At 38.0% G+C, this 288,358-nt stretch overlaps 2 protein-coding genes, 1 long non-coding RNA gene and 3 pseudogenes across 3 annotated transcripts; 1 reads left to right on the plus strand and 5 right to left on the minus strand.

The window, feature by feature from the left end:
• Nucleotides 1–2,974: 2,974 nt before the first annotated feature.
• Nucleotides 2,975–8,326, minus strand: LOC105716918 (bromodomain adjacent to zinc finger domain protein 1A-like; annotated as a pseudogene).
• An 11,765-nt stretch (nt 8,327–20,091) lies between these two features.
• On the minus strand, nt 20,092–20,655 carry LOC135268134 (high mobility group protein B3-like; annotated as a pseudogene).
• A 10,594-nt stretch (nt 20,656–31,249) lies between these two features.
• Nucleotides 31,250–239,098, plus strand: LHFPL1 (LHFPL tetraspan subfamily member 1). Its single transcript, XM_012451770.2, has 6 exons — nt 31,250–31,336; nt 39,963–40,358; nt 50,273–50,371; nt 77,911–78,093; nt 223,490–223,565; nt 239,012–239,098. The coding sequence occupies exons 2-4, from the start codon at nt 39,977–39,979 to the stop codon at nt 78,090–78,092; spliced, it is 663 nt and encodes a 220-aa protein (XP_012307193.1). The 5' UTR covers nt 31,250–31,336; nt 39,963–39,976; the 3' UTR covers nt 78,093; nt 223,490–223,565; nt 239,012–239,098.
• LOC135268697 (uncharacterized) lies at nt 85,971–86,811 on the minus strand. Its single transcript, XR_010337066.1, has 2 exons — nt 86,728–86,811; nt 85,971–86,255 (listed from the first exon to the last, which is right to left on the minus strand). It is a non-coding gene; the product is annotated as an uncharacterized LOC135268697 (long non-coding RNA).
• LOC135269411 (U2 spliceosomal RNA) lies at nt 116,629–116,783 on the minus strand (annotated as a pseudogene).
• On the minus strand, nt 217,191–223,153 carry RTL4 (retrotransposon Gag like 4). Its single transcript, XM_064383877.1, is given in 3 exon segments — nt 217,191–218,125; nt 221,125–221,200; nt 223,103–223,153. Coding segments are annotated over 3 exon segments (1,062 nt in total).
• Nucleotides 239,099–288,358: the final 49,260 nt, after the last annotated feature.

Consider the following 288,358-nt stretch of genomic DNA (forward strand, 5'->3'; position numbering starts at 1 on the left):
TGTTTGCAGATAATATAACCTTGTATTTGGTAAAACCTAAAGACTCTACCAAAAAAGCTATTAGAATTGATAAACGAATTCAGTAAAGTTGAAGGATACAAAATCAACATACAAAAATCAGCAACATTTCTACATGACAACAGTGAACAATCTGAAAAAGAAACCAAGAGAGTAATCCCATTTACAATAGGTACAAATGAAACACACTACTTAATAATCAACCAAAGAAGTGAAAGATCTTCTACAACAAAAATTATAAAACGCTGATGAAAGAAATTGAGGAGGACACCAGCAAATGGAAATATAATCCCTATTTATGGATTGGAAGAACCAATATTGTTAAAATGTTCATACTACCCAAAGCAATTTACAGATTTTATGCAATCTTCATGAAAATACCAATGACACTCTTCACAGCAACAGAAAAACAATTGGAAAATTTACATGGAACCACAAAATACCCAGAATATCCAAAGATATTCTGAGAAAAATAAACAAAACTGGAGTTATTACTTTATCTGACTCCAAATTATGCTACAGAGCTATAGTAACCAAAACAGCATGGTACTGACATAAAAACAGACACATAGATTAATGTAACACAATAGAGAATCCAGACACAAATCCCTATATCTATGATTAACTCATTTTTGACAAAGGTGTGAAGAACATACATTGAGAAAAAGACATTCAATAAGTGGTGCTGGGAAAACTAGATATTCGTATGAATACAAAAACATGACTTGTATCTCTTACCATATACAAAAATGAAATCAAAATTGAACAAAGACTTTAAGTTTCAAAATGAAGCTATTACAAGAAAACATTGGAGAAACTCTCCAGAACATTGGTCAAGGCAAAAATTTGCGTAATACTCCACAAGCACAGATGATCAAACAAAAAATGGACAAATGGAATCACATCAAGTTAAAAGCTTCTGCACAACAAAAGATACAATCAACAAAGAGGAGAGACAATCCACAGAATAAGAGAATTTTTCCAAACTACCCATCTGACAAAGGATTAACAAGAAAGTAGAAAAGCAGAAAAAGTCTATAGAAGAACATATAATAATCTGATTTAAAAAATGGGCAAAGGATTTAAACAGGCATTTCTCAAAAGAAGACATACAAATGGCAAAGAGGCATATGAAAATGGGCTCAACATCACTAATCATCAGAAATGCAACAAGGAGATATTATCTTACTGCAGTTAAAGTGGCTTTTATCCAAAAGGCAGGCAATAACAAATGCTGGCAAGGATGTGGAGAAAAAGGAACACTCCTATACTGTTGATGGGAGATTAAATTAGTACAACCACTATGGAGAGCATTTTGGAGGTTCCTCAATAAACTAAAAATTGAGCCACTATATGCACTAGCAATCCCACTGCTGGGTATATACTCCATAGGAAGGATATCAGTATATAGAAGAGATATATGCACTCCCACGTTTGTTGCAGCACTGTTCACAGTAGCCAAGATTTGAAAGCAACTAAGTGTCCATCAACAGATGAATGGATAAAGAAAATGTGGAATGGATACATAATGGAGTACTATGTAGCCATAAAAAGAATGAGAGCCTGTCATTTGCAACAACATGGATGGAACTGGAGGTCATTACATTAAGTGAAATAAGGGAGACACACAAAGACACATTTTCCATGTTCTCACTTATTTGTGGGAGCTAAAAATAAAAACAATTGAACCTATGGACATAGAGAATAAAAGGATGGTTGCCAGAGGCTGGGAAGGGTAGTGGGGTGCTGGGGGAAAATAGGAATGGTTAATGGAAACAAAATAAAAACAGAACAAATAAATATGACCTAGTGTTTAATAACACAACAGGGTGACTACAGTCAGTAATAATTTAATTATACATGTTAAATTAACTAATAAGTAATAGAAGGAATATAATTGGATTGTTTGTAACACAAAAAATAAATGTTTGAGGTGGTGGATACTCCATTTTCCATGATGTGATTATTATGCATTGCTCGTACACCTACTGTGTACCAGCAACAATAAAAAAATAAATAAATAAAAAGGGTGGGAAGGAGGAGATGATTGTGGGTTATGACATTCAAACTTATCAGCCATTTATATTTGCATCATTTTTTCTATTTGTTAAAATTAATTTAATTTAATTTTAGGTTCTGGAGTACATGTGACTGGTTTTTTTTTTTACTTGAAAAAATGTTATTTTATTTGTACGGTTAAAAATTTGTACATAGAAACTTATAATACAGTTCTGTAAAATTGAAAGAACTGTCTGGGAAAAGGGAGGGTGTTACTTTTTTTGATTGCTCTTAAGGAAGTTAGAGAAATAAAAACATAGTAAAAAGTTTAAAACATTAAAGAGCATTTTTCAGGTATAAATTTTATAAATACAAAACAAATTCACAAATTACTTTCAATACTAAATAAATATCTAGTTAATAAACTCAGACTTAATACCTCCAGCCAGCACTGGGACAGCACTTCAAGAATATAAGATTGGATTCATTCATGTGTAGTGTTGAAAGAATCTACTCATTAAACAATGAAGACATAAACACATTTTTCTAAACTGTGCTGTAGCAGAAGAATCATCCATGTAGATAACTCTCCCTTAATACCACAACTTTTAAAAGAATAATCAATAATAAAATAAATCATAGGTGAAAAAATATTTTCCAAGATCTCTGGACACACGAATCATCTCAAAAATGTACAAAAACCTCTGTAAACCAGTACTGTATCCAATATATCTATCAGACTTATTAGATACTGAACAAAACTGCAGCAAAGGAAATCTTTCCTACATCCTCCTGAGTGCTTAATATTAAAATTGAGAATATAGTGCAGGCCACACTTTCATGTGGTCAATCAGTTGTTATTGCTTTATACATATATGTCTGCTTTAGAGAATGATTTAATGTTCCATTTTCATGAACAATTTGTTTTTCCTCAAATACATCCTTTAGAAGGACAAAGTCAGATTTGTGACTTTTTTGTAGCCAGTGGTGTGCTAACTTGGTCCACATTACTGGGTGTGACGTGGAGTCCAAGCTTTTGAGCCTGAATATGAAAAAACATTTAACCCTAGTTCCAGCTTTTGCTTCACTTGTGTTACGAGGGTTGTATTCAAAGCAGTTCGAAAACATTAACTCAATATCAATAAACTCAGATGCTAATTTATGTTCACATTTATTCACCTTTTCACAAATTATATTTAAGGCAATGAGCTTTTTGATGACGTTATAGTAGTCTGGGACCTGGATTTTAGAAAAAAGCTTCAAGAAAGGCCAGCTGTCATCATGTTGTACCAGTTCTACAACAAGTTGTTCAAAAGCAGACAACTCACGAACTCTTCCCTGTCGGCCAGAACTCCTTTGACTCAGTGTCATAGGCGATGACTCTGGAGATTGTCTTTTTCTGCATCTTCTTTTGGATTCACTCTCTTGGAGAGAAAGTTTTGAAGCAACATTTAAAGATCTTGACTGTTCACTTGACTTTGTGGCAATGACTCTGAAGTTAGGGAAGTTGGGGCTATTTTCTGGTGTATTATTAGCACTTTTCCTGCCTCTGCATTTTCTACAAGGCCTAAATAATTCCACAAATACATCTGCTTGCAGTGGGCCATGACTGTGGCAAGTATAACGACTGGCAATTCTTACAGATTTCATTTCTGTAGGAGGAGCAGAGTTTATCTTTCTTAGGCTTCTACCAGTTTTAGAAGAAACAGTTGTTTTGGGTGTACTCTGCTGACTCCTTGAAGGGTATCTTCCAGGTTCTTGTCGTTGGCCATGACTAAAGAAAGAAGAGCTAAGTCTCCCTCTTGTTTTAACTGGCACTCTAACTTGTGGTCTTCCTCATTTGGGTAGGCTGACTTCTTCCTCTTCTTGAGAGTCATCTTCATCTTGTTCTATCTCATACTCTTCTTCCTCACTTTGATCCTCTTCTTCATCACCATCAGCTTCATCATCGTCACCTACCATACTGTCATCCACGTCTTCATCACTTTCCAAGGATGGTCTCTGTGTAGAGGAGAGTCTTCTGGAATGTCGCTTTGGTCGACATTCTGGACAACATCAATCTCCTTCAGGCACAGTCTTGAGCTTTGGTCAAACACAGTAGGTATGATGACCCCTATCACAGCCATCACAAAGAACCATGTTTTCAGCATCGCAAAAGACTGTTTGTTATGAGTGTGATGCATACCGTGTACCAGCATCTTAATGAATTTTTGCTTCCTGAAGATAAGTTTTTACTTTTTAAATGTTTTGGAGAAAGGCTTGAAGTAAAAAACATTTTGAGAAGAGAAAGATTCAGAAAAGCCTGAGACAGAGGAGGGTCAACTTTGCCAGACCAAATAGGAGAGCATGTGCTGCTTTTTTAAGATTACAGAAAGTGGATTTGCAAGTGAAGACATTTCTAAAGAGGCAACAAGAAACAAATGAACTTATAATGAAAACAAAGCAGAACTCCCCTAATTCCCTCACCCAGAAAAAAATACCCCAAAGGGTTCTCAGATGCAGTTCTTTCAGACTTTTATACTTGCTTGCATATGAAGAATTTTACAAATTTCTTGAAGACACATTTTGTGTGTGTGTGTGTGTGTATTTGTATATTTCATTTGGGGCAAGGCTGAAAGTAAGATCCAAGTAGAAAGCAAGGGACTGAAGAATGATGTACAAAAGAAGGCTGTTGTTAGGTAGTGCTCCATTTTACCTCACTCTTGTGTCAGCAGGTCATTGTTAATGTATTACAGAACTTTTGGACATTGTAGAGGGAGTCTCCAAGCTGATGCGATGACCTACCAGGTTTTTACTTTAGCTTACCACAAGACTGAGGGGGCTGTTATCTAAATAGAAGGAGAAAACAATCACAAATTTCCAAAGGTGAAGACCAATAAGAAATATCTCTGATGGATAATACTTGAGAATTACCACATTTGCCTTTAGCATCAGGGTATTTAACAGACAATCTATACATCTGACAAAACACTAATATCCAGAATCCACAAGAAACTCAAACAAATCAGAAAGAAAAAACAAATAATCCCATCAAAAATGGGTTAGTGACATAGACAATTCTCAAAAGAAGATATACAAATGGCCAACAAACATAAAAAAATAAAACACTCAACATCACTAATGATCAGGGAAATGCAACTTAAAACCTCAATGCAATACCACCTCACTCCTGCAAGAATGGTCATAATCAAAAAATGAAAAGACAGTAAATGTTGGCATGGATGTGGTGAACAGGGAACACTTCCACACTGCTGGTGGGAATGTACACTAGCACAGCCACTATGGAAAACAGTGTGGAGATTTCTTAAAGAACTAAAAGTAGAACTACCATTTGATCCAGCAATCCCACTACTGGGTATCCATGCAGATGAAGAGAAGTCATTATTCGAAAAAGATACTTGCACATGCATGTTTGTAGCAGCACAATTCACAATTGCAAGATTGTGGAACCAACCAAGTGCCCATTAATAAACAAGTGGATGATGAAATTGTGGTATATATAACATGATGGAATACTACTCGGCCATAAAAGGAATGAATTAATGACATTCACATTGACCTGGATGAAATTGGAGTCTATTATCCTAAGTGAAGTAACTCAGGAATGGAAAACCAAACATCGTATGTTCTCGCTGATATGTGGGAGCTAAGCTATGAGAATGAAAATGCACAAGAGTGATACAATGGACTTTGAAGCCTTGAGGGAAAGGGTGAGGGGGGCAAGGGATAAAAGACTACAAATATGGTGCAGTGTATACTGCTTGGGTGATGGGTGCACCAAAATCTCACAAATCACCACTGAAGAACTTACTCATGTAGCCAAAGACTACCTGTACCTCAATAGCCTATATAAAAAAAGTTCTTTATAAGCCAAAAAATAAAAATAAACTGCAAAGGGAGAGAAAAGCAAACAAAGACAAATATAAAAGAAATGCAAGACACAAAAAGAAGAAAGCACCTCAACATGTATACTTTAAAAAGAATCCCCAAAATGGTCTAGAAAATGGCAGGTATCATTTAAAAGGATAACACATAAAGCCCACCACTCTTGGGTAGGGTGTGGTTCGAGTGCACTGTATTCGTGCCTCAAGTGGATTAGGAGGACTTGGAGCAGGATGTCAGTTAGCATCACTATGTTCCCCACACCAAGCAAATGGGGAGCATATGGGTCTCCTAGCATGTTGTGTAACAATTATGTGCTCTCTCATTTCCTCCTGAGTTTCATTCCTCTAAGGATTTTCCTTTCCTGCACTTTTCGGATATCATTTCTCCTCACAGTCCTCCACGAAATTTAGTTAGGTCTTATTTATGTGAATAAAATTAAGAATATTTCTCTAATGACCAGCGATGATGAGCTTTTTTTCATATGTTTGTTGAGTGCATAAATGTCTTCTTTTGAAAAGTGTCTGTTCATATCCTTTGCCCGCTTTTTTATGGGGTTATTTTCTCTTGTAAATTTGTTTAAGTTCTCCATAGATTCTGTGCCCATCAATGATAGACTGGATAAAGAAAATATGGCACATATACACCATGGAATACTATGTAGCCCAGAAAAAGGATGAGTTCATGTCCTTTTCAGGGACATGGATGAAACTGGAAACCATCATTCTCAGCAAACTGACACAAGAACAGAAAACCAAACACCGCATGTTCTCACTCTTAAGTGGGTGTTGAACAATGAGAACATACAGGCACAGGGAGGGGAACATCACACACTGGGGCCTGGGGGGTGGGGGCTAGGGGAGGAATAGCAGGGGGTGGGGGAATTGGGAAGGGATAGCATTAGGAGAAATACCTAATGTAGATAATGGGGCGATGGATGCAGCAAACCACCGCCATGACAGGTGTATACCGATATAACAAAACTGCACAATCTGCACATGTACCCCAGAACTTAAAGTATAATAAAAAAGAAAAGAAAAAGAATATTTGTATGTTTCTGCTGCCCATGTCTGCCAGTGAGAGGCAAAAACTGCAAATAGCAGGCTTTCCCTAATGTGTCTGTGGGGTGTCCCTTTTGGCTGTCTCCCTATTGCAGATAGGAAAAATGAGGTGTTTTTCCTATTCTCATATACTCACTCAACACAACGCAGAACACTTCTGTGACCAGATGTGCAGCTGGGTTCAGGTGTGTGTTTCCACACATACCAAGCAATTCTCTAGTGAACACTGAATGGGTGTCTCATAATTTATCTCAATTCTATTCCTATCTACCTAAAAGTAGCATCAGATCCCACAGGTTAAGGGTTCGGTTTCATAAGATTGTCCCCTATTCCGATGACAATTACAAATAATATGTTAACACCTATACTATTGACTTACTGGATATAAACCAAAGTTTCTGTGACAGTCTCCTCAAGTTCGATAATTTGCTAAAGTGGCTCGCAGAACTCAGGAAAATGCCTTATTCACGTTTACCTCTTTATTATAAAGGATACAGATGATCAGCCAAATGGAAGAGATACGTAGGGCAAGGTATGGGGCAAGAGTGTGGAGCTTCTGTGCCCTCTCTGTGCATGCCACTCTGCAGGAACTTCTATGAGTTCAGGAGCTAGAAAGATTTCCAAACCTTGTCCTTTTAGGTTTTTATGCAGACTACATGATTTGTTAAATCATTGGCCATTTGTGATCAATTCTACCTCCAGCCTCTCTCCCCTCCCCAGAGGTTGAAGGGATGGGGCTGAAAGTCTCAATTTTCTATACTGGTCTTTCCTATGACCAGCCCCCATTCTGAAGCTATCTAGGTGACCCTGCCACCAGTCATCTCATTAGCACACACTTTTGTTACTCTAGAGATTCCGAGGGTTTTAGGAGCTGTGTGCAAGGAACTGGGGCAGAGACCATATTATTTTAATTTATCACAATATCACATTCATTCTCTCTTTTCTCAACGTGAAAAAGTCGTGAGCCCTATTGCCTTTTCCTACCTTCTGTTGCATTCTGCCATCATCTTATAATCTTGTCACTTATCCACCAAGGAGATGCAGGTTTTTTTTTACCAGCAAGTGTTGCCCTAGAAATCTCCAAGCCTTTCTCTCGCGTTCCTCTCAGCTTATGCTCAAAGTAAGGGATCTGTTCTTCTCCTCTCTGACAGAGATTAAGGGCTTCTTTTGATCTTGTGGGCTGGTGGAGACATGAGGAAAGCCAGTATAAAATGTCACTAAATTTTTATGTACTTCAAACTGACCTCGGTCTCCAAAGCACTCTCACTGCAGCCCAGGCCTCAGGCATACTTCTCCCAGCATCTCAACTGACAAACTTCGGCCATGTCTTCTTGTATACTATCTAGGACTTGCATGTTAAACCACATGTCTGCCCAGAGGTGAGAACTGTCCAGAAACAGAGTTAGACATTGGCAAGAGAGAAACTTTTAGGACAGCACTGTTTCACCTTGGCCAACCACATGACTGAGATCCTGCTGTCTAAACAGAAGTCTAAAAAAAGTACAAAACTTGAAAATTATAGTAATGAGTACTGTATCTGTGGGAAAGCACCTAAAGGTCATCATTCCTTTGTGTGGTGCCAGGACACTTAGAATAAGACTTTATGGTTTAAGGGGGTAATGAAGTGAGATCTGGGTGATCAGTTAGGAATATGTATTCTTGTGGTGGTGCAAGCGAGAGTTCAAACATCTGGCTTCTAGCTGAAATATGAAGAGCCTCCTGGGAAGGCATGCTCCCTGTTTAGAGGGTCCATTGGCTAGGCCTGAGATGAGGATTCATAGATCAGCAGAACGCTCAGACTGAAACATTTAAGGCTGCAGAATATGCAGCCTTCCATAAGAAAATTTCCAGACTTCATAATACATGCTGCATACTTGTTCTAGCTAACTACATGGTGTTATTCTCTAAAAGATAAGAAATCTGTCCCTCTGCCAAAATGGTTAAGAACGAATAAAAAGACAGTCTATCACATTGAGTCGTCCCAGTTGTACTTTAAATCACAAAGCCCAAGAGTGCCAAGTCTGCCCTGAGGAGGGCCTCTTGATGTGACCCAGATAGTAGAGTGCAGTGTTGCTTGAAGATTAAGGAACAAGTAGATACTTGTGAGAAAGTCTTTTTAAGTTTTTAGGACCTACAGAGGTTCACCTTGCCCAATCCAAGGAGGTGCTGTTGGGGTACATGTGAAGGTTTGTTACACAGGTAAATTTATGTCATGGAGGTTTGTTGTATAGGTTATTTCATCACCCAGGAATCAAGCGCAGACCTAGTAGTTTCCTTTTCTGTTCCTCTCCTTCCTCCGACTCTCTTCTCCCAAGTAGACCCTAGTGTCTCTGTCTCGTGCTTCCTTCTTTGTGTTCATCATTTACCTCCCACTTATAAGTAAGAACATGTGGTATTTTGTTTTCTGTTCCTGAATTTGTTTGCTGGGGATAATAGCCTGCAGCTCCATCCATGTTGCCATGAAATACATGATCTTGTCCTTTTTATGGCTGCATAGTAATCCATGGTGTATACATACCACATATTCTTTATCCAATCTGTCATTGATGGGCATTTAGGTTGATTCCATGACTTTGCTATTGTGAAGAGTGCTGCAGTGAACATTCAAAAACATGTGTGTTTATAGTAGAATAATTTATATTACTCTAGGTATATATCTATAATGGGATTGCTGGGTCAAGGAGATGGTCTTAAACAAAAGAAGAAAACAAACATTTTTAAAACAAAGGGATCAATTTCAGGGTATACATGTGAAGGCCATAACTCCTTTGGGTGATGTCAGAACATGTAACAGAAAGCTTTATGACTTCAGTTTCTCTCACAGTGAAGTCTGGCTAGTCTCTCAAGAGTACTGACTCCAGTTTAAGGGGGAAGGGAGATCATGAAAGAGGTCAACCAAGAAGCTAGCAAAAGTAAAGACACAGAAGTGTTTCTGAAAAGATCAGATCCCTATTAGAGATTCCATTGGTTGGGCTTAACGTCAAGGTCAGTAGTGGGCCCAGAATAGGCAGCCATAGATGAGGAAGTTTCTTAACTTTTCTGATCTGTTCTGAATACTTGCTTTTGTAAAGCCAAAGTATTTATCTTTTATTAAAAGATAATAATAATTTCTTTTCATCTCCCAAAAGAAACCAAGTAATTGAAAAACAACAATAACAACAATAAAACCTGTACACCACTAAAAACTCACTAAAATGGGGGCTACCACATTGAAATTTACCAAAGACGTTTTTATTTTCTGATGATGTTTTTGTTTGTCTCTTGTGGCAAGCTTACCAATAGTTTATTTTTTGTAATACGATATTTTTATTGAGGGCTTTCTTTCCTCCCAAGGAAAACACTGGGACTCCTGCACCCCTGCCTAAAGGAAGAAAACAAAATAAATGACAGAAAGAAAAGCCAAGGGGAAACCAGGGGCTTATGTACAAGTGATTAAATAAATCTTATAGTTTACATACTCTGAGTTGTATATTGAAAGGCCAATTTTTATAGACATCATTTCTTGGAGTAGGAATGAGAATGCTTAGAGACTGGACATTTGGTAATCTCACACAGAGGGGAAGATCAGGTTATATGCATTAAAGATCAGCTGATCTTTTAGGAATCATGAAGAAAAGCTGATGAGAGTCCCAGGTAAAGGTTCGTCTGTGAGTAAAAAATTTGATTGTCATTTCTCATTTTAGGATAACATGGAAGCTATAAGGAGCAGCTGTTGTGTTGCTTTGGATAACAATCCATGTTTGATATTTTCTAGCCAAGTTCAGACCAGATGAACTTCAGGACAATTGGCCCATTAATCAGCAGGATGCCTCATGATTATTTGATGTCATTCAGCTCTCTACTTTCACACAAAACCCTATTATTAGATTATTTCTATCAGAGACCTACAGGCACAAAGCCAGCTATAGCCAACCTAAATATCTGCATTATTGCAAGAGGCTATTCTGTAAAGGATATAAGTCAGTGAGAACTAAAACTGGCTGAGGTATGGGGAGATGAAAGTGGGAATGCAGGTAACTGGTAGAGTCTTAGCTGCAGCAACTAGTTCTACTGCCATTGCCCTAGCTTACAAATGATCTTGCCTACATGCAGTTCTCTGAAAGATTACTTTGAAGGGCCCCACTTGGTGGAAGTCCCAAGAACAGCCTTGAAACCCAGGCACTCAGATATGGGTAAAAAGCCTTCCTCTGAAGACAAAATGTTATGTTAGTTCACAGGACTTGACTTTCAGATAAGTTGTTTACAGATCTAGATGGAAGCCTCATTTTATATTTTCCTTTTTCTGGCCTAATAAGAAAGACTTCAAAGACCTTCACTAGCCTTGACCACTGCTAACTCTGAATTTTAAGGTCACAGGGCACTCTTGGCAAAAGATGAGAAGAAGGAGGCTGAAAGAGTCAGGAGTCCTTCAAACTTTGCTTCATTTCAGTGATAGATAATATCAGAGACCCTTTGAAAAGGCTTTCAGCGGGACCCTTTGAAAAGGCTTTGAGTGATTGAAGTGCCATTTTGTTAGTTCCAGGTGATTACATAGGAGCAGTGGGAAGTTTTAGAGAAGTCATCTTATGAATGTGTAGGCAAGACTCTCTGATATTCCATATATCTTCTTCCCTAAGGGGGGCATCTATACCCCTGGATTACCACAGGCCTTACTCATTTGTCCACTGGATTTAAGGAGAAATAATAAAATATCTTAGCATATACCTAGCCTCTAGAAGGAACTCAAAGCTCCCGCTCTCACTCCACAAGAAAAAAGCATGAAGGGCCGGAAGTAAGGCTGTATAACATGGGGGCTAAAAGTAAGGGCTCCTATGCAAATGGTAACCAAAAGGGAGGAGGGGTTGCTGTACTATTATCAGACAAAATAGACTTTAATAAAAAAGTGTTACAAAACACAAAGAAGAACCTTCTTCTTTGCCCTTTTCTTCACCTTTTTTTTTTGCCCTTTTAAAGATAAAAGGGTAATTCACCAAGAAGATATAGCAATTATAAATATTTATGCACCAAACCCCAGAACTTGTAAATATATAAAACAAACTTTGATAGAATTGAAGGGATAAATAGACAATACCAAAATAGGAGTAGAAAATGTCAATACCTCACTGTTTAAACAATGGAAAGAACAAACAGAAGATCAATAGGAAATAAAGGACTTAATAACACTATAGACCAATTGGAACTAACAGACATACACAGAACACTTTATCCAACAACAGCAGAGTGTACATTCTTCTCAAGTGTACATGGAACATTCTCCACAATAGACCACATGTTAGGCTGTAAAATAAGTCTTAACAAATTCAAAAAGATGGAAATTATAAAAGTATCTCTTCTGATCACAATGCAATGAAGGTAGAAATCAACAGCAGTAGAAAAAAATCCACAAATACGTGGAATTAAACAAACCACTCAAACAACCAAGGAGTCAAATAAATCATAAGGGAAATTAGAATAGATCTTGAGACAAAACAAGTTTTTTTTTCTGTTTTAAAAGCGAAAACACAAATACAAAATCTGTATGCTGCATGAGACACAGCAAAAGTTGAAGTTTATAGAAAGAGGCAGATATCAAATCAACAACTTAGCTTTATATCTCAAGAAATTAGAAAAAAAATGAACTGAACTGAAAGCTAGTGGCAGAAAAATAATAATTAGAAGAGAGATAAATAAAATGGAGAATAGAAAACATGAAGAAATTAACAAGTTTTTTTTTTTTTTAAAGATTAACAGAATCGACAAACTGTTAGCTAGGTTAATGAAGAAAAAGAGAAAAAAGACTCAAATAACTAAAATCAGAAAGGAAAGAGGCAACATTATAACTGATGCCACAGAAATACAAAGAGATTTTGAGAGAATACTACGGATGATTGTACACCAACAAATTGGATAACCTAGAAGAAATAGATAAAGTTCTAGAAATACACAGCTTAGCATAACTGAATCATGAAGAAAGAGAAAAACTGAATAGACCAATAACAAGGAGATTAAATTAATAATTAAAAACCTCCCAACAAATAAAAATCCCGAACCAGATGGCTTCACTGGATAATTCTACCAAATATTTAAAGAGGAATTAGTGCCAATATTCCTGAAACTCCTTTCAAAAATTGAAGAGGAAGAAACACTTCCAAATTCTTTTTATAAGTTAAGCACTATACTGATATAAAAGCCACACAGACACTACAAGGAAAAAAAAATTTACAACTAAATATCTCTGATGAATATTTATACAAGAATTCTCAGCAAAATACCAGTGAACTGAATTCAACAGAACATTAAAAGAATTATACATTATGACCAAGTGAAATTTATTCCTGGAATGTAAGAATGAGTCAATAAAATTAATCAATGTAATACACTGCATTAGCATTATGAAGAAAAAACCCACATGATCTTCTCAATTGAGATTATGGAAAAAGCATTTGACAAGGTGAAATAACCTTTCATGATAAAAACACTCAGCAAACTAGGAATGAAAGAAAATGCCTCAACGTAATAAAGGCCACATAGGAAAAGCCCACACTAAGGTCATACTCATTGGTATGATTAAAACTTTTCCTTTAATATCAGGTACAAGACAATGAGACCTACTTTTACCACTATTATCCAACATAGCTTTAGAAATTCTAGCCACAGTAATTAAGTGATAAAAAAATTGAAAAAAAAATCCAAATTGAAAAGGAAGAAGTAAAATTATTCTTCTTCACAGAAAACATGATCTTATATGTAGAAAACCCTAAATACTCCACATAGAACTGTTAAAACTAATAAAGGGATTCTACAAAATTTTAGGATACAAAATCAACAAGCAAAAATAAGTTGTATTTCTACACACTAACAATGAACAATCTGAAAAGGAAATTAAGAAACAATTTCATTTACAACAGCACCAAAAAGAACAAAACACGTAGGAATAAACCTAACCAAGGAGATGCAAGCCTTTTACACTGAAAACTGCAAAATGGTGCTTAAAGAAATTAAGACATAAATAAATGGAAAGATATCCTATGTTCATGGATTAGAAGACTTAATATTGTTAACATATCCATACTACTCAATGTGATCTACAGATTCAGTACAATCCCTATCAAAATTCCAATGGGATATTTTGCAGAAATATAAAAATCCATCCTAAAATTCACACTGAATCTCGAGAAAGCCTGAATAGCCAAAACAGTTTTGAAAAAGAAGAACAAAGTTGAAAGATTCACACTTCCTGATTTCAAAACATATTACAAAAATACAGTAATCAAAACAGTGTGGTACTGGCATAAAGACAGACATATAGACCAATGGAATGGAATAGAGAGACCAGAAATAAACTCTCATGTATATGGTGAAATAATGCTCAAGGATGCAAAAGACTTTCCCTTCAAGTGGGGGAAGGGATAGTCTCCAAAAAATGGTGCTAGGGTATTCACATGTAAAAGAGTAGAGTGGGAACCTTATTTTACACCATATTTGGGTTTTATGTTTAGGACTTTAATCCACTTTGAGTTAAATTGTGTATATTTGTCAAAACAAAAATTGACTCAAAGTAGATTAAAGTCCTAAACATAAAACCCAATACTACAAAACACCTAGAATAAAACATAGGAGAAAAATTTAATGGCACTAGACTTGGAAATAATTTTTTTGGATATGAGACTAAAAGTACAGGTAAAAAAAACAAAAATAGAAAAATGAGACCGAATCAAATTGAAAAACCTTTTTCATCAAAGATCACAATTAACAGTATGAAAAGGCAATCTATGGACTGGAAGAATATATTTGCAAATCATATACCTGATAAAGTGTAATATCCAAAATATAAAGAACTTGTACAATTCAACAACAAAAAACTAAATCACAAGATTAAAAGATGGGTGAAAGATTTAAATAGACATTTCTCCAAAGATGATATACAACTGTCCAAGAAGCATATGAAAAGATGCTCGATGTCACCAATCATCAGAGGAATGCGTATCAAAACACAGTGATATCACCCCACTCCTATTGGGATGGCTACTATTAAAAAAAAAAAAAGGAAATAACCTGTGTTGGCAAAATTGTGGATAATTGCAACCTTTCTGCACTGTGGTTGGGATTATAAATGGTGCAACTATTATGGGAAACAGCATGAAGCCTCCCCCCAAAATTAAAAATAGATCTACCATGTAAATCAACAATCCCATTTCTAAGTATATATCTAAAGAAACAGAAAGCAGTGTCTCAAATAGATATTTGCACACTCTTGTTCACAGCAGCACTATTTTCACAATAACCAAGAGCTAGAAGCAACCCAAATTCCCATAGACAGATGAATGGATAAACAAAATTAATGGACAAAGAAAATATAAATGTATTACATATTTTTACTTGTAAAATTTATATATATATATATTTATATATACATTATATATGTGTGTGTATACACATACCACACAATGGAAATCATACAGCCTTAAAAAAGAAAAAAGTCCTATTATATCCTACAATACCAAGGAAACTTGAGGACATTATGCTAAGTAAAATAAACCAATCACATAAAGACAAATACCATGTGATTTCACATATATGAGGTATCTAAAGTATTTAAACTCTTAGAAACAGAAAGTACAATGGGGGTGGACTTGGGGGAAGGATAGAAGGGCAATTGCTGTTTAATAGATATAGAGTTTCAGATTTGCAAAATGGAGCTCTGTTTCCCAATAACGTGAATATACTTAAGACTACTAAACTATACTTAAAAATGGTTATGGTGGTAAATTGTATGTCATGTACTTTTACCAAAATTTTTAAAAGTTAAGAAATAAAAGTAAGGGTTCTGTGGCATGAAATGGACATCAGTGTCAGTATTTTTATGAGCTGAGAGGTCTAGGATAAGTTTGTTTTTGTAAATATGCTTTGGTTTTCCCAGTCATAAAAAGGAGATGATAAAATACTACCTATTACTCAGGCTTGTTGTCAGGATCAAACAAGATAATGTATGTAAAAGTACTACTACAGCACTTACTAGAGAGTAAATGATTAGTATCTCTTCACTATGATTGCTAGCTAAGGCAACTTTAGGCTACAATTCCAGAATAATGGCTTTCATGGGATGATGGAAACAAATAAAGCTGGAATCCTGATAACAAACACATTTTGCCTTTCTTCTCTCATGGACCTCAGGTGGGTCAGACAAGTGGCCTGATGAAGGTATATAGACAGAATATTTCTGATTCTCTACCTATCTCCCCTAAGGCGGCCAGTTACATTCCTTCTTGACCAAAACTTTGTGTATTTATCCCACTAAATTAACCATATTAAAAAATAAAATATATTTAGAGTATACCTGTAATTTGTAGAATGATCTCAGAGCTTCCTCTGATAACCTCACATGATAGGAGTACTCCTGGGGGTCAGAAGAGACAGAGTAGTATGATGTGATGCTGAAGGGCATGTTAAAATGGTCGGGACTTCTATGACAGTTCTGATGATCTATGAAATCTTAAGCGGGATTTTGACCCATCTCTACCAGTTTCCTCAGCTATTAAATTGGGGATACAATTGTGTAAAATCCTCACTAGATTGTTGTGTGAATCAAATGAGATAAACTATGTGAACTGACCTATCATAATGCCTGGCACACAGTGAGCATTTAATAAAATGTAGTTAATGTTAACCAAGGTGATTCTTGGGCCACAGTTCTGGAGAGAACTAATGTGATGTAGGAAGCCATTAAACAAACCTCCACATCCTTGTGGCAAGAAGGACATTCTCCCCACATTGTAGCCTCTCCATTGCTTCTTTGATTCCTCTTATGTGTCTACAGTGTTTGGAGTGGGGTGTTGGGAGGACATTCCTAGCGTTTATAGGACTAGGGAGGGTACTAGGACTACCTCTGCTCTAGATACAGGGACAAATACTCTTTCTCTCCCTGAGTTGTTATTTTGTTCTTCGTTCCTTTCTTTTGGAGTGCTAATTTCTACAAGAAAGAAAAGCCCTTTTGCCTAGCTCAAAGAAGCTAAGGAAGTTGCTAAGCCTATACTTAGCATCATGAGCCTTAGACCTTCATGTGGCCGTAGGAGGATGACATCCTTAGGAAATTTCCATTTCTGCCCCTTATGTCACTTTCCCTCTTGCTTACTATTTTCCTATCACATTAGCCTGGTTTTTGAAAATACATAACAGCTTTATTGAGATGTATTTTACAAACTGTACAATTCACTGAATTAAAGTAGTTTTTAGTATGACCACAGAGTTGTGCAACCATCACCATTTTCTAGTTTTAAAATATTTTTATTGACCTGAAAGAAACTGAATATTCTTTTTAATTTTTACTTTATTTTTTATTCTTTCATGATGTCCTCTGGAGTTGAAACTGATTTTAATTTATTTTTCTTTTTATTTTTTTCATGATGTTTTAAATTTATTTTTCTTTTACTCTTTGTATTTTTTCATGATGATTTAGTTTTCTTTTTTTCATGATGTATAAATGTTAAGCAATCTCTCCTGTGGGAGACCAGAATATACCACCCCCAAATATGCCTCTTTAGCATAAGGATTGTCTTGAGCTGAAGGCAATTGAGAAAAAGCAGATGCAGGAAAGCTCTCTGTCCTCCCTCTTTTTGTCTAAAAACAGAACATACATTTACAAAGACAAAAGATATACCACCTGTCCTTTCTACCGGGGAGAACAAAGGCTAACCACTGAAGAAAATTTTAGATTCTCACAAGCCTTGAGATGGCAACACACAAATCTACATTAACAAGGTTTACTAACAAGTCTTTATCTGCCATTTATTTGCCTTCCCACAAGTTATCACCCCTAGAGAGTCACAGTCCTCCTCCTTTGTCTTGTCACTTCTCTAAAAACTTACTGTGGTTTGTTGATGGTGCTACATAAGGTGGACTTGAAAGCTACCTTTTGAAAATTACTCATTCTCTGGGTATTGTCCATATGTATGTTATATACATATTATATATAACATATATGTAATTATATATTATATATAATCTTATATATATTTATATATTATATAATCTTATATATAATATATAAGTATAACATATATAAATTATATATTATAATTATATATTATATAATATATAACATATATAATGTATTACATATTTATATAACTATATAGTACATATTATACATATATAATATGTATTTATATTTACATAACTATATAATATACATACATTTATGTAAGTATAAATACTTATTATATACACATGGTAATAAACTTCCTTTTGCTTTTCTCTTTTTAATCTGCCTTTTATTACAGGGATCTGCTTTAACTGGAATTTATGAAGGTTGAAAAATAATGATTCCTCCTTCCCTACACTGTCCATTCCCGCTTCCCCCAGGCACTGATAGAAAATAATCTCTTTTCTATCTCTATAAATTTTCCTGTTCTGGACATTTCATATAAAAAAATCATACAATTTGGGCCTTTTGTGTCTAGTTTATTTCACTTAGCATAATGTTTTCAAGGTTCATTCATGTTTTAGTATTTATCAGTACTTCCTTCTCTTATGGCTGAATAATATGCCATTGTATGTAATTGACACATTTTATCTATTCATTGGTTAGTGAATATTTGAGTTATTTCTATTTTTTTGGCCACTGTGAAACTATAAACATTGTGAATATCCATAGCTACCATGAATATTCATGCTCAAGTTTTTGCCTGAGTTCCTGGCTTTGATTTTGGGGTGTGTATAGTTAGAAGTAGAATTGCTAGGTCACATAGTAACTCTGTGTAACTTTTTCTGAGGAATTGCCAAGCTGTTTTTCACAGCAGCTGCATGATATTGCACATCTACCAGAAAAGTACAAGGGTTCCAAATTCTCTATTCCTTCCCAACAGTTATTTTCTGTTTTTAAAATTGTTGTTATTATAGCTATTCTAGTGAGTCAAAAGTGATATCTCATATATTTTTTAAGTATAATACTGTTTAACTTAAAAACATTTCAGCATTCTAAAAATAGAAAAAAATAACAGAACATTGCAAATCATATTTAAGTACAGAAGGCTGTTAAACTTTCATTGATCCAGTGGGTCTTCGCTTTGCTGACAATTAAGAATTCTAGAGTTTGTTTGAAGGAAACCATCATTCTCAGCAAACTGACACAAGAACACAAAATCAAACATTGCATGTTCTCACTCATAGGTGGGTGTTGAACAATGGGAACACATGGACACAGGGAGGGGAGCACTATACACTGGGGTCTGTTGGGGGGAGTGGGGGGATAGCGGGGGGGTGGGGAGTTGGAGAGAGATAGCATGGGGAGAAATGCCACATATGGGTGAGGGGGAGGAAGGCAGCAAATCACACTGCCACGTGTGCACCTATGCAACAATCTTGCATGTTTTTCACATGTATCCCAAAACCTAAAATGCAATTAAAAAAAAAACTAAAAAAAAAACAAAACTGTTTTAAAACTACCGCACTTTACTAAAAAACAAACAAATAAAAAATAACACATACTTCTTATGCCAGCTAACCCCCCTTTGTCCCCAGCTAAGAATGGCAGCAGAATGCTATGTCACTAAACACAGAAACAAGACAACCTGAGGCTAAATGGATGCCCATGCAAAGTCAACAGGTGGAGCCTCCAGCACACCCTGAGCTACAGCCCCTCCAAAAGGCATCATCCCCCACAGCCTCAAGGCCAGACAAAGAGCATGAAGAGTTTGTCAGGGTTTTTTCTTCTTTTTACAAATTATAGATATATACAGTTGATAACTCAGCTTTTCAAGCCAATAACCATAGACTTAATGCCACCTTAAAAAAAAAATAAGTGCCAGAAACATCTTTAAATGCCTTGTCACATCAACCACAACGTGCACAGAATATGGAGAACACCATAGTGCCTTTTCACTTTAAAAATATTTGGAAATATGAATGAATTTGATACAGTTTCAGGATGCTCTGGACACCCAGCCACTTCATGTAAACCACTGACAATTTCTAGAGCATTTAGAGAGACTACAATATGATCAGGATCAAATTTTGTAATTAAACTTAATGAGGGCAACAGACACTTCTCAAGAGCTGTGTCAATTATGACACTCCGCTACTCTAAGATATTCACAAGATGACAGATAAAGTTTTTTTATTCCCCCTCTTACTCCTTCTCTTCTTCCTCTTATTCCTACTCATCTTCTTTGTCTTTCTCTTCCACCTTTTTCCAGGTAACTTTAGTGGGACTCTTTGCACCACTAAACTTTCCTTTATACTTATAGTCAGCAGCATCGTTCTCATACTTCTCCTTCAGCTTTGCTGCCTTAGTGATGTAAGGCTGCTTTTCACTGTCAGTTTAGTTAATCCACATCTCACCCAGCCTTTTTGCCATGCCTCCAATAGAGATGTCAAGATTTATGGATTTGATCTTGGGGTGGAATTCTGAACAGAACAAGAAGAATCCAGACAGTGGCCATTCGAGGACATTAGGGTCCTTCTTCTTGCCTCTTTCAGCTGGTCCATAATCCTTGATTTCCCAATCACAGTGTACTTCATCTGCCTTTGCCATTTTATCAAATTTAGATTTTTCTCTTCCAGACATGGTCTTCCGCTTCTCAGAGCACTTCTTGGAAAATTCTGCAAAATTGAGAGGGACCTCTGGGTTTTTCTTCCTATGTTCTTCTCTGTACATCTGTGCAAAGAAGGCATAAGGAGACATCTTGCCCTTTGGTTTCTTGTGGTCACGTTTAGCCATCCTGACTGTATTGTTCCCTAGCCCATCTCATGTGTTTCTATTTGCATCATTCTAACGACTAATAATTTTGAGCACCCTCTCATGTGCTTATTGACCTTTTGCATATAATCTTTGTAGAAATATATACTCAAGCCTTTTGTGTGTTTTAAAATTAGGCTGCCTTCTTGTTCTTTATATATTTTAGATACTAGGCCCTTATCAGATACATGATTTGAAAATGTTTCCCCCTCATATGGGTTATCTTTTCACTCTTTTGATAGTGTCCTTTGATGCACAGAAGCTTTTAATTTTGAAGTCCAATTTATCTTTCTTTTCCTTTGTTGCTTGTGCTTTTGGTGTCATATCTAAAACATATTGCCAGATTCAAGGTCACAACAATTTATACCTATGTATTCTATGAGGTTTATGGTTTTAGCTCCTATATTGAGTTCTTTGATACACTTTAAATTAATTTCTGTATATGGTGTGAGATGAGGTAGAGGTTCAACTTTATTCTTTTGCATATAAATAGACAGTTGTCCTTAACCTGCTTTTTGTTCCTTAAACACTTTGATCATTTGTATAACTTGAGGTTTCCTCTGCTTGGAATTGTCGTTCCTTTCTTATTTGTATGGCTGGCTTCTGATTTTTTAGGTCTCATATGAAATATCACCTCATCAGAGTGTCTAAACTACCCCATCTAATCTAAAGTTGCCCTTAATCCCACTCCAACACTCTATCTTATGACCAAATTTTATTTATGTTTTAAAATTTATCTCTCTATTACATTAATGCTCACTTGTTTTATTCGCTGTCTTTCCTATTAACATGTGAGCTCTGCGAGAGCAAGGACCTTGTCTGTACTCTTATCATTGTATCTCCAGTCTCTGACACATAACAGGTGGTCAACAGATTATTATAGAATAAAAGTAGTGGTCCCACAAGTAGTAGTAATACCAATAACAATTACCTCAAAATTATTTTGTTACTTAATGAATGATTTGTTCCCATAGTATAATGATATTTTTTTTTATTTTTAAAACTTTTTCCTTAGGTAGAAGAATTAAGTCCTTGGAAGGGTGAAAATGACCGCCCAAGGTGAAACAGAGAATCTTTGATTTGTGGAGCAATTCTCAAAGCATTAATTTAGATTGTGGTATCCCACAAGAGTAAAGGAGAAAGATACAAGAGACACATGGCTTGAAGCTACTCAAGGCCAAATTCAAGGTGCTTAACCTGCTTCCAGCCTCCCTGTATTTCCTCAAAGTTTGTCTAAAATCAAGAAAGAAAACCAGGTGGTAGCAGAGTTGATGGCTCTTTGCTAAGCACAGCAAGTGTCAGCTACTGAGTCGCCCCTTAGAACTCATTCAAAATGAAAAAGAATTGTCAAGGAAGCTGGAAATACTTTTTTATTTCTGAGTAAGGTTGGTTTCTCACAGCTCATCCCTGGTTACCACCAGACAATAGTTGGTCGATACAGCACTTAAAGCTGGAAGGATATGTAACCACTTTGCCCCCAGTCCCCACATCCTTCCTGAGCCACTTCTTCCTGAGCCAGCTCTTGTCCTTGAGAAGCTGAGGGTGGTTGGGGGAGGACAGACCACTCTTTTTCTCCTTCACAAGTCCTTGTTTCTTTACCTATCCCTTAAGTGTGAGTGTTTCTCAGGGCTGCTCCTGTCCCTGGCCCTTGTAGTTGAAAAACTCCTTTGTTCTATCATCTACCTTTAGGCTAGTATCTTCCATACATGAACTTTCAGCCTAGAATTTTCCCCTGAACTCTAGACCCATATAACTATGTTTATTGTACATCTCCACTGGGATGTACAGAGATGCTTTGAACCTAATAGTCAAACTGAACTCAATAATTTACTAATCCACACTGTCCACTACCGGGGAGAAAGAATGTGGAGAGGTGGGGACATTGCTATGTACCCGTGTTCTTATTTTAATGAAGGATATATCTATGGACCAATTTTCTCAAAGTAGAAATTTAGGATTCATAAAATATTTCTCCCTTTTCCTTACACCCTTTTGGACTCTGCCTTCTGTCCTCATCCAGCTTGTCTTCTTTCCCCAGATTCTTTTTTTCCTGAATCTATTACCTAACAGACCTAAGGGCTTTGTGGCTTCAGAAAAGTCATTTAACTTTTCTAAGCTTCAGTTTCCTGCTCTGAAAATGGGGGTAATGCTTATTTTATTAGGTTATTGTGAGGGTCAATTTACTATTCAAATTTCAGGAATGTTTACTCATTAAAAGGCAAGTCCTGCTTGCAAGGATTGTGCAATGTTTGCCTGTAATTTCCAGCAAATATTCTTCATGACAGCTTCCTGGGCAGATCTTCTAAATAGAAGGCATGTTAGAATCCACCAATGTGCCTATGATTTTCCCAGCAATCAGAATTATATCCCAAGAAGTGGTGAAATAAAGTTGTTTGGCTGTCAACTGCTTTACTCATTACTGCCAAAAAAACATGGTTTATATTGCAGGTCACTAGGCAAATACCCAAATGTGCTCTGGGGTGGTCTTAACCCAGCACCCAAATACTTAGCCAGAGAACAAAGCTGAGGTTTATAGAGTAGAGCTTTTCTTATTGTATGGTCTTTGCTTCCTGCAGCTGTTGCTTCATGGGATTTGGTGGGCAAGTAGTCTAGTTTGTAGCACTGTCTCCACTGGCCAGCCACTGGCCCTATCAGATTACCCCTGTAGAAAAGGTTGCTGTGTATTTCCTGAGCTCTATGTCTCATTTCCTGAGCATTTTTTTGGGGGCGGCTATCTATCTTGTAGCCTTTACTTTTCCTTCAGCCTATAAGCCAGCACTGAAATGGCAAAAGATATGTACATCCTTTTAGCTCTTTTGATGTCCTTCTGTGGTATGGTTACCCAGGTCTTTTGGAGCAGCCTGGCTGGCTCTACTATTCAGCAAAGCCAGGAAACTATTGTAATTCTGTAATAACCAATGAGATGCCTAGAAACGAAAGTCTGTGTGAATGAGGTCCCGAAATTGACAAAGCTCCATGACTTGCTTTAGGAGACAGAGGCAGAGAGATCCAAGATGGCCGATTACTAATACCTCAGGATTGTAGCTCTCAGTGAAAGTGCAGAGAACAAGAGGACACCACACTTTCAGACGAATTTTTGTTGCTCACGGACCAGGAGATTCCCAGCAGAGGAGCCCCACGGGTCGCCAGCACAACTCTTGTGGCCGGCACGGTGGTTTTGCTGGCACCCCAGGGTGGCGGTTCCCAGTGCAGAGTAAACGGGACTGGGTCCCCTTTTGGTCGACGTTTGGAGCTCCAGGAAGGCAGAGTCACCTATTTAGCTGATTGAAAAAGGGACTCAAGAAGGAAGCCAGACCGGAGATTCCCAGGCAGAAAAGCACCATGAATCTTAACGCTGCTGTTTTAGCCGGTGCAGTGGGTTGCTCAGATTTCGGCACTGGGAATCAACAAGTTGGACGTCCACTCAGAGACCTAATTTGAAAGTCTGTAATTACAAAGATGACAGGTGGATAAATTTACATTGATGGGAAGAAACCAGCGTAAAAAGGCTGAGAATACCCAAAATCAGAATGCTTCTCCTTCTACAGGGGATCACAGTTACTCATCAACAAGGGAGCAAGGCCTGATGGAGAACGAGTGCATTCCATTAACAGAATTAGGCTTCAGAATGTGGATAATAAGAAACTTCTGTGAGTTAAAAGAACATGTACTAGCCCAATGTAAAGAAACTAAGAATCCTGAAAAAAGGTTTGACGAAATCCTAATGAGAATAGACAATTTAGAGAGGAATATAAGTGAATTAATGGAACTGAAGAATACAATACGAGAACTCTGTGAAGTATGCACAGGTTTTAACAGTCGAATTGATCAAGCAGAAGAAAGGATATAAGAGGTCGAAGACCAACTTAATGAAATGAAATGAGAAGACAAGATTAGAGAAGAAAGAGTAAAAAGGAATGAGCAAAGTCTCCAAGAAATATGGGACTATATGAAAAGACCTAATTTACGTTTGGTAGGTGTACCTGAATGTCATGAAGAGAATGAATCCAAGCTGGAACATATTCTTCAGGATATTATTCAGGAAAACTTTCCTAACCTAGTAAGGCAGGACAATACTCAACTCCAGGTAATACAGAGACCACCACAAAGATATTCCTCAAGTAGAACAACCCCAAGACACATAATCATTAGATTCACCAGAGTTGAAATAAAGGAGAAAATTCTGAGGGCAGCTAGAGAGAAAGGTCAGGTTACCCATAAAGGGAAGCCTATCAGACTCACAGCAGATCTCTCAGCAGAAACTTTACGAACTAGAAGACAGTGGGGTCAATATTCAATATCCTGAAAGAGAAGAATTTTCAACCCAGAATCTCATATCCAGCCTAACTAAGCTTCATAAATGAAGGAAAAATAAATTTTTTTGTGAACAAGCAAGCACTCAGACATTTCATCACCACCAGGCCTGCTTTACAAGAGCTTCTGAAAGAAGCACTATACACAGAAGGGAAAAACCAGTATCAGTCATCCCAAAAACTTACCAAAAGGTAAAGAGTATCTCCATAATGAAGAATTTATATCAACTAATGGGAAAAATAGCCAGCTAGCATTAAACGACAATATTAAACTCATAAATATCAATATTAATCCTAAATTAAAATGGATTAAATGCCCCAATCAAAGACACAGACAGGAAAATTGAATAAAAAGTCAAAACCCATCAGTACGCTGTATCCAGATCCATCTCATAAGCAAGGACATACTAAGACTTAAAACAAAGGGTTGGTGGAAGACGTACCAATCAAATGGAGAGAGAAAAAAATAAAAACACAAGAGTTGTAACTTTCGTCTCTGAAAAACAGACTTTAATAGTAACAAAGACTAAAAGAAACAAAGAAGGACATTACATAATGGTAAAAGGATCAATGCAACAACAGGAGTCAATGATCACAAATATATATGCACCCAATACAGGAACACTCAGATACATAAGACAAGTTCTTAATGACTTATAAAGAGACTTGGACTCCCGCACAGTAATAGCAGGAGACTTTGACACCACATTGTTAATATTCGATGGATCAATGAGATAGAAAATTAACAGGGACATCTATGATTTGAACTCAGACCTGGAACAAGTAAACTCAGTGAATATTTATAGAATTCTTCACCCCAGGTCCATAGAACATACATTTTTCTCAGTATCACATTACACCTATTTTGAAAGTGACTACATAATTGGAAGTAAATCACTCTTCAGCAATTGCATGGCATTTCATAGACTTAAATGAAATATTGGTTGGCTGTTTGTTTTTTTCTTCCCTTATTCCTTCCTGTCTCCGCTGTTAAGCACAATTATCAGCATAAAAGAGGTTTTTAATACCTATTTTTAGATTGCATTCCAGCCTGGGCAATAGAGCAAGACTCCTGTTCTCTCTCCCCCTTTCTCTTTCTCTTTCTTTCTTCCTTCTCTTTTTCTCTTCCTCCCTCACTCCCTCTTTCCCTCCCTCTCTCCCTCCTTAAAAAAAAAAAAAGAGAGAGACAGAGGCAAGAACAATTTCTTGGTTCTGAAATGCTGCTTCTCTTGTTTCACTGAATTTTCTAAAACTGAGTTTTAGAAATAATTCTCCAGGAAATGAATAGAGGTGGTCTGGAAAATTAGCCATGCTACCAATGTCCACTCCTCCACAGGGTTTGGCTGACTGAGAAGGGAGGGATGTTTATGTTAGAAAGTCTTTGAAAGACACTGATGGCTTTGTGGTAAGAGAGGTGGGATGAGGACAAATGACAGAGAAAATACTGTTGAGAAAGTTGGGAGAGGATTTATTCTTTCAGCTCTCTGGACCATCATTTATGACACTGCCTTAGGAGTAAAATTCTATTCAAATCTTCATTAATTGGATGATGAGAGAGTGGACTTTCTGTTCCTAAGCAAACCAATCTCATAATTAGTTTAGCACTGGGGTACTTTGAATAGAAGGGCCCAAGGTATATAGAATTCTGGTATATAGGACTTTTTAAGAGCTTTGTATTAACATCTTGGTAATTTTTACTAAATCTGTATGTATTTATTTGTTTAGAGATGGAGTGTCACTCTGTCGCCCAGGCTGGAGTGCAGTGGTGCCATCTCAGCTCACTGCAGCCTTCACTTTCTGGGCTCAAGTGATTCTCCTGCCTCAGACTCCTGAGCAGCTGGAATTACAGGCGCCTGCCACCGTGCCCAGCTAATTTTTGTATTTTTACTACAGATGAGGTTTCACCATGTTGGCCAGGCTTTTCTCAAACTCCTGACCTCAAGTGATCCTCCTGCCTCGGCCTCCCAAAGTGCTGGGATTACAAGCATGAGCTACCGCACCTGGCCACTAAATCTGTTTTTATTGGTACATAACACATGTACCTATTTTCAGAGTACAAATGATAATTTGATACATTCATATAATGTGTAAAGATTAAATCAGGGTAATTAGAACATCCGTCACCTTAACTATTTTTCTTTTTCTTATCTTAGGAACATTTAAATTATTCTCTGCTAGCTATTTGGAAGTGTATAATAGATTAATGTTAACTATAGTCACCCTAGTGATCTACCACACACTAGGTCTTATTCTAACTGTATATTTGCACCCACTAACTAACCTGTACTCATCCTCCTTCCCCACTGGTTTCCCAGGCCTCTGGTAATCACAAATCTACTCTCTATCTTCCTAAATCTGTTTCTTAAAGTTTATTTAAATATAAATATGCTTACAGAAAGATACTCATACTGGTAAATATAATGAAATTTAGTTAACTTATCCTATACAATTTGGACCCAAAATTTGGTACATGATTCTAGTTAAAAAAAGGATTTGCAATCTGTTTTATTTTCATCTACTATAAATATAATAAAAATCCTCCCTCAAAAGCTGTTAAAGCAGGCAGCAAGATCCATGAGCAAATTTATTTTTGGTTTACTTCTGAATAATACACAAATTGCACTGCAAAAGCTTAAAAGTTGGTGCAGCAAAATATTTTTGAAATGTATTTTAAAATATATTTTGAAACATATTGTGTAGTGGAGACAAGCCTATGTGTAACATATGAAACAACTATAACAGCAATCTCATTTTTGTTAATATTGTGTGTAGCTTATAAATCTACACAGACCAAGATGAAAGTAACTTCTTGAACTGAGTTCTAGTGATATGCTGGAGCTGGCTTTTATCCACTTCTAAGAATCAATTGTTCATATCTCTTCCCAATTCTACTTTTACTGATGTCAAGCTGGTAGCCTGAAATTGGCCATAATGGCAGTATTTATACTATGGCAATCAGCAAATGCCACAAATCAGGACTCTTTTGCAGCCCTCTACCCTCCACCTCTTGAAGCCAGTTACTAAACATTTACCAGTACACCACATCACTGCTTAACACTATCAGTTCATCCTCTGAGGTCAAAAAGGAAACTCAACAAAAGTGTTATTGGTTCTCATTTTCATATACTAAAGAAATGTAAGTTTCATCTCTAAGTTTTCAATCTATAATTGAAACTATAGTATAGGCAAGGGGTACCTTCCATATCCAACTTGTATTGGTGACAGGTCATGGAATTCATATGGTTTTAAATTTGCAAACATGTACATATAAATTTCCCAAAGTTCAAGGGCAATGGAATTCTAGAAATGATTTTTACAAAATAAATGCTTCTGTCTTGGAAGACTAGAACAGAACATATATCCATAGTAATAAAAGAAGAAGAAGCGTTGACAAAAGAGGAAAAAAAATGACTTAAAATATGTTGGAAAACAACACCAACAGAGGTTCAAAGGATAATTAATAGAAAAATATCTTTTCATGAAACTACAAAATATTCGGCTTAGCTGAACTCCAGTGTGTTGCTAACTCACAGGGAATAGATTTTAAAGAACTAGCGTAGGTTAACTGGCACCTTAACAAAGCTGACAGCAAGCAGCATTTCTTTTTATTTCACCATTTTCCCTTACTTTTCCAACCTCTTCCTCCTCATAATCAACATAATGTCTGTAATCTACTGGTGGGTGTTTAACCAGGGGTCAACATCTTTTCTCTGTAAAGAGTCACTTAGTAAATATTTTTAGGTTTTGTGGACCATAAGATCTCTGTCACAACTACTCAACTCCACAGTTGTAGATGATACATAAGTGAATAAACTGTGGGAGTGTGCCAATAAAACTTTACAAAAACAGACAGCCTACTGGATTTGGCATGCACAGTCTCTGGCTTGCTGACCCCTTGTCTAGACTGCAGAATGCTGTGGGACTGTTGATCTCGTTTGGGAAATGCTATTGTATGCAACAGTGTTTGACAAATGAGGGATGGGGACGGGGGTATATATCATAGTCACCTGTCACCCACATCTTACCCTTGCAGAATCTCTTATTCCAGACTGATCAAAGGCAGGATTTAGGTATTCCCTAGTTCCCTTTCCAATATCCATTTTAGCACCATCCTGTCCCCTAAATACATTACAAGAAGTGTTCCTTTCTTAAGCCTTTCTACATGATCTTATAAAAGCATGGCTGAAGAGCATTTTTAATTGAAAACATATCAAGAGCCACAGATGCAAGCACTTTTTTTTCTGAGAGAGCTTTCAACTGTTAATTTAAGAATAGAAAATAAAACTTTGCCCAATACATTAGATTATTATTTAGTATACACCCAAGTGTCTATATTATTCCACTTAAGGGAACTGGAGGCACAGGGAAAAGAGGATAAAAAGAGGAAAGTAAAATGGTACTTTTCTTAGAGTTTCAAATAATGATAGGTTCCCTAAATGACATGTGTAGTCACTAAGCAAAGAGCAATATTTGCTGCCGTGCATAGAGTGGAGATCATCTATTTTTTATATGTCAATATTTTCAGCTATATCTCACACAGTTATGACGTGTCAGTTAATGTTAACCTATTTTTAATGAAGCAGGGCCTCATTTCTTTTTATATAATCCTATATCTGAAGCAATGGTTCTTAACGGAATGGCACCTGGGAGATTATAAAACTTAGTTGGGGGGCTTACACTACCAAAAGTCTGACATTCCATCTAGGGGGTCATCTTTGCTTCCCCCAGAAACATGATGGCCTCAGTAAGCCATGATTAAAGATGGAAATGTGATTTATCACTATGTTATAGAAAAAAATAGTAAAAGTTACTGATGGAAAGTTGCTAGATAGACAAATGCATGCATGAATGTAAGATCATATCACAGACAAAAGGCAGGATGCAGGTCATATACACAGATGGCAGGAGAAACTTTGTAAGTTCATTAAAGAATCACGGGACAATTAATATGTTAATTTACAGTCATATCTTGAATTATTGCCCCAAAATGATAGAAAATCATGGGGTTTCACCATGTTGGCCAGGCTGGTCTCAAATTCCTGACCTCAAGTGATCCGCCCGCCTTGGCCTCCCAAAGTGCTGGGATTATAAGAATGAGCTACCGTGCCTGGCCACTAAATCTGTTTTTATTGGTACATAATACATGTACGTATTTTCAGAGTACAAATGATAATGTTAACCTATTTTTAATGAAGTTCATTAAAGTTGTAAGTACATTAAAGAATCATGGTACAATTAATATGTTAATTTACAGTCATATCTTGAATTGTTGCCCCAAAATGATAGAAAATAGGCCTAATCATCTTTGTCACATTCTGGTGAGGGAACTGGGCCATCAGAGAAGCATAGATACTTTGGATCAGTCCAGTGTGCTCTGTTAAGTTAACCATTCTTCCTTCTAACTCATTTGGATTTGTTCAGCAAAGTTCCCTGTGCACAGGACATCTAGGAGGGGAAAAGAGACAGGTATGCAAATAATAATAATAACACTAATAATAATACAAGGTAGAATATAAGAAGTTTCCCCAAATAGGAAGTGCCAGGGACATTCACAGGTGGGAAATATGACATCAGGTTGGAGTAAAACATCAGGCAAAGCTCCATTCATCTCCAGACCACTCAGCTCTTTTCCCAAGCAGAGGAGCAGTTATTAGTGCATTGGGATAAATTAGACACGGACTTTTGATTGTACTATTACTCTAAAAACATATTAGTTATTCTTTCAATGTATGATTTCAACAAATTATTAAATGTAAGGTCATTACATCTTGGAGCCAAAGATTGCTCTGCTGGAGCATCTTCCCCATTAGGCAGTGGAAATCAGTTTGGGGAGAAGAGGTTGTTGTGCCTTACCCTAATGAGGCATGTGTTATCTCAGGCGCTTCCAACTACATGGGTCTGCTACCTACCATGGTGGAGATTATTTAGGGCATTGGAGGAAAATTAAGAGAATGTGTGTTCCTCAGCAGGCTTTTGGGCAGCAAGTGAGGAAGTTAGATATGCAGTTCAAGAGTGGGCATGTCTGCTTGTGTGTGTGTGCGCACACACACAGATACACACAGAGCTGAGTTGTCTGCTGTGAGGTTGGAGGTGGGGGGACTCTGCCCGCTAAACTACTTTCTATTTTAAGTGCCTGTATATCTGAGGCTGGGTTTGAAGCCTCCAGCGTGTTTGGAGTTAATTCCCATTAGGTTGGACTCCGCCCCTCTCTCCCAAAGGTAAAGCAAGGTTTTCAGGCATCTCTGCAAAGGGCAGCTAGGATTCCCATCCCTGTCTAACAAGCTGTGAGGAGAAGTTGTTTCTCAGATCTGAGCCTGAAGAGAGAGTCAGTCAGCCTTCGTGGTCAGAAGGTAAATATGCAACTTGGGTCAAATGTAATTCAAACAGCTGGGTAAGAAACTGCTTTGCTCTCCCCTTGCTCAGCGCCCCCACCCCCCACCCGGCTTCTCTCCTTCCTTTCTCAGGCTTCCTGTCCTTTCATCTCAAAGCTCAGAGAAGCCGTTTTCTACCCAAGGGCAGCCTGGTGCTTTTTATTTCTTCATAGTCCGTTTGCACAGACGTTAAGATGAATCAGGGCTGGATTCCTATTTCATATTGACAAGATTTGAGGACCTAAGGGTTAAGTGCTAGTTGGTTTCCCCAGGGGAGTTGGTAACCTGAGGACAGGAAGTGCCTGTTTCTGAGATTGGAGAGAGGGATTTTGTTCTGACCTGTCTATACAAGTAAAAATGGATCCAGTTTGCTGATGTGGCAGGTTGATCTCCTAGACTTGCCTAAATCTAAGGGGTTATGCGACTGAAATGGGGTAATGAATTTAAACTGAAATGCAAACATTGAAACCTGTCAGGCTGGAAATAAAAGAATGCATCCATTTGGTAAATATTTATGAGTTCCTACTGTGTGCCAAAGCATGATGAGTTCCAGAAGAACCTGAAATACTTAAACTATAAATCCATTCTTGCAAAGAACACTCAGCCAAATGGTTTCATTTTGTGGTGGGGACCTGAAAATAGAATGAAGCCTAGGGGTGAGGAAAAATCACCAATGGAGCGGTTGTGGGGAGAGAAAGGGGAGAGGAGAGATGTTCTAATTCTTAGGTAGTTTCAAGTCTTTTCCATTGCTTATGAGAGAATAGGGCATTTTCTGGTAGAAAGGGAGAGAATAGATACCTTCTCTGGTGTTAGGTATAGTGCAGATGTTGTTTCACTTGAATTTTATGCTTCATCATTTCCATTTTATAAATGAAACTGAAACTCAGAGGTTTTAAGTGATCTTTTTTATGTGCATATAGCCTGTAAGGGGTAGACCTCAGGACTCTGTCTCTGATCTGATGCCAAAATCATGACTCTCCCACTAAAACAGTATTCCTCAATCATTAATTCCAATTAGAATTAATTGAGGATTTTTAAAAATATGAATTTCCATAAATTTGCATTCAGCGAATCTAGGAGGAGGTGACATAGTCTGCATTTTGAACAAGCATTGAAAGTGATTCTGTTGAGAAACCTTCTTGATATACTATGCTGCCTCTCAACTTCTCTGAAGTGATTGGAAAAGCAATCAGCCCATCTTCTTCCCAGATAGGCCAGATTCACTCAATGGAGGTCAGCTGTGGTGACATTTTATTCCCAGCTTACACGATGAGGTAGAGACTAATGGGCAATGATAGCAGGGCTGGGGTTATACCTAAGGGTGTAGGGCGATGCTTTAGCAGTTAGTCCATTGTCAATAGGGTTTAACAGCATCTTGTCAGTGATCTTCATAGGGGTAGTTTCTAACCAGCTGAGAGTGTGAGAGAAAACTCCTAGACAACCAGCGGATCACTGAAGATGATGGCACCTGTCTAGCCAGAGTAAGAACTGAGATGAAGGTCTCTCGTTGGCACCCCACTTTTAAAATTTATTTATATATTTAAAATTTATTTATCTATATTTTCAAATATATTTATTTAGAGTTAATCATTTCTAAGTTATCAATTGCTCAGTTAGTCCTTTCTCTCCACATCGTCTCTGGCTTCCTGCCTTTTAGTGCCTTACATGCTTGTGAGTATTCCCACTAAGGATGGAGAGATGGAAATAAACACATAAGCTCACCCAATGCAGTTTTACTAGTCTTTCTACCCCAGACTAAAAGAGGAGGGAAGGATGAAGGCCCAGAAGGAGGTCCAGCAAACATGAAATCTGAGGAATTTGAAATAAAAGACTTAAATCTAAAGAGACATCTTCTTAGTCACCAAGATGCACATGGAAAATAAAGCACTTTGAGAGAGTACATCATGAGATGATTTCAGGCACAGGAGAACCTAGAGTACCTCTCATCATGGAGATAGCCAGAGGAGAAGAAACCCCTCAGGGAGACAGGCAGCAGAAAATGAGGAGAGAAATGTTGGAGGAGTAGCAGTATTTTTTTGAAGCTTTATCTGAAGCAGAAAGATCTAGCATGGTCAGGCTGCTTATATACCCAACTTGATACAAGGAGTCACATCGGTCCAACACATTTCTCTGGAGCAGGACTCTATTTACCCACTGGAAACATATGCCTACATATCTCGTTCATTTCCTAGGGAAGTCTCAACACTGGGTAAGATGTATTTGTAACAGGATTGGCAGGAAGACAATGCACACTGTCTGGGGGCGTGAGGAAAAAGGCCTGTTCACATTCCTTTGCCAACGCCAGTGCCAAGAAAGCTGCTCTTCACAGACCAGTCCTAAACCAGCAGTCTTGCACACATGTTTCCTCAGCAGCTGTTAAGTCACTGACTCCCTTTCTTACCACTTCGCTTTCTAGCCTTTAATTTGCTTTCTGTTTTGCCTGGACCCTCTTACCCTTGGAAAGGCAGTGCTTTCTCTAACTCAGAAGTTTAACAACAAGCTCAACTGGGAATAAAAGGATTTGTATCTTTTTTTGTGGGTACTACGGTGGAGTTGACAGAGGAAGGAGTAGGTTTGTTTCTCTCTACCAAGAGAAATACAAAAGCAACATTTCACTTTCATTGTAAGTGCCCATACATGAATAGGTATACAAGGGAGTGAAAAAAATTGAGAACAAATGATTAAAGACTTGGCAGTTGGATACCACAGGGAGAGGGAGAATGCTCATTATGGGGAAAAAGTCTAAAGGTCTCCTGCCAGTAATCTGAGTTGATGAAGGGCTCTCATCTGGAAGATGGTGTCTAGCTGTTCTCCATTCCCTCTGAGGACCCAAGAAAAGGATCTGGCCTTAGGTTGCAACAAGAAAAGTTTATAAAGGCATATAACAAATGATTTATCGACAGTGAGAGTTGTTAATCTACTAAGATATATTATAGATTCCCCTTTCCTGGAGTTCTTTGAAAGTAGTGAGATAACCATTTGCCATGCATGGTTTAGGTGGGTTTCTTGACTTCTACCCACAAGGCTGTGCTAGAATGGCTAGCATATCTCTAAAGATGAGCAGACATAAGGCTTTAGTAAGGATAGCAAATTCAGAACAGAACTCATGCTTTTATCCTATTTATTACAACTTTCTGGCCACATTCACTGCATCTTACACAACCAGTCTTAGAAACAGGCTTGCGGCCCATCTAGCAGATAAAAACAAAGCTGAGGAATGAGGGATAATGTGACACCAAAAGAGAGAGGTTCATCTCCGATCCTATCAATGCCTGGTAACTGGACCACTCAGCAGGAGCATCAAGGTGAGTTCTTGGTTACTGAAATCCAGTGTGACTGTTTGGCTGGATATTTCAGGTCAGGGAAACAAAGCTGTTACATACATGAAGTATACAACAGGAATTAAGATAGAATAAAATACAAAATATAGCATTGTTTGTGACTTCTACTTATTTAAAGTGACTTAGCCAGTTTCTGGGAATGAACTTGGATTGCATTGGAGGGTTATCATGAAGGAGACTACTCCATTGCAGGTGGCATAATTAAAAGCATTTTCTAGAATACACTTCGCTGTCCAGCACATGTGAACGTAAAGCGGTGTGTGTGAACAGACTTCATGTGCCCTGTAGCTTCTCTGTCCAGCCACAAGAGAAGTTGGGCTGAGACTCATATTGTGTTCAGAACTATTAAGCAATTGGATCTCTGAGATCTGTTCCTTGACTGCATTCAAGTCAGGTTTATGATTTAGAAAGGTTTGCATTTAAAGTGTATAAGCTTCATATCGCCAAGGTTTAATTCCATGATCACTTTTAACTTTATATTGTTTGAGTCCTGAAAAGAGAATATTAGAAAATTATCTGTGGCAGTGATTCTTAACCCGCTGTCCATGGGTTGTGCTACCTCACGACATCTCTGGTCCTAAATATATTTGAAAATAGGTTGACCACTTCATCCAAGGTTGTTTGGGACTTTCCTGGTTTTATCACTGAAAATTCCACATCCCAGAAAACCCCTGAGTCCCAGGAAAACAGGCATGGTTGGTTACCCTAGTTCTAAATGAAATAAGGACTATGAATTTTTCCTAAGGTTGAAAGTACTTCATCTAAATTCTGAAGAACAATGAGTTTTTCTAAAGCTAAACACATTTAATTTAAATTGAATTTTGAGAATTTGCCTTCCTATGTCTTGGCTTCCAAATGTTACTTTTAAACTGAAATCATGGTGACAGTAGTTGATAGTATTGTAGTTTAATTTATCAGCTTCATTTGTCACAGGTGAGGACAAACATATTATTACAACCCCTCCTCTCATTTCTACTGTAGTCTTGGTACTGCACACTGACATAGTGTGTTCCTCTGCCTTAAGTTCTCTGCCCCTCCTACTGGTTGTCATACTGGGACTTTTTTTTAAATTTTATTTTTTCCATAAGTTATTCAGGTACAGGTGTTATTTGGTTATCTGAGTAAGTTCTTTAGTGGTGATTTGTGAGATTTTGGTGCATCCATCACCCAAGCAGTATACACTGCATCATGTTTGTAGTATTTTATCCCTTGCCCCCTTCCCACTCTTCCCCCAAGCCCCCAAAGGCCATCATATCATGCTTATGCCTTTGCATCCTCATAGCTTAGCTCCCACATATCAAGGAGAAATATGATGTCTGATTTTCCATTCCTGAGTTGCATTACTTAGAGTAATAGTCTCCAGTCTCATCCAGGTCACTGCAAATGCTGTTATTCCTTTTTATGGATGCATAGTATTCTATCATATATATACACACATATATGTAATACATATGTATTATGTATATACATATGTATTACATATGTGCATATATGACAGAATATATACATATGTATTATGTATATATATGTATATGTATTACATATATGTGTGTATATATGTGTCAAAATTTCTTCATTCATTGAATGATGGACATTTGGGGTTCCACAATTTTGCAATTGTGAATTGTGCCATTATAAACATTTGTGTGCAAGTATATTTTTTGAATAATGACTTATTTTCTTCTAGGTAGATACTAAGTAATGGGATTGCTGAATCAAATGGTGATTCTACTTTTAGTTCTTTAAGGAATCTCCACACTGTTTTCTATAGTGGCTGTGTTAGTGTACATTCCCACTATAAGTGTAGAAGTGTTCCCTGTTGACTGCATCCACGCCAACATTTACTGTTTTTTTCATTTTTTGATTATGGCCATTCCTGCAGGAGTTTGGTGATATCGCATTGTGGTTATGAGTTGCATTTCCCTGATCATTAGTGATGTTGAGCATTTTTTCATATGCTTGATGGCCATTTGTATATCTTCTTTTGAGAATTGTCTATTCATGTCCTTAGCCCAGTTTTTGATGGGATTGTTTGCTTTTTCCTTAATGATTTGTTTTAGTTCGTTGTAGATTCTGGATATTAGTCCTTTGTCAGATGCATAGATTGTGAAGATTTCCTCTCACCCTGTGAGTTGTCTGCTTACTGTGCTGACTGTTCCTTTTGCCGTGCAAAAGCTCTTTAGTTTAATTAGGTCCCAGCTATTTATCTTTGTTTTTATTGGCATTTGCTTTTGGGTTCTTTGTCATGAAATCCTTGCCTAAGCCAATGTCTAGAAGGGGTTTTTCAATGTTATCTTCTAGAATTTTTTATAGCTTCAGGTCTTGGGTTTAAGTCCTTCATCCATCTTGAGTTGATTTTTGTATAAGGTGAGAGATGAGGATCCAGTTTCATTCTCCTACATGTGGCTCACCAATTATCCCAGCACCATTTGTTGAAAAGGGTGTCCTTTCCCCACTTTATGTTTTTGTTTGCTTTGTTAAAGATCAGTTTGTTGTAAGTATTCGGGTTTATTTCTGGGTTCTCTATTCTGTTCCATTGGTTTATATGCCTATTTTTATATCAGTACCATGCTGTTTTGGTGACTATGGCCTTATAGTATAGTTTGGAATCAGGTAGTGTGATGCCTCTGGATTTGTTCTTTTTGCTTCATACTGGGACTTTTGATCTCCAAGTGATGACGTCCATGAGGGACATTCAGTTAGTTTTGACTTCAAGTGCTGAGATTGAAACAAATCATGTTCTTGTTCTGATGGTTTATGCACTCTGTCTGGAGAAATTGGGTTTCCTTCTATCTTCCCTGGAATTCTTTCCTGATTCTTCAACATTTTTTGAAGTTCTCTGTGGGAAATCGTGGAGGCTTTTAATTGTAATACTTTTGGGTAATACTGTAGGGGGAGGCTGCAGGTAAAAGGGAAGTGAGAAATTATGGCTTTGCCATTGAATCACTGTGTATCCTTGGGTAAATCACGTGTCTTTCTGAAACCCAATTTGCTCATTTTTAAATTTAGGATAATACCTTTCTTACTAACCTAAGAAGATCATTGGGCAAAGCACATAAAATAACGGATTTGGAAGGGATTGTGATGACATAGCTAATAACTGTTTGTCAGCTTGTTTCCTCTCCTCCTCTGGACTGGGCTTCTTCATCAGGAAATGAGTCTGTAACGGAGGGCTGCTTGCACTTTTTGTAATCTTGCAAACTCTAATATAACAAGCAGAGGCATTACCTCATTGCAGCCAACCATACCTGCTGTCTAACAGCAATTACTCAAAACTAGTTCCAATTCTCCCCCTGTTGCCTTTCAATCCCTCATCACATCTTTCTCTCATTCCCCCCATACTCAGCCACAAAGCCTAATTCCCAGGGGCCCAGCTCAGGGCACTTTCTTCCCAAGCCCTAACATTCCAGAGTAAGCACCTGCAATTTACAATCTCTGCTCTCTTGCTGCACAAAACACATAGCATAAAATACATATGTATCAAGAGGGGAATTGTGGTGGAGTAAAAAATGAGCATTATATTAAGAATCAAATAACTGGGCTGTGATCTGGCCAGTGTACCTCACTAGCCCTTCACCCTTGAGTAAATCACTTCCTCTCCATATTCCGCATCTGTAAAGTGATGGAGAGGGCGTAGTTTAGCATTGTGTGGTAGAAAAGTACTGGCCTAGGCATCTGCAGATCAGGTTTCTGGTTCTGATGTTGCTGCTTGCTAACTTACTTTGTGACTTGAAGAAAATCACTTCTTCCTTTACTGGGCCAAATTCTCCCGTATGTAAAACCAGAAGGTTGGATTAAATGATTCATTAAGCTCTCTACCCATCTGGAAATTGAATAATTCTATGAAATGGGTTTCATTAAACAAGCTTGAATTTGACTGCCTGCTCTTATGTTAGGCACTGTTTGACGATGGTTGTGAAAGGGCTGGTGGCTGAGACCCTGAGACACTTGGTACCTCTGCTGCTTGTTCCTGTCAGTGTCTAAAGTTGGCAATGTGGTGATGACCCCATACAGCCAGTTTCTGCACTTCCCCTGCTTTGGGTCCCCCAGCCTCCTTCCCCGTCCTTTACACCACCATGTATAACTTTAAGCAATGGTGATGAATCACGGAGAAATTTCTGAAACATAGTCCACCATCTGCTTGCTGGAGACATTCACAGTGCTGTCATCAAGATGCAGTGTGGTCTCTAGCTGCTCCAATAGAGAAACAGGCCAGAAAGCAATGGCAGATTAATGGAGTCAGGAGGGAAGTGGTTGATTTTTGACAGAGGGGTCTGTGAAAACCATTTGTGAGCTGACCTGAGAAACTGGATCTGGAAAGACTCTCAGCATCTTGATTACAAGATTACTTGCTTCAAAAGGGACCTTGAAAGGTCCTTATAGCTATATGTTCCTGCTGCAAGGTAGGGAGTGCCTGATCCTGATCTATTTCAGAACTTTGAGAAGCTTTTTGAATTCTAACCAGCAAAGGACAAGGAAGCTTTTCTTAATAGCCAGTCCAGAGTTAACCTCTACTGGTTGGAAAGTTGCCTCCCATTTCGATTGTGGGGAAAAGTGACTGATCAGTGCTCTTTCAATGACAGGTATAGGGTATGGGACTAGACACTCCTTATTTTATTCTATCCATTTCAACCTGGCTGATGTATCCCAGTTGAAAAGCCTATACCAACACACTGGTGGACATTTTACCAAAGTCAAATGGCACCATCCTGTAGATCCATGGCAAGCTCTCTTTCCTTCTTACCACTTATAGTAGGGGCAGGTCCTGTTAAGTTGTCTTCCTTCTCCTTCACTCACTGAAAACAACTTTGTTCCTGATCCTCTTCAGATATTGTCTCTTTCCAAGCTACCAGGCCAGCAAGTCCATTCAGCTGGAAGCCGGGACAGCAGCCTTGTTTTTATTTAGACTCCTTTTCTGCCACTTGTTCCACGATGTATATCAAGAGTTAAAAGCTGTCCGATCACTGTATTTGAGTTGGCAAAGCAGACCCTAATTCAGTTATCTGGTTCCTCCACTGCAGACTGAAGACCATAGAACTCTAAATCAGGCAGAAGGAAGGGAAGGTGGGAAAAGTACTGAAAAGCAAAATCCTGCAGGGATCCAAATGGTCCTCGAGAAAATAATCTTACCCTGAAGCAAGGACCAAGTGGCACATAACTGAGCCCCAGGACTGGCCAACCAGAGGAAAAATAGGCCAGTGGAGCCTACATGGTAACTTATTGCATTTGGTGCTGTGATGTAACTCATCTCCACATCCCTGCAGAGAAACCAGAGACCATGAGGAGCAGCCTGACCATGGTGGGAACCCTCTGGGCCTTCCTGTCCCTTGTTACTGCTGTGGCCAGTTCTACCAGTTACTTCCTACCTTACTGGCTCTTTGGATCCCAGCTGGGGAAGCCAGTGTCATTCAGCACATTCCGGAGGTGCAACTACCCTGTGCGGGGAGAGGGACACAGTCTGATCATGGTGGAAGAATGTGGGCGTTATGCCAGCTTCAATGCCATCCCAAGCCTGGCCTGGCAGATGTGCACGGTGGTGACAGGTGCCGGCTGTGCTCTGCTGCTCCTGGTGGCACTGGCTGCTGTCCTGGGTTGCTGCATGGAGGAGCTCATCTCCAGAATGATGGGACGTTGCATGGGAGCAGCGCAGTTCGTTGGAGGTAAGACTGTGCTTCTGGAATTGGGTAAGTTGGGTAGCTTTGGGGCAGGGAGGAGTGGGGAGCATAGCCCTATGGGGAAATCCATTCTCACCCCCTTCACTTTGTCCAACTCTAAGGCTATGAATGAGGTCTCCTTTAAAATACTTAGTCTAGGACTTCATAAAGTGCAATCAATATCAGAGTTTTGTTCATAGCAAATTTGGCTAGTAGGCAGAATTGATATCTGTTGTTTACCCTCTATTTTTGTCACCTTCATCTGCCTGCAGGTTGCCATTTAAAAACATTATCTATTAATATGTCTGCCTTCCACAGGGAGCAACATACATTCTAGTATTACTGCTCCAATATAAACTTAACCTCTAGGAGCTCTGCTCTCTGGTAGTTATCTCAGAGAACAGTGATCTGATAAACACATACACACAGTTGCAAATTACTAACAAACAGTTCTCACCAAAGAAATACACCTCTAATAGTGAAACGCTAGGTACCAAACTGTAGATGCCTGCTTATTTGGACCACACATGAGGCTAGCTCTTTCTGGCAGATATTAGCAGTGTACCCAGATTTCTTGTGACCTTGACCCACCTTACTTGTCTTTTCCCTCATTCAGGCTCCCCCTAACTTTAGTGCAGGGAACTTGAGATGCTGGTAGTGTGGATTGGCTAGAAAAGACCAAAATGCAAAAATGGCAGACGTCAGGAAGACAATGGGAGCTGTATAATTTGAACTGTCTCAGAAGAAAAAACAAATTTAGAAAGACAGGAAAGTGTATATATGAATATTTGAGTATTTCGCAAAACCTAGACTGGGCACTGGGAAAAAGTGCCGGTAGAATCTACTGCTGAAGTTTGTTGTTGTTACAGAGTTTTAGAATATTATCCAATTCATTATCATTATTTTCTCCATTAGTATGACAGTGTGGGTCACTAGAGCCAGGAAACTTGGATTTCACTTCTGTTTTCTTCACCAAGTTGCTCTGTGACTATAGTGAGCAAATGACATGACCTTTTCTACACTTCACTTCCTTTGAATTTGTCCTCTGGTAATATAGCCCAGATCTGATTTTTCTTTCTTCTGTCCAATGATCGAATTCAGGTGGCCTTGGAATGAGATGGCAGTGATGAGCTAAGACAGTGGTTCTCAATGGGGACTGCTTTTGCATGCCCCTCCCCCTGGAAGACATTTGGTAATATCTGGAGACATTTTAAATTATCACAACTTGTGGAGGGTTCTACTGACATTCAGTGGGTGAAGGTGAGGGATGCTGATCAGCATCTACAATGCACAAGATGAGGACAGCACTCCCCCTGCAACAACAAAGAAGTATCCAGCCAAAATGTCAATAGTTCCAAGTTTGAGAAACCCTGGGCTAGGCTACCATGGTTTCCTGGCGTGATTATGAAAGGCATCAGATTCTTTTTGTTGTACCAGTTAAGGTGATGCTTTCTGGTTTCGTCTTTTCTCAGACAAACTATAAAAGTTTTAAATCTGAATTAGCATTCTAGCTTCCTTCATTTCTGATTTTTCCCAGCCTTTAGCCACCAACAGCTTTTTAGCCACATTGGAATATACAATTAGGTTAGTTTCTTCCCTTTGAAAACCGTAATGCTAAACCAGTTGCTAAGGCTGATCTAAGCCAATTATCTTAGCTCGCTTTGGAAGCTCCATGGGTATTATAAATAGGTCTTAGGCTTACCTTTCACTTTTATTTTTAAACATGCTATAATTAACTCCACCCTGCTATGAACACATTATTTCAGGAAGTGACACTTGGCTGGTAGGGCAGAAGGGTCATCCTTGCAATTCATATTTATAGCCCTGGAGCCCAGTTCTGTGCCTGGCACAAAGCAGATGTTCAGTAACTGTAGAAAGAATGAATGCATGAGTAAGGCAATATCTAGCATATGTTGGGATAAACTGAATATGTGAGGGCTGGGATAGTTCACATCCTTTCCTCTTTTTCCAGGCTTCCATGCAGGGCTGTTAGCACCCTGAACTCTTTTCTCTTCTGACAAAAGAGTGACAGTTTAGCCTTACTTGCATTTCTAAAAGTTTCCAGCAGAGTGAGGAGGGCCTAACTGGCAGGAATCAGAAAACCTAGCAACAGCTTTCATCAGATTCCACACATTAAAGTGACTCCCATACCCCCAGCTTGCTTCCTCTTTTGGGCTTGACTGAGACTTTCACAACGCATTCATAGTTCTCCATATGATGCATTTCAGTTGATTTCACTTAGTAGATACAGAAACTCAAAGGAAATTGTTGATAGGGGATGTGGGAAGGTAGTGGAGATTTGGATATTCACAGGTTAGGTGGGACAGAACTTTGAGTGGTAGGTGTCATATAAAGGAAATAAAAACATGAACATCATTTTAGTCTCACATGATTCTTCCATTCTAAATCCACATGAGCCTTGCATGTAGGAACACAGTCACAGCATTCACATCTAGAGGCGGGTCTTTAAAGCTCAAGAAGAAAATGCCATTTGGCAGTAGTCCTAGAAAGGTTCAAGACCCAGGGTGTACTACTACCGGGTTTATCCCTGGGTAGGGGATTGATATTGGATCAGATCGCTAGACCTCCACAGCTTCCTCATCTATAACACCAGCCAATTGAGAGCCATTCTTGCCTCCTTTCTAGAAACTAGTGGCTGTCAAGTTTATATCAGATGTTAAAGAATGGTGAGGGTTGCTTGGATGTATTTACTAGAAGCCCCTTGGCATATGACCGTGACCTAAGGATCTTTGGAGATTTTCGGCCTGACCCTCTGAGACAGGCTTTGCCAGTGGAAAGAGACTAAGGCTGGGCGGCATTTTGGGCCCCATAGATAAAAGACACAAGATAAAGAGTTTGGGGGATTAAGCTCAAACTTGTTCAGTTGAGGGGAATTGATTTTGTTGCTTCAGGCCTGGCTACTTCTCGGCAGCTAGTGCATTAACTGAAATACACTGAGGGAGGAGTCAATTTGTTTCAGGTCTGGTTTCTCTCTGCCAGACCCCAAACCACTGAAGAGATGGAGTATCCATTAAGAACTACCCCCTCCCCCTGCCTGACTCTTGTTCCCCAGTTTGGCTGCTGCCCACAGAGATGAGTGGTGGGAAGTGGGAGAGACAGGAAGAAATAAAGAGCTGCTGGCCTGACTCATACTCAGCAAGGTGACCTGATGAGGCCCATGGGGCCCATTTGCTCCACCTGTAGCTGATCCAGCTGGACAAGCCTAGGGTCCAGAGAGCCTTCCACTGGGACCTTCATGTGCTGCTCCAACCAATGAAGGAAACACCTGGCCAGGAGATTATTTCAACCCTGGGGATACTGAGATTTCTAACCAGCTGGCCCCCAGTCCCTGAGAACATGGCCATTATTCACATTCCCCTGTGTATACATAAGTAAGATGCTTATGAGATCCTCTATCTTCAGTGAGAGCTAAACAAAGAACAAATAGGTGAGTAGAAAATATAAGGAACTTCTTGGAAGGAAAACAATGTAAGATCTTGGATCAGGTTACTCGTGGGAGGCCAAGAATCTTTCTGGACCAAGGAATATATCAGAATCACCTTGGGTGCTTAAAAAATGTGAGCTTTCCAACTCTCTAGTCTCATTTCCCATTCTGATATACACAACAACAGGTGTAAGGCTGCACATTTAGCCAAATCTCCCCAGTTACTTTGATGTGTATGTGTGTTCCCTTTCCCCAGCCCGAGGGAGGATCACCACCCTGGACATTTTTGTTGTTGTTGTTAAGAGAACAGCATTCAACACATCAGTGCTTTTCTCCATGTAAGGTCCTAATATTACATGCTTCACACTGAATAAAAGTTGCCATTGGAGACATATCACTGAGAACTTGATTTCAGGAAGGGTGCCATGTTTCTAAAATTCATTATCTTCTCTGGAAACCATTTATTTATTGGAAAGTCCTTCAAAGTTTCACAAGACATCATTTTATTTACCCTTACCATGCTGAGCAAGGATTACAAAAGTGGTTTTCTATTTGGGAAGTGGTATTCAAGGAAGTTAACCCACTAGCAAAGACTCATGTAGCAAATTGGAGCAGAGCTGAGAATATGGTCCAGGGCTCCTGGTTCTCAGTCCTGTGCTTTATACACTAATGCTCTTGATTTTTTTTTCTCTGTTGGAAAAGAAATGCTATCACAGTGTTTTTCAGAGTGGTCCATGAATCACTTGGATTAAGCATTACCTGGAGTTCTCGTTATTACAGATTCCTTGGTGCTACAGACTGTACCAGGGCCTGCTAAAGTGCATATTAACAACCTCTCAGGCTCATATATTTTTGAAAACATATTATGAAATATTTCAAATGTACTCACTATTCTGTGTAAAAAATAGAATATTAGCAATATAGCTGAAGCCTCTTTCATACCTGGTCACATTCCCTTGTCCCCACTGAAAAGGTAACGACTGTCTGGGAGTTGTTATTTATCATTCACTATCATGATTCCAGTATACACTAAAATTTGAGAAACTCTGCTCAGCCTTGTTTATTGTGTTGCTTCTTCCTGTAATTCCCTTTTCTTCTATCCCTGCCTGTAAATATCTAGCTATTACTCAAAGGCCAGGTCCAATGCAGCCTTTCTGTGAAGCCTTCCCTGATCTACTTTTGACATCTTTAGCAGCTGTGAGCTATCCTGTAACTCTCAGAGGAATATGGGGTAAAATAAATGGGGGAGGTAAGTGGAGGAACTCCCTAGAAAGGGAAAGCTGAGATATAGTTGAAAGTCAGGCTTGTAAATTTTCCACTGGGTTATATTTGAGTCAAAGTTGCTATAATAACAAATTAACCCATACTAGGCGTCTTCTCAGGGCAACAAATCCAAGATACCTAATAATTACGTTTGGAAAGGAGAATTGGCAGCTATGCAAAGATAAGGAAAGTGAGAACGAGAGCAGGAAGTTTAACAAAATGGCTGCCTACTCAACAGTTGCACTTGTAAATAGTGGAGAGGTGTGCAAAGGAGGTTGGTAATACTCAATGAGGAGGCTATCCCTGCCAGAAGACAAAGATTAGGCATCTACCTATTTGTGAATATATAGTTGGGAGAAGATTATATAGCAGCTGGGATGTGGGTAAATAGGTAATGCTGGGAACAGGGGAAAGTAGAGGGCAGCTGTGGTGTGGCTGGAGGGAGGGTTCCAAGTTCTGTCTCAGATTTTGCACCTGAGGGTTTGTACTGGTGTCGTGGTATATGACACCAATACAAACCCTCTGGTGCAAAAGCTGAATAAAGTGTCCAATTCCAGCCCTCTCCTCGGTCAGCTCAGTAAATTCAAACCATGGCAATCGTGTTGGGGAGAACATTTAGTATGTTTTGTGATAGGGGATTCTTAGGGAGGGGAGGAGTTGAGGAAGGAAAACAAGATGGCAGCACTGTTGGACATCTGCCCATGTGTAGTAGGGGAGTAAAGACAGTAACACACTCTAAAGGCTTTCTTTTCCTTCCTAGAGGGACGTGAGACTAGGAAAGTTCCCAGCTAAGCATATGCAGTTGAAACAGACTTCTCCAAGGGACATATGTGATTGGAGAGGAAGTCAAATTGGGAGTTAGCAATGACACAGAAGAGAAGTGAAAGCCAGGGCTGCAGTTCATATGCGGCAGGGCTGTGATTTAAGCAAGTTTTCTCTGCTACCAGAATGTCTGCTCTTAACATTTTTGGTGGTGTTTTTCTTAAGTATTGGTATTAGGACAAGATATCTCCACATCACAGGGCGCTTTTAAAATTCATATTCCTGGGCTGCAGTTACTGAATCAAATACCTGGGGCTGAAGTCCAAGAACCTACATTTTTAATGAACCTCTATTCTTCCAGAAGGTGGCAGGGACTGACACTTGTAAACAACTTACCTGTTGCTACTTGAAGCACATCTTCACAACCCCAAATTAATGAGAACTGCTAGGGACAAATATAATTGAGAATGAATTACCTATGAATCCGTTTTTATTTTTAATGTGTTCCCAGGGGCATCTTTCTCCAGCTATGATAAAATGTAATGGAATCAGCTGTCAGTTACAAGTCAAATATCTCCATGAAGTATGTTTACAACCTAATGTGCTTGCCTGGCTAAAAGGCAGGTTAGAGGGCTGGGGAAGATGGCAGGGGTGGGAGGGCACGTTGGATAGACCATGGAGCTACATGCACTAAAGCGGAACACATGCTTTGCAGAGATTCCTGATCTTTCAGCAGGTACCTCTGCAAAATTGCAAGATAACTCCAACTAGGCAGCTTTTAAATCAAGCCCTGTTCAGGTTTTGGCTTTTTAGCTATGAGGAAGAAATTAGCATGGAGAATACAGGTAGAAACTGGGAGAGAAGCCATGGGGAAAGGGAACTGTATAAGAATAATAAATCTTTATTGAGCACTTTCTATGTATGAAATACTTTATGTATATTAATCTCATTAATTCTTGGAACAGCTCCATAAAATACAGTCAGCCCTCCATATCTGTAGGTTCTGCATCCACAGATTCAACCAACCATGGCTGAAATATATTTTTTAAAATCCAACAAATATACAACAACTATTTACATAGCATTTACATTGCATCAGGTATTATAAATAATCTAGAGATGATTTAAAATATACAAGAAGATGTTCTAGGTTATATGCAAGCACTACATCGTTTCTTATAAGGGATTTGAACATTTGCTGATTTTGGTATCTGCAGGGATCTTGGAACCAATACCCTGTGAATATCAAAAGACAAGTGTATTATTATTATTCCCATTTTATAGATGAGGTGAATGAGGCACAGAGAAATTAAGTAACTTGCCTAAACTCACACAGCCTCCACGTGGCAGAGCTGGAATTCGAATTTAGGTCTAGTTCTGCAGTCTGACCACAGAACCCATTGTTTTAAGCCACCATGTTGTGCTGTCACTCTCAATTTAATGCCTAGAAAATTCCTAGTGCCTGCTAAAGATATTGTTGCCAAGAGGTAATCATCCTGGACACATGTCTCTAGAAGGACAGAGCCTCTAAGGGTTGATGATCTCTTTGATCAGTGAAAACAGGTATTGCTAGTTACTAGCTATGTGACCTTGGGTAAATCATTTTGCCTTTCTGTGTCTCAACATTCACATCAGTAACAAGGAGAGATTAAGGTAGGTTATCTCCAAAAGCCTTTTTCTTTCTAAGTTTTTTTTTTTCTGACTCTATCAGGTGTCTGGGGTGATTTCCTAACCCTGACATGGAAGTCCCTTCAGAAGGGACTTTCCCCTTGGGCAATGTGGGCAAAGGAAGCTGTCTGTTATACAGACTGTGCATACTCTGAAACAGATGCATTTATCGAATACTTATTATCCAGCATGTACCAAGGATACAGAATTGAAGATAAGTATGTCTCCTGCCTTCAAGGAATACACACTCTAGTGAGGGAAGCAGATGATAAACTTTTATAAAGAATATATATTACAGACTATTTTAGTCACCGGAGTAAGCACTGGGTTCTATGGGAACAGAAAGGAAGAGCATGTAACTTAGCCTGGGGGCTGGGGATAGCGAGGGAAGACTTCCTGGAGAAGGAAATCCTTGACCTGAGCTCCTCAGTATGGTAAGATCTGAGAAGCAGGGGTCTGAAGAAGACGGAAGGTTCCCTCTACTGTGCCAAGAAAGGCACTTGGCCAGCTCTAGTTTCTGCTTGAGAAGGCAGAGTTTGTGCCAGTCCCAGGGATCTGAATGTGAAGGTTAGAAAATAGAGCTGGTGTTCTTTTATAAACTTGTGTTCTTTTCTTCCTAGTCTGTGTGGGAAAACTCAATCTTTATTAAATTTTTCCTCAAAGGGTATATAGTGGCAGCAGGAAAAGGCTTAGGTTTCATTTCTACTTTTGTCCTTAATCCAATGTGCATACTCTGGGTGACCTCTTCATATCCTAGGATTTCAGTTTATCTGTGGAAAAACAGGGGGTGTTGTTGTATTGCCATTGGATGAATTCCAGGGCCTAGAAAGGTCTTTGAGCAACTAGTTTCACTTCCTGTGATACCAGGAGACAGATAAGAATGCTTTCTAATTTTGAGCATTCCACTGAAGAGAATTTCTAACCTTAATTGGTCATCGTTTTAGTTTCTAAAACCAGACTCACTGGCAGTAAATTCTCCCTATTTTCTTATTTAAATCCTTCTTGCTATTCTTCTAAGGACCTACTCTTCTCCTGTGGCCTCAATAAGTACTGAGAAAAGCTGGTTGCCATGGGGCAGCCAAGCTTGGAGGTCTTCCAAAAGGATTCATCTGAAGGCAACATGAGTTTCTCAGAGTATATATGGAGTCTTCCTCAGTGAGGAAAGAAAAGTGAAGATGAAACTGGCAGTCCCTAGAGCAGCCTGCTTTTCACTGTCCAGTTGAGTCCCAGAGCTCTGGAACTGATAAATATGCTATTCATTCACTATTGATCAAGCAGCTGCTTTGTGACGGTTCTGTGCTATGTGTTACTTTCTGCATCCAGATTCATGGCAGGTGTCCCTTCCGTGACCATTAGTGTGGCACCCAAGTATGGCATGCTTGTAATTAAGCTCTTTTGGTTGCAAGTAGCAGAAACTCACTTGAGTTCCCTCAGTGAAAGGGGAATTTATTATAAGGAAAGTAGAATTGGAAAGCCATCAGGAAGTCCTGGCTTCTCTTTTTTTCTAGCTGTTTCATTGACAGTATGGAGTTTTTCTCATGGTATGTCTGCTTCATGCCACTATTCTCCTCTATTCTCTCCTTCTACCAAAGAGTTGCTCAGCTTATCCAGAATTGATATCTACTTTTAACTTTGAATTGAACTTGGCTTTAGCTTGACACAGACTTGATTCTACCTTCTGGTCTTGTAGGGAGTGTTTTCAACTTCTGCATTATCTGTTAACTAGCTCAGCATCTTTATGATCATTTTCCCTCCATTTTGAAACAGAGTAGTCAAGTGCAGTAGTAAGAAGGGAAAAGAGTAGAACAAGAAGTTCAGTCGTGAACAGTTAATTGAGATAACTCACTACCTTCAGACCAGTCATCTTTGTTTCTCAATTAAAAATTCCAGAAACAAGAATTTAGTCTAGCTCATCTCTTCATGCCAGGCTACAATGTCACCCATCACTGGCCAGCCAATGAATTTGTTTTAGTTGTGAGATGTCAGTACTTGTGTCCAGAGGCAGGGTAAGAGCCATAGGTTATAAAATATGAAAACCTATGCAGCAAGAAAAAGTTGCGAGCAACGTAGTTGCCCTTAGAAGGCAGTGTTGGCAAGCGGACCCAGATTTGTATCTCTGCTTGGAAGAATAAGATTATCACTAAGGTACAACAGAATTTCCCTGTAGTGCCTAAATGACCAAAATAAAAGGGCCTTAATCCTTTTATTTAGGGTAAGGGGTCATGGTGCAAGGTACATTGAAACCAAAGAAGGGAGGAATGCTTGGTATAAAGCTGGAATAATTTATTGGGAGAGGAGTGTGGTTCCCTGCTCATTGGTCCAGCAGCTGACTTCAAGTTACAGAAATAATTACATATTATCAGGTAGTAGGGACCTACCTGATGTTTAGAACAGCTAGATTTTGGGAAAGAGTAGTAATGTTTACATTGTTATTCTCTGTAAACCAGACTAGGCAAAAGAGGTTGGGAAAGCCAGCCTAGGCTTGTAAGTCATTGACAAAAGTATTTTGGCTGTAAAAAGTACATTGGCCTGTCTCATTTTTCAACTTTTTAAAATTTATGAGTTGTCCTCTCTGCTACCTATTACACCCAACTACCTGTGGCATAGCCAAAAAAAAAAAGAAAAATCATGTTGAGTTGGTACTTTCATAGAAATTTAGGGTAAAAGGGGAAGTGTAAGCTCAGTTGAGGAGAAAGAATTTGAGCTGAGCTAATCCAAAGGGAATGTTGGGATGACAGAAGACATTACATTTTTTCTACCTGTGTATATGCTTTCTTTCTAGGGCTGCTGATAAGCTCAGGCTGTGCCTTATACCCTTTAGGATGGAATAGCCCGGAGATAATGCAAACATGTGGGAATGTCTCCAATCAATTTCAGTTAGGTAAGGTGGCCTGGGCAGATGGCAATGATGGTTGATGGGAAATCTGTTTTCCAAAGTGCTTTGTCACTTGGAGGGGACTCTGCTAGTGGTACTTGTCTGAATCTCTCTTACTGTGTTAGCTTATGGGAAGTGGTGGCTTAACTCACAAGAGTTGGATATAAATTCCCCGTCTTTAACTATCTCTCCATACCATTTATGCACTTTTGCCCATAGACCTTTGACAAGTTTAAGGAAACCCTATCTTCAGAGGGATTTAAAATGCTTGGAGACTAATGATCTGCCGTCTTCTGAATAAATCCTAGTTCCTATTAGTGTTTCCTTCTAGGCACCGTTTTCCAAGTGTAAATCAATAGTTTCTCTTGTCAGTCTTCACTGAACATGTAACATGAAGTTATTTAGTTTACCTGAAGCATGAGGAAACTAGATAAATATTCAAAATTGTTTCTAACAGCAAGAGCTGTTAAATATTAGAGTAGATGACAGAACTAGCCCAGAACCATTCTCTGGTTGCCAATTCTCATCGAGAATGGCTTAGTTTCACTACTGTGAATTAGTAATAGATTAGACTCTAATTGGAAGACTTCAAAAATATTCCCCTACCCTATCATGATGAAAGAGAGTAGGAGAGGGAATGTCTAGATTTCCTTGGGTATCCTCCATTTTACAAAAGGATTTGGGAACAACAAGGCCATCCAACCACATATAACTTATACTCCAATACTTCCCTTTCTCTCTGTTGCCTCAGATTATTTTTTAAGTCTTGCTTGACTCATTTTTGAGAAAGTTGTTACCTATGAAAACATAACATGAGGGATGGTGTAACAAGTGTGGATGCTCAGATGTTCAGTGTTCTTCACTCAGGTCGAGGTTGACTGGTAAATTTAATATTTCTGCCATAGATAAAGAAATGAGTAAATACTTGGGGCAGGTGCTGAAGAAAGGGAAGCAAGCCACTAGTCCTGCTAGCTGGGGAAAGAGCTAAAGATTGAGCACATTTTCCTACTTGGTTGTGGGACTGATTCTACTTTTCGAAAATGACAGTTTTGTTGATATATAATTCACATACCATAAAATGTACCTTGTTAATGTGTATAATTAGTGGGTTGTAGTGTGGTCACAACGTTGTATAACCATCACTACTATCCAATTCCAGAACTTTTTTTTTTTTTTGGGATGGATGGGATGGAGCCTCCCTCTATCGCCTAGGCTGGAGTGCAGTGGCGTGATCTCAGGTCACCACAACCTCTACCTCTCAGGTTCAAGCAATTCTCCTGACTCTGCCTCTCGAGTAGCTGGGACTACAGGCCCGTGCCACCATGCCCAACTAATTGTATTTTTAGTAGAGACAGGGTGTGTGTGTGGGGGTTTCCACCATGGCTCAAACTGCTGACCTCAGGTGATCCGCCCACCTTTGTCTCTCAAAGTACTGGGATTACAGGCAAGAGCTACTGCACCTGGCCATCCTTTGCTTATTTTTAACTGGGCTTTTGTTATTGGTGTTGTCATTGTTGTTGAGCGGTAAGAGTATTTTATGTATTATTATAAGCCCCTTTTTGGATATATGATTTTTAAATATTTTGTCCCATTCCATAGGTTGTCTTTTCACGTTCTTGATGACATTCTTTGAAGTACAAAAGTAATTTTGATGAGATCTAATTTATCTATTTTTCTTTTTCTTTTTTTATGCATATGTTTTACGTGTCATATCTAAGAATACATTGATAAGTCCAAGGTCATAAAGATTTACCCCTAGGTTTTTCTCTAAGAGTTTTATAATTTTAGCTCTTATAGTTGGGTCTTTGTTCTGTTTTGAGTTAATTTTGAAAGTGATATGAGGTATGTCTATATTCATTCTTTTACATGTGAATATCCAGTTGTTATAGCACTATTTCTTGAAAAGCCTATTATTTCCCCTCATTGAATGGTCTTGGTAGCCTTGTTGAAAAATCGATTGTCCATAAATGTAAGGGTTTATATCTGGATTCTTCATTCTATTCCATTGATATATATGTGTATTCCTATGGCAGTATCACACTGTCTTAATTATCATAGCTTTGTAGTAAGTTCTGAACTCAGAAATATGAGGCTTCCTTCTTTTTTAATACTGTTTTGACTATTCTGATTATTTTCCCTTTCCATGTAAATTTTAGATTTATCTTGTCAATTTCTACACAAAAGCAAGCTGATACTTTGATAGGAATTGTTTTGAATCTGTAGATTAGTTTGGGGAGTATTGCTACCTTAATAATATGAAGTTTTCCAATCCATTCATATGAGATGACTTTTCATTTAATTAGGTCACTTTCAATTCCTTTGAATGATGTTTTGTCATTTTCAGTGTAGAACATTTTCACTTATTTAGATAATTTTATTCATAAGGATTTTAATCTTTTTTTTTTAATAAAGAAAGCCTATTAACACAGAATTGTTTTATACTTTTATTTTATTTAAGATTCCTTATTTTTGTTATACAGAAATACAGATGGTCCCCCAACCTACTATGGTTTGACTTATGAGTTTTCAACTTTGCAATGGTGAAAAACTGATACACATTTAGTAGAAACTGTACTTCAAAAACCCATACCCTACAGCATACTGTGTTGCCAGATGGTTTTGCTGAACTGTAACCCTATAAGTGTTCTGAGTACCTTTAGGGTAGGCTAGGTGAAGCTATTCCATTCAGTTGGTTAGGCATATTAAATGCATTTTTTACTTACAATATTTTCAAGTTATGATGAGTTTTTTGGGATGTAACCCCACTGTAAATTGAGATGTATATGTACAAATTATTTTTGCATGTTGGCCTTGTATCCTGCAACCTTGCTGAACTCCTTTATTAATTCTAATAATTTTTAAGTGTATTCCTTAAAATTTTCTAGGTACAGCATCATGTTATCTGAGACTAAAGACGTTTTACTTCTTTCTTTCCAAGCTGGATGTCTTTTGCTTGTTTTCCTTGCATAATTGCCTTTGTAAGAACTTCCAGGACAATGTTGAATAGAACTTGTGAGAATGGAGATTCTTATCACTGGTATTAGTGGTAAAATATTCAGTTTTTTTTTTTTAATCATTAAGCATTGATGTTAGCTATGTTTTGTTCATAGTTGGATGACCTTTATTAGATTGAAGAAGTTCCCTTCTATTCCTAGTTTGCTGATTGTGTTCATAATGATAGGGTGCTGGATTTAATCAAATGCCCTTTCTTCATTTACTGAGATGATCATGTAATTTTTGTCTTTTATCCTTTCAATATGGTACATTACGTTGATTGATTTTCACATGTTAAACCAACCTTGAGTTTCTTGGATAAATCACAGTTGGTCATGGTGTATAATGCATTCTATATGTTGCTGGATTTAGTTTTCTACCATTTTGCTAGGGGTTTTGGTATCTATATTTATTAGGGATATTGACCTGTATATTTCTTTTCTTGTGATGTATTTATTGACTTTTGGTATTAAGGCAACATTGGCTTATGGAATGAGTTATTATGATTCTATTTGGATTAAGGTAAAATAGCAAAGTAAACAATTGGATATGTGATTTGCGTGGAGTTTACCAACCTTGTTTTCTGCCCTAATCACCACTTAAGGACCTAGTTCATAAATGGGTGGTTCTGGGCTGGGTACAGTGGCTCATGCTTGTAATCCCGGCACTTTTGGAAGCTGAGATGGGTGGATCACTTCAGCCCAGGAGTCCCAGACCAGCCTGGGAAACATGGTAAAAGCTTCACTTTACAAAATATAAAAATAATGAGCTGGGCATGGTGTTATGCACCTGTAGTCCCAGCTACTTGGGAAGGGAGATACACAGAGCCAGAAAAAAAACAAAAAAGACATGGTCCCTACCAAGGAACAAACTTTTCACCCTGACATGGTTCAGAGAGATGAAGAAGGTAGGGAGGAGAATAGAGGCAGGCATTATCAACCCGTCAGAGTAAGTAAAAAGGATTTATCACTCTGATACTCTGATAGGCTTTTTGTAGCCTCCAGTATGAACAGATCACACTCATGTCTTCAACCCATCTTTTTCTAGGTTTTCATTAAATTTATCCTAAACCATCCACACTACTTTTTAGTCCTAATTTGAATGATCAAAGATACAACTTATATTAAGGCACTGATCTTGATGCCTGCATTGGATTAAATATAGTCACAAATTTCTTGATACTCTTCCCATAGAGAAGCTGAGTCTATCTCCAATTCCTATTTCCCAAATCTTCACTGGCCTATAGCTGCTTTAAGTTAATCTAATTAAATCTAATTGGAGCATTAGACCTAATACTCTAATTAGATTCATTATGGAAGATAAATAGAGTATGACAGAAGTGACATGAAGCTTATTCAAGGCCTATGCTCTAAATAACTTGCAGTTTTCATCTTGGTTTCTTGGAGCTCTGAGTCATCATATAAAAAGTTTGACTGTCCTGTAGAGTCCACATGGTAATTCCAAGAGATAACTTAAAGACAGAAAAGTTCAGCTAGTACAGCTGTTCCTACCAAGGCACTAGATGTGCGAGTGAAGTTGTTCTGAACCCTTCATACCGGTTAACTGAATATCACTGAATGACACCAGTTAATGCCATTTGAAGTAGAAGAATTGTCCACCTGAGCTCTGAACAAATTGTGATCCACAGAACCATGAGATATAATAAAATGTCTTTTTAAGCTGCTGTGCTCTTAGGTAGTTTGTCGTACAGCAATGGACAACCAGAAAAATGCCAAACCAAAAGTATATTTCAGATCATTATTTTTAATAAAAATAATTCGTGTAAATGACAAAATAAAACAATACATATATAAAGGTTTAAAACTTAAAATCAGGTTTTTTTTCTGGTCTCAATCTCATTCCCCAAAGTGAACATTAAGTTCCTTTTATATTCTTCAGAGTTTTCAATAAATATAAAATATTTTTTCCAACTGAGATTATATTATATAATTCTCTAACTGTCTATCTATCTAGCTATACTGTTCTGCACCATGGGTTTTGTACTTATTCATATCTCTTGAAAAGCTATCAATGTTTATAGATCTTCCTTCTACATTTTAGGTGTGCCATATTTTTCTGTTGTAGGGATAACATAATAACATTCTCTGTGAGGGCATAAATTTTTGCCTGTGTTGTTTACTGCTGTCTCCCCAGTGCTTGCTTAAAGAGTTCCAAGTAGTACTGAATATTTGTTGAATGATTGAATCATATAATTATTATCCACTTCTTTATACACATTTAGGTTGCTTCCAGTTTTTGGCTTTTCCGAAACATATTTCAGCGAATAACTTTATGTATATGTCTTAGCATACTAGCTTATCTGTAGGACAAACTCCTAGGACTGGAATGATTGGGTTAATGGTTACTTTAAATTTTCAGAAGTCATTGATGAATTAAATGCACCCTAAAGAGACTGTGCTAAGTTATTCTCCAACCCATAGTATGAGTTTGCCTGATATCCCATAGCCTTCTCGGTTTTGGGGATTGTCAGCATTCTAATTTCTTCTACTTTGGTATCTTCTTTTAATATGCATTTCAATAATTATGAAAAGGATTAAATAGCATTTCATTTTTATTGCTGATTTCAAATAATATTTCGACTCCAGCAACTTTAAAAGGTAAAAGTGTGTAATTTACAATTACAATTCTTAAAAAAATTCTTAACTTTTATCCATTTATTCTAAGTCTACTTTGATTTCAAACCCTGACTAGAATGCTCCTGAGATTTGCCTTGTTGTGTTTTAGCTTGGAGTCAAAGCTCTTTCTAGCAGATCATCTCCAACTCCCAGGCAGGCTTGCCATCTAAGGACCTCACCCAACTTCTCTTGGAGAGAACAGTTTTCAGCATATGCCATCTTCCTTTAGCAACCTGAAAAGAAATAGAAAGGGAGGGGGCAGAGAATGGGAAACCCACTTTATCCTTTCCATTCATTTGCTCCTCTTTTTCTTTTGTCTGTGCATGGGATTGAGGAGAATAAAAATCATGTTAACAATAATTAATATGTCTTTGAGCATTTGCTATATCCCATGCATTATTTTACTTAATCCTTGATGACAGGAAGGCAGAGAATAACTGAAGGAGCAAAATTCTTGAGAAGGTGATTATTAACTTGCCCAAGGGAACAGAGCTTGTAATTGGCAGAACCAGGATTTAAATCCAAGCGTGGGAGTCTCCATTGCCCTAGCTTTCAACCATTACTTAGGTGCTGTAATCATTATGTAATAATAATAGCTATCATTTATTGAATGGTTCCATAGGCATCGTATTAATTAAATTTTAGAATTATGCAATACTTCAAATGTTTTAAAAGATATGGAGTAATACAGTGAACATCCATATACCTATCACTGATTAAATAGCTACTTAAAGTTATGTAGCTTGCCTAATTTCACTCACTCAGCTGGTAGAGAGGCAGAGCTGAGACTTGAATTCCAGCTTAGAAAATAAAACCGTACCAATATATTTGAATCTCTGTATATCCTCCCCAATTACATCTCTGTGCCTCTCCAACATAAGTAACTACAATCCAGAATTTGCAGGTCTTAAAAATGTTGTATACATTCATTATGGTGATTATGCTATGAACTTTAAATTCATAACCATATTGGTTTCTTAAAACAATTCTGTGAGGTTGATTTCATCTACTGATATTATCCTAAGAGGAAGAATAAGACTCTCATATCTCTGCACTGTAAGCACAAAGCCCTTGTTGCCAGTTTTAATGAGGCAGCTCCCTCCTTTACGCTGCTTGGCATATTTAGCTATGTGTGGCATATTTTATACAGGACCATAGACGATCCAAACAAAATAGATTTTAGCTATCATTTGGGTTTGGCTTGTTCTTTATTATCCTTTATCTTCAATGTCACCACCTTAAAGTTCCCCACCATCATACATTTCTATCACAGCATCTTTTTGGTGTCTTTTGTAGCACTAATCACAATCTATAGTTATTAGATTTGCTTATTTGATTACCTATGTTCCCTATTAGAATGTAAGGTTCATGTTGGCAGAGACCTTGTGTGTCCCTTTTCATCTTCAACAGAGGCTTATTGAGCAAATAAATCGAATCCAACTTCCTCAATGTAAAGACAGGGAACGTGAGGCCTGGAAAAGGACTTGCCAAGATCACATACCCTAGGTTTTCTGAGTCGCAGGCAGGCACTGTGCTGTGAGGGACAGGAACTTTGGTGGTTATAAAAATGGTAGATGTCCTCATGGTGCCTAATTAGTGTTGATAAATGATATGAAGGAAGAGACAGGGTTTGGTGAGAGAATTCTAGAGGAGCATCTGACTTAAATTGGAGGAGAATTAGGGAAGGCCTCTCAAAGAAGGTGAGATTTCGGAAGAAACCTGAAGGGTGGGTAGGCTTAACCAAGTGAACTACAGAAAGAAGAGAGTTCCACACAAAGGAGGTAGAATGCTATAAAGGTTCTAACGTGGAAAAGCACGTGTTGTATTTGGGAACTACTCTAAGGCCAGTTTTGCTGAAGCAGAAGGGTCAGTAATGGGAAGAGTAAATAGATGATCTCAGAGATATAGGCCGTAGTCAGAATTTAAAGGGCTTTGTAATTTATGCTAACTGTAATGAGAAACCATTGCAGGGTTTGAAGAAGGGGAGAGATAGGATATGATTTCTATTCTAGGAAGTTTCCTCTGGCAGTGTTATAGAGAATGTCTATGGGGTTGGTGACGAGAGTGGAAGCAGGAGGCCAGTCAGGATGCTGAGCTATAGTCTAGGCAAAGACATGAGGGTAGCAAAGGTGACAGTGGAGCTGGGGAAAGTATACTGTTTCAAAATATATTTTAAAGGTGTAAGCAATTGTACAGGTGATAGATGTGATATGGGTATGGAAGAGATGTCCGAAATTGGGGAAGACTAGAGGAGAAGCAACTGTGTCTGGGATTGGGAAAAGAGAAGAAAACTCAGTTTTAGATAGGTTTTGGAGATATCTGTGTGAGAAATCCAAGTGGAGATGTCAAACAAGCAGTCTGGAGCTCAGTCAGGTATCTGACCTTGAGTTTAGAAATTGGGAGTTCTTAGTACATAGATGATATTTAAAGTAATGAGAAATAGGCGCTGTCATTACCTTCATCTTATGATGAGGATGATAAGTTTACAGAAAGGTAAAGAGACTTATCCAAGATGAATTTAGCTAGAGAGAAAGAGTTAAGTGAAAAGAGAAGAGAGCCCAGCCTAAGTAATGGGAAATTATTCACATAAAGATTGGAAAATAACAGTGAACTCCTATATGGCACTCACTATATGTACATAGCTCATTACATCTTAGCCACAATCTATAAGAAAGATATTATTAACCTTATTTACAGAAAGGGAAACTGAGGTTAAGAGAGATTAAGTGACTTGCCTAAGGTCATTCAGCTGTGGAGTGGCAGAAGTCTGATCTAAGCAACACCATCTAACGGAAGTTTCTGCAATGATGGAAATATTCTCTGTGTTGCTGTCTAATGTGTTGTTAGTCACATGTTGTTGAACAATTAAAATATGGCTAATGGGACTGAGGGACTGAATTATTACTTTTAATTTTATTAAATAAATATCTAATTTCATTAATTTAATTTAATTTTATTAATTTAAGTGTAATAGGCACAATGTGACTAGTAGCTACTATATTGGACAGCATGACTTGAGAGAGACTGTGCTCTTAGTTGCTTCTCTGTAGAGAAACCTATTAAGGAGGCTCAGATGAGTAGTCAGAGAAACATAAAAAAGAAAATCAAGAATATGGGTGTCACAGCAGCCAAGAGAAAAAGAGTATGTCAAAAAAGAAGGTGAAATCAACTGTGTTTAATACTGCTGCATTAAACTCGATGAGGACAGAGAAGTGACCATTGGAGTCAGTCAGACAAAGGTGACCTAGAAGAGAAGTTTTAGAATTACAGATACTGGTAGTATTGTGAGATGAGGAAAATGAAGGCAATGTGTGTTTATAGTTCTTTCAAACAATTTTGCTTTGAAGGAGAGCAGAGAAAGTGAGCATTAACTGGAGGAGAATGTGGGATGAAGGTCTTTTCTAAGATGTCCAAATACTTGAAGACTAACGGGAATGATCCTGTAGTGGAGAGAGAATGATGTAAAAAAGCAAAGTTTCTGAGAAACTAAGGGTGCAATGAGGAGAAAATTTTTTTCTATTGTGTTATAAAAAAATCTAAATAAGAGCCTTGAACAGAGATTTCAAGTGATTTCTTAATATACTTATCTCAACTTTGATGAGATTTTCAAAATCCCCTTAAATCCATACACTACTAGAAAATTCTTTCATACCCAATGGCATATAGACAGGGGACACCCAAATAGGTCCCACTGAAAACTTAGAGAAGCTATATACTTTTCTTTTTTTCATAAAAAATAGATGTTTATTTGTTCCACAAATGAAAAAAGGGATGTTAGAAGACATGTTCAGCAACAAAATGGTCTCCCTGATTACTCTGCTCAATGATAATAAAAGGATTCATTAATATACATATTATGGCAAATTTTCAGAACATTAAAGATAAACAGAATACCTTAAAAACTTGTAGAGAAGAAATGAGTTATAAAAAACAAAATACATATAAAAACCAAAATCATTCTGGAATAATAAATTTTATCAAAGCCAATGAATGCTATATGAAAAAGGTAGAATCCTTTTAAAATTTTATACCCAGAAAAACTCTCACTCAAGTACAATAATATCATGAAGATTTTCAACATGCATGGCCACATAACTTTTATCTCTCATGAATTTTTCATAGGGGAATATTGGAAGATACATTACAGTCAAAGGAGAGAATAAATTCCAAAAGAGGAAAGCAAGTAATCCAGGAAACAATGACTACAAGTCTGCAAATCTTTGAAGAATAGCACAAATGCAGCCTCTATAACACATTAGAAGGCACTTGTTCCCAATTGGAGGAGGCTTATAGCCTTCAGTGTAAAGGTTGCTAAGGAAAAGGGAGTCTTGAAGAAGGAGAAATCCTGACTGAAAGGTTAGGATAATTTGTGAATAGGAAAATGTCAGATGACAGAGAAAAACAAAATTAGAAATGCCCACGTAAACAAAGATGCAATAAAAATATATAAGGAAGTCATGGTCCAAATATAAAGCAAATTAAAATGAAGTATGCTTTAAAACAATTGGGAGCTAAAGTAAGAAAAATACATTTTAATTTTAAATATGGGTTCATTTATATTAAATTAGCTCAAGAAAATAACACTGCACATCTAACAAATGAGAAGCATCTTAATAGAGAATTTGGTCCCTTGTTTAACAATATTTACTACTTTCTATTATTGAAAGCACTATTTACTGGTAATAGAGTCAATCTACTGTCAAGTTATGGGACGCTAGGTTGTGACTGCAAGATAAAAATAATGTTTCAACTTATACCTTCTATACCTAACACAGAATGCATAATAAATGTGAGTCCTCATTAATATTTGAAAAAAATAAATACATAAATTTCTTTTTTCTAATGTTGCATTTTTTTATTTTACAGAAGAAAATAGTGGAAGATAAAATAATTTAAGAAGTCCTATTTTGTCTAGCATAGGGGAAAAGAGAACACAGCTTTGTGAGTTTTTAATGACCAGTCTATTAAGGTAGAAGTCAAACTATTCCTATGTTAAAGCTTTAGTTTAAACTAACCAAAATGAAATGATCAGGAAACAGATTTCTTTTTATCTGATTCCTATACTGTTATTTTACTTTACTCTTTAGTTCTGAGGAAGAGGACATGAAAATCTTGAATTTCACTTCTGTTGCTCAGTTACAATCTTCAGAGAAATGTGGCATTTTAACCATAATTTTGGTAAACTTGGTTATTTTTTTTATGGCCATCTGTCCCTAAATGACATTATTAAGAACTTTTTTGAAAAAATTATACTCTAAGTTCTGGGATACATGTGTAGAATGTGCAGGTTTGTTGCATAGGTATACATGTGCCATGGTGGTTTGCTGCACCCATCAACCCGTCATCTACATTAGGTATTTCCCCTAATGCTATCCCTCCCCTATCCCCCACCCCGCAACAGGCCCTGGTGTGTGATTTTCCCCTCCCGGTGTTCATGTGTTCCCATTGTTCAACACCTACTTATGAGTGAGATCATGTGGTGTTTGGTTTTCTGTTCCTGTGTTAGTTTGCTGATAATGATGGTTTCCAGCTTCATCCATGTTCCTGCAAAGGACATTAACTCATCCATTTTTATGGCTGTAGAGTATTCCATGGTGTATATGTACCACATTTTCTTTATCCAGTCTATCAATGATGGGCATTTGGGTTGGTTCCAAGTCTTTGCTATTGCAAATAGTGCTGCCAAAAACATACGTGTGCATGTGTCTTTATAGGAGAATGATTTATAATCCTTTGGGCTATACTCAGTAATGGGATTGCTGGGTCAAATGGTATTTCTATTTCTAGATCCTTGAGGAATCACCACACTGTCTTCCACAATGGTTGAACTAATTTACACTCCCACTAGCAGTGTAAAAGGTTTCCTATTTCTCCACATCCTCTCCAGCATCTGTTGTTTCCAGACTTTTTAATGATTGCCATTCTAACTGGCAGGAGATGATATCTCATTGTGGTTTTAATTTGCATTTCTCTAATGACCAGTGATGATGAGCTTTTTTCCATATGTTTGTTGGCTGCATAAATGTCTTCTTTTGAGATGTGTCTGTTCATAGCCTTTGCCCACTTTTTGATGGTTTTTTTTTTTTTTTTCTTGTAAATTAGTTTAAGTTCCTTGTAGATTCTGGATATTAGACCATTGTCAGATGGGTAGCTTGCAAAATTTTTTTTCCCGTTCTGTAGGATGCCTGTTCACTCTGATGATAGTTTCTTTTGCTGTGCAGAAGCTCTTCAGTTTAATTAGATCCCATTTGTCAATTTTGGCTTTTGTTGCCATTGCTTTTGGTGTTTTAGTCATGAAGTCTTTGCTCACACCTACATCTTGAATGGTATTGCCTAGGTTTTCCTCTAGGATTTTTTTTTTTTTTTCCAACTTGTGACCTCTATGTCTAATTCATTTATTTTAATTCACACACGTGACACTATTGCATAATACCCTTCCTCCTCTTTATTTTATTTTATTTTATTTTTTTTATTGCAGTTTAGGTTTTGGGGTACATGTGAAAAACATGCAAGGTTGTTGCATAGGTGCATACGTGGCAGTATGATTTGCTGCCTCCCTCCCCTTCACCTATATCTGGCATTTCTCCCCATGCTATCCCTCCCCAACTCCCCACCCCTCCGCTATCCCCCCTCACCCCCAACAGACCCCCGTGTATAGTGCTCCCCTCCCTGTGTCCATGTGTTCTCCTTGTTCAACACCCGCCTATGAGTGAGAACATGTGGTGTTTGATTTTGTGTTCTTGTGTCAGTTAGCTGAGAATGATGTTTTCCAGGTTCATCCATGTCCCTATGAAGGATGTGAACTCCTCGTTTTTAATGGCTGCATAATATTCCATGGTGTATATGTGCCACATTTTTCCTGTCCAGTCTATCATCGATGGGCATTTGGGCTGGTTCCATGTCTTTGCTATTGTAAACTGTGCTGCAATGAACATTCGTGTGCATGTGTCCTTATAGTAGAATCCTTTGGATATATGCCCAGTAATGGGATTGCTGGGTCAAATGGAATTTCTATTTCTAGGTCCTTGAGGAATTGCCACACTGTTTTCCACAGTGGTTGAACTAATTTACACTCCCACCAACAGTGTAAAAGTGTTCCTATTTCTCCACATCCTCTCCAGCATTGTTTTAGGTCTCTAATGAGACATAGCTGCTTTTAAGTAAGCTTATAAAGCCATCATGTTATAAATAGCACTTAATTCTAGGGTAAAGTCTGTATCGTCCATCAATGGATCACATTAGCAACATATTCTCATGAACATAACCTAATAAGACCCTCAAAAACTCAAGCATAGCAGATGGTAATATGCCATTTTTATAATGAGGAAAACCTGAGATGGAGAGCTGAAGTGACTTGTGTAAGGTCACACAGCAAATTAAAGGCAGAATAATGAATGGAGGCTATCTTCTAAGTCACTGCCTGTGTGTGCTACAATGACGTTTTTCCTCTCCGTTGGTGAGTGTATGTGTTGAGTCATTTGAGAAATTTTTTCTTTAGGATATACTTCAGCTCTATTTTTTTCAGAAACAAATGTCTAAAACATCATGGAAAGTACCTAGTGTTGCATACTGTCTCCCCACCTCAACCCCTATCCCCACCCCAGTTCACCATCAATCTTTTAGTATAATCAGAGTAAACATAAATAATTAAGTGGCTGGACCTGATGGGATTCTGAAAGAGATCCCCAGTGGAATGGAAATATATGGGAAATTTTTAAGTGCCTCTAGATTTTACTTGCGCTAATAAAGGAACTTAAATGATCTTGCTAAACTCAATCAAATAAGAAAGATATTAAAAAAATATGTGTTTCACATGTTATAAGATTGTATACAGTTTATCTGGGGCCTCACTCTGACCTTCTGGGCTATGTATTTGGGGAATAGGGAGGATGAATGATTGGAGGGGTTTGGGGAAGTACAGCCTTGAAAACAGAAACATACAATTGCAAAAAGAATCTACCAGCCCCCACCCCTCAAACCAGGAAATTTTGACCTCCTTTCTTCTACTGCCTCTTTATTTCTGGGTTCTTCTCTTGTGTCTTCCAGTCCATTTTCCAGGTCCCGTGTTGTCCTGGGACTCCCTTGGTCCCTGCTTTACCTCCCTTGAAAATTATTCAACTGACTCTGTCCCACCAGAGTCTTCAGTTGAACAGTTTAGGAAATTGACTCCTTTTCTTCTTTTTTTCACTTAAAGAAGAAACTAACAGCCAAATATTAAAACAGAAAATGAACAAACATTAACCAGGAACTTGCACTGAAACCTAAACTGAGAGGGACCTTGAGATCAGTCAGTGGGCTAATTTATAGCTACTGAGGCCAAATAAGGGCAGGTAACTTTCTTAAAACCCCACAACTAGTGACCTAAGACTAGTTTCCCTACTCTCATGCATACGGTAGATGCTGCTCAATGGCAAGCCAGCATCTGTTTCTTGAATTAATCGTCCATTCAACAAGAATGACTTGGGTTTAAATGTGAGCCTTACCACTTACTGGTTGTACAAGCCTCCATTAATGGGGATTGGTAATAGTATTTCTCTCCATAGGGTTAGTGAGAAAAGTAAGTGAAGTAAAAGACACATACAAAGGACAATAGGCTACATTGTATGTAACTTGCTATTAGTAGCAGCCCAGTTCTCAAGAGCATGTTTGGAGGGGATGCCCCAGACCTGGCTTCTGGGAGGGAAGGAGGAACCCCCTCCAACACACACTTGGCAAAGTCCTGCAATAGAGGCTATCCAAAAGCCTTGTGTGTGCTTCCTGTGTTTCCTCTCCTGGAGGTTCATTTCCTTTGCTCTCCCATCATTTCCACTCATTCTTGCCAGTTCAAAGCCTTTTATGGTGACTTGGGGTTTGACCTTTGTGGGTTCAGTTTCCAGGCATTTCCTGTTACCTTTTCTTTCTGTCAGTTTCCTTCTTTATGGACAATTTGTTTTCTTGTGCTCACCGGAGCACAAAGAAGCAGCTTAATACATTCCCATGCCCGTAGGGGGTCATCAAAGTGTGGTAGAAACAACTGTGGCCAGGGTATCAGAACACCTGGGTTTTTATCTTCCTACGCTTGCTTGAGCATGTCACTTTGGCACTCTGAATCTTAGTTTTCTTGTTTTCACATAGAGAGCATTGGACTAGATGGATAAGTACTCAGAGGCCCCAGATACATCCCTAGCTTTCTGTGTTGTGATATGCCTAGTTTTATGGTGAAGTCTTTGATCTAATTTCATTTCTACCTATTTTGTTTTTAATTAGCAGACGAGCAGATATTAGGTCCCCTTAACATGTAGACAAAAACACACACATACTGTTGGGAAAAAGATATGTTAATTTGCTTGACTGTAGTAATCATTTCACTATAGGTATATCAAAACATCATGTTGTATATGTTAAAAAGGTACAATAAAAACTAAAGCAATCTACTTAAGGCATCTCTTCTAGAGGAGAGGAGCTTTTTAGTAATATCCACCCCATCAAGATTAGATTATAGGGGAAAAGAAAGTAATACCCACCAATGGAAGCAGGGGCCAGAGATTGGCCAAAGGGATTGTCCAAAGCATCCGCCCCTCACACTTTTCCTGCAGCATCAGCTAAAATGCCCTGGCAGTCAGTTCTTGAAAATCCATGGCTTAGGTGTTGCTTAAGATTTTTTAGTTGCCTGTCTAGCTCAGACAGAGAGGAGTATCCAGCCAGAGAAGAAGCTGCGCTGAGCTGGAGCATGTAGTGGGGAATCGGTCAGTCAAAAAGCAACTGAAGCGGCTGGTCTGCGAGGTAGGTGGTATTGCTTCTCTTTTACTCATGGGGAGCTGAAATTAAAAAAGGTTAAATGACTTGCCCCAGAGGTTACGTTTGTCACAGAGCATGATTTCAACCGCACATCCGTAGTGCTTGGCATGCTTAGTGTTGCACTGAATGGAATAAACAAATTGTAGGGTGGGTCTGTTGCTGTCCGGCTGTGTGACCACACGTAAGTAATTTCACTTCTTTAAACCTATTTCCCCATGATTAAAGTGAGGATATTACCTATTGATACGGTTTCACTCTGTGTCCCCACCAAAATCTCACCTTGAATTGTAATAATGCCCACGTTTCTAGGGCAGGACCAGGTGGAGATAACTGAATCATGGGGGAAGATTCCCCCATGCTGTTCTCATGACAATGTGTGAGTCTCAGGAGATCTGATGGTTTTATAGTGTCTGGCGTTTCCCCAGCTTGCACTCATTCTCTCTCCTGCCACCCTGTGAAAACATGCCTTCCGCCATGATGGCAAGTTTCCTGAGGCCTTCCCAGCCATGTGGAACTGTGAGTCTATTAAACCTCTTTTTTTTTTAATTGTAAATTACCCAGTCTCAGGAATTTCTTCATAGCAGCATGAGAATGGACTAATACACCTATCTTCAAAAACTGTTTTGGCCCTACCAAGACAAAATGCACATAAATGTGCTTTATGAAAACAGTGCTCTACAGGTAAAAGGCATAACAGATTAGAAAGCTAATTTACCATTAGATTTTCTCACTGATCATCTTGCATTAAAAACAGTGAGGTGCTTAAAGTAATGAGACTCCATACATCCCATGGGGCACTAAGCTACTTTCATTTTGAATAGAAAAATAATGGTGCTTATAAATATTTCTATCTTTTCTGACATAGTCTGCATGAGAATGGGGTGCTCACCCATGGAGTAGTTGGTCACTAAGGTGACTTTTGGCTTGGTGACGCCAGAGGAAGACAAGGCTGTTACGAAAGCCTCAAGGGCAGGTCCTCTGCTTCACTTGGCCTTATTTTCACATTGCCTTGCAGAGGGCCTAGGAGGCTCAGTGACTGGAAAAATGAATGCAGAATTGTGAGCCAGGTGTCTATGCATCAGACGACCACACGATGGCAGTAAAGCCAGGTGAATTCATTCTCTGCTGCTTTCTCAGTCCTGCCTCTTGTCGTTAGATCAAAGAATGTGAATCACACTTAATTCCTTGCTTCTGTTTCTTCCACTGGAATTTCTTCTATAAACCTTGGTATTGGCTTCCCTTTCCCCTTTCCCCTTTATTGTTTATCTTTCTTTGTCTATTGAATACTGTATCCGAAGCCTTTGTTTAAAAACAGAACTCATTTTTAAATGGGAATGCCAATACTGTAGTACCCATCTCACAGGGCTCTCATGGGGATGATATAAAATTGTGTAGCTAACACATTTAGCAGAGCAGGACCTGCACCCACTAAATGTTAACGATAACTGATATTATTATTTTTAGACAGAGTCATGTTCTGTTACCCAGGCTGGAGTGCAGTGGTACTATCATGGCTCACTGCAGCCTTGACTTCCTGGCCTCAAGTGATCCTCCTACCTTAGCCTCCCAAGAAGCTAGGACTACAGGAATGCACCACCACACCCAGATAATTTTTTGTATTTTTTGTTGAGATGGGCTTCACCATGTTGCTGAAGCTGGTCTTGAGTTCCTGGACTCGAGTAAGCTGCCCACCTCAGCTTCCCAAAGAGCTACGATTACAGGCATGAGCCACTTGGCCTGGCATTAACTGCTAGTATTACTATTGTTATTAGTATAGATTGGACAATATTGAAGGTATTTTAATGAAGTGAAATGGGTTTCAAAGGCAGGAATCAGAAGGAAAACTAGGGACAACTGTAATCCTAGGAGCAATTCCCTGGCAAAGCTAGAGTTACGGGGGTGGAAATATAATATCTGTATTCTATGTCATATGACGTTTTCAAATCATTGTCACCAAGCCTCACCCGGGTGAACTGTGACAAATTATGAGAAAGAGACAAACGTATCTTTCAAGTGAAAGTCCCTAGCACTGCATTGAGCAACAGTGTAGGTTTCCAATAAATTCGATTCCTCTTGCTTCTCCCCTAAAAGTTAGACTGATGTGGGCTCATGATATCGTCATATCCAGTGGTTCCCCATGGAGCTGTACATCAGAATCATCAGGGCCTTTTCCCCAGACATCCTAATTTTGTAGATCTGGAGTGGAGCCTAGGAATCTGTATTTTACAGCTCTCTCAGACACTTTTGGGAGCTAGTGGACCAGTTGGCAATGTGTTTAGCTGAGAGAAAGAGGATATGAGAAGTATTAATTATTCTAGGCATGGTGCTAAGTGCTTTGTATGTGTCACCTTTTTGACCTTCACAGCTGCTCTGTGAGATAGGTGATATCAATTCCATTTAATCATGGAAAAGCTGAAACACAGAAAGGATAAACAGCTTGCCTCAGAGGTTCATTTTACGAAAGGACATGATTTCCAGCACAGTTCCCTGTAACTCTCATCCCAGACTCTTCTCCCTGTACCACACTGACTTCCTGAGCACACACAGACCTGGGCTCAGTCTCTGTATTCTCTAAGTAGGGACCTTGGTCAGACACTTTATCTGGCTGCTTGATTCTTTCCTCTATAATTCCTGACTCTGGCTGGGACTTGACATATGAATAAAACAAAGGAAAAATAAATAAATGTGATAATGGATTACAGAATACCTTAAAAATGATAAAGTACTAAACTCATATTGGGTGGTATTTTTTGTGGCATTTGTCATTACCCAGGAACCTTGAACCCTGGAAAAGTCTCTAGAGTGTATATCCATTGGCTGATAAAGCATGGATGGAAATAGCTAATGTTCAAAACTGGCATTGCTGGTATGGGGCTAATTTAATGGCTAGAATGAGGGAACATGAACTTCTGAGTCCTCAGGTTAGTCAGCTCACTGCGTCTGGCTTTCTAGCATTCTTGAATATTTTGAGGATTATGTCAAAAATTAATAATAGTCACTTAATAAGCATATTCTGGACATTCACTGTATTCAAGATGCTGAATAAGGCATTGTAAAAACTACAAAGAATTTAAGGATATAGTCTTCAAGAAGCCTGTAATTTATTTGAGGAGATATGATACACACACACACACACACACACACACACACACACACACACAGAGAGATGGAATCTAACAAAAGCAGCCATAATGATGTCAATCACAAATGTGTAGTGTCGTCAGAAGGAGTAAATTACTGTTGTTATGCTAAGGCACACAATGAGAACTCTAGAATCTATTTTCCTTCTCTTTATATAAATTCTCATCTAGATTTTGGAAAATATCCCCTAATTCTCTCTCCCTGTTCCACAAAGCTACTGCACGTCAACCCCTTTATCTATCTCTCATTCTGTGGACAAACTGACATTTCTAAAATGCAAATCTGATGTCATCCTTCTTTAGCAGTGGTTCCCTATTGCCTTCAAGATAAGTCCAGATTCTTTAGCAAGGCCTACAGGGAATCTGGCTATCACTTCCATCACCACCCTATCTTCTTCTCTTGCCCAGCCACCTCAAAAATGCCATGTTCCCCCATCCCTTTCCAACTTTGCATGTGTTACTCCCTTTGCTGGGAATACCCTTCTTCCCTTCCTTACCTGGCTAACTTCTTATGTTTCCCTGAAACCTTCCCAGCCCCTTTCAACTGGACTTGATATCCTTCACCTATATCCTTGTAGCAGTCCATACTGTAGCACTTGTCACACTAATAGTCTGTTTCCTTGTCCCACTTCTGCCTCTGGCTCTTTTCACTCATCTAGTTCAATGTTTTTAGAGCTTACTATAGTGACTGACATATAGAAGCATTTAGCCAATAGTAGCTATTACTATTCCAGTAACTGACTTATTTAGCTGAGGAAGTTTAAGTGGAAGCCAGCAGAGGTTTATTGAGCAGATGTTAAGGGAAAGGAACCAATTTCATAGAGGCTAAGTGTCCTCAAGAGCTTGGGCTGAATCCCATACATCCAATATTTGGTAAGATGGGTTTTAACTTGTCTCCTTTAGGAGAGTGCCCAAAGCTCTTCTAAGAAGCTGCTCCAGGTGTAGCTGATGTGCTGTACAAAAGGCAACACGGGGTGACACAGAAGTGTTTTTCAGAGGCAGCTAAAGGTAAATCTGGAGAAAGACCTAGAAGCACAATTTAACTTGGCCTGAGACATGGAGGATGAGCAGGGTGGTTAAACTCAGGATAGCTATATGAAAAATGATATAAATAAGCAATATAGGTTGGCAAAACATGAGGAAAGGTTGGAAGCTAATGCTCAATAGTGGCAAGGAAGATTTTAATCAAAGCACTCAATTTTTCTGGCAGAAGTATGTGAGAGGGAAAAGAAAAATCAGCCAAATCAGGGCATTTCTTCATCATGAGGACTTGGCTCTTTTTGAGTACTCCCATGGACTTTCTAACAAGTGCCCTGGTCTTCCCTTACCCTTTGGAACATTGGGTTGAACCATGATGAAATTGAAAACTCAGAATGTCATACTCCTCCAGCAGACCTGAGTGGACCAAAGAGTCAGTGGCTACTCACAATAACATATTTACCTGAACAATTGAAGTTTTCAGTGGGTTTTTAAAATTCTTCTTCTCTGGCAAAGGAGCCTGGCAGGCTTCTGGAATCTTCAGTAGGTTCTGGGCCTCCAATTTGGGCTGCTGTTGACACTCACGCCCAGCTTGGAGAGTGAGAAGAAAGATGCTCTCATAGCTTTGGCTGTCTTTTTACTGGGGGCCGTGGTGGGGGTGGTAGGGTGTTTGGCAATTGCTCTTGAATTCTTTGGCTTTGCTTTATCTTTGTGGATTATTCATCTGTGTTTGCTGAACCTAGCAGAGAAAGTTATCTGCTCATTTAGCTTGGCTGCATTAAAAATGTTTTTATGTTGCTACCTATAAAGACCCTAAAGTCAGCAGTATGTCTCTGAACAGATGGGACCACCAGCTCCTTCCAAACCCCTACTTCTCCTGCCAACATAAAATTCAGGTCCCCATGGCAAAAATATGTTGAGTTAGCAAACAGCAACCACCACTCCCTCCCTTAACCTACCATTTGCACCAAACAGTAGTTTGGGAGATGGATTGTTACCTGCTTTCATGACTTTAGATGGTGCCACAGTGATGAGAATAACAGCTGGCTTTCCAGAACTGGGTTCGCTTTGGAAAAAATAATACCCTCAATAGGAAGAGGTCTGTAAAAGCTTAACCCTCCCTAGCCATCAGTCTCCATGTGCCATGGTCGCTATCTCTTGTGTTCTTATCTTCCACCCATCCCATTGACTCTCCTTTAGTCTCTTTCTCTACTTTGATCTCTTTCTACTCTGTCCCCTCACTCCCTACTCTATCAAATTCCAAAGGATTCCTAGGTGCTTCTCTGTAGATGAAGGTTTTGTCCTCAGGGCCAGTGTAGGTTGCCTGGCTTGATATGAGGAAGCCTGTGGAAGCCATCAAGGCCCCCAGTTAGCTCCCAAGCAGACTTCTCTGCATATCTGTCCTGTTCCTCTACAATGGTGGTAAAGTTGAGGATAATATGCAGGTTCCCATTTTAGGTTCTTCTCTATCCTTGGTGTCATTCTTTCCCTTATTTTGCCTATCTAAAGCCACAGCAGTGTCTCTCAAACTTCCTGATGATTGGAGTATACTAGATGAAAAAAACAAATGCTAATATTGTTCTTTTTGCCCCTTACCTGAAATGCCCTCCAGTCTCCCGATTCCAATAATTCCTAGAATTTGGATCTCATCTTTCTAATGGAATACAACCCTCTTTCTACACCCTTGAACTATTCACATTGTCCAAATGGATTTATCTCTTCTTACCTGACCCTGAAACTCCAAACTACTTCACAATTCTTACCCCATCCTAATGAGCCTCTCCTCTGACATAACAATATCCAACACTTCTTACCATAATCCTGGGTCCTAGGATGTCTGTTTTTCCCTTCTACAGTAGCAGTTCTCAGAACTTGGCTGTTGGCAACACTTATGTCAAATTAAACCTTCATATATCTGAAAGTTCCATTACATTTCATCTAGCCCTATTCAGTTTTGGAGGTGTTAGTTTTCATTATGGGCTTGCTATATCCCTGCTTCCCTGACTCTTCCTCCAAACTTTCAGGAGCCTGGAATGTCATCAGATGATTCTCTGAAAGAGAAGACTCAGCTAACTCAAAAGACAGATTTACCCTACTCTCTTTTTATGTCTTTTCTTTTCGACATTGTTTCCTTCTTCCTCCAAACAGAACTCCTTTTTTGAATTCACTCTCTACCATTCTTGGCTTCTAAGCTGGCATTCTGCACATGCCCCCTGAATGAGGGAGCCACTCTATCAGATTCTGTCTCACTCTGGTCCATAATTTTGATGCTCACACCAGTGCTAGGTCCCACCACAAGCATTGGTTTGGGGCTAACTCCCCATAGCTCATCATGACCCATTGACAAATGGCCAGACACCACAACCCTGAAGGGCATGGGACTGGAGCTCTATGGAGGGTGGTCAGTTTAAGTGGCCGCCAGTGACAATTTATCTCTAAACAGTGAGCTGTAAAACATAATATAGTGCTGAATCAAAGGAAACAGAGTCAAATTCCAAACCAATTTGATTTGCAACTTGGAATGAAAGCAACGTGTCTTGATTTAAATGTCAGGCGCACTGCTGAGTGATGATTTAATAACTTGTATGAGGGATTCTGTTACAGGAAAATCAACACTGGAATTGAGTGACTCACAGATACAGCGTTAGAAATGATACAGAAGAGCAGAAAAAGGAATAGGCTTATCTCAGGGCTCATCCAGAAGCTTTGCATAAAGCTAATTTGCAGTTAGAACCTCTTTTCTCCCCCTATCCTGCCACCCGATCTTTCTCTTCACAGACACCCATGCATGGATATAGAGAAAATTTCTAGGTGTGATGTCATCTCCCTGCAGTATCTTCTAAGGACACAGACTTTTAAACAATTCTAGCATGGAAGTAGAGTCAGTGCATTTAATCTGAAGGGAAGGAAGCAATTAGTCTGCTGTTTCTCAAGAGATTTCAAAAACGCATCTGGTCCTAATGTGCTGTCTTTAGGCAGGTACTTAATTTTTCCCCCCATTTTAAGGGTTAAAAAGCTGAGACCTGGTGGACTTAAAACATTTATTCAAATGTTTATCAGTCTCCTTACTCCCAGGGAATCAGTGCCTCCTCCTCAATACCTTGTGAGATCCCTCTCCTTGAGCTTCCCTTGCCTTCCAGGGGGTAACATACCAGAATGCTCAAAATTGACCATGCCTCATTCCCAGTCTGCTTCCCAGGTCAAGAAGTTGAAGAGAATTTAAAGTGTAAATATCGGCTGTTTGTCTACATGAGGATTGCTCAACCTAGACAACATCGACACTTTTTGGCCATATTACTTTTTGTTGCAGGGAACTAGTTTATGTATTGTTAGATGTGTAGCGGTGTCCCTGGCCTCTGGTTAACTCTTTCTGCCTGTATTCTCCATGTGCCTCCAATCTATTTGACACAGACCTTTCAGGTTAACATTTCCAAACAGTAACTCAAACTTAGTGGTTCTCAATGGTAAGCAACCTCCCCTCACACCAGGGGACATTTGGCAATGTCTGGTGACATTTCTGGTTTTCACAACTTGGTGGGGAGGACGAATAAGTTGCTATAGACACCTAGTAGGTAGAAGCCAGGGTGTTACAAGGTACAGGGAAACCGCCCCCTGTCCCTGCCTCCCACACCTAATAAATGTCCAACCTAAAATGTCAGTACCACCAAGGCTGAGAAACGTTGCTCTAGCATATCATTCCTTGCTCACAAACTTTCCATTGTTTCCCACTGCTTGTTGGAAAGATGACAGATTTTGTGGCCTCTCCTGATGTATATTTAGTTTATTATTTTGCCAGCTATAGTTCTTTTTGGAAACAACTCTGAAAGTTATGCTGTCTCTGAAACATGTCATGTGCTTTCTCACTCACATAACTTTGCTCATGCCAACCACTCTCTCTGCCTAGAATGCCCACTTCCCACTACTAAAGCCAAGTTGAAATGTAGGATCTACAAAGACTTACCTGAGCTCAAATTTTCCCAGCTGTGGATAATTCTTCCTTCCCTGGATATTCCTATAGTATTTTACACATATATCTCTTAAAGAACTTATCATATTCACAGTACTGTAGAAAATTTGAACTGGAAGGGGCTTTTAGAATTCTCTTCAGTAAATCCTTCCACTAAAAGTAAAGGAAACTGAGGTCCAGAAAGGTGAAGTGATTGGCTGAAGGCATTGTACATTCTTGTAAGACTTGGACTATAGTAATTTGTGTCCTTGGTTTTATTCTCCCAGCATGGTTGAAATGGACGATTATGAACTTCGAGTTAGTTCTGGCAGTCAAATTGCAATTCGGACACTTCTAAGTGGGCCAAGTCATTTACCTTTCTGAAATTCAGTTCCCTGAGCAATAAATGAAAATAATCATGGCTGTTGTGAGAATTAAATGAGACTGTGTATTAAAAATGCCTAGCATATAGTCGGTACTCAATACATATTTGTCAGATGAAAATAATGATCAATAGTAGTTTAAATAATGGGATTTAGGAACTGATGATGGTCTGTGGGACTTCGCTAAAAGGCAGGACTAGAGGCAAAGTATGGCAACTCATTGGCACCTGCTCCCTACTTTTGCACCCTTCGGTAGAAGGTTTCCTCAGTGGGCCATCAGACCAGCATGCAAGTTTTCTGTGGAGTTACTGAGTGCTGACAGTGGCTTTCCAAGTGGCAAGGTAGTTCTTAAAAGGTCTGCCTTATCTTTTTCTTTTACAATGCCAATGATATAATCTCTTTCTTTCCTCTGGTAGATAACAGAGTTGTGGGAGGGATGTGAATGGAAGATGTATTTCCTCTCTTTCTCCTTAGTTTCCTTTATGACAGCAGCCTGGGGCTTAGATGTCTTCAGAGGTCTTACAGGAATCTCTGCGAGAGGGAATTCACAAGGCACTTGAGATGGCAATAGGAGCACTCACTTTAGCATTGGCTTCTAGCCCAGTGATACCTGGTTCTGACTTCATTGAGGTCTACTGGGACCTTTCTAGTCAGCTCTTCACTTTGGAGCCGACCAATCTGTCAGCTTTGCCTAGGGCTTTGGGGTAATGGCATGCTATGCATTTATTCTCTTCATTCAGAGAAATGAGTCTTTCTCTGATCCCAGGGTGCATGTACCTAATAGAAACATCCTTGCTACTCAAATGAGGAGATGACCTGACAGGCAACTGAAGAAATAGAAAGAGACTTTCTGATGCCTTGTCTAGACTACATTTGGAGTAAGCTGGGGAGGATGAAGTTGCTTGGCAATGAGCCCACACACAGCTGGCTCTCGTCTGCTCTGCCAGGTGAGTACAGGAGATTTTTGTTGGAGGAGTTAGAAGGGAAGCTTGGGTGAGTCTATTACAACTTGATCTAGAAGGCCCCTCCTTAGGGCTTACAGGTGAAGGGCCCTGTAAGTGGAAAATACTTTCAGGTGTGATGAAAAAGTCTGCAGAGAGCAGAGCACTGGATTGGGAGTAAAAAGATTTGGTCTGGACTTCTGCCTCTACCTCTGCTTCTGAGAGAGTTCCCAGGGCTATCACCAGTCTCATATTATAGTTTGTGAAGTGGGTGCAATGAAGTCTGCAGTCTTCCTCCCAGTGATGGCAGAAGTTGAAGGTTTTCCAGTCTCTAGAGTTTTCACTCTGTGAATTTCAAAACATTGTTTAAAACTGCCTACTTTGAATATGTGAACAAGGGTGTGTGTATGTGTGTGTGTCTAGGGGGAGGAGCAACAACGAGGCGATACAGCTCTATAGGCTGCTTGTCTCTATATGGTATTCTTCAGTTTACTGTCTTCAGAGTTCACCATTGTTCATGTTTAGACTACTTTGGAGATAATTGAGCTCCTTTCTCAAAGGAGGCTCCTCTTTCAAATTTTCCCTCTCTCTGAGGTTTGCACTATTTTCACAGCTGCTGTAATTGGGCTTTTACCATGATTTTGGGTGGGACCGTAGGCATTCCGGAACTTACGTGACTGCCCAGGTCTCTTGGTAAAGTACTGTTTCCTCTGAAGGACTGTAACACTTGACACTGATCATAATAGGGGATAAGGGATCCATTCATTCATTCAAGTAGAGAGGAAGGATACACGGTACTATGAGTCTCTGATGTGGGAAGTTGACTTAGAAAGGTCAGGGAAAAGTTCACTGAAGAGTTAATGATTAAGTTGAGTTCTGAAGAATTATTAAACGTTGACTAAGTAAAGAGAGTACTGGAAAGTATGGGTGTACACGTGGACATGCAGTAAACGTTTTAGACAAAGGAAACAGAATGTGCATAAGCCTTAAGGGATCAGGGCACATTCCATAAAGAAATAAAATACTGTATTTGCTGGTTTTACAACTTTAATTCAAAATTTAAGCCATAGTTTTAGGTGTTAAGGGTTGAAAATGCCAATGTACTCAGCTTTGAAGTACTGTTAGGCGAAATCACACATACTGAAATGGTATCCACTGTGGATGGAGCACATGAAAGTATAATCTAGAAAAGAAACAAATGCATCTGTACTATTGAGCCAACAATCTGGAAGAGAGAAAAGGGCAGATAAAAAAAAAATTGGAAATTGAAATCTTTCTCTCAATATTTTGTCCAGTGGCATATTTGTATATGGAGTATACAGATACATTCCTGGAGGGCTACTTGGTTGAGGTGACTTGAGCCCACTGGAGTGAATTTAGGGAGGGCTTAAAGCAGGTGCCAAGTTCTGGATGTGTTCTGAGGAAGATATAAGTTGGTGAATAAGAGGAGAGAAGACGTTTCTGGCAGGAGAAGCAGCATGAGACATGACTTGGTGGTAGACTATTTTATTTCTGAGACGGGAAATTTGGTGATAGACTGGCCTGAATGGGAAAGCAAAGCAGCCTAGCTTGGAGCCATCTTAGACTCTTTCTATGATACACAAACTAATCAATCAAAAGCAGTAAAGCTCACTGAATACTATGGGCAAATAAATAATTGGTTATTTGAATTTAGCCTTTTAAAAATAAATGATCATACAGATCAATCTTGACATCCTCTGCTGACTGTAGTCAGGATTAACTTTCTTCAAGACTTAGAGGTAGGTGAAAGTTGCTGACTACCTCTCTTCTAAGGGCCTCTCTGCAATTTTGTATCACTGGGATGCTACCATAATTTCTGGAGTCCTGTTTGCTTAAGCACTTTATTTTAGCAGTTAGTTACTTTGATACCTTGGAAAGTAATAGCTCTTGTTTCTCTAGGCATTGACATTTTCTAAAGGATGGCTAAAAAGTCACAAATCTTTCAGACAAAGGAATCTGTCTCTGATGGAATAGCACGTGGCGGGGTGGATATTTTTTGAGCAGGTGACCTTTTCTATTACCTTTTAAAGGGAAAACTACCTACTTTGAAGCTTGGCTTTGATTCCAATGCATATTTCTTTCCTAGTTGTTGAAAGGCTAGACATGTTGTAAGAGGGAATTGATTTTATTTTACCTGTCTAATCTCCTGATGATGCAGGATGTGACCTATTGCAACCAGCCCATGTACAGTATTCTATCACTGTGGTTAAAAGTGTGGAGTTTTGGAGTCATGATGAGTCAGCATTTATATCTTTACCACTTGCCGGCTGTGTGGTTTTCAGTTGCCTCATCTTCTGTAGCTCTGTGTGCCTCAGTTGCCTCTTCCTTTGTAAAACAGGGATAATAAGAGTACCTATCTCATATAATTACTGTAATGATTAATGAGGTATAGTTTAAAGAGCTTAGCATAATTCTTGACATCTTATCAAGTTGTTCTTGTCATCATTGTCATTAACATTGCCACCCATACCACCCCCAGGCTCTTATTCTAACAAAAAATAAAATCTTACAACCTCTTGATAAGGCAAAGATCAGTAGTTAGCACAGAAGGAAAGAAGAAAATAGGAAGCCCAGGGGTATTCACCATTTCCTATTCTCACCCTAATCATAGCATCCCAAACAGAATGTATAAAAACTGTACTTTCTGGAATCATTTCTATAGTTCCTTACCAAAGAAAAAAATATGAGAAGACAACGCCATCCTCATGTATCTGTCCCTGTTCTCACAGGTACCTGTCGGCTTGGCTGGGCCTATTACTGTGCTGGAGGTGGAGCAGCTGCAGCCATGTTGATCTGTACCTGGCTCTCTTGCTTTGCTGGAAGAAACCCCAAGCCTGTCATGTTGGTGGAGAGCATCATGAGGAATACCAATTCTTATGCTATGGAGCTTGACCGCTGCCTCAAACCTTGAGGTTTGAAAGAAGATTGGAGAGGGTGGGAAAGGGGAGGAAAGAGAGACCTGAAAAGAGGTACTAAGGATTAGACTACTTGTCATCTAACTGCCAGAAGTCTAGCCTAGTGTTTGCATGCTTTTTAACATAATTGTCATTCATTTTCACATATCTTTAAGCCAGTAGGTCACTGGCTGTTTATAAAATTCATCTAGAGCAAACATTGTCAGACACTTATCCAACTGGCGAGTACCTGCCAACCCAAAGACTCAAAGTACTCCTTTATGCAAAATAGGATCTAAAGCTAAGGCTGGGTAAGAATCGTTGTGCAGGGAGGGAGCACGAGATGGGTAGAGCTGGTTCCTACCACTCCATTCACACAGCTCATTCCGTCATTTGTTGCCACCCCCGAACATCTCTGGAGTACCACTGCTCAATTTTTGTGATGCTATCAGGAGTATACCCTGACTCTTTTTCTCTCCTGCTTTTCTTCCCCCCCCACCCCGGTTGTGGGGAAGCTTGGGGGAGGGTGACTCTCAGTGGGGAAAACATTAATCAAGGATGCTTGCGTTTAGCTTGGAGCCCCTTGCTCATTATGCTTTAGAATATTCATAGGAGTTCACTTTGTATTCTGGCTGGGTGATGAGCAAAAAATATATAGCAGCAAATATTCCCTAATCCTTTAGCGATACAGAAATGGTGTTCATAAAATGTTCTGAGAGTAGACTAGTGTTTGTGGGGCACTCAATAGATTTAAATTCATGGTGTCAGTGACAAGGATGTTTCTGCTAGATACTTATTGAAATTTCTATCAGAGTTCATTTTTATTGACTAGGAAATCCACGGTGGCCTTTTACCCCCTATAGTCAGTCCTAATGTGACACAAGTTCCTCTGCCTGTTTCAAAGACTGTTCGTCAAATGATCTCTCCTCCGTCTGGGGTGAGTTAGCCACAAAAGAACACAGCCCTGATGTCACCTAGGGCTGATGTATTTTTAGGCCTGGACTCCACCCAATCTGTGCTCAAGGTTGATGGATAGTGTAGAACTTGGTGTCTCCTGGGGGCAGAATTTGTCTCACTCCTCCCCTCCACCTCAGTTAATTCAGGCCAGCTCTGTTGTTCCATAACTACAGCTTTAGAATGGGGAGGGCGCGTGATTCAAAAGGCCAACTCATCTGTTTCTATTCTTAATCATTCCAGCATGGTTTTGGTACAGCCCTACCTAGAAGGATAGAAATAGAAAAAATGGGCTTCATAAGTTATATGCCATCCCAGGAGGGGTCAGAGTTCTTATATTGCCTTTACATAGGTAAGTGAATTTAAATGATTCCTCCATTTATAGTTGATTCATTCATTGAATCACTCATTCAGAAAACATTTCTTCAGTATCTTACTGTATGACACATTCTGTGCCATTTTATCCTGGGGATAAAAGGACAAAGACAGTTTTTCACCTTAAAGGGGATAGTGGTGAGGTATTGAGAGACATGTCAAAAAGTACTTGTCAGTATATTAAGTGCTAGAAAAGAGAAGAAGAGTAGCTAAAGGATCACAGAGAAGCCATTAAACCAACTTGGTGGGTGTGAAGGGGTTCATAGGAAAGCATTCTAGCAAAGAAGATACCTAAGATGGGTCTGAGAGATGAGTAGCAGGAGCTTTGCCAGCCAAGGTAAAGGGTGCATGAGACAAGCAGTGATGGCAGCCAAGTCATGGAGACAGCATGAGAATGACAGATGGGTGTAAAAAGAGAGGTGGCAAAAGCTGAAGTTGAAAAGGGAAGCAGTAGCCAGATTCTGTGGGACCTTTTATGCCAGAATAAGGCATTTGGATTTTATCCTAAAGAAGGGTCATTGAAAGGGAAGTGACATGAAAGTTTTCAAAGATAAGTTTGGCTGAAGTGAGGAGAATGAAGGAAAATAAAAGGAGAACTAGAACTATATCAATAATCTAGGTATAAAATGATCAAGGCCTGCAGGAAGAGTGATTGTGAAGCCAGAGCAGATGGATGAATTTGAAAGAAGATATTTAGGAAGTAGATGCCACAGGATTTATTGTCTAATGGATATGTGTAGGTAATGGCAAATGAAAATTTTGGGATGACCACTCTGGTATGTGGGTGATTCCTATCATCAAGATGGCAAATGCAAGATGAAAAATAGGTGGTAGGGAACTGGTGATTGAATTCATGTCGAGTATTATCTCCCTCATGGAACTGCATTAAGTGTTTAAGGTAAGGCCAACTTGAACATACCTCACTGGGAAGGAAGCAATGTAATGTCTTTGCAGCACCTCCTTTCTTTAAGAAAGATGACTAAGGACAGCTAAAACAAAAAATGAAACTAGCTTAAACCTCAGTTTTATTGTGTAGACACAATAATGTAACTTTAATTTAGGAGGACCCACTGTATAGATAATATGTCAAATATTTGAGAAAAGGCAGATCACTCACTTCAGAAAAGGTGGTTGGATCAGGCGATCTCTCTTCTTGGGCTAGGCAACCTTCTGCAATTCTGTAGGATAGACTTTGTCAGAGTGAGTGTATTAGTCAGAATCCTGCCAAGAAACAGATGGTATACTCAAGGAGTTTAACTGAAATGAGCTTAGGGAAGGGACAATTTATGATGGTGTGTTCAGGATTAAGGGAACTTACCAGTGATGGTGAAGCATAAAAGGGCTATGAACAGTAAGGAGCTGTTATTACTCTTAAGACTGAAAGGACAAAGGGAAGAAACAGTGTTATTGGCACCCAGCAAGAACTGCACATCTATAAGAGGGGCTGCCTCACAGGAACTGTTGCTTCAGGTAGCACAATGTAGTCTCCGCACAAATGCAGCACAGTAAGGAGAGAGAGCGAGGGGAATGAACACCCGTATCTCACTCTCTTTCCACTTTTTGATCTCCTGCTAGTGCCCATCATTAGCCAGACCCAGCTATATGCCAGCTGGCAAAGAAGCCTGTTGCTATAGCACATTGAGGTCAGACTTCTTTGGCACAGAGCATGGCAGGGAAGGGTGGAGAGTGAAGCTTGGAGGTATGAGGGGCCAATGGAAAATAACAGTTCAGTGAGTGCTCTTAGCCACCAGACAATGCCATTGCCTTTTTCACTGCTTCCCAGGAAGTATATGCTTTGCTTTCTTCCATGGCCCAGATACCTAAACACACTGTGAAATAATTGGACCCTGGAAAGAAGACTGAAGAGGAAGGGGCTAATTTGAAATAACACTTTAAATAACTGCCACCTTGTAGGAGTTAGTTGCAGGTTGAAGTAAGTTGGAATGTTTTCTCCTCTTTTCCAATGAAATGAAACTGGATTTAAATGAGTTTTTTTTTTCTGTGAGGAAACCAGGCCTGCAGGGGCTTATATTCAAAGAGGGATCTAGCCCCATGTTCAATTTGAATTTAAATTCCTCCTTGCCCATGTCTGCTTTCTTTCCTGCCAGGCCTTGTTTTTACATAGATGTCTGACAAGACTAGGTTCTTTTCCCCATGGCCTGGAGCAAACTGTGAGAAGCTAAGTCTGCCTCTTTGGGCTGCCATTGCACAGAGAGGAAGGAGAGCCCATGGGTCAGGTGGAGGCTGAATGAGTGAAGTGAGAACCTAAGAGACACCACAGTTCGTCCGATGCCTGGCTGGCTGTCATATTCGTTGCCTGGGCATGCAGGCTGAGTGCCTAACTATGGGTCCATTGTGGCCTTGGAACCACTTAGATCTTGGGGAGGGGGTGAGAGGTAGGAGGTGATTCATCTGGACTAACTCACATTCAATTTAGTATTTCACAGGAGCCCATTTTGCAAGATAGTCCTTTCAGAAAAGAATGTCAAATGGACAGCAAGTACCCAATTGGCATGCTTTTGTGTCTAGAGGATTAAAATTTCTACACCTGGGCTAGCAAGTGTTAAGTCACTGGAGCATGTCTTCAGTGATGCTGTCTCTCTAATTCACACCTCAGTACCTCTGCTCTCAGAGGAGTACCTGCCTTCATTAACTTACAGCTGCTAGCGACTTCTAGGCAGTGGGTTCTGCTTTGCAGGAGCATGTGACCTGAGCCAAGATGGAAAGGTTCTGGTCTCTGGGAAATGAGTTCCGGCTTATGCAAGAGTAGATGACAATATGAAGGCTTGGCTGGATGAGGGAAAACCCTGTGAGGATGAGGGAATGAGGAAGCTTCTGGGAAGCAGAGGCTTTATAAATTTGTTAAACAAGTTTCACTAAGGAAAGGTCCAGCTCCTTCAATATGTGATGGGGACACTTTCTTCAGAGTCTTAAATTCACGCTCTGTAGAAATATTTATACTATCTGTAAAGTAGTTTCAAGATTGTATTTGGTCCGAAGGAAGCCTGGTGATGGGAATGATGGAAGTTTCAAGAAAACTAATACTGAATATATTTTGTAAAAGATGGAAGCCATCCTACTTGGTGACTTGAGAGGAAAGATGTGCTATTTCTAGAACTCACAATCAATCTCCAGCCATACCCAGTAAAGCTTTCTTAGTAGACAGCAGGCAGAACCCTTCCAAAGAGTCAGAGCCACCTTGTGCCCTTGGTTAAAGAGCATTTTCTGAGCTGGAGTGGGGCTGGAGTTGAAAGATATTCGTTACTAGCCTCTCTCTTAGATGTAGAGAAATCCATTTTAAGCTTCATTTTTTCATCTACTTCTGAGATTTAGGCTTTCCCAGGGTTGATCTCTTCTCTAAACTTGTCAAACCTCCACTGAGTCCTCAAAGTTAACAGCAAATATACAATTGCTATGTGCGCACACAAATAACTTAGATTTTCATTATACAGAGCTGCTGTTATGATATGCAGAAGTAGAGGGAGACAAAATGCTAGGTTTTGATGGCAATGCTGTATTATTCTCCTTCCTCCCCCTCCAGAAAGGAGGCCCAGAGAACAGTACTTGGGAGTTGTGCCGGGGGGCGGGGGAGCAATCAGGAACAGCCAGCATCCACATGGGCAGGACCCTGATGTCGGCTCCCTTTCATGTAGTGTCTCTGCTACTTTAGAAGAGGTGGTAGAAACTACAGGTGAGAAACAAAGCTGGTAGAAAGTTCAAGAGGGAAAAAGGGTAACTAAAGAGCAGAACCACTCCAGAGAAACAGTGTCTCCTTCCACTGTGGCTTACTAGAATTTCATTTGGGGCACCTCAACCTTCTTTCGAAGATATCTTAGTTTCTTTTGCACCAAAACACTGCCCTCCTAGGCAACATGGTAAAGTGAAGTCGGTCCAGGCTTTGGAGTCAGACAAATCAAGATTTGAATCTCAGCTCAAATATTTATTAGCTGTGTGTCCTTGGGCAAGGCAGTTAACTGAGTTTACTAAAATTCTAAGACATCACTGGCTATTGGCTCCACAATTCTCAGCAACTATAGAAGGAGTATATCATTCAGTTGCCCCATTCATTTTAATTTGCATTTATTATTCTAACACAGTGATTTTTAATTCTGGTCGACATTAGAATCTCCTGGGAAGCTTCTAAAAAATTGTTACGCTTTCGTCCCATCCCAGCTCAACTGAGTCAGAATCTCTAGATGCCATTAGACCATACCACCCTTTTTTTATTTTTGATATCATCTACTGACCCTCTAGTCATCCCTCATTCATAAAGACTTTAGCACCTGGCTCAGTCTCTTTTCTATTTTTATTTCTTTCATCCTTTTAGAAATTTCAATATCCATGTGAACCACTCTTCCAATATCTTGGCCTCTAAACTCTTTGACTTCTTTACCTCTGATAATAATTTTTTCTACCCAACCTTTGCAGCTCCCACCCTTGACATCAACAATAAACACACAATCACTAAAGGTCTGATTGCAAATCTCCCATTCCTGACTAACAGTTCTTATTCTTTCATCTCATGATTTTTAACATTCCCACTCTACCAACTATTTGACCCCATCCTAGTTATGTAACTAGAGTCCATAGTTTATCATCGTAATCACCCCTTGCATAAATGTTCTACTCTTTTCCTTTTTTTAATTCTGCCATATATTTATCAAAAAACCCCTAATCTTAGTTAAATGTAATAATTTCCCTTCTCGATGCTTACACCACGTTCTCAACTATTTAGAGAGAAAAACTAGCTATCCTTGCATGTTTTCTTTGTCTATACCCACCCCCTTGGTGAGTTCATCCAATCTCATGGCTTTACATGTTATCTATACCCTTGCTATTCAAAGTGTGAGCCATGGTCCAAAAGTGTCAGCATCACATTGGGAATTTGTTAGAAACTTAGAATCTTGGCTCCACTCAAGACCTACTGGATCAGAATCTGCATTTTAACAAGATCCCTAAGTGATTCATTTGCATTAACATTTGAGAGTCACTGATCTATACCAATGGTTATCATCTTAGATTGCAAACCAGAATCAGTTATCATTTGCTAGTGCCAATATCTACTTTCAGAAGCTCTAATTTAATTGGCCTAGGGTAGGGCTTGGATATATATACATTTTGTAAGGCATTACATGATTTTAATGTTCAGCCTAGATTGACAACCACTGACTTAAGAACTGATGACTCCTAAGTTTATATCTCCAGGCCAGACTTCTTTGAACTTCAATCTCAAATGTCCAACCACCTACTCCACATCTCTACTTGGATGTCTAGTAGACTTGACAAAATGTACGTATCCATAACCAAGATCCAAATCTTCCAATCCTAAATGTGTTCCTTGTAATCATCCCCATCTTACTAACTAAAAGGTACCATACTTACTGAGTTTTCCCTTCTATCTCCTTGGGTGACCCTTCTCGTCCTTTTTTTGGATCATCTGCCTATGTTCAACCTCCCAGTGTTGAGATCATCCAGAATACATAGCTCCTCTCGATATCTAGAATCTCCCCAGGTAATCTCATTTACATGCTGATAATGCTCTGATCTAAACATAGTCATGTTGTTCAAATTTAACCTGTGCCAAAGGAAATTATTGATTCTCTCCTCCAACCTCACCAACCCTTCTGCCAAAACCTGGGAATAATCTCTGATTTTTTTCATTCCCTGGGCTGCTACCTCCAATCCATGTGCAAATCTTAACAAGTCTACTTCCAAAATATATTCCTTATCTACACACTTCTATTATGTCTACTATTACAACCCTAAGACATTAAGTGACAAAAAAGTCTTAGCAAACTGGGACTAAAAAGGAATATTCTACTATGATAACAGATACCTATCAAACCTTTAGCCAACATTGTACTAAATAAAAAATTTTTTAGAAGCATTCTAGTTTAAATCACAAAAAAGAACAAACATATTTCAGCTTACAATTGCAAACAAAAATATAAGGTACCTAAGACAAAGTCTTACAAAAGATGCATAAAAATTATAAAACATCATTGAAGTGCATGAAAAAACAAAAATGATTCATAAATAGGTTTCACAAATGGAAAAGACTTGAGATCTTTTTTAAAGCATGTCAGTTTTTTTCAGAATGAATTTATAAATTCAATGTAGTTCCAATAAATATTCTATCTTTTTTAGTATAACTTTACATGCTCATCTTCACATTTGTGTTCAGCTATCAAGACTTAAATTTATAACAATTAACAAGTGCAGTAGTGACAAAGAGATGAACAAATAGATAAATGTAACAGAATAGGGGATCAAGAAACACCTCATGACTATAAGGAAAATAGATAGATATGACAGAAATAGCATTATTAATGAGGGAAGGATAGACAAATTCAACAAATGATACTGGTAGTAGATTATCTATTTGGAAAATAAAATTATATCCCTAACACACTCTATTTATGAGAATTAATTCCAGATAAATTAATGACCTAAATGTGAAACAATTCAAACTGTGAAAATGTAACCTAGAAAAATATTGTTATGGCTTTAATATAGAAAGGAACTTCAAAAAAAGACACAAAAGGCACAGCCCATGAATCAAAAGAATGACACACTTGACTACATTAAAATTTGAAAACGTCTGTTTAATGAAAAGGTCAGCTTGACTTTTCCGATCCTCTTCTGTTGGGAGTGGGCCATGTGACTAGTTATAGCTAGTGGGTTGTGAGCAGCAGTGATATGTGCCACTTCCAAGCTGGAGTATTATTATTTGCCAGTGTGAGCTCTTCCAGAGATCTCCTTTCCCTCTTCCATGGTGACAAGAAATACTCTTGTTGAAAACAGCCTGGATCCTGGAGTGAGGCAGCACTCCCAGCCAACTAATGGTGCACCTGTGATCAAAAAAGATACATTTGATATTTTAAAAAGCCTCATTAACGAACAGTGTCATAAACAAAATGAAAGGGTAAGCCTCAGACTGGGAGAAGATATTTATAAAGGTTTAGCTAACGAAGGATTAATATGAAAACAATTTAAAGAGCTACAAATCAATAAGGAAAACATAAATAACTTAATAAAAATAAAACTCAGGCAAAGTGTATGATGGAGTAATTAACTTAAGCGGAAACTTGATAGGACGCTTAGCTACCTAAACTCAGGGAAATACAAATTAAAGTAACAGTAAGATACAATTTTATATCCATAAGTTTCGTAAAAATGTAAAAGTCCATTTATAGCAAGTATTGGAAAAATAATATGAACTGTCATAATTGCTGGCTCAAATATAAATTGGTATAGACACTTTGGAGAAGACTTTGTCAATATCTTGTAAAGATAAAGATGTAGGTGTATATGTAATTTCACCTCTATGAATTTGCAGTGGAGAAACTCTAGCACAACAGCAGACAAAGATGTATATGATGATGACTGTCAATGTCGTTGATATCTGGAATAGAAAATGTCAAATATTTACCAGTGGGGAAATAGAAAAATAAATTTGATATATTTATTTAATGGAAGTTAAAATGAATGACTTGGAGTCACATGTGTGAGTACATCTAAAAATCATAATGTTGAGTAAAGCAAGTTGCAGAATGGCTTCAGAGTATACCTTTTCCATAAAGTTTGAAAACATATAAAACAATACTACGTATTTGTTATGGAGTATATTTTTGTTTCTCAAGTATTCATGCCTCCTTACACTATGTCTTTTGAAAGCGTATCGTTTCCTAGTCCACTGATGCCTTGCCCATGAGATTCACTTTGTCGAGTAGAATATTTGCATAGAACTGATGATGTAAGAATTCTGAGCCAAGGCCTTAAGAGGCATTGTATTTTTATTTTGTTCCTTTGGGAATTTCTGACCTCCACAATGAGAAGCACATTTCACTTGAGACTATCCCTTCAGTTTCAGCCTCAGAATGAAAATACATGAATGATTGCTGCCCCAGCTGACATAGACACCTGAGAAAAAGAGTAAATTCTTTTTTTTGTATGATACTAGGTCTGAAATACACGAAAAACTGAAGTATGCAATGTTCATATGCCAGAACATATGTAATATATGTGTATGTAATACAAACAGGCATAATAAACAGTAAATAATAAAACAATAAACAGTAAATTCAGGAGAGTGGTTATTTTTGAGGAAGGAAACAAGGAATCCTATCCTTCTTTATTGTTTTATTTTTCTTCATGGCACATTTATTTATTGTTTCTCTCTCCCTCCCAGTAAAATGTAAATTCTACAAAAGCAAGTAATGAACGTTATTTGTTGACAGCTCTGGTGCAGGCATCCTACTGGCACAAAATAGGCACTCAGTAAACATTTGTTGAAAGAATGAGACTATTTACTCATCTATAGTAGGGACAATACTAATGGTCATGTAGGATTATACTGAGGGTTAAACAGGAGTAAACCTGAGAATAGGCATGGTGTTGAAACTGGCATCTAGGCACTCAGTTATGTCAGGCTTTTTTCTTTTCTGTTCTGGATATGTTGTTTCTCTGTTGAACTATTCAATAATGTACAGAGGACTTTGTAATGTTAAGGTATAGACAAAAAACTGTTTCTTAGCTGTGCAATCTCAAACAGGTTATTTAAACTTTCTGTTCCTGATTTATAGACTGAGAATAATAATACCCATCTCATATGTTGGTTGAGAGTATTAAATAATGTAATGATACGAAACACTTAGCATGGGTCTGACACATAGTAAATGCTCAATAAACATTAGTTACTTATTATTACTACTACAAAATAGACAGTTGCCTATGTGGTATCAGTTCAGGAGTATTTGAAAGGCTGCTCTACTAAAATAATATCTTCCACACCAGCTTGTAATTTCCATCTCTACTTTTACTATTACGGAGTTATTCTTTTGGTTTATGCCTCATTCATTCTAGCTACTTGTTATAAGCTTCATTGGTTAATATGCTCCCAATAGTTTCTTGTGCTTAATATTATATGATATCTTATTTCCCTCTACTCCTTGACAGTTGGGCAACATGAGGACCCCAGGCAGAGGTTTGGGAAGAAAAGGGAAGAAATGTATTCCAAAGGCAACCTTGGGCTATTTGCCCCTTTTCCTTAAGGATGACCCTGCTCAGAATTGCCTCTAGTCATCACTCTGTGTCTCAGCAGGAGCTAACTCTACGGCTTCTGCTTCTTATGATATAGGTGAGAGATTAGTAATCTATGAGAACTGCTTTCTCTTAGGATTCCCAAGTGTTTCATGTTCTGAGGACTATCTCTTGCTGTACTATCTTTTATGTTGCATCATCTCCCCACCTTGTTGGGGACCTGCCAACTGAAACCATGCCCAAACTCACTGTATACGTGCTATTGGCAAGACTTCTTCTTGGGCCAAGGGATATTATCCTTAGCTCTCCTGATTATAAGGCTGCATTATTTAGCTCATACCTTACTTGATGGCTATGTACTTAAGAATCATTGAAGTATATTTGGAAATAATTGTGATTGATGTGCAAACATGTACAAAAATTTCTGAAAATGCCCATGACTGTTTTTTTTAAACAACCTTCTTAACATATATTTTATACATCATAAAATTTACCTGTTTTAAGCATATGATCAATTTATTCTCAGTATAATCATAGAGTTGTACAACCATCACCACAATCCAGTTTAAAAACATTTATGATTAGATTCTGAATGTATTCCTTATACTAATAATCAGTAATCTTGTTGGGAATCCTGGAAAATGTCTAAAATTTAACTACATTGTTTTATGGAATAAGTGGCCTCCAACAAAATGATATAAATAAATTTCCATAGTATCAATATCATTTCACCATTAATCTTTTCATACAATTAAAAATGCATTTAATGTCATATGCGGGTGTGTGGGAATCATGCAAAAAAATCCTGTCCAAATTGGATATTTCTGTGAAGGTTAGTAACTACATTAGGATCAGTAACTGCTAACTGTCACAAAAGAAAAATCAAAGGTTGAGTGATCTCAACACAACAAAAGTTTATATCACCAAGTCTAATGCAGGTTGATGGGGATTCTTTTCCAAGCAGTTACTTGGGGATTAAGGCTCCCCACTTTCTGTGATGCTACCATCTTCATATATACCATCTAAGACAACAAAGGGCAAAGTGAAAGATGAATGAGGAGCACCAGTTCTTAACCTCCTGGACCTAGAAGTGGTATACATCACTCCCATCGGTCAAAACTAGCTACGTGGCCCCAACCTAACAACAAGGGAGTTTGAGGAAGGTAGGTTAATACAGTGAACATTTAGTGAACAATTTCTCAGGTATGTTGGTGTAGGGGCAAAGACGGAAATCTTTCCCCTTCATCCTATGAAAGTTCACCGAAAATGAACTGACAATAGGCAAATTAATATGAAAAAAAGTCATACAGATTTAGTTAATGTGTGTAGCACAAGGGAATCACAGAATGATTACCCCATAACCCAATGCGCTACAGAAGCATGTATTCCCTTCTTCATAGGGGAAGGGGAGATGAAGGTTGTTAGAGTAAATGATTTTAGGGGGAATGAATGGACTCAATGTTCAGACAATGGTTAGTAAATGATAATTTCTGGGAAATGAATGGGATTTGAGAACAGACAACAGTTGGGATAAAGTTTGGGATCTATTCTAGGTGTGATGTTTAATTTTCAGTTTCTTTCTCTATGACAGGAGTTTTAATCTTCTCTAGTTAATGAAATTTCAGGGAAGAGATTGAAGGCAATTGTGTTCTTCTTTGGGGGTCCAGTTTTAAATTAGACAATGGATCTTCAGAAAACAGCCTCATTTCATGCTTTGGAAGATATAAAATACTGAGAAAAAGGGAAGCAGGGAAGGTCAGAGGATCTTCAAGGCTTCTTTTTCAGTTCAGCATGTCAGAGTGCCATACTTTGGGGTATTATTTATGGAGCCCCCAAAGTGGTCAAGCCTGTGATGCTTTATTTTTCTTTTCTTTCTTCCTCAATCACTAAGAATATCTGCAATATCTCACAATATTATGATTTTACATTCTTCACTTCTAGAAATTAGATTCACTCTTGGTCATTTAATATGTGCAGTTCCCGTGTTTCCCAACATTTAAAGTAAACTAAAAAAATAAATAAATAAAGTGTGCAGTTTCAGCTAGGCTGCAATGTCATCATCACCAAGAGGTGACACAAGTCAACATATTTGCCCTTCAGTCTGCAAAATCCTCATCTAAGGTTGTTTGTTCTGCACAATAAACTGCTTATCAATTCAGTGAGATTAATTCTTTGTAATATTAATATATTTGTACCAACAGATGACATATTTTTATGAATCTTTAGATTGTCATCATCACTTAGCTCACTAAGTAACCAATGATTTTGGTCGTTATTTGATCATGCTTATTTAGTGTCTGTGATAAGTGTAATGAGGAGATCTGTTTTTCTGTCCTCTAGTCTTTTCCTCAATCCTTGCCATACTCAATAACATCTAACAATAATGTACTCAAGGTCAAGAACCTAGAAATGAAAGCTGCCAAAAAGGCCAGAAGACATGGGTTCCAAACCTGGCTCTGCCTCTAATTAACTGTATGATGTTGGGCAAGCCTCAACCTCTCTGAGTTTCTGCTTCTTTATCTGAAAAAAAGTATAAATTTTAATATCTGCTAATGAAGATGAGTGGTCACTGTGGGCTCCAGAGAACAGCTTTGTAACCTCTGTTGCTAGCTAACTCTCCTTTCCTGCAATTCAGGGGTGTATTAGTTACGCTGCCATGAAGAAATACCCGAGATTGGGTTCTGCATAGCTGAGGAGGCCTCAGAAAACTTACAGTTATGGCAGAAAGCTTCACAGGGTGGCAGGAGACAGAATGAGTGCTGAGTGAAGGGAAAAGCCCCTTATAAAATCATCAAATCTTGTGAGAATTTACTCACCATCATGAGAACAGCATGGGTAGAAACTGCCCCTATAATTCAATTATCTCCATCTGGCTCTGCCCTTGACACCTAAGGATTATTACAATTTAAAGTAACATTTGGGTGGGGACACAGAGCCAAACCATATCATTCCACTCCTGGATCCTCCCAAATCTCATGTCCTCACATTTCAAAACAATCATGCACTTCCTACCGTCTCCCAAAGTCTTAGCTCATTCTAGCATTAACCCAAAAGTGCAAGTCCAAAGTCTCATCTGAGGTAAGAGAAGTTCCTTCCACCTGTGAGCCTATAAAATTGAAAGCAAGTCAGTTACTTCCTAGATACAATGGGAGTATAGGCATTGGGTAAGTATACTGGTTCCAAATGAGAGAAATTGGCCAAAACAAAGGGGCTACAGGGTCCATGCAAGTCTGAAATCCAATAGGGTAGTCATTAAACCTTAAAGCTCCAAAATGATCTCCTTCAACTCCATGTTTCACATCCAGGTCACACTGATGCAAGAGGTGAGCTCCCATGGCCTTGGGAAGCTCTGCCCCTGTGACTCTGCAGAATACAGCCCTCCTCCCAGCTGCTTTCACAGGCTAACATTGAGTGCCTGAAGCCTTTCCAGGTGCATGGTGCAAGCTGTCAGTGGATCTACCATTCTGGGGTCTGGAAGATGCTGGCCCTCTTCTCACAGCTCCCCTAGGCAGTGCCCCAGTGGGGACTCCATGTGGGGGCTCCAACCCCACATCTCTCTTCCACACTGCCCAAGAAGAGGTTCTCCTTGAAGGCTCTGCCTATACAGCAAACTTCTGCCTGAACATCCAGGCATTTCCATACATCCTCTGAAATCTAGGCAGAAGTTCTCAAACCTTAATTATTGACTTCTGTACACCCACAGGCCTAACACCACATGTAAGCTGCCAAGGCATGGGGCTTGCACCCTCTGAAGCAATGGCCTGAGCTGTACCTTGACTCCTTTTAGCCACAGCACTAGAGATGAAGCAGCTGTGACACAGGGTACCATGTCCCAAGGCTGCATAGAGCAGGGGGACCCTGGGCCTACCCCATAAAACCATTTTTTCTTCCTAGGCCTCTTGGCCTGTGATGGGAGGGGCTGCTGTGAAGGTCTCTGACATGCCCTGGAGACATTTTCCGCAATGCGTTGGTGGTTGACATTCCACTCCTCATTATTTATGCAAATTTCTACAACTTGCTTGAGTTTCTCCCCAGAAAATGGGTTTTTCTTTTCTATCACATTGTCAGGGTGCAAATTTTCCAAAATTTTATGCTCTCCTTCCTCTTGAACACTTTGCTGCTTATAAATTTATTTTGCCAGATACCCTGAATCATCTCTCAAGTTCAAAGTTCGACAGATCTCTAGGGCAGGGGCAAAATGCTGCCAGTCTCTTTGCTAAAAAGCACAGCAAGAGACACTTTATTCCAGTTCCCAACAAGTTCCTCATCTCCATCTGAGACCACCTCAGTCTGAACTTCACTGTTTCATCACTATCATAATTTTGGTCAAAGCCATTCAACAAGTCTCTAGGAAGTTCTAAACTTTCCCACATTTTCCTGTCTCTTTCTGAGCCCTCTAAACTCTTCCAACCTCTGCCCATTACACACTTCCAAAGTCGCTTCCACATATTCTGGTATCTTCATAGCAATACCGTACTACCTCAGTATCAATTAACTGTATTAATCCATTCACATGCTGCTATGAAGAAGTACCCAAGACTGGATAATTTATAAAGAAAAGAGGTTTAATTGGCTCACAGTACTGCACTGCTGGGGAGGCCTCAGGAAACTTACAATCCTGGCAGAAGATACCTCTTCACAGGGTGGCAGGCGAGTGAATGAGTGCCAAGCAAAGGGGTAAGCCCCTTATAAAACCATCAGATCTTGTGAGAACTCACTCATTATCATGAGAACAGCTTGGGGTGAAGTGCCCCCCCGCCATGATTCAGTTTTCTCCAGCTGGTCCTGCCCTTGACACATGGGAATTATTACAATTCAAGGTGAGATCTGGGTGGGGACACAGAGCCAAATCATATCAAGAGGTTTCTTTTCTGAGATCCCTGTTGCTGAGATCTCAGTCCTTCCTTCAATTTCTGTGGTGCTTCTCTCCAAATGCGTTTGTGGAGATTCTGACTTAACAGGTTTATAGTGAAGCCTAGGAATCTGTTTTGCAACAAGCTCTGGAGGGATTTTGGATTATTAGCCAGGTATCACTGCTAGATTATCACACTTTACTATTTACAATGCACAAACTATGTAGAGTTGTCCTTCAGTATCCAGGACCCCTTTGGATACCAAAACACATGCATGTTCAAATTCTTGATATAAAATAACATTGTATTTGCATATAACCTACTCATATCCTCCCATAGAGTTTACATATCTCTAGATTACTTATAATACCCAATATAATATAAATACTATGTAAATAGTTGTCATACTATATCATTTAGGGAAAAACAATAAGAAAAAATTTGTACATTTTTTTCCTCAATATTTTTGATCCACGATTGGTTGAATCCGTGAGTGAAGAACCCATGGATATGAATGGCCAGCTGTACTTATAATATTAATAGGAATCTCAGGGTTCAAGGTAAATGCCAATTAAGAAAAGTAAAAGTACATGATATCTATTTTGAATTCAGCTTTTTGTAGATTAAAATGTAAGTTGTACTCTTGCAGTTTTCATTGGTTCATTAAATTTACTTATACTTTCAAATTCCCAGTCTAATGCCGCAATTCTGTTTCAGCTCCGTGTCCCCAAGAATGCAAAGTTTTTTTTTCCGTCTGACTTTTATATATTTCATATTTCCCTTCTAGGTTAAACATGCTGTCATTACTTATACAAAATTCTGATGCAGTAGCATTCCAGGTTCCTAAACCAAACTCTGAACTCTTTGGCAAACAACTTAAGAAAAAGGGCATTTCTCATTGTTATGCAAGCTTTCCTCCTCTCTCTGACACTACACTTCCCCACAGATCTCTAAGCTCTTTCACAGTTCTACTCTCTCAGCCAGCACCAGCCCATCTCCATACCATACTTTTAGGTCTGAGTCAGGGGTCCTGTAGAACATGAACTCATTAACAACACAATTGTCTTTCCTTATTTCTGAGCTGTCACCAGACTAGGGTTGTTTCAGTTAGCAAATACAGAGAGGGACTTTTTGTTTTTTATTTTTTGAATTGCCATTCTTTTTACAGGGTAGTTGGGAAGCTCAAAGGAATCCATAAAAATGTACTTTATGTTAGACATAAAGTATAACTCAACTATAGAGTGGAGGTATAAATGGGTGCCATCCTCTATAATTTATTCTTCCTTCATTTATTTTAAAAAGAAAAAAGCTAGAATCCTCATACACCTTAAATTTCAAGGACATTTATCATTTGCATTGCTGGCATAGTACCATCCAAATATAATCATATTTATCTTCCATCCCTATTGGGTTCAGGAGAATTATGTATATTTCTTTTCTTCTGTAAATCTTCATAGCAATGAGATATTAACTCCTACTCAACCTCACTCCCAACTGCACCATTAACTCTAACCTATCCTGCTTTCATGTCTTCAGTCATGTACACTATCTTCTCTTTGAATTTATATTTTAGACTGTTAGATGGGACCACAGCCAGAAGCTCATTTTATTTCTAAATGATGGAAAAGTCATGAGTATTGAGATAAATAAAAGTATTAATATTTTCAAAGTCAGCAACTCAAAGAGATTTGGGGTGCCAGGTAGCCTATGAAATGTCAAGAGCCACCACACAGTGCCACACATTGTTAAGCACTTTTGTAAAAACCAACAAACAAAAGGTTTTCTATTCTGAAGACAACCATGAAGGAAAATTTGTTCACAAAGTAGTATTCTAACATAGCTGTAAATGCAGTCACTCATTTGTGGTTTAAGCTCAAGGACTTCACTGGATTCTAAGATGATGGGATCTGTTATATTTCCATAGTGATGACAAGAAAGGAAGTTGGGGGAAATTTTGACTATTGCTGGCTCCCAGATATGTACTCATTTATGGACTCACAGGTCTGCAAATCTGTGCATAGTGATGGGGGGCTAGAGAGCATTTGTGGGCACACACATACATACAAGTTTCCTTTTATTACTTGTGGTAGGTAGAATTCTAAAAATGTACCTCTATCCCCCAGCCAGGTGCCACTCCCTAATAAGTTGAGATATCACTCCTGTGATGACATTACATCATATGACACAGTTGACTTTCGGATGGGAAGATTAACTCAGTAGTCCTAATGTAATTAAGGAGCCCTTAAAAGCAGAAAACTTTTTTCCAGCTGGTGTGAGAAAGGAAGGCAGAAGAAATCAGATTCAAAGCAAGAGAAGGAATTAAAGTGCTGTTACAGATTTCAATATGGAGGAGACCACATGAGAAAGAGTGCAGGTGGTTGCTCAGAGCATAGAGTGGCTCCCGTGGCTGACAGCCAGCAAAAAAATGGGTACTTTCAGTCTTGTAACTGCATTGATCTGAATTCTACCACAACAACATGAGTTTAGAAGAGAGCCCTGGGCCTCTACATGAGAATGCAGATCAGTTGATAATTTGATTTTAGCCTTTTAAGACTCTAACAGAGATTCCAGTTACACCATGCTGCACTTTTGAACTATAGAACTATGAGCTAACAAATGAACGGTATTTTAAGCCACAATGTTTGTAGTAATTTTTTAGGTAGCAGTACAAAACTAATAAATTATTGAATTAGTCTTTTCTTTGGATCAAGGAGCTCCTGAAACCATAGATCAGGTCATCTCCATGGGAAAGATCCACTGTCCCTCATGCAAAGTCTTGTGTTCAAGAAGTACTCCACAACTGTTTTCTGGTAAGAAATAAGGTCACTAAACCAGGTGCAAATCGCTCAGTGTGCTCATTGACTTAGAGCATAATCGAGCTGTTTCTGTGGTTCACAGCTACTATTAAACAGCTTACTGGCCAGGTGAGGGCCAAAGAACTAAGGGGTTCAGCTTAGGTTTACTCTCCACCCTATAAAAGACAGGAAGGGTTCCTCAGACACACACGAATTTAACAGTCACATCGTGTGGCCTCAAATAAGCCAGACTCGGCTTCCTCTGGGATCAGGGAGATGATATCAGAAATAAAAATAAACCGTAAGGCACTTGCTGCCCTCGTTCTTGGGCTGGTGCGGAGGCAGATAATGAAGTTACACATTTTAACACAATCATGAGAATGAAAAAGGGCTCACTCCTCACTCTGTTTCCATTAGGGACTTTGTCCAGAGAAAAGCTATATTAACAGGTGCTTTGCAAGATGTAGCTTCCTTCCTGTTCTCAGCAGGGAGGACATCAGTGCCTGCTCTAATGCTTGATCATCCTTCTTTTCCACCTCTGTTCATTCCTTTTCTTCCTTTTTCCTTCCCTTTCCCTGCTTCCTCTTCCTAATTTTATTTTTTGTTATTGAGCACTTCAGTTCGGAGAGTGAGAGCCCCAGAGCAGCACAGAAAAAACCTTAGCCTTTCAGAGTGAGATAAATGCCCTTTATTCTTATTTGAGTTTCTCACTTCCTAGAGTGTAATTGTAGAAAATAGAACAGTCTAACAGAAGCAGAGAGCAAGACCTTTTTCATGGTGTTTGAAAAAGACTAAAAAAAGGTGGCAGAAATGAGGATGAGGTGACCCTGTTCCTATCCCTCTGTAGTCACTCAGTCAATGTTTCTGGAGTGCTGTGACATTTACTCTCACATCATGTCATTAAAAAAGTATGAAGTAGTTTCAGCACAAGTGTCCATTATGCACAGACATTTACCGTCTCTTCTTGGGAGCCAAGCGAAACGCAAAATTTGGTCCCTATCCTTAAGGAACTAATAGGGCTGCCAGGCAGCACAGGGTTCATATATGAAAAGGACATGTGGAAGACACAGATGGTCCCAGGATAATGTAGAAGAACTGAGATGATAGGGTGTTGTGGCATTGGAGAAGAGTAGAAGGGATGTGATTTAGTGGAAGTAGCAGTGATGGTTACAGAGGAGCAGAGGAAGGTTTTTTGTGGCATGGGATGGGGAAGGAGTGCAATGTAGTTTCATGGATGCAGGGTGAAGTGGGAATGAACATTCTTTATGCCTAGTTGTCACAGTATTCACGTTGTTATGGACCAAATTGTGTCCCTTACAAATTCATATGTTGAAGTCCTAAATTCCAGTGCCTCAGAATGTGAGTGTATTTTGAGATAAGGCTTTTAAAGAGGTAATTAAGGTTAAATGAGATCATATGGATGGGCCTCTGATCCACTATGACTGATATCCTTATATTAATAAAAAGAAGACGAAACGAAACACCAGGAATGTGCACACACAGAGAAAAGGCAAGTGAGGACACAGTGAGAAGGTGGCTGTCTGAGAGTCAAGGGGAGAGAGGCCTCAGGAGAAGCCAAATCAGCTGACACCTTGATCTTGGACTTCCAGCCTCCAAAATTATGAGAAAAAAAAATGTCTCTTGTTTAAGCCTCCAGTCTATGGCATTATGTTGTGGCAAGATGAGCTAATACACATGTGAAGGAAGACTGTTCTCAGTGCTGAGTGGGGGTTGCTGTAAGTCACTTACTCTCATGGTCAAAGCTTTAAGTGGGCTAACAGTAATGGGTGTGTCAGCACTTGAGGAGACAGGCAGGTTCTGGCAGGACTCTTAGCTAGGTGACCTTCTGTAGGTCATGTTGCTTATCTGGGCCATTTTTGTCTCTTTGGTAAATTAGGAAATTAATAAAAGTGACTTGCTAATGCATAGATGCAAGGTTCAAGGTGGAGATCATAATAACTTTTGTAGATTTTTCAAAATATTCATGCTCTGTTGCTTTTCTCCCTGCCCCTGTTAAGAATCCCTGGTTTTTATTATTTTATTTTATTATGGTAGGAACACTTAATATGAGAGCTAGTGTGTTAAAACAGTTTAAGTTAAGTGAGCAAAGCTGGACGCAGAGTGACAAGTACTGAATGATTTCACTTATATGAGGTATGTAAAATAATGAAACTTGTAAAATCAAAGACTGAAATGATCATTATTAGGTGCTATTGGAATGAGGATATGGGGACATATTAATCAACAGGTATAAGGTTTTAGATAAGTAAGATGAAGGAACTCTAGAGAATCTGGCTTTTGTATTGAAGGTCATTTAAGATCAGTAAGTCTGCTAGTCTTGCATATCCACGCAACCCTACTTCCTGTTATTGATAAGTTGCCTAGTCTTAAAAGTACCAGTACCTTCTGCTTTTTGCATGGCTCTAGAACTTACCCCATCCTATGCTACCGCCGTTAAGTGCTAGCAGAGTGGTAAATGCCTCTTTGGAGTTGAGAGTTGAAGTGAACCATGGGAGTGGCGAGTTGGGGCTCTCAGAGCTCTCAGCTAGCTGAGATTGTTCAACAGGTAAGATACAGTCTAGGAAACACCAATGCTTTCACCTTCTGCTTTGTGTTTACTTTTAGGAACGATGTCCTTAGCTCTGGAGGAGGTGGTATGAAATTGTGAGGATTCTCACAGTCAGAGAGAAGCCTCTGACCTTAGCTCCCTTTGTTTCCCATTAGCTGAGCAAATATGTCTTGGTTGCAGTTTTCCATTCAGACAGTCCGAATGTGGGTATGTGCATAGGGGCCAGGGATCTGAGTATAAGAATGGAGTTTCCAGCTCATGAGTACAGACCTCCTTGCCTCTTCCCTGTCATTAAGCCCAGTTATCTCGCCTGACCTGTTCCTAAATTCCATTACTCAAATGCACATACTGTCTACCTGATGTGGAGAGGGAGGTAGTCCTAGAACCCCCTGAAGCCCATACTAGACATCCTGAGTGCAGCTGAGTAAGTGGCAGAATGATTGAGCATCTCTTTCTTCTGCTTTGATGAGCGTCTAACCCAGGCAGGAGATTTATTTCTGTTGTTAATGTTATTTCAGGACTCAGAAACCAGTTGTCTACCTTACTCTTCAGCCAATCATAAGCAGGGGTAAAGAGAGTAATGGCAGACAATAAGGTCTGTTGGGGATAGTGCAAGTTATTTTGAGCTTGTCTTATTCTTAGCCAGCAGCCTGGGGCATCGGTGTCTGCACATGATTTAGTTTTGCCTGGTGGTGGTGGCAGCAGGACACATTGCTTCAGGTGCTTGGCATTCCGTATTACAGAAATGAAATATGGGAAAAGCAGTTTCCTAATGCTATCACTGTCTCCCAGTAGACTGAAGGATCAGGAGGAAGATTTCATGTAGATAACCTACTATGTGAGCAGATGCAGAAATGTCAGTGCCCACTGAGGAACATGGTGATTAAAAAAGAAAACAATCAACCTGGCACCCCAATATGCTTGATCTGATTTTGAGATAAAAGAATATAAGGTCCTGTTATTCTGAGGTTCAGCCAATGAGGCAAGGCTAGCAAGGGAAAAGACAAGAGGAGAGTGACTGGTAGAGAGAACTGGGGAAGGGATGCCCTACTCTTGGTTCTCACTCCTCTAAGAGAACAGTGATGGAGAGCAAACACCTATACCTTCTCAGTGTGTCAAACACTAGGTAATGAGTTATTCTGGTTCCTAGAAATGACTTTACCATTATCTCTACACTACCAAGTCCTTGATGTGTAAAATTCTTCAACAACTCCAGCCCCCAGGTCTTTTTCTTTCTTAGCTGCCTATAAAAATATTAGTACATTGCTGGCCACATAGTAAATGTTCAATAAATGTTAAAGGAATTAATAAATGGTATATATTAGCAATTTTTGTACTTAAAAACTCAGCAGAACATTTTCTTTCAAATATAATCTTAATCTGAAACTCAATACACACAATGAATCAAAGTTGAATGCTTTGATTATATTGGGGCTGGACAGAGGGGAGAGCTATGTCTCTGAGATTTTCTTTTCAATATCTCCTATCAGAAAGTAGTGAAGAGCTCTAGGATTGGCTCAGTCAGAGTTCATTAATATCTATAATTTCCCCAAACCTATAAGGGTTTAAAAGGAGAAGAGAGCTTTATCTTGGGGGAGACAGAATTTAAGATAGACAAGGAAACGTAAACATTAAAGATATATGACAGAACCAGGGAACAATGAGGAATGAAGATGTTACAATGGGCTGTATTCCACAGAAAATACAACTTTAAGCTAGACCTCAAAAGAAGTGAAAGATTTCAGTTTACAGGAAGAGGAGAAAGTACCCTAGATTGAGGCACAGTGTAAGTGAAAACACAGAAGTGGGAATGAACAGAGCATTGGCATCCGGATGGAGGAACGGGAATGAAAGTGGAGAAACCCAACTATGTAAGTAGAAGGGGGGTGTGTGTGTGTGTGTGTGTTTGTGTGTGTGGTGTTGGGAAGGGTGTGATTTACTAGGCTACAAGCTAGAGTCAGATGATGGTGGCCTTGAAGTTCTTCCAGAAGAATTTCGGAGCAAATAGGCTATGGGGGAGCTACTGGAGGCTTTTAAGTTTGTGAATAGCCCAATGAGAAATTCCTCTGGCAGTGCCCTAGAGAATATATGCATGGAAAGGATGAGAGTCTATGAGTCCATGTAAGAAGGTACTGAATTAATCCAGTTGGGAGGCTTGTCGCTCTCCATTTTTCTGCTTCATGTGATCCAGTCCCTCTTGAGATGGGTAGGGCCAAACCAATCCAGAAAATAATAATTTGCCTTCCATTCTAGCCAGTATGGCCTACTCAACTATAATCCATTTTTAAAGCAAATAACATCCTTACTGCACAGGAATACCAACCATCTGACTGAAACAGGCAGTTCAATATGTTTCTGATAAAGGGAAACAGCCCAGGAAATGTGACTTCCAATGGCATTGTCACTGAATGCTGGCTTGAGACAACAGAGTCCTGCTTTAAGGCATCGACTTAATGTGGCATCCTGTTTGATGGCATGCAGGTTGAACACATAATGAGGATTTGTTTGAAAGTGTCTGAAGAAAATTATACATTGCAATTGGATTACAAGGATCCTGGGAACATTAGGTTAACTTACAAGCTCTAGACAATAGATATTAACAGCTCAATCTGTGTACAAGCAGTGAGCTGCATTCACCTCAAGGAGTGTGATCAAATCCTGCATCACTGCATTTATTTCTTCTTGTGTCTCTAGTGTTGCAGCCAGCTTTTGCCAATTCTCAACCTGGCTATGATTCAGATACCCACATGTAGAGTCCAATTTTAGGTATCCTGTCTGGTAGGGTATGGTACTAGGAAAAAGAAATAGGAGGGGTCACAAGTAAGTAAAGGGGTCAAAAGGCCTAGGCAAAGAAAGCTCAAAGAGAAGAACACATCAGGAGAGGCAGATGTTACAAGCTAAGAACTTTCACTGGATGTTAGAAATGTGACAGCTATCATTATGAGTAAATATGACTCTTTATAAAAGGCACAAGAAAGACTAAAGAAACAAGGAGTGGGAGGCTAGGGTGGGGCAGAATGTGACTGGGAGGGCCAATGGGAAGTAATAATGAGATATAATCATTCATTTTACATATTGAATACATTTTTAATAAGAGCATTGTTATGGGCCCTAGAGAATCACCAGTGAGTAGAAATACCTACTTTCATGAAGCTTACATTCTAGTATGGGGCAGGACACAGGCAAGAAACAAAATAGACTCTCCCTGAATGATTTCATCCAGCTTTATGGTTTTATTTTGCTTCTATATTCCTTTCTTTAAAATTTTCTGCTTGCAGCATTTATTTTTAATTTTAATTTTTGATTTTTAAAAATTTCAATAGCTTATAGGGTACAAGTGGCTTTTGGTTACATGGATGAATTGCATAGCGGTAAAGTCTGAGATTCTAGTGTACCTGTCAGCTGAGTAGTGGACATTGTACTCAATATGCAACATTTTATCCCTTGCCCCCCCATCCACCCTGCCCCTTCTAAGTCTCCAATGTCCATTATACCACTCTATATGCCTTTGTGTACCCATAGTTTAGCTCCACTTATAAGTGAGAACATTCGCTATTTGATTTTCCATTCCCGAGTTACTTCACTTAGAATAGTGGCCTCTAGCTCCATCCTAGTTGTTGAAAAAAACATTATTTCATTCTTGTTTTGTGGCTTAGTATTCCATGGTGTGCATTATATACCACATTCTCTTTATCTGCTCATTGGATGATAGTTGGGTTGGTTCCATAACTTTGCAATTGTGAATTGTGCTTCAATAAACATACATGCGAGCGTTATTTTTTATATAATGTCTTTTCTCCTTTGGGCATATACCCACTAGTGGGATTGCTGAATCAAATGGTAGATCTACTTTTAGTTCCTTAAGAAATCTCCATAGTGTTTTCCATAGACGCTCCATAGTGTTTTCCATAGTGTTTTCCATTTACATTTCCATCAGCAGTGTATAAATGTTCCCTTTTCAACATATCCACACCATCTATTGTTTTTTGACTTTTTAATAATGCCCATTGTGGCTGGGGTCAAGTAGTATTTCATTGTGATTTTAATTTGTGTTTCCATGATTAGTGATGTTGAATATTTTTTATGTGTTTGTTGGCCATTTGTATATCTTCTTTTGAGAAATATCTGTTCGTATCATTTGCCCCCTTTTTGATGGAATTATTTGTTTTTGTCTTTCTGATTTGAGTTCCTTGTAGATTCTGGGTATTAGTCTTTGTCAGATATATAGTTTGCAAATATTTTCTCCCACTCTGTGGGTTGTCTGTTTACTCTGATGATTATTTATTTTGCTGTACAGAAGCTTTTCAGTTTAATTAAGTCCTATTTATTTATTTTTGTTTTTGTTGCATTTGCTTTTGGGGTCTTAGTCATGAATTCTTTGCCTAGGCTAAAGTCCAGAATAATTTCTTCTAGGTTATGGTTTCAGGTCTTAGATTTAAGTCTTTGATCCATCTTGAGTTGATTTTTGTTTAAGGTGAGCGATAGGGATCCAGTTTCATTCTTCTACATGTGGCTAGCCAGTTTCCCCAGCACCATTTATTAAATAAGGTGTCCTTTCTACGATTTATGTTTTTGTATGCTTTTGTTGAAGATCAGATGGTTGTAGGTATTGGCTTTATTTCTGGGTTCTCTATTCTGCTCCATTTTACCATTATATTCCAACTCCTAATTTATATACCCAGCCTTGAAGAGTTCCCAGAAGTTTAGACTCACTTATCTAATTGCCAATTCCTATGAGTCCCTCAAGTTTAATATGACCAAAACATAATGTTTGATATTGTTCCTCCCATAGCCTATCCCATCTTGATATGGTTTCCCCATTCCTTAGTTGCTCAGGTCAAAATCTAAAAGTTATCCTTAATTCCTCTCTTTCCTTCACCCCCCGGCTTTCAATCTGTCAGGAAGTCCTGTTGGTTTCACTGTCAAAATACATGCTAGATCTGGCCATTCTTTATCACCTCCTTGGCTGCCACCCCAATCCAAGCTACTATCATCTCAAAACAGAACAACTGCAAGATATCCCTACTCAACAACTAATAACTTCCCATGACTCTAAGAACTAAACAAAAACACTTTTTTAAGGCCACCCACAAATTTTGGTCAAGATCTGTTCCCTGTCTATTTCTACAACCTCAGCTCCTCTCAGTCTTTCTTTCTCACGAAGCTCAAGACACATTGGTCTCCTCTCTATTATTTGAACCAGGCAAGTCCTCCTCCTCCTGCTTTTTGCCATTTATTTTTCCTCCTGCCTGCAGCATTCTTTCTCTTGCTCTTTATATAACTAATTCCTTCCTATCATTCTATTATAACCACCTAAGAGACAACTTTTCTGACTATCTAAAGCAGCCCCAACTCCATTTTTCTCTGATATAGAATCCTATTTGTTTCTTTCATAATTCTTATCACAGCTTAAAATTATTTCACCTGTTCATGTGTCTATGTACATATATGTGTGTGTATGTGTGTTGGTTTATTTGTGTTTCTGTCTCTCCCATTAGGCTGCAAGCTCCGTGAACACAGGGACAATGTCCAGCTAATTTTCCACTGTATTTTTAATGCTTGGCATATTAGGTGCTCAATAATAATGCTTTGAATAAAACAGATGGGTGGGGAAGGATTATGGAACTAGAATACAGGCATCGTGAAGGTCTGAAGAGACAATGAATTTTCTGGGCCCCATACCTTCACATCAATGACTAGTTGGTTAGGCACAAGCTTCCAGAATAGAGTCAGGGCCAGAGATTTTCATGGCCAGAGAACATAGCATAGAGGTCAGAGCATTAACTGCATTTACAATAGGTTAATTTAAAAAGACTGGAAGAAGAAATTTAAGTCCAAAGTGAAGCTGCCCTTAATAACCAGTGGACACAGAGCTTTCTGTGTTTAGGTGGAACATGACCTAAAAAGAAGAAATAAATGCTTTGGTAACAGGCAGACTTGAGTTTGAATACCAGCTGAGCCACTGACAAGCTTGGTGACTTTGTGCAATTTATTTAATCTGCCCAAGCATCAGATTTCTCATCAGCAAAATAGATATGATAAGGTTGCCTAGTGTGTAGGGTTATTGTAACAACTAAATGAATTAAATATGTGCAGCCCTTTGAATAGAACCTAGCACATAATGTGCACCAGTAATGAACAAAAGGAAGAAGTAGAGGGAGAAAGAGAAGACATGAGCTCTCCTGTGGGTTGAAGATTGTCCCAGTCAATGGGGAGAAATCCAGATGGAAAGAGAATAAATTTGCAAGATACGCTTATGTCTGTGCCCATTAATTCATAGCAAACTTGCATCTTTTGCTTACAGAAAAAAAGGTTAGAGTCCTTGGATTCTCTCTCCCTATATTGTTATCTAGGCTGTCTCAGTTAGGTGACTGTGCTGACCTGGACGTAATTGCATGGGTTACATTCCCAAAGGTATGTCCATGGTTACATAAACACACTAAAAACCAGTCAATTCATCAGGAGAAAATAGAGTTGCTTAAGCTAATTATATGTCCCAGGGCCCAGACCATGAGCCAGCAGTGGCTACCTAGCCCAGCAATTTCATGCCATCCATATCCATATGGGTTACTTTAGACCAATAAGAGATTTCCTCTTATTGTATTTTGAGGTGGATGTCTTGGTGTAGCATGGAGATGCAGATGGCTTCGGAGCCAGGAAAGGCTTCAATATGGCTTTCTTCAAAGAATGCCGTAAATGCAGTACAATCAAATGAAGTCACTTTGCTCCTAAATGAGGGCATAAATTCTGAGAAATAATCATACCAGTAGTCATTCTGGATGTACAAAATAGAAGCAGCTGTGAGTTATCAATCCTAAAATTAGGAAGAAATATTTTCTATGAATATTTGTAGTTTGTTATTGACTTTTGAGGCTCATTATAGAAGTACTAAAATATGAAATTTTATGATTACTTTGTGTAATTATGTATAGACAGGGAGAGCCAAGCTCCCTTTAAAGTTAGTGAGAGATATGCATGAAGAATGAGAGATAAAATTAGTCTCTATTTTTCAATTTTGTGCAAAGTAGAATTCAATATTTCAAAATGACAAAAGACTCATCTTGTTTTCAAATAGACTATAAAGCACAATAACACAATTTATTTACATAGCTGACTTTTTTGGAGCTCAAAGCATTTTGAAGGTGCTTTTTTAGTTATTTTCATAATGGAAAGGGTAAATGGTTTTAATCCCTACTTTTCTCCAGATATGAAAATTGAGGCACAGAGTGGCCAAGTCATTTACTAACAATAGTGCAGTAGATTGTTTTTATATTTTTTCCTTTAAAATGAGATGAATAATAATTTCTGCCCTATCTCACAGTGTTGCTGTAAGGATATGTATAGAACACCTCTTATGTGATTTAAAACAGTCTAGACCTTACCTTCCACTCCAACCAATACAGTATTAGTTAATTCTTTGCAGACTTCTACCCACTGTGCTGTGTACAACCTGACAGTGCTTCACCTTGAACCCACTGCTGCTATGTCTTGCTGCCCGCACTGTTGTTTTGAGGACTCCTTGGCATTGGATGTCCTTGGCATCATGCTTGACCAATGTTTTCCCCTGGACTGATAGTCCCACGATATACTCCTTCATACTCCTTTAGGTTTCTCAGAAGCTCCCAGCCATCCATAGAGATATCCAACTCAAGAATTCCTGCCTGCATTTTCATTCCCTCCTTCCTTGTTTCACTTCCCTAGCCTTCTTGTCTGTTTTTTGAAATCACTTCCCAAATACACTACCTGCAAGCAAGCCTTTCCCTCAGGCTCTGCTTTCTAGATAACTAAGTCCAAGAAAGAGTAACATGAAATAATATATATGAGATAATTTGAAAACTCCAATATGTGATGCAATACAAGCTATTAATATGACTTACATAATGTTAGTAGTCTTCATACCAATTATAACCATCATAATTCATGCTCCTAATGAAGCTATTAAAGAATTGAAGCAAAAATTGGCATTTTTTTTTTCCTGAAACTCTAGATCCTCTATAAATTAAAAGTATTCCTTTTCCCAGGAGGAATACTAGATTTCTTAAGGGGTATTCAGGCAAAGGGAGAATTTAAAAAATCAATTTCCAGTGTTATCTCAGCTTCCATTATCATTCAATTCTTAATGCTGATCTTCCAGAATCCATGCCTGAAGTCAAGTTGTCTTACCATGGTTCTCCTTTACTTCCTCTACCTTCATAGTTGCCCTTTTCCCACTATACAAAAGAAAAGCAGAACATTTATCTTGAATCTTGCTATGATGTATTCCATCACCCAACTGTGTTTAAAAATAATAGCAACCCTGCTGAGAAAGAGTCCTCTGAGAGAAAAGCAAAGAGAGCAATGATAAAAAATAACTTTTGTGGGGACTCACCAGTGACTAATGACCCTATAGTTTCTCTGTATGTTTACATGCAGAGATTTCCATACAGAGATTTAAAATGACCTCATAAAAGTAAAACATTTACTTATGCACAAGCATAGGACAAAATGTTTCTAAAATACTATAAAGAATGTGATGCCCAGAACTCCAGAAAGCCAGTTTCATTTAATTAGAAGAAAACTCTTCCTTTTCAGCTAATATGCTGCCCTAATTATGTCAAATGAATAAATATAAGCAATAATTTTCAACAATAAAGCTAAATTACTAATCTATCTACATATAATAACTCTCGTGTGTTTTGCCCTCTGTCTACCACAAATTTTAAAAGTGCTTATAGAAGATTTTTATTAGAAAAATGAAATATGGCCTGTAAAATATATGGTTGTGTGTATGTGTCTGTTGTGTTTGTTTGTAGTCCGTGAGACAAATCCTAAAATAAACAATTTCTAATTTTTTAAGTTTGTTTTAATTAATTATTCTAAAGTAATTTTAGACCTTCTCTTTGTAATTAATACATATTGCATTATTCAGTGTTTTCCAGAGAAAAAGAGCTAATAGATTATATGTATGTATTCAGAAAGATGTTTTTTATGAGGGATGGGCTTATGTGATTATGGAGTCTGAGAAGTTCCATGATCTGCTATTTGAAAGCTGGAGGCCCAGGAAAGCCAGTGTGTAGTTTCAGTTCAAATCCGGAGGCCTGAGAACCAGTGGAACCAATGGTATAAGTCTCAGTCTAAGTTCAAAGTCCCAAGAATGAGGAACATCGATGTCTGAAGACAGGAGAAGATGGATATTCCACCTCAAGCAGAGACAGCAAATTCACCCTTCCTCCACCTTTTTACTCTATTCAGGCCCTAAACAGATTGAATGATCCTCACATATATTGTTTTTGTTTGGTTTGGTTTTGCATGTCTTGAATATCTTCACTTCTATTTATTTTTTGGTTGACAATTTGTGTATTTTTTTTAAATTTTATTTTAAGTTCTGGGCTACATGTGAAAGGTGCAGGGCGTGCAGGTTTGTTACATAAGTAAATGTTGCCATGGTCATTTGCTGTACCTATCAATCTATCACCTAGGTATTAAGCCCAGCATGGATTAGCTCTTTATCCTGATGTTCTCCCTCCCCCACCCTGCAGCCCCTCAACAGGCCCCAGTGTGTTCCCCTCACTGTGTCCATGTGATCTCATTGTTCAGCTCTCACATATAAGTCAGAACATGTGGTGGTTGGTTTTTTGTTCCTGTGTTAGTTTCTGAGGATAATGACTTCCAGCTCCATACATGTCCCTGTAAACGATATGATCTCATTCCTTTTTATGGCTGCATAGTATTCCATGGTGTATATGTACGACATTTTCTTTATCCAGTCTATCATTAATGGGCATTTGGGTTGATTCCATGTCTTTGCTATTGCGAATAGTGCTGCAATGAACATATGCGTGCATGCATCTTTATAATAGAATGACTTATACTCATGTACATCATTCATGATGATCTCTTTTAGTCAGTCTACTGAGTAGACAGAGTAAATGCTAATGCAAATGCTAATCTCTTCTGGAAACACCTCACAGACACACCTAGAAATAATATTCACCAGCTATCTGAGCATCCGTGATCCCAGTCAAGTTGACACATAAAATTAACCATCACATGTATCTTGGAGTAGATACTTTGAAACTCTGCAAATATCCTGTTTCTTCTTAAACTTTTGCCCATTGATTTTAGCATCCATTGGTGGATCTTTTCTGCAACAATAATTGCTGTGGTATTCTAATGGTGATTTTCTATTTCCCTCAATCTTGCTACATTTATTAATTGGAATTCTTCTGTAAAGAAGCGCTATTCCTTCAGAATTTTTTTTTTTTTTATTCTACAGGTCATAATCCTATACTGTTGTTATTTATTCTGTTGCCCAAATTGTTCTCATTTTGACCACAGGGATCTGTAACAATAGAGAGAGAAACGCCCTTAAAAGTCAAATGGTTTAAATTATTTGCTTCCAATAAAATTGAGCTAGTTGCATTATCAGTAACTGATCATTAAAAAGTGTGTTGATGATGGAACACTGTACATTTCACATGTAACACAGAAGACATTCAAAGAAACTTCCATTCTTATAAACTCATTTATATGAACAAAAATTCTCAATACTTTTTCTATAAAAAGTAAAAATTAATGACCAGTGATGATAAGGTTTTTTTTTCATAAAGAAAGAAATTGAATTGATACTGAGACTTACCTAAATTTAGCAATTTTCAATAACATTTAGCTTTTTGCCCCATAGGTTATTGGGGTACAGGTGGCTTTTGGTTACATGAATAAGTTCTTTAGTGGCAATTTGTGATATTTTGGTTCACTCATCACCTGAGCATTATACACTGCACCATATTTGCAGTCTTTTATCCCTCATCCCATCCCATTATTCCCCCCAAGTCTGCAAAGTCCATTGTATTATTCTTATGGCTTTGCATCGTCATAGCTTAGCTCCCACATATCAGTGAGAACATATGATGTTTGCTATTCCATTCCTGAGTTACTTCACTTAGGATAATAGACTCCAATCTCATCCAGGTCGATGTGAGTGCCGTTATGTGATATATCACATTTATTGACTTGCATATGTCAAACCGTCCCTGCATCCCTGCTATGAGACCCACTTGATCATGGTGGATTATCTTTTTGATATGTTGTTGGATTCAGTTAGCTAGTATTTTGTTTAGCGTCTATGTTCGCCGGGGGTATTGGTCGGTAGTTTTCTTTTTTGGTTGTGTCCTTTCCTGGTTTTCGTGTTAGGTTTCCTGGCTTCATAGAATGAATTAGCGAAGATTCCCTCTTTCTCTATCTTGTGGAACTGTGTCAAAAATATTAGTACCAATTCTTCTTTGAATGTCTGATAGAATTCTGCTGTGAATCCATCTGGTTCTGGACTCTCCTTTGTTGGTAGTTTTTCCATTTCAATGTCGCTGCTTGTTATTTGTCTGTTCAGGGTATCTAATTCTTCCTGAATTAAGCTAGGAGAGTTGTATTTTTTTTCAGGAACTTATCCATCTCTTCTAGGTTTTCTAGTTTATGTGTGTAAAGGTGTTCATAGTAGCCTTGCATGATCTTTTGTATTTCAGTGGTATCAGTTGTAATATCTCCTGTTTCATTTCTTAGTGAAGTTATTTAGATTTTGTCTCTTCTTTTCTTGGTTAATCTTGCCAATGGTCTATCAATATTGTCTATCTTTGCAAAGAACCTGCCTTTTGTTTCATTATCTTTTGTATTTTTTTTGTGTGTGTTTCAACTTCATTTAGTTCTGCTGTGATCTTGGTTATTTCCTGTCTTCTGCTGGTTTAGGGTTTGGTTTGCTCTTGTTTCCCTAGTTCTTTGAGGTGTGACCTTAGAGTGTCAATTTGTGCTCTTTTATTCTTTTAGATATAGGTGTTTAGGGCTATGAAGTTTCCTCTTAGCACTGCCTTTTCAGTATCCCAGAGGTTTTGTTGGGTTGTGTCATTATTCTTGTTCAGTTCAAATGCTCATCCAGGAGCAGGTTATTTAATTTCCATTTATTTACATGGTTTTGAAGGTTCCTTTTGGAGTTAATTTTCAGTTTTATTCTACTGTGGTCTGAGAGAGTGCTTGATATACTTTCTTTTTTTTTTTTTTTTTTTTTTTAATTTAATTTTATTTTATTTTTTATTGCATTTTAGGTTTTGGGGTACATGTGAAAAACATGCAAGGTTGTTGCTTAGGTGCATACGTGGCAGTGTGATGTGCTGCCTTCCTCCCCTTCACCCATATCTGGCATTTCTCCCCATGCTATCCCTCCCCAATTCCCCACCCCCCCGCTGTCCCCCCCACTCCCCCACAACAGATCCCCATGTATAGTGCTCCCCTCCCTGTGTCCATGTGTTCTCCTTGTTCAACACCCGCCTATGAGTGAGAACATGTGGTGTTTGATTTTGTGTTCTTGTGTCAGTTTGCTGAGAATGATGTACTTTCAATTTTCTTAAATTTATTGAGGTTTGTTTTATGGGCTATCATATGATCTATCTTAGAGAAAGTAACATGCACTTTTGAATAGAATGTGTATTCTGTGTTTGTTGGATGAAATGCTTTGTATATGTCTGTATATGTGTATTATTTCCATTTGTTCCAAGGTATAGTTTAAATCTATTATTTCTTTGTTGACTTTCTGTCTTGATGACCTGTCTAGTGTTGTTAGTGGAGTATTGAAGTCCCCCACTATTATTGTGATGCTGTCTATATCATTTCCTAGCTCTAGTAGTAATTGTTTTTTTAAATTTGAGAGCTCCAGTGTTAGGTGCATTTATGTTTAGGATTGTGATATTTTCCTGTTGGAAAATATTTTTTACATTATATAATGTCCCTCTTTGTCTCTTTTAACTGCTGTGGCTTTAAAGTTTATTTTGTCTGATACAAGAATAGGTATGCCTGCTCATTTTTGGTGTCCATTGGCATGAAATGGCTTTTTCCATCCTTTTACTTTAACTTTATGTGAATCCTTATGTGTTAGGTGAGGCTCCTGAAGGCAACTGATAGTTGGTTGGTGAGTTCTTATCCTTTCTCCAGTTCTGTACCTTTTAAGTGGAACATTTATGCCATTTATATTCAATGTTAGTATTGAGATGTGAGGTATCATTCCATTCATTTTGCTGTGTACTTTTTTTTGTTGTTGTTGTTTTTTTAAATTGTTGTTTGTTTTATGGGTCCTGTGATCTAGCCTTTAAAGAGGTTTTGTTTTTTGATGCATTTTCAGGATTTGTTTGAAGATTTAGAGCTCCTTTTAGCAGTTCTTGTGGTGGTGACTTGATTGTGGCAAATTCTCTCAGCATTTGTTTGTCTGAAAAAGACTGTATCTCTCCTTCAAATATGATGCTTACTTTCACTGGAGACAACATTCTTGACTGATAATTGTTTTGTTCTAGGAGGTTGAAGAATTCAGAAATGTTCACTATTTATTTTTGGAAGAGTTTAACAAGTATCACTATTAATTCTTCTTTAAATGTTTGGAAGAATTCATACATAAAGCCATCTGGTCCTGAGCTCTCTGTTGTTTGAAACATTTGGATTACTCATTCATTTCTATATTTGCTATTGGTTTCTATTTATTCTTAAATCAGTCTTGGTTTATATGTCCAGGAAATTATCAATTTCTTTTAAGTTGTTCAATTTATTGGTGTAAAATTGTTCATAACAGTGCCTTGTGATCTTTTAAAAATTTTCTTGGCATAAGTTGTAATGTCTTCTTTTTCATTTCTGATTTTATTTATATGAGTCTTCTCTCTTTATTTCTTAGTCTATCTAAGGGTTGGTAAATTTTATTTTTTCAAAAACCCACCTCTTAGTTTCATTGATTTCTAAATTCTTTTCTATTTTCTATTTCATTTATTTTGGCTCTAACCTTTATGATTTTCTTTTTTCTGCTAAATTTGTCTTCACTTTGTTTTTCTTTTTATAGTTCCTTGAGTTTTAAAGTTAGTTTGTTTGAGACCTTTTTTCTTTTTTAAGTGTAACATGGATCACTATAACATTTCCTTCTAGTACTGCTCTTGCTGTACTCATACATTTTGGAATGTTGTGTTTTTATTTTCACCTTTTTGAGATATTTTCTGATTCTCTTTTGATTTCTTTTTTGTCTCAGTGGTTGTTTAAGAGCATGTTGTTTAATTTCCATGTATTTGTGAGTTTTCTTTATTTAATTTTGTTATTAATTTATAGTTTTATTCCATTTTGGGTGAAAAATACACTTAAAATTATTTCAAACTTCTTTAATTTGTTAAGACCTTTTATGTTACCTAGCATGTGATCTACCCTATAAAATATTCAGTGTGCACTTGAAAAAAATATGTATTCTGCTGCTATTAGGTAGAATGATCTGTATGTGTTAGGTTCATTTGATCTATAGTATTGCTCAAGTTTGCTATTTTCTTATTGAGTTTCTGCCTGGATGATCTAGAGTAATGAATTTCCTATTATTGTTTTGCTGTCTATTTCTCCCTTCATATCAGTCAATATTTGCTTTACATATTTAGGGACTTTAATGTTGGTGTATATATTTACAATTGTTATAACTTCCTTTTGAATTTAACCTTTTTTTCACCATATAATGACATTCTTTGTCTCTAGAGAGTCTATGATTCAAAGTCTATTTTGTATAAGTATAACCACCCCAGTGCTCTTTTGATCATAAATTTTCATAGAATATTCTCATCTGTTCTTTTTTAGCCTATGCGTGTTCTTAAATCTAAGGTGAGTCTCTTGTAGACAGCATGTAGTTGTGTCTTTTTAAAAAATTCATTCAGTGGAATCAACCCAAATGCCCACCAGTGGTAGACTGGATAAAGAAAATGTGGTACATATACACCATGGAATACTATGCAATCATAAAAAGGAGTGAGGTCATGTCCTTTGCAGGGACATGGATGGAGCTGGAAGCAGTTGTCCTCAGCAAACTAATACAGGAGCAAAAAACCAAACACTCCTTGTTCTCAGTTATAAGTGGAAGCTGAATAATGAGAACATATGGACACATGGGGTAAACAACACCCACTGGGATTTGTTGTGAGGGCAAGGGGAGGGAGAGCATCACAAAGAATAGCTAATGGATGCTGGGCTCAATACCTAGGTGATGGGTTGATCTGTACAGCAAATCACCATGGCACACGTTTACCTATGTAACAAACCTGCACATTCTGCACATGTACCCTGGAACTTAAAAGAAAAGTTGATGGTGACTTCTGCCAAGATGGCCAAATAGGAACAGCTCCAGAGTGCAGTTCCCAGCGAGAGCAATGCAGAAGGCAAGTGATTGCCGCATTTCCAACCGAGGTACCAGGTTCATCTCAATGGGACTGGTTGGACAGTGGGTGTAGCCCAAAGAGGGTAAATGGAGGCAGGGTGGGGCGATGCCTCACCCAGGAAACGCAACGGGCTGGAGGGCCCTCCCTCCTACCCAACAGAGGCCATCGGGGATGTTTCCAGCCACTCTGGAGCTCTGGTTTGGATACTGTGCTTCTCCCGCAGTCTTTGCAGCCCACAGAATCACCTGCCAACAGGCGCCACGGGTTTTCAGGCAAATCTGGGCAGCTGATGCAGCCGGCACCACGAGTTCCCAGCACAAATCTGAGCAGCCGTTTTGACTGGCGCCTGTACTGTCAGCGAGACCGAGTTGCCCATACCCCTGAGAGAAAGGGGGCTGAAGGTGGGGAGCCAGATGATCTGGCCCTGTGGGTCCCATCCCACAGATACCAGCAAACTGAATCCCACTGGTTTGGGATTTTCACAGCCAGCACAGCAGTTTGAGCTTAACCCTTGTCTGTTAAGCTCCATGCGGGGAGAGGCACCTGCCATTACAGAGGCAGCTCTAACCTTACCTGTGTAAACAATAGAACAAAGAAGTTTACACAGCAGCTGGGGGGAGTCTGCGGCAGCTCAACAACACCTCTGCAGGCAGACTGTGACTAGACTTCCTCCTTGCTGGGCAAGGCATCTCTGAAAAAAGGCAGCAGCCTGTCAGGGACTTATAAATAAAGTCACACCTTCCTGGGACAGAGCACCTGGGAAAAGGAATGGTTGTGAGTTCTGCTGCAGCAGACTTAAATGTCCCTGCCCAGCAGCTCTGAAGGGAGCAACAGAGCGCCCAGCACAGCACTTGGGCTCTGACAGACTGCCTCCTCAAGTGACAGACTGCCTCCTCAAGTGGCTCCTTGACCCCTGTATATCCAAAGAGTAACCTCATACAGGAGATATCTGGCTGACATCTGGCATGTACTCTTCTGGGACGGTTACCAGAGGAAGGAAAAGGCAGCAATCCTTGCTGTTCTGCAGCTCCCACGGGTGATTCCCAGGTGAGTAGGGTCTGGAGTGGACCTCAAGCAGTCCTGCAGCAGAGGGGCCTCAATGTTAGAAGGAAAACTAAAAAACAGAAAGAAATAACCTCAACATCAACAAAAATGATGTCCACTCAGAGACCCCATCTGAAACACACCAACTTTAAAGACCAAAGATAGATAAATCCAAGAAGATGTGAAGAGACCAGCACAAAAAGGCTGAAAACACCAAAAACCAGAATGCCTCTCCTCCTCCAAGGGATCACAACTCCTTACCAGCAAGGTAACAAAACTGGATGGAGAATGAATTTGACAAATTGACAGAAACAGGCTTCAGAAGGTGAGCGATCAAAAACTTCTCTGAGCTAAAGGAACATGTTCTAACCCAATGCAAAGAAACTAAGAACCTTGAAAAATGGTTAGATGAAATGCTAACTAGAGTGACCAGCTTAGAGAAGAACATAAATTACTTGATGGAGCTGAAAAACACAGCACAAGAACTTCACACAGCATACACAAGCTTCAATAGCCGAATCGATCAAACAGAAGAAAGGATATCAGAGATTGAAGATCAACTCAATGAAATAAAATGAGAAGGCAAGATTAGAGAAAAGAGAGTGAAAAGAAATGGACAAAGCCTCCAAGAAATATGGGATTATGTGATTAAGACCTAATCCCTGAACATGACGGGGAGAATGAATCCAAGCTGGAAAACACTCTTCAGGATATTATCCAGGAGAACTTCCACAACCTAGCAAGGCAGGCCAACATTCAAATCCAGGAAATACAGAGAACATAACAAAGATGTTCCTCAAGAGGAGCAACCCCAAGGCACATAATCGTCAGATTCACCAGGGTTGAAATGAAGGAGAAAATGCTAAGGGCAGCCAGAGAGAAAGGTCGGGATACCCACAAAGGGAAGCCCATCAGACTCACAGTGGATTTCTTGGCAGAAACCCTACAAGCCAAAAGAGAGTGGGGGCCAATATTCAACATCCTTAAAGAAAAGAACTTTCAACCCAGAATGTCATATCCAGCCAAACTAAGCTTCATAAGTGAAGGTGAAATAAAATCCTTTACAGACAAGCAATTGCTGAGAGATTTCATCACCACCAGGCCTGCCTTACAAGAACTCCTGAAGGAAGCACTAAACGTGGAAAGGAACAACCAGTACCAGCCACTGCAAAAACGTACCAAATGGTAAAGACCATCAACACAATAAAGAAACTGCATCAACTAACAGGCAAAACAATCGGCTAGTATCAAAATGGCAGGATCACATTCACACATGACAATATTAACCTTAATGTAAATGGGCTAAATGCCCCAATCAAAAGACACAGACTGGCAAATTGGATAAAAAGTCAATACCCATTGGTGTGCTGTATTCAGGAGACTCATCTCACATGCTAAGACACACATAGACTCAAAATAAAGGGATGGAGGAAGATTTACCAAGGAAATGGAGAGCAAAAAAAAGCAGGAGTTGCAATCCTACTCTCTGATAAAACAGACTTTAAACCAACAAAGATGAAAAGAGAGAAAGAAGGACATTACATAATGGTAAAGTGATCAATACAAGAAGAAGAGCTAACGATCCTAAATATATATGCACCCAATACAGGAGCACCCAGATACATAAAGCAAATTCTTAAGGACTTACAAAGAGACTTAGACTCCCACACAGTAACAATGGGAGACTTTAACACTCCACTGTCAATATTAGAGGGATCAACCAGACAGAAAATTAACAAGGATATCCAGGACTTGAACTCAGAACTGGACCAAATGGACCTAATAGACATCTACAGAACTCTCCACCCCAAATCCACAGAATATACATTCTTCTCAGCACCACATTGCATTTACTCTACACTTGATCTTAGCCAAAAGGCCGAGAAGCAATGCATTTACTCTAAAACTGACCACATAATTGGAAGTAAATCACTCCTTATCCAATGCAAAAGAACGGAAATCATAACCACCAGTATCTCAGACCACAGTGCAATCAAATTAGAACTCAGGATTAAGAAATTCATTCAAAAACACACAACTGCATGGAAACTGAACAACCTGCTCCTGAATGACTACTGAATAAATAATGAAATGAAGGCAGAAGTAAAGATGTTCTTTGAAACCAATGAGAATGAAGACACAACGTACCAGAATCTCTGGGACACATTTAAAGCAATGTCTAGAGGGAAATTTATAGCACTAAATGCCCACATGCAAAGAGAGGAAAGATCTAAAATTGACACCCTATCATCAAAATTAAAACAACTTGAGGAGCAAGATCAAACAAATTCAAAAGCTAGCAGAAGACAAGAAATAACTACGTTCAGAGCAGAACTGAAGGAGATAGAGACACAAAAAGCCCTCCAAAAAATCAATAAATCAAGGAGCTGGTTTTTTGAAAAGATCAACAAAATAGATAGACCACTAGCCAGACTAATAAAAAGAAAAGAGAGAAGAATCGAATAGATGCAATAAAAAATGTTAAAGGGAATGTCACCACCAGGTCCACAGAAATGCAAACTACCATCAGAGATTACTACAAACAACTCTATGCACATAAACTAGTAAATCTAGAAGAAATGGACAAATTCCTGGAAATATTTGAAGTTCTAGCCAGAGCAATCAGCAAGGAAAAGAAATAAATTCAATTAGGGAAAGAGGAAGTCAAATTGTCTCTATTTGCAGACGACATGATTGTATATTTAGAAGACCCCATTGTTTCAGCCCCAAATCTCCTTAAGATGATAATCAACTTCAGCAGTCTCAGGATACAAAGTCAATGTGCAAAAATCGCAAGCATTCCTGTACACTAACAACAGACAGACAGACAGCCAAATCAGAAGCGAACTCCTATTCACAATTGCCACAAAGAGAATAAAATACCTAGGAATATAACTAACAAAGGATGTGAAGGACCTCTTCAAGGAGAACTACAAACCACTGCTCAAAGAAATAAGAGAGGACACAAACAGAAAAACATTCCATGTTCCTGGTTAGGAAGAATCAATATTGTGAAAATGGCCGTACTTCCCAAAGTAATTTATAGATTCAATGCTATCCCCATCGAGCTACCATTGACCTTCTTCACAGAACTGGAAAAAACTACCTTAAACTTCATATGTAACCAAAAAAGAGCCTGCATAGCCAAGACAATCCTAAGCAATAAGAACAAAGCTGAATGCATTACACTGCCTGATTTCAAACTATACTACAAGTCTACAATAATCAAAACAGCATGGTAGTGGTACCAAAACAGAGATTTAGACCAATGGAACAGAACAGAGGCCTGAGAAGTAGCACCACACACCTACAACCATCTGTTCTTTGACAAACCTGACAAAAACAAGCAATGGGAAAAGGATTCCCTGTTTAATAAGTGGTGTTGCGAAAACTGGCTAACCATGTGCTGAAAGCTGAAACTAGACCCATTCCTTACACCTTATACAAAAATGAACTCCAGGTGGATTAAAGATTTAAACATAAGACCTAATATCATGAAAACCCTAGAAGAAAACCTAGGCAAAACCATTCAGGACATAGGCATAGGCAAGGACTTCATGACTAAAACGCCAAAAGCATTGGCAACAAAACCCAAAATAGACAAATGGGATCTAATTAAACTTAAAAGTTTCTGTATAGCAAAAGAAACAATCATTAGAGTGAAACTGCAACCAACAGAATGGGAAAAAATTTTTGCAATCTACCCATCTGACAAAGGACTATTATCCAGAATCTATAAAGAACTAAGAGAAATTTGCAAGAAAAAAACAAACAGGCTGGGCGTGGTGGCTCACGCCTATAATCTCAGCACTTTGGGAGGCCGAGGTGGGTAGATCACGAGGTCAAGAGATCAAGACCATCCTGGTCAACAAGGTGAAACCTCGTCTCTACCAAAAATACAAAAATTAGCTGGGCATGGTGGCACGTGCCTGTAGTCCCAGCTACTCAGGAAGCTGAGGCAGGAAAATTGCTTGAAGCCAGGAGGTGGAGGTTGCAGTGAGCCAAGATCGCGCCATTGCACTCCAGCCTGAGTAACAAGAGCGAAACTCCGTCTTAAAAAAAAAAATACCCCATCAAAAAGTGGGTGAAGGATATGAACAGGCATTTTTTTTTGAACAGGTACTTTTCAAAGGAAGACATTTATGTGGCCAAGAAACATGAAAAATTGCTCATCATCACTGGCATTAGAGAAATGCAAATCAAAGTCACATTGACATACCATCTCATGCCAGTTAGAATGGCAATCATTAAAAAATCTGGAGACAACAGATGCTGGAGAGGATTTGGAGAAATAGGAATGCTTTTACACTGTTGGTGGGAGTGTAAATTAGTGCTACCATTGTGGAAGACAGTGTGGCGATTCCTCAAGGATCTAGAAATGAAATAATATTTGACTCAGCAGTCCCATTACTGGGTATATACACAAAGGATTATAAATTGATCTATTATAAAGACACATGCACATGTATGTTCATTGTGGCACTGTTTACAATAGCAAAGACTTGGAACCAACCCAAATGCCCATCAAGGATAGACTGGATAAAGAATATGTGGCACATACACACCTTGGAATACTATGCAGCCATGAAAAACGATGAGTTAATGTCCTTTGCAGGGACGTGGATAAATCTGGAAACCATCATTCTCAGTAAACTGACATAAGAACAGAAAACGAAACACTGCATGTTCTCACTCATAAGTGGGTGTTGAACAATGAGAACACATGGACACAGGGAGGGGAACATCACACACTGGGGTCTGTTGGGGGTGGGGTCTAGGGTAGTGATAGCAGTGTGTGGAGAGATTTGGGTGAGATAACATTAGGAGAAATACCTAATGTAGGTGATGATGGGATGGAGGCAGCAAACCAACATGGTATTTGAATACCTATGTAATAAACATGCAAGATCTGCACAGGTACCCCAGAACTTAAAGTATAATAATAAAAAGAAAGAAATTTGATGAAAAAATTTATTCAACCACTGTGTATCTTTTAATTAAAAAGTTTAATTCATTTAAATTTAATGGAATTATTGATAGGGAAGGTTTTACTTTTGCCATGTCTGTCTGATTTATACTCCTGATTTTTATTTTCTTTCTGATTTGTACTTCTCTTGTTCTTCTCTTCTCCTGATGTCTTTCTTTGTGGTTTGACGACTTTTTGTAGGGAAGTGCTTTGATTATTTTCTTTTTTATCTTTTGCGTATCTATTATCAGATTTTTTTCTTGTGCTTACCATAAGGCTGATATTGAACCTCTTATAGTTATAACCATCTATTTAAAGTTGATAATAAATTAACTTTTGTTGTATACAAAAGCTGTAGTCATTTATCCCTACACACAAACTTTATGTTATTCATATTAGGGTTTACTTTCAAAAAATATTGTGCATGAATTAATACATTTTTGTGATTATTCTTAATATTTTTGTATTTTAATTTTCATACTAGGATTAAAAGTGACTTATATGCAACAATTACATTATTACAATGTTTTGTTTTTCCTTGTATATTTAACTTCAGCAGTGAAACTTCTATTCATATGACTTGTGTTGCTGCTCAAAGTCTGTTTCTTTCAACTTGAAGAACTCCCTATAGTATTTCTTGTGAGGTAAGTATAGTGGTGACAAACTTTTTGGTTTTCTTTGTTTATCTGGAGAAGTCTTTAGGTCTAGTTCATTTTTAAAGACAGCTTTTCTGGTTATAGTATTCTTAGAATGCAGTTTTTTTTTTCTTTCAGTACTTTGACTATATCATTGCACTCTCTCTAGGCTGCAAGGATTTTGTGGGAAATGCATTTATATTCTTATAGAGGCTCCCTTGCAAATGACAAGTCATTTTTCTCTTCCTGTTTTCAAAATTCCTTATTTTTGAGTTTTGACAGTTTGATTATAATGTGTCTTGGTGTGGACCTCTGAAAGTTTAACCAAATTGGAAAATATAGGGCTTGATGTATCTGGATGTTCATTTACCTCCCCAAACTTGGGATGTATTCAACAACTATTGCTATAAAAATTCTTTCCTCTACTTTCTCTTTCTCTTCTCTTTCCGAGACTCCCATTTTGCATATATTATTTTTCTTAATGTGTCTCATAAGTCCCATAGACTTTCTTCCTTTTTTCATTATTTTCTTTTTATTCCTCTGACTGAATAATTTAAAATGACCTGTCTTTGAGTTTACTAATTCTTTCTTTTGCTTGATTGAGTCTGCTGTTCAAGTTTTCTTTTAAGTTTTTCAGTTTAGCTATTTATGTTCTTCAGCCCCATAATTTTTGTTTGGTTTTATTTTGTGGTTTCTATTTCTTTGTTGAACTTCTCATTTTGTTCATGCTTTTGTTTTACTGATTTTGTTTGATATCTATCTGTGTTATCTTTCAGCTTACTGAGCTTCCTTAGGATTGTTATTTTGAATTATGTGTCAGGAAATTTATAGGTATCTATTTCATAACAGTCAGTTAGTGGAGCTTTATTTATTTTTCTTTTTGGTGATGCCATGTCATGTTTCCCTGATTGCTTGTAATCCTTGTAGTCTTGTGTTGATGTTGCAAATTTGAAAAAACAGCCACCTCTTCCAGTCTTTATAGACTGGCTTTGGCAGGGAAAGACTTTCCCAGTCATCCAAGACTGGGATTCTGGGCAGGCCCACTAGTGTCAGCATTTCTTGGTGTACTCCTTGGAAAGGATCAGTATCACTTACCTTCCCCACACATTCTTGCTGAAGTCAACCATCGCTTTCCATTTCTCTGACCATTGGTGGTCAGAGCCTGTCCTTTCTCCATCTCAGATAAGTTCTCACTGACATGGGCCACTCTGGGACCTTTTTGCACTGGCAAAAAAAAAAAAAAAAAAAAAAAAAAAAAGTTGATCCTTGTCCAGGATCAGCTTGTGGATAGATGGAGTTCAGAAAAAGGAGTGGGAATCAAAGAGTTTGGGGAAACAGAGTTGTATCCAGCAAAGCCACCCATACCTTATATCACAATGCTATTTCAAAGGGGCCCTGTTGAAGGGTATGACCCCCTGGGAACTTGCCCAAGAAAGCCAGGCAATCAAGGGAGCCAACCACCAACCAACCACAATGGCTCCTGGGACCTTTCTCAGACACGGTTTTCCCAAGAGCATGTCTGTGTGCTCAGGTTGGGTTGTAAATCACTAGTGATATTGACCACTTGGAGGAGAAAATACCCATGTATCTTAGACGAGAGATGTATATCCTTTGAAAAGCATAAACAACCATGTAAATTGATATATTTCACAAATACTGTAAGTACCTGTTATGTGATATGCACTCTTTAGGCACTTGTGCTGCATGTATTAGTAGAAAAACAGGCCAAGATCACTACCTTCCTGAAGCTTATATTTGAGCTGATGATCACAGCTAAGAAGTAGAGATGTTCCTAGATTTACAATGGTGTTACATCCCAATAAACTCACCATAAGTTGAAAATATAATTAAGTAAAGGGCCATCTCTATATGGTACCTAATGTGCCAAGCCCTGTTTTAAGGGCTTTACATGTATTAACTCTTTTAATGCTTATCACAACCCTGAAAGAAAGGAAATATTGTGTGCTGATGTCCCACATATTGGAGAACCAAAAGAATCCACAGACCCCTTGAAAGAAGTGGCAGGCTGCAGCCTACTCTGTGAGATGTGTGAAAGACTGTAAGTCACCAGAGTGTGAGAGGGGGAGAGTCTGCTTCTTAGTACACATTCCCACAGGAAAATATGAAAATCCAGACCACAGGAGAAGGCCTTAACCCTACCCAGAGCTAGCATATATTTAGGAAGCTGTGTGAAATATAAAAGGAGAAGCAGCAATGGGAAGTGCCTTACAGGCATTCTCAGTCTCCAGTGTGAACTGAGGGAAGCCGTTCCTGATGATACATCACAAGGGCCCTCAAGGAAGTCAGCCAATTAGCTCAGGGAGGGGTTGCACGGTAAAAGAAGCTCCCAACTATATTTTGTGATTTAATCTTCAGTGGGGACAAATTCCCTTGACCAGAACCTGGTTGGGGTGGTCAGCAAGTGAGAAGTACACTGCAGACAACAGCGCAGGAGCTCGACACCTGGCCTTGTGGGCAGTTGGGGAGGGGTGTGGCCTCAAAGCCATGGTTGATATCTCTGCAGAGATGCTGCTGGCCTGGGGCAGGTCTGAGATGAGTGCAGACTGACTGAATCTAAATCTGGTGCTGTTAGCAGAGCACTGCAGGATCAAGATTGGCCTTACCAACTTTGTGGGAGCCATGTGAGGTTTACTGCTGTCTGTTACTCCCCACTCCCTTTGTGAACTCTTCTGTGAACTAAAGGCAGTTATACTCCCTTCTATACTTTACTACAGTGGCCTGAGAATCACCTCCCAGTCTTCTCAGGGGCCTCAGCCTGCCCTGAACAAGGAGAGTCAGAGCACAGACTCACCTAACCCTGGTCCCACCTGGTGGTATCCCTCCACCTGCCCTGGTAGCTTAACACAAAGGACATAAACTTTGGGGAGCTTTATAGGCCACCCCCCTTACCTGAGAAACCAGAATACTTTCCCTAGGCAACTTAGGAAAAGCTCAAATCCCACTGCTACTACCACAGCTGGTGCTCTTTTGCAAATGCCACCTCCTGAATGGAGGCCAACCAACACAGGCCAGTATGGCACCTCTAGGTAGAATAAAACTGTCCCCAGGGAGAAAACAGCTGTGTGACCTCAGCCATTACTCCTGCCTGCAACACCCTGGCTATCCAGAGGTCCTGAGTATGTCCACGTGAAAAGTTCACTACTATTATAACCAGTTTTCAAGAAAGCCAGCACACTAAATCTATCTACAACCAAGGAATTTCACAGAGTCTATGTCATGATCTTGCCACCCCCTTCAGAGCTGGTGCTGGTATCCACTGCTGGGTGATATGAAGACTGACCACATCACTGGATCCTTTGCAGGCATTCCCTAGCACTAGCCCAAAGTCTGGTAGCCCCATTGGGTGGCAAACCCAGAAGAACAATAACAGTCACTTTAGTCTGGCTATCAGGAATACATCATGATCAAGTGGGTTTCATCCCGGAGATGCAGGGATGGTTTAACATATGCAAATCAATAAATGTAATATAGCTCATAAAACAAAATTAAAAACAATAACCATATGGTCATCTCAATAGATGAGAAAAAGCATTTGATAAAATCCAACATTTCTTTATGATAAAAACCCTCAATAAAATAGGCATAAAGGGACATACCTCAAAGTAATACAAACCAATTCAAAATGGATTAAATACTACAAAACCATTACCAGAAAACATTGTATAGACTCTCTCGAACATTGGACTGGGCAGATTTCCTGGGTAATACTCTACAAGTACAGACAACCAAAGCAAAAATGGACAAACGAGATCACATCAAGTTGAAAAGCTTCTGCACAGGGAGGGAAACAATCAACAAAGTGGAGAGCAACCCACAGAATGGGAGACGAGATTTGCAAACTACTCATCTGCCAAGAGATTAATAACCAGAATTTATAAGGAGCTCTACAGCAAAAAATTCTAATAATCTGATAAAAAAATGGACAAAAGATTTGAATGGACATTTCTCCAAAGAACACATACAAATAGAAAATAGGCAAATGAAAAGATGCTCAACATAATTGATTATTAGAGAAATGCAAATCAAAACTACAATGAGCTATCATCTCACCCTAATTAAATGGCTTATATCCAAAAGACAGGCTATAACAAATTCTGTTGAGGATGTGGAGAAAAGGGAACCCTTGTACATTGTTTGTGGGAATGTGGAATTAGTACAACTATTGTGAAGAACAGTTTGAAGTTTCCTCAAAAAACTAAACATTGAGCTACCATAGGACCCAGCAATCTCACTGCTAGGTATATGCTCAAAAGATGGAAAATCATTATATCCAAGAGATATCTGCACTCACATATTTGTTGCAGCACTCTTCACAATAGCCAAGATTTAGAAACCACCTAAGTGTCCATTAACAGACGAATAGACCATGAAAATACGGTACTTATACACAATGAAGTACTATTTATCCATAAAAATATTGATATACTGTTATTTGCAACAACATGGATGGAACCAGAAGTCATTATGTTAAATGAAATAAGCAAGGCACAGAAAGACACACTTTACATGTTCTCACTTATTTGTGGAAGCTAAAAATTAAAACAAATGAACTCATGAAGATAGATAATAGAAGGATGGTTAGCAGAGGCTGGGAAGGGTAATGGGGGGGGTAGGCGATGAGGTGGGGATTGTTAATGGGTACAAAAATAGAAAGAATGAATAAGACCTGGTATTCGATAGCAAAACAGTGTGACTATAGTCAATATCATGTAATTGTACATGTTAATATAACTAAAAGAGTATAAGTGGGTTGTTTGTAACACAAAAAATAAATGCTTGAGGGAAGGAATATTGTATTTTTCATGATATCATTATTACACATTGCATGCCTGAATGAAAACGTCTCATGTACCCCATAAATATACACCTACTCTATACCAACAAAAAATAAAATAAAAAAGTTTAAAAAAGACTGATCCTTCCCCAATTAAGAGAACATTCCTCTTGCCTAAATGCCTTTGAGCTGGGTCATTGACTTTTCCTGCCTCCAGACTCAAACTGAAACATCAGTTCTGTTGGGATCTTAAGCTTGTCATTCCTCAGACTGGAACTACATAATCGGTTTTTCTGGTTTTCATGACTTTGGATCCAGATTGGAACTATATAATTGGCTCTCCTGGGTCTCTAGCTTGCTGACTCACCCAGAAAATCTGGAAATTTGTCAGCCTCCATAAATGCATAAGCCAATTTCTTATAATACATCTCTTTCTCTATACATATACATTCCATTTGTTTGCTTTCTGTGGCGTACTGTAATACATGCTCCTATCTTATCCTATATGTTACTACTGGACTTGGAGTCAGAACACCTGGGAATAACTTCACTACTTTTAGACAATTATTTTATCTCTCTTGGCCTCTGTTTATATGTAAAATTTAAAGAAATTGGATTAGGTAATCTGTAAGTGTCAATCTTCTATGGGTCTTCAACTCTGGGAATGTGTGGTCTAGCTCATGCAGCTGAGAAATAAAAACATTTGGCCAACCTAAGTAACTCCCCTTTCATGTTTGTGATGATTTCTGCAAGCAAGAAAGAGTATAGTGGTTTTGAGGGATAGACTAGGTGTGGGTGATCCTGGATTCTTTTTCTATCTTTCTATCCTTGATTATGCTGCCACTAAAGTATGCTATTAGTGCAGCATAGAAATAATCTAGGCTGTTCCACTTTAAGCAGCCAGAAGCCCTGTACAAAATGAAATAACATGTTTTATATTTGCTTTCTTTCTTCATTTAATTTAGGGGAGCTTTATTTTTTATTTTACTAGCTTTTTGAATTAAAAAAGTAATTTTTACTCATTGTAATCAAACAAAACAAACTTTATTTTTGTTTATATATGTGTGCATATTATATATATAATATATACACACATGTATGTTATATATACACACATGCATATATATGTGTGTATGTATATATATGTAAAGAGTACTCTCCTTTACATATGTGTGTATATAAACATTATATATTATATATACATTTATGTGTGTATATGTATTATATATAAATATATATGTGTAGAAATATATACACACATGTATATTATATATACACACATGCATATATATGTGTGCATGTATATATATGTGTGTGTGTGTGTGTGTGTGTGTGTGTGTAAAGAGTTTATACTCCTCCACTATCCCATCCTAACAAAATTACCAGTTTGGATTAAAAACCATTACATTGCAGTATTCTGTTTTATTTGATATTTCCTTTCCTAATAGCAGCTATTTTATTTTTTGCATAGGTTTATTGGTGACATATAACTCCTCTTGGGTCACGGCTTTTTTCTTTTTTTCAGTTTTTCATTTGACAAATGTGTACAGTCTTGTAACCACCACTCTGATGAAGATATAGGACATTTACAGCATCCCACAAGTTTCCTTTAGTCCAATGCTGCCCTCAAGAAATAACCGTGGTTCTCACTTCCACTATCACAAATTGAATTTAGCATGCTCTTGAATTTCATTTAAATATAATGATTCAATGTGTACTTTTATTGGGACTCCTTTCCCTTAACATGATGTTTTTGACATATATTTTGGGAAGTAGAAAAGTTACTCTTTAATGTATCCTTCCTTGTTAAAGAATAAATCATAAATGTGCTAATAACTCTTTGTTAAGCTCTATCTTATGTAGCTGTCAGACATGCCATGCTTACAGGCATGTAGTACATTCTATGTCCTTGTACCTTAACTAAGATATCTCTGCTGGATGTACTTACAGGCATGTCCCAGCTCTCCATTGCTTTTACCTGTTTAGAAAAGTTTAAAGTTATTAGCCAATCATGTTTTAGTTTAAATTGTGAGGTCTGGCTCCAACCAAGGGAGATCAGACATGGCAGTAAGAACACCCCAAATGTGTAAGCGACAAATATGTCTGTTTTTCTTTGTTGTACCCTCGTGGCAAGATAGCTAGCGAGAGTACCCTTCCTATAGTAGAGGAAGTAAAAAAAAAGTAAAAATTGCTTTGCTGAGAGATCTGTTGTCTCAGTGCTGATTTTTCTTTGTGGCAGTGAGCATCTGTTTCCAACATATATCTAAGTTTTAAGATATATCAGTAGTTTTTTTTCAAAATACTATACTATATTCTATTGCGTGTGTGTATATGTGTAATGTGTGTGTGTATGTATAGAGATGTGCATATATATGTATTAGTCCATTTTCATGCTGCTGATAAAAACATATCTGAGACGGGGTAATTTACAAAAGAAAGAGGTTTAATTGTACTTACAGTTCCATATGGCTGGGGAAGCCTCACAATCACGGCAGGAGGCAAGGAGGAGCAAGTCCCATCTTACATGGATGGCAGCAGGCAAAGAGAGAATGAGGAAGATACAAAAGCAGAAACCCCTGATAAAACCATCACATCTCATGAAACTTATTCACTACTATGAGAACAGTATGGGGGAAACCACCTCCATGATTCAATTATCTCCCACTGGGTCCCTCCCATGACTGTGGGAATTATGGGAGTATAATTCAATATGAGATTTGAGTGAGGACACAGAGCCAAACCATATCTATAAATATGTCTCTTTCTAATCTCACAATTTATCCATTCTGCTTTTCATGAATATTTGGATTGTTGCCAGGTTTTGGCTCTTATGAATAAAATGGCTATGAACATTTGCAACAAGGCTTTGGATAGTCATATTTGCTAAATTCTCTTGGGTTAATATGTGGGATATGAACCACAGGACAGATATATGTTGAACCTTAACAGATAATACCAAACGTTTTCCAAAGAGGTTGAATCAATTGAAATTCCCAATAACAACATATGAACATTCCAGTTGTCCCACATCCTCCCCATCATTTGGTCTTGTCAGTCTTCTTTATTTTAGCCATTTGGTGGGGGAATAGTGGTAACTTATTTTGGTTTGAATTTATCTCTATTTATATTTTCTTTCATGGAATAGCCTCATTTAGGAGTTAGTGGCATTTTCCCCTTGCAAGAAAAACCAGGTCTTGAAAGGTTTCAACAAATGTAAATATAGACACAGGAGAGGGCCAGGGAGAAGCATCTTCATTTACCCCCATTTTTCACAGATTCCATCACAAAAACCTAACCACCAGTCATTAAGAGCTTAAACTAGGTCATAATTCTTGAATCCTTATAAGGTAATTTTATTGATTGATTGATTGATTATGATGGAGTCTCATTTTGTTGCCCAGGCTGGAGTGCAGTGGCATGACCTCAGCTCACTTCAACCTCCACCTCCCAAGTTCAAGCTATTATCCTGCCTTAGCCTCCCAAGTAGTTGGGACTACAGGTGCGTGCCACCACACCTAGCTAATTTTCCATTTTTAGTAGAGAAGGGGTTTCACAATGTTGGACAGGCTGGTCTCAAACTCCTGTCCTCATGTGATCTGCCTCATATAAGGTAAAATACAATCCCAGTTTTCTAAATCCAAACCTCTTACTGGGCCTTAGAGGTGGAATGGATTTTACATGTAGATTACACAGCTTAGTTGAAGATACTGGTTTGGAGAGTAAGAAGACTGCCTGAGGACACCCAAGTCTTTTTGGTAGGGGATGGGTGCCTCAATGTAAAGCAGAAATACCAACTAGTTAGTTCACAAGATGAAATATTTTGTTTGGCTTTCATGGTACTGTAGTTTTGAGGCCAACATTTAAAAATTCAAGAATTTCATATGAAAATCATCAACATCTGTCTACAATCACCTGGAGCTTAGTAGCAGCTGGTTCCACAGTCATCACTATTTTTTTTTTTTTTTTTTTTTTTTTTTTTTGCTCTCTGGCATGGAGGAGGCTTGGTGTCAGATTTTCTGATGACAGACTCACAATATTCATTTATGTTAGCCATTTTGTACCTACAGGTAATTGAATTTGTGACCTGATGTAAAATATTGTGATGAAAAGGCAACTGACTCAGCCTTTTTCAGAGTATCATTTTCTAATAATTTACATGAATGAGAGAGTAGAGAGAGAGAGTTTAAAGTCCTGAGAAAAATTGCTTTTCTTATCAGTGCCTTAGTACCCTAAAGTTACAAACGTACTTCTCTATAATTTTACATGGCTCAAATATGCCAAACTATCTTTAGAAACTTTAGTAAGCTCAAAGAGGCCCTTTTTCCATTATAAGACAGCAGTGCATTGTGACATGGAGTTCGGGATCAAATCTACTTATAACAGAAGAACTGTGGATGCTCCTGACAGAAGAGAAGTGAGTTCAGTCTTTTTTAAAAAGAGCAATCTTTTAGAAAAGATTTAATTATTGGGACTTTCAGAGGGTTTCATTCCTTCCTTTACTCAGTTGAGAATGACTTACCACTCCAGCTAACAAGGAAGTTAACTGGGAAAGGCAAGAGTAGTGGCTTCCTTCTTTTTTTTTTTTTTCATCATAAGTTCTTTTATTAAAATTCCTAAAGTTTAGTCCAGATCTGTAATCAGATCCTACATGTAGAGTATGCCATTACATTGAGGAAGATAATGTAAAGGTTTTAGAAACAAAAAACTAAGGAGGGAAAAAGGGAATGCTATGATTTTCTGTCCATGAAAAACATGTAGTAGTGTGGCTTCCTTCTTAAGTGTAGAGCAGGGGTTCAGTAGTTCAGCACACCAGAAGCACATAAAAGGTAGGCTGAATTCAAGATTGCTGGACCCTACCCCCAGAACAAGTCCTGTAGGGAGCTTGTTAAAATGCAGATTTTATTCATTAGGTCTCGATTGGTATCCCCAATTTTGCATTTCTAATAAGTTCTCATCTGCTGCAAGTGCAGCTGGTCCAGGGACAGCACTTGGAGTTGTTGAAGTTCTTAACCACTGGTGAAGAGGGATAACTCATAGGTTGCTGTATTAATGATTTATATTCCAGCAGGGTTAGACATAAATTATAACACAATAGATTTAATTGAAGGTTCTTAATACTGCTTTCTGTTGCTAATTAGCCTAAATTTTTTTCTGCAAACAGCTCAGGAATTGGAATGGTTTAATTGTTTTTGGCTGCTGTTGTTGTTATTATTTGTTTGTTTTTTAAAGGGAGACAGGGTACAAAAGCAATCAGTGAATAAATGACTCAATTGAAACTGAGACCTAAATTCTTCAGTTCTCTCCGGGGAGTCACTTCAGTAGCCAGTCATAAACATATTCTGCTTTCTGTTTTGTTGCTAAAGTTTGGAAGTCCCCATGACAGATCAGAAAGTGCTGGGCTTGCATGACATTGGAAAGGACCACTGTTAAATAACAAGACCAGGCCAGTTCTAAAACTAGAATGGGCAAGCTGGGAAAGTGACAAAATATTTCCCTTCTCTCCTTGGTGAGTTAAAAGGTAGGATCTTGCTCTCAAGAACTGCTCTAGAGCCTCTCCCTAAAGCACTCCCTCTCTGTTTCTCTGTCTCTGTGTCTCTTTCTCTTATTTTCATTGCAGCCAACCATTCTAAGTTAGCCAATGTGTATCTTTTTGTTTTTGTGTGTTTTTGAAAATTCTGCATAAAATTTTAATTTATATAAATGGTGTTATCAGTCTCACTCTGCTTTTCCCACTCAGATTGAAGATTTTATGGCTCATCTACCTTAAGTTATTCACCCCTAACTTCAACGAGCATCAGAATCACCAGGGGATGTTATAAAAATAGAGATTTCCAGCTTACTTTAAGAGATTTTTTTTCAGTAGGTTCAAGGTAGGGCCTAGAAATCTACATTTTAAACAAGTGTATTGAGGTACAATTGACGTACCATAAAAATCACCTAGTTTTAAGTATGTACCTGTTTTGAAAATTTGTGGAGTTGTGCAACCATTACCATGATCTAGTTAGAACTCTGCATTTTAACAAGCTTTCCAGAGCTTGCAATGCAGCAGGTCTTCAGACTGCACTTTCAGTATTCTAGAGATGAACGGTATGTGTTTTGGGACTCCAACAGACCAGGGCTCAAAGGCCAGCTCTGCCACTTTTTGCTAGATCTCCTCATAGCGCTCAGTTCCTTCATGCTCTTACTCTCTTATTCCTCACTTGCCCTGTATGCTGGCCTTTTAGAATGTGTGCTTATGGCCCCCACCTTTCTCATTTATCTTTGCTTTTGCCCCTCTCTGACACACACCAACAATCCCCTGCTAGATGAACTCCACCTAAAATGTATATTCCAATTCAGACTGTTGCTCATTCTCCAATTCATGCTGTTCTTTGAACTCACTTTAAAAAATACTTTTCTAAACCCTGCAAAGTGAGATCATGTGAAGGTTATACAAGCTTCATGTCACAGCATGGTGTGTTGATCAGCCAGGGAGAGTGGTGTTGCTTGATTGGGAAAGACACCGTTTCTCCATGTGAAGTAAATAAGGCTGACCCCAAAAAGCATTAATCGAAATGGTTCCTGAGGAAGAGGCCAGCCATGGGTCTCAGTTTCCACCTATCTGCAGAGCTGCAAGAGCAATACAATTAAAAATTTGGATCTTGTGACCTCATACATAAAGCACTGTTTGTCAAAACACAAGGAACAGTACCTCAAGTTCTGCCTGGGGCTTAATTCAGGAATGAAAACCAAACACCTTCTGGCTTTCAGGTAGATGTTGGGATAGATATCACTCATAGGTGCATCAGACTCTGGGTCTACAGACAAAATCCAAAATTCCAGATTATTATAAAATGCAACCTAATGAACCATTGAAAATTATCTAGAGATTTATATTCAAGTAAAAATATTTATTGAGCATTTATAATGCACCAGGCACATTGGTTTTTGAGTCATTGGAGTACATCATTAAAATCTAATAAATAAATTCAGTAAAGTTGCAAGCTACAAAATCAATATATAAAAATGAGTAGCATTTCTATATAACAACAATTAACTATCTGAGAAAGAAATGAAGAAGGCTCCAGAATAAAATCATGTAGGAATGAATTTAACCAAGGAGATGAAAGATCTCTACAACAAAAACTAAAAAACACTGATGAAAGAAATTGAAGTAGACACAAACAAATGGAAAGATGTTCCATGTTCATGAAGTGGGAGAATTAATATCATTAAAATCATCATACTGCCCAGAGCAATCTAGAGATTCAATGCAACACCTATCGAAACACTGATGTCGTTTTTCTTTTCTTTTCTTTTCTTTTTTTTTTGAGATGGAGTCTCATTCTGTTGCCCAGGCTGGAGTGTGGTGGCACAATCTCAGCTCACTGCAACCTCCACCTCCTGGATTCAAGATCCTGCCTCAGCCTTCTCAATAGCTGGGGCCACAGGTGCATGCCACCATGCCTGGATAATTTTTATATTTTTTGGTAGAGATGGAGTTTTGTCATGTTGGCCATGCTGGTCTCGAATCCCTGACCTCAGGTGATCCACCTGCCTTGGCCTCCCAAAGTGCTGGGATTGCAGGCGTGAGCCACCATGCCTGGTCCATTTTTCTCAGAAATAGAAAAAACAATCCTAAAATTCGTATGGAAACACAGAAGAGTTCAAATAGCCAAACCCATCCTGAGCAAAAATAACAAAGCTGGAGGCATTACACCACCTGACTTCAAAATATATTATAAGGTTTGTTAGCCAAAACATCATGGTTTTGGCATAAAAACAGACACATAGACTAATAGAATGAAATTGAAAGTCCAGAAGTAAATTTACATATTTACAGCCAACTGATTATCAACAAAGGTGCCAAAAACATACACTGGGTAAAGGACACCCTCTTCATTAAAAGGGGCTGGGAAAATAGGATTGTCATATGCAGAGGAATAAAACTGGACCCTTATCTTTCACTATGTACCAAAATCAATTCAAGATGGTTTAAAGACTTAAATGTAAAACATGAAACTATAACACTACCAGAAGAAAACATAGGGAAAACTCTTCAGGATATTTATCTAGATAAAGATTTTATGGCTAAAACTTTAAAAGCACAGGCAACACAAGTGAAAATAGACAAATATGACTATATTAAGCTTCTGCACAGCTAAGAAAATAATCAACAGAGTAAACAGAACCTGTTGAATGAAAGAAAATATTGACAAACTATTCATTTGTTAGGGGAGTAATATCCAGAATATACAAGGAACTAAAACAATTAAACAGTAAAGAAACAAACTATAATTTCATTTAAGTGGGTAAAGAACATGAATAGACATTTCTCAAAAGAAGACATATAAATTGTCAACAGGCATATGAATAAAATACTCTATATCATTAATCGTCAGGGAGATGAAATTCAAAATCATAATGAGATGTCATCTTACCCCTGTCAGAATGGCTACTATTAAAAAGACAAAAAAATACATGTTATCAAGTGTTGGGGTCTATGAGAACAGCACGTCTGCTGGAGTCTCTTGACCTGCAAGAGGGTCCCAATACCTGGAACAGAGAGTGCGCGGAAGAAAAGAATGATAGAAAAATGGGGTCTGGAGGACTGACAAGGCAATACCCCAGTCAGCAGTTTATTTCGTGCACAGGGTCTCATTATATACTTTTCAACCTGCAATGGCTGACATCAAATCATTACAGAAAAGGGGAACAGAACATTGCAAGCCTGGGGATCAAGATATAACTAGTACATAAAGATTGATCCAAAAAATCATAAAACAAACAGATGACCTTTTCTACTTACAGGAATAAGATAACATTTTACAACAGTCGAAGCAAGTGATAAATCTTGAGGACAACAATTTCAAATGGCATGCAAATAGTCACAAGCTTCAGTGAATACTTGGTAAACAAAGTGATAAAACTAGCCCAGTACAAAAACTTCAAGAAACACAATGTCTAATAAAACCACACAGCCTTCACCCAGCCATAATATTAGGTCAGTGAGCCAGAGATAAACTTCTGCAACATCAAACTCCTTTCAGTTCCTTCTTTCCCTCAGCTCGACTGCTTCCAGGGGGAAGAAATGTGTCTGGGCTGAAACTCCATTATGGCAGAGGCACTTAGGGGTCTCAATGCTGGAGTGATCCCCACAATCAAGGTTGTGGAGAAAAAGGAACCCCCATATACTATTGGTGGGAATATGAATTAATACAGCCACTATAGAAAACAATATAGAGATTTATTTAAAAACTAAAGATAGAACTACCATGTGATCTGGAAATATTTGGATAAATACCACTACTGAGTATTTATCCAAAGGAAAAGAAATTAGTATATCAAAGGGTACTTGCACTTCTATATTTATTGCAGCACTATTCACAATAGCCAAGATATGGAATCAACATATGCCTATCAATGGATGAATGGTGATATGATTTGAATTTGTGTCCCTGCCCAAATCACATGTTAAATTGTAATCCCTAATGTTGGTGGAGGTGCCTGGTCACAGGTGATTGGATCATGGCGGTAGATTTCCTCCCTGTTGTTCTCATGATAGTGTGTTCTCATGAGATCTGCTTGTTTAAAACTGTGTAACACCTCCTTCTTTACCCTCTTCCTCATGCTTGATCCATGTAAAACATGCTTGCTTCCTCTTAGCCTTCTGCCATGATTGTAAGTTTCCTTATGTCTTCACAGCCATGTTTCCTGTACAGCCTGTGAAACTGTGCACCAATTAAACCTCTTTTCTTTATAAATTAACCAGTCTCAAGTAGTTCTTTATATCAGTGCGAGAATAGACTAACACAGAAAATTGGTACCAAGAGTGGGACATTGCTAGAAAGATACCTATAAAGCTTTGGAACCAGGTAGCAGGCAGAAGTCGGAACAGATTGGAGGGCTCAGAAGATGACAAGAAGATGAGGGAAAGCTTGGAGCTTCCTAGAGGCTTGTTGAGTAGTTTTGACCAAACTGCTGATAGTAATATGGACAAAAATGACTAGGTTGAGGAGGTCTCAGATGGAAATAAGGAACTTATTGGGAACTGGAGAAAAGATCACTTTTGTTATGCATTATCAAAGAACCTGGCAGCATTGTGTCCCTGATTTAGGAATCTGTGTAACTTCAAACTTGAGAAAGATGATTTAGGGCATCTGGTGGAAGAAATTTCTAAGCAGCAGTGTTCAAGGTGTGGCCTGGCTGCTTCTAAAAGCCTGTGCCCATATGCATGAACAAAGAAATTACCTGAAACTGGAACTTATACTTAAAAGGGAAGCAGAGCATAAAGGTTTGGGGAATTTGCAGCCTCACCATGTGGTAGAAAAGAAAAATACATTTTCAGGGGAGGAATTGAAGCAGGCTGCATAAATTTGTGTAACTAAAAAGAAGGGAAGTACTAATAACCAAGACAACAGGAAAAAGGCTCTGAAGGCATTTCAGAGATCTTTATAACAGCCCGTCCCATCAGAGGCCCTGAGACCTAGGAGGAAAGAACAGTTTTGTGGGCCAGGCCCAGGGCCCCTGCTGCTCTGTGCAGCCTCAGGACATGGTGACCTGAATGTTGACAGCTCCAGCTTCAGCTGTGGCTCAAAAAGGCCACTGTCTCAGAGGGTGAAAACTGTAAGCCTTGGCAGCTTTCACATAGTGTTAAGCCTGCAGGTGCACATAGTGCAAGAGTTGAGGACTGGGAGCCTCAGCATAGATTTCAGATGATATATGGAAACTCTTGGATGTCCAGGCAGAAGTCTGCTACAGGACAGAGCCATCACAGCGAACCTCTACTAGAGCAGTATGGAGGGGAAATGTGGGGTTGGAGCCCCAACACAGAGTCCCCACTGGAGCACTGCCTAGTGGAACTGTGAGAAGAGGGCTACCAAAAATACTAGATCCACTGACAGTTTGCACTGTGTGCCTGGAAAGGCACAGGCACTCAACACCAGCCCTTGAGAGCAGCCATTGGAGATGAGCCTGGAAGAATCACAGGGGAAGAACTGCCCAAGACCTTGGGAGCCGACCTCTTGCATCACTGTGGCCTAGATGTGAGACATGGAGTCAGAGGAGATTATTTTGGAGCTTTAAGATTTAATGACTGCCCTGCTGGGCTTTGGACTTGTGTGAGGCTTGCAGCTCCTGTGTTTTGGCTGATTTCTCTCTTTTTGAATGGGTGTATTTACCCAATGCATTTACCCCTGTTGTATCTTGGAAGTAACTAACTTGTTTTTTATTTTATAGTTTCATAAGTGGAAGAGATCTGCCTTGCCTCAGATAAGTCTTTGGATTGTAAACTTTTGAGTTAATGCTGAAATAAGACCTGGGAGACTGTTGAGAAGAGATGATTGTACTTTGCAATTCAAGAAGGACATAGATTTAGGAGGGGACAGGGGCAGAATGATATGGTTTGGATTTCCATCCCCACCCAAATCTGATATCTAATTATAAACCTCATTGTTGGAGGTAGGAGGTGATTGGATCATGGGGGTGGATTTCCCTCTTGCTATTCTTATGATAGTGAGTGAGTTCTCACGAGACATAGTTGTTTAAAAGTGTATAGCACCTCCCCCTCCACTATTTTTCTCTTGATCCAGCCAGTAAGATGTGCCTGCTTCCCCTTCCTCTTCTGCCATGATTGTAGGTTTCCTGAGGCCTCCCCACCTATGCTTCTTATACAGCCTGCAGAACTGTGAGCCAATTAAATTTTTTTTCTTTATAAATTACCCAGTCTTAGGTAGTTTTTTATAGCAGTGTGTCAAAAGACTAATACAAATGAATAAAGAAAATGTGATATATATACACTTTGGAATACTATTCAACCATGAAAAAGAATGAAATCCTGTCATTTGCAGCAACCTTGGTCCAAGCTCTTACCAGTAAGATTCACTAGGTTTGAAATGAGGCTTAAGTTCTTAAGCTCTAATTTAGTAGGACTGAGGTGAGGCTTCAAGTATTGCTGAGGAAACATAGGGTTTGGAATCATGGCTTTAGAGCAAGGGTTTCTAAACTTTTGTTTTCTTGGTGTCAAAGCCACAGTGCAGACATGCTGGCTGCTATTTACTGTTAATACCAAGCTCACTCCTGTGATAATAACTTCAGAATGCAGCTTTTTCTTTTCTTCCAAGCCTCCTGTTATGTCATGACTACCAATCTTACTCCCTGAATGAGTTGCTGTGTAACTGAAATTCAGTATTCCAACCATTATGAGGCCCCAGGGGTCCCCTGTAAGTTACATTGTTTTTGGCTCATTACTCTGGTATAAAATCTCAATGGGAAACTGAGATTATCTATCTTTTTCAAAAGAATGATACAGATGCCTTGTATAGTAGTCAGAATCCTAACGATGATACATGAAGGGGCCATATGGCAAGGAGTAGGCCAGAAGTCTAGGTACAGTATGGCTAGGTTCACTGCTCAAGGTCCCCCAAGGCCAATATCTGGGTGTCAGCTGGGCTGAATTCTAATTGGACTGCAGAATCTGTGAGCCAATAGATAGGTGTTGTTTTAACCCACTCATAACAAACTAAGAGGTAATTGATTGCACAGCTACAGTAAATGAATACACACTTTTATGAAGAAAGCTTCTTCGGTACTGTCTTCAAACTAAAATTGGTATCAGAATCACTTGGAAAGAATTGTTAAAAATACATTTTCCTTGGTCCCACCCTCAAAGAGTTTGATTCAATATGTCTGTAATAGATCTATTTAATGAACTCTTCAGATAATTCTTTTACTATTGGGTTGAGAACCTTAATATGAGAAGCAAGCTGATCCATTGGTTTCTTCATATTCCCGAATTGCCTCATGGACTGCTTTGAGGTAGAAGAGAAATTTTTGGGGATTGGGAGGCTATTAAATAGGATGCTAGAGCAGAGTTTTTGGCTCACACTCTAAGTTCAACCAGAAGACTTCTCTTTCCTTTAATTTTTAGATGTCAGTTTTTACCTTCCCCACCTTTCATTTATTTGATTTATTTGCTTTCATGCAAGATTTCCTTTAAAGGGAATGTTATAATACTTAGGAAAAAATGTTGTAAAAACTTTAAGGGTGAATTATGCCCTGAAACTTTATTTATTTTGCCAAGAACTGTATCTTTGTGCCAGATACAGTGTTGGATGTAAGGTGCTGGAGGAACTCATATATAGAAGATGTTTCTTATCTTTTTTGCTTACCAATATATGTACAATGCCTAGTGAAGTATTTGGAATATACATTTTATATGGTGCTCAATAAATGTTTGTTGAAAATAAATGAATAGCACTAATTACACTGTGTTGTAATTATTAATTTATCTGTTTGCTTTGTCAATCAAACTATGAGCTCATCAAGAACAGAAACCAGGTCTTCTTCATTGCTGTATCTCCTGCACCTTCCACATGAACTTATACATAGTAGGCACCTAGTATTTGTTAAATGAATAAATGAATACAAGTCAAGTATAAAAACTTGTCTATGGCAATATAGACTAGACATAGTAGATCCATAAACAGAACTGGCAGTTGCTGTTTTCTAACCTTATACTGATTGCACAAGCCATAAGACTCCCCTCTTAAAAGAATGAGACATCTTTGGTGCATGGGGCCTGGTCAATACTACTGTGATCTCATCTTTGCCCGTCCTTCTGCTTTGGCAGTCTTGGTTTCCAGGTTTACTGACAAATGTGCTGGACTGTTGTTTCTTTCTTAGCAAACAGTCAGATGAGATGGATTGTAACTGAAATCTGAAAGGGACACCAGAAAATCCCGTGTCTTCTCTCCAAATATAAATACCACTGTGTGGGGGAAGTCTCAAATTGACATTTCTCCACTGAGTATGAGTAACTTGAATTAGATAATCAGATCCCTTTCATCTACTACCTAGCTTTTACTTGCTTTCATTGAAAATTAAGTCTTTAGTGTGAGGACATGGTAGATCCTGGTCATTTACTGCCAATGTAGATTGGGCATCTAGAGGGCAGTGGGCAACATGAGCAGAGTGAAGGTCCAGAGATAGTGTATGTTTTGCAGGGCATTAGCATGGAAGACACCAGCCATGATACCACACTTCTTATACTTTTTATTTTACCAAGAGTCTACTTGGACTCAGTCAATAAACCATGCCAGGCCAAATATTTAAGCACCAACTTTGATATAAAAGATTTGGCTGCCCCTGATTAGAGCTACCACGATATAAGGTATGACTCTGATAACTCTATACTTTCTCATCATTTTAACCTACAGAGGATTTTTTGTTCACTTCTCACAGGTTGTATGAACCTTGTCTGTAGGTCAAGAATCATAGTGCTAAGCATTGTACATTGTCAGACCTGGGAACTTTATGCTGATTACTGGGGACATTAGAGTTGAACACCTGTCTTGAGTATTAATGGGGACAGCATAGCAGTATAGTTGGGAAACACACAAGTAGAAAATAGGAATCTCAGTTCTGCTGTTTATTAGCTTGAGAAAAAATCTACTTTGGCTTAAGTTTTTTCATCTGTTAAAAAGGCATAATAGCACCTGCTATTACCCCATAAAGTTGTTGTAAGTATTAATAAAGATTATGCATTACAAAGTCTAATTAAAATTATGACAAGCTATAAAATTGAACTTATTTCTCTTTAAAATAATGGACTTTATAGAATAACCATATTATTTTTTCTAAATCAGAATAAAATTTGAAGTTACATAATTATTAACAGTTTTTAATTGGTCTACAGCAGGCATAAAATGATAATATCCTAGGTAAAACTCAAGACTACAGTAACTCTTGCACTAATATTTATTTAATTCTGTCTTTTCTACTTATCTCTTCCCTTGGTTCTTTTTTCACTCCTTAACTCTGAAATGCTCTTCTTTATGTTTTAGTTCAGGAATCATATACAGGGAAAGTAGGAAAATGTATATGTGTGACTGCGTGTGTATGTGTGTGTGATCTTTGAAACATCTGCTCTAGGAAGTTGAGCCATGAATAAACATGTCATTATTACAACTCAAAGATTCTCAGATAAATAGCTCCAATGCTCAGGTTTGGCTAGTGATTGATTACTCAAGTGGACTCCAGATTTATTCTGGGCTCCTTTTGTTCCCTCCTCTCTAATTCAACAGTTCTTCTGCCTCTGAAATGTTGCTAAGTATAGTGCTAGGCAGAACCACCAAGGGTGTCTGGACAGCCTTCCCAGCTGAGCAGCCAGAGACAGAGGTTGGGGGCACATCTTGGGTGAGTACCCAGTAAAGAAGCAGAGAAGTAGCTGATTTTTAAAATAATTTAATTTAAACTTCCAGGATACATGTGCAGGATATGCAGGGTTGCTACATAGATAAACATGTGCCATGGTGGTTTGCTGCACATGTTAACCCATCACCTAGGTATTTTTTTGTTTTTTTGAGATGGAGTTTCGCTCTTGTTACCCAGGCTGGAGTGCAATGGCACGATCTCGGCTCACTGCAACCTCCGCCTCCTGGGTTCAGGCAATTCTCCTGGCTCAGCCTCCTGAGTAGCTGGGGTTACAGGCACGTGCCACCATGCCCAGCTAATTTTTTGTATTTTTAGTCGAGATGGGATTTCACCCTGTTGACCAGGATTGTCTCGATCTCTTGACCTTGGATTTGTTGATTTTTTGAAGAGTTTTTCATGCCTCTATCTCCTAAGTTCCACTCAGATATTGGTTATTTCTTGTCTTCTGCTCGCTTTGGAGTTTGTTTGCTTTTGGTCCTCTAGTTCTTTTAGTTGTGGTGTTAGGATGTCAATCTGAGATTTTTCTAGACTTTTGATGTGGGCATTTGGGCTATAAATTTCCTGCTTACCACTGCTTAGCTGTGTCCCAGAGATTCTAGTACGTTATCTGTTTTTTCTCATTGGTTTAGAACTCCTTGATTTCTGCTTTAATTTCATTATTTACCCAGGAGTCATTCAGGAGCAGTTTGTTCAATTTCCATGTAGTTGTGTGGTTGAGTTTCTTGGTTTTGAGTTCTACTTTGATTGTGTTGTGGTCTGGGAGACTGTTTGTTATGATTTCTGTTCTTTTGCATTTGCTGAGGAGTGGTTTACTTCCAATTATGTGATTGATTTTATTTTAAGTGCCATGTGGCACCAATAAGAATGTATATTCTGTTGTTTTGGGATGGAGAGTTCTGGAGATACCTATTAGGTCTACTTGATCCAGAGTTGAGTTCAAGTCCTGAATATCTTTGTTAATTTTCTGACTTGATGGTCTGTTTAATGTTGATGGTGGGGTGTTAAAGTCTCCCACTATTATTGTGTGGGAGTCTAAGTCTCTTTAAATCTCTAATAACTTGTTTTATGAATTCAGGTGTTCCTGTATTGGGTGCATATAGATTTAGGATAGCTCTTCTTGTGGAATTGAACACTTTACCATTATGTAATGCCCTTCTTTGTCTTTTTTTATCTTCATTGGTTTAAAGTCTGTTTTGTTAGTTACTGGGATTGCAACCTCTGCTTTTTGATGCTTTCCATTTGTTTGGTAGATTTTCCTCTATCCCTTTATTTTGATCCTATGTGTGTTTTTGCATGTGAGATGGGTCTCTTGAATACAGCACACCAATGAGTCTTGATTATTTACCCAGCTTGCCATTCTTTTAATTGGGGCATTTAGCCCATTTACATTTAAGATTAATATTATGTGTGAATTTGATCCTTTCATCATGATGCTATCTGGCAATTTTGCAGATTTGTTGATGTAGTTGCTTCATAGAGTCATTGGTCTGTGTACTTCAGTGTGTTTTGCAGTGGCTGGTTACAATTTTTTCTCTTCATATTTAGTGCTTCCTTCAGAAGCTCTTGCAAGGCAGGCCTGGTGGTTATGAATTCCCTCAGCAATTGCTTATCTGAAAATGATTTTATTTCTTCTTTGCTTATGAAGCTTAGTTTGGCCAGATATGAGATTCTAGACTGGAAATTATTTTCTTTAAGAATGTTGAATATTGGCCCCGTATCTCTTCTGGCTTATAGGGTTTCTTCTGAGAGGTCTGCTGCTCATCTGATGGGCTTTCCTTTGCACGTGACCTTACCTTTCTCTCTGACTGACCTTAATATTTTTTCCTTCATTTCAACTTTGGAGAATCTGATGATTACTTGCTTGGCATTGATCTTCTTATGGAATATCTTACTATTGATACTTGTGGCTGTATTGCGAAGTTCTTGTGTTGTGTTTTTCAGCTCCATCAGGTCATTTATGTTCCTCTCTAAACTGGTTATTCTGGTTAACAGTTCCTGTAATGCTTTATCATAGTTCTTAGTTTCCTTGTTTTAGGTTAGAACATGCCCCTTTAGCTCAGTGAAGTTGGTTATTACCCATCTTCCCTGCTTTTGTCATTTCATCCATCTCAGCCTCAGCTCAGTTCTGTGCCCTTGCTGGAGAGGTTGATCATTTGGGGAAGAGGCATTTTGGTTTTTTGAGTTTTCAGAGTTTTTTTTTGTTGTTTGTTTATTTTTTCTCACCTTCACGAGTTCACCTAACTTCAATCTTTGAGGATGCTGACCTTTGAATGGGGTTTTTTGTGGGGACTTTGTTGATGTTGTTGTTGCTTTCTGTTTGTTTTTCTTTTAAAAGTCTTACCCCTCTTTCATAGGGCTGCTGTTGTTTTCTGGGATCCCACTCCAGACCCTGTTCACCTGGGTCCCTCCCACACCTGAAGGTGTCACCAGTAGAGGCTGCAGAACAACAAAGTTGACAGCCTGCTCCTTCCTCTGAGAACTATGTCCCAGAGAGGCACCAACCTGATGCCAGTGGGAATGCTCCTATATAAGGCATCTGATGACTCCCGTTGGGAAGTCTCACCCAGTCAGAAGGCACGGGATCAGAGACCTGCTTAACAAAGCACTAAGTCTGCCCCTTGGCAGAGGGTTGAGCTGTAATGGGGGGAGTCCAACTTGTTCAAACTGCCCAGATTCCTCAGAGAGAGCAAGGGAAAAGACTAAGTCAGCTGATCCACAGATGCTGCAGCCTCTTCTCCCCACAGGGACTCCATACTAGGGAGATCAGAGTTCTGTCCATAATCCCCTGGCTGGAGTTGGTGAAATTCCGGCATGGAAGTCTGCTCAGTGAGAAGGTATGGGTCGAGGTCTGGCCTAGAAAGGCAGCCTTGTCACAATGTGCCACAGCCACTGTACTGCACTGTGGGGAATTCCTCCTGGGTCCAAACTGCCCAATCTCCCCTACACTGGCAGGGGAAAATGACAGACTGGAGTTGCAGTGATGGCTGCCACCCGTCTCTCCAGGAGTTCAGTCCCCTTAGGCAGCAGGCACCAAGTGATGGTGGCCACCAATCCTCTAACGAACTTCTTAGTCTTAGTCTCCAGCTGAGCAGCTGCTGAGAATCTGCACAAATCTGTGCATGGTACCCAAAGCCCTGGTGGCATGTGCTCATGAAGGGATCTCCTGATCCATGGGTTGCACAGTTTTGTGGAAAATGTGTGGTTTTCTGGACAGGGTAGCACAGTTACTCACTGCCTCCCTTGGCTGGGCGTGGGAGCTCTCCTTGTCCTGTGTAGTTCCTGGATGGGCCATCAGTCCACGCCACTTTTCCTCACTCTCTGTGAGTTGCACCAACCCACTAGTGAGTCCCAATGAGAGAACCTGGATACTTTAGTTGCTGCTGCAGGATTCACCCACTGTCTTTCTTCTCTTCTTTGTGGGAGCCTATGATTGCAGCTGTTTCTAGTTGGCTATATTGCCGCCCCCCATCTCCCCCCCCAAAAAGTAGCTGATTTTAATTCTTACAGCGGAATAAGCAAGTGAGCAGGATTGCTAAGGCTTTCAGCTTAGGGAGTGTCCTTGTCTTATCCTGTTGGGATTTACTCCAAAATTTCTACCCAGGATAGAGGAAGGAACTCACCCTGCTTTTGGGGATTGAGAAGCCTATCCTCAAATGGAGATGAGTGAGAAACAATAAAGGCAAAGTCCAAGTGGCTTGTTGAGTTTCCACTTTCCCTTTCTCTTCATGATGAGCACCAAATCTGGAAGGCTGCCTGAGCATACATGAACCGAATTCATTGATTAAAGTGAAATAAAATGTATAGAAAAATTAATCTGACATGGATTTAATAGTAGATGGTTATTATACTGCTGTTCTATCAGCAGGCACATATATTAAGCCATTGACAGAAGTAAACATGACTGAAATTGCTTTTATATAGTTATACAAGTATTTATGAGGCCAATTTATAAAAACCCAAACCACTGTGGTTTGCCCTATGTTATGGTACACCCAGGCTAGTATAACAATCACCTCAGCACTGTCTTTGCCTCCATTTTTCACATCTTCCATGGTACCTAAAGCATAATGCTCTTCTATTCAAGGACTATAAATGTCTTGCTTTTGCCTTCTAAAATCTAACACCAGCTGATGTTCCCTGCTTGATCTTTTGCTACTCTCCTACTGGCAACCTTTCCTTTAGCCACATGGACAGATTATCTTATGAGCATATTTTTATTTTATGCCAAATTTTGCATGATGTATCTATCCCTCTACCTATATTGCCAAGCTGCATATTTGAAATTTTACCTGAATTAGTGGAAAGAATACAGGGCCAGATAATACATCTGGATACTAGTTGTGGCACTGCCATTAACTTTCCATGTGAGTATAAGAAAGCTAATTCATTTATCTGAGACTCACATTTCTAGGTCTCTAAGGTTCTTTCTAACTTGAAAAGTAAAAAGATAAAATCATAGGGTATCAAAAATAATGATACCTATTTTCAAGGTCTAGTTCAAGTACCATCATAACCCACAGCTCATGTCTTACAATGTAATGAGCTTCCATAGAGCTTCTTTTCTGAACTGGTGTGTGTGTTTATAGGATTGCAAGATAGCTGCTTTAGCTCTAGTCTCATCCCCTTTACCAAAGGGGAAAAAAAAGAGTAAAGTCTTAAGTCTCAATTTCCCCTGATTGTATCAACCATTGAATCAATAACCATGGCTGGGGAATGTAATATACTGCTTCAGTTAGGCCTGGATCACATGTTCCACCCCTTAAAGCTAGGTGTGAACTGAAGTTGGGAAGGGGAAGACAAAGATCATTGCCAAAGGAAGAGGGAAACAGATCCTGGGGAGGAAAATGTCTACAACACTGTCCCATTGAATTTGTTCCATACTGCATTTTACAGTGGTTATTTGTGTGTGTGCCTTATAATCCCATTCATTCATCCAATATGTATTTTTAAGCAACTATTGTGTGCCAGGCATAGTGTTAACTTTTGGGGAATCAATGTTGAAGAAGACTCAGGGTCCATCCTTATAGTATTTGCATCATAGTGGGGAAGACAAACATACAAATAGAGTAAATAAATAAAATGACTGTTATAATAAGTTTTTTTCTAAGAAAACAATCAGGATGTTGAAAAAAAATAATAGGGAAGAACTACTTTATGTAGGTTGCTTAGGGAATATTTGTCGGAGCTGGTGATAATAAAGAGGGGCCATTTAGGGAAAGATTTGAAAGTAATGGCATTCCAGGTAAAAGAAAAAGGAAATGCAAAGGTACCAAGGAAAGACCAGCTTAGTGTATTCAATGAACAGAAAGAAGATGGAAGTGTCTAGTTCATAGTGAGAAGGGCAGTCTAGAATGAGTTGGGAGAGGCAAGCCAGATAATGTAGAGTCTTAGTGACCATGTAAATTCTACTTGTCTTTAAACTTCTTAAGAGAGAAATAATGTCTTATTTATTGTTATAACTCACAGTCCCTATTTTTGTGTGTGTGGGGATACATTTGAAATAGGACTGTGTATTTCTTATCGTAATATCCTTGAACAAATAAGAAAGGCTCCCCGTAATTAATCCTGGCTATTGTCTGGAAGAAATCTACTTTCCACTCTACTTTTCTATCATGGCCTGAATTCTCTTGGGCCTTCCAAAAATCTCCCTTGTCAGGACATTCTATGTCTTGTGGATTTTATTTTGCTTTTGGGCTGGTGTTAAGATCTTTAAACATAAAAGTCTTTGATGATAAAGTATCATTGGCCTTTTGATATGAAGTGGTCATTGACATAATCACACAAGAAAAAATGTAGTAATCTTAAAAAAATACTAAGGGAAGCATTTAAGGAAGAAAATAAAACTCATGAGTAGGGTTGGGTGGCCTTGGGAAAACAGGTTTGAATAATTTCCCACTAGTTTGAGTTGCCAGGGTGGTAGGAGTCCCTCAGTGGCAGTCCCTTAGAAAAGTACATTAAGTACAGGTAAGACTGCACAGATTATTTAGAAAGGAATAATTGCTTCCTATGCAGGGAAGTTCAGCTATAATTAGGACACAGGGAAATGGGCAAGACAGTTAGCTATTAGCTGGCTCTTGGTTGATACCTGTATGAAATTAGAAAATTATATTCCATAGTTTTGCAGGTATAGCCATATCTTATATTGATTTATGTACAGTTTCAGCTGTAATTCTGCTTTGTATCTCTGGCTGGGGCTATTTTCTAAGCCCTGTTTAGTGGAAAACACTATTTTCCCTTCACCTGGAAATTAGATGCTGCCGTGTTTCTCCATGTTGTCATTTATACATAGGTATTTCTAAAAAGAAGCTCTTGCTTTAAAATTCAGGAGTCCCTCCAACTTACAAAGGCCTTCACTGGAATTGCAATCTGTTAGCTGCGATCCCAAAATAGGAATTCAAAAATGTGGTATTTGTGGTTTGCAAGGTTGTGGGTGTGGGGGAAAGGGAGAAAGAAAGGAGGTAAAATGGAGTTTGTAAAAGAGGAGGCTCCATTCTTGCCCCTTCTGTTACCTGCATGCTCCCGAGAAGAAACTATACAGCAAATAATGAGGTAGGAGTGGAGGTTCCTTCTAAACAAAAATTAAATGTTCATTGAGTGGCTATTGTGGTGTATTCATCTGGAAAGGGAGAGGGGATCTGTATCAGCAGAAGGAAACATTTATTTATTGAGAGAGAAAAGTGATTTCAAGTGGTTAATGAAGTTAAGTAAAAAGTGACACATCATTTGATTCTATTTGGAATGTTCCTGTTTGTGATGAATGCTTGACAAAGCAGACTCTTAACAGGTCAGTGTGAAGCTACTATTCGCCATATGCCCACATTTAACATGCACTCATTCAGCTAGATGTAAAGAATACACTGTAATATTTCAGAAGGATTGCCAGCATACATGAGCCTCTATACGAAGTTCAACTCTAAGGGATTCTGCCACCTGAAGTTAGGTAGATATGGCTGTACCCAAAGCTCTGGAAATAAGAGCTCTCCCAAGATTTGTGGTGTATCTGTGCAGGTAGTAATGGTGACAGCAAAAGGAATGACTATGGCCTTATCTAGCCACAGGAGGGGCAGCTGAACTGTATTACTTGTTTCATTAATTCCACATTCATTGATCATCTATTGTATGCCAATTTCTGGGCTAGATGCTAGGATAACAGAGATAAATAAGACATTGCAGAACTTGTAGACACACCTGGGAGAGACAGTCAAACACATCATTGCAATGTGATGTATCAAAAGTTCAAGGTACAGTGACAACAGAAGTGAGGAAAAAAGGCACAAAGACAAGAGACTTTAGAAAAAAGTGCTGACAAAGTGTGATAATTCACCCCTGTGACGAAAGAAAGGAGTCCAGTTCTTTTTGATTCATTATTGTACCTCTAGCATCTTTTGGAAATGTAGTTGCACAGAGGACCTACTCCTCTTCCTTTCTTCTTGTAATTCGTTTATTTATTCAGCTGGCCTATTCTGTGCTAAACACTATGCAAGGTACTAGCGATATAAAATTATATAAGATATTGTTGCCTCCCTTGAAGAGCTCACAGTATAATGAAAGAAGAAAACAAATGAACAAATATATATTTAGATGTAACATTGATGCAATATTGTAGATGATGGACTAAAGGAGTAACTCTGGAGATTATTGCAACAGATGAAAAATATTAATATACTAAACTGAGACTGCAATACTGAGGATAAGTATAAGGAAAAGATAAACAAGATATTTAGAACATAGAATTGGAAAAATGTAGTAAATAATTGGAGTGTTAGTAGGGGATGGTGAAAAGAAAAAAACAAAAATTGAAGTTGAATAAATCCTAGGTTTATAGCTTTGGTGACTGGATGCAGCTATTAATGTAAAGACAAATAATTCAAAAATAAAAACAGATATGGAACAAGAGTTAAGACAAAATATTAAGGCTTTGATTACAGAGTTGTTGAGTTTGATGCTTTTGTAGGATATCTAGGCATAGATGCCCAATAAGCTTTTAGATATTTGAGTCTGACGCTCCAGATAAACATTGAAATCAGGGATAAAGATTCCGGAATCTTTAGCTTACTGGTAATAGTTACAGTTGGAGGAGTGGATGAGATAACCCAAGAAAGGTGTGTAGCATGAGAAAAAAAAACTGAGAAAAAAACATAAATGTTGAGAAAAAGAAAAGGGGAGGACACTAAGATTTTCATATGCAATCCACCTTATGAAATGCTCTTTCCCTTTGGAAGAAGAGATAAAATAGTATTTAATGGGAGCCAGTGACTCTCTATTTAACTTGGAATTCAGCATACTATGTGTTCATGGCATAGTCTACACCCTGATTCTTCAGTCCTAACTCATAGGTCAGCCATGGTTGACCCTGATTCCCATTATCTATGAATATTGTGAGGGGACTGGTTGAATGCAGGGACCAGCCCTGAGCGGTTTTCTGATGAAGGTTTTTTCCTGACATGGAAGTTATCTTCCCTTGGAAAAGAAATCTCAAAAGGAGATGATGGAAAGAGGAAACCATGATTATGATGGAAAAGAGATGGGGATAGGTGAGAGGTTCAACCACAAATGACTTCGTATGCAGATCAAATGGCCTTGTGGTCAGGAACAAAACTGGAGCTTTCTTCTCACTTGGGTTAGAATGTAGGCGTCGTGTGTGTGTGTGTGTGTGTGTGTGTGTGTGTTTGTGTGTGTGTATTCCTTTATGTTTGGGGCACATTCACAAAGCCTATTTATCTCCTTCTTAGTACCAGTAGTGGATCTTGCCCACTGTTTATGGAAGGATTGACAGCCTGGTAGCCATCTGGATGTCTGGATGAAAACATTTTAATCATCCAAAGGCTGGGTTACACAGGTTTTAGTTGCCAACCTTTAGTGAACATATAAACTATCAGAAATGATAGAATCATTTCATGCATTACCATCCTCTCTCTGAATAATTGATACTGCTTTAGCAAACTTGGAATTTACCGAAGTCAATTTTTTTAATTGGAAGTTTAGTAGAACATAAGAACATGGTTGTGTTTACATTTTGTTCTTCATCAGAAAATACTATAAGTTAAGACAAATTGTCTGAATGCAGTTGTTTTAATGTATTAAGGTATAATTTATACACAATACAATGCACAACACCTTATTGTTCAATTACATGAGTTTTGAAAGTTATGTACACCTAAGCCTGATCAATTTTATCAACTGCTCCCATTTTCTCTGAATATTTTTGCACAGGGCTTTCAGGAAAATTCTCTACTGGCTAAGAGCTTCCCAGGCTCAAGACTTTCACTCAGTTCTCCAAAATGGATAGGTTACGGTGTGTCTGTTACTTGACCTACCTTCTTTTCTTAGTCTGGGTGTCTGGATGACCTAAACTTGATGAGCTCATTCTTGTGTTGCTACAGCCTTTTCATTTTGCCTATAGCAACCAGAATGCTTTTTAAAAAATTACATATGTCATCTGCATTATATTTCCATCACAGATGCTTTTATATAAAATAGGAAGCCCCTCCTTTTTCCCTTTCATAGCACCCTGTTTTTTCTCTTTATAATATATAATACCACTTACAATTATATTGTTTATCTTTGTATCTCCAACGCTTAGCACCATGCCTATCACAGAGGAGTTTAAAAATAATTACTTGTTGGCCGAACACATTAATTCAATCATTATTTCATTAACAAGCTGATCTCCCTACACTGACTCTTGCTCCCTTTCAATCCATTTGCAATCCTGCAGTCAGACACATCTTTGAAAAATGTGTAGTTGATGATGTGACTTACCCTGCCCAAAACCCTTCAATAGCTTTGTTTGAACAAAGTCCACATTTTTTAGTGTGACTGCTTTCCTCAAGATAGACTAACTTGTGCAGTGGTAACAAATTAACCCCCAAATCTCAACAGTGATTTGTTTATTGACCATTATTTATCGCTGATATAGGCTGGGGAGAAAAAAAGGGGGCTTGCTTCACACAGTCACTCAGGGAGCCAGGCAATTGGAGGCACCCTCTTATAGCTCAACCATCTAGAGTATAGACACATTATATTTCAGAGACTTTGCTCTTCACAAATTGTTTCTCTACTAGTAGCCTTTGTCAACCCTAAGAGAACTAAATCCTAATGCAGTAAGACAACTGTTGTTTATAACACATTCATTTTTCCTATGCATATATAACGTTATTCATTATGAACTATCCTTAGAATTAAAATAATAGTTACACAAATCATTTTCTGTGTCCTGTGGTTTAGATGACAAACCTTGGTTGAGAAAGGCTGCAAATCTAGGAAATTTCCTGGCACATGGTAGGTGGTGGATCTATGTCTCTCTCTTTTTTAAAATGAAGGAAACTATAAATGTTAGGTCTAGCAGAGATCTTGTAGATCATCTAATCTAATGGTGTCTCAATCCTGGATATGCATTGAAATCACTTGAAGAATTTATTAAAAATTCAAATTCTTAAGCTCCTCTTCTAGAGATGCAGATTCAATATATCTGTCAGAAGGAACCAAGAATGTGCATTCTTAAACAATGCCTCCAGTGATTTTGATGCAGCCATTTAATTACTGCTTTCAGAGTATAGGCAGACATTTGAATACCACCATTCTAGTTTAAACCATTCATTTTCACATTTGGAATAGTCATTGTCCACTAAATTCAGAACACAGTTCAGAATAAGAAATTAATGTTTGTTTGTTGTGGAGAGGTTGGGGGGTAGATGTCCAATATCCAAGTCAGATTCTTATAAAGTAATATTCTTACCCTTGAATTTTAAAAACAACTCCTGCTAGCATTAACTTGAACCACAAGAAGTCTAGATGCTTTCCAAGGTCTTCTTGAGATCTAATATTCTGGGAAATTGGACTTTTAAGCCAGAGCTTCACTCCCAAATTAAGGAAAGCAATTGGAGCAACTGCTCTTAGGAATTATACCATCTTTTCCAAAAATATGGGAGTAAGAACAGGAATAAATCTGCCTATGTAGGAAAACACTGTGTAATTATGTTTGTTTCCAATTTCAGATTAACCAAGAGTCCCAGAAAAATCACACAGAAACCCTTCAGGAGTTTACCAAGACAGTTTATGCCTGTGCTCATCTCAATCTGAAAAAAATTAACTGTAAATCTAGGATTATAAGGTTATATTCATTGGCCTAACACTGGTCCTTCCTTTTCTCCCCAGTATTATGTCTTTCAAAACATGCCAAGTCCGGAAACTTAGCCATGCTCTGAAGCTTCCTGGGATATTTGGCTGAATAGTGGAGCATAGCCTGTAATTGTTTAAAGCCTGAACAGAGGGCTCAGAAAACATGCTGGGGTAGACAGGTGCCAGCTCAGTGGTGAGTTTAAGTGTTTGGCTCACTTTTCCAAACTCCATTCCATTTCACTGGTAGTTAGGAGAGAAGGGCTTTTCCTTGTTACTGGAAATAAAACAAGTTTTAACACAGTTCCAATGTGCAATTCCTTCCATGACTCCCAGCAAGCCACAGCCTAGAGGACTTCGAAGTGTGTTTGGTGCAATCATTTTTGTTCGTGGTTGCCAGCACCTGTGTATTAATATAATAAACTTATAAAGCATGGTTTATATAGTTCATAGACCAGCATTTCCTAAACTATATTTTGATATATTCCAGTCTCTCAAGATGCTCTGAGAAAATGAATTTCAGTGTACAATAAATTTGGTAAAGTTGCATGTTTTATAATCTTGTTACTTTGCATATAATCCTTAAGAAGGCACTGAGGAGCCCTGAAGTAATGAACCTTGTTTATCTTTGTTAAACTCATCAGGTTCTTATTACACAAACATGGCACCTTCCCTTAGAAGAATACCTTTTGATATATTGTGGATCGCTACTTGGAAAATGCTTTCAAAGACTGAGCGACATTAGAAACCTCTGAAAGTCATCCAATGGAACATGAAACTTGCATTTAGGACTTATTTGTATTGTATACATGAAACCATTTCTGTCATTACCTAGGTCAGAAAGGAAAAACAAATCTTTCATTTATTGAAAGGTTATATATATATATATAATTATATAGTATATATATATAATTATATAGTATATATATATATTATATAGTATATATTATATAGTATATATATATACTATATAGTATATATATATACTATATAATTATATATATATATAATTATATAGTAATGCGCAGTGACATTTCTGTAACACTTTCTTAAGGAATTTCCTAAGCAACATGCAATAATTGTTAATAAGGGTGTTGCATTAGGAGTCCAAAGACCTGGCTTCTCTACCAGCTCTGCCACTAACTAGCTGTGTGCCTTTATATCAGTTAATTAACTTCATTGGGTATGAATTTGCTGATCCATAAAATAGGAATAATATTGCCTTTCTTATCCAGTCCATAGGCTTGTTTTGAAGTTCAAACAATGAAATATATTGTATAATTATTTCCTATTATTTTGAAAGGGCACAAATTACAATAAGGTAGGGATACTAAGGTGAGACCTAGGGCCATTAGAGAACTGGCATCGTGGCAGGGTCTGCGATGCTTTGCATAAAACACTGTGTTGTCATTGCTCTAGAAGGACTGGAAATAAAAAACAAAGCAGAGAAAATGCATCATTTAGGGCTCGAGTTTTGTAAATCTCTTTCACCCCATCCCCACCCACCCCATTTCAATAGATCAGAAAACCCATGGTTTAGGGCAACTGGAGCGTACCTACTGGAAGCCCTTGCATGTTGTCTCAGCACTGACCTTCATCCTGCCCCACATCACCCCCCAGCTTCTGTCCCAGTAAACAGTGAACAGATTCAGTGACTATTGCAGGCACTCTGCCTTCCTCTCACCATCTTGTTCAAGTTAATAGTCTCCATTTGCCTCCTTGTTGACTTCCTCTATAATTCACACTGCACATCTAGGAAACTAAAAACCTAATAGGGACCTTCTATTTCCCCTTTCCATCCAAGTCATTGTGATTCAAGCAAATACTTGGGAAGGAGGTGACAGGGAAAATTTCTGTCCCTCCAGGTGACTGGTAAATATAGATGTCTGGGCTAACTAGACCATGATACTGACTCGGGCTGTGAATTCCTTTGAGTTTCTTACTCAAAATAATTGGATCTTAGTTGAAACATACTTCTCTGTGTCCTTGATTCTTTTTCTGTTATGCATCCATGGTAAACAATAGGTAAAGGGCAAAGGGCTTTTATAGAATCTTGTTTCTAAAATAGTCCCCTTCCCTGCTGCCTTGTAATGATCAGTACTGTAATCTAATACTTGCTACCACTTGTATCATCAAAATGCTGTAAGCCCACATTGCTTTCACCCTTGCATGAGCACTGAGGCTGCTTTCTCTGTTATATCAGTTATCCATTGATATGGTTTGCCTGTGCCCCCACTGGAATCTCAACTTGAATTGTAGCTCCCATAATTCCCACATGTCATGGGAAGGACCCAGTGGGAGGTAATTGAATCATAGGGATGGGTATTTCCTGTGCTATTCTAATGATAATGGATAAGTCTCATGAGATCTGATGGTTGTATAAAGGGCAGTCCCCCTGCACATGCTCTCTTGCCTGCTGCCATGTAAGATGTGACTTTGCTCCTCCTTGCCTTCTGACATGATAGTGAGGCCTCTTCAGTCATGTGTAACTGTGAGTCAATTAAACCTCTTTTTTAAAATAAATTACCCAGTTTCAGGTATATCTTTATTAGCAGTGTGAAAACAGACTAATACATTCATGATGTGTAGCAAAATACCCCAAATGTTAGCAGCTTACAATATCACACATTTATCATTGCACAGTATCTGTGGGTCATGAACCTGAGGGTTGCTTAGTTTAGTTCTCTGACTCATAGTCTCTCAAAAGTCTGCAAACAAGGTGATGGCCAGGGCCACAAGCACCTCTGTGTTCTAGTGGAACAGTGCTTTCAAGCTTACTCAGGGGTTGTTGGCAAGATTCAGATCTTCGGGGCCGTTGGACTAAAGGCCTTAGTTCCTCACTGGCTGTGGGCTAGAGCCAGAAGGTGCTTTGTGTTCCTTGCCATGTGAGCCTCTCTGTAGAGCAGTTCATAACGTGGAAGCTGGCTTCATCAATGTAAGCAAGCAGAAGAAAGCAAGAGAAAGTGTACAAAGACAATGGAAGTCAAAATCATTTATAACTGAATCTCAGAAGTAATATCCCTTCATTTTTGTTATTTTCTATTAGTTACAAGCAAGTTACTAGATCCATTCTACAAACTAGGAGATTAGATTATACAACAGAAGGAAATTACACAAGAATGCAAATCCTAGAAGATAGAGACCATTGCAAGAGGTGGGGAATCTTCAAAGGCTTCCTACTGCACTGTCCTGTATTAGGCATGTGGAAAATTCTGGAATTTGGGCTCGTCTCTCTCCACAATTTTGATCATCTGGGCTCTACTTCCCTGGCAGGATTCTTTATGCCTACTTTTGATCAGTTGTGCTCTGAGCATGTCCTACTCCCTTTAATTTTCTTCCATCTTTTAGTACATCATCCCCGTGTGGCCTCTGACCATTCTTTGAAATAAGCCAGATTCCTGTTACTGTTATTTAACAATCGAGGGATATGGGCTCTAAAATTTCTTTCATAGCTTCTAGTCCTTTTTTCTTGTTTAAAGAGGAAACATAAACCATCAGTCATCTCACTGAAGAGTTTTATGTCACTCGTTCCAACTTCCCACACCAGAGGTACATATGCCTTCTATTCCTTAATCATAACAGACTTGCTGTTCCACTAGGCAATGAAAAACATCCCCAAAGGGTAATAAGGCTATTCTGTGTGACAAGAGCCTAGCTTTCTCACACAGAAAGCTATTTAATGAAGCCAAATTAAAATTGTTTCCACAGGAGAGGGATTATCTCCAGCAGTCTGCAGAGTTAGTTTTCTATTCACTGTAAATCAGGCAAACAACATTTATTAAGTCCCTATAGTAGGTACAACACAATTCTAGGTGCTTGGAGTATCAAGAAGAGAAACAGAAGACATGTTGACTGCCATCAAAGACATGAGAGTCTTGTTCCCCCAAAGCAGGGCTTACTTGGATTGAGACCAGAAACAAAACATGAATTTCAACAACATTCTGGAGACCTGTGGAACTGTGCCTTAAAGAACGGACAGGATTTCATAGGCAGGGGGAAGAAGGAGGGGAGAATAGCAATAATGCAAATGTAGAACTGACAAAAGGTTGAGATGATATTTTCCTTTTCATTTTGTCTTCATTAATGTCTCCTCATTTAAAAATATCTTCTCTATGGCAGGTGACATAAGTGGTTTGAATTTTCCTGTAATTTTTCCTGATAGGGAAAGAGCATTTCCAGCTCAAATGTTGGTCAAAGTTTCAGTCTGCTCATTTTTATGCTCTTTCATCACCGTTTCTTCTGGTCTATAATTGCTTTTTCTACTTTGGATTCAACTGCTGACACTTGGTCCAGATTTGAAAGTTGCCCCACAGTTTCTCTTCTGTTGGCCTTCTTTCTGTATTCTGCCACTGCTTCTATTTTATAAACATTTATAAAGTGCCTACTCTAAGCCAGGCCTTATGCTAAGTGCTGTGAGTAAATAACAGAGATTAAAAAAGACATGGACCTTACCCTCAAGGATTTCACAGTCCAGAAGCATATGGGGACAAATAAGAAGACATGATCACAGTCCAGAAGCATATGGGGACAAATAAGATGACATGAATAACTCATACAAGACAAATTGGCCAGTGCCATGGGGAATGCTAATGCACGTTATTATAAGGAATATTCCTCATTTGGGTATATGGTATTTGGTTTTTACCTATGCATTTTGTAGACCTCAATTTTGCCATGTTTTGAAATAAAAAGTATGTATGTTTGCATCTGTCTGTATGTGTGTGTTTTCCCTGTTTGGCTGTTGCATGGCCTCTATTCTGTCTTAACAGTGGCCAATTAATCTCTGGAAAGCCTGGAATGTCACTTCATAAAGAGCTGATGCTGTAGACTCTGGTCCATTTTCCAAAGGGCTTTGGTGGTGCTGGGCTGAGGGTGGGGGTTGGAGAGCAGCTAAGACAAAGCTTTCGTTTTTGGCCAGGAAGCATCCCTTTGATGCCACACCTGGGACTGGTGGGCAGCACAATCAGTGGAAAACAGCAATTAAACCAAGACGTTGGCACTAGTATTCTGTCAGGCCTTCCCCTAAAAAGGTGCTCCTTTCATTTTTGCAGGACTGAGAATTGAAGTCTCATCAGAATAACTTGTTTCTTAATCCAACAGAAAGTAAACCCTCTGTGCTCACATTTGGGTCATAATGAAAATGTGATAAGACAGTAGCAAGAGGCAGAACCTAGCTGTGCTGGGCTGATAACAGCACTATGCAATAGATGGTATGTAGCTGTGGAAAACAAGACCTATAAAAAGAGCACACACTTGACATACACTTGACAAGTAGGAGAACATTGAGAATATATCTCTGTCAGGAAATGGATCCAGCTCTCTGTCCAGTCTCTTCAAACTTGTAAGCATTACTGCACACTAGTGCCTGCTAAGACCTTGGCAATAGCCGGGATGAAAGGGAATGGGCGCAGGGCTGCAAGGGTTATAAAGTTCTTTTGTCATTCTACAAATGGAGAAAGAACCTGTGGTATGGTAGGGGTAGAAAATGGCTGGCTAGGTAGTACTGAAGAAATTGACTATCTGCTGAGTCAGGATAGAGACAACAGACACATTTCATAAGGATTGGACTGACTTTCTGTTCTATTTGCAAGCTATGTCTCTGATAGTGGTCCTCAAAATGAGGCAGCGGAGTGATACTGGAAATGTGGGAGATGTTTTTTGAAAAAAATCACTTACTCCAGAACTCTCGTTTTATAATTTATTGGATGAGGCCCTGTAATATGTGTTTTTGGGAAAAGTCTCTTCTCTACCCATTGAGAACTACTGCTTTAGGAAAAATCTAGACCTTGGTTCCAATTTAAAGGGTCCTGGTTGGGTGACTTGAAGTCATTTACCTCTGCCTCATTGTCCTGCCCTGATTCAGTTTAGTTCTTGTGAACTAGGTACTTTGTTATTTCCCTTTGACCAAAGCCCCCACTTCACACTGCTGTCTCAGTAACTACCTCCTTCTCCAGTTTCCTTCACACAAATTCTTGGAAAGGGAGTTTGTCCAGAACTCAAGTTCCTCTAAAGGAGTGATTATCTAATTTCAGAGTTCCTCAGAATCAGGTGTACTCTGCCAGACCAAATATGGGACACCAGTTAAATTTGAATTTCAGATAAACAACAAATAATTTTTCAGATACATAACAAATAATAGTATAAGTATGGCACTTGCAACATTTGGAACATATTTGTAATAAACTATGATTTGTTGTTCATCTGAACATAACATTCAATTGGACATTCTGTATTTTTATTTCTTATATCTGTCAACACAACATTTGCACTGTATTAAAAATGCGGATTCTTGTGTGCTACCCCCAGAATTTAAATTTGCATGTCTGGGGTAGGGATTTTTTAACAGGTACATTGAGACAGATAGCTAAAGTATACACATTACAAAACCCATTTCTAATACTAGAGACCTGTTTGTGGCCCTATTCCACGGTACTTCTTGGGCCTGGAGTCCTTCCCTAGGATCATAGTTCTGTACTTGGCTCTGTTCCAATTCCAGATAGCTCAAATTCTCAACACTTGTCTGTCTATGCAAGGAAGTAAATCAGTACAGGAAGGTGTTTCCCAAGGCCCATACCTCCAGAGAATAGACAGAAATGGTGTGAATGATTTAAAATACATTCAACCTGATGATGATATAGTAATAATAATAATGATAATAGCTATGATTTATATAGCACTTACTGTGTGCTGAGTGCTGTTTGTTATAAGTGGTTTTACATATGTTAACCCCTTTAATCCTCACAACAACCCAATAAGGTAGACTATTATTATTATTCCCACTTTAAGATTGTTATCAAAATCCCCATTTTAGCAGGGCAGTTTGATCTATTTACAATCACCTTCAATCAAATCCTTGGAGGGAAGGGTCCAGTAATGGCCCTAAATAAAATGGGAAATGGGCACTTTGTTTTCCTTATCCCTCACCTCCCTATTGGCAACCTGCCTCCAGCCCTCAATCATTTTTCTATATTCTATAATTTCCTCCTCATGTCCCACAACCTAACTCAGCTCTCTGATTTCCCCAAGTATCACTGAAAACCCCAAAGCCACTTACTAACAAGGCCCTTCTTGTTCTCAAAACAATTGCAACAATAGCTACCTTGCTGAGCAAGGGATTTGGCGAGTTTGTGTGTGTGTGTGTGTGTGTGTGCATGCACGTGCACATGCGTGTGTGTGTATGTGTGTGTGTATGTTGGGATAAGGGTGAGATGTAGCATTTAAGTAAAACTTTCTAGGCAAATGTAGGCAGTTTCAGGGAAAATGGTTGGCCTATTATGACTGTTAGAATGAATTATATCTGACAGTTCTTGTAAATAGAACAAACAGGAGGCTTGTCCCCCAACTCAAAAATATGGAGGTAAAATTACCCCTAAATTCAAACCTAATGCTAATAAGCTGACTTATATGTATGTCTTCTCTGCTCCCTGGAAACTGTCCCTGACTCAAAGAAAACCTTCTACTTTAGCTACAGATCTCAGAACACTTCCTGTCTATTTCCTAATTAATACCTTAGTTCAGCTGAGTGTAATTGGCCTAGAATACAGAGCTATGTGCAGTGTCTCTTGGGCTGGTTGCACAATATGAGTTCAACTGAAGCTATAGAAGAACTTGTCAGCAGCAAGCTGAAAGCTAAGAAATAAGGCTACTCCTGAAGAGCTGGGGAGCAGTAGAATGCTTTTGGAAGACACAAAACAATGCAAGAAATACATTGTTGAAGTTAGGCAGGGTTTTTTTTTCTCTTTCCATAAGGAGTGTTGGAAATATTCATTCACTTATTCATCTACTTATCATTCATCCATTTATTCAACAAATATTTAATCTGGGTCTACTATGTTTCAACCACTATTTAAAGAGCAAGTGATGTTAGTATGAAAAAGAAAATAAGTCCCCTCTATCATTCTCCCTGAACTGTGCATTTTCTCTAAAAGCAATGAGGGATAAACCCAACTTGTTCAACTACCCAGGTGTGTTTCTGGCAGTCTTTGGCTACAGGGCATTGACAACTGCCATTATCACTTATCGTGAGCACCAGATGCTACCACTAGAACCTTTGCGACTGCTGCTTCTGCCAACTAAATGGGACGGACACTGCCGTGGCCAGAATGGACTTCATATAGTTTCTGTTTCTCTGCATCACTAACTTCTAATTCAAGCTCTGAGTAAGTGCATTTGGTTGAAGGTGAATAGATCACATGCCTCAACTCTAGCAGCAGGGAGGCTTCAAAAGCAATTATCTGTTTTTTTTGAGGAGTCTGGGACTTTTAAAGTAAGGATTTCCCAAAACAGAGGAAGGGTGTTCAAAAGAGCTGATCAGTTCTAGATGACATTGTAGGTTCTCCATCCAGATCCCCAGTGATCCCATTTACTGATTTGATGTGCCCACCTTTCAGCTGCAGTGGGAGCTGTTGCTAAAGGCTCACACTTATTACCTTCTCTGTAGGTTTATCCTTGGACAACTTGAGCCATATCACCTGAAGGTGCTCAAGAGTTGTGTCTTTCTCCTAAGCCTGTCCATAGCTAATGACTAAGTAGGTTAGCAGTACAAAATTCCGAATCCTTTATCTCAAAATAGGACAGGCTTTTCAGAGCATTTTATACACAAGTAATTAACTGTGGGATAAAATTAAGACTAGGTTTCATCTGAAATCACATGCTTGTTTGGCCCTGTCTCTTTTTATATCCTGCTTTCTTAATTCCCTCACTGGATTCTCCTGAGAATATTCTCCTAATAAATCACTTACATCAGACTATCTCTTGGTAAAGATCTATACTCTGCAATCTATAAAACTTTGATGAAAGAAATTGAGCAAGACACAAATAAGTAGAAAGGTATCTCATTATGTTGATTGGAAAATTAATATTGTTAAAATGTCCATACTACCCCAAATAATGTACAGGTTTGATGCAATCCCTATCAAAATTCCAGTGATATTTTTCCATGAAAGTAGGAAAAACAATCCTGAAATTTATATGGAACCATAAAAGACCACCACTAGAACTATCACACTCTCTGACATCAAAATATATTACAAAGCTATTGTAACTAAAACAACATGGTATTAGCATAAACACAGTCACAGAAACCAATGGAACAGAAGGGAGAGTCCAGAAATAAATCCACACATTTATGGTCAATTGATTTTGATAAAGGTGCCAAGAGCACACAACTGGGAAAAGATAATCTCTTCAATAAATGGTATTGTGAAAACTGGATTTTCAAATACAGAAGAATAAAATCAGACCCTTATCTCACACTATGCACAAAATTCAACTCGAAATACTTTGAAGACTTACATGTAAGACTTGAAACTGTAAAACTGCTAGGAGAAAACATAGCAGAAAACTCCATGACATTGGTCTTGGTACTGATTTTTTTTTTTTGCATATTGACCCCAAAGCACAGGCAATAAAAGGAAACATAAATGGAATGGCAGCAAACTGAAAAGCCCATGCACAGCCATGGAACCAATCAACAGAGTGAAGAGACAACATTCAAAATAGGAGAAAATATTTGTGAACTATACATCTGATAAGAGGTTAATATCTGAAATATAGAAGGAACTCAAGCAACTTGATAGTAAGAAAACAAAAATCCAGTTTAAAAAATGGGCAAAGGATCTGAATAGACATTTCTCAAAAGGGGACATACAAATGGCCAACAGGTATATAAAAATTACTCAAAATCACTAATCATTAGAGAAACACAAATGAAGAACCACAATGAGATACCGCCTCACACTTGTTAGAGCAGCAGTTATTATAAAAAAATGAAGTTTTAGAGAGGATGTGAAGAAAAATAAACCTTTGCACACTGTTGGTGGGAATGTAAATTAGTATGGCCATTATAGAAAACAGTGTGGAGGTTCCTTTTAAAATTAAAAATAGAACTACTTTATGACTCAACAGTCCCACTCTCGGGTGGATATGCATCCATGGGAAATAAAATCATTATCTTGAAGAGTTATTGGCACTTCTACATTCATTGCAACATTATTCACAATAGCTAAGATATAGAATATATGTGCCCATTAATGAATAAATGGATAAAGAAAATATAGTGCATATACATAATGAGATACTATTTTGCCTTTAAAAAGATGAAACTCCCGTCATTTGTGACAACATGGATGAACCCAGAGAACATTATATAAGGGAAATAAGCCAGGCACAGAAAGATAAATGCCACACAATCCCACTTACATGTAGGATCTTAAAAATTTGAAATCCTAGAAGTAGAGAATAGAATGGTAGTTACCAGGGGCCAAGGGCAGTGGTAACCCTGCTCCTGGGGGCTGGCAAAGATATTGGTCAAAGGATACAAAATTTCAGTTACATAGGAGGAATAAGTTTAAGAGATCTTTGAACAACATGGTGACTGTAGTTAATAACAATGTATTGTATTATTGAAAGTTACTAGTAGAGTAGATTTTAAGTGTTTTCATCACACACAAAAAAAGCATGATCGATAATACATATGTTAATTACCTTGACTTAGCCATTCCACAATATATACATATTTTGAAACATGTAAATGATAAATATATACAATATTTATTTGTCAATTAAATGAATTAATTTTTAAAACAGAGTATCTCCTGGAGAACCAATCCTAAGACAGTGGCCAAAAAGAATGTCTAATTTCCTCTTTACTTCACATTTTTGGCTGAATAGTAACAACATACATCCTTTTTTCATACTTAAACTTCACAACAACAAATGCCCCACATAACATAATGCAATTTTTCCCGATATAAGTGAAAACATGCGAAAGGGTGACATTTCAAATTCTGACTAGTTACTATAGCTAGCTCTAATTCCAGGATCTTTGGATGGCATATATTCATTTTCTGGTTTCATCACAATTTCATCTTGATAGTCTGTACACTAGAAACTATGTTATAAAGTTGATCACTGTATGTAAAATAGTATAATGGAAGGGTGCTATAATTTGGATATTTGTCCCTCCAAATCTTAAGTTAAAATTTGATCCCCAGTGTTGGAGGTGGGGCCTAATGAGAGGTGTTTGGGTCATGGGAGCAGACTCCTCATGAATAGATTAATGCCCTTCTTCAGAGGTGAGTTCTTACCCTATTAGCTTCTGTGAGAACTGGCTGTTAAAAAGAGATTGGCATCTCTATCCCACTCTTGCTTCCTGTCTTGCTATGTGGTCTCTGCACACTCTGGCTCCCCTTCCTTTTCTGCCATGAGTAGAAGTAGCCTGAGAATCTCACCAGATGCCCAATCTTGAACTTGTCCGGGTATCAGAATTGTGAGGCAAGTAAACCTTTTTTCTTTATAAATTACCCAGTCTCAGGTATTCCTTTATAGCAACACAAACCAGACTAAGATGGAGAAAGGGATAAGTTGCAGCAAGGACAAAACTTAGGCAGATGCTATAGCCTTCTTTTTGTAAAATTTCCTCTACTACTCAGTCCATGTTTTCTTTGCCCTCAATCAGTACCTAAACTGATCAAAATTCTTTTCTTAGTCATGACCTAAACCTTCATTCCTAATGTATCACAGTCCTCAGTGGTCCTGCCTGCATGTGGTTGTTCGAATCTTCCCTTTTAACTTTTGCTCCCGAAATGACAGAAGAAAGAGGTTCCTGGAAGGATCCTCTGTGTCCAAAACATACTATTCTCTACCGTCACTCCACAGCTGCAACCTCATGTGACACCAGCCCTGAAACTCCCACTTTGGCTGTTGCTCTAATGGCATAAGCAATCCAAAATAGACAGGTGGCTGTCTCATCTTCTGGATAATAGAGAAGTTGTTGTCTATCCTAGAGGAGGCATACCTCCCTTAAGTACTGAAACCTCTAAACCGCAGAATCATATAATTTTGTGAGTTAGCTATTAGATGTAATATTGATAAAAGCCACTTCAACTTCCACCTCTTGGTTTCAAAAATACTGTTTATGACAGAAACAGAACTGTCTTTTGGCCACTGATTCATATCATATAACATTTCCTGTAGAATAGCACCTCCAGTTTTCAGATATTGGCTCCTAGAGACTCTTTGACTGAATTTTTAATAGGCTACTGAACTGTTCTGCCAGAATATATGTTCCTGGTGTATCTGTGATACAATGGCAATAAAATGGACATTCATTAAATCTGTGGGTGGTAGTGCTGGCAGAAACATTGCAGAGTGGGAAGCAAATCCTTATCAGAGTAAGTACTATTTACATTGAGGACAGATGGCTTCCCCCTCCAAAATGGAGGGCATCTACAGTAATCAGCCTGCTATCTGGTGGCTATTTGGTTTCTGCAGAATGGGTCCCAACTCGGGGCTTAGCATGGGTCTCTGCTGATAGCATTTTGGGCATTCACTAGGGACAGTAGTGTTTGCATAACCTCTATCTCTGTCCCCGTGGACATGATTCATAAGCTCATTGAGTAAGCATTGGGTGGGGGGCGTGGACTGGGAAAAGAGGCTGACTACATCCAAGAGTAGGCTATTTCATTCACTTGATTATTGAGAGATTTTTGCAGAGTAATAGCCTCTTGTTGAGCTATGACCTGAAATATAACGTTCTCATAAAATGGTATTATACAAATGCTAGTTCTGTAAATCTGACATGATGTTGAGGGTCAGGTATCACAAAACCAAACAATAACAAGCAAGCTCCAAACCAAGGTAAAAATATGGTTCAGACATCTATACTCAGTCTCTTTGGAATGCCTAAAACTAGGAAGCATTTGAGTGATGATTAAAGATTAACATGTAATTGATGAGGTTAGGCCCCAGAAGAGAGAAAAGTTTTAAGAGGTGGTTTGTTGACAAACAGGTAGAGCGATCATTGAACTTCAAATCTTAAAATCTGAATGTGATTCTCAGTTCTGTCATTATGAGCTATTTGAACATGGGTAAGGTGCTTAATCTCTCTTGGTTTGACTCTCCTTGTCTATAAACTAAGGTTAATAGTTTCCTCACCACTTCAATGGGGTTTTAAGATCTAAAATGTGATCATGTATTTGGAAACATTTAACAAATTCTGAAGTGCCACACAAATTTAAAATAAATTCTTGCCATACAGAAAGAATTTCATGAAACCTGCTTAATGTGGAAGGGAAAGAAAAAGGATTAGGCCAGATGCCATGACTGCCTTGGGCCATGGTTGAGGCCAATGAGCAGGGTCCATAATTTCTAATTTCTTTTTCCCTCAACTTTAGACCAAGGGGCCAGTGGAGCTGGCAGAAGTGCCATACTTTGGCAGAGTCTGTCTGAGAGAGAGGCTTGCAGTCTATTTCTATCTGTGCCCTTTGAGTTCTTCTCAGTAAATGGAAAATCCAACATGTCCTCACATGTTCTGCATTAATAACTCTCTTGATGGGGGACTCTGAAAACCATAGGAACAGATAATGAGGAAACCACAGAGAGTTCTTATTGGCACTAGAGCCAAATGAATTACTTTAAAAAAAATATGTTCTAAAACAACCACCTTTTTTTCTAGCTAGTATCTTGGAACATGTCTTCAACAGTACAGAGTGAGGGATAAATGATGAGTGTGGTTCCTTGAACTAATGTAGATAAACAATTTAAGTAATTCACAAAAAGTCCACATGTTTGTGAGTATATGTGTGTGTGTAAATAACCCATCTCATGTGTGGACCATCACCCTTCCATCCCCCCAAAACCCACACTATCATGCATTATGATGCAAATTTAATAGGTTGTTGGGGAAACAGAGGACTCCAGAGGAAGTGGAAACTAATGACCTTGTAGAAGAAAAGAGGCCTGATCTGAGCCTTTACAGAAAGAATAGGCTATGTATGAATGAGAGTAAAGAGCAAAATTACGTTTGGTTAAAACTGCTGGGTTTGCTGTTATGCTGGTAGCTATAAGTCATCTTCCTAATTGTGCAATGCTACATTATACACAGCTACAAACTATGAGCAGAAAGCACTTGTTTTGACACTTTATTGAGTATCTGCAATATGCCTTTCTCAAGGTCTTGGCTCTCCAGCAGCTTAGAGTGAGAGCAGCAGGTGATACTGTCACACATCTCAGATAACAAAAGCTAAAGCAATAGGGACTTTTGGGTTAATTTCCTATGTGTTTTTAATTTCAGTATCTGTTTTCTGATCCTTTGCTCCTTTTTTCCAAAAGAAAATTCACATAACTTTAATAGGCAGAGCCAAGATCCACATCCAGGCTTCCTAGCTTCAGATCCTGAATTTAGATGACCCAATCTCTGCTTGCTGAGATTGATGACATCGTATGGGTTGGCAATCTCCTCAATTTTGCAAACCTCCACCCAGGCTTAGCAAAACACCTACAGGTTATTTTACCACAAGAGATCATCCACTATTACTCACCTACCACCAACCTCATTCTTTTCCATTCCCTATACCTGCACCTTGAGATGTTTCCATCATATTTTTACACCTCTCCTGAAATTATGTTGCAGAGAACCAGTACCAATTACATCCAGCTAAGAGCCATTGAAATATAGGCATGCAGGTTTTGTGTGCAGAAGATAGGATTTTCAATTACATTCTCTCTGCTCCTGTGTCCTGCATCCCAGAGAATCGTGAAACTAATGAAGCAAGGCACAGAGCTCCGGGGGATTGGCCGTTAGTTTTCAGGGATGGAAGCTTTAATGTGGCTCTGTAGAGCAATGGGAGATGATGAGGTTACTGTAAGTTATTTTAACAGACACCAAGGGTTCTTTCTCACTGTGCTTTGCACAAAGAACAGCATGAAATTTCCATGAAATCTGTTTAAAATGGAAGGGAAAGAAAAAGAATAAGGCCATATGCCATGACTTCCTTGGACCATGGTCCAGGGCAATGGACAGGGTCCATAATTTCTAATTTCTTTTTCCCTCAGTTTTAGACCAAGGGGCAGTGGAGCTGGCAGAAGTGCCGTACTTTCAATACATAAGGATTTGTTCAGCAATCACCCTGTGCCCAGCAGTATACCAAATGTTATGAGAGACTCAAACTCCGATACCTGGTTCCTACCCCTGGGAACTTTCAATCTAGTTGAAAAGACATGACACACATTTAACAGAAAAAATAAAAACACTTCATAATTAAGTACAATTGTACATGTAATCTAGGACTTTCCATCTCATGTGTGTACCATCACACATGATGGTATGAAAGATGCTGTGGAAAATCAGGATAAAGAGGGACAAATAATAATAACACCTAGTGTTTACTGAGCACCTATATATGTGACACATATATTCTAAGTTCCTAAAACTCTTAACTCTTTTAATCCAACAATTTCATTGAGCATGATACTATTTTTATGCCATCTTAAAGATGAGAAAATTGAGATACAGAACAGTCAGGAAATATGCCCAAAGTTACAAAGCTGGCAAGTGGCAACATCTGAATTTCAACCTATAAAGTGTGGCTCCACAATCTGTTACCTAGTGTTCTATTCTGCCTGAATTCTGGTGAATTAGTTGAGGTAGACTTTATAAATAGTGTGGGACTGTCTTTCAGGTGTACAGTCTACACTACAAAAAGGCTTGAAGGATTTTGTTGATTTGGAAGATTAGGGGCTATATTGCAATTTAAAAATAATATATAGTTCATAAACAACTCTCTTTTCATTGAGTACCTACTGGGAGGCTTCCTTTTGCGGTGCAGTTAATTGCTTGTATGCATGGTTGGAATTATATTAATACCGTGTGATATAATAAGAGGAACTCATCGTGGAAATAGGGGAGGGACAGCGGGGGGTGGGGAGTTGGGGAGAGATAGCATGGGGAGAAATGCCAGATATAGGTGATGGGGAGGAAGGCAGCAAATCACGCTGCCACGTGTGCACCTATGCAACAACCTTGCATGTTCTTCACATGTACCCCAAAACCTAAAATGCAATTAAAAAAAAAAGAGGAACAAGGGCTTTGGAGCCAAACAAGCCTGGGTTCAGGTAACAGATCTATTGTGTACTATCTGTGTAACTTGACTTTTACTTAACCTATGAGTTCAATACAAAGTTACATTGGTTTTAACCAACTATCTTTTTTTGCTTGTTTTGTTTTTGTTTTTCAACTTTATGGAGATATAACTGATAAAAGTTGTATATATTCAACATGTAAAATGTGCTGTTTTGACGCATGCATACATTTGAAATAATTACCATAATCAAGCTAATTAACATATCCATCACTTAACATTCCTTTTCTTGTGATAATACTATTAGTTTGGTGCAAAAGTAACTGCAGTTTTTATTGTGTTTTTTACCATTACATTTAATGGTAAAAACTGCATAACTTTTGCACCAATCTAATATTGACTCTTAGCAAATTTCAAATATACAATATATTAATTGGAGTCATCATGCTGTACACTAGGTCTCCAGAACTTATTTAAATCATTGCAAGTTTTTACTCTTTGACTAACATCTCCCTATTTTCCCCGCCCTCTGATCCCTGGTAACCACCTTCTAGTCTCTTTATATGAATTTGACTTTTGTAGATTCCACATATAAATGAGCTCATGTGGTATTTATCTTTCTGTGCCTTTAGCCAATTATCTTTTATTGAGCACTTAGTAAGTCTCATGAGCTTTACCTGTATTAGCTCATTCAATGCCCATGGCAACTCCATGAACTAGGAATTATTATTTGGATTTTACAAATGAGGAAACTGTCCTGGGTCAAATGCTACAGTAGGGATTCTAGTGTTGGTTTGTAATCATGCTCTGGGACTACCTGTTATTCCTCCTTAGCTACCACTAAAGACCAGGCCATGATTTTAGTTCAATGGCTAAGGTTAAGACTCAGTTTAAATGTTCAGAATATTGAACAGAGTCTTAGCTAATGCCAAATATTTTACCACTTTACAGCAATTTCACACAACTTAAAAAAAGGAACATGAACTTTATGTATTAAAAGTTAGTAAATAATAAACTAAATATTTATTTAGTTCATTAAATAACCTCATTAGTGAATTGTTAATTTACAAGAATAAACAGGCAATAATGCAATGGGGGTCAGTAATGTAAAGAAGAGTACTGAGAAGGGACCATCTCTACCATATATTAGAAAAGATATTGTAAGGGTGTGGGAGTTAAAACATGGTGGTATGTGAAAGAAAAAGTAAAAAAAATTTGCACAGTACTCAAACAGGTCCTTGCATAAAACAATAACTATATAAATGATACAAGATGCATACTGTAAACATTCAACAACTATTTATTGACTAAATGAATGAATAAGGTATCATCGATCAGTGGGGAAATGGAATGATTATATGAAAACTACTTTATATGTGCTGAACATTTTTTATTGGTACATAATAGATGTACATATTTTCAGGGTACATGTAATACTTTCATACATTCATATAATGTGCAAAGACCAAATCATGGTAATTGGGATGTCAATCACCATAAATATATATCTCTTCTTTATGCTAAGAATGTTCAAATTATTCTCTTCCACCTGTTTGAAATTTCTAATGGGTTATTATTAACTATATCTATATAGTTAATATTTCTTCTGTGTATTTTTTGTACCCATCAACCAACCTTTCTTCAAGCCTCTTCCCTCCTACTCTTCCTGGCCTCTGGTAAGCATCATTCTACACTACATCTTCATAAGATCCACTTTTTTAGCTCCTACTTATAAGTGAAAACATGCAATATTTGTCTTCCTGTGGTTGACTTATTTCACTTAACAAAATGACCTCCAGTTCCATCCATGTTACTGCAAGTTACAGGATTTCATTTTTTTTTAATGGCTGAATACTAATTCATTGTATATATATACTGCATTTTCTTTATTCAATCATTGATGAGCACTTAGTTTGAAACCATATTTTGACTATTGTGAATAGTGTGCAATAAACATGGGAGTGCAGAAGTCTCTTCAGTACATTGATTTCCTTTTTTTTTGGATATATATGTAGTAGTGGAATTGCTAGATCATACGGTTGTTCTATTTTTAATTTTATTGAGGAAACTTCATACTGTTCTCCATAGTGGCTGTACTAATTTACATTCCCACCAACAGTGTTTAAGGGTACGTATTTATCCACATCCTCACCAGCATTCAGTATTCTCTTTTTGATAAAAGCCATTTTAACTAGAGTGAGATGATACTTCATCATGGCTTTGATTTGCATTAATGTGTTGATTGATAAGTGATGTTGAATATTTTTTTCATATACCTGTAGGCCATTTGTATATTTTCTTTTAAGAAATGTATATTAAAATCTTATGCTAATTTTTAATTGGATTATTTGTATTATTATTATTTTTTTGCTATTGAGTTGTTTGAGCTCCTTATACATTCTCATCTATCTATATGACAAGGGATTAATATTTATATATATTATTCCCTTGTCCTATAGATTGTTTGCAAATATTTTCTCCCATTCTGTGAGTTGTCTCTTCACTTGGTTTACTGTCTTCTTTGCTATGCAGAAATTTTTGAGCTTGATGTAATCTCATTTGTTTATTTTTTATTTTGTTGCCTGTGCTTTTCAGGTCTTGGTCATAAAATCTTGGCACAGACCAATGTCCAGAGTTTTCTTCTAGTATAGTTTCAGTTCTTAAATTATTTTTTATATATGGTGAAAATAGGGGTCTAGTTTTATACTTCTTTTTTTCTCTTCTTTTTTTTTTTTTGCAACGTGAAAGCAAGTTTATTAAGAAAGTAAAGGAATATAAGAATGGCTACTCTGTAGGTGGAGCAGCCTAGTTTTATACTTCGGAATATAGTTATCCAGTCTTCCCAGTACAATTTATTAAAGAGATGGTCCTTTCCTCATTATATATTCTTGGTGCCTTTGTTGAAAATGAGTTTACTGTAAATGCGTGAATTTATATCTGGTCTCTCTCTTCTGTTCCATTGAAGTGTCTGTCTTTTATGCCACTACAACACTGATTGGTTACTCCAGCTTTTTAGTATATTTTGACATCAATTAGTGTAATGCTTCCAGCTTTGTTCTTTTTGCTCAGGATTGCTTTGGCTATTCAGGGTCTTTTGAGTTTCCTTATACATTTGAGGATTGTTTTTTCTCTTTCTGTGAAGAATGTCAGTATTTTGATAGGAATTGTATGGAATCTGTAAATTGCTTTTGGTAGTGTTGACATTTGAACAGTATTAATTCTTTCAGTCTATATGCATTAAATATCTTTTCATTTGTGTCCTCTTCAATTTATTTCTTCTGTTTTATAGTTTTTCTTGTATAGATATACTAGTCAATTCTCACATTGCTATAAGGAACTACCTGATACTGGGTAATTTATAAGAAAAGAGGTTTAATTCACTCACAGTTCTATGAGCTGTACAGAAGGCATGGCTGGAGAGGCTCCAGGAAACTTAACAGTCATGCAGAAGGTGAAGGGGAAGCAAGCATGTTCACATGGCCAGAGGAAAGTGAGAGAAGGGGGAGGTGTTACACACTTTCAAACAACCAGACCTTGTGAGAACTCTATCACAAGATGAGCAAGGGGAAGTCCACCCCCATGACTCAGTCACTTCCCACCAGGCCTCTTCTTCAACACTGGGGATTACAATTCAACATGAGATTGGGTGGGGACACAGAGCCAAACCATTTTAACAGACCTTTCACCTCCTTGGTCAAATTAATTCCCAGGTATTTTATATTCTTCGTAGCTATTGTAAAATGAATTACTTTCTTGATTTCTGTTTCAAGTTGTTCACAGTTGGCATATACAAATGCTACTGGTTTTTGCATGTTGATTTTCTATCCTGCCATCTTACTGAATTTGTTAATTCTACTGGCTTTTTGGTGGAGTCTTAATGTTTTCTAAATATAAGATCATCTCATCTGTGAATAAGAATAATTTGCCTTTCTTCTTTCCAATTTGGATGCCCTTTATTTCTTTCTCTTGTCTGATTGCTCTGGATGGAACTTCCAGTATTATGTTGAATAAAAGTAGTAAGGTGGACATACATGTCTTATTCCAGATCTTGGAGGAAATGTTTTCAACTTTTCCCCCATTCACCATAATGTTAGCTGTGGGCTTGTCGTATATGGACCTTATTATTTATATATATATTCCTTCTTTATCCCAGTTCTCGAGGGATTTTATCATAAAGAGATGGTAAATTTGATCAAATGCTTTTTCAGTATCTATTGAAATAATCATGTATTTTTTGTTCTTGGTTCTGTTATGTGATGTATTACACTTATTGATTTGCACATGTTGAACTATCCTTGTGGTATACTTTGGCTCTGGGTCTCACCCGAATCTCATGTTTAATTTTAATCCCCATTGTTGGAGATGGGGCCTAGTGGAAGGTGACTGGACCATGGGGTGGTTTCTAATGGTTTAGCACCATCTTTAGTCCTGTCTTGTGATAGAGTTCTCATGAGATCTATTGTTTAAAAGTTTGTAGCACCTTCCCTTTGACTCTGTCTCACCTGTGTGAAGATGTGCCTGCTTCCCCTTCACCTTCTGCCATGATTGTAAGTTTCCTGAGTCCTCCTCAGCCATGCTTCCTGTACAACCTGTGGAACTGTGAGTCAATTAAACCTCTTTTCTTCATAAATTACCGAGTATCAGGTAGTTCTTTATAGCAACGTGAGAACAGACTAATATGCCTTACATCCCTGAGAAGAATCCCACATGATCATGGTGAATTATGTTCTTAGTGTGTTGTTGAATTCTGTTTGCCAGTATTTTGGGAAGGATTTTTGCATCTATGTTAATCAGTGAAATTGGCCTGTAGTTTTGTTTTCTTGATTTGTCCTTCTCTGGTTTTGCTATCAGGATAATTCTGGCTTTTTAGAATGATTTCGGAAGTATTCCCTCCTTTTCAACTTATTTGAAGAGTTTGAATACAATTGGTAGTTTTTTTCTTTAAATGTTTGGTAGAATTCAGCAGGGAAACCATCAGTTCTGGGCTTTTCTTTCCTGGGATATTTTTTATTACAGCTTTGATCTCATTGCTTGTTATTCATCTGTTCAAGTTTTGATTTTCTTCATGGTTCAATCTTGGGAGGTTGTAGTGCCCAGGAATTTATTCATTTCCTCTAGGTTTACCAATTTGTTGGCAAATAGTTGTTCATAACATTCTCTAATGATTTTTTGTACTTCTGTGGTTTCAGTTGTTATGTCTCCTTTTTGTTGCTAGTATTATTTATTTGGTTTTCTCTTTTTTCTTAGTCTAGATAAAGTTTGTTGATTTTATTTACCTTTTCAAAAAACAACTTTTTGTTTCATTGATCTGCATATTTTAGTCTCAATTTCTTTTATTTCAGCTATGATCTTTATTATTCTTTTCTTCTAATAATTTTGGGTTTGGCTTGTTTTTTGCTTTTCTAGTTCCTTGAGGTACATTGTTTGGTTATTTATTTAAAGTCTTTTTTCTCTACTTTTTTGATATAGACATTTATTGTTATAAACTTCCATCTTAGTTTTTTTATGTTGTATCTCATAGGTTTTGCTATATTGTATTTGCATTTTCATTTGTTTCCAGAAGTTTTCAAATTTCCTTCTTAATTTCTTCATTGACCCACAGGTCACTCAGGAGCATTTAAAAAACTTTTTTATATATTTGTGATGTTTTGAGGTTCCTCTGGTTATTAATTTATATTTTTATTCCATTTTTGTCAGGAAATGTACTTAATATTATTTCCATTTTTGAATTTTTTTACACTTGTTCTGTGGCCTAAGCTATAGTTTATTCTGGAGGATGTTCCATGTTACAATGAAAAGAAAGTGTATTCTGCAACAGGTGGGTGATATGTTCTGTAAATGTCAGTTAGGCCTAATAGGTCTAGTATGTAGTTTAACTCCACGGCTCTTTGTTGATTTTATGTATGAATAATATATCTATTACTGAGAGTGGACTGTTTAAGTCCTCTACTATTATTGTTTTCAGTTAATCTCTCCCTTTAGATCCATTCATGTTTGCTTTATGTACTTGAGAGCTCTGTTCTTAGGTGCATAGATATTTATAATTGTTATGTCCCCTTGTTTAATTGACCTCTTTATCATCCTTTAGTGACCATTTTTTCCTCTTCTTACGGTCTTTCAATTGTAGTCTATTTTATCTGATGTAAATACCACTACTCTGATTCTTTTTGGTTTCCAGTTGCATGAACTATCTTTTTCCACTCCTTCACTTTCAGTCTTTATATGTCTTTATAGGCAAAATGGCTTTCTTGTCAGCAGTATAGAATTTGGTTTTATTTCTTCATCGATTCAGCAATTCTCTATTTTTAAATAAGATAATTTATTCCATTTGCATGCAGTGTTATTATTGATTAGAAACTACTACTGCCAGTTTGTTGCATGTTTTCTGGTTGTCTTGTAACTCCTCTCTTCCTGTTTTCCTTTGTGGTGAAATGATTTTCTCTGGTACTATGTTTTATTTCATTGCTTCTTATTTTTAGAGAATCTATTATAGGTTTTTGTAATGTGATTATCATAAAATATCTTATAGATATAACAAATTATGTTTAAGAGATGAGAAATTATATTAGATCACAAAGAAAATAATAGAAACAGAAAAAATGTTTATAAAACCTCTGCACTTTAATTCTATGCCGCCTACAATTTGACTTTTTGTTGTTTCAGTTGAAATATATTTATATTGCTTATCTCTTAACAAATTGCTGTAGCTTTTATTGTTTGTAATATATTTTTCTTTTGAATTTCATACTAGAGTTCTGCATAAATTACCTGCCACAATTACAGTAATAGAGTATTCTGAGTTTGTCTGTGTACTTACTTTTACCAGTGGGTTTTTAACCTTTAAGTGTTTTATTTTGCATAGCAGTGTTTTTTTTTTACTTGAAATTTAAGAATTCTCTTTGCATTTCTTTTTTTTCTTCTTAGAGATATAGTCTCTCTCTGTTGCCCAGGCTGTAGTGCAGTGGTGAAATCACCTCTCACTGAAGCCTCAACATGCTGGGATTAAGTGATCCTTCTGTCTCTGCATCTGAAAACCTGGGACCACAGGTGTGCATCTTCATGCACTGGAAATTTTTGTAAAATTTTTTGTAGAGACAGGCTCCCACTATGTTGTCCAGGCTGGTATTGAACTCCTGGGCTCAAGCAATCCTCCCACCATGGCCTCCTGAAGTGCTAGTGCTACAGGCATGAACCAGCATACATACCTGTCTCTCTTTAGCACTTTTTTTTAAATTGCATTTTAGGTTTTGGGGTACACGTGAAAAACATGCAAGGTTGTTGCATAGGTGCATATGTGGCAGTGTGATTTGCTGCCTTCCTCCCCTTCACCTATATGTGGCATTTCTCCCCATGCTATTTCTCCCCAACTCCCCACCCCCCGCTGTCCCCCCGACACACCCCCAACAGACCCCAGTGTATAGTGCTCCCCTCCCTGTGTCCATGTGTTCCCATTGTTCAATACCCGTCTATGAGTGAGAACATGCGATGTTTGATTTTGTGTTCTTGTGTCACTTTGCTGAGAATGATGGTTTCCAGGTTCATCTATGTCCCTACAAAGGACGCAAACTCATCTTTTTTGATGGCTACATAATATTCCATGGTGTATATGTGCCACATTTTTCCTGTCCAGTCTATCATCGATGGGCATTTGGGTTAGTTCCAGGTCTTTGCTATTGTAAACTGTGCTGCAATGAACATTCGTGTGCATGTGTCCTTATAGTAGAACGATTTATAATCCTTTGGATATATACCCAGTAATGGGATTGCTGGATCAAATGGAATTTCTATTTCTAGGTCCTTGAGGAATTGCCACACTGACTTCCACAATGGTTGAACTAATTTACACTCCCACCAGCAGTATAAAAGTGTTCCTATTTCTCCATATCCTCTCCAGCATCTGTTGTCTCCAGATTTTTTAATGATCGCCATTCTAACTGGCGTGAGATGGTATCTCAATGTAGTTTTGATTTGCATTTCTCTAACGACCAGTGATGATGAGCATTTTTTCATATGCTTGTTGGCCTCATGAATGTCTTCTTTTGTAAAGTATCTGTTCATATCCTTCGCCCATTTTTGAATGGGCTTGTTTGTTTTTTTCTTGTAAATCTGTTTTAGTTCATTGTAAATTCTGGATATCAGCCCTTTGTCAGATGGGTAGGCTGCAAAAATTTTTTCCCATTCTGTTGGTTGCCAATTCACTCTATTGACTGTTTCTTTCGCCGTGCAGAAGCTGTGGAGTTTGATTAGGTCCCATTTGTCTATTTTGGCTTTTGTTGCCAATGCTTTTGGTATTTTGGTCACAAAGTCCTTGCCTACGCCTATGTCCTGAATGGTTTTGCCTAGGTTTCCTTCTAGGGTTTTTATGGTGTTAGGTCTTATGTTTAAATCTTTAATCCATCTGGAGTTAATTTTAGTGTAAGGTGTCAGGAAGGGGTCGAGTTTCTGCTTTCTGCATATGGCTAGCCAGTTTTCCCAACACCACTTATTAAACAGGGAATCCTTTCCCCATTGCTTGTTTTAATCAGGTTTGTCAAAGATCGGATGATTGTAGATATGTTGTGTTGCCTCCGACGCCTCTGTTCTGTTCCATTGGTCTATATCTCTGTTTTGGTACCAGTACCATACTGTTTTGATTACTGTAGCCTTGTAGTATAGTTTGATGTCTGGTAGTGTGATGCCTCCCGCTTTGTTCTTTTTGCTTAGAATTGACTTGGCTATGCGGGCTCTCTTTTTGTTCCATATGAAGTTTAAGGTGGTTTTTTCCAGTTCTGTGAAGAAGGTCATTGGTAGCTGCTTTATGAGGATAGCGTTGAATCTGTAAATTACTTTGGGCCATATGGTCATTTTCACGATATTGATTCTTCCTAACCATGAACATGGAATGTTTCTCCATCTGTTTGTGTCCTCTCTTATTTCATTGAGCAGTGGTTTATATTTCTCCTTGAAGAGGTCCTTTACGTTCCTTGTTAGTTGTATTCCTAGGTATTTTATTCTCTTTGTAGCAATTGTGAATGGCAGTTCATTCTTGATTTGGCTCTCTTTAAGTCTTTTATTGGAGTATAGGAATGCTCGTGATTTTTGCACATTGATTTTGTGTCCTGAGACTTTGCTGAAGTTGCTTATCAGTTTCAGGAGATTTTGGGCTGAGATGATGGGGTCTTCTAGATATACAATCATGTCATCTGCAAATAGAGACAATTTGACTTCCTCCTTTCCTAATTGAATACCCTTTATTTCTTTTTCTTGCCTGATTGCTCTGGCTAGAACTTCCAGTACTATATTGAATAGGAGTGGTGAGAGAGGGCATCCTTGTCTAGTGCCATATTTCAAAGGGAATGCTTCCAATTTTTGCCCATTCAGTATGATATTGGCTGTTGATTTGTTGTAAATAGCTTTTATTGTTTTGAGATACATTCCGTTGATACCTAGTTTATTGAGGGTTTTTAGCATAAAGGGCTGTTGAATTTTGTCGAAGGCCTTCTCTGCATCAATTTAGATAATCATGTGGTTTTTGTCTTTGGTTCTGTTTATGTGGTGAATTACATTTATAGACTTGTGTATATTGAACCAGCCTTGCATCCCTGGGATGATTCCTACTTGATCATGGTGGATAAACTTTTTGATGTGCTGTTGTAAATGGCTTGCCAGTATTTTATTGAAGATTTTTGCATCTATGTTCATCATGGATATTGGCCTGTAGTTTTCTTTTCTTGTTGAGTCTCTGCCGGGTTTTGGTATCAGGATGATGTTGGTCTCATAAAATGATTTGGGAAGGATTCCCTCTTTCTGGATTATTTGGAATAGTTTCAGAAGGAATGGTACCAGTTCCTCTTTGTATGTGTGGTAGAATTCGGCTGTGAACCCATCTGGACCTGGGCTTTTTTTGGGTGGTAGGCTCTTAATTGCTTCCTCGACTTCAGACCTTGTTATTGATCTATTCAGGGTTTCGACTTCTTCCTGGTTTAGGCTTGGAAGGAGGCTACTGTCCAGGAATTTATCCATTTCTTCCAGGTTTTCTAGTTTATGTGCATATAGTTGTTTGTAATAATCTCTGATGATGGTTTGAATTTCTGTGGAATCTGTGGTGATATCCCCTTTATCATTTTTTATTGCATCTATTTGGTTATTCTCTCTTTTCTTTTTTATTAATCTGGCTAGTGGTCTGTCTATTTTGTCGATCTTTTCAAAAAACCAGCTCCTGGATTTATTGATTTTTTGAAGGGTTTTTCGTGTCTCTATCTTCTTCATTTCTGCTTTGATCTTAGTTATTTCTTGTCTTCTGCTAGGTTTTGAGTTTTTTTTTATCTTGCTCCTCTTGCTCTTTCAATTTTGATGATAGGGTGTTAATTTTAGATCTCTCCTTTCTTCTCATGTGGGCACTTATTGCTATATATTTTCCTCTAGAGACTGCTTTAAATGTGTCCCAGAGATTCTGGTATGTGGTGTCTTCGTTCTCGTTGGTTTCGAATAACATCTTTATTTCTGCCTTCATTTCATTGTTTATCCAGTCAACATTCAGGAGTAAGTTGTTCATTTTCCATGAAGCTGTGTGGTTCTGGGTTGGTTTCTGAATTCGAGTTCTAACTTGATTGCACTGTGATCTGAGAGACTGTTTGTTATAGCTTCCTCTGATAAAATAGACTTTAAAGCAACAAAGATCAAAAGAGACAAAGAAGAACATTACATAATGGTAAAAGGAACAATGCAACAAGAAGAGCTAACGATCCTAAATATATATGCACCTAATACAGGAGCACCCAGATACATAAGGCAAATTCTTAAAGACTTACAAAGAGACTTAGACTCCCACACAATAATAGTGGGAGACTTCAACACACCATTGTCAATATTAGACAGATCAAGGAGACAGAAAATTAACAAGGATATCCAGGACTTGAACTCAGACCTGGAACAAGCAAACCTAATAGACATTTACAGAACTTTCCACCCCAGATCCACAGAATATACATTCTTCTCAGCACCACATCACACCTACTCTAAAATTGACCACGTAATTGGAAGTAAATCACTCCTCAGCAAATGCAAAAGAATGGAAATCTTTAGCACTTTTTATAAGACAGGTGGTGAGTTATCTCAGCTTTTGTTTGTCTGGGAAAGATCTTTTCTTTCCTTAATATTGAGAGGCTGGGTACAGTATTCTTGAAAGGCATTTTGTTTGTTTTGTTTTGTTTTTTCTTCTAAAGTACTTTGAAAATGCTGTCTGACTCTTCCGTGGTCTGTATGGTTTCCACTGAAGAGTTGGCACTTCTTCATATGTTATTGTCTTTTTTTCACCTGGACCTTTGAGAGATTATTATATGCCTTGGGGTGGTCTTATTAGGGTTGAATCTATTTGGTGCTCTCTTCCTGTACCTGGATATTTATCTCTTTCTCAAGTTTTGGAAAGCTTTCTGTTATTATTTCTTGATTAAGTTCTCTGCCTTTTGCTCTTACTCCACTCCCTCTTGAAGGCCAATAATTATTAGATTGGGTCCTTTGAGGTAATTATCTATATCCTGTAGGATATTTTTATTCTTTGTAATTCTTTTTTTTTCTTTCCTTCAAGTGTGTATTTTCAGATGGCCCATATGGAATTAACTGATTATTTCCTCTTCTTGACCCATCCTGATGTTTAGAGACTCTGATAAATTTTTCAGTTTAACAGTTGTATTTCTTATTTCTGTTTGTTTGTTTGTTTGTTTTCTTTATTTGAAACTCCTTGTTAAATTTCTCTCCTAAATCCCTGAATTGCTTTTCTGCATTATCTTGGAGATCACTTTAATTTCCTTAAAACTGCTACTTTTAATTATTGGTCAGAGAGCTCACATATCACCATCTCACTAGGGTCAGCCAATGACTTCTTGCTTTGTTTAATTTCCCTACATTCTGGTTCCCTATTTGCTATTGTGTCTTGTGGATGTAGTCTGTGTTTTTGTATTGAATGATTAGTTATTCTTTGTAGTCTTGTCTGTTTGACTTCTTTTGTTCTTTATTAGATATATTTGCTTAAAGATTCCTGGTAATTGACTTGCTGAATTTCTTTTTTTCTTGCTAGATTGTTGCCTCCTTTTTGTCACTAGATTTTACCTTAAGCCAAGGTTTGTCTTGGCTGAAGTAAATGATCAGAGGATTGCCTGTCTTAAATGCAGGAGGTCCCAAAGGGTATATCCTGGCAGCTTGGGAAGACTGGCTAGGGGTTCACGGCCAGGAAACTTGTGGAACATACCTCCTAGAGCTACTTTCATTTGGTGTCTCCTTAAGGCTGAGTTACAGAGCAGTTTCCAGGGCTGGGGATGATAGCCTTGCCTCCTCACTTTGCTTTCAGCTATCCTCAGGGATATTTCTCCATTCAGGCACTTGCGATGCTATCCATGGGTTGAGGCCAGGGCAGAATTCCTGCTAGGGAACCCAACATGATGGGAAAGTTGGATGTCCACCTCACTCTCAATTTTTCTAGTGTAGAAATAATGAGTTGGGAGGAAATTTTCCATGTACTTGGTGCTATGCAGATTGAAGGGAAGGGTATTGCAGATACAGAATGCTCTTATCATCTCTCAGAGTTTCCTCACTTCACTGTGGTCCCTGAAACTGTCTTATTCTCATATTTGAGTTTTGGAGGTATTTCTGGTGATAACCTTCATGTTGTATATTTGTTTTTGGTTTTCTGTTGGGGAGGGTGGGCAGCAAAGCCACCTTGCTTCTACACTTCCATTTTGGAATTAGAAGTTCTCTGCTGAGCATCTTTATGCATGCTATTTTCCATAAAATTCACTACAAGTCTATGAAATATGTATCACTTCTTTTCTTTTCCTTTTTCTTTCTTTTTTCTTTTCTTTGAGATAAGGTCTCACTGTGTCACTCAGGCTGGAGTGCAGTGGCATGATCATGGCTCTCACCGGAGCCTCAACCTCCCAGACTCAGGTGATTGTCTCACCTCGGCCCCCTGATTAGCTGAGACTACAGATGTGTGCCACCACACCTGGTAAATTTTTTGTATTTTGTGTAGAAATTAGGTTTCACCATGTTTTTCAGGCTGGTCTTCAACTCCTGGGCTCAAGTGATTCACCTGCCTTGGTCTCCCAAAGTGCTGGGTTTACAGGCATGAGCCCCCGTACCCAACTGGTATCACTTACTTTCATTTTCCAGATAAAGAAATAGAAGCCAAGAGAGATTAAGAAATTAGGCCAAACATACAACTCATGACTACAAGCCAGGACTTGAACTCAGCTTTGTCTGACCTACAGCCCATTTTTCTCCTATTACATCACACTGTCCCAATATGACTGCAGCTATGCAAACAATCCACTGTACAGCAAAAACAAGCTTCAGGGAGGTCACATAGCAAAATAGTAGCAGTGCTTGTGTTAGGGAGGATGTGCTATGTATTTTCATTTTTGCCTTTTAGCTATTGTCTACGTATATAATTAAAATCTTATATTGTTTACAAAATAATAAAGAATAGTAGAGAAGGAGAGAGAGAGCAAGAGTGAAAGAGAGAGAGGTAAATAAAAAACCAAGATGATAGAAAGAGAACTCTTTCCGTTTATTAGGAAAGTTTCCAAAGACCAGGATTATGTCTCATTAAGCTGCTATGTTAATCTTAATCATTGGAATATTAACCTTACCTGAAATGGCAAAATATTATTCTTTACACTGGTTTTTTTTTTTTTTTTCCGGAAAAGAATTTAGTGAGTGGTTAAAAAGGTCTGAATTTACTTGCCTGACACAATTTGCCTACTGCCCTTAGCTTAAACTAGAGTCTGAGGACTGGAAATTAGTATGTACCATAGCTAGCAACAGGGGATATCTGGGAGTTAGTGATGCTGTCTTGTTTTTGGCTATCCTGTGAGACACCAAACTTAATGGTGCCCCCTGGCCAGAATACCTCAGAAGGGATACTGGGAGATAGCTTATCCTACACAAACACACTCAAAATCCAGTCCAAAACTCATATATGTTATTTCTGCATGGCAGAAATGTAGTCTGGTTCAAGTGATTGATGAGTTGGTAATTTTCAGTATAAAAGGCTTTCTTTCCAAAGAAGGTTTGAAGACAAAGTAAGTATTAGATAATATCATCATCATCAACAGCACCATTAACATTATTTGAGTACATAATATGTATTACACCTGTTATAACTGATTTACATGTCATTTAAAACTCACAACTCTTGTAAAATAAGTACTCTTATTATTATCATCCTTATACTGGAGGAGGAGAAGGAAGTTGAAAGACAAAGGGACTTTTCCAAGAGTGTACAATTGCTTAGTAGATAAATCTCTTCTCCTACCTTTAACACTGATAGATATTTTTGCCTAATTACATCTGAATTAAATCTGGAAGCAGGAAAATGACATAGGAGGATTTTCTCTACCCATCACCAATCCACTGCCTGTAGGGTTGATTTTGTCTGTAAAGTGATGGGAGCCAAAAGGCATGAGGATTTAACATGCAGGCAGTTGAGTATTATCTGGCCTTTCTTACCTAAAATGCTTGAACACTTTCTGCCTGGGTCTCAAAGATGTTTTTCTACAGATGGCTTTCTCAGTATATCATGGTCTTTTCATTTTTTTGAAAGGATACATCATCAATCATAATTCCTGCCCTTAAGGTGCCTACCATCTAGACAAATGGTAATGATGTATGTGGATAACATAATTGTTTGCACTATGAAAATTGTGGGAAAAATGCACAGAGATGCATTCCTAAATTCACTGAAGCAAAGAAGGAACATTTGTATAAATTGAGGGTTGGTGAGAGTGAGTGTGAGGAAGGTTTATCTGTTTGAAGTTCAGGATATCACCTATTTGGAAAGTTCATGCTCAAAGAGATTTTGCACTAATTTTTACACCTGAAGGAAGTGAATCATAGGAACCATTTGAAAAAAATAAAAGGATAGAGAAAACATGTAAAGTAAAGGTGTGAAAGAAATCTTAATATTGGGAAGTAAATTTTGATCTTGAGAGAAGGCTTGGAAGAGGAAATGAAAAGCTTGAGTATGGATATATTCAGGGGAGAAAATATATAGCTCAGAAAAACAAGAACTTGTTTTTATGAAATAGAGAAGGCAGAAATAAAATGAGAAACAGTTAAGAAAATTCTCATACTCAGGCTGAGTGGTAAATGTGGATATTGAATGTTTTAGAGTAGGAAGAAACTAATGAGCCTCTCTGGACTGAATTACTTAGTTGTATTAACTCCTCTGAATACCTCTACTTGCAGGTAAAGGCTAGCTTCTAACATTAATAATAACTAGAATTTATTGCATACTTTTCATGTGCCAGAATCTGGCTAAGCCCTATACATGTGCTATCTCATGCAACGTTCAAAACGACCCCACAAAGCACAATCCCTAACAGATGGGAAATTTGAGGCCTGTGAAGATTAAGTGACAGGTCCAAGTTCACACAGATTGTAAGCAGTTGCGCTCAGGGCTGTTTGACTCCAAAGTACACATTCTCTTCCAGACTCTCAATCTTTGGCAATGCACCAGTATTTTCATCCTTTACAATATGGGACAGACCCTGAGAAAATAGTATCTTTGGCAGACAGATTGGCAGCTCTCTGATGAGTCTTCTTGTAAAAGATGTTGGCAATTATTTATGAGTCCATCTACTTCTATTATTGAAATTCACACATAATCTGAAGTAACAGTGTCACCCTGCTTTCCTCACAATTGAATTTGATCTCCACAAGAAATAATGCTGATTTCTTTTTAATGCATGATTTCTCTCCTAGGCAAATCATCTGAGTAGTGAGTCAATCAACATATAGAAAACAGGAGAAAGGAAGAGAAATGAAGGAAACTTTCTAGTCATTAAGACTCTACTAGGCCAATAAGGCATCATCAATGGCTCCCTATTCACTGCAGAGAAAAATAAAAATATAGATCCAGAAAATGGTGGGTACCACCCAGTAACAGGTAATATAATAACATGGGGTGAGACAAAATATATTTCTTCTAAGAGACTAGACCACAAGGCTTTTGTTAAAATTATTTTTTATAACAACCTCTAGTGGATCCAGAATCCCTAGGGTTTCATCATTCAAGTACTATTATAACAGGTATAAACAAGCCTGTAGACTGTGAAGACTACAATAAATACCTAACTCTTCAGTGCCCAGATACTGAGGAACATCCAGAAGCATCAGGACCATCCAGGAAAACATGACTTCACCAAACCAAATAACATACCAGAGATCAATCCTGTCGAGAAAGAAATATGTGACCTTTTGGGCAGAGGATTCAAAAGAGCTGTGTTGAGGAAACTCAAAGAAATTTAAGGTAACACAGAGAAGGAATTCAGAATCCTACCAGATGCATTTAACAACAATTTAAAACAGTTAAAAAGAAGCAAACAGAGATTCTGGAGTTGAAAAATGTGACTGACTTGCTGAAGAATGCATCAAAGTATCTTAATAGCAGAATTGATAATGCAGAAGAATTAGTGAGCTTGAAGACAGGGTATTTGAAAATACAGTCAAAGAGACAAAAGAAAAAAATGAAAATGATTGAAGCACACCTACAATATCTAGAAAGTAGCCTCAAAATGACAAATGTAAGAGTTACTGGCCTTATTGAGGAGGGGAGAAATAGGGGTAGAAAGTTTATTCAAAGTGATAATAACAGAGAACTTCCCAAACCTAGAGAAGGATATCAATATCCAAGTACAAAAAGGTTATAGAACACCAAGCACATTTAACCCAAAGAAGACTAACTCAAGGCATTTAATAATCAAATTCTAAAGATCATGGATAAAGAAATGATTCTAAAAGCAGCAAGAGAAAAGAAAAAAATAACATACGATGGAGATCCAATACGTCTGGCAGCAGACTTTTTGAAGAAAACATTACAGGCCAGGATAGAGTGGCATGACATATTTAAAGTGCTGAGGAAAAAAATTTTTACCCTAGAATAGTATATCCAGTGAAAATATTTTTCAAACATGAAGGAGAAATAAAGACATTTCCAGACAACAAAAGCTGAAAAATTCCACCTTCAGATACCAGACCTGCCCTTTAAGAAATGCGAAAGAGAATACTTCAGTCAGAAAGAAAATGACATTAATGCACAATAAATAATCACCTGAAGGTATAAAACATACTGGTAATAGTAAGTACACAGAAAAATGCAGAATATTATAACACTGCAACTGTGGTGTGTAAACTGCTCTTATTCTAAGTGGAAAGGCTAAGCTATGAACCAATCAAAAATAGTAACTACAAGAACTTTTCAAGACACAGACAGTACAGGAAGATATAAATAGAAACAAAAAGTTAAAAAGCAGGGGATGAAGTTAAGGTATAGAATTTGTAATAGTTTTCTCTTTCCTTGTTAGTTTATGCCATCAGGGCTAAGTTGTCATCAGTTTAAAATAATAGGTTATAAGATGTTATTTGCAAGCCTTATGGTAACCTCAAACCAAAAAACATGCAAAGGATATACAAAAAGTTAAAAGTGAGAAATCAAAATGTACCATCAAAGAAAATCATCTATACTAAATGGAGGATAGGAAGAAAGGAAGGAAGAGAGCACCGCAAAACACACAGAAAGCAACAAAATAACAAGTGCAATTCCTTATTTATCAATAATAGTACTGAATATAAATAGACTAAACTCTCCAATTGAAAGACCTACAGTGTTTGAATGGATTAGAAAAGAAGACCCAATGATATGTTGCCTAAAATATAAAGACATACATACAATGTAAATAAAGAGATGGAAAAAGATATTCTATGTAAATGGAAACCAAAATGAGCAGGAGTAGCTATCCTTATATAAGACAAAATAAATTTCAAGACAAAAACTACCCAGACAGACAGATAAGATCATTATATAGTAGCAACAGGTCAATTCAGCAAGAAGTTATAATGTCTATAAATATATATGCACCCAATGCTGGAACACCTAGTATAAAAAGAAATGCTGTTAAAGAGAGAGATAGACTCCAATAAAATTATACCTGGAGACTTCAGAACCCCACTTTTTGCATTAGGAAGATCTTCAAGAGAGAAAATAAATGAAGGAAACATTGGATTTAATCTGCACACAGACCAAAGAGACCTAATAGATACTTACAGAACATTTCATCCAATGGCTACAGAATACAAGTATTTTTTTCTCAGCACATGGATTATTCTCAAGGATAGATCATATGTATGGCCAGAAAACAAGTCTTCAAAATTAAAAAAATATGAAATTATTATTATTATTATTGAGATAGAATCTCACTCTGTCACTCCAGGTTGGAGTGCAGTGACATGATCTCAGCTCACTGCAACCTACTTTTCAGTCCCGATACTCTAGTTTAAGCTAAAGGCAGTAGGCATGACTTAGTATATGTTATTAATAGTTATACGTTTTATGCTAAATTGCTATATGCCACATAAGTAACCAAAATTTCTATTCAATTATAGCTTTAATAGTGACTCTCCTAAGACTTTTTGTCATCTACAGATAATTGTTGTCTTGTTTTGATCCTTTTCAAATGGTGATTTAAAATCAGCTGTAGGACTTTGACAGTTACTCTTAAATGTAGGCTGCTAAAAACTTTGGAGACTGTGACATTGGAATAAAGGAAAAAACTTTCAGGATGCTCATGGATAGCTGAAATGTTTATGAATATCAAATGGAACAGGAGTTAACAGCATGGACTGAATTAAGAGAAGACTGAAGTAATTTTTCTTGATTTTTTGCTTAAAATGTTGTTAACAATTTGTCTCATTTTTCAACGTCAAAAAACCTTTCTTTTGAACTATTTACAACTTTCAACAATTGAGTAAAATATACTCTTGTGGAACAAAATTTGGAGCATATTTGTTTCTCTCTACCTGATTTCTCCAGAATTGGGAAGCTATTTGTGAGTACGCTTAATTGATGGCAATATAGTTATTTGCATAAGTGCAATAAGAGTGTTTTGCAACAGGATACAATTGGAGAAACTGGTTACTTTACAATGGCTTTGACTGTAATCGCATGCTTTCCTTTAAGGAATCAAACTTGACTTGTAGAGCTAATAAAAGCCCTTTGGGAAAACTGGCCTCATACCTTATCCACAGAGTCACTGTACAGGGCTCCTGGCCTGTGGTAGATAAAGAATGTCACTTTCCAACAGGCCCAGGAGCCCCAAGTTATCTTGGGACCCAAGAGTAGAGGAATTTATTCAAGTCATAGGTGTTTGAGAGTACAAATCCATGGTTGGGCTCAGCTTTTTAAAAAAGGTCTTCTCTGAGATTCTTTGCAGAACAGAGTTCCATCAAAGCCAATTTTAAAAACCTATGTGAAAAATAATTATTCATCCTGTACTTTATAAAAATAATCAGGGCAAGTATAAGATTAAGGCTTATTTTTGCAAACAAATTGGTCTTATTTTGATTTTTCTTTAGTAAAAATAGGAGACTGAAGAGGGAAAAAAACATTTAAGAACTATGATAACCTATTATTAGATTCTAGTCTCATCAGTGTTTTTTAAGTTTTTTACATATTAGAATCAGCTAGCTGCCCTATATTAGCTTGGCTCCAACAGTTTTCCAGTTCATGGAAATCCTCCTAATTTATTTTACTTGGAATAATTTTACTTATTTTGCTTTACTGTAGTGAAATATTTTGCTGTTGTACCCTTTGAGTAGGAACTCAGGATAAGCTTACTGAATATTTTCTTAAATTGAACACATTAATCTGAGTTATGAATCATCCTCAACATACCAGCGTTTTCTGACTGAGCTCCTCTCTACACTGAATACAAGAGACCATAATAGGCAGGAATATCATTGCCCCTATTTAGCCTGAAGAAGTTACAGAAAATGGATCTTCATTACTCTACAACCCTTAGGATTAAGGGTTCACTTATAAAAGGGAGAGAAAAAACATGTCAAAGGCATTTGAACCAGAGTGATTCAACCTTGAATAGGGGCTGGGTAAAATGAGGCTGAGACATACTTGGCTGAATTCCCAGGAGGTTAGGCATTCTAAGTCACAGGATGAGATAGGAGGTTGGCACAAAACACAGGTCAGAAAAACCTTGCTGTTAAATCAGGTTGCAGTAAGGAAGCTGGCAAAAATCCACTAAAACCAGGATGGTGATAAATGTGACCTCAGGTCATCCACACTGCTTATTATGCACTAATTATAATGTATTAGCATGCTAAATGACACTCCTGCCAGCACCATGACAGTTTACAAATGCCATGGTCATGTCAGGAAGTTACTCCATATGGTCTAAAATGAGGAGGAACCCTCAGTTCTGGGATTTGTCCCCCCCACTTTCCTGGAGAACTCATGAATAATCCACTACTTTTTAGCATATAATCAAGAAATAACCATAAAATAGCCAATCAGCAGCCCTTGGGACTGCTTTGCCTATGAAGTAGCCATTCTTTTATTACTTTACTTTCCTAATAAACTTGGTTACACTTGAAGAAAAAGAAATATAGGACATCCAAATTGGAAAGGAAGAAGTCTAACTATCCTGGTTTGCAGATGATAAGATCTCATATTTGAAAAAACCTGAAGACTCCAACAAAGGACTATCAAACTGTTAAAAAATTTAGTAAAGTTGCAGGATAATAAATCCTCATCCAAAAATCAGCAGCATTTTTATATGCCAACAGTAAGCAATCTGAAAGAAAGTCAAAAGTTAATCACATTTACAATAGCTCCAACAAAAATCCTAGGAACTAACCAAAGAAGTGAAAGATCTGTACAATGAAAAATATGAAACACTGAAAAAAAAACATTGAAAAGGACAGAAAAAAATGAAAAGATACTCCATGTTCCTGGATTGGAAGACTCAGTATTGTGAAAATGTCCATACTGCCCAAAGCAATCTACATATCCAATATAATCCCTATCAAAATACCAATGACATTATTCATAGTAATAGAAAAAATAATCCTCATATTTTTATGGAACCACAAAAGACCAAAAATAACCAAATCTGTCTTGAGCATAAAGAACAAAACTGGAGGAATCACATTACCGGATTTCAAATTATACTGCAGAGTTATAGTTACCAAAACAGTATGGTACCAGCATAAAATCATACATATGGACCAATGGAAGGCAATAGAGAACCCAGAAGCAAATCCATACAACTTCAGTGACCTCATTTTTAACAAAGGTGCCAAGAACATACAGTAGCGAAAGGTCAGTCTCTGCAATAAATAGTGCTGAAAATCTTGGATATCCACATGCAGAAGAATGAAACTAGATCTGTATCTCTCACCATATACAGAAATCAAACTAAAATGGACTAAAGACTTAAATCTAAGGCCTCAGACTATAAAATTACTAAAAGAAAACATTGAGGAGGACTTTGCTGACTGTTTTCTTTACTGTGCAGGAGATTTTAACTTAATGTGATCCCATTTGTCCATTTTTGCCTTGGTTGCCTGAAAAATGAGAGAAAATATTGACAAAGTATCCATCTGATAAGAGACTAATAACCAGAATATATAAGGAGCTCTAACAACTACACAGGAAAAAATAGAATAATTGGATCAAAAAATGAACAAAAGATACGAGTAGGCATTTCTGAGAAGAAGACATACAAATGACAAACAGGCATACGAAAAGGTGCTCAACATAACTGATCATCAGAGAAATGCAAATCAAAACTACAATAAGATATAATCTCATCCCAGTTAAAATGGCTTATACTAAAAATCATGCAATAACAAATGGTAGCAAGGATGTGAAGAAACAGGAACCCTCGTATATTGTGGATGGGAATTGTAAATTAGTACAGTAATTATGCAGAACAGTTTGGAGGTGCCTCAAAAAAAAATTGAGCTACCACATGATCCATTTTCTTTATCCATGCATCTTTTGATGGGCATTTAGGTTCCTTCCAAGTCTTAGCTATTGTAAACAGTGCTGCAATGAAGAGGAGTGCAGATAGCTCTTTGATATATTGATTTCCTTTGTTTCAGGTATATACCCAGCAGTGAGATTCATGGATCATGTGGTAGCTCAATTTTTTTTTGAGGCACCTCCAAACTGTTCTCCATAATTACTGTACTAATTTACAATTCCCATCCACAATATACGAGGGTTCCTGTTTCTTCACATCCTTGCTACCATTTGTTATTGCCAGATATGGGTGAAGGGGAGGAAGGCAGCAAATCACACTGCCACGTATGCACCTATGCAACTACCTTGCATGTTTTTCACATGTACCCCAAAACCTAAAATGCAATAAAAAAAATAAAAAATAAAATAAAACCATAGTAACATAAAAAAAAAAAAAAAAGAAAATGTGGTACTTACACACAATGGAGTACCATTCAGTCATAAAAAGAAGGAGATCCTGCCATTTGCAACAATATGGATGAAAGGAGTTCATTATGTTACATGAAAGAAGCCAGGCAGAAAGACAAACTTTTCATGTTCTCACTTATATGTGGGAGCTAAAATTTAAAACAGTTTATCTCATGTGTATAGAGACTAGAATGATTATTACCAGCATCTGGATATGGTAGAGGGATGATGGGGAAAAGTGGGGAGGGTTAATGGGTATGAAAAAATAGAATGAATAAGATCTAGTATTTGATAGCACAACAGGGTGCCTATATTTAAAAATAATTAGAAGAGTACAATTGAATTGTTTGTAACACAAAGGAAAGATTAATACTTGAGGGGATGGATACCCTTTTACCCTGATGTGATTATTATGCATTATCTATCTGTATCAAATTACAGTGTAACCCATAAATATGTAATCCGTTATGTACCCATGAAGATTAAAAATAAGAAATTAAAAGAAACACATCCTATTTTATATATGTATATATAATTTTAAGTTGTAGTAAAACATAAAATTTTCCAACTTAACCATGTTTAAGTGTATAGTTCACTAGTGTTAATTATACTCCCATTGTCATGTAACAGATGTCCAGAACTTACTCATCTTATTAAAACTAAAACTTTCTACCCACTAACCAAGAACTCCCATTCTTTCCTCCCCTCAGTCCCTGGCAATCACCTTTCTTTCAGTCTCTATAAATTTAACTACTTCAAATACCTCATATAAGTGGAATCATACACTATTTGTCTATTTGTGACTGAATTATTTCACTTAGCATAATGTTCAGTCAGATCCTATTGAAAATCTCTTGAAGGTTTTCCTATAGATATAAGTGAGAAATGTGACTTTTTATTGTGGTAAAATAACATAACATAAAATTTACCACCACTGACATTTAAAACATTCACAATGTCATGCAACAATCACAACTATCTACTTCTAGAACATTTTTATTATCCCAAAAGAAAATCCCATAACCGTTAAACAGTTCCTCTCCATTCCTCCTTCACCCTGTCCCTTGCAACCTCTAACCAGTTTTCTGTCTCTATGGATTTACCTGTTCAGGATATTTCACATATGCGAAATCACACAATATGTGGCCTTTGGTGTCTTGGTTTCTTTCACTTAGTGTAATGTATTTGAGGTTAACATTCCTTTCTAAGGTTGAATACTATTTCATTGTGTGCATGTACAGCTTAAAAAAAATCCATCCATTGGTTAAAAGCATTTGGGTTGTTTCCAATTCTTCATTCTGGCGAAGAGTGTTGGTGTGAACATTTGCGTACGAGGTTTCGTTTGAACATCTGTTTTCAATTCTTTAGAGTACATGCTGAAATTTATGACATTTTACTAAATCATATTTTTCCTGTATGCCTTGTTATAAAACTGTATAACATTCTGCATCTTTTCATCTTCAGGCCAGTTGCCATTATGTCCCCAATGGGAAATTTTAGCATGTCTTTATTAGAAGATAATTCTATATGCCACAACTTAGAGCAATATTAAAATTTTCAATATTAACAACACCTTCTAAATAACATTTTAATATTATCAATTTCATAAAATTTCCTCCTATAATACTAACACAGAACTCACAATTCTTATTACTAAGAATAGGGTATCCTTGAAAATCAGCAGAAGACAAGGATACTCTCCTTCACCACTCCTATTCAACATAGTACTGGAAGTCCTGACCAGGGCAATTAGGCAAGAGAAAGAAACAAAGCGTATTCAAGTAGGAAGAGAGGATGTCGAACTGTCTCTTTTTGCAGATGACATGATCCCATATCTAGAGAACACCATAATTTCAGCCCAAAAGCTTAAGCTGATAAGCAACTTCAGCAAAGTCTCAAGATAAAAAATCAATGTGCAAAAAATCACAAGCATTCCTATGCATCAACAATAGACAAGCAAAGAGCCAAATAATGGATGAACTGCCATTCACAACTTCTACAAAGAGAATAAAATACCTAGGAATATAGACAACAAAGGATGCAAAGGACCTCTTCAAGGAGAACTACAAGCCACTGTTCAATAAAATCAGAGAGAAATCAAACAAATGGAAAAACACTCCATGCTCATGGATAGAAACAATCAATATTGTGTAAATGGCCTAAAGTAATTTACAGATTCAATGCTATTCTCATTAAACTACCATTGGCATTCATCACAGAATTAGAAAAATACTACTTTAAAATTCATATGGAACCAGAAAGGGGCCCGTATAGCCAAGACAATCCTTTGGAAAAAAAAACAAAGCTGGAAACATCATGCTACCCAACTCAAAACTATACTACAAGGCTACAATAACCATAAAAGCATGGTACTGATACAAAAACAGACACATAGACCAATGTAACAGAATATAGATTTCAGAAATAAGACTGCACATCTACAGCCAGCTGATCTTTGACAAACCTGAAAAAAACATGCAGTGGGGAAAGGATTCCCTATTTAATAAATGGTGCTGAGAAAACTGGCTATCCACATGCAGAAAATTGAAACTAGATCCCTTCCTTATACCTTATTCAACAATTAGCCTGTTTTGGGTATCTAATTCTTCCTAATTTAAGCTAAGAGGGTTTTTCTTTTCAGGAATGTATCCATCTCTTCTAGGTTTTCTAGTTTATGTGTGTAAAGATGTTCATAGTAGCCTTGAACGATCTTTTGTATTTTAGTGGTGTCAGTTGTAATATCTCCTGTTTCACTTCTTAGTGAGGTTATTTGAATTTTCTCTCTTCTTTTCTTGGTGAATCTTGCCAATGGTCTGTCAATTTTATTTATCTTTTCAATGAACCAGTTATTGTTTCATTTATCTTTTGTATTACTTTTTTTTGTTTCAATTTTATTTAGGTCTTCCCTGATCTTGGTTATCTCCTTTCTTCTGCTGGGTTTGGGTTTGGTTTGTTTTTGTTCCTCTAGTTCCTTGAGGTGTGACCTTAGAGTGTCAGTTTGTGCTCTTTCAGTCTTTTTTATGTAAGCATTTAGGGCCATGAACTTTCCTCTTATCACTGCCTTTGCTATATCCCAGAGGTTTTGATAGATTGTGTTATTATTGTGATTCAACTCAAATAATTTTTAAATTTCCATCTTGATTTCGCTTTTGACCTAATGCTTATTCAGGAGCAGGTTACTTAAATTCCAGGTATTTGCATGGTTTTGAGAGGTCCTTTTGGAGATGATTTCCAGTTTTATTCCACTGTGGTCTGAGAGAGTGCTTGATGTAATTTCAATTTTCTTAAATTTACTGAGGCAAGTTTTATGGCCTATCATATGGTCTATCTTAGAGAAAGTTCCATGTGCTGTTGAATAGAATGTGTATTCTGTGATTTTCGGATGAAATGTTCTGTATCTATCAGTTAAGTCCATCTGTTCCAAGTTATAGTTTAAATGTATGTTTCTTTGTTGACTTTCTGTCATGATGACTTCTCTAGTGCTGTCAGTGGAGTATTGAACTCCTCCACTGTTATTGTATTGCTGTCTATCTCATTTCCTAGGTCTATTAGTAATTGTTTTATAAACTTGGGAGCTCCAGTGTTAGGTGCATATATGTTTAGGATTATAATATTTTCCTGTTGGACAAGACCTTTTACCATTATATAATGTTCCTCTGTCTCTTCTTTAACTGCTTTGGCTTTAAAATTTGTTTGGTCTAGTATAAGAATAGCCACGCCTGCTTGCTTTTGGTGTCCATTTGCATGAAATGTCTTTCTCCACCCCTTTACTTAAGTTTATGTAAGTCCTTATGTGTTAGGTGAATCTCCTGAAGGCAGCAGAGTTGGTTGGTGAGTTCTTATCCAATTGAAAGTTCTGTAACTATTAATTGAAACATTTAGGACATTTACATTTAATGTAAGTATTGAGATGTTAGACACCATTCCACTCATTGAGCTGTTTGTTGCCTGTGTACTTTGTTTTTCTTCGTTTTTTCTTTTTGCTTTTCAAATTGTAGTTTTCTTTTATAGGTCCTGTGTGATTCAGACTTTAAAGAGTCTGTTTTAATGTGTTTCCAGGTTTGTTCCTAGATTTAGAACTCTTTTTAGCAGTTCTTGTAGTAGTGGCTTGGTAGTGGTGAATTCTCTCAGTATTTGTTTATCTGAAAAAGACTGTATCTTTCCTTCATATATGATGCTTACTTTTGCTGGATACAAAATTCTTAGCTGATAATTATTTGGTTTGAAGAGGCTGAAGATAGTGCCCCAAACCTTTCTAGTTTTTAGGGTTTCTACTGATAAATCTGCTGTTAATCTGATTTTTTTTAACAGGTTACCTGATGCTTTATGTCACAGATCTTAAGATTTTTTCCTTCACCTAACTTTAGATAACCTGATGACAATGTGCCTAGGCAATGATTTTTTTTTGATGAATTTCCCAGGTGTTCTTTGCGCTTCTTGTATATGGATGTCAAGATCTCTAGCAAGGCCAAAGAAGCCTTCCTTGATTATTCCCTCAAATAATCCAAATTTTATATTTCTCTTCTTCCTCAGGAACACCAGTAATTCTTAGGTTAGGTTATGTAACATAATCCATGCCTTCTTGGAGGCTTTGTTTATGTTTTCTAATTCTTTTTTCTTTGTCTTTGTTAGATTGGGTTAATTCAAAGACAGATTCACAGCAGAATTCTACCAAACATTCAAAGAAGAATTGGTTCTAATCCTTTTGACACTATTCCATAAGATAGAGAAAGAAGAAACCCTCCCCAGAAAACCAGGAAAGGGCACAACCAAAAAATAACACTATAGACCGATATCCTTGATGAACATAGATGCTAAAATCCTTAACAAAATAGTAGGTCACTATCCAACAGCATATCAAAAAGATAATCCACCATGATCAAGTGGGTTTTATAGCAGTGATGCAGGGATAGTTTAACATACTCAAGTTAATAAATGTGATACATCACATATACAGAATTAACAACAAAAAATCACAGGATCTTCTTAATAGATGTAGAAAAAACATTCAACAAAATCCAGCATCCCTTTATGATTAAAACTCTCAGTGAAACTGGCATATAAGGGACATACCTCAATGTAATAAAAGCCATCTATGACAAACCCACAGCCAACATAATACTGAATGGGGAAAAGTTGAAAGCATTTCCTCTGAGAACTGGAACAAGAAAAGGATGCCCACTCTCACCATTCCTCTTCAGCATAGCACCTATTGGAAGTCCTAGCCACAGCAATCAGTGTAGAGAAAGAAATAAAGGCACCCAAATCAGTAAAAAGGAAGTCAAACTATCACTATTTGCTGATGATATCATCATTGACTGTAAAAACCCTCAGGACTCCTACAGATAGCTACTAGAACTGATAAAAAAAAAATTCAGCAAAGTTTCCGGATACAAGATGAATGTATACAAATCAGTAGCTCTTCTATACACCAACAGCAACCAAGTAGAGAATCAAATCAAGAACTCAACAGCTTTTACAATAACTGCAAACAAACAAACAAACAAAAAACAAAAATAAAACTTAGGAATATACCTAACCAAGAGTCGAAAGACCTCTACAAGAAAAACTACAAAATACTGCTGAAAGAAATTATAAACATGAACAATGAGCATATGGAAACATATCCCATGCTTATGGATGGGTAGAATCAATATTGTGAAAATGACCATATTGTTAAAAACAATCTACAAATTCAATGCAATCCGCATCAAAATACCACCATCATTTCTCATAGCATTAGAAAAAAACAATTCTAAAATTCATATGGAACCAAAAAAGAGCCTGCATAGCCACAGCAAGACTAAACAAAGAAACAAACAAAAACAAATCTAGAGGCATCACACTACCTGATTTCAAACCCTACTATAAGGCCAGATTCTCTCAAACAGCATAATTCTGGTGCAAAAATAGGCACATAGACCAGTGGAATAGAATAGAGAACCCAGAAATAAACTCAAATACTTAAAGCCAATTAATCTTTGATAAAGCAAAGAAAAACATAAAGTGGGGAAAGGACACCCTTTTCACAAATGGTGCTGGAATTATTGACTAGCCACATGTAGGAGAATAAAACTGGATCCTCATTTCTCATCTTATATAAAAATCAACTCAAGATGGATTAAGGACTTAAACGTAATGCCTGAAACTATGAAAATCTAGAAGATAACACTGGAAAAATTCTTCTAGACATTGGCTTACAAAAGGATTTCACGACCAAGAACCAAAAAGCAAATGCAATAAAAACAAAGATAAATAGTTAGGACCTAATTAAACTAAAGAGGTTTTGCATAGCAAAATAGAACAATCAGCAGAGTAAACAGACAATCCATAGAGTAGGAGAAAATCTTCACAATATATACATCTGACAAAGGACTAATATCCAAAATCTACAATGAACTCAAACACATCAGTAAGAAAAAAAATCAATCCCATCCAAAAGTGGGCTAAGAACATGAATAGACAGTTCTCAAAGATGACAGAAAAAAAAACCCATTAAATCTCTTTAGAACTCACTCACTATCATGAGAACAGCATGATGAAACTGCCCCCATGATCTAATCACCTTCTACGAGGTCCATTCTCCAAAACGTGGAGATTACAATTTGGATAACAATTCAAGATGAAATTTGGATGGGAACACAGTGCCAGACTACATCATTCTGCCCCGGCCCCTCCCAAATCTTGTCTTTCTCACATTTCAAAACACAATTATGTCTTCCCAACAGTCCCCCAAAGTCTTAACTCATTTCAGTCTTAACCCAAAAGTCCAAGTCCAAAGTTTTATAGACAAGGCAAGTCTTTTCTTCCTAGGATCCTGTAAAATCAAAAGCAAGTTAGTTACTTCCAAGACACCATGGGGGTACAGGCATTAGGTAAATGCTCCCATCTAAAAGGGAGAAATTGGCTCAAGGTCTGCAGCCTGTACAGAAAGCATAGTGGCATCTGCTTCTGGGGAGGCCACTGGAAGTTTCCAGTCATGGAAGAAGGCAAAGGGGAAGCAGGCACATCACATAGTGAGAATAGGTGCAAGAGAGGGAGTGGAGGCAGGGAGGTGCCACACACTCTTAAATGACCAGATCTCACAGGAACTCACTATCACAAAAACAGCACCACACCATGAGGGATCCACCCCCATGATGCAAATGCCTTCCATCAGGCCCCACCTCCAGCATTAGGGGTTAAAATTCAATGTGAGATTTGAATGGGGACAAATATATCACCAAGATATGGAAACAACCTAAATGTCAATTGACAGATGAATAAAGAAATTGCAGTGTATTTATAAAATGAACATTGTTCATCTCTAAAAAAGAATGAGATCTTGTCATTTTCCATAATATGGATGAGCTTGGAGGAAATTATACTAAGTGAAATAAGACCCTAAATATATAAAGAAAAGTACCAAGGCCCTAAAGAAAGAAAAATAATTCATTATTCATTTGTATGTGGAATCTTAAAAAAAATCAAATGCAGTTGTCACTCCATATCTGTAGTTTCCACATCCACAAATTCGAGCAATCATAGTTTTAAAATATTTGGAAAAAAACAACAGAAAATACAACAGTAAAAATACTAAAAAGTACTACAAATAATAAACAATATCGTATAACAAGTAGTTACATAGCATTTACATTGTATTATATATCATAAGTTATCTTGAGATGATTTAATGTATACAGTAGGCTGTGCATAGGTTATATGCAAATAGTACACCATTTTATATAAGGAATTTGAGGATTGGTTGATTTTATTATCCATAGGGGTCCTGGAACATATCCCCCGCAGATACTAAGGGACAACTCTATACAGAGATAGGGAACAAATCAGTGGTTACTAGGGTATGGTTGAAGATGAAGTAGGGAGGTGTAGGCCAGAGGATACAAAGTAGCAGATATATAGGATGAATAACTCTAGAGATCTATTGTACAACCTGAAGACTATAGGTAAAAAAAAAATGCACTGTATTTAAGAATTATGTTAAATGAATAGATTTTAGTTGTTCTTGCCAAAATAATAATAATAATGGGTAACTATGTGAGATGATGGATAGGCTAATTTGTTTCACTATAGTAACCTTTTTACTATCTGTATGTATCTCAAAACTTTGTGTTGTTTGCCTTAAATGTACACAGTGAAATTTATTCTTTTAAAATCCTGAATCTTCCAATTACTAACACTTTCTATGGCTCCCACTTCCATTTTGTGTCATTGTGAACTTGCTGCTTAAAATACACACATGCACATACATGTACACACATGTGCAGGCCTCTGCATTATATCTCTGTGACAGAGACTTGCTAATTTTCCACCATCATCCATGTTTTTCCCTTTAGTATTCTGCATTGCAATTAGGGCCATGTAACTGCATTCTGGCCTTTGGAATGTGAGTGGAAGGGTTGTGCATGATTTCCAGGTTGAACCCATAAAATCTCCCCTGAGGTCCTCCTTGCCTTGGTCTCCGGTTTGGATGCAGAAAGTGGAGTAAAAAATACCAGGGCCCTAGAAAATGATTGCAGGAGATTGGAGACCAGAGTTACCATGTGGGAGGCTGCCTGTCAACCACGTCGTTGGAGTATGATGTGAATGAGGAATAGACATTTTACTATGCTAAATCCCTAAAATGTTGAGGTTGTTATAGCAATTAAAATTTTAGACTAATATAATAATCCTCTAATTTGCATGATCAATACTCAATTAGGGCACATGCATGTGGATTTCTTAAATGGGAGAGCTAAAGCTACAGGGTCAAATAAACTTTATTAAAAACCCCAGTCAATTTCATGCCTGGCTTTTATGCTGATGAAGAGTAGCTGCATGTATTCCCTCTCTACCAGCTGCTTCCCTTGCAGAACTGGCTGACCTGCCCAAACCTCTCCATAAAAATGGTTTGCTCTGCCACAATTTCCTTGGGAATTAATTTGCCCTTTGTTTTGGCTTACTGACTGTCTATATCTCAGAGAAATCTGTTCAATGGCCTAATTTGGCCTGGAATGGTCTCCAGATCCACCATTCTGCACCTAGTGATAAGCCAAACCTAGAGAGCACTATCCATCCAGCACTCTCCACCCACAATATAGCTTCAACACACAAACCTACATACATACTTGTGTGCCTGTTGCTAAAATATAACCACCTAAAGATTCCAGTCGAAGTAGTTCCTAGGCTGGCTGCTCCAACTCTTCCAGCTCATATTAGTAGTCTAAGGGAAGGGGCTACCATTCACTTTAATTTGAATGAGAGAAGCTAGGGACTGGGAAGAGGAAAGGAAATATGGAGAATGGAGATGTTCTGCTGTTAAACAAAATGTGGAGAGAGAGAAAGAGAGAGATGGACATATGCCAGGGGATAGAAAATCCAAGATAGAGAGGTCTGGGGGATGCTATGCTAAAGGAGATGGAAACAAGAATTTAAAAAAAAAAAAAAAGAAAGAAGGAAAACAGACAGAAAACTCTTCACCATAGTAACTGTACAGTTCCCTGTCTTTCTTTTCTTTCTCTCTTTTAAAACGTTCTTGTTCCTATCCCTTGTAGCACAGCATCCCCCATACCTTTGTATCTTGTGTTTTCTATTCCCTGGTTTATCTCCGCCTCTCTGTCTCTCTCTTTTTCTCTTTATCTCTCTCTGTCTCTCTGTCTCTCTCTCTCTCTCTCTCTCACACACACACACACATACACAAACACACTTAGCATTTTTTAAATTAACAGATTTAAAAATTAAAAAAAATCAAACCCATGAACATAGAGAGTAGAAGAATGTTTACGAGATTGGGAAGGGTAGTCGGGGGCTAGTGGAGGAGATGAGAATGGTTAATACGCACAAAAAATAATTAGAATGAATGACTAAGGCCTAGTATTTGATAGCATGTCAGGGTGACTATAGTCAACAAGAATTTAATTGTAAATTTTAAAATAACTAAAAGAGTATAGTTGGATTGTTTCTAACACAAAAGATAATTCCTCAATATCTCCTTTGTTTCTCCACAGGGAATCTGATAACTGTGATTTTTTAAAAGATAAGCCGAGTGCAAAGAAGGGGAAGGGAAAGGTAGAGGTGGGATACCATGGAAAATAACAATGCTATCCACCATTCCTGGACCTTATCTTAATGATGGTGGCAGGAAAGAGGAAGTACATGCTAATACAACCAGCCTGGGAGACCCACTCCTGCTTCTCCCCCTTGCCCCATATCTGAAGCCTCTAGGAGTTAAAGCCAATTACTAAAGGCACAAGGGACTCCCAAGAATATGAAACCCAGATGATCCTCTGATACTACTACTCTTGAGGTGACTGTGTAGGACAAGTAGAGTTGGTACAGGGTTGTTAGGGGCCACGGGTGAGTGAGGAGCATTGTAAATTAAATAACTACCTTCTAAATCTTTCCAATTCTCCAATCTTTTGTCTCTTTTGTCATCCCTTTCTCCCTTTATTTCTTGTCACTCTCTTTTTACATCAGTGTACACAGTTGGAATATTTATCCTCCGTGGTTCATAATATACTGTTATCTCTGGCTCCCAAATGGCCTTACTTATGTATCTATGAACCCAATATGATAAACACACCTGTTAATCTACCACCCAATGAACAAAGTACATTACCAACTAACTTACATCTACCGATGTGCTCCTAATCTGTGTTACTCCATTGTGTACTTCCTTGCTGCAAGAAGTAACTATCTTGTATTTTTTGTTTATTGTTCTCTTGATTTAGTTTTCAACTTTTCACACACACACACACACACAGACACACACACATCTATATGTATCTATCTGCACCAGCACTTTGGCCGTTCAATTATTTACACAGCTGTATGACTGTATGACTCTGGGTCTTAGTTTCCCCTTCCACAAAATGACAATAATAACAATACCTACCTCAGAGAGTTTTTGTGAAGATTCGGTGCCTTCATGAATATAAAGGACCTAGAGAAGCACTTGACACATGATTAAGGGTAGTAATGGTAGTAATACTCTGCTGTTCCCTGAATTGTCCTTTACTTCCGTTGCTATGCCATATGCCACCTCCTCCAGGAAGACCAACCTGACGTCCCCAATTTAACCAATTCTTAATTTTTCTACATTCCCAGGGTACCTATTCACACCTTTATTCTGGCCCATGCTTTGTACTAGTGCTAATAACAAGTCTGTTTGCCTTCAAAACTGTGGTTCTTAATATTATAAGCACATAAAAATAACCTGGGAACTTTTAAAGAGTCCTGATCTAAGCTCTGTGACAGACCAATTTAACAAGAATCTCTGGGGGTGAGACCCAGACATCATCAGTTTTTAAAGCTTTCCAGGTGATTTCAATGTGCAGCCAAGGTTAAGAACCATGCCTCAGAGTAGGAGTCAGTAAACTCTGGCCCAGAGGTATGATCCAGCTCATTGTCTATTTCTGTAAATAAAGTTCTATTGGCTCATTTATGTGTTGTCTATGTCTAATTTCACACCACAATAGCAGGGTTGAGTAGCTGTGATAGACACTATATGTCCAGCAAAGCCTGTAATATTTACCATGTGTGTCATTACAGAAAAAAGTGTGTTGATCCCTGCCTTAGAAAATAATCTAAGTATAGGGGCCATGTCTAATGCATCTCTATAGTCCTTACAGTTGCCTAGCACAGTGCTTTGCCTATAGTTGCTTAATAAAAAAAAATGCTCAAAGAATAGATATAAGTGAGGTGGAAGGTCTTGTTTGCCAAATTCAAAGCTGAAGTTTTGTTTTTCAGACAGTGTTGACATCAGCCAGTGTTCCAGAGTATGTGGATTCCAGTATCCTTGTTGGTGGGAAGAAGATGACCTGGAGAGGGCACTGGGAACATGATGTCAGAAAAGCTAGCTTGCTTTGTTCCCTGCATTGATTCTCAGAGCACAGCGCTGACGTCCTCATCATATCACTGCCATCTGGCACTCTTTGATTTTAGAATCTCTAGTTGGCCTCCATCTCTTCCCAGTCCCTCCAGTTTGAGGAATACTTGAACTGGTTGACCTTTGGAGATCTCATCCAGATTTTACACACATATTGCATCTTACTTTCCCTTTGTGTTGTGGTTCAGTTATTTATGTCACAGTGGTTAAAACAAGATGACTCAGGCTCAGGGAAACCTGAGTGTGATTCTTGACTGTGTGACTCTGGTCCTATTGCTTATTGGCTCTGAGCCTCTGTTTCTGGTTCTAAAAAATGGACATAATAGTACATACCTCATAGGGTCCTTAGAGGGTGTAAATGAGATAATGCCTGTACAACACTAAACACAGTCGTGGGCAAATAGTAAGCACTTGTTAAAGGTAGCTATTGTCATCATCATGGCTATCATCATCACCAGAGGACTCATTTTTCCTGCTATGTTTAAGCCCCTTGAACACAGGGGCTTGTGTCTTAGCCATTTCTGCATTCCCACTATACCTGATACATACTTAGCTCTCAGTGTGCCTTAATTGCTTGAATTTTAACCTATCACTCCAAAACTGAAGCTCATGGCAGGGACATAGATGTCAAGCTCTGCCTTACCTCAAACTCCGCACTGCCTGCATCTCAAGGCATCTGGGTGTTAATCAACACCATATATCAAAAATGGTGTGACATATGTGGTAAGTATACTAGCCTTGGGGCAATTCCAAATTAATCTGTCTACATTCTCCAAATATATAGTAGCTCTATTACAATTTTAACCTGTGACAGATATATAGTGCATTTCTTTCTTTCCTGAAGAAAGAAACTGCCACTGCGGTGGTATTTCAAGATGCTTGTTTTAACAAGTCTAAATTGCTAAGACAATGTGCTTACATTCAAATCTACAGGACTATAAAGTCTAAAGGCCAGATTTCCAGTCTTTTGTAGGCCAAGAGAATAAAAAAGGCATTCTAAAGCTGGCAACCATTTTTTGTGATTCACCACTGAATTGGGCTGAGGAACTGATATGCTAGCCTGGGAACAATGTACTGCACTTTAGAAATGTAATTGTTTACATTAATAAAACGTCACTGTACAGAGGCTCCCAGCATGTCTGGACTTGGATATTTCCATTGATTAATTTAACACTGTCCTCAGGAGGATAAATGGGATAGACAACAAGTGAAAGATGGCTGTGGAGGCAGCATCCAAACCCTTGTCAATTCAGCAGCAATCAACACAAAATCTGGAATCCTAATTAAAGGTCAAGCCTCCAGGTACTCAAAGCCAACAGCAAAACCCAGGAAGGGAGGAGTTTGCTTTCCTCAGCTCCTGTCTTCTCTTTCTGTATCCTTTGCCTGACGAATACCCCAATCCCACACTAGGTGATACATTTTTTTTCCTAATTTACTTTTGTTTTAAAAATTTAAGTAAAATTAACACAATATTAAAATATACTTTGCAACACCACTTTATTGATGTATAATTGATATACAAAAACTGCACATATTTGATATATACAATTTGATGAGTTTGAATATATGCATATAACTGTGAAATCATTACTAAAATTATGGTAATAGACATATCCATAGCCTCTAAAAGTTTCCTATGTCCTTTTGGTTTTTGTGGTAGGAACACTTGATATAACATCTATTTTCTTGAGAAATATTTGCATGCACATTATAGTCATCCTCACTTAAATAAATGTCAAAGCTTAATGTGGGCCTCTACCATGGGCATTTGCATTTACCTAGAGGTCACTGGATTCAAAATAAAGGAATTACATGCTAACTTGAATTCTGGAAGTGGAAAAAAGGCATTCTGGGGGACAGGGCTTTTCCTTGGCCACCATCATTTTCTCTTGTTATAAAACATAGTGAGATGCTTTAATGGATATCAGTGTTTTTAAGACAATTAATATACAGCAATTAAACAAAACTAAGATGAACTTTAGGAGAAGCCAGGAAGAATCTTGACATATACTGATATTTCTAGGGGCTACTGCTTAGTTTCCTAACTTCATGTACCAAAAGGTCTGTGAAGGAAAACGGTATTACAGAATTAAGGTGAAAGAAAGCCACTGGATGAAGCTGAAAACATACTTTTGCTAGATGTTTCCTTGAGAATAGAAAACTTTTAGACAATTAATGCTCTACTCCAGCCAGGCATCATAGAACATAACTGTAGTCCCATCCTCCCATGCCAGCAAAGTTATAATGGGCAGTATTTACTTCTACCCTCACCAGATACCTAATTGCCAACCTGCTGGGATGGTGTCAGAGAGGGCCAAATAAGGTAATGCGCCTCCTTGGGAAGCCTGGACTTCCACTTCAAACCAATGATAATAAGACAATCTTCCTTCCTTCCCAGTGAGGTGGTGTCAGAGATGGCTAAGTGGCAAGCCAGGAATTTCACCATTGCTCAGTGGTTATGAAGTTTGTCCCTCACCTCTTAGTATCAGTGAAGGCCATGTAGGAAGAGTACAAGGTATTCCTCCCCTCCTCAGCCAGGGTAGTAGCAGTGGAAGTTTAGTGGTGAGCCTAAACTCCCACTCATGCCCAGCAGTAATGAGGCACCCTTCCCCCACAGGGTATCAGAGGAGCCAAGGGGAAACCTGGACTTTTACCCCATCGTACAGTAACATAAAAGTACCCCTGTTCTCTACTGTTGCAGCATCAGAGGAGACTTGCTAAAACAGAAGGCTTAAATAGACCCCACGTTGCCTAATGTAATACCCCAAATGTCCAGAATATAGTAAAAATAAAAAATAACTCCTTATGCCAAGAAACTGGAAAATCTCAAATTGAATGAGAGGACAGGTTAACAATAACAAGATGATGGATGTGTTAGAATTATCTGACAAGTATTTTAAAATAGCCATCATAAAAACGTTCTAATAAGCAATTATAAACATAAAAATGAAAAAAATAGAAATAGTGAAGAAAGCTTAAGCAAACAAATAGAAAATGTAAAGGATAACCAAATGGGAATTTTTGAATTAAAAAATATTATAAACCAAATATTTTTTAAAAAAATTCAATGGATGGGTTCAATAGCAGAATGGAGGGGACAGAAGAAATAATGAACTGGAAGATAGAACACCAGTAATTACCCAACCTGAACAACAGAGAGAAAATAGAATTTAAAAACTGAACAGAGCCTCAGGGACTTGTGGTACTATAACAAAAGATTTAATATTCATATTACTGGAGTCTCAGAGAGTGGAAAGAGGCAGAGCTGAAAATATATTCAAGGAAATAATGACTGAAACTCTAATTTGGCAATGACATTAGAGTACATATTCAAGAAGTTTAGCAATTTCAAACAGGATAAGCCCAAAGGGATTCACTCTAAGAGACACTGTAGTTATATTTCTGAAAATAAAAGACAGAAAAAATATTGAAAGCAGTAAGAGACAAACAACAGTTTACCTAGAGTGGGGAAGAAAATCAAAAGACAGCAGATTTTTCATCAGAAATCATGGGGCCAGAGGGAAGTGGCATAAGACTTATTAAATAATAATAATAAAGAGCTATCACCCATAAGTCCCATATCAGCAAAATTATCTTTCAGGAATCAAAGGGCAATCGAAATTCTTAGATTAAGACAAGCAAAGAAAAAAGAAAACTTGTGGTGAATACACCCACCATAATAGAACTTTTCTGTTTCAAGAAGTTCTTGAAACAGAAAGAAAACAATAAAAGAATATCTTGGAATGCCAGGAAGTAAAATAAATAAATATTACATTGGATAGTAAAATAATTATTAATTCCACAATCATAGTAAAGAAAGAGAGAGAAAAAGACGAAGCGCTTCTTCTTTATGGAAGAATGTTAGCTAATAAATGTAGAAAGAATGTTAGAATTAGTAAGTTACCATTTTACATCATCCCAGTGTAATAGCAAGGGTAAGCATAGATCATTACTGGAGGTTAAAACCATTGGGTAAAGAGTTGTTAAGATAGATAGTGAAAAAGTCTTAGGGTATCATCCCATATTTAATTTTAACTATCAAAGAAAAAAGATACATTTACAGTGTAGAGATCTGATAGATTTGCAACTTAACCATGGAATCAATCCCAGAATCAGCAATATAGGGACATACCAACACTCTGGGCATTACCTATGTAGTGGCGTTTTTCCAAATGTTTAACTTGAATATAATCATGAAGAAACTATCAGAAAAGTCCAGAACATGGAATATTATACATTATAGAATGGACCTGGGCTTTTGGAAACTATTAATGTCATGAACATCAAATTAGCAGCAAGAATAGCAGGAGACTAATCAATATTAAAAGAAACTAAAGAGACTTCAGAACCCAAATGCAGTAGGTGGACTTCAATTGAATCCTGAATCATAAACAAAATTATTAAAGGCAATTTTAGGGGAATGGAAGAATAAAATATGAAGTGAATGACAGATGATACAATTATATTAATGTTAAATTTCTCAAATGTTATGTAGAAAAATTCCTTATTTTTAGAGGTGCCTGTTGAAATATTTAGAGTGGAAGTGCCATGATATTTGTAATTTTCAGAATTTGCAATAAGTCTCATATCCAGCAAAATTATCTTTCAGGAATGAAAGGGCAATCAAAATTGAGAAGGAGAGAGAGAGAGATAGAATGGTAGAGACAGAGAAAGAAAAAAGAGCTTGCAAAATATTAAAAATTGGTGAAACTAGCTAAAGGATTGTAGTGGGTCAAATACTGCCCCCTGCCACCCATCCCCAAAGATATTTCTGAGTCCTAATTCCTAGTATCTGTGAATGTCAACTTATTTGGACAGTACAGTCTTTGTAGATATAATTAAAGTAAGGATCTCAAGATGATATTATGCTGGATTTAGGGTGGCTTAATCCAATGACTCCTTCCTTAGAAGAGAAAGTAGAGGACACAGAGGCAAAGGCATAAGGCCATGTAGAGACAGAAGCTGGGATTAAAATTTTACTGCCATAATCCAAAGAATGCCAGGAGTCATCAGAAGCTGGAAGAGGAAAAGAAAGATGTTTCTTTCTTATAGGGAGCGTGGCTCTACCACTACTTTAATCTCAGACTTCTAGCCTCCAGAACTGTGCAAAAATAAATTTCTGTTCTTGTAAGCCACCAAGTTTATAGTAATTCATTGGAAGAGCTCCAGGAAACTAATACAAACGTATACTAGGCTTCCACCGCACTTTCTTTCAGGCTTTATGTAGATTTGAATTTGTTTTTTTAATTAAAAAAATCTCTTACTATTATAGGGTAAGAGTGAGACTACATGAGAAACAAATTGTGTAGTACCTCTAATGACATTTTTCTCCCCCTGCTTTTTAAACTAGAGGCTCCATATCTTCACTTTGTATTGGTTCCCACAAATTGTATAACCAGCTCAAATGCTGAAGGAATTGTGGCATTAGGATAGATTTCTTTAAATCTCTTCTATCTGTGGTCAGTATTGAAAGTTTAGAAACAAAATCAGTAATTTCCTTGCATTGTTTCCTTTGTTTCCTTCTTGTCTTCTCAATCATATTGTAAGATTTTCAAGTCTAAAGACCTTAGCTTTCACTCCTTTGCATTTCTTATATTTTGTGGCATAGTGCTAGGCACAGGGTTAGGTAAGTGTTCAAAGAGTATTTGAGGGCTGGGCGCGGTGGCTCACGCCTGTAATCCCAGCACTTTGGGAGGCCGAGGCGGGTGGATCACAAGGTCAGGAGATCGAGACCATCCTGGTCAACATGGTGAAACCCCGTCTCTACTAAAAATACAAAAAAAAAAATTAGCTGGGCATGGTGGCGCGTGCCTGTAATCCCAGCTACTCAGGAGGCTGAGGCAGGAGAATTGCTGGAACCCAGGAGGCGGAGGTTGTGGTGAGCCGAGATCGCACCATTGCATTCCAGCCTGGGTAACGAGAGCGAAACTCCGTCTCAAATAAATAAATAAATAAATAAATAAAGATTATTTGAATTGGGATTATCATGGGCTTAAGGGAGTGCAGGAAACATGGGTGACATCAGAAGAAATTTAAGAATCCTCAACCTAGTCCTTCCTAGCTGCCGAAATGAAACAAAAACACATCTCTAAAATTGTGATTCATGTCTTTTGGGGTAAAGGGATGTGGAGATTCACTTAGGGTGGTGGCAAAAAATATTAAGGGAAAAATATTAGAGAAAGTTATAAAATATAGTCACAAACCTTCTTGGAAGGCCAAGAAGTTTACATAGTTTTAGTAGTTTAGGCAGAAGGCAGCCTAAATCCCCTTTACATTTAGTTAATAAGAAAAGCGAATAACCAGGGTATGTGGTGGAGTTTATCTGAATAACTTGCTTACTCCTGTGGTCTTAAAATTAACTTTTGAGCCGGATGGCCCTCTTGGGTGGGGGGAGGTCAACCAGGGACATTACCCACTAATGGTGTTTGCTTTGGGCATTGGAAATTGCCCTTTAATCTTCAACCTCTAGTGGTGTTGACTCAGAGTTTTTGTCATTTAATGTGTGCTGATAAAAGGCCAGCGAGGCTAGTGTGTGGGGGCCAGTGGTTGCAACTGTTTAATAACACTCTCCAGGGAGTCCTTAAGCTGCCTGGACACTCAGTCAAACTTGCAATGCATAATATCTGTGTGTCAGTGTACTTTACTCATCTATCACTGAGTCAGGGTCTGCAGGACAGACCCCCACAGGTGGTGACCCCAACAAAGGGAGAAAAGCGGAAATGCATCACTGGTTGAGAAAGGGAGAGGCTTATATGTTCATATTGACTTCTATCCATATGTAGTCTCCAAGCAAGGTCATGTCTACAATAGTCCCAAGAGATAAGAGTCCATGTGATAGGATTGAGAGTTTGACAAGAATAACCTATTCTGAGTATCAAGTTAAACATCATTTCTTATTCAAAGGTATTTGCATTAGTATTTCCATCATATGTTATATGGTGTGGGACCATGTATATTTTGACAGAACCTTTGCATATATCTTTAAAATGTCTATCGAACGTTTGTATGCCTTTTATTAATGTTTTAATATGACAAATACATTATCCTTATTTTGTGCCAGGCACTATTTTAAATTAGCATAAATATTAATTCATTTAGTCTTCATAACAGCACTATACAGAATAGGAACCGAGGAACAGGCAGGTTAAAGAAATGGCAAATGGCTATGTGGCAAGTGAGAGGTAGAGCCAACATTTGAATGAAGGCATTCTGACTGCCCACAGAGTTCCCCACTGTTAACCACTATATTTTGCTATCTTGCCATGTACTTGGCAAAGGTTCAGGTGTTGATCATGAGAAAGGTTCCGGGCCACAAGTTGCCCCACAAACCCTATGGAGCCATCTTACATTTGTTTATTAAGTAATGACAGGACTTTGGAGCAGAAGCTTGTAATCCTTTTGGAGGGTGATTGGCCTATACAGGATCAGCCTGTATCTCCCTGGTGGGTCAAACAAAAACTCATAAATCCAGAAGACTATGAAAATCTTCTCCTGGTAGTAAAGCTGGGAATTTCTGTATTAAAAGATTAAAAGTGTGGCAGAATGCATAATACTGATGGTTTTTGCCTAATACCACTACAACAATGTGGGAACTTTGTTGCTATTTCTAGGCAACTAACAACTTTTTGCTATTACTACTCAAGTTGTTACAAGCAATTGGGCTAAAAAAAGTGTAGTTTCAATGGGGAAAGTCATTGTATCAGACTGGTTGCGAAAGAGAGAAAACCCTACAAAGGTTGCTTTTATAAAAAAATTTTCTTAGCGCACATGGCTAAACACCTTCAGGTCCACCTGGATTCAGTGATTCATGAAACCATCATCAGGTTTTGATTTCTTCCTCCCTACCCATCAGTTCTACTTTCTCAGGATGTCTCCATTCTAATCGAATGGGGTCTCTTCTCCTAATCAAAGATGACTGTCATTGGCAATCAGAGCTACTACTTCTATATCCCATTCCAATAAATAAAAAATCAGAGCCCTCTCCCAAAAAGTCATAAAATTCATTTTACTCTTGGAATAGTCACAGTGGCCAGGGAAAACCCATATGATGATTTACTTAGGCCTGGATACCAGGGTTGGAGGTGGAATATCACCCAGGAAGGTGGACTAAAGTGGGGAGAAGTTAGATTTCCACATGAAAATTAGAAACCATTGCCAAAAGTAGAATACTTGGTGAGGAGACAAACAGTAAATGTCTCCCACAGCCATACCTGGCCAATCTATTAGAGTTGTTTGGTACAGAAAGCATGGGTATTGCTTAAGAGCACCAGAGAAACATTTATTTAGTCTATGAAAAATGTTCTAGATAAGTCTCTAAGCCAAGACTATTTAATCCCATCAATTCATCATATGGAGCTAATTTAGAAGCAGGAAACAAAAACTAGAGACAAATGGGCCATTTGAAACAAGAAATCTAGAAAGTCAGTTGTCCCAGGGTCTTATTTAATACTTCAGTATATTATGTTGGAAAACACTGCAAAGGAGAAAGGACTTACAGAGTGCCTACATAAATTGGTTATGAGTAACATATAAACAAGGAACCACAAACTGCGGAAGGCCGCAGGAGGCCTCTGAGGAGGAAGGCCTCTTCATACCCTGTGTTCCAGTACAGGGTGACTTTGCTCTGTTACCATAAACATTGTGCTCAAGGACGTAGAACCCCTTTGTAGCACTATGACGTAGCCAGACTTGTAGGCTCCTTGTAAGGCTCAGGTTCCATCAGCTGTACATAGATAATAAGCTAAAGATAACCACATGTTCTTGTCTTGTGAAACTCCCAAAACGCCACTGTTATCAATCCTTAGAATGACACACCAGTTCTGGCTCACTGATTCACTCCACCATCACTCTCTCCCCACCATTACTCCACTCCTACCCTGTAAATCGAAGTGATCATAACCAATAAATAGAGTGGATGATCAGAGCTTGGGGCCTTCACTGTTTCCTCTAGAGTAATAAAGTGATGGCCCTCTGGTCTCACTTTTTCTCATCTGTCTTTTTCTCATTCCTTTGTCGCCACCAAACTCGGGGTACCCACGGGTGATGTGGGGCTCATGGATTCCCTACATATTATAGATTCAAGGTCAGGAAAGTTGTAAAGAACCAGATAGCAAATATTTTTGGCTTTGTGGGCCATATAATGTCATAATATGAAAGCGGCTATAGACAATATAGAAATAAATGGGTATGGCTGTGTTCCAATAAAATTTTATTTATAAAAATAGGCAGTAGGCTAGATTTTTGCCCATAGATGATAGTTTGTGGACTCCTGTTGTAGATAGATAGTAATGTACTATGTAGGAGTATGGTCTCTGGTGATAGATGTAGGTGCATTTGAATTCTCCCTCTATTATTAGCTCTGTGTCCATGGGCAATGTCCTTAATTATTCCAAGGCTCAATTTTCTCATCTGCTTAATAGGTATAATAATAACATCTATCTAAGAAGGTAGTGAGAATTTAAAGAGAAAATGAACATAAATTAAAGGACACAATGCCCAACATGTAATGAATGATCAATAAATAGTAGTTGTTACTTATTATTATAATTGTTATTAAGGAAGCCAGTGGGGGAAAACTATAGGAAAAACTTGTGAAAGCACTAAGAAGAAAAAACTTCAACATCAGTTTAAAAACATCCATTTATTACATCATATTCTAACTACATTTTTAAGGTAATGGGCTTAGTGCCATCAACTTCAACTCGGGGAAGAGACTTGTGGCCTTTAGGGAAGAATCTACAATGACTTTTTTCCTCAAGGTACTGACAAAACCCAGAAAGACCGAGAAGGTTTTGGAATCATTTTTAGGAAGCATTAATAATAAATAAGAAAATTATATCTTATTCAAATTTATTTAGTGTGCAGACCTGGAATGCTGGGTACATTTGTGATGATTGTCCTCTGCTAAAGACAGTAGAGCTGGTGAAAGTTTGGAAAGGGCATGCTGGATGATTACTGGTCTAGGTAGGTGAACACACAAGCATCCACTAAAAAGATGAGGACATTTTAGCCTAGGACACGAATCTGGGAAGGACAGGTAGTATAGTAGTGAAGAACATGGCTTTTTCTGTCAGAGAGACCCAAATATTAATCCTGGCTCTATGATCTACTAGCTAGCGACCTTGGACATGTTACTTAAACTCTGAGTTTACTTGTTTTCATCCGTAAAATGAGAATATTGATAGTGCCTTCTCATGAAGCTATAATGGGAATTATGCACATAAATCCACCACTCTTACAGTTGGCATATAATAAATTTCCAGTAACTTATTATTTCAAACCTCTAAAATCATGTATAAGGTAACAGCATCAACACAGACTCCTTCATTTCCTGGAATAATTGAATGGAAAGGGGGGATGCCTTTACATTATACATAGGTGAAGTTAATGCATGTAAGGGGAAGTCTGATTTAAATGGCAGGTATTAAACCTGTGGTCTCTATTGACCCATAAGATGTTACAGGATGAAAACAAGTAGACGTAATAAAAAAAACTCATGGATGATAGAATTATCATAGGCAATTAAGGGAAACATGATATTTGATAGTTGTTCCCAAACTCATGGCGAATGTGAAAGAGAACAAAACTATCTTTTCATAAATTCTCTTCAGAGTCAGATTGTTAGACCAGATATTCCCTGAGGTTGACACCATGAAGGGAGTTTTCAAATTTAAATGGCTAACTGCTATCTGAATTAACCAAACTCTTATTTTAATATTGATTTTCCTATGACCATGGCAGATAACAATAATCAGAAGATGTTGAAATTGTCTCCTGGCATTCCTGCAGCCACTATAAACATCATTTTTCAAAAAGACTCAATGGCTTTGAATGAAGAGCTACTGAAATATAAAGCCTTTGTGTTAGTCAGAAACCTTTGTTAGATTCCTGACTCAATAAGTGAGAGCCTACCCAATCAGTAATGGAGACGTAGTGTATTTTTAGAGGTGTCAAGGAATTTTCCCCAACTCATTAGAAACACAAATGAAATTACAAATTCCTGAAAGGTGTTGATTTGTTTCATGATTCCTTTGTAGACTGTTGTTTAGAACAAGAGTTTCAATCAGTGGTTATGTGAATACCAGTTACTAGATTAGCCTCTCTTCATGAAGTGCTTATGGGATGTGTAATTGAGTAAGTTATGGTAATCAGGAGGGCTATGAATTAGAGAGTTTCTATCAGAGATCACAAGGCTCTGGCATCAAAAAGATACACTTTCAAAATCTAGTTTAACCACTTACTGCTTGATGAATTTGGGAAGGTTACCTAACTGTTCTAACCCTTAGTTTCATCATCTTTAAATTGAATTTATAGCACCTAGCTCATAAATGTGTGGTGAGCATTAAATGCCAGAAATAGATATTCCATCTTTTAGTCATATGGTATTTAAATAGACATCATTAATAAAGCTTTCAGCACAGTGCCTGGCATAAAGTAGGCATTCACCAACTATTAGTTCCCTTTCCCTAGATGTCCGCAAAGCCACATTATATGCCTAAAAGGATGAGTTTTCTATGTATAGAGAAAACTGAAATTCTACATAGTCCTTCACTGGCTTACTATGAAGCAAGTGGGATTTTTGGAATATAGTCACAACTGACTTATCACTGAGCTGGCTAGATAAGAGAACTAGAGCTATGTAGAGTAAATACTAGAAATCAGTGAGCAGGAAGCAAGTCCAAACAGACCTAAGAAACACAGCTGATACCAGGAAGTTATACCAATAAGTATGAATGCTCAAAACCATAGTGGATGTAAATGATAGGACAGTGTGGTCTGGGTACTAAGACATATTGACTAAGATAGTTCTTGTGACTCTAGTAAATGGTGTAACTCACTTCTGGGACTCTTGGTTTTGAAATGGGGTCAGTGACTCTTGCCCTAAGATGACATTGAAGATCCATGACACTAAATTCTCTTGAAGGTTTTTCCATTCACTTGGTCAAATGAAGTTTGGGCCATCATAGGGAGGCAATGAAACAGGCCACCAATGTGACACCAATGTGACAGGGTTATACAGATATGAAACAAACACACAGAACCCTTTTAAGGGCATGAGATGTTAGATTTTGCCCAGATGGTGGTAGAAATTCTGCATATACTAAATTCTTTATTTTGCTTCAGAGATGAATATTGTGGTAGAAGATCTAGAAATGATCTTCTAGAATTCAAAAAAAAGGGTGATGTTTGTTGCATCATCCTGCATAAATCTAAGGACGGTGACAGTATGGGTCTTGTGCATTGTCATCTGGACAGAATGGAAGTGGTGAGAATGAGGCCGGTCATACACTTCTCCCTCTCTAATGGTGTATTTCAGTGGCTCATGTCTACAATCATGTGTTATGTTTCATCCATGCCAGATTATTCTGACAGGTAGACTGAACTATGAAATACTGTAAAAGGCAATTGCTTATGGCAGGATGCAAGTGAAGGAAAATGCAGAAAGTGAAAACTGTAGGTATTTAGGAATTTTCTTACAGCTATAGACAAATGAGGGAGATAAGGGAAGTTGGCTGACTGTTGGGGAAAAGTTCCCAGGGAGGCCAATGTTCAGTAGACTCACGATGATTCACACTATGGTGCTGACTTTGCGAAATGAGAATCTTATTTTTTTCAGTGTACTCAGAGGTGATTAGAATCAGGATAGATGCTATTTAAACCCACAAAAACTGATGTATAAGACAAACACCAATTTATTCAATTATAATGAGAATTAAATCTGAAATAGGCTAGAACATTCATGTCAGCTGGTTAGCAAATTTTCTCTCCATAACAAAGTTCATAAGGGAAACTAATTACAATCAAATTACTTTGAGACAATGGAATCATTGCAATGGGGTTAGGTGGCCATCTTAATGGCTGACACAAATTGGGATGGCCATTGCTGGGATGGACACACCAAATAGTCTGCTGGACAACAACTCATCTCTGAATCTAGGGGGATTACCAATGTTCTTTTTATTTAAGTTCTTGCTTTTCTGTGCTCCGTGAATACTATTCTCTCATTAACAAATTCTTCAGACTTATCATAAAATGTTTAGATTCTATCTCGTCAAGTGGCATCAATATGGAGCAGATCTGCTTCCTTAAAGCTATAACCTTGGCTGGACCTGGTGGTTCCCCAAGCCATTGCAGTTGTTGACTGTATCTTTGAGTAGATTATAATTCATCTGTTCTCTGTAGATTCTAAGTAGTTTTACTCTCATAGAAATTCATATAGTTTTAATTTCTGAGGACACACCCTTGTAACTCTCTTTATGCTAAATCATGAGTCATTCTAGTTGAAAAGGACAGCATATAATGAATGGTGTCACTATAACAAAAATTTTGAATGGGTAAAATAGTTGCCAGTAGACAGTAAAGCATTATTTATTCCAGTATCTCATTCATATGCTCAGTCTGGCTGTTGGATTGTATTGTATAGTGTACAAGAGATCTTTGATTTGAAATACCTCAATAAGGGACCCCCAGAAGTAGAGGGTGAACTGAAGTTCATAGCCCTGGATTGGTTATATTTTCTGAGAGACTATGAAGTCTGAAGGTTTCTAGGGAAAGAAGGTAACATTGCTGCAAAGAGAATACCCAAACAGGAAATAAAGTAATGTATCTTTGGGAAAGAACCCAAAATGATGAATTGTGGCCCTAAAATAAGAAAAGATTGTTGATTTAGACAAAATGAATGTTCCTCTCAGCATTCCAAGACCATACTGGGTTTGGTAAGGAAAGTGACTAGAGGCCATGAGGTTAGTCCTTTCTTATAGAATTGATGGAGATAGATCAAAATAGTTCCAGGTAATTTCAGAGTCACTCTAAATTCAATAGCTCTACTTGTTAGAGGATCTCATACAATCCCAGTACTATAGTCAGAATTTCTTAGCATAACTGGAATATGTTCACTCAGGTCTCTGTGGTGGGAGCATATAGAGTAATTTGGTTGTATAGCATGCCGTTGTTAAAGAAAACCCTTTGTGAATGCAAATAAGATTGGCACAGTGGCTAGCAAGGCACTAATGGGTGAAAAGATTTGTTTGTTGGTGCTATGGAATGACAGTAGTAAGGTTCTAGCAGGTTTAAGCATTGTCAAAGTTAGCACAATTCTCCAGAAACAAAGCCAAAGTACAATGGCATTTCATGTTCTGAGAGGCCTTGATGGTTGCTAGGGAATATGTGATTACTGATATTTCTCCAGGATATCCATTTTGGGGGCATACATCAGCAACAAGAAGCAGGGAACAGAGGGCTGTCAATTACCAGCAAACAGTAATCATCGCTGAAGTCTTAACACGTTAAGGAGTTGTGTCTTTCCACATAACACTACTTTTGTTCAGAAGCATCAGGAATCTATACACAGAGCTTGTGTGTACTAAGAGTACAGCCCAACACAAATTTGTAAACTTTCTTAAAACATAAGCGATAAAACCCCGACTTCCCAAGTTTTGTGCACAGATGGTTTCAATGTATGTTCCCCAGGATTTTTCAGATGAGATAGTTTAGGAAGTTGTTTGCCATTCACTATTTTTTAAGATCCTCAATTAGATGGAGGAACCAGAGGCGGTCCATGAAGGTAGAGCTCAATATCAACAGTAATCCTAGATGGTGACTACACTGAGGCTTCTAGAGTCAGTAACTACTTCAGGGTCTGGCTATCAGTGGTGATTTATTTGGCTAGATCCTCTGTCCAAGGCAGCAAGAACATGCTACAGACATAGTAATTATGAGACGCCTTCCCCAACTCTCACTAAATACCTTTCAGAAATTCTTATCCTAGAGCATATTTACTTGGCTATAAGACATGATGGAACCTCAAGTAGGGATGTTAGAGAAGAGAGGAGTAAGCTGGAAACATGTACCTTTTTTTGATGGGCTAGCCCACAAAAAAAGGGACCAACAGTTCCATGCAGTGTTCAAATGCCCATACAATCTGGTTTGTAAATAGCCAGGAGGTTCTGTTTGTTGGGAAAGCATGAGTCTTTAGATGGAAACAAAATACATGGCTCTATAGAAGGGTGGCAGAGCTGTGGTTCCAGGAAGGTTGATTTATGCTGAAGCTAGATCCTAGTCAATAGGTGAAGCATGGTCCAAACTCTAGGAGGAGAATATTAGCAGAATATAGGAATGTCATTTGGACTTCAGCCAAAGGTCCTAAGCCAACAGGAAACTAGGATACAGACAAATAAGGGTGAAAGTGAAGGCTTGGGTTCAATTATAAGCATACAAGATACAGGACTTGGGCCAACAAACTCAACCCAGATCTCCTAGATGGTGACTACTTGAGGATAAGGTTCCCAATGCACTTCCATGGTTATTTTCAGTGGCTTAGACTGGGCAAAGTTTTGCCTACAGGTTTGGTACCCTTGGAGAATTAATTCCAACTGCAGAAAGTGCCTGTGAATTGTTTTCATCATTCTTGAGTTAGGTTTGGTGAGGGGTCACTTGCCAAGGAACAAGATCTGATTGTTTAAATTCTCTAAAGCATTTTAGTTCATAACTGCCTATAAAGTGGTATCACAGTTCTCCATTTGTATTTTAAAAGTTAATACAGGATATAAATTGGTAAGGGTGGGAGTGAGAGGGATATAAGTTTAAAAAGTGACTTTCCTGACCTCTTCTTACTGGTGAGCTGTGTTATTTGTCATTGCTAGAGCTCGAGAACGTTTGGCAAGGCAATCTCTTGTGAAGTGACCAGATTGATTGCAGTAGAGGCACAACTGAGTTTCTTGTTGGTAGGCTCGTTTGGCTGGGGTGAGAGGCAGCTGGCCTTCTCGCAGCTGCATAGGCCCTTTTTTGGGTGGTGGATCTGTGGGGCTAACGAGGGCTTGGTGTTGGATCAAGGAAGTCAATAATGGGAACTGGGTCTCTGACTGTAGGAGCTCTGGCCTGACACTATGCTTCTTGTCCAACTGAATGCACTGAGTGATCAGGTCTGGAAGATTGTCCATGATATCTGTGACACTCTCTTCATCCTGGTTGGGACCAGCTAGTGCCTTTTCAAACCGACCATTCTGATTGGTTTCATTACAGATCAGATTTTGAGCAAAGAGCTGGAAAGTAGCAGGGTCCTGTTGAGAGGAGTTGTCTCCTTTGTCAACCTTAGCATTCATTAGAGGATTCATTTCCTGTTTTGTGGGTTCACCAAGTGACTGCTGGAACTCAAGAATAAAATTCTCATATTGCTTCAATAAGATACTCTTGTCAGGCCCAGATATGATCCCATAACTTTCTAACTTCTGAAACAGGTAATAAAAAAAGAGCTTGATCTGGGCATCATTTGCAGGATTAGAGATCTGGAGAGCTGTTAAGTAGGTTGTCACCTGAGCAAGGAACTCTGAGTGACTGGCAGGGTCACCATGAAACTGGGTGAGATGCTCAAGTCAGTAGGATGCAGGCATCACTGTGGTGGCCAAGACAGGCATGACTTGCCTCCTTTTAGCAAGGTTATCCAGGGTTGGATACTGCATTTGAGGCTGTAGAATCAGATTCTCTGCCTGAAGAATTGTGCAATTCTCTGGAATCAGGTGGGATTGAGTAGAATTGAGCACTAGTACTAGAAACCAATGAACAGACAGTGGATTTGCTCTGTGATCAGAGAGGCAGTATCATGAGGAAGTAGCCAAAGCTGTTAGCTATGAAGAAGACACTAGGAGATGCTAACAGCTGAATTGGAGAGATGCGAGAAAGTGTTGTCCACCACTCAATGTTGCTTCTTCTTCATGGAGAAGGCCAATGTTCTGCATTTGGAAGAAATAAATTACCTTAGAATACAAAAAGGACTTGGGATTAAAAAGATATATACGACAGTCACAGTACTTTTCTCTCCTCCCTCCCTTTCCTCGTAATATAACGGCCATTTGTCTCAGACCAAACCTTTGTTCTAAAGCAAGCTTGGTCAACCTGTGACCACATGCAGCCCAAGATGGCTTTGAATGCAAAGCCATACAATGCCCAATACAAATTTGTAAACTTTTTTAAACATTATGAGCAGCCCAACACAAATGCATCCCAACACAAATTAGTAAACTTTCTTAAAACATTATGAGATTTTTAAAAGCTCATCAGCTATCATTAGTGTATTTTATATGTGACCTAAGACAATTGTTCTTCTTAAAATGTGGCTTAGGGAAGCCAAAAAATTGGACACCTCTGTTCTAAAGTATCATTTTTTCCATCAGTGAGTCAAAAAATTTGACAACCCAAAGTGATCTCAGGAGATCATCCAGGCAAAATTCATAATTTTGCAGATAAGAAAATGAGACCCAGAAAGGTAAAGATACTTTCCCAAGGTCACACAGCTAGTTAATATCACGGCTGTCATGCTCATCATGGCTGCTGTCCAAATGGTACTTCCCTCAAGACCATAAATGTGCTCATTTGTATACACTGCTTGGACATGATGATGGTTCAGGCAACTGGCTCTTTAAAATGTGATGTGGGAACAAGTGGCATTGGCACTACCACAAAGCTGTTAGAAATGCAGAATCTTGGGTCTCACCCCAGAACTACTAAATCATTTTTCACACTTTAATAAGATTCCCAAGGTGACTAGAATGTGTGTTAAAGTTTGAGAAATGCTGCTTTAAAGAGCACTTAGCTTGAGTTAGAATAATCACTGGTTGGACTTGACCACTAGTGCCCCAAGCCTAGCCTGCATTGCTGTAGGGATATGATTGCTGTGATGGCAGTTAATCCATGTTTTCTATCTTTCTAGTCCCTGTCTGAGGTCGCATTTTCTTGCCATGGAAATGGCATGCAAGACTAAGAGTTAAGGTTGAGAACCTAGCAAACAAGAACTGAATATTTTTAAAAGTAAAAAGATCAAAATGTTCAACAGTCTTTCCAGCATTGGTAACAAAAATAAAGCAACCAGTAAAAGTTAAAAACAACTCCAAACATATGATAGCAGTTGAACTATTCTGCACTTCAATTCCTCTCATTGCCCTTTCCCTGTGTAGCATATTATTTAAATGTATTTAAGTTGTCCATTGGTGGAAAAAATATGTATCATTGAATCTTCTAAAATGTAAGACTTGACTCCCTTAGGTTTTATTTGATGGTTCCTTTTCTCTAGACCTATGACAAAATTATTGGCAGACAAATAGTATGAGATTGGAGGCCAGAAACATGAATCCAACTACTAGCATTAATCAGTTGGATGACCCTGAAGAACTCATTTGGGTCTTTGTTTCCTTTTTTACCTAATGAGGATTGCTATTTTGCTTGCCTCAGAAGGTGATTACATCAATGAGATAAGAGAGTGGTGCTCTGAGCAGCAAAAAATGAAAGATTTACTTCCAAAATGTTTCCAGTGTAGATGAAAAATGGCCGGTGGTGAGACTCTGCCCTTACCACATATTGTCAAAGTAGGGAGATACTATCACACCCTTCTTTTTAATTTCCTTTCCATATCTCACCCTTCTAATTTCCTGATCTGTCTTCCAGACATCTTCCACTTCCTAGGTGCCCATCAGTAAGTTCATTTTTGCCATTCCAGCTAGGTGTCAATTGATAGCTAAGATATTGTTTGATAAGGGTTAATGATTGGCTTTTCTCAGGGCATTTACTGTTCATTGAAAGTTTAATGTCATAAGAATCAACTCAGACCCAGCCCCTAGCAATTCTGATTCAATAAGTCTGGGATGGATCCCAGGAATCTGTATTTTAACAAGCTAACCAGTTGATTTCTGATGCAGGTGGCTCTTGTGCAAAACACTGTCCAGATGAATCTCAAAGAATAAAGTATTATTAGCAGTGTCACAGAGAAGTAGAGATTAGGAGAGGACATATTTGGAGGTAGAAGTTTGGCCCTCAAATAACAGAATGGGTGGTACCCTATTCTACCTCCACATGAAGCACACGAAGAGTCCACACTGTCTTTCACTACTGCTCATCTCTCCCACGTGGTACAGTTCAACAGTTAAACATGTGAGTTCTAAACCCAAAGTGATCTGGTTTGATCTATGAGCTGTGTGAATCTGAGCAAGTTGTTTAGCCTCTTTGAGAATCAGTTTCCAGATTTTAAAATGGACATGATTATAATACCTGCTTTCTAATGTTATGAAAATTAAATGAGATGAAGAGAGATTAGCACAGCTTCATGCATATAGCAGGCTCTCCATACGTTTTATTTTGAGACAGAGTTTCACTCTATTGCCTAAGCTGAAGTGCAGTGGCATGTTCGTGGCTCATTGGAGCCTTGATCTCTAGGGCTCAGGTAATCCTGCCACCTAAGGCTCCCTGGTAGCTAGGACTACAGGCACATACCACCTCACCTGGCAAATTTATTTATTTTTTTTGTAGAGATGAGGTTTCAACATGTTTCCCAGGCTGGTCTTGAACTCCTGGGCTCAAGCAATCCATCCTCCCAAATCCACCTATTTTGGCCTCCCAAAATGCTGGGATTACAGGCATGAACCACTGCACCCAGCCTCCATAAATGTTAGCTATTATTATTGCAGGTTCACAAGCTGTTATCTGTGCTTTAGCATTTAATTTTTTTCAGATTTTTAGAAAGGTAACACGGAGTATGTACTGTTTATTATATAATACCTTCAGCAATGTCTGGGAAACATCCCATAATTAAGCCATTAACATTCCTGTAGGAAAAAATGTCTGAATATTCATACTAAAAAGGATAAAGAGTAAGTTCATGACAATTCAGGTCATGCCGTCAAATGAGTTTTGGCATAAAAATAATGAAAAAAAATTGCTTCCATTTTATAGAGCTTTATAATTTCACAATTGAGATAAGAGATTACAGACCTTTACATTATTGTAACCATGTCCTTTGATTGGAAACGTGAGATTATAAATTTCCCTTCCTTTCCTTGCCTTCTCTTTCCTCTACTCTTAGAAGCTCCAGAATCCAGTTGAGTTCTGTTTCTTTACAGAATTATGTATTCAAGGTGGTACTGCATTCAATTTTCTAATCATGTAGCACTGGTGAAACACTTGCTAAGATTATAAGCATTAGCCCAAATGCAAATCATACAATGGCACTGTTGTCAGTGGCAATTGCTTAATCCCTCAAAGAAAATCTACCTTGCCTTATCATTTTGGAAATTGTTCTCATTTTAGAGGTCAGTGGCCTTATATTTGATTCCCCTAGAGGATCCTGGGACAAAGCCTGCCAGTCCAGAGGTGTTCCAGACCACAGCCTTGAAGAGACAAGGTGGAGACAGAGCCAAAATCTCGAATACATAGGCTTGAGGGATTAGATTTATGGGCTCAGGCAAGGTCTAACACAAAACTGCATACATTTATCTTTTATTTAATAGGTATGTGTTTCAACTACAAAAACAACAAAAAATGGGTTTGGTAAATTATTGGAAGTCATTTTAGTGTCTGTATTCGGTCTGGCTCAAAGCCATAGTTAACAGTTTCCTTGAACAGAAAACTACTTTACTCTGGAGTCCCCTGAGATCCCACCTGAAGAAGAGCCTGCAGTACCCAGTTGCTTATAAGAAAGGTTTTTGACTTTACATTGCTTTAATTTCAAACTGTTCTACATAATCTCTTGGAAGAGGAGCTTTGACCTGGGGTCATGCAACTACCCAGAGCGGTTGTGTATTTCACTCTTGACCTCCAAACCTTCTGAGGACTGCTGTGGCCACAGAAGCTGAACTGAGACATAAATAACTCTCAAGGGGTGACCATAAGGGCAAGCTGTTTGGACTTGTCTGGAGACCTGGGTATGGGCCTAGCTCTGCCACCATCCAGATCGACGGCCACAGGGGCAAATCACTCACTCTCTCTGGGCTTGCTTCTTTACCTATACAATGAAGGCATTGGGCTTCCCAAACTTTAAGCACACATACAAAATTCTGATTCAAGATGGTTAGCAGAAGACCTCAACATTGAATTTGTTACAGTCCTTCCAGATGATATTGAAGTAAGAGGCCTTTACATTTTACCTTGTGAATATTGGGTGACTGACCACACAGAGCACCAACATTTGTCAGAGGTTCTCAAATTTCAGGGTACAACAGAGACCTCTGGGATTTTAACATGCAGATTCTTGGGCTCACTCTTGGAAAGTGTGATTCAGTGGGTCTGAAAAAGACCCTATCATCTGCATTTTAATCAATTTCTGCAGATGATGTGGTAGAAGTTCCCTTGATAGCACTTTCAAGAAATTCTAGGTTGAATATTCTCAAAAGGGCCTTTATGTTTCAACATTATCTATATTTTTGAAAGTGGAAAATATTTGGCTCCAACAGTAGCCCCTGAAGTACATGATATGTGGATTGCTTCTTTTCATGGCTCTATCTGAGTCTTCATAGGCCCTTGTAAACAGTGGACTGGTGCAGGTCTGTCTCAGGCACATAACATGTAGCTGGCTTAGGAGTAAGAGAGAGAGTAGCAGTTAAGCTGAATCTGCTCTCAGGGCTTTGTGGATCTTTCTGTAAAGTATGCACTGCTCTCTTCTTCTCTGCCTGGGAATGAGATAGAAAAGCCATCCCTACATCCCCTTCAGAGCTAGAGCAGCCCAGCTGAGGGTCAATTTGGCCATTGCTATGTCTCAGACCTCAGAACTTTCTTTAAGCTTCAATATTCCTTCTGGCTCAGCTGGACCCATGGCGTAGCTTCTTATGAAGTTAAAAGTGTCATGAACACTCTCAACAGTATTTCCTGTTACATTTCCTCAGTTTTCCTTTTTAACATGCCTAATTCTTTTAGGGAACCACACTTGTTCTATCATCCTTCCTCCGCATGGGCTTCATGGTCTATGTGGAAAGAGATTTAAATCTCAAAAAATCCACCTTATATTCATTATTTCATCCCATCTTTACTGTAATTTCCCAGTTCAGAAAACAAAATATTGAGATATTAAGTCAAGTGAAAGAGGAAGGGAAGCTTGGTATGTAAATAACTGGCTCCAAAGGACTCTCATGTGGAATACTTGTTCTTACAGACAAGGAAGAAGCCATCCAAAGATACCATTGGGAAGATGGAGATGGAGATGGAGATGCGAAGAGTGTCTCCATGAAGTAAGTTACCAGTTCTATATCATTGAGAAATAGCAGAGCTAGGATTACCACCTGATGGGGAGTTAGAGTAGGGGGCTGAAAGAATCAAAGAAGAAGGGGCATCATGAAGAGAATCTGGTCCTTTCAAACACATAGATTCTATAACTTGCCTGAGCACACAGCTAAAAAGTGGGTGAGGAACTGGCTGTTAGTTTTCTGCAATCTACAATATGACCCACAGACCCACAGCCAACCTGAATCTTACCATTATGCTCATCATCCCTCTGTTCCTGTTCTTGGAGAAGATTCAATGACTAAGATATAGCAATGGGGGTTTACCAATATGAGGACTTAATTTGATTTCTCCATTCCCAATGTGACCATAATTTCAAAAAGTACATGCTGTTTGTACATGTGCAATTGTACATGTTTACTTGAAAGTAAATAATTGCAGAAAGAGTGGAAAAATTTTGACCCGCAGATTCCAAATTGTCATATAATGAGCCCATAAATTTGAAATAAAAGGTCTTTTCTTGCGTTCGTGCTCCCTGCTGTCTCTTTCATCTTTAATTCATTAAGTACAGTTCACTTAGTGCTGAGCACCACTTGCAACTGATGAGATGACAGAACATAGCCTACTTAGATTCAAACTATTTTTTCGATTTCCAGGTCACTGTGGCACATAAGCAATTTGTGGCCCTGGTCAAGGTAGGGAAAGCTTAATATAAGCAACTTAGGATTTGTCATGTTTTTTGACTATGAGAATCCTCTGTGATTTTTACAGATGAAGAATTTGAGGCTTAGGAAATAAAAATTAATTGGGCCATGTCTGTGACTCTGTGTTAACATTCCAACCTGAAACTCTTCTTGGCCTTTCTCTCCTCTCTAAGTCTTGACTATGAGTGAATGTGGAATACAGGTATAATAGAGTATGGGGCAGAAGCAACGTTATAATGTCATTTAATAATTGGTAACATTCCACACATGTGAAGAGCATTTCATGTGATCTGAATATTTTCCTACTGTTCCATTTATCCTTTCAACAAGGATAGATATCCTTTAGAAAACTCTTCAGTAAGGATAGATATCCTTTAGACAACTCTTTTTTTTCAGAAGATAAAACAAAGAGTTGTCTAAAGACATATAGTTACTTAGTACTAAATTTGGGACTAGAATCCTCCACATTTGCTCCTAACACCATTATGTTCTGGAAATAGTTTAAAATAGTAGAAAAAATTCATGGGCTTTGGAGTTAGATGGATGTTGGATTAAAATCCCAGTCTAGATTCAAAGCCCAACCTATGAGACCTTAGACAAATTACCTAAGACTTAGTTTTCACATCTGTGTTGCAAGAAACTATATGTATTTACACATAATTGAGATAATATATGTAAAGTTCCTGGCATCCAGCAGATATCAACGATAGAAGCCACTGTTTCCTAGAGACACAGGAAGGTTGCCTACCAAACATCTTTGCCACTAGCTCCAGTTTCTATCTGAGAATCCATGTTTTTCTAGAGAAGGTGATTCTGCCTGAATTTCTTGGTATGGAGCAAGTGACTTAAACTAAGCCAGTTAGCATATTACTTGCTCTAGTGTTTCTCTTTTGCAACTCTCATATAACTTGCAATTAGTTATTGCATGCCTGTTGTCCCTATTAATTCAATATGGCAAAATTTAAATATGGAAATTATTTAATTTTATTTCTGTATTGCCAGGGCCTACTACTAACAAACGTCCTTATACATAGAGGCGCTCAGAGATTATTTCTCGAATTTATAAGATCTGTCCATAGCAGCCATAGTTAGAACTAGATTTTAGCAGAAGTGGTTTTACTGTTACCCATTCGCCATCTCTTGTTTTATTATTCCCCCCTTTTTTTTTGTTTGACATGGAGTCTCACTCTGTCGCCTAGGCTGAAGTGCAATGGAGTGATCTCAACTCACTGTAACCTTCACCTCCTGGGATCAAGTAATTCTCCTGCCTCAGCCTCCTGAGTGGCTGGGATTACAGGCGTATGCCACCACACTGGGCTAACTTTTGTATTTTTAGTAGGGATGGAGTTTTGCCATGTTGGCCAGGCTGGTCTCAAACTCTTGGCCTCAAGTGATCCACCTGCCTCAGCCTCCCAAAGTGCTGGGATTACAGGCATGAGCCACTGAATCTGGCCTATTCCTTTATGTAAATGGAAAACCCATCCTTGCTCCAGTGTATCTCAGTATGTTTTCACATTACAGATGCCTAAGTTAACCAGAGAGAAATATAGAAAAAGACTGGTGGCCGTGGGAACAATGCTCAGGAGACAGATGTCCAAGCTGTGGACTTCAGTGGTTTTAGCCAGAATAGTGATAAACAGCAGCCTTGGAGACCCTCGAAAATATGTTTTGTTTGGATGAATGGGTCATTTAGTTTGTGGCTGCTCTCCTCTTAGAAGAGTTTCAAATTAGCCCAGGGCCTATGTCAAGATTATGTAGAAGACTTGGAATAAAGCAAATGCAATATAATCCAAATAACAATTGTCTAAAGGTAATGGTATATTCAACCACCCTTAATGAAGAAAAGGAGAATTACCTATATCTCATGTGTTGTGCCCCATGCATAATTGGCCCACAAGTTTGAACAGTGGAGCAGATTCTGGGGAGTGGAAAAAGACAAAATAGGAATGGGTGGGCTTCTCTAGCAGCCCAAATAGCCTCAGCAGCTGCAGTCTTCCTTCTGCAGGATTACTACTAGAACTCTTCCTTTTCATTGGCTGACATTTCTCAACCCCTTGACATTGTGACAGATACAGGGTTGTAGAGCTTTGAGCTCTGCTAGTTGCTAGCTGTGTAACATCAGACAAGTTAATCTCTGCAAGCTTTATTTTCTGTATCCATGAAATGTGGCCAATAATACCACAGAAGGTTGTTCACTTATTTATATAATGAATTTTTATTGAATATTTGTTTTATGCTAGACACTTTGTTGAGAACTGGGAAACAATAATGAGCCCTCACTGAGCATGGACATTCTGGAATTACTGAAGCAATATAATGGAAACTCCTTATCTCAGTACCTGGCTCATAACAGCTATTTAACAAACAATAACTGTCATTTTAATAGTCTGAGATCTAAGGATGTGTTGATTACAGACCTATGCTCTGGAGTCAGATCTGGATTTAAGTTCTTGTTTAGAATATTAGCTCCATAAGAACTTGGCCAAGTTTTTTAACCTCACATACCTTAATTTTCTCACCTACAAAATAACTAATAATGATCATAACTTTCTTATAAGTTTGGGAAGTGCAAATAAGAGTAGATGTGAAACTTCCAGCAAGTCCCTCCTCTAAGGGCTAACAACACTGGTTTGAAACAGGTTCAGTTGGATCAAAAACAAAAAGCTTTTCAAGGAACATGTGTCTTGAGCTGCTTGAAATTTGTCTAGAGCAAAGGAAAGTAAATGAAATAACTATTGTTAGAAGGGCAGATAACTCTGATGGAATTCTAAGTACAAATGTTGCAGGGAAAGACAATTTGTAGGTGACAAGCAAAATCTTCCTTCTTCACACCCATCACAGGTGAGAAAACACTGTCACTATATTTATGACCTTTGCTTGTAATAAACTCAAAATGACCCCTTTGTAAAGTCCTTCTGTCCTGAGTCCCACATTTCAGCAAGGCCATGTCTACTTCTCTAACCTTACTAATAGTTCATATTTTCAATAAGGCTTGGCTCAAGTAAATTAAATTGAAATGAAGAAAACAATAACACAAAAGATCAATAAAACCAAAAGTTGGTTTTTTGAAAAGTTCAACAAAATAGATAAATCTTTAGTGTGACTAAGAAAAAAAGAGAGAAAACTCAAATAAATAAAATCAGAAATGAAAAATGAGACATTACAACTGTGGAAATTTGAAGGATTATTAGTGCCTACTAGGAGGAACTATATGTCAATAAACTGGAAAATATAGAAGAAATGGAAAAATTTGTAGACACACATAACTTACAAAGAAATCTAAAACCTGAACAAACAACAAAGAATGAAATCAAGCCATAATAAAAAGTCTCACAATAAAGAAAAGCCTAGAACTCAATGACTCTACTGCTGAATTTAAACCAAACATTTAAAGAAGAACTAATATCAAATGTACTCAAACTATTCCAAAAAAGAAAGGAGGATGTCCAAATGTTCCTTCTACCCAAAGCAATCTATAGAATCAATGCAATAGCCATCAAAATACCAATGGCTTTCTTCATAGAAATAGAAATAGTAATCCTAAATTCTACATGAAACCACAAAAGACCCAGAATAGCCAAGGCTATCCTGAGTAAAAAGAACAAAACTGGAGGAATTACATTACTCAACTTCAAATTATACTACAGAGCTATAGTAACCAATACAGAATGGTACTAGCATAAAAACAGAAATGTTGGCTAATGGAACAGAATAGAGAAATCAGAAACAAATCCACACACCTACAGTGAATTCATTTTTGACAAAGGTGCCAGGAACATACACTGGGGAAAAAATAGTCTCTACAATAAATGGTGCTGAGAAGCGTGGATATCCATATGCAGAAGAATGAAACTAGACTCATATCTCTCACCATATATAAAATTAAATCAAAATGAATTAAAGACTTAAATCTAAGCCCTCAAACTATGAAACTATTAAAAGAAAACATTGTGGAGACTCTTCAGGACATTGGACTGGGCAAAAATTTAGAGTAATACCCCACAAGCACAGGTTGACTAAAGCAAAAATGGACAAGTAGAATCACATTAAGTTAAAAAGCATCTGCAAAGCAAAGGATATAATCAACAAAGTGGAGAGACAACCCATAGAATGGGTTTTTGCAAACTAAAATATTTACAAACTACCCATTTGACAAGAAATTAATAACCAGAATATATAAGGAGCTCAAACAACTCTATGAAAAAAGATCTAATAATCTGTTCAAAAATGGGCAAAAGATTCAAATAGACGTATCTTAAGACAGAATTGAAAAACAGACATATGAAAAGGTGCTCAACATCATTGATCGTCAGAGTAATGCAAATCAAAACTACAGGGAGATACCATTTCATGTCAGTTAAAATGGCTTATACTCAAAAATCATGCAATAACAAATGTTGGCGAGGAAGTGGAGGAAAGGGAACCTTGTTCACTGTTGATGGGATTGTTATTTAGTACAACCACTATGGAGAACAGTTTGGGGATTCTTCGAGAAACTGAAAATTGAGCTACCATATGATTCAGCAATCTCACTGTTGGGTATATACCCAAAAGAAAAAGAATCAGTATACGGAGGAGATACCATACTCCCATGTTTTTTTTATATAATATATATATTTTATTGTACTTTAGATTCTAGGGTACAAGTGCAGATCATGCACAATTGTTGCCTAGGTACATACATGGCAATGTGATTTGCTGCCTCCATCCCCCTGTCACCTATATCTGGCATTTCTCCCCATGTTATCCCTCCCCAACCTCCCTACCCCCACTGTCCCTCCCTTAGTCCCCCCCAACAGATCCCAGTGTGTGATGCTCCTCTCCCTGTGTCCATGTGTTCTCATTGTTCAACACCCACCTATGAGTGAGAATATATGGTGTTTGATTTTCTGTTCTTGTGTCAGTTTGCTGAGAATGATGATTTCCAGATTCATCCATGCCCCTGCAAAGGACACGAACTCATCATTTCTTATGGCTGCATAGTATTCCATGGTGTATATGTGCCACATTTTCCCTGTCCAGTCTATCATCGATGGGCATTTGAGTTGGTTCCAGGTCTTTGCTATTGTAAACAGTGCCACAATGAACATATGTGTGCATGTGTCTTTAAAACAGAACGATTTATAATCCTTTTGATATATACCCAGTAATGGGATTGCTGGGTCAAATGGAATTTCTATTCCTAGGTGCTTGAGGAATCGACACACTGTCTTCCACAATGGTTGAACTAATTAACACTCCCACCAACAGTGTAAAAGTATTCCTATTTCTCCACATCCTCTCCAGCATCTGTTGTCCCCAGATTTTTTAATGATCGCCATTCTAACTGGTGTGAGATGGTATCACAATGGTGGTTTTGATTTGCATTTCTCTAATGACCAGTGATGATGAGCATTTTTTCATGTGTTTATTGGCCTCATATATGTCTTCTTTTGGAAAGTGTCTGTTCATGTCCTTCACCCACTTTTGAATGGGTTTCTTTGTTTTTTTCTTTTAAATCTGTTTTAGTCATTTGTAGATTCTGGATATTAGCCCTTTGTCAGATGGGTAGACTGCAAAAATTTTTTCCCATTCTCTTGGTTGCCAGTTCACTCTAATGATTGTTTCTTTTGCTGTTGAGAAGCTCTGGAGTTTAGTTAGATCTCATTTGTCTATTTTGGCTTTTGTTGCCAATGCTTTTGGTGTTTTGCTCATGAAGTCCTTGCCTACGCCTATGTCCTGAATGGTTTTGCCTAGGTTTTCTTCTAGGGTTTTTATGGTGTTAGGTCTTATGTTTAAGTCTTTAATCCATCTGGAGTTAATTTTAGTGTAAGGTGTCAGGAAGGGATCCAGTTTCTGCTTTCTGCATATGGCTATCCAGTTTTCCCAACACCATTTATTAAACAGGGAATCCTTTCCCCGTTGCTTGCTTTTGTCAAGTTTGTCAAAGATCAGATGGTTGTAGATGTGTGGCATTGCCTCTGAGGCCTGTGTTTTGTTTCATTGATCTATATCTCTGTTTTGGTACCAGTACCAAGCTGTTTTGATTACTGTAGCCTTATAGTATAGTTTGAACTCAGGTAGCGTGATGCCTCCTGCTTTGTTCTTTTTGCTTAGACTTGACTTGGCTATGTGGGCTCTCTTTTGGTTCCAAATGAAGTTTAAGTGTTTTTTCCCAGTTCTGTGAAGAGGGTCATAGGTACCTTGATGGGGATATCATTGAATCTGTAAATTACTTTGGGCGGTATGGCCATTTTCATGATATTGATTCTTCCTAACCATGAGCACAGAATGTTTCTCCATGTGTTTGTGTCCTCTCTTATTTCCTTGAGCAGTGGTTTGTAGTTCTCCTTGAAGAGGTCCTTTACATCCTTTATTAGTTGTATTCCTAGGTACTTTTTTCTCACTGTTGAATTAAGGCCTTCTCTGCATCTATTGAGATGATCATGTGGTTTTTCTTTGATTCTGTTTATGTGGTGGATTACATTTATAGACTTGCATATGTTGAACCAGCCTTGCATCCCCAGGATGAAGCCTACTTAATTGTGATGGATAAGTTTTTTGATGTGCGGTTGCAATCTATTTGCCAGTATTTTATTGAAGATTTTTGCATCTACATTCATCATGGATATTGGCCTGAAGTTTTCTTTTCTTGCTGAGTCTCTGCCGGGTTTTGGTATCAGTATGATGTTGGTCTCATAAAATGATTTGGGAAGGATTCCCTCTTTTTGGATTGTTTGGAATAGTTTCAGAAGGAATGGTACCAGCTCCTCTTTGTATGTCTGGTAGAATTCGGCTCTGAACCCAACTAGAGCTGGGCTTTTTTTTGGTTGGTAGGTTATTAATTGCTGCCTCAACTTCAGCCCTTGTTATTGGTCTATTCAGGGCTTCAACTTCTTCCTGGTTTAGGCTTGGGAGGGTGCAACTGTCCAGGAATTTATCCATTTCTTCCAGCCTTACTGGTTTATGTGCATAAAGTTGTTTGTAGTAATCTCTGATTGTAGTTTGTATGTCTGTGGAATCAGTGGTGATATTCCCTTTATCATTTTTTATCGCATCTATTTGATTCTTCTCTCTTTTCTTTTTTATTAATCTGGCTAGCGATCTATTTAGTTGATCTTTTCAAAAAACCAGCTTCTGGATTTATTGATATTTTGAAGTATTTTTTAGTGTCTCTATCTCTTTCAATTCTTCTCTGATCTTAGTTATTTCTTGTCTTCTGCCAGCTTTTCAGTTTTTTTGATCTTGTTCCTCTAGCTCTTTCAATTTTGATGATAGGGTGTCTATTTTATATCTTGCTTTGTTTCTCATGTGGGCATTTATTGCTATAAGTTTTCCTCTAGACACGGTTTTAAATGTGTCAGAGATTCTGGTACATTGTGTATTTGTTCCCGTTGGTTTTTAAGAACATCTTTATTTCTGCCTTCATTTCATTGTTTATCCAGTCAACGTCCTAGAGCCAGTTGTCCAGTTTCCATGAAGTTGTGTGGTTCTGAGTTGGTTTCTTAATCCTGAGTTCTAATTTGATTGTACTGTGGTCTGAGAGACTGTTTGTTATGATTTCCATTCTTTTGCATTTGCTGAGGAGTGATTTACTTCCAATTATGTGGTCAATTTTAGAGTAGGTGTGATGTGGTGCTGAGAAGAATGTGTATTCTGTGGATTTGGTGTAGAGAGTTCTATAGATGTCTATTAGGTCTGCTTGGTCCAGATCCGAATTCAAGTCCTGGATATCCTTGTTAATTTTCTGTCTTGTTAATCTGTCTAATATTGAGAGTGAAGTGTTAAAGTCTCCCACTATTATTGTGTGGGAGTCTAAGTCTCTTTGTAGGTCATTAAGAACTTGCTTTATGTATCTGGATGCTCCTGTTTTGGGTGTGTATATATTTAGGATCATTAGCTCTTCTTGTTGCATTGATCCTTTTACCATTATGTCTCTTTAGATCTTTGTTGCTTTAAAGTCTATTTTATCAGAGACTAGGATTGGAACGCCTGCTTTTTCTTTACTCTCCATTTGCTTGGTAAATCATCCTCCATCCCTTTATTTTGAGCCTATGTATGTCCTTGTACATGAGATGGGTTTCCCGAATACAGCACACTGATGGGTCCCGTGTTTGTAGTAGCTCTGTGCACAATAGCCAAGATTTGGAAACAACCTAAAAGTGTCCTTGAACAGAGGAATAGATAAAGAAAATGTGGTACTTATACACAATGGAGTACTATTCAGCAATAAAAAAATAGTGAAAATCAGTCATTTGCAACAATATGGATGAACTGGAGGTTATGTTAAGTGAAATAAGCCAGGCACAGAAAGACAAACATCTCATTTTCTCACTTATTTGTTGGATATAAAAATCAAAACAATTGAACTCATGGAGATAGAGAGTGGAAGGATGGTTACCAGAGTTTGGGAAGGGTAGCAGAGTGGAGTTGGGGGTTGGTGGTAGAGGTGAGGATGGTAATGGGTACAAAATAGTAGTTAGAATAAATGAAGAAGGCCTAATATTTGATAGCACATAGGGTGACTATAAATCAATAATAATTTAATTGTAGACTTAAAAATAACAAAAAGGATATAACTGCATTGTTTGTAACACAAAGCATAAAGGCTTGAGTGGAGACATACCCAATGTTCCACAATGTGTTTATTATGCAGTACATCTCATGTACCCCATAAATATGTACACCTAGTATGTACCCACAAAAATTACAGGTAAAAAATCATTTAAAAAATAAGACTTAGCTCTTTCCCCTTTCTTGTGTTTCTGTGTCTTCGATGACCTCTGTATTCAGGATGCTGCTGTCATTGGCACTTGGACTATCAAAATAATAGCTGGGGTTGCAATGGGATGTGACTCTGTGCAGAAGGTTGGCTTTTAAAATCCTATTATATTGGTGCTATAATTTACATACAATAAAATTTACTCATTTGAAATGTACAGCAATGAGGCCAGGCATGGTGGCTCATGCCTGTAATTCCAGCACTTTGGGAGGCTGAGTTGGGTGGATCATTTGAGACTAGGAGTTGGAGACCAGCCTGGCCAACATGGTGAAACCTTGTCTATACTTAAAAAAACAATACAAGAATTAACTGGGCATGGTGGCAGGCACCTGTCATACCAGCTACTTGGGAGGCTGAGATGGGAGAATAGCTTGAACCCAAAAGGCAGTGGTTGCAGTGAACTGAGATCTTGCCACTGCACTCCAGCCTGGGCAACAGAGTAAGACTCCATCTCAAAAAAATAAAAAAGAAAAAAAGAAAGGAAAAAGGAAAGGAAAGGAAAGGAAGAAAGAGAGAGAGGAAAAAAAGAGAGAGAGAAAGAACGAGAAAGAAAGAAAGAATAAAAAAAGAGAAAAGAAATGTATAGCAATGTGTTTTTGACAAATGTATACATCTGGGTGACCACCACCACATTCAAGATACAGACTTTTTTACTACTCCCCAAATTTTATCATGTTCTTTTGCAGTCAGTTCCTCCACACCCAGCCCCAGTTACCCACTAATCTACTTTTTGTTTACATGGATCTGCCTTTTCTTTTTTTCTTTTATTTTATTGTACTTTATGTTCTAGGGTACATGTGCAGATCATGCAGGGTTGTTGCACAGGTACATACATGGCAAGGTGGTTTGCTGCCTCCATTCTCCCATCATCTATATTTGATCTGCCTTTTCTAGGTATCTTATATAAAGGGAATCATATAATATGTGCACTTTTTGTCTGGCTTCTTTCATTTAGAATGTTTTAAGGTTTACCCATGTTGTGGCACATCTCAGAATTTTATTTCTTGTTGTTGCCAAAAGTATTCAATTGTATGGCTATACCACATCTTGTTTTACTTGTTGATGGATATCTGAATTATTTCCAGTTTGAGGCCATTACAAATAAAGCTGAATTTGTACAAGTCTGCATGCCTACATAAATTTTCTTGTTTACCCTAGCTTTACTAAGATATGATTGATAAATAAAATTTTATCTATTTAAGGTATACATAATGCTATTTTGATATGCATATGCATTGCAAAATAATTACCACAATCATTTCTTTTTGCTTAAATATCTAGGAGTGGGTCATGAGGTAAGTCTATGCTTAACTTTATAAGATACTGCAAACTGTTTCCTAAAGTGGCTGTACCCTTTTGCATTCTCACCAGCAGTGTATGAGTGTTATAATCACATATCCTTGCCAACATGTGGCATTTTCAGTCATTTAAAATTTATTTGTGTGTGTTTTTACAGATGCTCTTGAAGGGCCATGAGCCATTTGCTCTTTCCCCTATTGGCTGCTCACTATAATCTCTATCCCACTGTCTTTTGAAAAATATTTTAAGAAATGGTAGGAAAAGCTTAATTGGGAGTAGGGATCAGGAAAGCTGTCTTTACATATCCAGAGAGCTTTTGTGGGGAAGAGGAGGCAGTCTAATTCTATGAAGAGCAATAGCAGTAGTATGTAAGATGCAAGGTAGCATATTTGGGAATCCTACAATATAGAACCTTCTAAGTTTAGAACTGCCTAACAATAGAATGAACTTTTTCATTAAAAAAAAAAGGTTCCTATCATTGGAGGTATTCAAAATGAGACTGCATTAATAGTTCGTGGAAATGTTTCAAAGAAGATTCATGTACCAGATAAATGCTGGTTGCATGTACTCAAATGTTTCTATGAGAGTGTAAAGCTAATAGTATCAAAATTTTGTGACTTCCGACTTTTCCTATCTGTTCTTTGCCCTTTTACCTGACTTCTGGCTGACATCCAATTCCTAATGCTTTAGTACAACAAATGGCTGGAAATCAATCCCTGTTAAAGTTATTTGGGTTTTCCTTTCCCAGAGTGTCTGAGTTGTAGTACATTTTCCAAATAAGAAGCTGTAATGGTGAAATTTCAGGCAATGGAACAGTCAGTGAATAAGATGTTTTGGCTATAATTTCATGCCTGTCACCACTCATATTAGACATAGCACCTAAATCATCATTTAGTCTACCTACTGGCTAATAATGTAAGCCTTAAAAAGAAGTCAAAGAGACAGAAAGCAAAGCTCCTAAATATGATTTGCAAAGCAGGGCAACAGATGAGGACTAACAAACTTCTTCTCAGCTTGGTTTTCACATCCGCATAGACCTGACTATCAAAAATTGTCCATCTGCCAACCCATTTTTGTATCCAACACCCTCTAGCCCTGATATGGTACTGTATGTTTTTAGAATACTGCTTACATCAACTGACAGCTTTTTAAAATATACCCATCAAGAGTGATGTATCTTTTATTCATCTTCACACTTTAAGTGTCTGTCAGACTGTCAAGTCTTCCTATCTTCTGTAAGGATGTATCATCACAAAGGAAACTGGTTGTGACCTGCCACCAAGCCTCAGAGATTTAGTCTGCAGGAAGGCCCTGCAGAGCTGTGCCAGTGTAACTTGTTCTCAAGCCATCTGATCTCCTTCTTCATAAAAAATAATCCAAAAAAGAAACAATGAAATTGCATCAAGGAAATGTTGATTTAACTTGCATTACAAGTGAATGAAAAATGGAATCAATATCCCTAGGGATAGCTAAAGAACCAGCCATCAAATGGGTTTGAGTTGACTTAAGAGTGAAGGCAGTGCATTGAGCTAGGCATCCTCAAATGTAGTAACTGTATGGAGGAAACTCATGTTCCTTTCTTCCATCTTTTTTTCTGTCCAAATGGCTTTTAATAATTCTCATTTGCAAATATCTTTTCCAGGTGTGTCAATTTGTGTTGTTATATAGGAGTGCCCGAGGCTGGGTAATTTCTAAAGAAGAAAGGTTTATTTGGCTCATGGTTATGCAAGCTGTACAAGCAGCGCAGTGTAAGCATGTGTATCTGATGAGGGCCTCAGGAACCTTTCAATCATGACAGAAAGAGAAGGGGAGCCAGCATGTCACATGGCAAGAGAAGGAGCAAGAGACAGAGGAGAGAGATGCCAGACTCTTTTGAACAATTAGATCTCACAGGAACTAATAGAATAAGAAGTCACTCATTACCTAAAAGACAACATCAAGATGTTCATGAGGAATCCATCCCCATGACCTAACACCTCCCAACCAGGTCCCACCTCCGACCTTGGAGATGAAATTTCAACATGAGATTTGGAAGGGACAAATATCCAAACTATACCAAGGGGTATTGGCAGATTTTTCTTTACAAAATCACGTGAGAAGTATCTAGCATATGGGTAGTATCATCTCAAAACATAAAGTCCCCTTGTTTCTAGGTCATTCCAGGAAGATGTTTAAGACTCAGAGAGAGCAAGTGATGGACTCTTGAGTAATTCAAGGAGAAAGGAATGAAACTCTAAACTCTTTATTACATCTAACTCCAAACCTCAGAAAGAGTGAGGATTGAGAGTTCACATAGCAACACTGGTGTAAGTCGTGATTTGAGTAACTCAGGTTTGGCCATCACAGCAGAAGATAGAGGAATGCTGAAAATTGGCCATTACTCTCACCGTGGACATAGAGTTTTCTGGAAGCAAGACTGTGTTCCAGCTCCCCATATACCCTACTTTTGATAGTCATGTAGATGAGGAATTAATCTGGTGAAAGCCCTTATGACCTTATGAGTACTGGCTCAAGAACAGGTGGAGTTGAGGCCTATGGTGATGACTGTAAGAAACTGGAGCTATGAGGAACTGAAGAAAGCTGATATGTTTACTTCCTTGTTTCTGGGCTTCATAAAGACAATGGTTTCCCCCAGCATTTATTATTTTAAAGGTTACTAGCTTCGACGATTTTCGAAGTGACTGAATTTTGCTGGGATGGGGCCTCCGAATTTAACACTCCCTATTACAGGCTTTACCACTTAGTTAAGGATGAGTGGCATAAAACAAGCTTTCAATTCAGCTTAGTTGAATGGCTCCTCTGGCCCATCAGCATATTAGGAAGGAACTTTTGCTCAAAGCTCTGGGTAATTAGTATGACAACCAGCTAATTATGACTTAAAATAAATCTACTTATTGACCATGTGAAAAATCTCTAGGATCCAGAATCATGACCTAAAATCTACTTGTCTTCATAAAGATGAGTATGACAGGGGAGCTCTGAGGTCTAAGGAGCACTGGGAAAAGAGTTTGTTCCCCTGGAGTAGGGAAAGTGATTCTGAGCAGGGCAAACCCTAGTGGGCCAGAGTAGGACTTAAGTTGGAACTTGCAGTCTCACTGCCTACTAGGGAGACAAAGCACATTTCAAGATGCTTCTGTGCCACTGCTGCCACCCATGGGCTAGAACTACAAGTCTTAGTCTGGAGGAGTCCAGGATTGGGGGCAGAGGAGGGCAGTGATGGGAAGAAAGCCATGCTGGGAACTGCAGTAGTGTTGCTTCCAAGTTCATTGGAGCCAGCTGCAATGCATCAGGATACTCAAGCAGCCTTATGGAGAGGTCAACGTGGTAAGGAGCTGAGACCTCCTGACAACAACCAGCATCAACTTGACTGCCATGGGAAGAAGCCATCTTAGAAGTGGAATCTCTGACCTCAGTCAAGCCATCAGATGACCACAGCCACAGCTGATATTTTTACTACAACCTAACTAGAGACCCTGAGCTAGAACCACCCAGCCAAGCCACTCCTGAATCTTTTACCCACAGAAACCATGTGAGAAAATAAATGTTTGTTGTTTTGCCTTCCCTCCACACACAATAAAAGATGAGTAGAAGTTTACTAAAGACAGAAGTCATCTTTAAAAAAATGATCAAAATATGTACCTACTTGCTGAAGACCCATGGCCTTTTGTACCAACTTACAAAACAGGCACTAAGCCCGCCTACAACAATGCTAAAAGAAACCAAACATCTGATGGATATGGATGTCAAAGAAAGGCAAGACATAACAACCTGTACCACCACCACCACCACCACCACCATGACTTACAGAGTGTCTACTTTGGGCCTAATACTGTATTTCTTTTACATCTGTGATTTTATGTAATAATAAATAATCAAATAAAATCATTCTTATCCTCATTTTGCAGAGGGAGAAAATGATTCCGAAAGGTTAGTGGCTTGCTGCAGCCCCCTCCATGAGTAAGCAGTAGGGCTGAGATTCAAACCTAAGTCTGTCTGACTTAAAATCCTTATATTCTTTTTAAAATTGTTTTTATTATATATTGACAAACTGTTGTTGTACATATTTATTGGGCACAAAGTGGTATTATGAATTTAAATACAATATAGAAAGATTAAATTAAATTAATTAACATCTATTACCTCAAATATTTAAGATTTTTGTGATGAGAAAATTAGAAATTTATTCTCTTAGTGATATTGAAATGTACAGAACTCAATTATTAGGTATATTCACCATGCTTGCAATTGATCTAAAAAATCAAACTTATTCTTCTTGTTTAACTGACGCAAAGCTCTATATTCTTAACTAATTATGCTGGACTGCCTGTTGGAGTTGATCTGGTGAAAAATATGCTGGTATTGAGAGAAGCATCAAATTCTTAATTGGTAGATTCCCTTGAGTTCCTAACTTGTTACCTCTTCATCTTTCTATCTATTGTCTGCCAAATTGTGTCTGAGACAGGAAAGCAGGTAGAAGATAATGGCCCAGAAGAAATCAGGCATGTATGTTCGGATTTAATAAATTTGGAGGCTTTTCTGCAAACTTGTTCTTCATCTCCGTTTACTTTCATTGGTATATGAAAGACACTGGTTGTTCCTGTTTTACAGATGACAAATTCAAAGGATAAAGTATCCTCCATGATGGAGCCAAAATGCCCTAAACACTATTCCATTGTTTCTCATTTCATAGGCTATTCCGTGGCTGCCACAGAAGCTCCTGGGTGACTACTGACTTCTTCTGGGTGGTAAGGATCTGTTCCAGCCAGCAGAATTAATGTTTAAGGACTGTTCTGGGTTTAGCAGACCAAAGAGACAGACTGAAAGTTATGGTTAACAACAGGCTTTGGGTTATACTTCTCACATCTGGCGTGCTGCAGAAGCCAGTGGAAATTTACTTTGAAAGTTCCATGATACAAAAAAGAAAATTGGTCCTCTTCTCACAATTGGAGAAAAAGTGATTTATCAGGGGCTGCCAAGGAATTTTCTGGTTATTCACATCTCCTATCAATTAGTATAAATATACATGTGTAAAAGAACAACAAATTATATATTTTTTGAAACACTGTTTTCTGTTCATGAAGCGACTGGTAATTTTATAAGACCTATTGATTTTTCCTAAAATAACATGATTTAGTCTTGAACTCCCATGCCAACAGGTGAGAAGGCAAGGAGCTGGAACTTTAAATTATCGATTTTTTTTTTATCATAAGCAGGAATTTGAAGTTTTTTTTTTCCAAGTATCTATGTCTTCTCCGTCCTACCCATTCAACCCCACTTTTACATTTTCTTATTAAACATCCTTAGCTTTTATAAAGGAGAAATTAAAGAAAGTTCACTAGGAAGAAACCTCTAGTATGGTAGTTTCTTGCTGTTGTTTTTGAGACAGAGTCTCTGTTGCCCAGGCTGGAGTGCAGTGGAATGACCTTGGCTCACTGTAACCTCTGCCACCTGGGTTGAAGCAATTCTCCTGCCTCAGCCTCCTAAGTAGCTGGAATTACAGGCATGTACCACCATGCCAGGCTAATTTTTGTATTTTAAGTAGAGACGGGGTTTCACCATGTTGGGAAGACTGGTCTCAAACTCCTGACGTCAGGTGATCCACTGGCCTCAGCCTCCCGAAGTGCTGGAATTACAGGTGTCAGCCACCATGTCCAGCCTAGTATGGCCTTTACACTAAATCAATATGCAAAACTGTGAAAAGTTTGAACATGACCATCTGATAAATATTTTTCTTAAAGGAATAGAAGGAAAAAGTAAAGCATAAATGTATGGATTTAATAACCTAATGAATTATATCCTTAGGCAAAAATGAAGCTTAAAAAAGAAATTTTAAAAGTCTTTTGCTTATGCTTTGTCAATAGTTCTCAAGATAATATCACTTGTCTCATTTTGGATTTTTTTCTAGTTTCCTCCTCACACTGAGTTTTTCTTGAGTCTCCTCTCTGGTACCTTCTGAACTTTCCAATTTCCTTTTACTTCCATCTCTCCTGCTGAGAATGAGCTCAAATCCAAGGGAATCCAATTACTGGAGACATGTCATAAGGATATGGGAGTTTGCTAGCAATCATTTCTTTCAAATTCATTTCCTTTACAAAATACATTTTCCTACAATGAAAAAAATTGTCCCCAAAGACAGTAATGTTATTCTTTTAAACTCTCAAATAATTATAATAACTGCAAAAAATGTTGTAACATAAACATAATCACACAGGCACTCCAAAAACATGCAACTATCTCCTTGAGAAAACTGAATGAATACACAGTGGATATTCAATCTGAGCATGTTTTGAAGAATCCAAACATGTACAAGGGGTTGTCAGTATAGAAGGATGCTTGGTAGTGTTCATTGGTCATGGGGTGGTGGACTAATATTAGTCTGACTTTACCCAGTAATATGGTTCGCTCTGTGTCCCAACAAAAATCTAACCTTGAATTGTAATTCCCATAATCCCCAAGTATTAAGGGTGGGACCAGGTGGAGGTAACTGGATCATGGGGGCAGTTTTCCCCATGTTGTTCTTGTGATAATGAGTGAGTCTCATGAGATCCGATGGTTTTATAAGTGTTTGGCATTTCCTCTGCTTGCACTCACTCCATCCTGCAAAGAAATCGAACAAACCCAAATGCCCATCAATGATAGGCTGGATAAAGAAAATGTGGTACATATACACCACAGAATACTACACAGCCATGAAAAGGAATGAGATCATTCCTTTGCAGGGACATGGATAAAACTGGAAGCCATCATCCTCAGCAAACTAACACAGGAACAGAAAACTGAACACTGCATGTTTTCACTCATAAGTGGGAGTTGAACAATGAGAACTCATGGACACATGGAGGGGAACAACACACATTGGGGCCAGAAGCGGGGTGGAGGGCGAGGGGAGTGAGAACATTAGGACAAATAGCTAATGCATGTGGGGCTGAAAACCTGGATCATGAGTTGATAGGTGCAGCAAACCACCATGGCACACATATAACTATGTAATAAACCTATGTGTTCTGCACTTGCACCCTGGAACTTAAAGTAAAATAACATAACATAACATAACATAACATAACATAACATAACATAACATAACATACAACATGAAATCTGAATAGGCCTGTATCTGTTAAAAATAATCAAATAAACAAGTAATAACCCCCAAAAAACAGAAGGCGCCAGGCCCAGATGAGTTTAGCAGTGAATTCTATGAAACATTAAACAAAGAAATTATGCCAATTCTCTACAATATCTTCCAGAAGATATATGCAAAGGAAATTTTTCAAACTCTTACATGAGAACAGCATTACCCTAATATTAAAACCAGATAAAGTCATTACAAGAAAACTGTGGCCCAATATTTCTTATAAGCATAAATGTAATAATCTTTGACAAAATATTAGCAAATAAAATCCAACAACATATAAAAATAATTACACACCATGACCAAGTGGGATTTATGCCAGGTGTGCAAGGCTAGCTCAACATTAAAAAATCAATTAATGTAATCCTTCACATCAATAGGCTAATAAAGAAAAAAATCACATGATCATATCAAGTGATTCAGAAAAGCAAATTGACAAAATCGAACATCCATTCATGAGAAAAATTCTCAGCAAACTAGGAATAGAGAAAAAAAACTTCTCAATTTGATAAAGAACATTTTTACTTTATCTACAGCTTACCTACAGCTAACATCATACTTAATGCTGAGAAACTCAAAGTTTTCCTGCTAAGATCAGGAAAAAAGCAAGGTGTCACCTCTCACTACTATTTTTCAACATTGTACTGAAAGCCCTACGTAATACAGTAAGACAAGAAAATGAAATAAATATAGATAGATAGGGAAGAAAAAATTTTGCAGGTGATATGATCATCTATGTAGAAAAATCTGACTTTTGATAAAACATCATATATACAAACCAAGAAATAAACAATTGAGAAGCTGGACTTCATTAAAATAAAAATCTTCTTCTCTGTGAAAGACAATGTTAAGAGAGTGGGAAAATAACCTGAGGACTGGGAGAAAGTATTTACAGAGGCACATCTGATAAAGAACTGTTGTCCAGAATATACCAAGAATCTTTAAAACTCAACAATAAAAAAAAACCTGATTAAAAAATAAGCAAAATGCCTGAACATATATCTCACCAAAGAAGATATATAGATGGTAAGTAAACATATAAAAGGGCATTCAACATCATATGTCATTAGAGAATTGCAAATTAAAATAACAGTGAGCAATTACTGCATATCTATTAGAGTAGCCAAAATTTGAAACACTGACAACACCAAATGCTAGATAGGATGTGGACAGCAGAAACTCTTATTCATTACAGATGAGAATACAAAACATTATAACTACTTTGGAAGACAGTTTGGTGGTTTCTTACAAAACTAAATGTCCTCTTACCATATAATCCAGAAATTACATTCCTTGGAACTTACTTACCTAAAGAGTTGAAAATTTAGATGGAGTTTCACTATGTTGGCCAACCTGGTCTTGAACTCCTGACCTCAAGTAATCCACCTGCCTGGGCCTCCCAAATTGCTAGAATTATAGGTTTGAGTCACTGCACCTGGCCTCATTCTAGCTTTTAATATAAATGATATTTTTACAAAGTACCATTAGTGACTCTTTTAAGTAATGAGAGAAATAAGGTTATCAGAAACCATTTATCAAACAAAGTATTGGTGTTAGGCTTTATTATGAATACTTTGAACCAAAAATAAAGTTTTACATATTATCTACATGTCAAAAAAGTTGTTCTTAAATTCTTTATTTCTACTAAATTAGAGAATTCAAAGCAAAAATGCTAAATTAAAAAAATGACTGAAGGGGCTGGCCATAATGATTAATATTAAAGCTCAGTATCTGGTGGCCCCTGATTGCATCCTGGTTCTGCCACTTATGGACTGTGTGACCTGGAGACACTTTCTTGATATCTCTGTGCTTGACTCTTCAGCTGTACAGTAAGGACATTGCTGCCTAAATCCTAGGCTTTTGGTAAAATTAAAGCAATTAACTAAAATAAAGGTGTTAGAAGAGTGCCCAGCATATAGCGAGGGTACAGACAATTTATTAGCTCTGGTTAATTGTAAACTGTTTTAGATCAGGACCGATGTTAAGCCTGGATATAACAAGGTGGCCACACCAGGGGCCTGTAATTTATGTTCATTTTAATTGTCAGTTGGGACGATAATAGTCGATGGATATTTGTAATACTATCCTTGGCAGATTCTCATATATTCCCATACAGCGTGAATATAAATACTAAAGAAAGATCCCACATCTCGTAGTGCTCTTTACCACTCTAGTTACACCAGATAATAAGCACTTAAATGCTGAGTTTTAAAATTACCGACAGAGGCAAATTGTTTTCTGATCTACTTATTTAATAAATTCTTTCTGCCAACTAACATTTTATGTTCACTTGATAAATTTAAAGGAGTTTAAAGTATATATTTATATAACTTTTTCTCTATAAGTGAAAAAAGTCATTTATCTTGAGAGAATTTTACTTTATACAGTTGCTTTAGAGTCTGTCGTTTAAAGTATTATCCTATCAAATAAAGCCGGGTGTGGTGGCTCACGCCTGTAATCCCAGCACCTTGGGAGGCTGAGGCAGGCAGATCAACTGAGGTTGGGAGTTCAAGACGAGCCTGACCAGCGTGGGGAAAACCCATCTCTACGAGGAATACAAAATTAGCCGGGCGTGGCAGCACATACCTGTAGTTCCAGCTACTCGGGAGGCTGATGCAGGAGAATCACTTGAACCCAGGAAGCAGAGGTAGCAGTGAGCAGAGATCACACCATTGCACTCCAGCCTAGGCAACAAGAGTGAAACTTCATCTCAAAAAAAAAAATAAATAAAGACAGAAGAAAGAAAGAAGGAAAAGGAAAGAAAGAGAGAAAGAAAGAGAGAGAAAAAGAAAGTGAGAAAGAAATTGTATTGCTCTGAACAACAATAATTAACATATTTTATTATTAAGTGGTAGGTTCAGACTATTCATGATATCAAAAGCTTACTTAACTCATCACTAAATAAGCAAGCTGTGTGTAATAAATTATGTATGTATATTTTTCCTGAAATTATAATATATGAAGAAAACACATGTACTACTAGTGTATTTGGCTGACAAATCAAAACTGTATACATTTATGGAATACAGTGTAATGTTTTGATATATGTATAAAATATGGAATAATTAAGTCAAGTTAACTAACATATCTATCACCTTATTTACCTATAATTTTTTTGTGGTGAGACATTAAAACTTACTGTTAGTTATTTTGAAATAGACAATACATTATCATTTACTGTAATCACTCTACTGTGCATTAGATCTCAAAACCTCTTTATCCTGTCTGTAAAACTTTGCATTCTTTTATCTACAACAGTCTTTGGTAACCAATTATTCCATGTTGTACTTTGTTATTTCAACTTTATTAGATTCCACATAAAAGTAGAATCATGAAGTAGTTTTCTTTGTGTGTCTGGCTTATTTTACTTAGCAAAATATCCTCTAAATTTATTCATATTTTTTCAATTGACATTGTTTCCCCCTTTTTAAGGCTATATAGCATTCTATTGTGTATACTATTATTCTAAGTGTATATATCATATTTAGAATAAAATTGTAATTTAAATGTATATTAATCTATTGGTTGGAAAACTCATGTGTAATGGAAAAATATTTGTGTGAAAGTATGTATTAACATAATTCAGCATTAACATAATGCTGATTTGTACTGAGCAGTAACCATAATACTAGACATGTGTTAATAAATTTTGTTCTCACAGTGAAAAAAAAAGAGTTGAAAACTTAAGTTCTTACAAAAATTTACACACGGATGTTTATAGTAGCTTTATTCATAATTTCCAAAACTTGGAAGTAATCAAGATTAATAAAGGAGACTCAATTAATAAACTGTGGTACATCCAGGTAAAGTAATATTATGAAACCATGAAAACACATAAAGGAAACTTAAATACATATTATGAAGTGTAAGAAGTCAATCTAAAAAGACTATTACTGTATAGTTCCAATTATATGACCTTCTGAAAAAGGCAAAAATATAGACAAAGTAGAAAGATCAGTGATTGCCAGGGGCTAGAGGGGAGGGAAGGATGAATAGGCAGAGCACAGAGGATTTTAAGGCAAAGTATTCTGTGCAATAGTACAACAATTGATACATGCTATTCTACATTTGTGAAAACACATAGAATGTACAACAGCAAGAGTGAGTCATAATGTCAACCACGGACTTTGAATGATAATTATGCATTAATGTAGGTTCATCCATCATAAGAAATGTACCACTATGGTGCAGGATGTTGACAGTGGGGGAGTTTATGGGGGGTCAGGGGATATATGAGAACTCTCTGTACTTTCTGCTCAATTTTGTTATGAACCTGAAACTGCTCTAAAAAATAAAATATATTAATGTACAAAACCAACTTCAGTAAAAAAATTTCTTAAATTCCCAGCTTTACTCTTTGTATACCTGTCCCATACATTAGAAGAAAAGAAAATCCAGGCAATTGAAAGCCTCTTTCCTAGGTAGACATTATGACATTGGTGCTTTTAAACTGCTTCTCACATGGGTCTTTTTTATCAAATTGCTACCCAGTATGCTTCAGATTAGTTGCAACCTTAGCAGAACTGTGCACATGAAAGATTCATGTCTTGGGCACTAATCCAAGAAGGTCATTCACTGCAACCCCAGATGTAACAGTTGCCAGAAGAATTATATTCAACTTCCTCACACAATAATAATCAGCCTTTATGTTTTCAATGAGTGGTTTGCAGTGCCTGTGAACTTTTCTACGGTTCAAAGTCCAAAAGATTAATCAGATTGTGTTTAGCTAGACCAAAGAGAATCTGTAAGTGGAAATAATTCTGTTAAAGCCAAAGCTCCCTAAAGATATTAACAACATCTATTTATTTACTGCCTTGTAAATAGTGTATTTATTAGATTTTTCATCCAACACTCTTCCCGGCATGTCCTGGGGTTGTTATAACTGTATTTGAATTAATTTATGTCCTTTCATTTCTATTAAGTCTAGAAGTATTAAGTTCCAACTGGAAAAAACTCTCCTTTTGGATTTACATGGTTGATTCTTATTAATCCACGAGGGGAGTTTACAAAATCATCCCAGTCATTAAGTGCACAAACTAAAGACTGGTTTCAGCAATGGGGACTCTGTATCCTGATTTGGAAAAGGAACCTGGGCAGGGAGAGAAAACATGGGAAAGTACAACTCATGTAAATTAAGACCAAATTCTGGGTTTTAGGATATTAGATAAGCAGAATGTTAGATAAGAAATTCCCTAGGACTGAGTAGGATGTCAATTAACAAATGTACTAGTTTTAATGAAATAGGGGTTTTAAGCCAGGGAAGATAAATCACATAGTATATTTTTCAAATTTTGCATTAATTCATTTGTAGCAAGACCGTTTTTTAAGTCACATAAGGAAGCTCATGAGACATCCTTGTGGAGCCCTAGGAAACTAGAAACATCCCTTAAAACAAGAATCAACAACACAAGGTGGCCCAAACAAGAAGTCAATACAGCACAGAATGCAGTCTATAGTTGGTCAGTATGGAATTTATCAAGCACAAACTTCTAGGTTCCTTGCAATGAGAGTTTCACATAGTGGTAAAGATACAATTTTCATGTGACAGCCCAGAAATTCTTTCTAAAAGGATCCATTTTTAGTACAGCCTAATGGTCTGAGTGGATTGAGTCTTCCGTAAAACTGCCTTAGTATGTGATCTTTTGCATAGGCTCATGCTATATAACCAGGGCACTTTGGGGAGGTTCCATTGACTAGTAGATTCTATGAACCTCCACTTCCTTTCTTGTCAAAGACTGACCACTAGTTTGAGTTGACAGCTAAGGACTTGGGGGAATTGGTAAGTTGCTTTGTTCTCATACATCCATAATCCACATGCATTGACCAAGTCCCTTTATCTATACTCAGAAGAAATTGATCTCATCACCAGACACATGGTTAAAGAATGAGTCAATTCATTCTCCTGTCATTTACATTTTGGCATAAAAATCATAGAACCCACACCCCACACACACAACGAAATAAAACAAGAAGAAGACATGCTTGTAAATCAATCACTCAATTTAAATATTATTTAGAGTCAAAAATAATTCCACCCAGCAATGTGGGACAAAATATTTGAGTAATAGTGACATAGAATACAATAATAAGAAAGAAAACAAATAGCTTAACACTTTCACAACAAGCCATTTGGTAGTTGAGGTAAGTATTACTGTCTCTAATATTCAGATGGGGAAGCTGAGGCTCAGAGAGGAGAACTATAACTAAGGATGCAAAGACAGTACTAAAAGCCAGGAATCCTATTCTTTCCCAGCTACATCTTAGCTTGCAGGAGAGAACTGAAACTAAAAGAGCATTTTACAAGCAGAATCTATACTCTTAAGAGTTTACAGTCAACATTATATTCTTAAGGCTTTTGAGGATTTGGACATACAAGTCAGTGGACAACACTGATCTTGACCCCTGAGGCCCACTTAAAGATATCTCATGCCTAGTAAATTTATTTTCTTTTACTTAAAAAAAAATTTGTTGGTGGTGAGTCAGGGATGACCAGAGCAGCAATAAAAAATAAGACCAGGGAAGAAAGCCTCCATTGCTGATGAGCATCAGAATACTACAGACACAGTTATTATTAGAGTTTGCTATCTATGATGCCAGCTATCTCTCAGCTTGCAATCCATGTTTTCTGGGTCATAGATAGCAAATAGGTTTCGTTTCACATGCCAAATCTTGTCAGTTGGTAGTGGCCATTTGTAATGCTGTATCAAGAATTATTCTAAGGTTGATTCTACACAATAAGAAATAATACTGTGATCTATTTACAATGTTTTCCATGGACACAGGAATGAGGAAGGACAGCACCTGGGCCTAGCATTTGCAACTCTTGAGTTGGCATGAGTCCATGCAAGAAGATCACATAATAAAGCAGTTAAGACTCAATCCACTCAGACCATTATGCTGTACTGAAAATGGATCCTTTTAGAAAGAAATTTTGGGCTGTCACCTAAAAATTTTATCTTTACCTCTAGGTGAAGCTCGCATTGCAAGGAACCTACAAGTTTGTGTTTCATAAATCCTGTACTGACCAACTGTACTCCGTATTTTGTGCTTTCTTGACTTACTTTGGCCTTCTTGTATTCCTAATTCTTGTTTTAGGAGATGTTTGTTTTTCCATGAAGTCTTCCTCAGCTCAACATGAAGATCCATCCTCTTTCTGTTTTTCATGCTTCTAAGGAAAAAAACATTTTCAGAGTGCTGGGCTGCTGCTTTGGATCTAATATGTTATTTAAACTTTGAAGTCAATTTTGTTAGTGAAAAATTCATTCACTATTCTGGTTACTCTACTGTGAGTTAGTATTGTTTTTCTTTTCTCAAATTATTTTCTAGATATGAGGCTGTAAAGAATGTTCACAAACAGCTGTTTAGTTATTCTTGTGGTACAACTTCCTTGCAAATTCATTGACTTAGTCTTTTTTGGTGGAGGGTTGTCTTCTATCAATTACTAAATGTATGACCTTAGGCAAATGAATTCACCTCTCTAAGCTTCAGCTTTTTCATCTAAAAATCATAGAACCCCACACATAATGAAATAGAACAACAAGAAGACATGCTTGTAAATTAATCACTCAATTTAAATATTATTTTGAGACAAAAATAATCCCACCCAGCAATGTGAGACAAAATGTTTGAATAATAGTGACATAGAATAAAATAATCAAAAAAGAAAACAAATAGCTTAATACTTTCACAACAAGCCAATTGGTAGTTAAGGTAGGTATTACTATCTCCATTATTCAGGTGAAGAAGCTTTGTCTCAGGGAGGAGAACTATAACTAAGAATGCAAAGACAGCACTAGAAGCTAGGTCCATAGATAGACTTTGCTATCTATGATGCCAGCTATCTCTCATCTTGCAAATAATCCATGTATTCTGGGTCATAGATAGCAAATAGATATTATTTATTTATTTATTATACTTTAAGTTCTGGGGTACATGTGCAGACCATGCAGGTTTGTTATATAGGTATACACATGCCATGGTGATGGTTTGCTGCATCCATTGCCCCGTCATCTACATTAGGTATTTCTCCTAATGCTATCCCTCCCCAATCCCCCCACCCTCTGCTATCCCTCCCCTAGCCCTCCACACCCCAGGCCCCAGTGTGTGATGTTCCCCTCCTTGTGTCTGTGTGTTCTCATTGTTCAACACTCACTTATGAGTGATAACATGCAGTGTTCGGTTTTCTGTTCTTGTGTCAGTTTGCTGAGAATGATGGTTTCTAGCTTCATCCATGTTCCTGCAAAGGACATGAACTCATCTTTTTTTATGGCTGTGTAGTATTCCATGGTGGATATGTGCCACATCTTCTTTATCCAGTCTATCATTGATGGGCATTTGGGTTGGCTCCAAGTCTTTGCTATTGTGAACAGTGCCAAAATAAACACACGTGTACATTTGTCTTTATAATAGAATGATTTATAATCCTTTGGGTATATACCCAGTAATGGGATTGCTGGGTCAAATGGTATTTCTATTTCTAGATCCTTGAGGAATCACCACACTGTCTTCCACAGTGGTTGAATTAATTTACACTCCCACCAACAGTGTAAAAGCATTCCTATTTCTCCACATCCTCTCCAGCATCTGTTGTCTCTAGATTTTTTAATGATCACCATTCTAACTGGCATGAGGTGGTATCTCAATGTGGTTTTGATTTGCATTTCTCTAATGACAAGTGATGATGACCTTTTCTTTCATATGTTTGTTGGTTGCATAAATAGATATCATGGCACATGCCAAATCTTTTCAATTGGTAGTGGCCATCTGCAGTGCTGCATACCTCTCCACAAGGTTGTTAAAAGGATTAAATAAGAGAGTAACTAGAAAGCACTTAGAAGCATGCCTATTTTATAGTAGTCACTCAATAAATGTGATTTTTGCTCCTCTATTTCTTAGATATATTTTTCACTTTATTTATTGAATAGCTAAACACCTGAGTATATTTTCACTCAGATTTGCTATTTTCAGAGAAAGAGATTATGAGAATACTTCAAAAATAACAAACCTTTAAAAATAGTAATCAAATTATTAAAATATTATTACCAAATTGGATAAAATTGATTATGAGATTGATTCATCTGTTTCTTTAATATTTTTGTTGGGCTAAACTGTCTCTTTATTCTATGCAGTAACTACTTTACATATTTCCCTCAATTCAGTTATGTTTAACCACTACTTATCAAGAGTTTCAACGCATTTAGCAATTCTGCTAAACACTGTTGTGGATAACACATAAATAGAAGACCAAGTGCCTTATTACAGAACTTATGGAGTAGAAGTCAAAATCAGACTCAAACACAAAACCATTAACAAAGAATAAATGTGTGGAACCAAATTCCAAACTGAAGAATATCATCAACTATGTGTACTACGCACAAGAATGATGATGTGTGCTCCAGAAGGGGTGTCCTTGCCTCACTCATATCAGCGTTCACTTTGGATGCTAGTTAAGTTCTAATCTTTCCACTCATTCTTGTAGACCTCAATGTCTTATTTCTCCAGGGTAGTTTGGGATTCAGTATCTTGGTATAGTAAATGTTTAAGTGGCATAAAAGAACTTTATTGTTTATATTGTCCACAAATGCCCAAATATCAAAGAACCAGAATAGTTTTCTTTTTGTAAAAGCTCATAATAATTCAGAAGGCACTTCATGAGCTGTAAATACACTGGGATCATTAATATGCATATAGATCATCATTTGCCAGGACTATAGAAAAATTGTCTTTATTTAGATTCTTCAGCATGAATTCTGGGTAATGAACTCCTTACATTTGTACAAATTATCCTATTTTTAGTGTTTCCACATATATTCTCACTCTTTTTCTTTATGGTAGCCTATTGTGAAATAGGTGGAATAGGTTTCAATAATCTTGACAAATCCAGTTTTAGTCAATAAATTCTAATGAATGCTCACTACATGACACTGTGCTGGTGATATAAAAACACAAGCGAGACCTTGTTCTCACAAATTCATTTAGATCACTAAAACATGTACAGCTGTTGATAATGCTAGCATGGCACTTAACACATTATAATAAAAAATACAACAGGAATACAAAAAGGGAAGTTTTAATCCCACCTAGATTTTAAAAAAGTGAAGGCTTTACAAGAATGGTGGAACTTTAAGTGGGCCCTGATGGGTAAATGATTTTTACCTGGCACAAAAAAAGGAAGGGCATACTAGGCAGAAATATCAGCATAAGGAAAGAATGGAATATGTAGATAAGTATGATGAACTTATCATGTCGTTGTGTCCCAGGAATATTTTCACCTTATTGCCCTTTTTTCAACTCCGTCCTTTAACTTTTTTATAGTAAAACATTTCTTGACACAAGAAAACGAGTTAGAAGGAGGAGCTGGTGACTACTTCCACCAGTTCCAATTGGAAGGCTGTTTTTGGGAACATTAAGAATTAGCTGTCCCTCAAGACTTGGTACTTCCAGGCCTTACCTGCTAAATACACCTGTGCTTGTTTCATTAGTGCAACCTACTAACTGTTTCACTGGCAAAATGCCCCTACCTATTCTATATTCATTGGATGAATTATCTGAAGTTATCGGGACATCTCCAGGGAAGAAGAAGATACAACAGGGTTAATCCACTTCTAAACCTCTCTTAGAATTTTAGGAGATTCATCAAGAATGTCAGAAGAAAAAAAAAAGTCACAGCCACCCACCCACTCTCCTAATGACAGCTTAGATCTTCTCAGAGAAGAAATTTCTCATTTCTGGGTGTGAATGTAATTTTCTCTGCTTTGGAACCTTACCCTGTAATCTAGGGAAGCTGACATTTTCCATTCTGTAACAGGGTAAGGACATTGGTTTGATGATTTTCCTTTGCCAGAAGCTCTTTTTCTTTCATGGCATATGGTAGCCCAGGCTGCATCTGTTCTGATTGCCAAGCGCTTCACCATTTTCTAGGGAGTCTTTACAAAGACAATTGTTCAAAAACCATAAAGTCATCCTCTCTATTGTTACAAGAGTCTTAGCCCCCTTAGCATTTCTGTGAGGGTATGCCTGTCAGTTGATTGGGGTCACACCCATCACCTCATTAGGGTCAGATTTACATACTTAAATATATACATATATCTTACGTGATTTTTTTTTTTTTCCATTCCAAGTAGCTCCCATACTTGCTTTCTTACTTGGTCTGTGAGGTAGGCAAGATAAACACCATTGTCCTTCAATACATGAGGATATTCAAATATAACAATATTAGTATTTGTTAAAGAATAATCCAATTTGGAATAGAAGCAAAATTAGAACTGAGGTCTCCTACTCTCAGCATTGTGGAGACTCTATCACATTGCTTAAATAAGGCACAAGCAGGATTTCCCCACTTCCTTACACACTCCAGTATTTGCATGCTAATTTTTTCCTTCATGACTTAAGAGCCTCCAAAGTTCTTAATGATCTGGTTGAGGATCTGTAACCAACTAGAACTGACCAGATATTTGGCGAGGCCCTGGGAAGACCTGCTCCTGATTCAGGGTACCAGCTGAGTGTACAATCTCAGTGTTATTAGACAAAGTTTTGTGAGGTCTTTTCTATGTCATAGTAATCAATAATACCTAACATTCATCCATTGTTTTCTATGTACCAGGAAGAGTGCTGCATGCTTTGCAGGGATTGTCTTCTTTACTTCTAACCACACTATGGAGTGGGTAGTATTTTTTAATCTTTATTTTTCATGCTCCTAACCACTCAAATTTGCTGCAATGCTAGAGTCCTCCTAAAGAGTTTAATGATAGAGATTAGCATTGAGGAGTTGATTTGTCATTTGTGTTTCCTTCCCTAAATCTATGTCCAATGTCTATATTTAACAGTTTTGGGGGATATGTCACACCACATAATTCAGTCATTTGATGTGTATAATTCAATGTTTTTAGTACATTCACACACTTGTGCAACAATCACCACAATCAATTTTATTTTATTTATTTATTTGTTTTTTTGAGACAGTCTCGCTCTACAGCCTAGGCTGGAATGCAGTGGCAAGATCTCAGCTCACTACAACCTCCACCTCCTGGGTTCAAGCGATTATCGTGCCTCAGCCTCCCAAGTAGCTGGAACTACAGGCACAAGCCACCACGTCCGACTAATTGTTGTATGTTTAGAAGAGACAGGTTTTAAGCATGCTGGCCAGGCTGGTCTCAAACTCCTGGACTCAAGTGATCTGCCCTCCTTGGCCTTCCAAAGTGCTGGGTGTACAGGCGTGAGCTACCACAATCAGTTTTAGAACGTTTTCATCACTCCCTAAAGAACTGATCTCTATTGTGATGGTATTTTGTTTGGTTTGGTTTTAATTTTGTGAAGAGGTAGATCTGGCCTGATTTCAAATCTTTTCTTTTCTAGTCAAAGATCTAGAGCAGAGATCACAGACTCAAATGCTGCAGGGGTCAAGCAGATAACACCAAAGAGTGACCAATCATCAACGATGGCAAATCAGAAGGAGTCTGCCCTTCAAAAGGGAGCCCCTGCAATGAGCCATGCTGGAATGTAGTAGTCCCAATTGCCTTTTACAAATAAGCCAGAAATACAGGCTTTTATAAGATATTCCCTGGATTTTTTTGGATGATAGCAACTGAATTTCTTCAAAAACCAAAAAAAAAACAACAAAAAAAAAAACAAAAAAAAACAAACCATGTGGGGTAAACAAAGAATTTCTGTGGAATGCATTTAAAACTTGGGTCACTAGTTTGTGACCCAACAATCCCATTACTGGGTATATATCCAAAGGATTATAAATCGTTCTACTATAAGGACACATGCACACGAATGTTCATTGCAGCACAGTTTACAATAGCAAAGACCTGGAACCAACCCACATGCCCATCGATGATAGACTGGACAGGGAAAATGTGGCACATATACACCATGGAATATTATGCAGCCATCAAAAATGATGAGTTCGCGTCCTTTGTAGGGACATGGATGAACCTGGAAACCATCATTCTCAGCAAACTGACACAAGAACACAAAATAAAATACCACATGTTCTCACTCATAGGCGGGTGTTGAACAATGAGAACACATGGACACAGGGAGGGGAGCACTACACACTGGGGTCTGTTGGGGGGAAACAGGGGAGGGACAGCGGAGGGTGGGGAGTTGGGGAGAGATAGCATGGGGAGAAATGTCACATATAGGTGAAGGGGAGGAAGGCAGCAAATCACACTGCCACGTATGCACCTATGCAACAATCTTGCATGTTCTTCACAGGTACCCCAAAACCTAAAATGCAATTAAAAAAAAAAACTTGGGTCAATAGTTTGTGACTCATGCATTGAAAAAAGACGAAAATTACATTTTTTGGACACTATCCTCCTGTACCACTTGCTCATCTATCTAACTGGAATTTAAGTTATCTGCCGTTACAGCTTTGACTTGAGTATAGTTTTGCCCCAATGTAAGAACATGGACTGGTGAGAGAGGGCATCCTTGTCTAGTGCCAGATTTCAAAGGGAATGCTTCCAGTTTTTGCCTTTTCAATAGGATATTGGCTGTGGGTTTGTCATAAATAGCTTTCATTATTTTGAGATACGTTCCGTCGATACCTAGTTTATTGAGGGTTTTTAGCATAAAGGGCTGTTGAATTTTGTCGAAGGCCTTTTCTGCATCTATTGAGATGATCATGTGGTTTTTGTCTTTGGTTCTGTTTATGTGGTGGATTATGTTTATAGACTTGCATATGTTGAGCCAGCCTTGCATCCCCGGAATGAAGCCTACTTGATTGTGATGGTTAAGCTTTTTGATGTGCTGTTGATATCAATTTGCCAGTATTTTATTGAAGATTTTTGCATCTATGTTGATCACTGATATTGGCCTGAAGTTTTCTTTTTTTGCTGAGTTTCTGCCGGGTTTTGGTATCAGGATGATGTTGGTCTCATAAAATGATTTGGGAAGGATTTCCTCTTTTTGGATTGTTTGGAATAGTTTTAGAAGGAGTGGTACCAGCTCTTTGTATGTCTGGTAGAATTCAGCTGTGAACCCATCTGGACCTGGGCTTTCTTTGGTTGGTAGCTATTAATTGCTGTCGCAACCTCAGCCCTTGTTATTGGTCTATTCAGGGTTTCAACTTCTTCCTGGTTTAGGCTTGGGAGGGTGCAACTGTCTAGGAATTTATCCATTTCTTCCAGGTTTACTGGTTTATGTGTATAGAGTTGTAGTAATCTCTGATGGTAGTTTGTATTTCTGTGGAATCTGTGGTGATATCCCCTTTATTGTTTTTTATTGCATCTATTTGATTCTTCTCTCTTTTCTTTTTTATTAATCTGGCTAGCAGTCTGTCTATTTTGTTGATCTTTTCAAAAAACCAGCTCCTGGATTTATTGATTTTTTGAAGGGTTTTTTGGTGTCTCAATCTCCTTCAGTTCTGCTCTGATCTTAGTTATTTCTTGTTTTTTGCTATCATTTCAGTTTTTTTGATCTTGCTTCTCTAGGCAACCATAAAAAACAATGAGTTCGTGTCCTTTGCGGGAAAATGGATGAATCTGGAAACCATCATTCTCAGCAAACTGACACAGGAACAGAAAATCAAACACCGCATGTTCTCACTCATAGGTGGGTGTTGAACAATAAGAACATGTGGACATGGGGATCGGAGCATCACACACTGGGGTCTGTTGTGGGGGCTAGGGGAGGGATGGCAGGGTGTGGGGAGGTTGGGGAGGGATAACATGAGGAGAAATGTCAGATATAGGTGACGGGGGGATGGAGGCAGCAAACCACATTGGCATGTATGTACCTATGCAACAATCCTGCATGATCTGCACATGTACCCCAGAATCTAAAGTATAATTTCAAAAAAAAAAAAAAACAGAAAAAAAAGAACATGGACTAGGTAGCTTCTTGAGGGGCACAACAATACCTATCCCTTCATACTGGTCCATCTTCAATCTGTGCTTATTCTGAAAAGAGACCTGAATGATATGTCACTCGTAACTTTCAAGAGAGACTGCACCTAGCAGATTTATCCTACAGGGCACCCAAGGCTGAAGCAAAGTGAGTGTGAGTCAAGCACTTTTGGTCTCTAATTATATCCCTAACATCAAGACTGATGATACTACAGAGCATCCATCACTGATTTGCCACAAAGCATCCATCACTGATATGTACCCTCCTCCTTTGGATCACACTGTCCACCAGGTGCTATGGCTTGCCTTTCATCATTAGGGTTAATTCTAAGGGCTGTATTTGTATGAATAACTATCTTAAAGGTTGTGGTAAGAATTTGAAATGATATGCACCAAATCTCTTGGATACTATGTGGTCCTTGGCAGGTGCTCATTACAAAACACAAGTACTTATTCTTCTTCTTCTGGGAATTGACAGGAAACAAAGATTTCTGGTGAGAAAAAAAAAGCAGCACTTGACAAGTTCACCTTGCCAACAATAGAAATTCAAGGTTTCTGAAATACTGCAGACTATCTGCAGAAATAAATAGGCATAACCTTCCTCAACCTAGGCCTTGTCTGATCTCTATATCTATTTTTCCTACTATGTATGAGAATGCATGGCTCCAATTAGAATACTAGCCAGTGTTATGGATGTTTGGATTGCTAAGCTGATCAAGTAGAAAAAACATTAACCTGGCACTAAACTCAACACAATCACTGCATTCTCCTGGCAAGTCACATAAAAGTGTTGTTCCTGCAGGTGCATATCTCACAGGCATTGGCTCTAGGTAATGAAAACTGTGATTTTAAACGACATGGTAACTTTTAATCCACTATGATGTATGGGTTGAAATGATATAGGAAGGAATGTGAGTTACATTGTGTCCCCCAGAAAGCTATATTGAAGTTCTAAGTCCTGGTTGCTGTTAATGTAAACTTATTTGGAAGTACAGTCTTTACAGATGCAATCATGCTAAGATGAGATCATACTGGAGTAGGGTAGGTCCTTAGTCCAATATGACAGGTGTCCTTATAAGACCAAAAGAGACAGATACGTAGACAAACACAGAGGGGAGGCAGTTACATGAAGACAAAATTGCATAGAGGAAAGGTGGTAATGCAATGAGGGAGGGAGACACTAGTTGAGAAGCCACAAACCAAGGAATGCCAAGGATTGCCAGTAACAACTAGAAGCTAGGAAAGACAACCTGACTCTGTCAATACCTTGGTTTCAGACTTTTGGCCTCCAGAACTGTAAGACAATAAATTTCTGTTGTTTTAAGCTGCACAGTTTGTTATGCCTTGTTACGATGGTCCTGGGAAACTAATACAGGATGTATAGTAGAAGAAGCATGCCCTTGGAACTCAGACAAATGTGGGTTCAAATCCTGGTTCTGTCATTTTCTAACTGTGGCCTTGGACATATTTAACATCTCTGAGCCTCAATTTCTTTATTAATAAAATAGAAATAATACCAACCATCCCACATGGTTATTATGAGCATTAAATAAAATATTTAATTAAAAAGTGTCTATCACATAAGAGTGTTTTTCCAATTGTCATAAACATACATTTCTGGAAAGCAATTTGGTTTTAAAAATCCATAACAGCTTCACAAATGCATACCCTATGATCCAGTAATTTCTGAGGTATAGACAATAGTAATTTCTAATGTGTATACTGCTTCTAAGTCTATATCCAACAGAAATGCATATTCTGCAGTATTGACAATAGCATCATTCATGACTGTAAGAAATGTCATATATCTATTAACAGTAAAAAGACTAAATAAATTATGGTACATTCACACAGTAAAATACTACATAGTTATTAAAATGAATTGATCTGTAAGTATATGCAACATAGAGGATAAATATCCCAAATAATTTTGAATGAAAGAAGCCAGAAATAAAACAACAACCTGCTCTATGATTCTAAACATATATAAAATTCAAAAATGAGGCAAAACTAAAAACTAATATATGCTATTACAAGTCCTGATGGACCTTACCCTTGAGAGAAAAAAGCAATTGAGAGGGGCAAGAGCGAAGCTTATGTTTCTAGATATGGTGGTTATACAAGTGTGTTCATTTTGAACATTTGTCAAGCTATATACTTATATTCACACTTATATGTGCATTTCTTTTTATGTACATTTTATTTCAATAAAAAGTTTAAAAAATGTATACCATTTGACCTAGTAATTTCATATCTAAAACTATGACCTAAGGGAAAATAAAACGTATGTCTGAGAATAGCATGATTATATATATAACAGCTAGTGCAGAAAAAATGATGCAAATATCCAACAGGAGAGGCATGGTATAATTATTTACAATATACCCATATAATGGAATATTAGGTGTGGAAAGGGTTTTATATCTATCCTTCAACAGGAAACTTTTATTTCTTTGAACAACTTTCACAGGCTCTTAAGGGACTTTACAGTTAGGCCAAACCTGTCACATTGTGCCTCTGTATCTTTCACTTATAAAAAAGGAAAGCGATTTGCCTAAGTAATATGTCTGCTTAAGTCACCTTCATTTCATGTCAAATGCAGAAGAAAAATGAGAGTGAGAAGAATTAAGATTGGGCCACACACTATTTGAGGTTGAAGAACAATAGAACACCAGTCATCTGTTAGATGTCAAGGATTTCAGCTTCCACAGAATATTCAATCAATAGTACTGGAGAATCTGGCTAGACATTTCAAAAAGAAAGAAAGGTAGATCACAACTTGACTTCTTACAGCAAAATAATGTCCAGATGGAACAAAGAAAATAGCTGTAAAAGCAATACAAGAGAACAAAAGAGCCTTTTCAAAAAGTAATTTTGAAACGGAAAAGCCTTTCTAAACAAGACTTAAACCTCTGAAATCCTAAAGGGAAAAGACTGTAAAAAATCTAGAATTTATTCACGTAAAAATTAATGCCATGGAAAATAGTTTTTTAGATAAATGACAAGCTGAGAAAAAAATTTTCAAAACATGACAGAGAACAAATTTTCTTAATAAATAAAAATAATTTACAAATCTGAACAAAAACAACCATAACCCAACCAAAAAAAAAAAAATGGGAAAGGGAAATGAACAAGCAGTTCACAGAAAAATACAAATAGTACCTCAAAACAGCTAAACTTACGTATAACTGCTACCAATTACTAAGTTCCTACTATGTGCCAAATACTGCAATTTAATTTCTTATTTATTACTCACACAACACTATGAGGTAGTTACTATTTTCTAATTTAATTTTTTATTTTGGGGGGACATATAGTAAGTATATATATATTTATGGGGTACGTGAGATACTTTGATACAGGCATGCAATGTGTAATGACCACATCAGGGTAAATGGGATATTTATCACCTCAAGCATTTATTTTTTGTGTTACAAATAATCAAACTGTACTCTTTGCTATTTTAAAATGTACAATTAAGTTATTTTTGATTATACTCACCTTTTTGTGCTACCAAACACTAGATCTTAGTAACTCTATCTAATTTTTTCTACCCAATATCCATTCTCACTTTCTCCCTACCTGCCCACTACCCTTTCCAGCCTCTGGTAACCATTCTTCTACGCTCTATCCCCATGAGTTCTTTTGTTTTAATTTTTAGCTCCCCAAAATAAGTGAGAACATGCAAAGTTTGTCTTTCTGTGCCTGACTTATTTTATTTGACATAATGAGCTCCAGTTCCATCCATGTTGTTGCAAATGACAAGATCTCATTCCTTTTTGAGCTGAATAGTACTCCACTGTGTAGATACACCATAGTTTCTTTATCCAATCAGCTGCTGATGGACACTTAGGTTGGTTCCAAATCTTGGCTATTGTAAATAGTGCAGCAATAAACATTGGAGTACAGATATCTCTTCAATACACTGATTTCCTTTTTTGGGGGTATATATCTAGCAGTGGAATTGCTAGATCATATGATAGCTCAATTTTCAGTTTTTGAGGAACTTCCAAACTGGTCTCCATAGCGGTTGAATTAATTTACATCCCCACCAACAGGTGCACAGGTTCCCTTTTCTCCACATCCATGCTAGCATATGCTATTGCCTCTCTTTGGGGTATAAGCCATTTTAACTGGGGTGAGATGATATCTCATCATAGTGTTGTTTTGCATTTCTGTGATGATCAATGATAATTGAGCTTCTTTTCATATGCTTGTTTGTCATTTGCATGCCTTCCTCTGAGAAATGTCTATTTAAATCTTTTGCCCATTTTTATATAAGATTATTTATGCTTTTTCATATTAAGTTGTTTGAGCTCCTTATATATTCTAGTTATTAATTACTTGTCAGATAGATAGTTTGCATATATTTTCTCACATTGTGTGGGTTGTCTCTTCACTTCATCGATTGTTTCCTTTACTGTGCAGAAGCTTTCTAACTTACTGTGATACCATTTGTCCATGTTTGCTTTGGTTACCTGTGTTTGTGGAATATTACTCAAAAAATATTTGCCTCACTCAGTGTCTTGGAGAGTCTCCTCAAGATTTTCTTTTCATAGTTTGATAGTTTGAGGTCTTAGATTTCAGTCTTAAATCCATTTTGAGTTTGTGTTTGTATATGTTGAGAGATAGGGGTCTAGTTTCATTCCTCTGCATGTGGATATCCAGTTATCCCAGCACGATTAATTGAAGAGACTCACCTTTCCTTAATGTATGTTCTTGGCACCTTTGTTTAAAATGAGTTTAATGTACACATATGAACTTGTTTCTTAGTTTTCTACTCTACTCAATTGGTCAAGGTGTGTTGTTATGCCAGGAACATGCTGTTTTGATTACTACAGCTTTGCTGTATAATTTGAAGTCAGGTAATGTGATTCCTCCAGTTCTGTTCTTTTTGCTCATAATAGCTTTGGCTATTCTGGGTCTTTTGTGTTTTTATATAAATTTGACAATTGTTATTTCCATTCCTGTGAAGAATATCATTGGTATTTTGATAGACATTGCATTGAATTTGTAGATTGCTTTGTGTATTATGGACATTTTAACAATATTGTTTCTTCCAATTCATGAACCTGAAGTATATTTCTATTTCTTTGTGTGTCCTCTTCAACTTTTTTTCACTAGTGTTTTATAGTTTTCATTGTAAAGATCTTTCACTACTTTGGTTATAGTTGTTTCCTAGGTATTTAATTTTGTTTGTAGCTATTATAAATGGCATTACTTTTTTATTTCTTTCTCAGATTGTTCACTGTTGGCATATAGAAATGCTACTGATTATTGTACATTGATTTTATATCCTGCAACCTTACTGAATTTGTTGATGAATTCTAATAGTTTCTTGGTGGAGTCTTTAAATAGAAGATCATATCATTTGTAAATTAAGATAATTTGGCTTCTTCCTTTCCAATTTAGATGCTCTTTATTTCTTTCTCTTGTTTAATTGTTCTAGCTAGGATTTCCAGTACTATGTTGAATACTAGTGTTGACAGAGGGCACCCTTATCATGTTCTAGTCCTCAAAATAAATGCTTTCAGTTTTTCCCCATTTAGTATGATGCTGTGTGTCCAACATATATGTCTTTTATTACATTGAGGTATATTCCTTCTACATCCAGTTTCTTGAGGGTCTCTATTATGGAGAGATATTTAATTTTGAGATATTTAATTTTATCACATGCTTTCTAAGAATCAATTGAAATTATAATATGGCTTTTGTCCTTCACTATCTAATATGATGTATCACACTGATTGATTTGCATATGTTGAACCATCCTTGTGTCCCTGAGATAAACCCCACGTGTTCATTATGAATGATCTCTTTAATGTATTATGGAATTTTATTTACTAGTATTTTTTTTTTTTTTTTTTTTTTTTTTTTGAGACGGAGTTTCGCTCTTGTTACCCAGGCTGGAGTGCAATGGCGCGATCTCGGCTCACCGCAACCTCCACCTCCTGGGTTCAGGCAATTCTCCTGCCTCAGCCTCCTGAGTAGCTGGGACTACAGGCACGCGCCACCATGCCCAGCTAATTTTTTGTATTTTTAGTAGAGACGGGGTTTCACCATGTTGACCAGGATGGTCTCGACCTCTTGACCTCGTGATCCACCCACCTCAGCCTCCCAAAGTGCTGGGATTACAGGCTTGAGCCACCGCGCCCGGCCTATTTACTAGTATTTTGATAAGGATTTTTGTATCAATGTTCATCAGGGATATTGGCATATAGTTTCCTTTCTTCGATGTTTCTTTTTCTGGGTTTGTTATCAGAGTAATACTGGCCTCATAGCATGAGTTATGAAGGATTTCCTCCTCCTCAAATTTTTTTTGGAATAGTTTAATTAGGATTGGTATAAGTTTTTTAAGTGTTTGGTAAAATTCAGCAGGGAATCCATCAGCTCCCAGGCTTCCCTTTGCTAGGAGAATTTTTATTACAGCTTTGATGTTGATCCTTCTTATTGGTCTGTTCCCATTCTGGATTTCTTCATGGTTCAATCTTGGTAGGTTGAATGTGTCTAGGAATTCATTTACATCTTCTAACTTTTCTAGTTTATTGGCATATAGTAGCCTGCAATGACACTTTGCATTTCTGCAGTATCAGCTTTAATCTCTCCATTTTCATCTCTGATTTTATTTATTTGAGTCCTCTTTTTAAACTTTTCATTCTGGTTAAAGTTTTGTTGATTTTGTCTATTCTTTCAAAAAACTAACTTTTCATTTTTTTAATCTTCTGTGTTTTAATTTTATTTATTTATGTCTGATCTTTATTTTTAGTTCCAATATTAATTTTGGTTTGCTCTTGCATTTATTTATTTATTTATTTATTTTTCTCTCTTTTTTAAATTATACTTTAAGTTCTGGGGTACATGTACAGATTGTACAGGTTTGTTACATAGGTATACACATGCCATGATGGTTTGCTGCATCCATCCCTCGTCATCTACATTAGGTATTTCTCCTGTAATCCCTCCCCAATGCTCCCACCCCCCGCTGTCCCTCCCCTAGCCCCCCACCCACTGACAGGCCCCAATGTGTGATGTTCCCCTCTCTGTGTCCATGTGTTCTCATTGTTCAACACCCACCTATGAGTGAGAACATGCGCTGTTTGGTTTTCTGTTCTTGTGTCAGTTGGCTGAGACTGATGGTTTCCAGTTTCATCCATGTCCCTGCAAAGTACATGAACTCATCCTTTTTATGGCTGCATAGTATTCCATGGTGTCTATGTGCCACATTTGCTTTATCCAATCTATCATTGATGGGCATTTGGGTTGGTTCCATGTCTTTGCTGTTGTAAACAGTGCTGCAATAAACATATGTGTGCATGTGTCTTTATAATTGAATGTTTTATATTTCTTTCAGTATATACCCAGTAATGGCATTTCTCATTATTTAAGATACACCATTAACTTGTTTATTTGAAGTTTTTCTTATTTTTTGATATAGGCGCTTATAGCTATAAACTTTCCTTTTAGTATTACTTTCGCTGTATCCAATAGGTTTTGGTATATTGTAATTCCATTATCATTTGTTTCAATAAATTTTTAGATTTCCTTGTTAATTTTTTCATTCACTAACTTGTCATTCTGAAGCATATTGTTTATTTTCCACGTTTTTATAGTTTCCAAAATTCTTCTTGTTATTGATTCCTCATTTTATTCAATTTTGTTCAGAGAAGATACCTGATATAATTTCATATTTAAAAAAAATTAAGACTGGTTTTGTGATGTAGCATTTAGTCTGTCCTTGAGAATGATCTATGTGCTGAGGAGAATAATGTGTATTCTGCAGCCAATGGATGAAATATTCTATAAATATCTTTTAGGTCCACTTTGTCTATAGTGCAGATTAAGTCCAATATTTCTTTGTTGATTTTCTATCTGAATAATCTGTCAAATGCTGAAAGTAGGTTACTGAATTCCACAGAAATTATTATACTGTGGTCTATCTCTCTCTAGTTTAATAATATTTGCTTTATATCTTTATATATCTGTGTACTCCAGTGTTGGGTGCATGTGTATTTACAATTGTTAATATCTTCTTACTGAATTGACCCCTTTATCACTATATAATAAACTTCCTTATCTCTTTTGATAGTTTTTGTCCTAAAATTTCTTTTCTCTGACATAACCATAGCTACTCCTGATTTTTTTATTTCTATTTGCATAGAATACCTTTTGCCATTCCTTTATGTTTAATCTACATATATCTTTACAGGTACAGTGTTTTTCTTGTATACAATACATTGTTGGGTCTTGTTTTTTAAAAATTCATTCATCCACTTTATGTTCTGATTGGAGATTTTAGCCCATTTACATTCAATGTTATTATTGATAAGAATTTACACTTGCTATTTTGTTATTTGTTTTCTGGTGCTTTGGATCTTCTCTTCCTTCTTCCCTTCCTTCTTGTCTTCTTTTTAGTGAAGATGGTTTTCCCTGGTGGTATGTTTTAATTTATTGCTTTTAATTTTTGAGTCCTCATTGTATGTTTTTTGATTTGAGATTACCATGAGGCTTGCAAATAACACCTTATAACCCATTATGTTAAAGTGATGACAACTTAACACTGAATAAACAAACAAAGCAAAAGACAAAACTAAAAAAATTCTACACCTTAACTTTGTCTCCTGGCTTTTTAACTTTTTGTTGTTTCTATTTGTTCTTATTGTACTGTGTATGTCTTAAAAAGTTGTAGTTATTATTTTGATTGTTTGCTGGTTTAGTCTTTCTACTTAAGTTAATAGTAGTTTACACACCACAGATACAGTGTTACAATATTCTGTATTTTTCTGTGGACTTACTATTAACACTGAGTTTTATACCTTCAGACTATTGTTTCTTGCTCATTATCATCCTTTTCTTTCAGAATGAAAAATGCCCTTTAATATTTCTTGTAGAAATATCTGGTGTTGATGAAATCCCGTAGCTTTTGCTTGTCTGGGAAAGTCTTTATTTCTCTTCATTTTTGAAGAATATTTTAACTGGAAATACTATTCTAGGCTGAAAGATTTTTTCCTTCAGCACTTCAAATATGTCATGTCACTTTCTCCAATGAAAGCTTTCCTGTGAAGTTTCCACTGAAAAGTCTGCTGCCAGACATATTGGAGCTCCATTGTATCTTATTTGTTTCTTTTCTCCTGCTGCTTTTAGAATCTTTTTAAACTTTATCTTTGACCTTTGGGAGTTTGAATATTAATGCCTTGAGGTAGTCTTCTTTGGGTTAAATCTGCTTGGTATTCTATCATCTTCTTGTCGTTGCATATTGATATCTTTCTCAAAGTTTGGGAATGCCTCTAATATTATCCCTTTGAATAAACTTTCTACCCCATCTCCTTTTCTACCTACTCCATAAGATCAATAAATCTTATATTTGCCCTTTTGAGACTATTTTCCTAATATTGTAAGTGTGCTTCATTTTTTATTCTTTTTTCTTTTATCCCTGCAGTGTATTTTCAAATAGCCTGTCTTCACACTCACTAATTCTTTCTTCTGTTTGATTAATTCTGCTATTAATAGACTTTAATGCATTCTTCAGTATGTCAATTGCATTTTTCATATCCAGTATTTCTGTTTGACTATTTTTGATTATTTCAATTTCTTTGTTAAATTTATCTTACAGGATTCTGCATTCCTTCCGTGTGTTACCTGGAATATCTTTGAGTTTCTGCAACATAGCTATTTTGAATTCTTTGTCTGAAAGGTCACATGTCTCTCTTTTTAGAATTGGTCCTTGGTGCCTTACTTTGTTCTGTGAGGTCATGTTCTGATGGATGGTCTTGATGCTTGTGGATATTTGTTAATTTCTAGTCATTGAATGGTTACATATTGATTTTAATCTTTGCAGTCTGGGCTTGTTTCTACCCATCCTTCTTGGGAAGGCTTTCCAGAAATTCAAAAGGACTTTGGTCTTATTACCTAAGCTGAAATTGCTTTAGTGGGCACTTTGAGCCCAGTAATACTGTTGTTCCAGCAGACTCACCAAACTACTGCTTTCACAGTCAGACAAAATTTGGAAGAATTTTTGGGTTTAACAGGCAGAATCTATTGTTATCTTCTCTAACTTTCTCCCAAACAGAGTCTCTACCTGTTCTGAGTTGCCTGGAGCTGGGGATGCAATAACACAAGCACCTTTGTGGCCACCACTACTAGGGCTGTGCTGGGTGAGATCTGAGGCCAGCACAGCCTTTTGTCTCATACAAGGCTTGCCATAACCACTCTGGCTACCACTTGTAGTACCACTTGTCTTCACTCAAGGCCCAGGGGCTATACAATCAGCGGATGGCAAAGACAGTATAATTTGTATCCTTTCCTTCAGGGTGATGATGAGTGCCTCCAGGCCCTGGGTGGGTCAACAGTTGCCATCCAGGGGCCAAGAACTGAGGTCAAAAACCTTAGTAGTCTACCTGGTGTTCTATTGTACTGTGGCTGAAATGGCACTCAAACTACAAGATGCAGTTCTTCCTACTCTTTGCTAACATTTCCAAAGGTAGAGGAGCCTCACTCCATAGTTACTACCACCACAGGTCCACAGGAAGTACTGCCAGTCTACAACCAATGTTCCCTTGAGGTCCAAGTCCTCTTCAGTCAGCTTGTGGTGAATTCTGCCTGGCCTGGGACTCATCCTTCAGAACACTGGGCTTCCCTTTAGCTCAGGGCAGGTTCAGAAATGCTGTTCAAGGGTCAAGTCCTGGAATAAGGGACTCTAAGGGCCCATTTGGTGCTTTGCTCTCTTGTGGCTGAGGTGGTACCTTAGGTATAAGACAAAGTCCACTTTACCATTGCCTTTGCTTTTCTCAAGCAGAACTCTTGCCTCATAGCCACCACATCTGGGGATTTGCTGAGTCTCATCTGAAACCAGCAAGTCTGTGTCTCACCCAAGGCCCTTGATGTAGTACATGGGTATCACTGCTGATTATTCAGGGCCACAGGGCTCTTCAGTTAGCAGGTAATGAAAGTCTGCTGGAACTGGGTCTTTCCCTTCAAGTGAGCAGGTACCCTTCTGTACCAGCATGTATCTGGAAATGTCATCTGGGAGCTAGGACCTGGAAAGGGGGGCCTCAAGACTCTGACCGGTGTTCTATCTTGCTGTGGCTGAGGTGTTATCCAAGATGCAAGACAAAGTACTCCCCACTCTGTCCTCTCCTCTCTTCAAGCAGATGGAAGGAGTCTCTTTTGCAGCTGCAAGCTGTGCAGCCTGGGGTTAGGGTAGAGGTGATGCCAGCACTCCCTTAGCCACTTCAACTGGTGTCTAAGTAGGTTGAATGCACCCCAGTTATCTGGCTCTGATATGGTTTAGATGTGTTCCCACCAAATCACATGTCAATATGTAATCCCCATTGTTGGAGATGGGGCATGGTGGGAGGTGACTGGATTATGGGGGTGGTTTCTCACAAATGGTTTAACACCATCCCCTTGTACTGTCCTCATGATAGTGAGTTTGTTCTCATGATATCTGGTAATTTAAAAGTGTGTGACACCTCTCCCCTCGCTCTCTCTTCCTCTTGCTCCGGCCATGTGAAGTGCCTGCTCCCGCTTCGTCTCCTGCCATAATGTACATTTCCTGAGGCCTCCCAGGAAGCTGAACAGATGCCAGCACCATGATTTCTATACAGCCTGTGGAACCATGAATCAATTAAACCTCTTTTCTTTACAAATAATCCAGTTTCAGGTATTTCTTTACAGTAATGTGAGAACAAACTAATACAGGCTCTGAGCCCAGTTCAGCACTAGGACTTGCCTAGAATTTGTAGTCATTGCGGCTTAGACTGCCTTTGAAGTTTATTTAGGTCCCTAGAGCACTTTGGCTCATGGTGGCAAGTGTTGCAGAAACTCAAGTTCCAACCGTGGGGATAAGAGATTTCCCTCTGGCTAGGGCTGGTTTAAATGCTCTCTCCATGTGGAGGGTCAGTCGAGTTAGGTATGGTTTTTTTTTTTTTTTCTGCAATAACAGGATAGTGCTGAGTTCAATGCCTCATAGTTGCTGAATTATCCCTTTCCCCAGTAGACAACACTCCCCTCACTATGCCATTGCTGCTGGGAGGCAGGAGAGGGGTGATGTTGGTGATTCAAGACTGTTTTTCCTGCCCCTTTAGTGCCTCTTTCAGTGATATGAAGTTAAAACCAGGGAGTGTTAGTGGTCACCTGAATTTTGGTTATTATAAAGGTGCTTTTTTGTGTAGGTAGCTGTTAAATTGCTGTCCTTGCAGGGGGAGAACACTTGTAGAGCCTTCTCTTCCACTATCTTGCTCCACCTCCAGAACCTACATTGTTAATAAGCATTTAGAGTGCATAACCTCCATCTACTACCTCAAGCAGCTAAATTTTCCAAGCACAAGCTGCTGTACACTCCTGAACTTTGTTCAGAGAAAAGCAAGGCATCTTCTGGAAAGAGAATCAAGCTATTTTATTAACTTAGAAAACACCCACACCAGAACAAATAACACCACAGGTATTGTGTTGTAGTTACCTTGCATTTTCAATTGGGAAAATAGTTAATTTGAGGTTTGGAATGTGATTTACCCACATCCTTGTCCTTTAGACACATTTATGTGCTTGGGCTGTGTAATATGGAGAGAAATAAGTGATACTTTCTTCTGATCTATGCCTATTAGTGGCCAGAAAATGGGGATAGGAAGCTCTGCTTTGTGTCTAGGGTTTTTATTTTCTTATTGAAGTTCTCAAACTGTAGTAGTATTGTGTTAATCTGGTTTCTGACTCTTTTTCTGAGTGTGTGGCTCCAGAGTGAGTTACTGAGAACTTGTTTAAATGTTTGTCTAGATAATCTTTAAAAAAAAAAGGTAAGACTTGCCTTTCCATTCTGAGGCAGCATGGCTAACCCTTCGTAGATGAGCATTTCTTAAAGTGTGACCACTGATCACCTGGATCAGCACCTTCACGGACATATGCAGACACATATATTCTACCCTGACCTGCTCAATCAATTTCTGAGGGTTAGGCCTTGGAGTCTTCATCACCTAGGTGATTTTGATGCAAAAAGAAGTTAGCAACTATGTCAGGATTACTATTAGAAGGAAGCATCTGTCTAGGTAATATACTTTCTTAAACTCTCTAAATGTGCATTCCAGGGAAATAGACCCAGGAAATGTCATGGAAAATCAGCATAGTTCAGCTGCAACAACTGGGAAAGAAGTCCCATCATGCAAACTATGACTGGAATGCAATTAAAGCACTTTTTCTGCCTTTATAGCAAATCTGCAATATTTATCCATGGTCCCTTTGGAAGTGATGTGCCAGATTTGGGTGAGTTCAAACAAATATTCTGTCTTAATCAATACCAGAATAGTACTTTCCTCTTTATTATAAAAGTGGAAGACAGTGTGGTGATTCCTCAAGGACCTAGAAATAGAAATTCCATTTGACCCAGCAATCCCATTTCTGGGTATATATCCAAAGGATTATAAATCATTCTACTATAAGGACACATGCACATGAATGTTCATTGCAGCACTGTTTACAATAGCAAAGACCTGGGACCAACCCAAATACCCATCGATGATAGACTAGACAGGGAAAATGTGGCACATATACACCATGGAATATTATGCAGCCATCAAAAACGCTGAGTTCATGTCCTTTGTAGGGACATGGATGAACCTGGAAACCATGATTCTCAGCCAACTGACACAAGAACACAAAATCAAACACCGCATGTTCTCACTCATAGGCGGGTGTCGAACAATGAGAACACATGGACACAGGGAGGTGAGCATCACACACTGGGGTCTGTTGGGGAGAAATAGGGGAGGGACAGTGGGGCGTGGGGAGTTGGGGAGAGATAGCATGGGGAGAAATGCCAGATATAGGTGATGGGGAGGAAGGCAGCACATCACACTGCCATGTGTATACCTATGCAACAATCTTGCAAGATCTGCACATGTACCCCGAAACCTAAAATGCAATTAAAAAAAATCTAAAAGAAAAAAAAAGCTTAAATCTTCTAGCTGGCTTCTTCTATTGCAGGCCACCAACAAACTCTCCCAACTCCTTTATGTGGAGCAGGCAGGCATAAGGGGATGCAAGAGAAAAAAACAGAGACCCTGGGATAAATGTCTTTTGTGAAGGTCGAATACATTGAGAATATATTCAACTTAGAGTAGAGGTTACAAACAATAAAAGAAGTCAGAAAGGGAAAAGAAAACTGCAAATTGAGTTGGACAAATACAACTCTTGGTTCTCTTAGTTTAATATGTTTTCTTACTTTTGATAGAGATGCAGGTATAAAATATCAGCTTCGTTTCAAATATGGCATATGAATATGACAAGGTAAATGTGTTGATAAACAGTAACTGATATTCATCTTCAATGTCATAAGAAGTGGTGGGGGTTGTAGTAAACTGGAGGAGCCCGTGCCCCACATAAAGAGTGAACCACAACACAAGGCAAAATAATAAATGGCAACTACACTTGGCCTCAGTGCCAGGAAGACAATGAGAAGGGGGAATTGGGGGGGTGTAAACTGGAAAGCCCAGGTTAAAAGGGGGTATCACTCCTTCATAGCAGCTAGTTGACCCCTTATGGAAATAAGCACCTTTTGTTTCTTGATTTTATGACTCTTTATAGAAAAGCTAAAAATCTGGATATTTATGTGTGATCTCTTGATTTTTAAATGCTGGTAACTAATTTCATGTTTTAAAAAACAAGTTCAAAAACGAAAGAAAATCTAAACATTGTGTTTGTCAGGGCTGAATGTATGTGACCTCTGAACTGAGGAATATTTAACCCATTTATGGTTTTCAACCATTAAGAAAAATTAAACTAACGAAAAGAAAAGCCAGTCAATAAAACCAAGAATTTGTCTAGGAGGGGAGAAGAGAAGAGATTCCTCAGAATCAAAAGGTAGATAGAACATGAGAGGAGAGACAAATATCAGGCGCCCAGGGGGCAGCAGGGTGGTTACAAATCATTTATCAATCCTTGATGGTACCTCAGAGATTGTATAGTTCAGCTCTCGAATTTTACAGATGAGACACCTAAAGCACAGTTGTTAAGTGGGTTGCTGAAAGTCAAACAGCCAGTTAGGGCCTTAGTCTCTTAATGCCCAGTCATTCCACTAGACAAAGCTTTCTGTAGGGGTCAGTTCAGTGAACTCACTAATAAAGCATCTGTGAAAAAAGAGATGACCAGTATCTCCCAGCAATTCAACTGACATGCCTTTATTTATTTTTCTTCTTGTAGCTGGCTGTGAAACACCTGATTGTGGGTGAAACTTGTGGTTCCTGTGCACAACCAACAGCTTTATGGATTATAGTCTGTTTACTAAAGCCAATTTGGTGGGGCAAGTAAAGGAAAAGGAAAGGAAACGAGCAAAACTATGAGCATTTTCTTTTGGTAGAGAAGGGGCAATGGTTGCAAAGGTTTGGGGGGAGAGGAATGCATTTATTCCAACCACATGTACATAAAACCAAGAAGCTGCGTTGCTTCCATTTCACTACTTCAGAAGCCTAAGAATCAATTCTGAGTTGAACAGGGCAAAGTGTGATTTCAGAAGCCTTAAAATACTATTCATACCGCATACTAAGTTACTCAAAACAAATTCAAGACGTTTGCTTCTGTGAAATCCTTTCACACTTCCCTGCTTCCTTTCCTTTATTTAGTACACTTTCATTTCCAAGGAAGTCTGCTGACAATTTTTTTTCTCTGCCCTTCCTTAAAGCTGTCTGGTTCTTCAGATTTTGGGCAGTACCTGACTGCTCATCCTAGAGGTACTGTGACATAGTTGTGTCATCTTTCACTTTCTCTCTTCCTTTTCTATAGATGGATGTTTATTCTTAAGCCATCAAGTTCTAGAGCTCTCAGCTTTTCTCTCCTTCTTTATCACAATGATTCACTTACAGATTTCCCAAGAAAGAGCTGCCAAATTCACTAAGGAATGAGTGAAGTGATGCAAACACAGCTCCTGCCATCAAGACAGGTCTGCATTCCGAATTCCCAGCTCAGACTCACTAATCGACGATTCGCTTCTGAAAACTTAGGAATGAACAGTGGTCAGAAAGCACAAGTGAATTTCAGCATAACATGGAAAAACACAGTCTCAAGATGTCTTCAGAGACAGCATTTTTATACAGACACAGACACTCACACATACACACAATAATTCAACAAAGAAATGAGCTAAATCTCAGTTGAATGGCTTTTCACTAATCAATGATGATTTATTGATAAGCACCATGTGCTTACAAGACACCAAGTGAAGGAAAAGGTATAACTTGCATCTCCAAGGACCTTAAATTTTATATGAGGAGCCAAAAACTTACCAGGAATGAAATAATCAGACACTTAGCAGTTAGAGTGTGAGGTATCCTGAGGAAGTACAATAAGAACTTATAAAATAAAGACATCAGCATATTCTGAAGCATTAAGCAAAAGCTTCATGGAAGACGATAGGCTTGAGTTGGTTCTTGAGAGATAGATAGGAATTGGATGGATGGAGAAGAAGGTATACCAAGCTAGAAGAACAGTAGGTATGGGGGCAGAAATAGTAGAATGGACAATAGGGGAAAACTGGTCCAAAATGAGGCTGAATATTCATGTAGGTGAGCAGTGGGATAGAAAATTATATAGAAACATGGAATAAGTGTCTTAAAAGAAAAGCAGAAGGGTTGATGTTTAACGTGTCAGGCAGCAGAGAGCTATTGAAATTTCTTGCACAGGGATCTGAGCTGATTAAAGTATTTAAGGAAGAATACTCTGGTAGTAACATCCAACAGAGTGGGAAGAAAGAAATGAAATTTGTTAGGCTATAGCATTAATGCAAATTTGAGGTGACAGCAGCCAGTTTTCAGAGACAAGAAGTGATAAGGTAATGAAAATTTAACAGTTTTAATCGAAGTTACCTAGAATAAAAGGGCATTAAGGTGAAAAAAAAAAGACTAGAAATTTTCTAAAGATGGTATTCACTTTATAGGTTAGTAAATTGAAGCCAAGAATGAATAAGTGATTTCTCTCTAAGGTTACCTAACTAGGTAGGTAGTAGCACAGCACGGACTAGAATCCAGGCATTTTGACACCTTGAAAAATGCACTTTACAATACACCAAGCTGCTGAATGAAATGAGAGTAAGACATCCAAATGGAAACTCTCCTAGGCAGCAGTAGATAGGATATAGATATACAGATGTGATGGTACCTAGAACCACAATGGTGGATGAGCCTTAACAGGGTAAAATGTAGAGATAAGAAGAGAGACATATAGATTATAGGGTGAGTGGAAGAAGGGTAGTCACAAAATATAAGGGGATAATCAAGAGGAAATCATGTCACAGGAACTAAGAGAAAGGAGATTTTCAAAAGTTTAAAACTTCTACTTTGGGCTAAGATGGAAAAATTGAGACTAGATATGCCCTCTGGACTGAAACAATGAAAACAATGAACAAAATATATGAAACAACAGTTACCAAGGTATTTGACATCAGACAATGAAATGCAGTGATCCCTGAGAGATGGATGAAAAACAAGGGGAGCCCTATTATTGGCTCATCTTGCTGCCTTGAGAATGTTTCTAAGCCCCAGTACAAGGAGTAGGAATCCGAGTCAAGTTTGATCATCTTCTTGAGTTGAAGTGAGAGCTGAGAGTCTAAGACCAAGGCTGCTTGAGTTTGCAAAAGAGAGGAGCAAATAAGGGGAGAGCTTCACAAAAGGAGAACTATAGAGATTTGCAGAGTGTCCCTTCAGATATTCAACTGAGTACTTACCTTAGTAATGGAAATAATTAGCCCTAGACTAAGCACTGCTACAATATTCCATCTATTAAATCTTTAAAGCAAACCTACAAATATTATTCTGTTTTAAAGTACATGTCCAAGAACAAAGCTCAAGAATATAAAAATAGAAAAATACCCAGCATCCAGTTAAATAAAATTTACAATGTCTGGCTTCAAAACAAAAATTATCAGGCAGACAAAATAGAAGGTAAATATAACACATATTAAGGGAAGAAAACAATTAATCAAAACTCACACAGAAATGACAAAGATAACAGAAGTAGTAGACAGTGACATTTAAAGTTAACTGTATTCCATATGTTCGAGAGACTAGAAGAAGGATTGAACATAGTAAAAAAGATTTGAAAAATAAAAAAGAACACAATGAAGTTCTAGATATGTAAACTTAATTTATGTCAGAGCAGATGTTACAAAAGAAACGATTGGTGAACTTGAATAAATAGGAACAAAAATGATCTGAAATGAAATGTGATAGAGATAATACTGGGGAAAATAGGGCATCAGAGAAGTGTGAAACCACATCAGGTAATTCCTAAAAGTATAACTGGGGTCTCTGAAAAAGAAGAGAAAGAAGAAGGACAGAAAATATGTTTGAATAAATAATCTCCAAAATTTTTGTATGTTTGATGAAAACTGTAAGTCCATAGATATAAGAAGCTCAAAAACCCTAAAACAATAAATGTTAAGACAATTATAGTAAAGCATATCAGAATTAACCTGCTAAAACAACTGATAAAGAGAAAATCACACCAGCAGAAATAAAGGACACATTAATTAATCACAGAGGAACAAAGATATTATGAAAATGACAGCAGATATCTCTTCAAAACCAGAAGAACACAGTAGAGTAGTAGCTTTTTAATGAAGCTATGAAGAAGAATAAAAAACCTGACAAACTACAAAACTTTACCAAGAAAAAATATCTTCAAAAACAAAAAAGAAACAAAGGCTTTTTGAGTTACATAAAAGCTGAAATAATTCCTCCCTAACAGACCATTCTATAAGAAATGTAAAAGGAAGTCTCTTGTGGAAAAGAAAAATGATACTAAATGAAAATGTAGAGTCATGAAAATGAATGAAGAGCCCCAACAATAGTAACAACATGGGTAAATATACAAACTTTTAAAGATAATCAACTGTTTGAAGCAAAAAAAAAAAAAAAAAGTGGAAACTAGATAACAACATTCTTTTGAAAACATTGGTCAAGGAAGAAACCAAATGGGAAATTATTTTGAGCTGCATCAAAATCAAGACACAATTATCAAAATTCAAAGGATGCAGCAAAAACAGTGATTAGAAGGAAATTTACAGCATTATGATTTCTTTTACATCTGAAAAGAAATAAATCAAATCAATAACCTCAGAGTCCACCTTAAAAAACTAGAAAAGTAAGAGCAAACGCACACCAAAATACAAAGAAAGGCAAAATAGAGGCCAGAGCTGAATTCTGTAAAATAGAAAATAGAAAAACTATAGAGAAAATCAATGACATCGAAAGCTGGCTCATTGAGAATATTAATAAAATTGGTAAACCTTTAGCCAGATTCTTCAGCAAATAAAAAAAAGAGGATTAGAGTCAGAAAGAGAGCAAAGACTTACATAATCAATATCAGAATGAGAGTGGTTACATTACTAAAGATTCTATAGTTATAAAAATGAGGAATTATAGTGAACAGTTTTATGCTTCTAAATCCAACAACCTAAATGAAATGAACAAATTCCTTTAAAGACACAGACTAACAAGGTTCAACCAAGAAGACATAGAAAATCTCAATAACCTGACACTTTTTAAAGAAATTATCTTCCCACTTTAAAACTTTACCACAAGACATCTTTTGGTCTGGATGGCTTTATTGGGAAATTCTACCAAATATTTATAAAAGAAATAATAACAATTCTACAACTCATCCCAAAATTTGAAGAGGTTAGACTTGTTCTCTAATTAGTCTATGAGGCTAGGATTACTCTGATATCAAAAATAAAGCTTTACAAGAAAAGAAAATTACTAATCAATATCCCTCATGAACAAAAGATCAAAAAAAGTTAACAAAATTTTAGCAAATCTGATCCAACAATATATAAAAGAGACAATGTGACCAAGTGGAGTTTGTCTCAGGAATAAAAGTTTAGTATAACAAACATTTAGAAAGCAAAAAATGTATTATAATTCATCATCATCTCAGATCACAAAAGCAAAAACACATGACCATCTCAATAGACACAGAAGAAGAATTTGACAAAAGCTAGCATCAATTCCTGATAAAAGCTCTATGCAAACTAGTAATAGAAGGAAATTTCCTTAACATGATAAAGAGCACCTATAAAAAACCTGAGGGTAGCATCATACTTTGGTGAAAGAGTTAATGATTTCTCCCTAATATTACCCTAAGAATGTAAGAACATCTACTCTCAATGCTCATAATCAAGATTATATGGGAAGATCTAGCAATTCAATAAAGCAAGAAAAGGAATAAAAGACAACTGAATAGAAAAAGAAGTAAATCTGTTTCTATCAACGGACAATATAATTGCTCAGATAAAAAAATCCTGAGGAATCTTCAAAAAGCTACTAGAAATCAGCGAATTTAGCAATGTTAAAAAGTGTAAGGTCAATTTACAGAAATCTATTGTATTTCTATATATAAGCAACATACAACTGTAAACACAATTTTTAATTCAAGTCCATGTTCAATATGACCAAAGGTATAACATTCTTAAGTATAAACTTTCTAAAACAAGTATAAGAACTATATGCTGCAAAGTATAAAACACTGATGAAAGCAGTCAATAAAGACAAATAAATGGAGAGATATATTATGTTCATGGATTGGAAGGCTCAACACTTAAGATGTGTGTTTTCTTCTCACTAATCTATAAATTCAACTCAATTGTAACTAAAATTTCAGCAGAAATTTTTGTGGAAATTGGCAAACTAATTTTAAAATGTATATGGAAGAATTTAAAATGTGACCAAGAAGAATCACACCGAATTCCAAATAAATTGCAGTTGGCCATCCATATCCCAGAGTCTGCATCAATTGATTCAACCAACCATGGATCAAAAATAGGAAAAAAATGCCTAGAACAACAATAATATAACAATTAAAAAAACCAAAATGCAATAGGACAACTATTTACACAGCATTTACTCTGTAGTAGGTATTGTAAGTAATTTAGAGATGATTTAAAGTATACAGGAAAATGTATATAGGTTATATGAAAATATTACATCATTTTATGTAAGAGACTTCAGTATCCAAATTTTGGTATAATGGGGATACTGGAAGCAATTTCTGATAGATACCAGGAAAGGACTGTATGTCGATGCTCCATGCCTTAAGTAGGGGCTGTGCATAGTGCCATCTTTCCAAAAACAATAGTGAGAAAAATGGGAGTAGAGGTGGTAGAATAACTTTACATGGAGAAATCTGTTTTGTCTAGGTGATTGTAAGTCATTGTAAACTCATGCAATTTACCTCTGTGATATTCCTCCTAAAATTCCAGAACCCCAGTCTAATTATAAGAAACATATCAGACAAATTTCCAAGAAGGGGTATGCTACAATAAACCTGACCAGTATTCCTCAACACTGTCAAGGCCATCAAAAACAAGAAGTCTGAGAACCTGCCACAGCCAAGATGAGGCTAAGGAGACCTGACAACTAGAAGTAATTTAGTATCCTGGATAAGATCCTTAAGTAGAAATAGAACAATAGATAAAAACTAAGGCAATCTGAATAAATTATGAACTTTCGTTAATAATAATGTGCCAATATTGTTTCATTAGTTGGACCAAAGGTCTCATACTAACATAAGATATTAATAATAGGAGAAATTATGTGTGTGGGAGGGTATGAGAACCCTGTACTTTCTGTTCAATGCTTCTGTATGTCTAAAACTAATCTAGAAGGGTCAGAACAAATGGTCAAATAAAAACCTCCAATGATTATCACCCCCAACACAACAAGAACGCCAAATTTAACAACTATCTACACACAAAAAGGACCTTTATAATAACCAAAAATCAGGTGAGCACTCACAGTACCTGATTTTGACTTCATATTGTAAAAAGAAGCACTGATGAGGGTAGGAAAGGCAGTCTTGAATAACTGCTGCTACCCCTCTACTATGCCTTGGTAGTGGCCACATGGTGAATAGAGAATCTATGCATTTGGGAGAGGAACAGCACAGCAATTGAGACATTGCATTGAACTCAGTTATACCTTCTCACAGCAGAAAGTAAAACCGTGCTGAAATTCGCTGACATGCACCCGTGGAGGGAGTACTCAAACCAACGCTAGCCACAGGGGAATTGCCCATTCCAGCAATCAAAATTGAAACTCTGGCCAGCCCTGTGATTGCAGGCTAAAGTGCTATATTAGGGCTCTAAAGAAACTTGAAAGGCAGTCTAGGACACAAGGACTACAACTCTTAGGTGAGTCCCAGTGCTGAACTGGGCTCAGAGTCGGTGGACTTGGAGGACATGCAGTCTATTAAGGCATCAGCCAGAGTGGCTAAGGGAGTGCTTGTACCACCCCTCCTGCAAACTTAGGCTGTACAGCTCATGATTCCAAAAGAGAGACCTTTCATCCACTTGAGGAGAGGAGAGGGAAGAGTGGGAGGACTTTGTCTTGCATCTTGGCTACTAGCTCAGACACAGTAGGATAGAGCTACAGTCAGAGTGGTCAGGCCCCCTTTCCAGATCCTACTTTGCACATGATATTTCTTGACACTCCCTGGGCCAGAAGGGAACCCACTATCTTGAAGGAAGGGATTCAGTTCTGGAAATACCCATCACTTGCTGACTAAATAGCTCTTGGGCCCTGAAAAACCAGCAGTGATACCCAGATAGTACACTGTGGGCCTTGGGTCAAATTCTAATATGTGCTGGCATCAGGTGATACTCAGCACATTCCCAGCTGCGGTGGCTAGAGGAAGACATTCCCTCTGCTTGAGAAAAGTAGAGGAAAAAGTAAATGGGACGTTTTCTTGCTCTTTAGGTAGTAGCTCAACCACAGGGAGGTAGAGCACCAAGTGGTCTATTGGGGTCCTTGATTCCAGGCCTTCGCTCTTGGATGGCAATTCTGGACCTCCCTTAGATGAGAGGGGAGCCTACCTCGGTGAAAGGTGAGTCCAACACAAAGCAGCATTTGCCACAAGCTGACTGAAGAGCGCTTTGGCCTCAAGTTAACATTCGTGTTAGCCTGGCAGTACTCTCTGTGGGCCTGTGGTGGTGGTGGCCATAGGGTGAGTTTCCTCTGCTTGTGGAAAAGGGAGAGAAGAGTGGAAAGGACTGAATCTTGCAGTCTGAGTGCCAGCTCAGTTGCAGTACAACAGAGCAGGTAAACTTCTAAAGCTTTTGGCTTCAGTCCCTGGCTCCTACATGGCACCTCTGGACCCACCCAGGGCCTGGATGACTCACTGCCCTGACAGGAAGGTCACAAGCCTGGCTGAGTGCACCACCTACTGATTGTAGAGCCCTAGGGCCCTGAGTGAACATAGGCAATAACCAGGGAGTGTTTACATCAGGCCTTGTGCAAGACCTAGTGCTGTGCTGGCTTCAGGTCTGACCCAGCACAATCCCAGTGGTGGTGGTCACAGGGGTGCTTGTGTCACTCCAACTCCAGCTCTAGGAGCTGGTAACAGAGAGAATTTGTTTGGGATAATGTAAGGCAGGAGAACAAGAGTTTCTGCCTGGTAATCCAGATCATTCATCCAGATCTTATCCAAGGCCATCATGGAGGTACCGCTAAGATTTGACAAGAACCACTGCATTACTGGGATTGGAGTGTCCCCTAATGCAGAAATGGCATGATCACAAAACTCGAGTCTTTTTGAATTCCTGGAAAGATTCTCAAGAAGGAAAGATACAAACAAGCTCAGGGTATGAAGTCTACAATAAATATCTAATTATTCAATTCCTAGACACAGACAGACAGACAAAAGCATCAGGACCATTTAGGAAAACATGACCTCAGCAAATGAACTAAATAAATTACCAGAAACCAATTCTTGAAAAACAGAGATAGATGCACTTTCAGAGAGAGAATTCAAAATATAGCTGTGTGGAGGAAACTCAAAGAAATTTTAGATAACACAGAGAAGGAATTCAGAATGCTATCAGATAAATTTAACCAAGATATTGAAATAATAATTAAAAAGAATCAAGCAGAAATTCTTGAATTTAAAAATGCAATTTACATACTGAAGAATTCATCAGTCTCTTAATAGCAGAATTGACCCGGCAGAAAAAAGAATTAGTAAGCTTGAATACAAGTTATTTGATAATATACGGTCAAATAGTAGATAAGATCTTTGAGTTTAAAAGAGCCAAATTCCTAAATTCTTACCATGACAATCTGGAAAATCATACAATTAAACAAATTTTTATTTGATATACAAGAATATCTCTCACCAACCTCAGCCTCAATTAACAGTGAGTACATGACACAATAGTGCCATATTTGACTTTTGTACTAGGTTACAAGTCCCAGGACATGCTAGTGAAATGGTGTCCCAAAACAGTCCTTGCTGCTCAGCCAAGAGGCTCAATCTAGATACTGAGAGGATAATTCCACCCTCTAAAGTTCCTTCTCTGAAGCCTTTTATGTGCCACTTTGACACAGGTTGCTTGTGTTAAAGAGTCATGTATGACAGGATGAGGCAGCGGGGAAACTTATTGAATGATAGGCAAGTCTACTAAAATTTTTCAGGACTCTTCTAACTAAGATAACCATGTATTTTAATTAATATAGTGGCCTGTCAGCTTTCTATTTCGGGGTGAGAATAAATTTTATTTATTAAGTAATATAGAGACTTCTTCAATATTAAGTAATTTCTATTTTTTGTTGCTTTTAAGAATTATGTTAGTTTCAAAACTTTTAATTAAATTTTATTTTATATATTTGAGATTTACAATGTGATTTTATAAAATACATATAGACAGTAAAATATAGTAAAATAGATAGTTAAATATGAAGCACATTAACACATCTATTATCTCCTATAGTTACTTTGTGACAAGTGCAGCTAATTTTATCAGGAATTTTTGTTAAATAAGTATATGTTAGCTGATTTTCAATTTTTTAACACTATTTTTCATAGCATGCTAATGTTTTAAGGTTTCTGTATTTGAGGAATGTATTTCCTTTTCTCTCTAATTTTTTTTTTGTTTGGCTAACATTAATGATAGCTTTCAGCTACTGTGTCATGAAGTCTTCAGAGTACACTGATCCCATCATTGGTTGGTTGGTTCTAATGGTAGATTTACAATTGATAACATCTCTTTCTGAAAATAACTAGCTGAGACAAAAGTCAAAACGTTTCTAATATTAGGAGAGTTTTGTTGTTGAACTTAAAAAGTCAAGAAACCAAATAATTGAGTTAACAAAACACCCACATACTGAATATATAAAGTATTAAGGTGGCAATAGTGGAAATTTTAAATCTCCTTGTAAATAATTAGTCCACAAAATTGAATATTAACCATAAAAAGAACTTGCCATACTTACAAATTACTTTATCCCAAGATAAAGTGGATAATGTGGAAATCTTATTTGTTAAAAAAAATAGATTAAAATGTTTCAATATCTTCACTTCTTACAAAAGTATGTGCAAATGAAATAAAAAAATTCTCTCCTGCAAAATATGTTCTTTAAAATTGAACTTTCTTCATAGCTAATTGGATTGCATGAAAATTGTGCACAAATGAGAGTAAGAGAGCTACAACTAATTTGATAATTTATAGTCTGGAGTGTTAGGCTCAGTATGAAAATTAAAATTATTTTAAAGATAATTATTTTATATCTCATCTTTTTAATAATCAAATCAATAGTCTTATAAATCATACCAGTATAAAAATTCTATTTCATAAAAAATGTACAGTCAGAGGAGACAAAAGGAAAAAGGAAAAAAAAACAATGAAGAACAATTAAAGAAAGACGGCTGACTATAATAGAAGCAACTAATGTGTGCATTGCATCTCTCATGGAGAGGAATGGAAGGAATTAGTAAATACAGCACCTTCAAATGAAACATTTAGGTACATGCATTATTGGTACTAATCAAGGAAGCAACTCAATCCATGGAGAATGGAGAAAAACAAGGCAAGAAGGCAAGACAAACCACTGGGAGTGCCATAGAGCCAGGGGAATCTCCCTCACCCGGGGAACCTCCCCTACCCAGGGAACCAGTGAGTGAATGTGAGACCCTGGGAACCCACGCTTCACCCACTGATCTTTGCAACTCTCAGGTCAGGAGATTACCCTCATGAACTCACTCCACCAGGGCCTTGAATCTGACACAAGTGCAACATGGAGCAGCTGCTCTGGCACACATGCAGACCAAAAAACCTTAGATACACAGGCATGCCAGGCTTCCTAGCATAAGTAGCTGCAACTCTAGCAAAGTGAGAGGTTATGCTCCCATACATCTCTTAGGAAAGGAGCTGAATCCAGCGGGCTGAGCAGCAACAGTCTGTAGGCCCAGCTTCCATGGCACCCCACAGGATAAGACCCACTGGCTTGGAATTCCAACCAGCCACCTGTAGCAGCATTGCACCTCCCTGAGACAGAGCTCCAAGAGGGAGGGAGTTTGCTGTCATCCTTGCTGTTTGGCTGACTTAGCCATTCCAGCCTTAAGGCTTTGGGGAGTCCAAGCCAACCAGGGGCTGAAGTGAGTCCCCAGCACAGCACATTTGTTCTATGAAAACATGGTCAGACTGCTTGTTAAAGTAGGTCCCTAATCTAGTTCCTACCCAACTGGGATCTCCAGCCACCCCCATTAGTGTTCTCCAGCTGACAGAGATTCGAAACCTCCTGGGGATAAAGATACCAGAAGGCTGAGTTGGTGCCATCTGTGATATTCGGTTGTCTTAGCCATTCCAGCTTCTGGGCTTTGAAGAGCACCAGCTGACTGGGGGCAGAAGCAGTACCCCAGCACAGCACAACTGCTCTATGAAAAATGGTCAGACTACTTTTTTAAGTGGGTCACCAATTTCATTCCTCTTCACTGGGTGGGACTTCCCAACTGATGTCTCCAGCCACCTGGTGCCAGTGCTCTCTGGCCAACAGAGACTTCAAACATCCCTGGACAGAACTCTGAGAAGGAGGAGCAGGCCATCATCTTTGCTGTTATGGTGACTTAGCTCTTCCAGCCTTTGGGCTTTGGAGAGTTCAAGGTAACTGGGGGCTGAAGCAGCCTCCCAGAATAGCATAGCTGCTCTATGAAAATGTGGCCAGATTGCTTTCTAGAGAGGGTACTAAATCCCATTCCTCCTCTCTGGGCAAGACTTCCTAACTGGGATCTCCAGCTACCCCCACCGGTGTTCTCTGGCTGACAAAGTTTTCCAGCCTCTCTAAGATGGATCTCCCAGGGGGAGGGGTGAGCCATCATCTTTGTTGTTTGGGCAACTCAGCTGTTCAGGCCTTTGGGCTTTGGAGTGTTCAAGGTGACCAGGGGCTAAAGTAGACCGCAGCACAGGACTGCTGCTCTATGAAAATATAGCCAAACTTCTTTTTAAAGCAGATCCCTGATCCTGTTCTTCCTCACTGTTGACAGCTTCTGACTGGGGTCTCCAGCCACTTCCTACACGTGTGTTCTGAATGGCAACAGGTCCATACCACCATGGGATGGAACTCCCAGAGGGAGAAGGCCACTATCTTTGTTGTTTCACGGCCTTCACTATTGATGCCTTTAGGTATTAAAAATTCTGAAGTGACTAGGGACAAGAGTGGCCCCCAGCAGCGCTATGGACAAGTGCCCAAACAGTTATGTGGGTGCCCATTCCCGTATCTCCTCATCATGCAGGTCCTCCGGGCCTGGGCCTCCGGCCACCATTCACCAGAGCTATTGAGCCAGTGGAAGCTCTGTAACTCCCTGGACAGAGGCCCCAGGGGCAACTGAAAATCCCTCTGCCACTGTAACTGCTGTGGAACTGCCTTTGCTACCCTCAGACTAATGAAGGAGCAAAGACCCTAAGTGCCTTAACCATACCTCCAACAAGCTGCAGTCAACCCAAGGAGAAGAGGCCATCCCATCTCCCAGAGGCCCAACCCACCCCTACCTGGCTCATCAGCAGACACGGAACTCCTGACTTGAGCCCCAAAAACAGACCCTCCATTCTGGTCTGATTGCACTGAACAGTTGCTAACATGCATCTCTCTGAACGTGGAGCTCCCAGTAGACAACAAAAGATCCTTGGTCACAATCACGACTAATGTCTCTTTCTCTTCTGCCTCCAAGTTTTGGAAGGAACATAAACACTGAGATTGCACCCAGAGCTGCAGTAGACAGCCCAGGAGTGCCAAGCCACAATCTATGGCCAGCACTCAATGAGGAGAGGAGCCTAAACTTTGAGAGAATTGAGAGGGAACACAACTGCAACTGTGAGGAGACATAGGGGAGTTACACAATCAAGAAAGAGTTTACCAACTGACCAATATACCTAAGTGCTACCCACTAGATCACACCCGAAAGCTTCAACACCAAAAGTAACCTCACTGATATATCCATCTCTGAAACCAAAGACAAAAAGCTACAAATAAAGATCCTGCACAAAGCCTTGGCCCCGTGAAAACATTCATTAAAAAGGACTATTGACTGTACTCAATCTCCAGTGCAATTAAAGGAACACCCACACATTGAGATGAGAAAGAACTAATACAAGAACTCCAGTAACTCAAATGGTCAGGATGTTGTATGTCCTCCTAATGACTACATCAATTCTCTACCGAGTTCTTAATGAGGCTGAGCTGGTTGGAATGATAGAAATAGAATTCAGAATATAGATAGGAATGAAGATTATCGGAATTCAGTAGAACGGCAACACCCAATCCAAGGAAACTAAGAATCACAATAAAACAATGCAGGAGCTGAAGGTCAAAATAGCCAGTTTGAAAAAGAAATCAACAAATCTAAGAGATCTGAAAAACACAATACAAGAATTTCACAAGGCAATCAAGTATTAATAGCAGAATAAACCAAGCTGAGGAAAGAATCTCAGAACTTGAAGACTGGCTTTCTGAAATAAGACAGTCAGACAAAAATTAAAAAATAATAAAAAGAAATGAATGAAAATTCTGAGAAGTATGGGATTGTGTAAAAATGCCAAATATACAAATTATTATAAAATTCAGAAAATACAGAGAACTCCTGTAAGATTCTACATAAGAAGATTATCCCCTAAACACATAATCATCAGATTTTCCAAGGTCAAAATGAAAGAAAGAATGTAAAAGGTAGCCAGAGAGAAAGGACAGGTCACTGACAAAGGGAACCCCATCAGGCTAATAAAGGGAACCATATCAGCTACCTACAGATGTCTCAACTGAAACCCCACAAACCAGAAGAGATTGGGGGCATATATTCAACATTCTTAAAAAAAATCTTTAACTAAAAATTTCATATCCAACCAAACTAAGCTTCCTAAATGAAGGAGACATAAGATTCTTTTCAGACAAGCAAATGTTACAGGAGTTTGTTACCACCAGACATGCCTCATAAGAGATTTATTTTTCTTTTATTGAAAGAGAGTCTCACTGTGTCACCCAGGCTAGAGTAGAGTGGCATGATCTCGGCTCACTACAAAATCTACCTTTTGGATTCAAGCAATTCTTGTGCCTCAGCCTCCTGAGTAGCTGGTATTACAGGAGTGCACCACCATGCCCAGCTAATTTTTCTATTTTTAGTAGAGATGGGGTTTCACCATGTTGGCCAGGCTGCTCTCAAACTCCTGGCCTCAAGAGATCCACTTGCCTCAGCCTCCCAAATTTCTGGGGTTGCAAACGTGAGCTATGGCACCTGGCCACAATCTTAAATATATATAAATACCCAACACAAGAGCACCCAGTTTCATAAAGCAAATTCTTAGAGACCTACAAAGAACCACAGACTCCTGCACAATAGTAGTGGGAGACTTCAACACTTCACTGACAATGTCAGACAGATCATTGAGGCAGAAAATTAACAAATATATTTAGAATCTGAACTCAGCTTTGGACAAAATGGATCTGATAGACCTCTACGGAACTCTCCACCTCAAAACAACAGATTATACATTCTTCTCATCACCTTATGGCACACATTCTAAAGTCAACTACATAATTGGACATAAAAGAATCCTGAGCAAATGAAAAACAATTGAAATCATACCAAAAACATTCTCAGACCACAGGGCAATAAAAATAAAAGTCAAAACTATGAAAATTGCTCAAAACCGTGCAATTACATGGAAATTAAACAACATGCTCCTGAATGACATTTGGGCAAATAATGAAATTAAGGCAGCTATCAAGAAGTTCTTTGAAACTAATAATGAGAACAAAAATGCAATATACCAGAATCTCTGGGACACAGAAATTAATGGAACTAAATGTCCACATCAAAAAGTTACAAATATATCAAATTAAATACCTAAGATCACAACTAAAATATTAGATAAGGAAGAACAAATCAACTCCAAAGCTAGCAGAAGACAAGAAATAACAAATATCAGACCTGAACTGGGGAAAATTGAGACCCAAAAATCATTCAAAATATCAACAAATCCAGGGGTTGTTTTCTTTGAAAAAATTAACAAGAGAGATAGACAACTAGCTACACTAATTAAGAAGAAAAGAGAGAAGACCTAAGTAAACACAATTTGAAATGATGAAGAAAATGTTACCACTGAGCCCACAGAAATAAACTATGCACACAAACCAGAAAACCTAAAAAAGATGAATAAATTCCTGGACACATCCACCCTCCTAAGACTGAACCAGGAAGAAATTGATTCCCTAAGCAGACTAATAACAAGCACTGAAATTAAATCAATAACAAATAATCTACCAACCGAAAAAAGCCCAGGACCTGAATGGATCCACAGCCAAATTCTATTACATGTACAAAAAATGAGCTGGTACTATTCCTACTAAAACTATTTCAAAAAATTGAGGAGAAGGGACTCCTTCCCAACTCATTCTACAATGCCAGCATCATCCTGATACCAAAATCAGTCAGAGATAAAACAAGGAAAGAAAATAGCAGGCCAATATCCTTGATGAACATCGATGCAAAAATACTCAACAAAATACTTGCAAATAGAATTCAACAGCACATCAGAAAGCTATTCCACCACAACCAAGTAGGCTTCATCCCTGGGGTGTAATGTTGGTTCAACACACATAACTCAACAAATGTGATTCATAGTATAAAGAGAATCAAAGACAAAACCACAGGATTATCTTAATAGATGCAGAAAAAGCTTTTGGTAGAATTTAACAACATTCAAAAACTCAATAAACTAGGTATCAAAGTAACATACCTCAAAATAATAAGAGCCATCTATGGCAAACCCATAACCAACATCATACTGAATGGGGAAAAGCTGGAAGCATTTCCCTTGAAAACTGGTACAAGACAAGGATGTCCTCTCTCACTACTCTGATTCAACACAGAACTGAATGTCTTAGCCAGAGTAATTAGGCCAGATAATAAAATAAAGGGCATTCAAATACAAAAACAAATCAAACTATCCCTGTTTGTAGATGACATGATTCTATATCTAGAAAACCCCATAATCTCAGCCCCAAATCTCCTTCATCTGATAAACAATTTCAGCAAAGACTCAGGATACAAAATCAATGTACAAAAATTACTAGCATTCATATACACCAACAGCATCCAAGCTAAAAGCCAAATATGGAAGGCAATCCTATTCATAATTTCCACAAAAAATAAACTATGTGGGAATATAGCTAACCAGGGAGGTAAAAGATCTCTACAATGAGAACCACAATATTATTCAAAGAAATCAGAAATAACACAAACAAATGTAAAACATTCCATGCTCATGAATAAGAAGAATCAATATTATTAAAATGGCCATAATGCCCCAAGCAATATATAGATTTCATGCTCCTTCTATCAAACTACCAATGATATTCTTCATAGAACTAGAAAAAAACTATTTTAAAATAAATATAGAATCATGAAAGAGCTCAGATAGCCAAGGCAATTATAAAAAAAAAAAAAAAGAACAAAGCTGGAGGCATCTTGTTACCCAACTTTAAACTATGCTACAGGGTTACAGTAACCAAAACAGCATGGTACTGGCATGGAAACAGGCACATAGACCAATGTAAGAGACCAGACAGCCAGGAATAAGGCTGCACACCTACAACCATCTGATATACAACAAAGCTGACAAAAACAAAAGCAAACAATGGGAAAAAGACTCCTTATTCAGTAAATGGTGAGGAGATAACTGGCTAGCCATACGTAAAACAGTAAAGATGGATCCCTTCATTGCATTCAGATTATTTTGTCCCGCTGGGTGATC

The sequence above is a fragment of the Aotus nancymaae genome, unplaced genomic scaffold (assembly GCF_030222135.1).
Source record: "Aotus nancymaae isolate 86718 unplaced genomic scaffold, 86718_ANA_hifiasm-v0.15.2.pri h1tg000004l, whole genome shotgun sequence".
Classification (NCBI taxonomy): domain Eukaryota; kingdom Metazoa; phylum Chordata; class Mammalia; order Primates; family Aotidae; genus Aotus; species Aotus nancymaae.

Bases quoted from the DNA above. Each gene is read 5' to 3' on its own strand.
- LHFPL1 (XM_012451770.2), top strand. From the start codon at position 39,977: ATGAGGAGCAGCCTGACCATGGTGGGAACCCTCTGGGCCTTCCTGTCC. The intron at 40,359-50,272 runs GTAAGACTGTGC...CTTTCTTTCTAG, and splicing joins AGCAGCGCAGTTCGTTGGAG to GGCTGCTGATAAGCTCAGGC. The intron at 50,372-77,910 runs GTAAGGTGGCCT...CTGTTCTCACAG, and splicing joins CTCCAATCAATTTCAGTTAG to GTACCTGTCGGCTTGGCTGG.